The sequence below is a fragment of the Zootermopsis nevadensis genome, unplaced genomic scaffold (assembly GCF_977971745.1).
Source record: "Zootermopsis nevadensis isolate Lab colony 2312 unplaced genomic scaffold, Znev_1.0 Znev_ptg000002l, whole genome shotgun sequence".
NCBI classification, from domain to species: domain Eukaryota; kingdom Metazoa; phylum Arthropoda; class Insecta; order Blattodea; family Termopsidae; genus Zootermopsis; species Zootermopsis nevadensis.
This window is the reverse complement of record NW_028259134.1, coordinates 651,685-933,699: the sequence shown is the minus strand read 5'-3', so window position 1 is coordinate 933,699 and position 282,015 is coordinate 651,685. Positions and strand designations below refer to the sequence as shown.

The 282,015-nt window shown below is 37.0% G+C and overlaps 22 protein-coding genes and 1 long non-coding RNA gene across 65 annotated transcripts in view; 12 read left to right on the top strand and 11 right to left on the bottom strand.

The window, feature by feature from the left end:
* The first annotated feature begins 4,904 nt into the window (after nt 1-4,904).
* ninaC (STKc_myosinIII_N_like and MYSc_Myo21 domain-containing protein ninaC) lies at nt 4,905-42,445 on the top strand. The gene is made up of 28 exons (XM_087357745.1): nt 4,905-5,008; nt 7,657-7,797; nt 8,001-8,182; nt 10,281-10,385; nt 10,940-11,049; nt 11,222-11,355; nt 12,222-12,369; nt 13,577-13,667; nt 14,852-15,133; nt 15,261-15,449; nt 17,310-17,509; nt 17,685-18,028; nt 19,881-20,091; nt 20,511-20,652; nt 21,339-21,489; nt 22,049-22,359; nt 23,168-23,445; nt 24,698-24,847; nt 26,015-26,109; nt 30,036-30,119; nt 31,176-31,223; nt 31,423-31,553; nt 33,046-33,248; nt 33,860-33,963; nt 36,115-36,368; nt 37,801-38,069; nt 38,699-38,840; nt 39,682-42,445. The coding sequence occupies exons 2-28, from the start codon at nt 7,662-7,664 to the stop codon at nt 40,378-40,380; spliced, it is 5,193 nt and encodes a 1,730-aa protein (XP_087213871.1). The 5' UTR covers nt 4,905-5,008; nt 7,657-7,661; the 3' UTR covers nt 40,381-42,445.
* Nucleotides 14,733-70,632, bottom strand: LOC110828864 (uncharacterized). 4 transcript variants are annotated; one of them, XM_022061970.2, is made up of 10 exons: nt 70,505-70,631; nt 68,223-68,420; nt 66,382-66,570; nt 64,981-65,374; nt 46,634-46,693; nt 42,903-45,781; nt 19,834-20,040; nt 18,225-18,355; nt 15,259-18,062; nt 14,733-15,167 (listed from the first exon to the last, which is right to left on the bottom strand). In XM_022061970.2, exons 2-6 carry the CDS (start codon nt 68,403-68,405, stop codon nt 45,393-45,395), a joined length of 1,215 nt encoding a protein of 404 aa, XP_021917662.1. In that variant the 5' UTR covers nt 68,406-68,420; nt 70,505-70,631; the 3' UTR covers nt 14,733-15,167; nt 15,259-18,062; nt 18,225-18,355; nt 19,834-20,040; nt 42,903-45,392. The 4 variants fall into 4 exon arrangements, with proteins under 4 accessions (XP_021917662.1, XP_021917661.1, XP_021917663.1 ...); XM_022061969.2 differs by lacking the exon at nt 14,733-15,167 and adding an exon at nt 70,062-70,143 and having other exon boundaries at nt 17,655-18,062; nt 70,505-70,617; XM_022061971.2 differs by lacking the exons at nt 14,733-15,167; nt 70,505-70,631 and adding an exon at nt 70,202-70,381 and having other exon boundaries at nt 17,655-18,062.
* A 2,032-nt stretch (nt 70,633-72,664) lies between these two features.
* LOC110828841 (uncharacterized) lies at nt 72,665-76,763 on the bottom strand. The gene is made up of 4 exons (XM_022061921.2): nt 76,283-76,763; nt 75,374-75,556; nt 74,259-74,465; nt 72,665-73,241 (listed from the first exon to the last, which is right to left on the bottom strand). The coding sequence occupies exons 1-4, from the start codon at nt 76,389-76,391 to the stop codon at nt 73,039-73,041; spliced, it is 702 nt and encodes a 233-aa protein (XP_021917613.1). The 5' UTR covers nt 76,392-76,763; the 3' UTR covers nt 72,665-73,038.
* Nucleotides 76,764-77,961: 1,198 nt separating this feature from the next.
* Nucleotides 77,962-89,266, bottom strand: Cdc23 (cell division cycle protein 23). Of its 2 annotated transcripts, none has more exons than XM_022061886.2 (10): nt 89,036-89,266; nt 88,133-88,270; nt 87,355-87,700; nt 85,862-86,039; nt 83,371-83,550; nt 82,447-82,611; nt 80,783-81,029; nt 80,281-80,470; nt 79,076-79,150; nt 77,962-78,186 (listed from the first exon to the last, which is right to left on the bottom strand). In XM_022061886.2, exons 1-10 carry the CDS (start codon nt 89,137-89,139, stop codon nt 78,085-78,087), a joined length of 1,725 nt encoding a protein of 574 aa, XP_021917578.1. In that variant the 5' UTR covers nt 89,140-89,266; the 3' UTR covers nt 77,962-78,084. The 2 variants fall into 2 exon arrangements, with proteins under 2 accessions (XP_021917578.1, XP_021917579.1); XM_022061887.2 differs by lacking the exon at nt 89,036-89,266 and adding an exon at nt 88,546-88,564.
* Nucleotides 89,267-91,573: 2,307 nt separating this feature from the next.
* On the bottom strand, nt 91,574-103,404 carry LOC110828827 (TBC1 domain family member 20). Of its 3 annotated transcripts, none has more exons than XM_022061890.2 (9): nt 103,224-103,404; nt 102,400-102,742; nt 101,510-101,629; nt 100,650-100,799; nt 98,674-98,768; nt 96,774-96,967; nt 96,279-96,495; nt 94,634-94,743; nt 91,574-94,023 (listed from the first exon to the last, which is right to left on the bottom strand). In XM_022061890.2, exons 2-9 carry the CDS (start codon nt 102,647-102,649, stop codon nt 93,774-93,776), a joined length of 1,386 nt encoding a protein of 461 aa, XP_021917582.1. In that variant the 5' UTR covers nt 102,650-102,742; nt 103,224-103,404; the 3' UTR covers nt 91,574-93,773. The 3 variants fall into 3 exon arrangements, with proteins under 3 accessions (XP_021917582.1, XP_021917580.1, XP_087213802.1); XM_022061888.2 differs by lacking the exon at nt 103,224-103,404 and adding an exon at nt 102,820-103,205; XM_087357676.1 differs by lacking the exon at nt 103,224-103,404 and having other exon boundaries at nt 96,417-96,495; nt 102,400-103,209.
* A 138-nt stretch (nt 103,405-103,542) lies between these two features.
* On the top strand, nt 103,543-105,412 carry LOC110828863 (uncharacterized). Its single transcript, XM_022061968.2, has one exon. The coding sequence runs from the start codon at nt 103,863-103,865 to the stop codon at nt 105,327-105,329; it is 1,467 nt and encodes a 488-aa protein (XP_021917660.2). The 5' UTR covers nt 103,543-103,862; the 3' UTR covers nt 105,330-105,412.
* Nucleotides 105,413-106,832: 1,420 nt separating this feature from the next.
* Nucleotides 106,833-115,299, top strand: LOC110828822 (betaine-homocysteine S-methyltransferase). Of its 5 annotated transcripts, none has more exons than XM_087357691.1 (7): nt 106,833-106,857; nt 109,468-109,507; nt 109,608-109,790; nt 111,896-112,060; nt 113,135-113,400; nt 113,643-113,857; nt 114,487-115,299. In XM_087357691.1, exons 3-7 carry the CDS (start codon nt 109,628-109,630, stop codon nt 114,674-114,676), a joined length of 999 nt encoding a protein of 332 aa, XP_087213817.1. In that variant the 5' UTR covers nt 106,833-106,857; nt 109,468-109,507; nt 109,608-109,627; the 3' UTR covers nt 114,677-115,299. The 5 variants fall into 5 exon arrangements, with proteins under 5 accessions (XP_087213817.1, XP_087213827.1, XP_087213830.1 ...); XM_087357704.1 differs by lacking the exon at nt 106,833-106,857 and adding an exon at nt 107,366-107,675 and having other exon boundaries at nt 113,135-113,395; nt 113,774-113,857; XM_087357683.1 differs by lacking the exon at nt 106,833-106,857 and adding an exon at nt 107,426-107,675.
* A 1,391-nt stretch (nt 115,300-116,690) lies between these two features.
* On the bottom strand, nt 116,691-121,414 carry RsfS312 (ribosomal silencing factor RsfS-like protein, 312). 3 transcript variants are annotated; one of them, XM_022061884.2, is made up of 5 exons: nt 121,306-121,414; nt 121,024-121,207; nt 119,729-119,914; nt 117,632-117,892; nt 116,691-116,892 (listed from the first exon to the last, which is right to left on the bottom strand). In XM_022061884.2, exons 3-5 carry the CDS (start codon nt 119,859-119,861, stop codon nt 116,696-116,698), a joined length of 591 nt encoding a protein of 196 aa, XP_021917576.1. In that variant the 5' UTR covers nt 119,862-119,914; nt 121,024-121,207; nt 121,306-121,414; the 3' UTR covers nt 116,691-116,695. The 3 variants fall into 3 exon arrangements, with proteins under 3 accessions (XP_021917576.1, XP_021917575.1, XP_021917574.1); XM_022061883.2 differs by lacking the exons at nt 121,024-121,207; nt 121,306-121,414 and having other exon boundaries at nt 117,628-117,892; nt 119,729-120,206; XM_022061882.2 differs by lacking the exons at nt 121,024-121,207; nt 121,306-121,414 and having other exon boundaries at nt 119,729-120,205.
* Nucleotides 121,268-149,380, bottom strand: LOC110828820 (glycerol kinase 3). 10 transcript variants are annotated; one of them, XM_022061866.2, is made up of 12 exons: nt 134,296-134,642; nt 129,506-129,720; nt 129,147-129,225; nt 128,208-128,466; nt 127,723-127,940; nt 126,358-126,467; nt 125,846-125,948; nt 125,604-125,714; nt 124,635-124,891; nt 124,118-124,323; nt 122,965-123,102; nt 121,268-121,852 (listed from the first exon to the last, which is right to left on the bottom strand). In XM_022061866.2, exons 3-12 carry the CDS (start codon nt 129,219-129,221, stop codon nt 121,764-121,766), a joined length of 1,566 nt encoding a protein of 521 aa, XP_021917558.1. In that variant the 5' UTR covers nt 129,222-129,225; nt 129,506-129,720; nt 134,296-134,642; the 3' UTR covers nt 121,268-121,763. The 10 variants fall into 10 exon arrangements, with proteins under 10 accessions (XP_021917558.1, XP_021917560.1, XP_021917562.1 ...); XM_022061868.2 differs by lacking the exon at nt 134,296-134,642 and adding an exon at nt 133,261-133,390; XM_022061870.2 differs by lacking the exon at nt 134,296-134,642 and adding an exon at nt 133,181-133,309.
* Tbce (Tubulin-binding cofactor E) lies at nt 132,926-148,533 on the top strand. 5 transcript variants are annotated; one of them, XM_087357618.1, is made up of 12 exons: nt 132,926-133,076; nt 135,260-135,480; nt 136,277-136,480; nt 137,136-137,324; nt 139,333-139,480; nt 140,632-140,762; nt 141,902-142,031; nt 143,084-143,215; nt 144,754-144,928; nt 146,237-146,293; nt 146,381-146,529; nt 146,985-147,252. In XM_087357618.1, the coding sequence occupies exons 2-12, from the start codon at nt 135,266-135,268 to the stop codon at nt 147,087-147,089; spliced, it is 1,635 nt and encodes a 544-aa protein (XP_087213744.1). In that variant the 5' UTR covers nt 132,926-133,076; nt 135,260-135,265; the 3' UTR covers nt 147,090-147,252. The 5 variants fall into 5 exon arrangements, with proteins under 5 accessions (XP_087213744.1, XP_021917557.1, XP_021917554.1 ...); XM_022061865.2 differs by lacking the exons at nt 132,926-133,076; nt 146,985-147,252 and adding exons at nt 134,757-134,886; nt 147,965-148,533; XM_022061862.2 differs by lacking the exons at nt 132,926-133,076; nt 146,985-147,252 and adding exons at nt 134,757-134,886; nt 147,265-148,533.
* A 281-nt stretch (nt 149,381-149,661) lies between the features above and the next one.
* On the bottom strand, nt 149,662-164,749 carry LOC110828842 (deubiquitinase DESI2). 3 transcript variants are annotated; one of them, XM_022061925.2, is made up of 7 exons: nt 164,264-164,749; nt 163,965-164,067; nt 162,547-162,725; nt 160,338-160,410; nt 160,108-160,201; nt 157,916-158,057; nt 149,662-156,342 (listed from the first exon to the last, which is right to left on the bottom strand). In XM_022061925.2, the coding sequence occupies exons 3-7, from the start codon at nt 162,667-162,669 to the stop codon at nt 156,178-156,180; spliced, it is 597 nt and encodes a 198-aa protein (XP_021917617.1). In that variant the 5' UTR covers nt 162,670-162,725; nt 163,965-164,067; nt 164,264-164,749; the 3' UTR covers nt 149,662-156,177. The 3 variants fall into 3 exon arrangements, with proteins under 3 accessions (XP_021917617.1, XP_021917616.1, XP_021917618.1); XM_022061924.2 differs by lacking the exon at nt 163,965-164,067; XM_022061926.2 differs by lacking the exon at nt 163,965-164,067 and having other exon boundaries at nt 164,333-164,748.
* Nucleotides 164,750-167,976: 3,227 nt separating this feature from the next.
* LOC110828873 (uncharacterized) lies at nt 167,977-169,754 on the bottom strand. Its single transcript, XM_022061995.2, has 3 exons — nt 169,518-169,754; nt 168,867-168,933; nt 167,977-168,242 (listed from the first exon to the last, which is right to left on the bottom strand). Exons 1-3 carry the CDS (start codon nt 169,608-169,610, stop codon nt 168,154-168,156), a joined length of 249 nt encoding a protein of 82 aa, XP_021917687.1. The 5' UTR covers nt 169,611-169,754; the 3' UTR covers nt 167,977-168,153.
* Nucleotides 169,755-170,090: 336 nt separating this feature from the next.
* On the top strand, nt 170,091-183,517 carry LOC110828871 (lysosomal phospholipase A and acyltransferase). 3 transcript variants are annotated; one of them, XM_022061992.2, is made up of 7 exons: nt 170,091-170,215; nt 170,984-171,126; nt 171,744-171,975; nt 173,084-173,311; nt 176,786-176,957; nt 177,827-177,949; nt 178,487-182,073. In XM_022061992.2, the coding sequence occupies exons 1-7, from the start codon at nt 170,203-170,205 to the stop codon at nt 178,701-178,703; spliced, it is 1,128 nt and encodes a 375-aa protein (XP_021917684.1). In that variant the 5' UTR covers nt 170,091-170,202; the 3' UTR covers nt 178,704-182,073. The 3 variants fall into 3 exon arrangements, with proteins under 3 accessions (XP_021917684.1, XP_021917685.1, XP_021917682.1); XM_022061993.2 differs by lacking the exons at nt 170,091-170,215; nt 178,487-182,073 and adding exons at nt 170,228-170,450; nt 182,275-183,517; XM_022061990.2 differs by lacking the exon at nt 170,091-170,215 and adding an exon at nt 170,228-170,450.
* shv (DnaJ heat shock protein family member shriveled) lies at nt 183,043-188,884 on the bottom strand. The gene is made up of 5 exons (XM_022061994.2): nt 188,629-188,884; nt 188,057-188,441; nt 186,355-186,497; nt 185,408-185,820; nt 183,043-184,076 (listed from the first exon to the last, which is right to left on the bottom strand). The coding sequence occupies exons 1-5, from the start codon at nt 188,694-188,696 to the stop codon at nt 184,012-184,014; spliced, it is 1,074 nt and encodes a 357-aa protein (XP_021917686.1). The 5' UTR covers nt 188,697-188,884; the 3' UTR covers nt 183,043-184,011.
* Nucleotides 188,885-188,974: 90 nt separating this feature from the next.
* LOC110828867 (alpha-methylacyl-CoA racemase) lies at nt 188,975-197,582 on the top strand. Of its 6 annotated transcripts, XM_022061987.2 has the most exons (7): nt 189,070-189,085; nt 189,214-189,327; nt 192,158-192,293; nt 192,554-192,692; nt 192,780-192,923; nt 194,570-194,813; nt 196,856-197,582. In XM_022061987.2, the coding sequence occupies exons 3-7, from the start codon at nt 192,186-192,188 to the stop codon at nt 197,358-197,360; spliced, it is 1,140 nt and encodes a 379-aa protein (XP_021917679.1). In that variant the 5' UTR covers nt 189,070-189,085; nt 189,214-189,327; nt 192,158-192,185; the 3' UTR covers nt 197,361-197,582. The 6 variants fall into 6 exon arrangements, with proteins under 6 accessions (XP_021917672.2, XP_021917676.1, XP_021917680.2 ...); XM_022061980.2 differs by lacking the exon at nt 189,214-189,327 and having other exon boundaries at nt 188,975-189,085; XM_022061984.2 differs by lacking the exon at nt 189,214-189,327 and having other exon boundaries at nt 188,976-189,092.
* Nucleotides 197,583-198,991: 1,409 nt separating this feature from the next.
* On the bottom strand, nt 198,992-203,038 carry JMJD4 (jumonji domain containing 4). Of its 2 annotated transcripts, XM_022061989.2 has the most exons (5): nt 202,629-203,006; nt 201,500-201,645; nt 201,261-201,409; nt 199,875-200,142; nt 198,992-199,580 (listed from the first exon to the last, which is right to left on the bottom strand). In XM_022061989.2, exons 1-5 carry the CDS (start codon nt 202,879-202,881, stop codon nt 199,158-199,160), a joined length of 1,239 nt encoding a protein of 412 aa, XP_021917681.1. In that variant the 5' UTR covers nt 202,882-203,006; the 3' UTR covers nt 198,992-199,157. The 2 variants fall into 2 exon arrangements, with proteins under 2 accessions (XP_021917681.1, XP_087213653.1); XM_087357527.1 differs by lacking the exon at nt 201,500-201,645 and having other exon boundaries at nt 202,909-203,038.
* On the top strand, nt 203,005-213,904 carry LOC110828866 (protein O-glucosyltransferase 2). 5 transcript variants are annotated; one of them, XM_022061975.2, is made up of 8 exons: nt 203,005-203,085; nt 203,528-203,666; nt 204,495-204,700; nt 205,868-206,079; nt 207,933-208,180; nt 209,443-209,680; nt 211,979-212,278; nt 213,469-213,904. In XM_022061975.2, exons 2-8 carry the CDS (start codon nt 203,617-203,619, stop codon nt 213,643-213,645), a joined length of 1,431 nt encoding a protein of 476 aa, XP_021917667.1. In that variant the 5' UTR covers nt 203,005-203,085; nt 203,528-203,616; the 3' UTR covers nt 213,646-213,904. The 5 variants fall into 5 exon arrangements, with proteins under 5 accessions (XP_021917667.1, XP_021917666.1, XP_021917665.1 ...); XM_022061974.2 differs by lacking the exon at nt 203,005-203,085 and adding an exon at nt 203,175-203,337; XM_022061973.2 differs by lacking the exon at nt 203,005-203,085 and having other exon boundaries at nt 203,359-203,666.
* A 4,042-nt stretch (nt 213,905-217,946) lies between these two features.
* On the top strand, nt 217,947-229,076 carry LOC110828838 (peptidyl-prolyl cis-trans isomerase B). 2 transcript variants are annotated; one of them, XM_022061911.2, is made up of 5 exons: nt 217,947-218,142; nt 222,615-222,819; nt 223,217-223,336; nt 223,803-223,885; nt 225,092-229,076. In XM_022061911.2, exons 1-5 carry the CDS (start codon nt 218,071-218,073, stop codon nt 225,236-225,238), a joined length of 627 nt encoding a protein of 208 aa, XP_021917603.1. In that variant the 5' UTR covers nt 217,947-218,070; the 3' UTR covers nt 225,239-229,076. The 2 variants fall into 2 exon arrangements, with proteins under 2 accessions (XP_021917603.1, XP_021917604.1); XM_022061912.2 differs by lacking the exon at nt 217,947-218,142 and adding an exon at nt 221,382-221,924.
* Nucleotides 229,077-230,286: 1,210 nt separating this feature from the next.
* On the top strand, nt 230,287-239,066 carry LOC110828828 (lysosome-associated membrane glycoprotein 1). Its single transcript, XM_087357556.1, has 6 exons — nt 230,287-230,470; nt 233,568-233,643; nt 233,695-233,947; nt 234,589-234,805; nt 236,839-237,030; nt 237,741-239,066. Exons 1-6 carry the CDS (start codon nt 230,413-230,415, stop codon nt 237,881-237,883), a joined length of 939 nt encoding a protein of 312 aa, XP_087213682.1. The 5' UTR covers nt 230,287-230,412; the 3' UTR covers nt 237,884-239,066.
* A 7,649-nt stretch (nt 239,067-246,715) lies between these two features.
* slmo (PRELI domain containing slowmo) lies at nt 246,716-253,410 on the top strand. Its single transcript, XM_022061910.2, has 5 exons — nt 246,716-246,874; nt 247,407-247,572; nt 249,909-249,995; nt 251,034-251,207; nt 251,743-253,410. The coding sequence occupies exons 1-5, from the start codon at nt 246,843-246,845 to the stop codon at nt 251,983-251,985; spliced, it is 702 nt and encodes a 233-aa protein (XP_021917602.1). The 5' UTR covers nt 246,716-246,842; the 3' UTR covers nt 251,986-253,410.
* A 998-nt stretch (nt 253,411-254,408) lies between these two features.
* Nucleotides 254,409-270,658, top strand: mdy (diacylglycerol O-acyltransferase). Of its 3 annotated transcripts, XM_022061909.2 has the most exons (12): nt 254,410-254,747; nt 256,707-256,835; nt 260,339-260,433; nt 261,259-261,311; nt 261,396-261,504; nt 262,574-262,720; nt 264,697-264,868; nt 265,203-265,311; nt 265,446-265,490; nt 265,572-265,750; nt 265,851-266,001; nt 268,007-270,658. In XM_022061909.2, the coding sequence occupies exons 1-12, from the start codon at nt 254,629-254,631 to the stop codon at nt 268,181-268,183; spliced, it is 1,485 nt and encodes a 494-aa protein (XP_021917601.1). In that variant the 5' UTR covers nt 254,410-254,628; the 3' UTR covers nt 268,184-270,658. The 3 variants fall into 3 exon arrangements, with proteins under 3 accessions (XP_087213526.1, XP_021917601.1, XP_087213547.1); XM_087357400.1 differs by having other exon boundaries at nt 254,409-254,747; nt 265,446-265,750; XM_087357421.1 differs by lacking the exon at nt 254,410-254,747 and adding an exon at nt 258,370-258,628 and having other exon boundaries at nt 265,446-265,750.
* Nucleotides 270,659-273,153: 2,495 nt separating this feature from the next.
* The window catches only part of LOC110828832 (sodium/potassium-transporting ATPase subunit beta-2), a 20,965-nt gene continuing 12,103 nt past the window's right edge, over nt 273,154-282,015 (bottom strand). Inside the window, exons 2-7 of the mRNA XM_022061906.2 lie at nt 279,475-279,615; nt 278,819-278,938; nt 278,343-278,521; nt 276,373-276,477; nt 275,668-275,836; nt 273,154-274,646 (exon numbers count right to left, since the gene is read on the bottom strand). Coding sequence (XP_021917598.1) covers nt 274,543-274,646; nt 275,668-275,836; nt 276,373-276,477; nt 278,343-278,521; nt 278,819-278,938; nt 279,475-279,615 — 818 coding nt within the window. The 3' untranslated portion in view covers nt 273,154-274,542. The remainder of the gene's footprint in view (nt 274,647-275,667; nt 275,837-276,372; nt 276,478-278,342; nt 278,522-278,818; nt 278,939-279,474; nt 279,616-282,015) is intronic.
* On the top strand, nt 276,477-278,792 carry LOC110828834 (uncharacterized). Its single transcript, XR_015537471.1, has 2 exons — nt 276,477-276,848; nt 277,459-278,792. It is a non-coding gene; the product is annotated as an uncharacterized LOC110828834 (long non-coding RNA).

Here is a 282,015-nt window from a genome sequence, read left to right as displayed (position 1 = left end):
TGTGATTTTGGCATATTTCGTGATAGTTGAGGTTCAATACTGATGTGAAAATGGATGATGTTGCTCTGGCTTTGACGCCGTGTGGACTCGCAGGCAGACACCAACGTTTCGGAGAAAGATACTGCTTCCATCCTCAGGGCTGATGATAGATACACGAGTCTAAATATGACTATCCGCGTATAAACCAATGTTCCACAACCATCGTGCATAATTCTGTTGTTCATGGCACATACGAAAAGTGAGATATTTATCTCCTGAAATATCAGTACACTCATTTTCTGAAGTTTTGTTAACAAATACGTGGTACGATCGTTAAATGAACGTAGGTCACAGCAAAATGAATTAAAAATAAAAATTTTGCATCCTGTCGTGTGATCAGGAGCACTTATCAAAGAGATAGTCTACTCAACATTTATTACGAATAAAAGATTCTCAGACAGGGATTTCTTGTGAGATGCTGAACAGTTCAGTCTGACAAAAGTTTAGAGATTTGTTCAGAGGCGCGCTCCGCCATCGTGACCCTGAAGATAGAGGCTGTAACCACCTCTGAAACGTCGATTACCGCCATCATACCAAAAAGAAATTTCAATTAGAACCTGAAATATCACCGACCTTTCCTACTGCTACATGTTTCGATCTTAAATGACGATTTTAAAGTAGTGTACTTACTGTAAGTGATGCACAGACGGGAATGCTATGTTAAATGAATGTTTGTGTTCATTTAGAAGGTACGTTTATGGACCCAATGCGTTTTACAGATTATAAAACAAGTTCGTAAATCACTGTAAAGGACATGGGCACATAGTATTGTCTTGTATATAGTATAGTTTGTCCCACTATACGCCATGTAGGCGTTTGGGGTGAGTGGAGGTATAGCTCCTCTCTTCCTTGACCTCGGCACTAGATCGGGTGAGTGGTCAGCATCACGCCCCGGCCGGCTTTACTCCCGGGAAAGGACCCCGGTACCCATTGGATAGGAGGCTGGGTGGGCACCAGAGCCGGTCTGGACGCAGAGGCTAGAGGAAAAATCCTCTGCCCCCGTCGGGGATCGAACCCCGGTCGTCCAGCCCGTAGCTAGTCACTATACTGACTGAGCTATTCCAGCTCATAGTATTGTCTTGTACTAATATAAAATAAGATTTAATATCGAATTTAACAACACGAATAAAGTTTGGAACAATGGAATATAATGTATGTTCTTGAGATGGTAAAGTTGCGTCATATTGTGATATAATAAATATATATTATTTAAATCTTGTCCGTCTAATCACAATAAATTCTTATTAAATATTAAAATATTACAATAATTAACATTTAAAATATTTAAAATATTAAATGATGTTCTTTATCGAAATATTCGATTTACATTATGTTTTCGTGTGTGAGTTAATGGGTGACGTCTGTCTGAACCCGCAAACAGCTGTTCGACAAGAGGAAATGAGTTCCTTGTAAAACTTTCTGTATGTGGGAGCCATTACACGGCGCCTACCGGTTTCGACAGAATTATTTCTTTAGTAAAATGGCTTTGATACGCACTCTTGTACGGAATGCAGTAGGACTGGCTCCGGTTCTGCCTGGAATCCATGTTATTGGCCCAGTCTTGCGTATGAGAAGGTTAGGTGACGAAGACTGACGGGACGGAACAAGTGGAACTCTTATCTGTGTTCTGTAATCTGTAAAACCCGCTCACCGGGTCCATCAGTTTTAGTTATTAGTTTCCTCTTAATACGTCTTGACATTTATATGACAGGTCGTTCAAGTTCCCAGAACACTTACCTGAAGATGGCCATGTAAGATCGAAACATGTAATATTATAAATGATTGTTTGAGAGCAATGTATCTATAATTAAGGTCTCGTCATTAATAATTTATATCAGTCACATTAGTTCTGTTTCAATAAAATAGTTTTAAACTTCAAACCGAGTGTGAAGTGTCTTTGGTTCTTAAATACTTGTATTTATAATCACGGCGTTTCTGTGTCAGATGTAAATTCTCACATTCCTCTGTACCAAGCTACAAGAATTGGAGAGAAACGCTGGACATGAACACATGAACTAATAGAAGGAGAGAAACTTCGCTTATCCGTCAAAGCAGAAACATATTTGTTCTCGTTCTAAAACAAGGCTGTGTACAGAAGATGATTGTCTTCTGGGTTGTTGAGCCGTGTTACTCATCGCCCTGATGATGGAGGCAGTATGACCTCTGAAACGTTGGTAAACATCTACCAGACTACACGGCGCAACAACCCAGAAGACAGAAATCTTCATACTCATCGCCCTGATGATGGAGGCAGTATGACCTCCGAAACGTTGGTTAACATCGACCAGACTACACAGCGCAACAACCCAGAAGACAGAAATCTTCTACCGAAGTAAATATTTCGTATTTATAATAAACGTTGAGGGAATTGGCCATAACGTGACGTGACTTCTAGGAAACCGATATTAGACAAATACGGGACTTTCACATCTAACTTAAGTAGAGTAAAGTTACGTGCATCTTTGAAGAGGATGTGAGACCAGGTAAATGCGAGATACCTGCGTTCCGTTTCGGATGCTCAATTACAGTGTTAGAACAGCTTTACCGTCGTTCCTCAGGAGACGCGCGCGGACTGTACGGAGCTTTGGCCAGTCATCCGGCATCAGCGTCAAATTCAACAGAAAAAGAATCCAGCTTGGAAGTTTCGAATCTTAAGACAAGTGCCCTCAAGACAGGCACAAGGCTTTCTGGCGCCCTCGACTGAGTTTTAACCTCGAGTAACTTTCGAAAACAAATTTCTGCATTTTTAAATTTAAATATAATTTACGTGATAAAGGAGATTCTGAATGTACATTGTCATTTTTCCACACATCACACAAAAAGAAACCTTATAAAATAAACTTAAATTTTGCAAAAAAAAAAAATTGACAAATTAATTATGTTCAAAGTACAAAATGTTTTTGAAACAATGTACTGACAAATCTTTGTTGCTGTGAGATTTACATCAATAGTTTACGTCGCTTTTAAACTCAAGAACAGAACAGATTTCAGTCTTCTGTTTCCAATAGGCCTAATGGCTGTTTACTGGCGTGAATAAACAGCCACGTGCTCATTGACCAAACGTAAAGGAACAAAACACGCTGAGACATGCCTCTGTCTCTCTTAGCCAGATCACAGGTAAACAAGATGAAGTTCTTGCATCCGATCTGGTTAAACAATGGACCAGTCACGTGTAAAAGTACATGACACACGTTGCACGTTCTTCGGACGCTGGACGCCATTCGAAGTCAACATCCTAGAAGTTATTCTGAGTGACGTGAATGAAGGAAGGAGGAAAAATGGTTGCTATCTTTTGGCGAGCAGTTTGTTTCGTGTTCCGTTTTGTTCTGTGAAGAAATTTGGTCACAGAAGCATGAAGAGAGGTTTACTAAAAGTTAAAGAGAGCGTGAACTTGTGATCAACAAAAGATATTTGTAGTCGGCACAACCTTTTAAGTCGGACGTTCGACAGAGCCAAAATGTAGTTGATGTTTCTTAAGTCTACAGATTTGAAACCAACAAAGAAATATATGAATATATTACGACGCTCACCTCATCGACTTTTATCCTGAGCCAGATTGGCCCATGCGTTCACATGTTATTTATTTCATTTAATCACTAGAAAAACATTCGGTAAATAATACGAATGCCACTGTACTAACAATAGACAAATTACTGATACCCAATACTTTTTGTGGGGTACGTAGCGCCGTGCGCATTGTGCTGCCATCTGTGAACCAATTACATGTAAACACAACAGAGAACATGAATGGTGCAACACTAGCCTAGTCGGTAAGAAAGTAACTACGCTTTAAATTTAAAATTTTTTTTCTATTTATTTCTCACCCCCCCCCCCCAAAAAAATCAAAGACCACTAGTATAACTCATTTTTGAAACCCTATTCACAAAGGTTTTCTGTGTCGCAGTGGAACCTACTTCGTCTTAAAAATAAAAATTTATGTGTATAATTCTCATTTCAAGTTTATTCAACAGTTAATGATTTCAAAAGCAACATAAGAATTAATTTTATAAGAATTTCATCCATGTCAATGGATGTCCACTCGCCTTACGGATATTTTCTGAACCATAAAATATCTTAATATTCATAAAGACTGAGGTCAGTTGAGGTTCGGAAACTATCGATAAAAAATATGTTTCGACCATAGATATTTGTATTCAACTTTACATCTAGTGCACACACTTATATTTTAATCTGCACAAAACAATGTTTTCTTTTTAAGGAAAGACAATTTCTTGAATAATCCAACTTGAAAAGTAGAAATTTGTAGCACATTAAACCATACAATAAGAATTTCTCAAAGCAGAACACAATTTCCATGTTTGGATAAACTACTCGACTCTCACTACATTCCAGACGTTTTAAATAAAATTCAGTGCGCCTCAAGAACTTCTTCGACTGCAAACGTGCACTTGCAGTTCGTACGGTAAATTTAGGGGTCCCCAAATTAAATCAGATTTAATTAAATATTCACAATTCAAGAATGTGAATGACAGATTAATAACGGAATATTTTAAGTTTTAAGTTGGTAAGAGCTCCGAGCGTAATATTTTTGTTGCGACACGGTACTTGTAAAACTGATTACCGACGTTTATGAAGAACGTTATTCCTCCATATTTACGCCAGAGGGATTAATATGTTCCTGCACGAGAAAAGGGCACATTCTGCACACTAACACAATTCTGATTAGTTTTCTGTTTCCGCGATGGAATTAGGACACTTCATCTTACAGTCATCCCATTGGAGAAGATATTCTCGGAAAGGAATTATAATTCAGGATGTTCAGTATGCCAGCAGTTTGGAGATTAGTCGGAAGCCATGGACATGAAGCCGATTTAAAAGGAATTGTAAGTCTTCCTAAGCTCTCGACTACGGAATGGAACGTCGCCTCCACGTCAGTGCAGCTCAAGCTCAGTCGCAGACCGGACACAGTCTGAGATCTACCCCGAAGCGACCGACTTCTGTTTAAAAGGTAATTAAATGAACCACACACAACACCCGTAACTAAAATCTTGAATAAAATAATTGTTTTGAGGAATAATTTCAAACATGGGTAAAGTTTTGTTCGACAATTATTCATAAAATGTAGTGGAAGTTTGTACTGCTGGAAATCATGTAATGAAATAGGTAATTAATTTATGTAAACTAATTACAATTTATAAATTATGTTAGTCAGTACATAAAGATATAAGCTGAGATGATAAAGTTGCGTCATATTGTGATAAATATATATTTGTTTAAATATTGTCAGTCTAATCACAATAAAATTCCTATTAAATATTAAAATATTACTATAATTAACATTTAAATATTTAAAATATATTAAATGATGTTCTCATATATTTTAAATATTTAAATATTAATTATAGTAATATTTTAATATTTAATAGGAATTTTATTGTGATTAGACTGACAAGATTTAAACAAAAAAGATATAAGCGTTTAAAATTAAAACGGGCTACCGAGTTCTTCCTTAAAATTTATTTTTGTGTTGAGACAATATAAAAATTTTTAGGGCCAAATTAACACACGCATTCAATTCAACCCGAATTCACACATCAAATGCTTCATTATATCACATTTTAATTACGAGCCTGTTCTTCGAGGCTCAGGTGTGACTTGAATCGATTGCTCGAAAAAGAAACCACGAGCGTCTATCAGAAAAGGTGACCTTGGGTTCGATTCAAGGACTTGCCACTGAGGGAAATTTTTAATCTGCGAATTTTACAAAGTTGTTGGTCTTTTCTGGACGACTGAGACATGAATTAATTATTTTCAAATACAAATAAATTGACTCGCATAAAAATTCCGCATAGTCCCACGCACTGCTTACTGCATCAGCGGCCTAAAGTGCATGAATGTGTGTCAACTGTGGAAAAACTACACATCTCAAGGAAACATTCTGCTCAAAAATTCATTGGGTATTTATCTAAGTATATGCCAATTAACCTTTGCCTCTAGACAAATTAAAGTTATGTCCCTAAGAACTCACAAAAGAGAATTAATAATTTATGGTCGGTGTTTTAATGAGCCAAGACAAATGCCTGGACTTTAAACCGCATCTGAAAAACTTCAAGTACATTTCCGAACCCCACCACTGGGTCCCACTAACCTAAATTCTTTCCGAGTAATAAAAGGTGGAATTCTCATTCCTTCGCGTCATAAAACATCCCAAGAGTTTCATTTCGCAACTTATAATAACTTTTATAACTTTGAAATTCTTACCACTGTATAAATTTAATTTTACTGGAATTTTTGTTGGTTACTCTGAAAGGCTGGTTTCAGAAACTGCCGATATGCAATTCTGTCTCATCGTGGACTAAATGATGAAAAATAAAACCTTGAAATGTCATTTCATCAGAAACGTTTATTCCGACTCGTCTCGCGTTGCAACAGAAAACGATATATCGAAGGCAGAATCGAAGTCCTCCTTGCGGATTCGTCGAATGCAAACTCTCGATATCTCGATCACATAATTTACCATCCTCCTCTCCTTGGAGAGACCCGCCGGGAAAATTCTATGTCTACAAAATATAGACGTGGTCTTAATTGACTCCTCCAACAGCCTTCGTTTTATCATCGTAGTCTTAACTGATACAGTTAAATACAATAATAATGATAGCGTATTCAGGGCGTCGTAAGGAAACTTGAAAGGCCTCGTAGGTTAGGTTGCTTCAAATCGAGTTTGCAACGGACTCCACCGATTACCAGCATGCACCGCGCGACCTAAACGGATTAGCACGAAGACCGCAGGAGCCTTGCAAGGTCAGACTTACAACACAGCTTGGAATCTTGTTCGCTTCCTGACCTGTATAAATGTGACATATAAAATTAAGAAAATATAATGTTGTGATGTTTTAAGCCGGAATGCGAATCTGCCTTTGTCTCATTTAAAAGTGCCTCATTGTTGCGGAACTCGTGAAATGGAACATTCTGCCATCTAGCGTCATTACTCGAAACTTTTTCAAACATACATCACAATCACGAACAGTAGCCATATTATTTCGCACAAGAGATAAATTTTAATTTATTTTGACAAACGATCACATATTTAGTTGCCCGTTCGTATTAATTTACGTGTTTACTAAAGTTGTAAATTCGTGGACAAATAACTCAATAAATCATTATCCTTACTGGAAAGCTGATAGTCACTCAGATGACCAAGAAATTCCTACCTCTAATGGCACCCGACAATTGATCATTGTTTTGACAAGACAAAAAACCCGAATAAGTCTGATAAACTACAGAGTGGTCCCGAAATTTCAATACATTTGCAACTACCTCCAGGTTATATTCCAAACCCAATAAAGTGCCACGTATGTTTAATTCCTTTAAATAACTAAAGCTACGTAAATAATATCTAGTAATTCGGTTCATACCACGAGGAAAACTTGCCTTAGCGTCGCAATAAACATCTTTTGTTTTTTAGAGCCAAACGTGAACCATAAAGACACTTAAGTGGGCTCCATCCCGAGATCATGGTTTCCAATGTATAACAAATGGTCCAGTTTCGTTTTAAATATAATATTTTAACGCGTCACCACAATATCAGACAATGTTCTCCAAATCCTTGTTCGAAACTCGTACATCTAAGTATGTAAATGTGTCTTGTTCCGGCAGGAGCGATGACTGAGGCTGACTCCTTGCCCGCCGACATGAAGCTGTCCTCACTTCAAGATCCTGGCGACCGGTATAAGCTGGGGGACTTACTGGGCTCCGGGGCCTACTCAGAGGTTTTCGAAGCCACGGACCAGAACTCCGGTAAGATTGCCAATCCAGATACGCTTAATTACGTGTATCTTAGGCATAACGTAAACTGGTTATTTTACTACAGGTTTACGTAATATGCACTGGAGATTGCAGTTCACACAAAAGTCACCCCTTCACATAATCGCCCTGGTACAGGCGTTTACTAATGTTATCCTAGAAGAAGTTAGTGTAAGAATTGGACTTCCTTGTTCCAGGTGGCAAGAGAGTGGCTATAAAGATTCTCACGGTGTCTTCGGACACGGTGGAGGACCTGCACAGTGAGTACAAAATCTTGAGACAGCACTCCGGTCACCCCAGCCTTCCGGATCTCTACGGGGTCTACCTCAAGAAGGCCGAATCACGCTCCGAGAATGACAAACTCTGGTTCGTCATGGAGGTACGACTCACGAACAAAAGGCAAACGCCATGTCGAATGAAAACCGAGGAATTTTTGCAGTAACTAGAAACTCATACATAGATCACAACAGGATAGAAGGAGTTTCAGAATTCAAAATAGATTCCTCGCATGCAAGTAACTGGCTTCAAAATGTCGCCCAAGAACAAATTTCTTATGGCCCTAACACATTTGAGTCCGAATCCATTTGCACAGTGTGAATAAATATCACGAATGAGACTGACTTGTCTTAATTAGGACGCTGGTCCGATATTCCCCATTACGTTGACTGGGTGTTCACAAAATGGTGATCCCTTCGCAATACGAAACCCTAAAATCTAATTCTGCAGAAATGTTTATCCGCTTGTAACATTCCTATTTTGGAAAATACAAAACATTTGAGTAAAATATTAGTTACTTTCTTTGACACGGGGGGACGTGCCGACTTTTCTAGTGGAATATTTTGGATCCTGCTAAGGTAGAAAACTGTTTGCTCGATTACGAGAAAATTTAAATGTGAAATTTGTACTGTAACTTCCTCTCTATGTTGTACTATCAGTGATATTTCAGAACACAGCGCTACACTAATGACGGAAAGAAAACAAATTTTACTTTACTCCTAAAAATATCCTTCAGTACAGTTGTTAATTACAATTATTACTTCCAGTCATCTCAATTAGATAAAAACTGAACCCACTATGACGAAGTTAAAGAGTGCGTATGCACTCAGAAGATTGAAGGCACAACGGGTCAAAACTTTAAACATGAAAATACAGCCTTCAGTTTTTACTGAATGACGCAGCGAAGGTCACTAATTGTTTCCAGATATTTAGACTTCAGTCCTTATTTGTTACGCGGAGAATAACCGAGACTCGTCTATATTTTACGTCGTGACTTTCAACCACGACATTATAAATCTTAGGGTTTTAATTTTGTGAATTCCACATGTCGACGCAGTTAACGACTGATTATTAACTGCCGAAACTGAATTCGTAGTCACATCACGACGTTTTGTCAGTGCGAGCAACTGAGTCCTTCGAAGACTTTTCCACATATGGCATACTTACGTAATAAAATACAAGACACGAACACAGTGGATCCGATGATAGCAGAGACACCAAATCCATCATAAATCAACATTAAGATATTGCCTTCTGTTTGACGTTTACCAGGCTTTGGACTCGAGCAGACAAGAAACGCTGTTCGGTTGCAGAGTTTCCAAGTAATAATTCAGATTACAGCTGGAGCGTTGAGAAGCAATCAGATAAAAACATAAAGAAAAGAATTCGCTCTTGATTTATAAGGCTTCAAAGCTGAAAAAGATTACGCGATGCGACTCCGTAAGAATTCGAAAGTGTTTCCTTGTCGTCGTCGACGTAAACACTGGTCTAACGTCGTTACAAAATTCGAGTGTTCCGTGATATTATCGGCCTCCACCACGGTTAGGGTCATTAGAAATATTCTGAAAGAAATTATCCAGATATTAGACGCTACTCACTTCGCTAAAGAGCACTAAACACTGTCATGTAACGTGAGTTCAAAAGAAATTTCGAGGGGAGCGGATAACACCTAATGCAAAGCTCTGGGGTGTGGTTAAACGTCCGGGTCTCAACGGATTGTTACGAAAATGACGTCAGGCACGTAGTTACTGGCTCCGAGGCTTTAAACAGAAAGGCCTGTCAATTTACGAAAATTATTCCGATAAAAGTGACACGTCTTATGACAGAATGAAATATTAGGTGTCTGCATCAAAGATTATATTACAGAAACATGAGTGGACTTTAATTCATGCAGGAATTCCGAATTTGTATTAAGTTGGTTATTAAATAAAAAATTTTAAAACAAAACGCGAGAACACAAAATAATTACCTTAATAAAGAGTATGAAATCTGTGTTCTCCGTCAATCAGCATCATCAAACGGTTGAAGAAACCGACGTTTCAGGGACCATCTCTGACGATGGTGACAGAGATGGTCTCTGAAACGTCGGTTTCTTCTTTTAGGCGTTTGACGAAGCTGATCGACAGAGAAGATTTTATATTGGGTTACGTCGCCGCGAAAACTTCGAATCATTTTTCTATAATTATTAATTGTAATTGCAGCTTTGTGGAGGCGGACCTGTGACTGATTTGGTCCGAGGAGTGAACGAGGAAAATCGTCGAATGAGGGAGGAACACATCGCCTACATTCTCAAAGAAATAATTAAGGTCGGTATCTCTCGTATGTTGACAACCATTTAAAGACGATTTCAGTCATTACTTTATTCATTAAGCTAAGTAATTGCTCACAGAGACACCTAAAGTCAAATACTGACATTAGCAAGGCGTTTTTTCCGACGTCAACGAACTTGACACAAAATAATCTCGGCTCCGAAACAGAATATACCCTGAAGATGGTTGTCTTCTGGGTCTTTGCGCCGTGTAGGCTGGTAGATGTTTATCGACGTTTCAGACTCGTTGCCCTAATGAGAGAAATGGATAAAATTTCACGGATATTCACTGTAAGTTTTACATCCGATAAAAATAAAAATATTTGTAAGTTAATTTTTTTAATTTATAAAACCGTGTATATAAATAAATTAACCTATTCACGAAAATATTGATAAAGTGCGTTCTGGTCGGTCTCAGAATAATCAAGTTACATGAGAATGTTACGAAACAGCTGCTTCTTGGCGTCTTATTTTATTCTTACGAAATTTCTTTTCTACGTAGGAATTTTTAGTTCTGATATTTTTTCTTACATTCAGTCTTTGGTTTAACAGGTTCTGGTCCATCTCTACGACAACAACGTGATCCACAGAGACGTTAAGGGCAGCAACGTACTTCTCACCAAAGATGGAGAAGTTAAACTGGTGGACTTCGGTCTGTCAAGGTGAATGCAAATTTTTCGCACGCCCCAACATGGAGGCTCACGATCAGCTGTCGTACGGAACAGCGGCGACACATTTTATCCAACTCCCTATAGTCTAAAACACGATAAATCAACACGAATCTGTCAGTCGGACCAATCAGAGTCGTTCACGCGCAAACTCTGCTCGTTGCAGGTCTCTTAAGAGCAACCGAGACAAGCTTAGCTCTTGCCTGGGGTCTCCGTGCTGGATGGCACCGGAAGTCATCGTCAGCGGCTTCACGGAGGACGAAAATGCGTACGACAGCCGCGTCGACGTCTGGGCTCTCGGTAAGAAAGAATTTGCATTAAAGAAGGAAAATATACACAGTGCCACGATTCGATGGCTGATATAAGTTCCTTTAAACTACAAAACCAGACTGAGATGAAATGTAACAGAATGAACAAGGACAGAGAAATGGGCATTTGGGGGTCGCGTTAAAAATATGAGTTTCCTACGCGAATAACAGCAGTACCTGATTTGTAAGATGATGGCGAGGCGATCGCGAAACTTGATCAATGTCAATGCCGTCTTTATTGAACGAGGATCTTCAAATGAGTTAGAGAGTTCATTGAATTCCCTCAACGCCGCATAATCCGGGCTACTGGGATCGCCGGTTAAATAAGTTAAAATAAAATAAATAAACTTTCGTCTCTTCGAGTGTCGAGTTTCATAGAAATATTAAATTAAACGGATTTACGTCATTAAGAAAAGTTATCTTTAAAGTTAATCGAACTTAACCACGACGGCCCCGTAAAAATTTTACTTTTGGTCGTCTATACCGCATTTGGGCGCCTTCGGTCACGTGATGACCTGTTGCTTTGTGTCGGAATACAAAGGAAAAATATGGTTTTCAAGACTTTAGGCGTTTTTGCGAGTAAATAATTAGAAAAATGCACCCGTTAGCTTCTTTGTCCTCGTTGTAACAACAATATTTTATTTTATTTGGTAAAATGATTTCCGATCGTGGTTCGAAGGCCTTCCTGCGAACGGGTAGGAACTGTTTAAGCTGTGCGTAGGTACATTTCCCAAGATGCACGTTTTAACGTAACTGCAGAACGGCACTTTGTACGACATTCTTAATTATAATTCCTGAGCTGAATTCTGAATATCACGAAGAATACAAATTACAGCCGTCAATTTACCTTTTGTGCAGGTATAACGGCTATTGAGTTGGGCGACGGAAAAGCTCCTCTCCAGGGCCTCCACCCCACCCGGGCCTTGTTTCAGATCTTGAGGAACCCCCCGCCCCGTTTGTACCGCCCCGCCAACTGGTCCCAAGAATACAACGACTTCATCGCAGAGTGAGTACACACCACAACTTCAATAACACGGACTTTCGTAAGAGAACGGGTGGACCTCCGGTTATTTAACAACGCCACACCAACTAGTTCCCAGAAGAATCCCCATGAAAAAGCTAATAATAGCTCCCATATTTAAGGAATTATCCGAATTTGATGGAACCTGAAGGTTCATCACCGTGTTCACAAAAGCCAGCCTCCGGTCCCTGTCCTGAGCCAGATGAATCCAGTACACACCCTCCAGACATATCTTTAAGACTAATTTTAACAATATTCTCCCATCTACGCTTAGGTTTGCCAAGTTGTCCTTCCCGCCCAAAATTGTAAAATGTTCCCACTTCTCCAACGCTTACTACGTTCTTCGTAAATTCCATCGTCTTTGGCCGCGAAGAACATAAATTATGAATCAACCGCTGAGTTTGCTTGGCGTCTAATTTGTATGGTCGCATTCGACGCAGACATTCGATAAACTTGAAGGGACTGAGGAAATATTAGCCGTGGCGTGTTTAAAGCCACTAGGAAAGGCTGAGTAAAACCGTGGAAAAACTTAAGTCATCGTAAACTGTGAACCATAATTAAATTGCAATCGGCCCCTTCTGAATACAAGTAACAAATTTCTTATAAAATTCTTTACTTCCAGAATTTTACTTTAAAAAGGCAGATGGTATAATTTGAATGTTCTAGACATGCATCCGTGATATGTCCGGTCCAAATCTCGTGTGGCTTGTCCTGAATAAGGATTGACATGATTTTCTAAGTCTCTCCAGGCGAATTCCGGGACGTTTCAAATAGGCCACGACCAGGTATTCGAAGCTTAACCCTTTGAAGCCGAAGATCGTCTGAATATTATTTATGAATTCAGTCCGTACCGCGAAGAAAACACTACACCTCACCATTACGAAAATCAGCTGGTTAACCCTTTGAAGCCGAAGCTCGTCTTCATAATATTTACGAATCCAGACCGTACCGCGAAGAAAACACTTCACTTAACCATTAGAAGTCGAATCAGGCGGTACCACATAAGATTTAACATCCCGGTCAAAGCCTTAAATAACCTACGCGTCAACAAATATTCTGCAATTCGCAGAAAAATAAACACAGGTAATTAATATAATTAAATGTTGGACGGTGGCAAAGTGGGATCGTTTCAAATTGCACGCTCTGAGAATGAAAGTCAGTGGAGATATTTAAAATGGAGGCGTGGTTGCAGGTGCCTTGAGAAGAATCCTGAGCACAGACCCTACATAACGGAGTTATTGGAGCATCCGTTCATCACAGCAGTTCCTGAAAATGATTATCACGTAAGTAGCACGCGGTTTAAACCTAATTTGTTAACGCCATCAGTCGCCATAAAGACTGCCGATCTTTGGGGTTAATCCCATCCTCACTCAGAATCAGAACATCTTTCTGGACCAAGTTACAATCAAACGTAAAAGCTCGGCGTCTCTGTTTCAAGAACGCGAATTTGGCTCATAATATTTTCGTTACACTCGTGTTTCTTTGCGTTCTATAGACAGAGCTTTGACTGAAGTTTACCAGAAAAAAAACCAAGATCTCGAAGTTAATTAAAGCTACGAACTCAGCGACCCAGATCTGATTGCAAAGCAGAGTAATTCGTTTACATCCCAAGTTTCCTTCATTTACAACTCGAAACTACAACCCCCAAGTACATTTTATCATTATCTTTTTCAGCACTTTAATACTCAAGACATGTTCAAAAAAAGTCTTCGTCCTGTCTTAGAACAAACAATTTTATATTCTATAAAGAATGTACGATCCAAATAATTTTAAACAACTCTTCGCCTATACAAAGCTCGTTACGATGGCATACCGTGTTTCGGGTTTCATAGCACGTAAGAAATTCAACGACCAGCTGAGCAACCAGCTTTTCAAAAAAGACCTACTCACTGCTTGGTGGTCGGGAGACACCAGTTCTTGTACAGGGTTATCCAAAAGACACACAACCAATTCCTAACACACGTTCTGTTCATCAACACATAAATTACAACGAAATAAGAAACCAGTGTTATATTAATCGTTGGAGATGCAATCATTCGCTCTTTTACTCAAGGTTGAACTCTTCCTGTGTTATGGAAACGATCGAATTGTGACACAGGAGAATCGAGAAACCTGGCGAGAAACATAGGAGATGCCAGACGGCGTTCGACAATGAACGCTCGTTGCACTTGTGAAAAAGACATCCTTGCGTTTCGCTTGTTTGAAGATTGTCGCGAGCAGGTCACATCATGACGTGACCTTCATGTGCTATTGTCTGTCTGTAAAATAAGTTACACTGTATTAAACTTCAATCATCGATAAACAATTTTAATGAGAGGCTTTAATAGGACTACATAAAATGGGCTACATTTCGTAAGGTAGTTTTTTATTGCTAAGATACAACAACAAAAATTATCTTTACAATTTCAATATACAGTTCACATGTAGGCTTACCAAAACACCAGATTATTTACGTTCTTCTTAACAGCTATCAATGGAACTGAAGATTCTAATAGAAGACTTCGCCAGGATAGGAAAATCGACTCGCAAAATGGAAGTCGCCATCAGGAACGGTTGCTTAAAAACAGGGCTGTCGCCAACACCGGAAGTGATGCGCCTCGAAGACCTGGCGGCGATGGAGACGCTAAGTGAAGACTCGATCCTTGCAGAACTGCACGAGCGTCTCAAGCAAGGGCAGTGCCACACTTTCGTGGGTGACGTGCTGCTGGTGCTAACACCCAACGAGAAACAGACCATTTACACTGACGAGGTAGGAGGACGTCCTCACTTGCCCAAAATGTGATCTGAAAGGATTTAGATACAATAATTCTGGCAGTCATCAACAAATGGTTGTATACCCCTCACTAAAAACAATGCTGGTTCAAATTGTCTTACAGTTCCATGCCAAGTATCAGATGAAGGCCAGATCGGACAACGCGCCGCACATCTTCTCGGTGGCGGATCGAGCCTACCAGGACATGCTGCACCACGAGGAGCCTCAGTATATCCTGCTGGCTGGGGAGACGCTCTCCGGCAAGACCACCAACATGGCGCATCTGCTGAGACATCTCTTGTTCCTTGGACAGGTACCACAACCTTCACGAGAAGTTGATCGAGGAATTCCTCAGCCTATATCGAACCCTATTCTGGGACACAAGGTCCACTCCGACATCCTCGCTGTCTGAGATCCATTCATCTAAGCCTACAGCTTCTTCTGATGATTTCCAACTATAAATTTGTATTAATATATCACCTCACTTTGATCACACTAATAATTTTTGCTAACCTCGTTACAAATTTCCTCTCTCTTGGGTTAAAATACGCTCCTCAGCATTTTATACCGAAATGCCCTCAACCTGTGTTTTTCCCACACAAAAATCAACAAATGCCCATACGAAAAGACGAGGTAAAATAATATTTGTGTGCATATTTTTAGACAGATTTTGAAATGAATGCATTCCCAGAACCGAATCTGTTCTTCACGAATGCAAAATTGATTTCTTATCGTCATTCCCGATTAAGTATATTCAAAAACTGTCGCATTTTAAAGTGATTTATACGCCTATTTCTGGCCACGAAACATGAATATATAATTAGCCTAAGATTGCTCTGAAAAATTTCGGGTGGTACATATTTGAGTTACAACTGTCTTTCGGTCGACTGTAAACTCAAAAATTTCTTGGTCAACTTAGCAAATGTCAGAGCCACTCTTTACCATGAGATCTGCCTCAATGTTATCTTCATTCTTCACATGTAAACTCATCTGGGCAATGGATCTAAACCCATTAGAGTCTCAAACGAGGCAAAAGATCGCACTAACTTCTTCTTCTTCTTTCGTAATCAATCCTAGGATTGGTTGGCAGCAGCTCTTGAGCTGCTGATACTTGGGATATCCCGAGGATCTTTAATGCGGTGGATTCCCCTTGCCTTCCGCATCCTACGCCGTTGACCCATCCGGGTTCATCCGCCTTTAGGGGTGATTTCTCACCCCAAGGGCATGAGGGTGCCCTGAACCTCCACCCTCCGAAGCACTTGGTAGAGGGGGACCACTTATACCGGTGGTCACTCGGTACGTGGACGCAGTTTAACGTCATGCCCGGGACGGCCTTCCTAACTGAGGAACTCTATTTACCTTCTGCAGAGGACGAGTGCCAGCCAGGAAAGATTATATTCAGTCAGCGTCACTTACCCTAATAACGCTGTGATCGTAATCTATTACTCGGCTTCACAGACGTTCACCAAATTCATTGCAAAGTCAAACTAAAACAAAGAGTGACCCTCTCACTAAAGGCCCCAGAATTTCAGAAATAAAACCACTATTTATGTACCAATCATGACCAAATGCTGTCGGTACATGCCTCGGTCCTTGCAAAACTGCGTGCCGTCGACTTTGGCGCTGAAGACGGATTCCCCCAGCGTTCACGCACAACTACTCCAAACCGGCGCAGCATTTCAAGTTTATACGGCGGTCAGAACAGACGTGACTCTGCTCTGGGTTTCAGAGCCATATAGTCTGGTAGTCTGCCTCCATCACTTCCCTGATGATGGAGGCAGCAGGGACCTATGAAATGCTGGCAAACTTCTACCAGACTACACGGTGCTGCAATCCAGAATACAGCCATCTTGGTGAACACAATCGCCTTAAAGGTTTTGCTTAATATCATCAATCATACAAGTCTCGTTTGCATGGACCCGTAGCTCTAGAAAGCCACCGCGGGAAAATATCTGAAGATATTTTGAAATAAATAGTTCTCCGAAATGTTTTGAGCATCACATTCAGTTGCGCATGGATGCTGGAGTCACCGCTTAGGCATCTCTGATCACAGGACGCAGTTCTGCAAGGACCGAGGTTCATATCTACAACATACGATCACATTCAGTGCATAAACAGTGGTTTTACTGTGAACAGATGGACGACTCTGTAGTAAAGATGATATCTTCCACAGAGTCCAAACAAAATTGGCGACAACGTGGAGAAAGCGATGCAGATCGTTGATGCCCTGGGCAACGCGGCTACACCGTTCAATCCAAACTCGACACGACACCTGCTGCAACTTGAGCTCACCTTCACGGCGACTGGCAAAGTGAGCGGCGCTGTACTCTGGCTGTACCAGCTGGAGAAATGGCGGATCACTACTCCACACAAGTAAGAATCTCAGAAAAGTATTTGCGGCTGTACCACCTGACGAAACGGCATTCAAAAGAGTGGACGATGCCGCCTTTCAGTTGTACAAACCTGAACAAGGTTGGTCACTTTTCGAAACAAGAATTCATTAAAATTAACTACACTCTAAAATCTATCCAGTATATTCCTTTTGCAGGGGACAAGCCAATTTCCATATATTTTATTACTTTTATGATGCCATGGAAGCTAGAGGCCGTCTGGAACGCTACGACCTAGATGCCGGCCGCGCGTATCGTTACCTCCGCACGCGGGCAGCAGATAACTGCGATGAAAATATTTCAGGAGTTAGAGAAGATCCTCGAGGAAATGTGGCGAAGTTTCAAGAGCTGGAACAACACTTGCTTGATCTAGGTTTCCAAGACGACCAGATGGACACCGTCTGCGGCCTGATTGCTGCCATTCTCAATCTCGGGGAAGTGCGGTTCAAGCAGGGCCGTGAGGAAGAAGCAGAACTCGAAAACCCAGAAGTAGCCACGAGAGGTGAAGATGTACATTGATTTCACTCGAGGTCTGCCTGTTAACACCATTGCAAGTTTATAAACAAATTTCGCATACCCGAAAACTCACAGATTTTACAGTCTTATTAACACCAGGTTTAGTATCATTGCGGCAATCAGAGGTCCCAATTATAAACAAATATTTTTGATATCGTGCACATAGCATAGAAATAAGGTACCAGCATCTTCCAGTGTCTTTCCACTTCCTCTTGTGTGACATCACCCACAGGCACAGCGACATTTAATACAGCGTATACAGTGTATCTGCGCGTGTGTTCCAACCGCGACTATCCCTCCAGCACGCACGCACCTGTAACGACAACCACATAGATTAATGGTTACAAAATAACATTTTCCAAGACCAATCTTTTTGAAACTCGGAGAGTAGTTAATGGAAACAGATTTGGCTAGTCGGATACAGACCTACGTGTGAGACCTGAAACATGCGTACATTCTCGTTGGAAAACTTAAAATGAAGATCTAGGAATACATGGATTGATACTATTAAAATGGATAATAAAAAATAGGTTATGAGGATGTGGTCTAAATTCTTTTGATTCTGGATGGAGTACGCTGGCAGGCTCTTGTCGGCTTTTATAAAGGTTGACAAATATTTGACTAGCTGAGAGACTATTAGTATATCAAGGACTCTGCTCCATGGAGTTAGTAGGAGGTATAATTAATGAGATGTCTGAAGAATATGTTGTGCGTATCGCCCAATGCGACACAATTACTTTCCGAGACTAATTTACAGAGGTTTGAAATATCTTGAGGGCCGTGATACCATGTCGTCCTGGGGTACGCAAAGACATCTTAGGGGGTACGTGAAATTTTAAAAAAATATATTATTTTATGATAAACACTGAATAATCAGTAATGTAATTTATTTAATTTATTTTAGAAGTAGATTATATACTATGCATAACTTGAATTATACACCAACAATTTTGGGGGTACAAAGTTGAAGAGAAATTATATCTTGGGGTACACGAACAAAAAAGGTTGAATACCACTGCTCTAGGTGTTAACTAAAGTTTTGGATGAACCTGCTACCTCCATCTTCAAAGTCACTTAATCAAACATGTTGATAACCTTGTACAAAACTACACTTTACAACCCACATGATTTCAATTCAAACCAGTTGCACTTAGTTCCATGTAACAAACATATCCTGTCGTTTCGCTACGTGAAAGTAGCTATTATCATTCTTAAATTTTAACATTTTGAACATTAGGCAGTTTACATAAAAGTTCTCTGCTGCCTGGACATTACTAAATGTCTTAATACAATGAATAAACTTATCCATGCATGAAATTTTGGTTATTTTCAGGCGAAGTATTATGAAATAAAAATTTTATATTTGTATTCTCAGTGGTTTTTTTGATAAAAAGCAAAAAATTAACTAAAATAACCAATAAAATAAAATAATTTCATGCATAATCGAGTGCTAAGACGATACACAGAAATTGTTGCAACACCAAAATGTTTCAAGAGCAGCAGCTGTGAATACACGTTCCAAATTTATTAAATCCAAATGCACTTATAATAATGTATTAGCAGCTCTTTCATTGAGGACTGTTCATTTAATTAAACTGGGATTTTAAAGTTTCTTTCGAAATTTTAGTTGCAATTTCTGAGTCTGAACTGTGTGGAAAGCATTAAAGCAGAACATAAAAAAGAAACTATAGACTAGAATAGATTTATTAAGATGACAAACTTTGTAGTGTTACTTTCTGGTTGTCCTTCGTAGCTGGGAAGAATCTAGGACGCAGATTAAATGCAACTAACCTTTATTAGGAAGATCTGTAAAGTAGTTTCCAATACTATTATTGCAGTGGCCCGGCTGTTGGGAGTAGATGAGGAGAAGTTCTTATCGGCCCTTACCAACTGCTGCACGACTCAGGAAGGAACTGCAGTAGGGCAAAGGCACACACCACTGGAAGCTGAGGAAGCTAGGGACGCCCTCGCTTGCGGCATCTACTTCAGGCTTGTCGACTGGATCATTAATGTTATTAATCAAAAACTGTTTTTCACAAGAGCAATCTTGTAAGCCATTTATTTATTTATCAAGCATTATATAGTTTGTAACTTTCTCAGTATCCTTATATATCTTAAATGCATTTAGTTCCAAAAATAAATGTTTATATTTAACTATTAATTGTTCTCAACAAGATGAATATACTCAAAACATATTAAAATCCACTAATAAATATCAACATTGCAGTGTAGTCACGTGTTATGGATAAATTAATTATGTACTCAGAAGCTCCTGGTTTTAGTCTAGCCAGTTATCAGCTGTCCTGACTTTGGGGTTTCCACAAATTTCCTCATGCTCTCTTGCACGGAAATCCACGCAGACCAGTCGATAGCAAAAATGTGTTTTCAGCGAATGCACGAAGTATAATTTTATGTAATGTTTAGAGTACAAGCTGCTCTGTACTTGAAAGGATTCCTTAATATTGCAGCAGTGACAAGTACTCTATCACTTTGATGGACCTGTGTGGTTTCGAATGCTTCGGGAAGAATGGTTTGGAACAGCTGTTCATCAACACTCTGAATGAGCAGTTGCAGTACCACTACAATCAGCACGTCTTTGCATGGGAAATGGTTCGTACCTTCATCAATCCAGATTAAGACGCGCTGTTCTAATTATGAATCATCAAACAATTTTCAATTTCCTCTGTAAACATTTTAAAATTATAAGCTATGGCCACTTTACGATAAACATAGCCAAATGCAGCAAATTCCCTCATATTCTCCCAGTTTCCCTGTTTTAAATGGGAAATTATAGATCATACCCATATTAACATGGGTGGCTCGATATATGGCAAGTTATATTGCTCTCACTCAACTACGCTATGCCCCTCACAGAAAGGTTACCTCTCACCCCTCGCCTCTCAAATATCTAGATATTGGGCCTGCTGGTATTTTACGCAAATTATGGATAAATATTAGGCAGTCATGCCAACGGCACGTTAGAGATTCAATGACCAGGATTCAATTTCCGTTACAGTTGACTTATTCTTACACCATTAAAAGAACTTTCAGAACTTGCAAATTTCTTTCCCCTTCATGGTTCTGACAAACAAACAAAACACTTCCTGCAACCACAAAACAAACTTAAATTCCAAAAATGTTTTGACACAAATCAGCTGAGACATACAGTCACGTAACATAACATGTACCAAATCACGAGTTGTCAGCTGATGCATGAGAAGATCAGTCTGTTTATTTGAAAGACTCGAAGAAGGGTCTCCTAAGCATTAAGTGGACTTCTGATAATTTCATTGCAGGAGGAGCAGGAAGTGGAGAATATTCCAGCCAAAGTGCTAAATTATTATGACAATAAGCCTACTGTGGATGAGTTAATGGCTAAACCAGATGGTTTATTTCATTTACTGGATGAAGCCAGCAGGACCAACCAAAGCTCTGACTTCATACTCGGTAAGACCAGGGAAAATAAGAGTTCCCACACCTTTGGATTTTATATTTCTCAACAGACCCTGCCCCCACTCAATGCCCGACTGCATGAAACGCAGTAGATATCCAAGAGAAGCTGGAACAAAAGATGCTTACAATGAAATCAAGTCTAAGCCTCATTAAGATTTCTGTCTTCTGGGTTATTGCGTCATGTAGTCTGGTGGAAATCTACCAGACTACGCAGTGCGACAACCAAGAAGACAGCCATTTTCAGACTCACCGCTGTGAAAACCTCAAATCCTACCTATGACACATTCTTAAGCTTTCATAAATTTTATAAAACTTGCTGATTTACTAATATTCATTATACATGTGCGACTCTATACCTTGTAAATAATTACATTTTCACCTAATAAATTAACATAATCAGCACAGACAAGTCTCCGTTGAGTTTCTCTCTGCTCCAATTTAGCGGTATGCAAAGTAATCTCGACATATTTCCATATTTCTTATATTTAAAGAGGCACTACTTGCACAAAACAAAAAAGGCAAAGTGACTGATTTGGATACAATTGTATCGCAGGTTTGCTGGAAAGTTCTGGGAAGAGTTCCAACCTTAAAGTTCTCAATGGACATGAATTCAGCATTGCCCACTACACAGGCAAAGTGTTATACGACGCTAAGGATATGATCGGCAAGAACCGAGACTTCCTGCCCCCAGAGATGGTAGAGACATTGCGCCTGTCCTCCAATGATGTGGTGAAACTTCTGTTCACCAACCAACTGTCAAACACTGGCAATCTCATCATGTCTGCTGAAGACTGTGGCTTCATCACCAACATGAAGAATCGTTGGGGTACTGCCCTCATGGCCGGTAATGCTTGCAGAGCCAGGGTAAGGACACCACTGTTTGTTATTTAACAATGCTGTTTCAGCTGCAGAAATTAAGCTTCAAATAATATGGAAAAATAACAGAGAAGGATTGGAAAGAGGCGAGTGTGGCCTGTCTAAAGGCATTAATCCAGCAGTCACTTGCACAAAATGAGGAAAACCATTAAAAATCTGTAACTGGTAACATTGAAACAGAATACCTCCCAGAGTGTTGCCTCTACACCAACTTGGTCAGTTGGTAAGGGAACATTGAAAGGCAAGTTCTTGTAATAATTGATGAGGAGGTGTTTATAAATGTTTTATCCCCAATATAATTCTATTAAACTTCTCTAAGAACTCCTGTCTTGAGAAAAATACATAACTGCATGACAAATGCCACTGCTGAGTGACCAAAACTGCTGCTTCAAATTCTGGAGGTTCCAAGTTCAGGCCCAGACGGTTTTTTGTGTGATTTTCCTCAATCCCTTCGGGTAACTACTGGGATATTACATTCTTAGTTTTAATTGAGAATTAATTCTGAAATCACGAATCCTTTGGTCATCTAGCAGGAGTTTTTGGACACGGAATGGAACCACTGAAAGGTTTCTACTTACATGTGGCAAAATGTCACAAAAAACATCGACATTCAAGTAGAATTGAAACCCATGATCCAAGCATTTAAGTGGTTCAAGGCCATATGAGAAACTAAATGAACATTGCAGCAGGACTTACTCAACACGAGATGTAACAGATGTGTTGCCAATATTCTGTCACTACAATACCATTTGCGATAACCTGAGGTACACCTCACAGCATTGCATTTGTCCTGCAGAAGTACCTCACTGAGTCACAGAGCCAGTTCTCCCAGACAGGGCAGATGAGGACAGCAGCCACGACATACAGAGGAACAAGTCTGGAGGTCCTGCGAGGAGCAGGCAGTGGCAGCAGTCACTTTGTTCGGTGCATACGCACCAACCTGACGGGGCAGCCTGGCGACTTCCACCATGAAATTGTGCGCCAGCAACTGAGGGCCCTTGCCGTGGTCAACACAGCCCAGGCCAGGCAGAAGGGATACCCATATCGCATTCCATTTCCTGAATTTATCCGCAGGTATGGCAAAAAAGGAGCGCTCACAGTTGATGTGGTGTATTACAGGTTTACATAGGACTGTATTCTGTCAACTTCCGAGGTTATTTGAAATTGAATTGTGAAAAGGGTTGATCATGTTCAGCGAACTTTAAAGGAAGAAAACAGTTTTCTGGATATTATCCATGTCCAATAAATAAAATCAATAAAATCCACGACGTTTCGGAGATTAGTAAGCATAATTTTTGTTTCAAAGAGGAGTGTAACTGGCAGTCCCATTAAAACACAACTTCCCTTCCATACAATATTGCAAGTGGTTTGCTTGAGGCATAGCTATGTAGCGCAGTCATTGGTAACTCTCAAGAAGAGCACAATCAACTTGCTTTGTGAAAAGCCTTTCCGCTCGCATCTTTTGACAGCCAGGAAGACCCATAAATTTCTGAATAGGCTGCTTAGCATCTTTGTTTCATGCTGTGAATATCGGAAACATGTCACAACACCGCTGACAGCAAGTAACCAAATTTCATCACTGCCAGCCAATAGCATTAAAATTAGCCCTTCCCACTGGATATGACAACTAGGTGAATGACTATTCGGGGGAACTGATTTGAATTTAAACTTTGATGAGCCACCCAGCTGGATTCTTCAAAGTTAGATGTGGTTTTAGTGATGCAACAACTCTTCATATGTGACAAATGTACCTTTGCGTAGATTAGCTAGAAAGTAAATTAAAATTCTGATAAAATGTATTTAAATTAAATTAACCAAAGTGATTTCCTCATCAGAAATTAACTATCTGTAACCTTGTTAAGTGAAAACTTTAGTGTCCATGTTGAAAATACTGAACTGGTACTAATAAATTCACATCCATCACATGAAACTGTGTTCATCCATTCATCAACAAACAATTAGTGAACATCTTTTGCACCTGTCAACGAGCATACCGTACCAGCAATTACTCTGAGATCATTTCCATTGATAAAATCTCATGGCAAAAATCAAAAAGTTAAAAAATCTGTGCACTTCCTTCATAAGATTCTGTATTTCCCAAATTCCTGTGCTAATATTCCAGTGATTTAATTTGTTGGGACAGATTAAAATTAATATTTTTAACCATGCAGTTCTCATAAATTTTAGCCCTTCCATCATGAAGCCTCTCCTTTCTCCCCGAGTTTCATCAGAAAAAGGAATTTTTCACATTTCCCTCATATTTTAGGATAACTTGGTTACATAAATCAGCAAGTCTCACAAATTTAAACCTAATGCTGTATTTCAGGTATAAATTTCTGGCTTTCAACTTTGATGAGACAGTGGACGTCACCATGGATAACTGCCGATTGCTTCTCGTGCGCCTCAAACTGGAGGGCTGGGTTATTGGCAAGAGCAAAGTTTTTCTCAAGTATTATAACGAGGAGTATCTTTCCAGGTGAGTCTGACTTCACATTACCACGATCCTTACCACAAAAATAATCCTACATCTCAGTTCCAGGGCCAGTTTCATAATGGCATAAATAGTGACAGTCCATGATATGATGAAGATTTTAAAAATGTATATGAGATGGCATGCGAGTCAAATAGATGTATGGAGGAGAACTTGGGGAACTGGACAAGGGACTGATGTAATGCAGAGGAGATGTTGTAAGAAAGTACCATGAAGCATAGATTTGAAGTGAATAGGGTTGATGACCTGGAGTTGGGAAGAGATGGTAGGTGAGGCAAGACACCGTCTGAGTTGCACAGATGGATAACAAAGAAATAATTAGCAGGTGACAGATAAGCAATTTAAAATTTGGATTTAGACAAAATATGACGGTGATATAACTGGCAAGATCCCCGGGAGAATAGTGTCAGCAGAACATGTAAAAAAGAGAAAAAAAGTCATTAATATTTTATGATTTAAAATTGGAGTGAGCTAGGGAAGAATACAGAGTTTGCTGGAAAAAGAGAGAGACGAGATTTGAGAAAGGACGATGTTATGTTATTAAAATGTTAAAAAATGGGGGAGTTGAGAAAATAATAGCAATATTTAGTAGAAAATGATGTGTTATTAATGAAGAGGTAACTTGTAAGAGAATAATAAATTGTACTAATGTTGTAGAACTAAGGAATGTAGGAAAATACCCATATAAACTTAGATGTGACAGTGACACATAATTGAAAATGGTGAAGATGGCTATCTTCTGGGTTGTTGCCCTGTGTAGTCTGGTATTCGTTTACCAACGTTTCAGAGGCCCTTGCTACCTCCATCTTTAGGTTGATGATCGCCCTGATGATGGATGCAGAAAGGACCTCTGAAACGTTGGTAAACTTCTAGCAGACTGCATGGCGCAACAACCCAGAAGAGAGCCATCTTCACACTCACCGCTGTGAAAACCTCAAATCCTACCTAGAATTATAGTTTTAGAATAAATATTGGAAAGTAGAAGAGAAGTACTATTAAAGTTAGCTATATTAGAACTCGGCACCGTAAAAACCCCTGGTGATAGGTGGACACAGTTCTTTGTTCTGAGAACTCAGCGTAATCCTGCCACTATCAAATTTATAATTTTGGTGACACAGATTATTTCAGACTCCTTTGTTTTACACTGTTCAGGTTATATGAAATCCAGGTGAAGAAAATCATAAAGGTGCAGGCTCTGATGCGCGTCTTCTTGGCGAAGAGGAAGATGAAGTTCCGTGAACATTCTGGTAAACAGGATTCTACCACTACAGAACAGACAGCACCCCATACCTAAGCAATACACCACACTGCTATGTTTATCAGAGGTTACTATATTACTCGTCATCATACTAAAAGATTTTAACAGTATCGGATGTGTCTACTGCTTGACACACAGGTTCATTTAGCTTGGAATCTTCTAATCTGTACAGATTCCAAACAAATTATCTTTAATTCATTTAACACGGTATGACAAAATACTGTTAATTTAATAAGGATGTTCACTACACCAAAAATGTCAACTATTCTTCATCATCATCATGGCTGTTGTAAGGTTAGATCATTAAGGTCTGTTCCTACAAATTACAAGATGGTCACTTCTTAAGATTCTTGTGGGTATGTGTCAGTCAACTTTTTATTTTAATAAAATTAATAATGTCAGTTAGTCACAATGTTCCCAACATTGTGACACTTACGTATTAAACAGTTTTGTATCACAGAATTTCTCACCACAGCCTTTGAAACAGTTATCAGGCTCTTCCTTTCAGACCCAGTTACTTCAACAAGGCTCAACTTTGTGTTTGAAAGACAATGAAAGTCCTGTTCTTTAACACAAATCAGAGAAGTCCAGGCAATACAACAAATCAACACAAAGGAGACAAGTTGCTGAAACGTCTTTTCTGAGAGCCATAACAGAATTTACATTCCAAGCTCAAAATATGAATGAAGATATTGGAAATGACAGACTAACAACAGTGCAATCAGAATTCCAGGTCACAGAAATAAATGGATAACGAAAGTTGAGAAAACATATCACAAAGAGAGTTTAAATTGTAGTTCACCTGGAAAACAAATATTGAAAACCTGTAAAATAATGGTTTGACAAAAAGATTTTCTAAAAAAACATGGAACAAAGCACTGGGCAAAACCTTAGAAACTGATGATGACGACGACGATGATGATGTTTATCCTACAGCCACATCTAAATGATATATCAGTGTAATTACTCTCTCTTAACACTTAGCATCAATCTGGGCTACACTTAAACACAAATAGTTTCACGTAAACAACCGGCCAATAGATTTCCGACTTCTGGGTGGTTGCGCTGTGTAGTCTGGTCGATGTTAACCAACGTTTCGGAGGTCGTACTGCCTCCATCATCAGGGCGATGACGCCCTGATGACCTCTGACCTCTGAAACGTTGGTTAACATCGACCAGACTACACAGCGCAACAACCCAGAAGAAAGAAATTTTCATACTCACCGCTGTGAGAACCTCAAATCTTACAACCAGCCAATAAACAGTAAATCAGAGGCAGTGATTCTTAAATCTTTTATACAGAAAAAGAAGATAAGAAACACAAGTACTAAGTACGCAGACTTAAAACTTGACCCAGGCAATAAAACACATTTTTCACCATACACACATTCCATTAACAACTGCTTCATTTTGTATTTTCCTATTGTAATTCGTGAATAACATGTTTGCTGAGATAAAATTCTATGCGTGAGCCCAGAACATGAGAGGTATGTACATAAATCATGCCAGCCCACACTCAGATACAATATAAGAGTAATGAGTATCAGTGAGGTAATGATTCTTACGAGTTTTAAGTACAACTCCAACATTAAACTTCCAACTGTCTATGAATGAATTTTAATTAAAGACACAATGGCACTGTGTATTAGACACATACAATGAATGACTGTTTGATCTGATTTACATAGATAAAAGTTGAAAATAAATGCATATTTTAGTCCAATAGGATTGAGGAAACAGTAGTATAATAATATCTTAGATTTATTTAAAACATTAAAAATTTCATGCAGTATCAGCAAAAGGTGACAACTGTATGAAATAAGTGTCTGTCCAATTCCAAATGTTGAAGTATAGAAGTTCTATTTGTGAGTTTAAAGACTGTCCTTATAATTTATAATATATAGATATGTTTCCTTGCAACTAACAGTAATAGTTTTAATTATGGGTGGGTATTTATCATATTCAATTGCATAATTAATAAGGAATGCATTTTTTTTTCAATTTAAACCCAAAATGTATTAAACCAAATAATGCAATATGAACCCAAAACCTGAAGCAACAACACACTCTGCCGTTTGGCCAATTGTCACAACAAATTTAAATCTTCAATTAATTATTACTGTTTAACTATTGATGAATGAACAATGTGTTAGCACTCAAATTAAAGAAAAGTGATTATAAATATTCAGATTCCAAACTTTGAACTTAATAACCAAGGTTTGCATCATTATATATTAATAATGATACGCTTTCTTTGAAATCGCGACACATAAATGTGCACATGCACATTTCATATCACAAATCAAGGCTGTAGCTAATTAAACACAACATTAACAACAAATCTAAGAAATAATGTGAAGATTATGCTGTAACTCAGAAGTTTGCTTAAAATAGCCTTATTTCAAAATCATATATAATATGTATCTTTAAAAGTAGTTTACTGCTGATATACTACACTTAGTTTATATTATAATCATCCGTGTTCAGTCTTGTAGAACGCTCATCAATTGGTTGATTTCCAGAAATATGCTATTGGGAGTATTAGTCTTGTAATAAATATATTTTAATTGTTAAGTATTTGAATGTAAATCTTATCACTGTGCTACAACTGTTACTGAAAATGGAATTTTAATTGTATGTAAAAATTTGTTTTTGAATGAATAAATCTGTATTACATAGAGTCATAATTCATGTCATTATTTCTGATAGCACTGTTTTGGAAATCATCCACAAAAATGCCTTTTCAGTAACCCACACCTATGTTGGCCAATCTTTCATAATCACTATGTCTCCTTCAAATCCAGATTCTATAATTACCTTAACACGGGGCAGTGACTCATATGTTAAAAAGTATTTTTACTTCCATAGGATTCATAAAATTCATTGACTTTATAACAAAGAAAGGAATTGTGCAAATGTAAATAACTTAAAACAAAGAAAATTTCACTGATAAGACTATATTATTTTGACATTAGTAATCCTGGCATAATTCTTATTAGTACCATACACAGTTCTATGAATTGTAGAAATCTGTGAATTTAAAATTCATTTTATATATAGAGGACACAATGGGAACTCTCAGGAAAACGACATAATATTTTCCTTATTTATGTTACAATATTATATAATCACAAAAATTGGGACAGTATTCCTTTTTTATGATTGTTATTACCTAATTAGCCCTGTAAAACAGTAATGAAGTGTTAAATCAAATGTTAACATTGAACAGCAATTACTGCAGTCACAGTATAAACATCGGGACTTACATAAACAAAAAATAAACAATTGTAATTAATCATAAAGAATCGATGACAAGACAAGAATTGGTTCTATATTGTGGCTAAAAAATGTTTGTAAATTGAAAAATAGCTATAAATTTACGTAGTTTTTTGTAGTGAGAATTCGTAAATTGGAAGTTCCTGAATCGAGGAATAGGCGCATATGTACAGAGCATTCCACAAAATGTCTGCCAAACTTTGGATCCTTATTTATTGACTTATTGAGAGTGAAAAATTTTGTATCAACAGCGATCAAAATCTCAACCATTACACAGTTATAATGTACAGAAAGGGGGGGGGGGGGGAACTCAAAGAAATGCAGATTAAATGAAATTATTTTTATTTATATACGCAGCAATTACATATGGATCGTACTCTGCTCATTTTTAATACATGTTGTGACATAACGTACATAATCAATCGCATGCTGTTCAAAATTACCTGCATTAGCCATACACATGTAGGCTCAACAAATTCAAATTAATCTGTTTACAAAATAATACTAAAATTTTAAATTTATTTCATTACATTTTGGCCCTGTAGCAGGCTGTTCTCAAAGTCAGTGCCTTATTCATTGCAGTATTGACTACTGTTACATAAAATGTTAAATGTATATTTTCAGTTGATTACGCAAGAGCGGGAGATGGCAAGAGCGTACAACAGAGTTCAAAATCCAGTTCCGAACTGACCGAGGAAAAGGCTTCTATCATCATCCAGAAACGTATGTTTTATTCTTCATAATTAATTATTTTAACCCCTTTTCACACTATTTAAAATAACTGTATCCTGACACTATCAGACAACTTTAAGCACCATGTTTTAAAAGGTTAAGTGCGAGAGGAGATATTTTATTTTACCGTGTTCTACTATGTTGGGCATGACAAGGGCGTAATTATAAATCTCCCAAGAATACTGCTCCCATATTATAGAATCTAAAGCAAAACTTGTCTCAGAGACGAAGAAGCTTCATATTTTCTAACATCCAAAGGAAAATGGAAAATATGTTTACTTTTCCCAGTATGCTTTAATCTACTACAAATTAGGGCTGAGCATATGTGGTGTCAGTCTTAAATTCCGCCTCTCAAATAAATTACAATATTAATACCATGAGTTGCAGGATCGTCGTGTAGTGTTATAAGTACAATGAACCATACACATTTATAAAATACCAATAACATTTTTAACTTTTTTAATCTTTCTCTCTACCCTATGAAGTTCTTCAGTTGCTTTGACTGAATTTTATTAGTATCAAATGATGGAATTTAAATACTCAGTGTGCCACCAAAAAGGATTTTCATGTGTATGTACCAGGTTTATGGCATTCCTGAATCTTACACTTTCTGGTTCTACATGTGAGCATACCACTGGACTCTATTCTAACTAACTAACCAGCTAGCTTAGGGAACCCAAAGGTTCATCATAGAATTAACCAAAGCCCTCCACCGGTCCCTGTCCTGGGCTAACAAAATCCAATCACCTTCAACTCTATTCTAAGCCATTTTAATTCAATCCACTCCCTCACACCCTTATTTTATTAATATCAATTTTAATATTATATATGCCTATGTCTTCCAAGTGGTGTCTTATAGTCAGATTTCCTAACTAAAATGTTATATGCATTTTTCCTTGCTCCACGCACACTGCAAGCCCTGACCAAATCATTCTTTCAAAATTGTCAGAAATGTACATATTCTTGATTTGGGACTTCAGCTGATACAGAATCCAATACAGAGTTGTAACTACAAAAATAACCTGAAATACAACGTTTCTCTTTCAGAATTCCGCGGCTACTGCGTACGAAAACAACTGGGGTCAGTGACAAAACGTAAGATATGACATCATTACCTGTTATAATAATAATGAAAAGAAACTGTAAATACTAATAAGATTGTATGAATTAACACATTTGCTGCTGACGTATTAAAGCTTACGTATTACATGGAGAAGCAGTTATCCTTAAGCAGGCCTTTGAACGTAAAGGTGTACACTACTACATTGAAGTAATTATTCTGATGGGCTCACAGGAAAACTGGATGTAAACACAATGAAATTTATACTCGAGTACTACAGAAGATGGAAAGCAAAAACCATATTTCAAGTGCTGCTTATATACCGTGCTGCCAGGCAACAGGATCTGGTCTACCTCTCCCAGCAGGTCAGTTGTGATCTTTCAGAGCTTGAGAAATAACCAAGATATCGTCCTTAATGCAATTAAGGGAGATTTCAGATATTTTCACGTACACTATTTTAAAATATTTCTAGGGTTATGTGATCTCAAGTTTCAGAAAACACATTATTGTAATATTTATTGCTAACTGGGGTCAGTACTCCTCCAGTTGGACATTCTGTGAAAACAGAATAAATAATTGCTCAAAATTTTCAAAGTCCAAAACCAGAAGTAATGAAAGCATATAGCTGGCACGATCATTTCAATCATTTGTAATTTCCTCACATTTTTCAATTATTTATGTCAGATGTGTAGGAAACAAAGATACAAATATGTCGGATTAGTTTGACAAAGAAAAAAACATGAATGACTTTCCCAAGACATGTGACTAGTTTCCATGCCAAAATAAATGTAAAGACTACTTTTGTGATTTTTTGTTCATTGGCATTCTGATTTAAAGGTTCTGTGTTCGAATATGACATACTTTAGTAGCATTTATATTTTGTGAAACATACCATTTCCTTTCCAGATATTTCTGGCGTAACCAATTCTAATTACTGCAAGACTCACACTCAGACAAACACAAAGAAGTCACAAATAACTGGAGTAAGGATGTCAGCTGTATGCCTTTATCACTTCTGGTTTCAGACTTCGAAAAATTGTAGACACCTGATTTTTGTTGCACATCCAAATTGGATTTAGGTTCTATATGTGTGCATGTATTAAATGTAAGATTCCTTACATGCATCTGTTCATCAGTTGCCAGCTCAGTTGTTTCGTGTTCCAACAATTGACGGATCTTGATAACATTTGGTACAGAACATCTGTACTACAAATCACTGCGCAGATTTAATTTCTGTTTGCAACAGTCCACTGGCACGATATAAGAGCACAAATTAAGTTCTTATGTACTTTTTAAATACAACATATACATAACAGGATGCTGTGTGCTATAAATGACTCACCAAGGTCTTAGTAATGACCCTAGATGGCAGAATGTTCTATTTTGCAAATTCTACAAGTGTTTAGTGTTTCAGACACGTTTCTAAAGGATATAATGTATGAAAATAAAACAAAGAAAAATATTAAGAGGTGAAGATATAAAGCAAATTACTTCCCATTCAATTTTAATTGGCCTTTTCTGTTAATATATTTAAAATAATAAAGTATTTCAAATAAGATTTACAGATATTAACGTGCTGTAGATGTGTTTTTGTGAAATTTTATATAAAACATTTATAAGATCAGGAAAGGTGTGTAGCTGCCGTTAAGTCACGCCATTCCTCTCTTCTGAGTCTAAAACTACTGCCAGTCCTCATAAATACGGAACAACTGTGCAGATCGACTGATAAAATTAGCACATTTACATTTTACATAGTAAATATGCTCAAAATTATTACACAGTACTAAGATCCACCTAGAGGTTTAAAATTAAACTTTTTACATGTATGCATACAAGTGGTGGGTTTTGTTTTGATAGATCCACTTATATAACCAAAGTGCCATGAGTGGATTGGATAAATGCAACAAGGTGTCCGTACTGCTGGAGCGAGTTGAATGCGGAGCTCATGCGTCACTTGTCCTCGGCAAACAGCGCCCCACCGTCTGGAAACTGCCCTTCCATCTTCAGCAAGACTTCCCTTACTTTGAAACTACAAATCTCAATGATCCTGTTACTTCAGGGTGAGAGGGGACAAGATTGAAAAGTACACAGCATATTTAGCAGAAGGAATTATAAAACAAATCTAAACTGATATAATACTTGTTCACTTGAGATGATCCATGGAAGTAAAGCTCTTCTTTAAACTGAATAATTATAACCATGACGAACTCTTTACACATTAATAAACAAAAGATTAAACTCACATGCAACTATTCACTGTCAGTTGATACTTGTTAAAACTGCTGACAAATTGAATAAACAGTAATTACCATCAATATATACTAAACATATATAACTTATTTGATAAATTCTTCATGAGTACAGTAACACAAAACTAGTTTAACAAAATAAAATACAGTTGACTTCAGCAGAGTCTAAACTCAAATTAGACTTATTTTGTTTCTCTTATCAATTGTGACCTGCTGAAATAAGCGAAGTATTTGTTTTTGTATTGTATTACCTGTCGTCATAAGATTACACCAAGAAATCTTATGCTTTTTTGTGAAATGCTCATTAAAATTGCCCAATATAAATTAAAACTGAAATGACTCATCAAATTTTCACAAGATTCACCAATATCAAATATGAACAGATGAAGCAATTTCAATACGTGCTTTAATTTTTTTTACAGGCTACAACCTTCAAAGCTTACTGAAGATACTGAAGAAAAATGGGACGCACCACTTCAGCGAGGAAAATTTGCACTACAGAAAGTAGATAAATGTTCCATGAGAGGTAATTTTATGCATAGTTCCATTCAAATAGAAACTTCCATAAAATTCACATGGTCAGCTTCTTGTTTTCATCAATAAATGGAGAAATTGTTGAAAGATAACACCGTAAACATTGCAAAAAGCCACCCTAACAGTAAGACATGCAACTTGAATTAAGGATGTTTGAAGTTCAAACCCCAGACTGAGCACCAGCTAGCATAGTGTTTCTCCTGATTTTTCTCAGTCCTTTTACAGTAATGTACGAATTTTATTATTTGTAGTGTTCTGTCTGACGACAGGTCCATATATCATGAACAGGATCCTTCCAACCTCTTCAGGTTGTCAGGGACCTGCTCATACATATATATACATTCTTGGCAGAGATGATCAGAAGTGGTTTGCCATTGCCTTCTTCTGTGTGTGAATGGAGTAATTGTTGGGATGCCACGGAGAAACCGGGGAAGCCCCCGGAGGAAAACTCCGTGATGCCTAGACCACGGCCTTGCCCAACACAAGTTATAAATTTGAGCACCACCGGGAATTGAACCCGGGACCCCAGGCTTACAAGGCCAGCGTTCTAACCGCTAGACCACCGTGTGTAATGTACGAATAATACCTTTAAATTGGCAATCACCAATATGTCCTCATTGTAAAACATCTCACTACACATAATAATTATCTCATTTGATGCTATGACTTGAACTGATACAGCATCCATTCATATAACAGGCAAGCGTTGGCTGGTGATCATTCATCCACACATACACGTACTTCTATACAACGCAGCACAGTTTTTATAACTTTGATATAAAATCATATTTGAGAATAAATATTATGCTCTCCCTATCCACCAGGTAAGGGAATTGAATAAGGAGCGGTAACCCTAATTTACTAAATAAGACTCCAATTACAAAAGTTACATTATTAATATTTAATTATAAAATATATTTCACTGACCCATTAACTAGCTCGAACCAGACCAAGTATCTCGCCTACAATCACAGTAGAACAAACAATTACTCACCCAGACCACACACCAATGCGAGCAACAGCAACATGGCGAGCACGAGCGACACAGATTCCAGTAGCAACCTTTATTATTAGCGAGAGCCCCTTTTTAGTACCAATCCTTCAATTTTATATAGATCAAAAGACGCGCAGTTATGACGTGGTTCACGGGAACCGCCCTGGAATCGGCGTTTCTCATTGGTCAATTGGATTCGTAATTCCCCTAACCACATTATGGAAGTCACGTATGCATTATTTCCCCAAGAAAATACAGAACTTGGATGTTAACTTCTGCGGTAGGAAGAGTGGTTGGTTTAATCCGACTTCCCACCAGTCATCCTGTATTTTGCGTAACACTGTGAAATCCCAAGATTACTGAAACAAGTGCTACCCAGGGGTGCAAATACACGGCAAGGGGCCGCTGGCACAACATAAACTACATTAAATGAAATTTTATTCCTTAATTAAGTAAAGATAAGCAAAGACTTGAACTTTTCTGTTACTCAACATTACTTAATCTTAAGTTTTATAGGATGCTTTGTGGAAGCAATGGACGGAAACAAAAGTTTGTTCGCTCATCCTTGGCCTATCATGTGTGTGTACTTCTATATAACACAGCAACACAGATGTGTGCGTGTGTTAATGATTCACATCTCATAATTAAGCAATGATAAGTAATGACTTTTAACTCTAAAATGCTGCTTTGTTACACTTTTCAAGAAAAATGTGTGTTTTTAAGGACTACTTCAGATTTTCATGTAATTCTTGACAGGCTGTTTAATAATCATAAACTAATTTATAATTAAGTAACACATATAATCCAGAAACTTTGTGGATCTCCAAGTCAATGAGTCAAATATTCAACTGTACGTCAAACTGTCACATGGCATACATTCCTAATAACAGAAAGGAAGGCTAGTTGTCATAAAGAATGCACTCAGTTTCAAATATACTGAAAATTGGGATACAAGTTATGAAAAATTGTGTTCCTTCAGACCTTATTCAGGAAATGGGAAAAATAATAAGGAAAAAGACAACAGTAGTGAACCCAGTAAATTTAAACTTCATTACTTTGCAGCAATACAGCGACAGTGTATAATAATAAACATGAAAAAACTTCATATGGAAAAAATAATTACACATTGCATTATTCTGTATGTTAAAGACAAGGAGGTACAGACTGGTTTCTCTCCGAGTCCAGTAGAGCATTTCATACACATGCCATTCTGCAGGGATCCAAGGGAAATTGCTTCAGAAAAATCAATCTTACAACCAGAGCAACAGCGTGCAAATAGTAACCAGAGTTATCCATCTCAAAGAACAGAAAGTCCAACGCAATCCTTACAGTACACATGTACAAAGGGTTATGGCTACAAGAAGACAGAAGTTTACAATCCTGGAAAAGCCAGGCGCCTTGAGGTATACTTTCAACTGTCAACACCATTAATTAAATTTTCATTCACCTGGTAGTTGGCAATAAACAACAGATCCTTTCCTTGCACACTGAATTCAGATCCTGTGTTCAGTATGAAGAGATACCTACGCTTAACTACACCAGAGCTGGTAGTGGCTGATATGTGTATGTTCTAGAAGTTGGTTCCTACCAACTTGAGCTTTGTCACTCAAGATTTAATGGTTAAGGTAGTCAGTATGCTACAGTAATACCAAAGTCATAACTCAATTAATACATCCATATTTGCCCTACACTTAAAACAAGCTTAGATAGTGTATTCAATACCAGAATACACATATTTTCCTCATGCCTTCTTCGCAACACCTTGTTCGGAAAATAAATGTGTCAATTTTGAAAAGTTAAACATTTCTAATATTTTAAATTTTGAAAATATGAAAACATACTCAATTTTAAACTTTCCTAAATGTTTAAAATTTCGAAAACCCAAAATTAAAAATTTCTACATACGAAATTCCAAAACGTAAACTGATATTTAAACAACTATCCTAACCCAGACTTCCTTCACTGAAATTAAAGAAGCCTAACATAACGTCTTAACAAACCTTAAAGAATCTAACTTAACCTAACCTCACCAAACACAACTGAAACTAAAGTACCCTAACCTGTCCGATCAATTACAATCTTCACATACACGAACACTTCGGCTGATTCCCATTTATTCAATATGAAACACGAGTGCCACAATGACTAAAGTGAAGACTCATACAAAGCATAATATTGGTTAACATTGGTAAGCATGAAAATCAATGTAAACAAGTTCTAACTACAGCCACCAGAATGCAGCAAATCATGTCCACCTCACAACTTTCCTTACCCATCATTTTTGGTTCTTACTCCTATTAATATATAATATAAAAAAAATGAGAGCTTATTTTCATAATCTGGTTAAATGATACATGTAAATCATTAAAATTCCGACATATTGTTTCTGACTTTCATACAAGATAAAAGTGATTTTAGACCTTTCTGGTTTATTTGCTTTTCAAGAAGTTTTCCTCATCATGTGAGGCAGAGGAACAGAAAGGGTTAAGAGTTTCACTAACACTTCAGAAACCTGAAAGGGTTTAGTGGCCAAACTAGTTTGGGAAACACTGGTATTGAGAATATGTTGTAAGCCTCAAACCAACAAGCATGAGGCTAAAAACCTGTAAAGTTTTCTATGTTTAATTCCATGTGGATGACTGAATTCTACAGACTATAAATTTGTGATCCCTACATGCAAAGCCAATTAAACCGATCACCCATGGAGTTTCATTCCATGATACTGATCTTCTATATATCAAACAGGCAATATACCCATAAAGTGATGTAGCTGTGTTACAGCATCCATCATCACTAGGGTCATTATAAAAGTGTAATAAACTGCAACTCTTCTAGAAACAGAGACAAGAGCTAGACAATCACTCGAGGAAATGGGAGAATAGCAACATACTGCAGAATAAAACTCCAGAGGGTATCCAGAGAAATACCGTATCACCAACACTAAAACAAACAAAAAGGAGCCCAATGAATATCTCCAACAACAGAAATTCACAAAATGTTGAAACAAAAACAGAGTTAAGACGATATTCCGAAGATAACAAGTTGGAATCTACAAGTACCACAAAGAGAAAACAATCAAGCACTTTAAAAAATAAAGACAATAGGTAAGTTCTTACATGTCTTTGCGAGTTATATAATTTAACAAAATTCTAAAAATGACTTCACATTTCATTTGATTTTTAGGTCAATATACTGCATTCCAGTGCATTGTATTTGGTTTCATGACTTGCACTCCATTGCATTAAAGGTTTCAGTAAATACAATCTTCATAAGACGTACCCAAATCTCTGTTACCATTTTGTATTTATTTAATAAATTACTTCTTACTGAATGTCTACATGTTACATCCAGTTATACAAACACCAATGCCAGTTGAAACCTTTGGTGCTTACCAAGGACTGACTCAAGCCCTTCTTACCAAGAACCAAAGACATACATCCTGGGCTACATTTTAACTATAGTACAAGACACCGTAAATTGTTTTGCAAATATTTGGTTTCTTTAGTATATAAACAACCAAGTATATTCCTTCAATTTTCCTACACATTTGTCAAAATAACTCTTGCTGAATGGATTTTGAACATATTCCATATTAAAATTTATGTAAATGAAAGTCTATAATGAAACATTAATGAATACTGGTCATTGAGAGCCACCACTTTGCTTGAAAATCTAAATAACAAACTTTTCTCACAAATTCACTGATAAAAGTTGTAAATTTTTGAACTTATAGTTACGAGGCCAATGAGAACTATAATCCTGGAAAACGCGGTGGTGGGACTGACTACTCGAACAACCCCATAGTTGAAATGGAGATGAAAGGCAAGCAATCACGTAACACAAAGGACACAGATACACCACCATTCAATTTCCAGGTAATGTATTCCTTTCACAAAAGGAGAATTATCACAATCATTTTATATTGGTACCAGTGACCTTAGGTTAATTAACACATTCACTTGCTAAACCAAAATCAGGGATTTCCACTTCTTGGATATGTTTTAACATTGTTAATGCCAAAAAAGAATCTAATTCAGAAGACAACAAGCCTTCTGAATACTGTGCCATGTAGTCTGGTCGAAGCTGATTTTCTTTTCATAGGTGCTTAGTGCCTACTTCATCAAGGGGACTCATTGCTCTGATGATTTCGGCGGTAAGCACCTCTGAAACATCATTCATCTCCTACAAGACTGCATGACGCAATATCCCAGAAAGATGTCATCGTTATACTTGCCACCATGAGAATCTGAAATCTCAACTCCGATTTATCACACTATTCTTTATAACTTGGACTTTATACCCTGGCTTTCAGTTACAGACTTCTTTTAAATGCCCAGCAGTAAATGTGTTAACGTGTAACCCCTATCGCAAGCCAGGATTGAAGGAAAGATGAACACAACATACGAGAAGTCATACAATCACACTGTTCATATCAATTTTTTATTTTGATGGACAGTAGTCTTGCAGCTTAGTCCTGATATTACATTCTCACCCTGCTGTGTTTTCATATATTTATAATGTCATACTATTTTTCTCATCAAATAATGAATTACCTCAGCATTACCTCCTTCTTGAGAAGAAATACATTTCTCTACTGAAACGGAGCTGAATGTAATATTCTTAATTTCACGAAGCAAATATGACAATATTCCTATTTTACGTATCAAAATATGAGCATATACTGGTTAAACTAACCAAGTTCCGAATTTTTTACAGGCAATGTTACGAAAAACTAATATTAATCGGGCTTCCCTGAGGAGAGCTCATGACGCAGTATCAGAAGCTACAACCAAAGAAATCTCTGAACAGAGAAACAACAAAAACAGTTCGACAAATGGTGAAAATAACACTAGATCCAGGACCAACAGCACACACAGACATAATCGTATAACTCCTGCATCTAGTTTAAGCAGGTCCGACCCAAAAGAATCTTGGAACGAATACGAACACCGGAGTACAAATAACACAAAGAGCTCTCAGAGTGAAAGTGAAGAGCAGGGCAAATATAATTCCATTTTATATTGGAGTAATTGTGAAAGCAATTCAGATTCCAAGAAACCTTCGATTGAAAATTATCAACGCAGATCTGACCTCAACAAATCAGAGGCTGAAAATGAGCGAAAGGGTAAGGCCAGTTCCAGTAAGTCTTCATATAAAATTGAACCATGTGAGTCAGAGTTCATGAAGTCTCAGAATAAGAATGAACAGCGTGGGAGAATTGATTCTAAGAAAATTCTGTCAGAAAATAAGCAACCCGGCTCAAAGAATGTATCCAATTTAAAAAATTCATTCAATGAATATGAAAATAACAGCTGTACAAGAACCAGAGAACAATGGAAGAACAAAACAGAAATAACAAGTACAACAGAACTGGTTCCGGGTCTAATCATACAAGGACAAGTCACAGATCTATAGAAATCATGCAAAAGAGCATCTGACTATATTCTAAACGCTTGTACTTTAACAAAATGCAAAATTGTTGACTTGGTCAAACTACAAAACTTGAATAATATATATATACATTTACAAGAGATATATTCAAAGAAATTATATCAGATCAATTAGTTTCAAAAAAACTAATGAAAATCCATAGAAAAAACTCCAACATGAGTCTAAAATGGCAATATTCATTTCAGAGTATCTGTTTTCTCTAAAGTTCCAAAAAGTGATTATTACAGAGAGTCTTAAAAGCCAAGTACCTGATACCCATTCATGTCTTATGGAATATGGTATCAGAGTGACAAAAGGGTTTTAAGAACTGTAAATGCATACCAATTTTAACATATAATACTCCTTAATGCAGTCTTACAATCAAAGAACTGCATATGTTATAAATATAAACCAATTACTAATACTGCACAGTTATTAAACTACACTGCACCAACAGAACATGGAGAATAATGAATGGGCGTATAACAGAACTACTGATTTCCTTTGTGACTGGAAAATATTGTACAAAATAATGTGTGTGTGTGTGTATATTCTTTTGTGATCAGTATGAAGGATATAATTGAATTCAATTACATTCATATAAAAGTTGCTATGTTCCCAGACAAATATTACGTAACAATTCATGATAATGTATAAAGTGAAGCTTTCATGGTGACTGAAGCTAATGAAAGACTCGGGCAACAAGCCGCGTCAGGTGAATGAATGGTGAATGAACCATTTCTTCTGCCAACGTTTCGAGAGCCATCTCTGCTCTCATCCTCACGGCAGCTGTGAAACGAAACTGGTCCCATGTAGCGTGCTCGCCGATGGGAACTGGCGGTGGATGGCAGGTAGTAGCATCGTGTTGCTGGTGGCCAGTCTGTTGTTTGTTTCATGCTGACCAATAGGAACTGGCAGACAAGGTCAGGTGCTCGCTCTCGCTGGCTCGGCCTTCCGGGCAGACTGCAGTTTTGTCACAGGAAATGGCAGAAGAAATGGTACATTCACCATTCAGCCACCTGACGCAGCTTGCTGCCCGAGTCTTTCATCAATTCATGATAATGATTACAGCTGTAAGCATTTTCACTGAAAGGTAGATCACTAAAAGAATAATAATACAATTCAACCATGTTGAAAGTCACACTACACCAAGTCAGATTATTTACAGTATACTTCATAAGTGTACTTCACTGGAAAAATCCAAATATTATCAATCATCAGAGTATAGAAACAATGAAAAAAAGAGATTATTTGCTTGTCATGAGTTACTATACACTTGTAGGATAGTTGTAGAACACTGAACATAATTATAATGCAGTTGCATGTTAAAGCTTCAAAAAGCATTGGTACGTAGCCTGATCACAAACAAAATTACAGACTGTTCTTATTGCCTTATATATGGCTGTAAAGTTTACTTTATTCTATAATTTCACAACTTTCATAAATCTGACAGCAGGACTTTTATTATTCCAGATATGAGGGCAAGACAATTTCAAATAAGTGATTGTTCAAATCTGTATGTGGTTCTATTCACTCCCTCCCAACGCCTATAAATTCCTACAGAATTTTTCTTAGATTACTTCAGTAATCAACGAACACAATTCAAAATATGAAAGCAGAACAAGAAACAGTCAAATCTGCTAAGTCTCAAAAACACACTTCAATGTACAGTAAAATCACTGTCAATAGATAAGAGAGAATGCCTTTTAGTTATTTATTGTGAAGGTTATTTACATTATGAATAATGAGAATGGGCACAGTTGTTCCGATGCTCTTAACCAGATACTGTGATGCTGCAATGGGAGAGCAAATATCTTAGTTTTACTTGTATGAAATATAATTATTCTAGGTTATCTGAATGGAATGTTCTCTTAAATTAAACTGTACTACTTCCCATTTAGAAATAGAAATTATCACCATGGTCTGCTTTACATAATCAGATGTAAAATTCTTAGTTTGGAGATTAATTGTAAAATATTAAAAATTCAGCATCTGCATTCATTTGATGTAGTGTTTCAGAAAATAAAGCTGGACAATTACTAAACTGTGATCTAAGTTAAAATCACTTATCTTTGTGCCCATTTACTCTCTTGGTTCTTCTTTTATGCATTCTGAAATGCATTAACATACAAATTACGAGCAGACTTGGGAAACTTCCCGCCCAAATCCTAGCACAAAAATGTATAGGCCACAGTTGCACAAACACATTTATTACCTTACAAACTAGGCAAAATATTTACAAAAGAGAAAAAGATACAATACATAAAATAGTTAGTACATAGTTTAAAATGCTTGAGGGCTTACGCCCTATAAAGATTACATGTGGGCACGCAATGCTCTGCCCTAACACTGTGCTGCCTTTCGTAATTACAAAAGAGAGGCAAGAGCATTCTCACCACAAATGGAGGCTAAAGGTGTACACATGTTTTACATTCTATAATTTTCCCAACTCAATTTTGTAAATCCCTTCTTAGTTATTTCTAAACATACGACATTTGAAGGCTTACCTTTTACTAGCACCCCGCAAATATACTCTGCAGTCGCCATTAAGTCATCGTGAACACGGAAGCGGTTTCCCACATCCTGCCCTGCCCTCTTCCTTGCGTCAGAAAGTGACGTTAATTGACACATTCTGAGCGGCCATGTTCCATCAAAGGAAAACATCAAGTTGCCTTTCCCGCGAACCTTAACACCCATGTAACCGAAAACAAAACGTGCCTGATCAGGTAGGCACAAGCTGCGAGCTGGCGTTTTCTTTCCATCGTGGAAAGCAACTTTATTCTACGTGGAAATAAAGTATCAGGTAATCCACGGGGACTGCCTGCTAGCCATGTACACTCTGTACAAAAACATTGTAATATAATACAATGTAACTAAAGTAAGCCGAAACGCTATGTATACTCTGTACAAAAACATTATAATACAATGTAACTAAAATAAGCCGAAACGCCATGCCTTATCTAAAAATGTAAGGATAAAAAATAATTTTACCTGTTCATTTGTAAAGGTGTCAAACCCACTTAGGGAAAAATACATTGATTGGGAATATTTGGACCAGAGTGGGATGAAGTGATGGTAGGCTGGAGAAAGTTGCATAATCAGAATCTTCACAATGTGTACTCTTCATCAAATATTATTACGATAATCAAATAAATGGGGTTGAAATGGGTAGGGCATGTAATGCACATGAGGAGGTGAAAAAGGCTACAAAATTTTGGTTGAAAAGCCTAAAGAGAAGAAACCACCCCGAAGGCTTGGGAGTAGATGGGAGGATAACATTAAAATGGATTTTAAGGAAATTGGGACTGGTGGTGCAAAGTGTATTCATCAGGCTACCAATAGGGACCACTGACAAGTACTTACAAACATGGTAATGAACTTTTGAATTCCATAAAAGGCAGGGAATTTCAATGGCTGAGTATACTACTAGCTTCTCAAGAAGAACTTTGCTCCATAAAGCATTTTGTTTAATATTCTATAACTGTTCCTGTTTCACTGCTTCTTCCCATGCCTCTGCTATCGACTCGTTTTGACAAAACTTATGGTGGATCCATATTGTTTCCTAAAATTTCAATTGAATTTCACAAGATTTAAAAATCATTCTTTTAATCAAATTCCCATTATCATTCATTATTCAGAATGCAAGTAGCATATAAGAATGTCATTCTTACATCTGCTTTGACAGAGCTACACACAGCCCGTCATTTATTTATTCAGTCCTCTCAAGAATACCCTTCAAGGACAGTATTTTGAGTGTAAGTCTGACGATAATGGCGATGATATGCTGGCTGCAGCAATAAGACAAAACATTTTTTATTGTATTGTCATAAAAAAAACTGCTTCCATGTTCATGCAAATATGAAAGTCATCCCTGGGTGTAGGTACTGCATTATGAAGGCACATAGACCTTGGGACCAGATGGAAGGAATACATCAGCTTCACACACTCCAACCACTTATCTAGACTAAGAAATTCACACGGGAAGCTATAACATTATGATCGACAATAAAACTGATGAGGACTTACAAAACACTCATTTTCATTTCAAAGGAAATTATTGCTAGATGTCTATATCACTCAATGTATGTATGTAATAATTTTCTTGTAAACTTATGAATGAAACAAATCCCATATATTTTATGTCAAAGTACTTGCTTTAATTTAAATTTATACATTTTTTTTTTGCTTACAACTATTTATTCCTAAGCATACTTATGTGTCAGAACTATTACTGCAATGCCTAAGTGATTATAATCAAAGGATAAATATAAAATTAATTATGTAGTACATTAGTACTATCTAAAATATCTTCCTAATTCTGTGACACATCAGCAGAATGGTTTGTTCCGACTCTACACAGCTTTAATGCATGCAATTTCTTAATTCAGCTGAACAAGATCATGTATGTCACGCTGGCTAATGACAAGAGGGGTGTTCCATGAGAACTTGAACATATTTCACAAAAATGAGAGGCTGACCTACTAGCAATCAGAGCACACATACACACTGATTTGTCAATTCTGGAACAGGATTCTGTAGTGTTGCGATTATGATGGGTCAACAAATACAAACTTTAAGGAAGCAAAATGCCATACTGATCTTCTACTTCCAACTTAGAATTTATTATTACTTCGCTGCTGACAAATGGCGACAGCGAGACGAAACAATAATTAAATATGATGAATGTGCCACACAGAAGTGCTCAAGCCTAGTGCAGCTTTAAATCGCCAAACCCTAATATCACCATTAATATCAGACTTGAAGAACTCGAGTATCGAAGCCTATTCAAGTTATTTACAAGTCTGCAACAAACTGATACTATCACAAAAATGTCACACCTTCACAACTTCCAGGATTTTTCTTCTGGCCTCGTTATCCCTGAGGACTTACTGTCATTCACCTGATATCAGACTAGCTGAAACATATAGCTTCCAAGCTAATGTTTTCCGTATCATTCTTACCACAATATTAATCCATCTAGGATTCTTAAGTCTGTACTATGTGCCCATCTTTGTTGTTTCATTGGCCATTTCAGGATCTTGACTGGTGCTTGAACCACTTGATTTCTCTGCATCATTACTGCTAATTTTCTTAATCATACTGACAAAAGTATCCAACCGAGTTGGATTTGGGATTTGTAGTACAATGTGAGCCTCTTCCAGAATCAACAATCCATTACGAGCATCTGCTGATGAAAGATTATGCTCTGACATAACATGTTGTTCCCAGTCACTGTGTGAGGGCAGCACTTGAAGGCACCACTTGCATGAAAGCCTCGGTGACTGTGTATGAACGGCCTTAATGTGGCGACGCCTGAAGCCCCAGCTTGTGTATGCCCGATCACAGAAAGGGCAAGGAAACGGCGGATATAGGAAGTTCTTCGAAGCTAAACACATGAACAATTACAAAGAGACCATCACTGGTATCCATTACAACGAATTAAATCCTGTTTTTTTTAATGTTATACACGTAAGCCACTGAGTTATTTAAATTATAATGTTAGGAGAAGAGACTTACTCTATTTAATTAAAATACCACACTATTATGGAAAATATTACACATACTGTACCTACTGCACCTGTCTGTACCACAAAAAAAAGAGAGAAAAAGAAGCAATAATACAATTACCGATCCTTAACAGCACACACTTCCAACAAATCTAACTCAAGTATGTCAAAACATGTACATGCATACCCTATCTCATATGTAAACAAAACATTCATCCCCCTTCACCCAATATGAGTCACTCAGTTTTATTTTGGAGGACACGTAAAAGATAAAAAGTACCAGTCAGTACTACAATATTTAAAAGGAAAAATATCAGACACTACTGATGCAGTTATCCAAGACAATACAGCTTAGATGGGAACAGCTGGATTACAGATTAGCATATGTGAACAATAAACAGAGCTCACATCCCAACAAGATATAAAACTCACAGTGATATTTTTAAGTCACAATTTTTTATTCCATTGTGACCTAACCTAACAAACACCTACATTTGCATACTTTCATGGAAGTTCTCTATAATTCAATTAACCACAGGCAGTAAATATATTCTGATACATTTCACTCATTAATAATTCCATGTTTAAGCTTAATCGCTGTATTTACGAATAATACTGTTTTTAGATACACACCACATAAAGTGGAAAAATCTCGGAAGAGAACAGCGTCGTTTGTACTTAATTGTGGGTTACAGTTTACTACCCACATGCATACACAAAATCAGTCTTACCTTGGGCTGGATCATAGTTTGGGTCTGCATTAAAAGTTGATCCCTCTGACTTTGAAAAGCCTGCAGAAAATAAAATACAACAAAAATAAATAAAATAAAAACGAAACATTAAACAGAATAAATACTGAAAAATAATAACAAAAGGGTAAAATCCCATAAGCAATATTTTTCTTCAATTAATTTGTTACAGTGAGAGATCATGAACATGTATGTAATATTTATAGTGATGATAAAAGGTGACACTGAAAACAACCGCTTGTAATCAACAGGAAAGGGGTACCGCTAACATTCATACCTGTTCAAGGCATGGCAATGAAGAAGATCAAACCCCAAGTGTCCAATCTTCAGACAGGCTCATTACAGCAATTTTTCTTTCTAATATAACAAATACATATTTCTTACATTAATCACCATAAACAGGTTAATCACCCATCCCACTGGCAGCCTTCTGTAATATGCTTACTTTTCTTTTGCAAATTTTTCATTACATAAAGAATGTGATTTTAATTTTCCATACAATTAAATTTCTAACATTTAGCTTGTTTTAAATTTCTTCACAAAGTTCACACATAAAAATGTGGAATATGGAAAGAATGAAATGTAAATATTTCTTCATGGACTGTGCGCATCTAGTAAAAATCCGGTTTTATATTTTAAGATAAAGAATTTAACTTCATCTTGAACTGACACGTTGTTTCACCTCATGTCAGTGTTCTGTACATGCCAATTCAAGTTTCAGTTCTGCTATGTTGACCCATCAGGGGATAGAAACGTAGCTGCACACGTGTCTGTTACAACAGATTTTTGTAACATAACCACATATCTCATGCTGTACTTCATGGAAAAATATTTAAACACAAAGGACATTTTTTTATCTTTCTAACAATACAATCTCATTAAGGACCTATTATTTCAAACATAATTATGTTAGTTACATTACACAGGTTCTAGCATAGTTAAAGTAAAAAAGGAAGTTAGTTTTAAATGCTTTTGGTTAAGAATCTTCACACCACATCTGTACAGGAAAACTACAAGTATTTATTTGTTACTTTAAATAACGCATTACAATGACATTATTGCTAACAACATTACCAAGATACTGACAAACAATAAAAAATACTACACAAATGAAGTACATTCACATGACACACATTTCATATACAACATGGGCAATATTTATTTAATTATTAACATTTCACTAGCATCAGTAATTATTGCAAGATTCATAGACCACACACATTTACCATTTATTTACACAATACTGATAACTGTTCAAACTAAACCACATAGCCACCTCAACATTACTACACAAAATCACTACCAGTTAAAACAACCTTGAAATATGAAAGAATATAAGGTAGTCCATAAAATTAACAGTTCACCCTAATTTTGGACACTAATTTACTCCAGTATGTTATGTAATTTTGCTATTTGCTGTTACCATTATTTTACATCAGTTACAAGTATATCTACATAATGATACGTTTCCCATAAATGACACTGGACTAACAACAAAGTGCCTCAATAACATGTCCATTGCATTAATCATTTCAATATATATTATGATCCACATGCATCCTCAAATAAAATTTCTATACAAATATAACAATTCTGCACTTCCCTGAAAGGGATGGAATCGGAGATCTCTAACATTCAGCTTCAAAATTAAAAACAAAAATTCCATTGTATGATGACGATCATATATACAAAGTCACTAAAAAGAACTCTGTATGAAGATTTCTGTCTTCTGGGTTGTTGGGCTGTGTAATCTGGTCGATGTTAATATGAATATTCATCGCCCTGATGACGGAGGCAGTATGACCTCTGAAACGTTGGTTAGCATCGACCAGACTACACAGCGCAACAACCCAGAAGACAAGACATCTTCAGACTCATCGCCCTGATGACGGAGGCAGTATGACCTCTGAAACGTTGGTAAACATCGACCGGACTACACAGCGCAAGAACCCAGAAGACAGAAATCTTCATACTCACCGCTGTGAAAACCTCAAATCTTACATTTAATGTCTTATTCAATTTGAGACAGAATTTGGCGTAAACTGTTCTAAAACTCACAGGTTTTAGTTTGCATATTTGAAAAATGTTACAGTGACATTACGTGCCTACTGTAGTAAATAGAATAGCACTCGCTTAAAAGTTATTAACCCTTACAACATTAAAAAGAAGCAGTAATTAATTTTATGAAATTTGGAGAACCTCTCAAAGGGAAAATTCACGCCCTTAGAAGTTTCAATGTAAGCATTTTTTGCAATGCCACAGTTGTCCAAATGGTGTTCAGTTTCGATCCAGGTACAATCAAGCATGCCACTACAGCTGCCATAAGTGATTACAAAGAATTTTCTTGGCAGGCATACTTAATGTTTCTCATAATCTTCACACAAAAAACTTAATGGTGTTTGGATGCCACTGATTCAGAATATGGCAAACCTGAAGACTTTTGTTTCCATTGTCATCGATACGTGGGAAAACAGCAAAAAATTGATGAGTTGGATATTACATAAGGCCAGCTACACATGTACAGGTATACCTGTATGTGTGTAGCCGGCTTAACAAATCCTATGCTCACAGTCTCAAAAAGAAGGTTACATCAAATCTTAAAACTGAGAAGTCCTTCTACAGTCACCTTGTGTATACATATACACCAAACAAAAACCTCAAACCACCTATTATTATTCTGCAGATGTCGTTCAGAAAACATAATTGATGACATATCCTTTGTACTCACAACCAATTCTTAACCAAGATCATTCTAAAGGATATTAATGATGGTGTATTATAATAGTTTTGGCTAAAATTGTTGACATTATTCACTGTCTAATAATGCCCAAAATTTTAGCCAGAACTATTACATTTCCTAACTATTTAAAATATTTAAACATATCCCCGACGGGGGCAGAGGATTTTTCCTCTAGCCTCTGCGTCCAGACTGGTCTATCCATTGGGTACTGGTGTCCTTTCCCGGGGTAAAGCATGGCTGAGGCGTGATGCTGACCACTCTCCCCCATCTAGTGATCAGGTCAACAATGAGTAGGGGCTATACCGCCTCTCTCCCCCAAGCGCCTACATGGCGTATAGTGGGACAGCTATAACTTTACTTCTACTTAATTCCTATATAATATAGGATTTACATGGATAAATACCAGTGCTTGAAATGAGAATCTGAAAATATTAGTACGCTACGCAAGCACATATTTCTAGAAATGATTATATTACTTCAAATGAAATACCACATTCGTTTTTACAACACAAAGAGTTCAAGTTCACGTACAGAATGTTTGCCCATAAGAATGGTTTTTCATTACTCTCTGACGTAACCAGCCAAATTACAAAAACCAAAATAAAAAGATGAAGGAACCCTCATTATATTTTCCATAATATATTTAGCAACTGAAATGTATTCACATTTCAATGTTCATGATCACATTCACATAACAGAGCACTCGACACCAACTTCTGATTCACAAACTGGTGCACAGTAATTTGCAATATTTCATCACCCTGATGATGGAGACAGCAAGCAACTTTTAAACATCTGTAAACTTCTACCAAACTACAGGGCTTTACAACCCAGAAGATTGCCATTTTCAATGCAGTAATTTGTTTACCAAGGGCAAGTACATCACCTTGTCCCACACTTTACTGTGCAAACAATTGTCTACATTCACACAATTATTTCTAGCGCATCCTAAACACGTGTATTTAAAATACAAAAATAAATTATGAGGTATTAAATTAGAAGAGATAATCTTGCACAATGACCAAGAATTAGGGTCAGGACAAACACAACATAACAGAGACTAAAATTAATGTGGTCAACCTAATACTGAAAGGATCAAACTGGATGTTTACGAGGTGTGACTGCAAAGCACAGGGACTAAATTCGTATCTCAAATCACGCTGCTCATGAAAGCAGCTGCAATTAATGGGTACTGACATATCCAGGTATGAATGCATCAAATCCTGTTGTTTCAGATGTTCAAGATCAGCATTTATGTAAAACGTCAATTTAACTCTCTTCTTTATAAGAAGGACGAGTGTCCAAAAAAAGCAACAAGCGTAAGGTACCCAAAAATTGAAGAGATTCTTTTGCAATAAAACTTAACTAGTCATGGATCTTACTGTACTGACAATAATGAGTCGGTGATACCTGCTACAAGATTAATCTTGTAACCTTTGGCACCAACATCCCTCCAAGATGATCCAAAAGCTTTATCTACAACTTTGGTATAAAACCACCAAATTTAATTATGTATGTACATTAATGGGGGTGTAGGCAAGAAGGCAACCCTTGCACTGTGACCAGTAACTGATCTTTTGTGCACCTCTGTTCTACTCCGCTACTAGCCCCATGCTAGCAATAAAGCACAGTATCCCACTTAGCATGATCTCAAGATAGTCACCTGATTTCAGGAAAAATCTGCCCAAGTTGTGAAACCAAAGTGGATAAAGCATCACAGTCACACACAACATAAAATTTAATCATGCTGACCTCTAGATCTGAGAGCCTTGGTGGTGAAGATGCCGATTGTGGTCGTCTGAATTGTGATGCCATGTGGTCCTGTAGGTGGCAACCAACATTTTGTAGGAGCATCCACGATACCTTGAAGATGGAGGTGTAACCACTTACAATACTGCGTTGTCACAACCCAGAAGACCACAACGGACATGTCTTTCTTTCTTCCACTATCAATTCCTCACTCATCACAAATGTTGATGTTAAACGACCTACCTAGACAGCTGTTAAAGCGTTACGAAAATAACCCATTCTTCACAGATTGTACATGTTTACTTTCCAAACAGCACAAAACATTCTGAACATATCACAGTTGCGTACTACAATTCAGACTTTGGTTTGTATTTCAGAAACAAAATGTTGGGTAAACAGGACTCTTTGCAGTATTTTTGATTTTGAATTAGCAAAATGCCTTTACAAATCTCTATCAAATAAACAATTTGTAGTATGAGCTAGTCCCATCTCACAATGCAGTTTTAGCAATGAACAGATTATTGTTTAATAGTAGTAATTTGCTAGGCGAAACAGAATAACACGATGTAAAAAGAACAGCTATTGAAATTGGATTAAATTTGAGATTTGACGTTTTCATGATGGTGAGAAAGAGGACTGTGGTCTTCTGGGTTGTGACTCCTGAAGATGGAGCTGGTATGTACCTCTAAAATGTTGGTAACTATTTACAAAACTATGTAGTGCTGAAATCCAGAAGACACAGTCTACTCCGGATTAAACGTTTGTAAACAAAGGCCAAGACATGTTTAGCTCTCTTACAAAAAATTAAGACTATAATACGTTGCACTTTAGACAATGTTTGAACTCTAACATTTCCACAATTTTCTTTAGTTTCTGCAGACAACAACTGGAAAAAAATACCTTCAAATATAAAATATGCTCTTTTTCTGTTTGCCCTACCCTAGGACTGGTGTTGCCACCACAGAGCGTAGCAACTGTTAGAAGGCAGTGTAAGAGAGCATTTTTGCCCTCAGAATACTGTTCTGTGACATATGAACAAATTAAATTTGTCAAGTCTCGTGTTACAACAGATGACAGAATAAAATAAGAATAGCAAAGCATTCTCCAGTGCAGTATCAAACAAGCCAATCAAGAACAGATGAATACAGCAACATTTTACACCCACACATCAAGAATAAGCACATTCTCTGAGGACTGGATATCACAATAAACATTCAGATTCCTTAATACATCGTAAATATTTTGACCAACAGCATCAAGCCATTATTTAATTGGTGTGATAATTTAATGATATATTATTTTTTGGCTTATCTACCTTGTGCTGCACTCTAGTGGCAGAAATACATTCCAAGAATTGCCGAGAAACAAATCTACTGTTGAAGGATACATAATTTTCCCTCTGAGCTTCATAAAATATAAATCACATCCAAAATTATTTCAAATAAATATTTTAGATCTCTATGAGATCTGTATTTTATGTCATGTACCAATTTTTGTACAATAAGTCAGTTTCCAGAGAGCTGATAAAACCAACTTTGGGCTTATGTAAATAGATGTTATAATGATCTGATAAAATTTACATGACAACTTAGGTGCAGACTTCAGTATCAAACCTCATCAAAAACCAATCAATAGTTTCTGTGATAAAATATGCAAATAAAAACCATTCTTTAATATGTTAATTTTATGCACTTTCTGTAAATACTGGATAACAAACATAAAGGATTCATAAACAGTTCATCTGATAATGAAAAGTAAATGTCTGCGACCTGGAAAATCCCACAGATTTCCTCACAAATATCGAGAATTTTCAATTCAAGTTAAAATATAATGAGTGGTTCCAATTCTTACAAAATTAAACATACATTATTAAACATTAGTAATTTAATACAAATTCACACATTTTACATTCTCTTGGCATCCTTGCATATTAATTTAATTTTGTCACGAAGACCAGTGTGGTATAATATTTACATTACAGCACCAACCGAAAATAATAAGCTGCACATTACATGGCCCGTCATAAAAACTCCGTACGTTTCAGTCTTTCAAACTAGTCACCAATTACACGGAAAATTAATATGCACGATACTTAAAATTTTCATATCATTTGTTCCTTAAAACATTTAAAATGCCAGTAAATATTTATCAAAGTGCCCAACTTCTTTCAACATTAAAAAATTCAGCAAGTTTGTATAATGTAACACAACCAACCTCTATTAAGAATATTTTACATAGAAAATTATGTAAAAGACATTTCAATACAAACAAAAAATAGTCACGTATGTACAAAAAAGACACCACAGTTTTATCACACAACCACCCAAACAACAAATAATTATACACCCTGCAAATTTCCACTAAAAACACAGCACTTTCAGGTGAAAAGTTTACGCCTTCCGAAGGACACCCCAACCAAGTTCTCAGTGCCAGCATTCATACTCACAAAAGTGTAAATTATCAACTGTGTACTAATATCACACAAATTTACCAAACTTGAGCACAATCAGATAATCCTTGAATGACAGGCACTCTTTGTACCTGGTTACAAGATGCAACATCATCACCGATTTAAACCTGACTTGTTCTCATTTATGTTTCACCAAAGTTTCCAATCCAGAACAAATTTCTTTTTACGGAATATTAGCAAATCGGATTACATGTAAAATTACAAATACATAACAGCATTTATAGTACATAAACAGTGGCTCATATGACATATACATATAAGTAAAATTCAAAACTCAGACACAAATTACATACTGCTTTCAGGCTGTCTCAAATCAGTTTGTTACACGTGTACATACTCACTTTCCGCAACCGAATTACTGATCACGCTTTACAACAACAAAACATTTAACAATTAATGGTTTACTGTGAAACAGATGTGCCCACCGCTTCACCAGAAACACAAGCATGCATACCAAGTCAAAGAAGACAAAGATAAGAACTGTAAATATTGGGACTGCCCAGCAATCCACACAATGAAAAATGGAATTTTGTTAAATTTATTTTTTATACTGGAAGCGCCAAACAAACTGTTTACACTTTTAAATAGAAAGTGGCCAACTAAGAAAACATTTGGATTTTGAACTGTATTACAAGTTAGTATTTAATACGAAATGAACAAATACAAATTCACTGCACACCAAAATTCTGATGATAATATACAATCAGTAATTGACACAAACCTTATTTGCAGTTCTTTTACTGAATTTATAACTACAAGTTTTGAGATTTATTATTAAATTATTGTCAAAAAGTGTCACATAATGAGAGTGGAATAAAAATTGATACTATTTTTGAATTAATAATACCAATGTCTCTCTGCAATTTACAAGCTGACATCCACTCGGTTACAAATGCAGTACATTCACCGATAAAGTTGAACAGTCACTTCCTGGCTACTGGAAGGAACTGCTATAACACAGTCAAGTTGATTTTGTTCTCACAGAACATTGGAAAAACCTTGCATTTCTTGGAGGTAAGTAATGCAGTTCCAGCCAAGAGCTGCAAAGTAACAGTTGCATTCAACTTCATCATTGAACACTGTTGTTCTTGCCAAGTATTCATAGATCATAAAAAGACATTTTTTTTGACAACTGCTAAAAAGAAGTCTACATATTAACAGACTGATTATATTATCATTGTTTTTGTCATTTATATTATAATAACAATCATCATACTTGCCAACAGTCTTCACAATTACAACTTTCAGTGTTTCTCAAAGGAAAGAACACGGCAATTTATGAAATGCAAGTCACTTACGTAGTGATGTTTCTGAATGGCTTTCATCTTTATGATATAAATGATAATGCACAGTAATTTGAATGCACCAACTACCGATTAATGTGGGATACTACTAAGCTGGATCATTATCACTGTCTCTTCCAAATGTGTGTTCCTTATTAAAAAAGAGACCAGTATCAAATGTGAACTTTTTAAGTGTTTTACACAAATTTTGTTTCAATTCCATTGAAGTTTAATACGAAGAAGGCAAATCTGTCACAGATATGTAGTAGAGTGCTTGGAGATACATGAGGGAGTGGAGCTCCACGCAATCTTAACATCAGTACTAGGTGGAAGGGAGTGGACATCATCCCCCAGATGCTTCACCCCTTCAAATGTTCATCACTATCCAATTCTGCATATGCAATTTTGCAAACTTTAGTTCTGGATAACATTGGTGACACATAAATGGCTCAACATAATTTCATTCATGCTTTAAGAATAGATCCTACTAATCTGTTTGTTAATCCCGCACTGGGTTTCTGAACCCTAAACACCACATCAATTAAGGGCTGCCACATAATTTAACTATTCACCACTTAGATGACAATTCCATATCACATTCATCTGAACTACGAAGACAATTTCCTACTCACAACCAAACTACAACAAACACTATAGAATACATCCAACCACCAGGACTATCTATTATCACAAGGCTATTTATTTATTCTACTTAATATTACATAAATACTGCGTCTCAAATATAATACTCTATACACATCACTAAATATATTGGGTACTGTTATGGACATGAACAAATACCCTAACATGGTTAAGGACAATATGACCTAGCAGGTCCTTTCTTTGATTTTTACATCTCAAGGACATTTTAACTGTAACTAATATACTGCATATGAAAACTGCACTGAAATCATTTTCAACAGCACAGCCAGCTGAAAGTTTCTGTCATGGACTTCTCAATCTGTTAACCTTATAAATATGATAAAACTCGAAAAATAAATACAGCAAATCTGTACTTTATACTTAAAAATTGGCACATATTTTGTCATGAAACTGGATGGAAATTCTTAGGCAAAATCCAAAGTGTGCACACAAAGACTCCAAATTGATCTGAAAACAAAAATGCCATAAAAGAAAATTGGAAAAGTATGTTTTATTGTTCCAAAGTTACACCACGGTCTTTGGCACTTCATTTCCTCGCAAGTACAAACAGAACCAGGAACTGTTTTGGTACAGTGCATTTAGATGTAAAATTATCAAAGTTTGGGCTCATAAATACATAGACGAGGACTATTTTGGACACATTATTATGATTATAACTAACATTTGTATATCTAGCTATTAAAGATTACCTGCTTGTTTCATGACTCCAGACTTTATCAATTACAATGCTAACTGCATGACTAATACAAACTATCAGTTTACACAGCCATAAAAAATTCCTAATAAGCTGTTTTTTATCAAATATGTCTTCCTTCTAAAATTCAATGTCGAGTCACATTTGATACATGAATGTCTGACACGTGCCCTCAACTTCAAAGGCCAAATCTAATTCCTTAGAAAACTTCTACTGCTCTGAATTTGTACACAACTATTTTTTTATTATTTCACTGGAACTAGTTACTGACAATACTACTAAGATATCAATAAATATGAATCTAAATGTTCAAGTTCCATCTCTCATGAAGTTAAAACTTGTTTCATCAGACCTATGGTATCAAATTAAATATGCAACAGAACACATGCCATGTTAATAAAGAGGTAGATTGTCTTCTCCCTAATATTCCTGCTGAGCAAAGATTTCTTGAGATTACACCTTGAATAATAATCCCTTAATCAAATGAATATGAAACTCCTTTGTCATACAATCATTCTTTCATTAGTGCTCTCTTTGGGCTGGCAAAATATCTCAATTTTCATGGGCGGAGATGGAAATAACACATTCTACCAAACAGATGTACGTCTAGTATTCTATAAACTCTCCATTGCTATGCCCTGTCCCAATCCACAAACATTATTTACATATTTTAAGCTAATATGTACTTGTGCCACAGATTAATCCACAGTACTAACCACACTGCTTAGTGGCACAACTATGTACCGTAACGCAACCAATTTGTTTTCCCAGCTATAAGCCACTCATAAATGCACAAATGTTCTGTTTGGTAGGTGAACTTTACAGTATCAGAAAAATATCATCAAGGTTTCCTATCATTAGATTATTCAATAACAGTTAACACCATAAACTTGAATCATGTGTATGTGATTCCTCTCACTGTGTAGTGCTGACCCCACGTGTAGTTTCTGGAACAGCGTATTTTTGGCAGCCAACTACAACAGACATGTTGCCTTCCTCCCCCTGAGTACAAGATTCCTTTTCAACCCTCTATTTGCAGTATCAATCTTTGTAACACAGCTCTTCCACTGTTCCTCAAATTCAGCTGCAGGGAGGCTGCTAAAGAAATGCAGAACTTCACGGATCAACTGAATTTTGTGCACGTTAAACTGGCGCTTTCCCATCTTCCCATTTACATTGCACATGATGCGCTCCTCAGTCGAAAACAGGATCTTCATGAGGTCACAAGCCAACTGCTCCAAGGTTCGAGCCTTGGCCCACGTGGCCAGCACCTGAGCTCGCGGCAGCAGACAGGCATAGGGCAGCTTCTGGTAGGGAAGGAGAAGGTCCAGCCCTGACTCGTCATCACCTTTGCCTACGCACGCCAACCAAGACAACATGGACGTTAGTCACATGCTCTCTCTCCTACGCCCACCTCAAGATTTACACAGAAACTCCAGCTTCTTAACAACATACTTCTAACTTAAGAGAATACCTCAACACAAAACTACTCTTCAAACGAAGTCACAAAAGCAATTTACAAGCTGCATTGAAAGCTGCAATGTATTTCCTAAGTGCAATAAAACCAACACCTATGACCACCACTGTTTCAATACACACAGGCCAACCAACCACAATTTCTGCTACATACAAAAACTTCATAAAAACAAAGTACTGTACCTTGTCACAACATATTTAATTTCACACACAACAGCCGTCTGTCAGTAAGAGGTGAGGCCAGTCAGCTGCTGTATTTTCAGAATGTCAAAAGATTAAACCATTCAAACACCCAAAATAATTACATTCCTCTAATATAAAGATATAATCTGGACAACTCCCATTAGTGTTCAATGTTTAATCATTCTACTGTAGTTTAATTGAAGTACAGTCACAATAGAATCCCCATTTAATGCTGCTCAGTTTAAGGTTACCATTATTTAGAGCTCAAATATGTGGTAACATCCCAGCCATCACAGTATTAAATCTCCCCATTTAAGGTTTCATTCAGTTCAGTGTTCAAATCCAATGTCTCCAACAGAAACATTAAACGGGGATACGAAACCTAGAACAAGTGAAAGTAACAAAAATTGCTATTGTGACAAAGGTTTTAAATCTGGCAAATCAGTTCTATAATTCTCAAATTTTTCATAGGACACTACATATATGTATCAAATAAATTAGAACTGTTGTGATAACAACATGCAAGTCACAACTCCACGGATTCATATTAAGCAAGACAACACAAATGGGCACTTTACAGTCCACAACTAATGAGATTAAAAGAAACACCATATTCTTACAACAGTAAAACCTCAGTAAATCAAAATGCTAACCACAAAATAAGAACTACCAAGATCTTTTCAGTCACTGCTCACATCCCACAAGAGCCACTTGCTCACGGTCGACCACTACCCACACAATTGGGAAAATCAAAGGAGTGCATAAACTACCACAAAGTACTGTATTTAACATTCTTTTTTCCCTTCACAATGGTCCTAAATATCATACTGCATCTTATACACCAGTTTTTGCCAAAACATTACAAAACCTTCAACAGTCCACATGGTTTTATCACCAAAAGAGAGGTTACGCAAATGAAAAGGCGGTTTCTGTCAAATTGACAGCGGCGAAAAATAAGACTAAAATAAAATGGAGCATTTTCTTCTTACGTTTATATTGTTCCCTCGAATGATCCTTCACAACATACAGACCTATATTTAATTTTATTTATGCATGTCAAAACTGTTTACTTTCATTATCAAATATTTAATAATGCTGTTATAATTAAAAAATAAGTAAATAATAATATCTCCTAAACAAAAAATGTATAAAAAGTTCACATTCTGAAACCACTATGCATCATCCACACTGCGACACACGGTACTATTTTTAGTACTCACAGGACTAAACACTTCAAAACACAAATGAACTGAATATTTTTATCCACATTAAAAAGAATACAAAGGAGTTATCTTCTTGGACAGTGTACTTCAGCCTGATAGAATTCTGAATGATCCAATATCAAATTGATACGGTTTTACTATATCTAGTCTTAACACACTTGTACAAGAATCCTTCAACCATGACTTAATGCCTCACATCTGTGGACACTACTAAAGAAAAAATATAAGGATTTCAATTAACTTTCCTTACACATTTCCTGCCCTTTCCATATTTTGTAACATGCTTCCTTATTAAACATTAGATAAATGCTTTCAATTATTTGTAACTAATGTAGGTAACCATGAGGGAGATGCCATATTTAGCCTTTATTACCATCTTCAATTTTGTAAAATTAATGTAAGTATTCTTTGGTGAAAATAATTCACCTCAGTTCTATGTAAGTAAAAATTAAAAACAAAAAAATAAAGCATGTCCCTTTTACATGAAATGAAAATTGCCTTCAGAAATCTTGAATATATGATCTGAAGCTCGCACGGTGACCAAATATAATGAATTCTTCTTGGACTACCAGCCATGTCAGGTGTGTACTGAAGCGTTGAGTACACACACAGAGGATGAGGGTGAATATGGTTCTCAAAATGTTGATGTTTTCACCTTTCAGCCACCTGACACAGCTGGTAGCCCAAGAAGAATTCATTATATCTTGAATGGAACTACTCATGTTTTCTACAACTAGATTAATATACAATTTTCAATTGGTGCATGTGCATGTGTGCATGAGTGCGTGCATGCGTGCGTATGTGCGCGTGAGAGAGAGAGGTGTAAGGTGTAAGGCCACTTGCCATTACCTGTGACATAAGGGCAATGAATTAAGGAATTTTTATAAAAATATTTCATACAATGAAGCATGGGTAAGTGTTTTCATACTTGAGCACAGCATTCAACAATACACCAAAGATACAAATCAAACAACTGTTTATAAAATAAAAATAAACATTATGCATATGCAGGCCTACAATAAAGAAAATTAATCTGTACTCAGCAAATTCCAATAAAATTGCTAACTCAAGAGACACTTACAACCACAACTACAAATGAATTATTATTATTATATATGTGTTCAACACGTTTCTGCCAATTTATATATAACTATATATTATAACCTGAAGGTTTAACAACACAAAATAAAAAACCCACTACTACACATATCAAAGAGTTCAGAAACAACATAAGTCAGTATCATAGACTTTTCAGGAGATAAAACCTTTTGAGCGATTTGTTGTTGCAATCTGAACTTCCTACTGCTGTTTTGAAGCATTTAGCAATGAATATCTTAACAAGTACCAAATACAACGATATACAAAATGAGAACAAAATTTTGGAACACAAAATGTTTGCGGCAGGAAAAATGTTTGGTAAGACACTCTGAAACAGGCAACAAATACTAAAAAAAAACCTAATTTGTCTTGTTACACTGATGTCACCAAAGCTTACATATACTATTGTATTTAGCATTAAATTTTAACTGGAACACTGTGTAAATAGTAAATATGATACACATAACATCAAGAACTGAGCAGGTGGTGATACAATAAAAACCCTAAGGCCGGCCATTCACGATCGCTCCATTCGTCCAAATGGCGCGGTGTCGCTCCAAAATTGTACCGTGAATGCGGAAACTGAAGTCCATTGGCGTGGCGCGGTGGGCTCGTTTGGATATTCTGTCGAGCCATAATCCATCCGATCGCTCCATCACTCCATCGCGCCATCGTATCGTGAGTGGCGGAAATGTGGTCCATTCTCATGCCAGTCTGCCACGAGCCTTCGTCCAGTCAAGTCGAAAGTTGCATAATGTCGGGGCGTGATTTCGTTATTGATGTTATTGATAAATATAGAGAGTTGCCATGTATTTTACAAATAAGTTAAAATATATTATGAGACATGTTTCGCCTCTTAAGTGGCATCATCAGTCATGTGATTCACGAACTAATTGAAACTAATTAAATGTAAAAAAATAATTACATTTAGAACTAATTAAATTTTAACAAATATAGTAATAATCCTGACCTTACCTTAAGGTATCCTTTCAAACACTGCAGTATTGCCCTGCAAGTCTCGGGGATAATTACTCCTAAACGTTGTGGAGAAGTAGCTGTCACATACTTCAGTTCTTCATAGTTCATGCCTGAAGCCAAAAATCTCAAAGTCGCTGACAATCTTTCATGAGGACTGATGCATTGTCTCATATTCGTGTCCTGTTTTTGTATCACAGGCGTGACTAGCCCCAATAAGCGGAAATAAGCACACTCATCCATTCGTAAATAGTTTCTCCAGTCTGACGGCTCCAAACTCAGTTCACTAATTAAATTGACGTGACTTAAATTGCTTCTGTTTAAGAGCCATTGCTTTGACCACTTTCGTTTTGGTTTCCTCCTTTTAATATACAGGCATACTGCCGTAGCTAGTAACAATTCTTCGTCCATCGCAAACACCACGCACTTCACAGAGTGACAACAAACCGCGACTGGCGTGACGCGACCGTGAATGTAGTACCTCTTTGGACGACATCCGTTTGGACGTCATCCATTCGGATGTCATCCATCTGGAGCGATTGTGAATGGCGGCCTTAAAATCGTATCTTTAACTCGGACATTACTGTCCTATGAAATGCCCAGAACACATCAAACAAACCACAAAATATATCTCACCATTCACTACCTGCCTATATAAGACCTTCAGAACTGTCCCCACCTCAAATCCACCTTGAAAATGGCAACTACAATGTATGCCGAAACAGTGGTTAACACACATTCCATGCACCTCTCACCCGAAGCCAAACTTATAAATAAAAAACTGGTTGGTTTATTTAGCGTAAAATTATTAAACTGACTTCACTACAGGGAAATTTACTAGAGGTTAGGTAAACACACACATTGCTGCACAGATTTAAAATTGTACCTACCCTTTGTGCCAACATTTTTCACAACCTGGGATTATGTTACATCCTAAAATTAACCTGATTCATCTGCTGTGTGATTTTTTCCTTAGTAAAAAGAAATGTTTTCAGACGAAGACCAAGAAGTCAGCCCTTCGTTAACATAGTATGAAATATCGACCGCATTCCAGACACGCCAGACTTAGGAAATGAGATTTGAACAAATATATACAAGCATATTACAAAACAATATTGGCACTATATGATTTGAAGTTTTCATGGCAAATAAACTCAATAAAATCTTCTCGGGCAATCAGCCACATCAACCATTTACAAAAAAAAAAGAGACCAGTGTTTCGGGGGGAACTGTCTCCATCCCCATCAACAGGGTTCTGATGTGACATTAATTAACGTAGGTAATTGCCAGGGGGTCCGCAGTGGCCGTGCGGTCTGTGGTGTGGGCCTTGTGCCGCTTGGTCGCTGGGACCGTGGGTTCGCATCCCACTCAAGCCATGGATGTTTGTCCGCGTTTTTCTGTGTTGTGCTGTCCTGTAAATAGGTAGAGGCCTTGCGATGGGCCGATCCCTCGTCCAAGGAGTCCTACCAAATGTCTATAGATCAAGCCAATGAAAAGTTGGGACCCGCAGTGCTCAGGCACTTGAAGAACGGGTCGTTCCCAGTATCCCAGGTAATTTGCCAGAGAAGATTTTACTGAATGCTGGCGATGCAAACCAACCTAACTGTATCCACATTTTGAGACATGTCTGGTGCTGGAGCTGTTAATATCAGAATAAGTTTCATCCTTTCCTTAGTAATGCTTTTGGAATCTCAATTCTAAATCTCAAAGTTTCCTACTTTATAAGCAATGTATGAAACCAGAGTTCACACTACATACTTGAATTTCCTAAACATACACGATTCTGGCACCAGTTTGCAATATATACCAAATAAAAGGTTTAAAGAGAGTTGGAAAGATGTGAAAGATGACAAAATAACTCAACTTCAGGAGGCTGTTCATCAGCGAACACCTCAACTTTGGCCTGATGCTTGGATCATGCATCACGGCATTGTAACTGCTCATAATGTGCTCACTGTCTAGGAATTTTGGGAAAAAGAAATCAATACTGAAATTGGACCATCCACCATATTTGCCAGATTTGGGCCCTGTGCAACTTTTGGCTATTGCCAAAACTGAAAATCACTTTGAAGAACCACAGATTTTCAGACACTGCCGACATTCAGGGACATAAAAAACCTGAAGAGCATTCCATAAAAGTAGTTGAAAGCGATGTTTTAAGCAGTGGAAACACGAACTCACTACATGTCCAAGGAGACTATTTCAAAAGTGACTGCAAGCATTAGTCAGATTTCATGGGGGCATACCAGGAACGTAACTGTCACAACTCATACCTTCATCATATAAAGTACATTAAATATTCAGAACATGGTAGAAAACTGTGGGGACAGAGCCACATGAAACCAATAAGGAAGAAATGTGGGACTTTAATTCTGTAAATAAATAACTTGTGCACAATGGGCCACGTAATATACTGTGAAGGTAGGAGCTTCATTTGGTAAACCTGAGATCCTTTCCTAGCCTTACAAAAGCCCAAAAACTGGTGACACTATCAAAACAGTGTATTTTTCATCAGGGTTTCACCTCCCCAGAGGCAAATAAGGGAGTGGTGGCAGCACTATCTGTGGGTAGCAGAGAGATGGTGTTCGTATCTCCCCTGCCAGCCAGTAGGCCATGCACTACAAACTGGAGGAAATGGTAAGATATGGATAAAAATCGGCCACAGCCTGGGGGGAAAGGCCAGAGGATAGAAACAGGAGTGAATGACACAAAAGCTAAAGGTTAAATCATTCTGTTGTTACTTTAAACTTCAGAGTCTTTGCTAACCATACGCTGGTAAACAAACACAACTGAAGTTTAAATAACGTCTCTAAAGGTACCATTTGGCTGCACGCGACAGAGACAAGCGACCGAGGCAGGCGACAGAGACGGGAGACGGACGCATCGCAACTTGTCGCCACACACTTTTGAGGTGACGACCGAGACATGCAGCAAAGTGTTTGTTTTCTTTGTTTTGTTGAGATATACGTGCACATATTCTGTGAAAAATGAGTACAAAAATGCTTCTAAAAAGGTTACTCGAAGAAGATGATGTGTTGCTGTGTTATTTGTTGCGAAAGAAACAAAGAAAACCTATGAGTTCAATATTCAAAACCAGACGCAAAGAAGGATCTTTCTGTCGGTGGTCAGTGGTCGGTTTTCTGCTACTAATTCTACCAATTGCTCATCTTGGTCACCAGTAAATTTAATTTCTGTCATTATTTTACTCAACAACACACGCGCTGCCTGAGCCCGTCGCGAGACACTACTGGTCTGAGAGCGGTCTCCTGTGCTTTGTCTCGCGCTCGTAATTGTACTTCATATGATTGTACAGAGAGCAGACAGGAAGCGACCAGTCTTGGTCTCGTAACTCTGTCGCCTGCCTCGGTCGCTTGTCTCTGTCGCGTGCAGCCAAATGGTACCTTAAGGGTTACATATCTTGTCATTTATCAACAGAGTAAAAATATATACGTAAATGAAACTTGCCAAAGAAAGGACCACAGAAGCAAAGACAAAAGATAACGGACAATGCCGTAAGAAATATAAAGAATGATGAAGTTGTTTCAAAGTTCACAGAAACTATACCGCATGTTTTCAAACCCAAATAATGACTGATCTCCACAATCACATCATTCTCCAAATTATGTATTAGAACACTACAAAATGTATCGCTAGAAAAGTTCACAAACGTTTTGCGGCTGACTGACAAAACACAGGCTTCCTACATTTAAGCAGGAATAAAATAAAATCAATCAGTGATATTTTAAAAAAGGGCTTACTGAAGCCAAAATCTTACCTTTAACTTGACTAGCATCAGATCCTGCTAGTTTTCCTTCAGCCCCTGCCAGATCTAGAGTTGTTCCGAGCGAACCATCTGTGCTGTCCTCAAGTGGGTCTTCCATCGACAGTAAATGTGGGGACAGACTGCATGACTCACTGTCCCTCGGTTCAACTTTAGGTGGAAATTCAGGTTCACTTGGCTGTTGAGGCTGCTCCCAAGGTTCCACTGACGACGTGGACGGGCGTCGGGGACGAAAAGGACGAGAGGTAGGAGTAAGGGCGAGAGGGGTATCAGGCAGAGGTGGGGATTGGGACTGTTGCAAACTTCGTTGACGTTTCACAGGAGGTGCAGAGTCTTGGGAACTCTCCTGCGCAGGTACCAAAGCACTTTTCTTAGTGCAAACTGCCATCTGAAAAGATCATGCAAATGATAAGGAAGCAACCATGTTGATGTGTACTCTTTGGAGTACAACAACATTCCAAAGGTGTCCTTCATATGCCATGCACTAACGCAAACTGACATCACTGCTGTGCCTCGTGCCATTCTAGCAAAAAAATTCACATACTAATGAAAATTGATGACAAGAATCAACCGACGTGTTTCTTTAGATCAAAACAGAATTCCAAATTAAACCTACAACAAGAGATTCTATACAATGCCACAGACAAAACTATAATAACCTGTGAAAGAATCCAATAAGAACTCACTTACTCACAGAAGGAAGGAAGGAAGGAAAGAAAGAAAGAAAGCACTTCAGAAGACTTCAAAGACATAAACATTGTTCTGTGATATCCGTAACAGGATACTTGAAAAAATGACAGTGATAACCATTTCTCTTATCCTTTAACTGAGGACTAAAAACATAAAGCACCAACACTTCTTTCCTTGACGTTGTGGTGAAAATCGAACCCCAGAAGTCCAGCTCACAGCCTAGGCTCTGTACTAACTGTACTACTCCAATTCTTGTAGATCACACGCTATTGTTTCTTGACTCTACAACCCGGTTGTAGGTTTTCGTTGCCTCTTTTTCGGGAGGTTTCTTGGTCTCGAAGTGTGCATTTAAGAGCAGTGAGTGACCAGCCCACTGACTGCACAATTTCTACTCAATCCTCATTTGACTGCCAGAGCCATCTAGCAGTTAATCTGGAGACTTGGGTAAGAAATGGCCGCTGAATTTTGCTTACGAAACATCTCGTATCATGCTCGTGAGGTTCTTTTACATGCCGTAAATCTACGACATGGGACCGCCGGCTTTATTACCCCCCTTAAGGAAGTTGTGCTATGGATTTTTATCATCCTGAAAAATCCACTGACCTCTGCCGGGATTGAACCTTGGGTCCAGTGGCGAGCACGCTGACCACTAGTCCACTGAGGGCGAATCTCGTAGATCATATGGGAAACAGAAATGGTAAATACCTTCTCTTTAACCTGTTCTGAAGCTCCAGAAAGTCCTCGAATCTGCAACGTTTCAGCTGCTCGCAATAAAGCAGGAAGGTTATCCTGTTCAATGTTGACTTCTCCTTTGTATACAAAACAGAGGAGAGACTGAAGCTCTGTGAAATGTACATCCTGAAGAATGATCACTGGATGCTGACATGGATTGCTCTGAAATCAAATAATAGCCACATTATACTTAAAAATGTAAATATCATGGATATGCTCTACGCTCGACTTTAAAATTAAAAGGACAAACATACATTAAATTTAAGAATAAGGAATGTTGTAAAATATTTCAATTCCTATGTACCTTACTGCACAAAAGTTACATTTGTGCACACTGAAACCCATGCAAAATGTCCCTTAATTTTCACAAGTGGATGACTGGCAAATCTGTACCCATAAACACAATGAAGTAAAACTGAATGTAAAGAGTTAAAGAAAAGTGACCTGAAGATGAAATTTAATTGGCAGAATCAGAATGGAACAGTGGAAGTAATGTGCCAGTAGAGACCATCAATAAATTGTAAAAAATAAACACTTCGCAGAAGCTGGAACCTGAGTGACTTAGTTCAAAGACAGAACAGAAGGAAATACAGCAATTAGTAAAAGAAACAGTGAAAATATAAAATGAAAGAAGCACGGAAAAATACATGAAAATACTCTGAAAGAAAGTTATAATTATGACAGGATATTAATTTTAAATTATTTCAAAGACAGAGAAGAATGAGAAATTTAATAACATGTTACTTCAGCTTTCAGGCAATTGCAGTGCCTGCTGAAATGTTGGCTAATACTCGACATTCAATGCGGCTCACACCAAAAAGCCAGACTCGCACACTGAACTCCAGCCGCAAAATCCAAAGGACAAGAAATTGATTACGATAATTAACAAATAAAGACAAAGAGGTATAAAATGTCTGAAAATATCATAAACAATTTCAGGAAAAGTAAGAATAGAATAGAAAAGAATAGGCAACTACAGGAGAAGGAGAAACTCAAGTACAGATGAAGTATGATGGAGGCAGATATAGCTTTAGAGCATTAACAGAACAAGAACAACTGTGAAGGATGATGTATCCACGATTATGATAAAAGGTTGCACGGTCAATTACATAAATAAGAGCACGTAAAACAAAGTGATAACTCTGCAATAACTGGTGGTAATAAACCAGAATGGTTTGATACATTTCAAGATTTAAAACAGAGGAGTATCAACTCACCATTGCTATTTAACACTTTAATGCGTATAATAGTAACGACCACGGAAAAGAGTAGAAAAAAGAGACAGAAAACAAATATATTCAGATTATGTCTTGCTGTGGGAGCATATATTATTATTATTTAGTGTTCTGTGTGACGACAGGTCCATATGAACAGGATCCTTCCATCCTTTTCTCGGACTGGGACCTGTTCATATACGTTCTTGGCAGATGATCCAGAAGTGGTTTGCCATTGCCTTCTTCTGTGTGTGAATGGAGTAATTGTTGGGATGCCACGGAGGAAAACTCCGTGTTGCCTAGACCACGGCCTTGCCCAACACAAGTTATAAATTTGGGCACCGCCGGGAATCGAACCCGAGACCCCAGGATTACAAGGCCAGCGTTCTAACCGCTAGACCACCGTGGCGGGAGCATATATAAAGGAACAAAATGTTAACAAGGGTCAATAAGTATAATGACAGTTCATGGTACAAAATAAAAACACATTCAATAATTACTCAAGGTAACTTAACGAGAATTCCTAAAAACCTAGTTCAAGGCAGAGAATTAAAAAAAGCATTGATGGCATAATACAGTATATAATATTTCATACATTACCTGAAACACTCTTCTGAAGAACGGACTGCAAGCTGATAAAATTACTTTATGAGCTCGAATACACTGACCATCACTAGCCAATGTAACATCAACAAGTCCTTCTTCTTCCCACAGACTCTCAAAACTTGTAACAATGTTGGACTGGAAACTATTCCACTTCAAGCAGATTTGTTGCCCGGCCATTCTTTAAAATACGTTCTGAAAAGAAAATTATGTTTATGATTTCATCTTTCCTGATAGAGTTTTCTCGACCAACATTAAGGAGGAGTAAGCGGAAGGCATCCCTGGATTGTAGACGACTGTAAACTGGAAAAGCGTAAGACTAATGCTAACCTATTGACTCAATTTAGTTACACATACATATTTTACTTAATTAAATTAACAATTTACTACATAATACCTTTATTATACCTAAATCATAGGACTTAAAAATATATAAACAGCTGATACAGTGATTCATCTCACACACACATTTTTCTCTAACCTTATACAAAAAACTGAAACTGTGGTTTTGTTTATTTTTGTGCGTGTTCACTTATAGGTCAACAACAGATAAACCAGTCTGCACCAAACCTGGCATGCTTATTGAAACCAGGAAAAGAACACAGGAGAATAAACATTCAGGAAAAGTGTCCTGAGTTTGATTCCTGATGAAGATGGTTTCTGTTGCTTGAAACTATGCACGTTCCTAACTAAAAATCTGAATAGCAATATATTTATTACATATCCCATGTGTGCTACATGGCCTGCGAACTCTCACCCTCCTTTACTTATCACCATGATATATGAAGATGAGTATGAATTATGAACAGTTGTTCTGATTGTAATCCACTGGCAACATGTTTTGATACAATGTATCTTCATCAGGCAAACCTCTATCTTAGCTAGTATAATACATCAAAATGTACACATCTTAAACTTAAGTTGAATCAATCTGTGTGCAGAAATAATAACCACAATTTTAGTGCAAAAAAAAACCTTTAAAAACTTTTAACTTTCATGTTAAAATTTAGATTTTGGTAAAGACTCTCCCAAACTGCAGGAGGAAGCAATCTAAATATTAATTATAATCTGTATGTTATCATAAATCCTTATATGAACAGGTTAAACAGTTAATGGTGAATGGATCATGCAGGTGACATGGCACACTTCTTGCATAGGCCCACAATGACAGCTGGTTATTCATAGCCAGCTGTTCCACTGTAGTTTAACTTATTTTATAGAATAGTCACAAAGTAATGCACCTCTGCTTCTGAGTATGCCCACACACACAAAGATCATCCCATGTGAAATTAACACAAGTCTCAACAAATCCCCTCATAACTGAATGATTTTTGTGAGGCACCTGAGCTAACCAAGCTTAATAACAGGTTCATGCCACTTTGCAGTATTCTTTGGGCATAAACCTAGGTAAAGACCTAATTTTTCATCCTTCTTAAATACAATTAAATTATACAAACATAATAAAAAGATGCTATAAGAAAACTACGTGCATCAAGTTCCATTATAACACACTTTGCATTCTTTGGGAAATCAACTTCCTCATTACTTTTCCTATGCATCATTAACTAGAGCTTAATCCTTCGAGCATTACACATATGAAAACATTATGCCATTATATGTACAAAATAATGAGCACTCAGAGCAGTCTCTTTGGCACATTTGACCAATTCCAATAATAAAATTAGGTGAAACAATTTAGCAAATCATGCCATAGGTTAATTAATTTCCAGTACATATATCACATAAAACGAAAACAACACCTCAGTGGCAGGTTTGCATGGTTAGACAACTCGGATTTTTTTGTGTGTGTTAGGTTAATAACTATATAATGCTCACATTCAGGTGCAGATAATGTGACACCATAAAGTTTTTCCACGATTTCTCTATTTGACAGAAATTCTACATCACACCGTACAAACTGTAACAATGAACACAGCTCAATGCAAAAATATAATTATTTTAATTTCGAAACTTACATGAGTATACTTAGCAATACCGTATATTACACTAAACTTATTAAGTGCTAAAATTGACACTACTGATTCGTGAAGTCTACACGATGACTACTACATTGAAAACTGTTTAGAATACCCAATTGTTTACAGTAAACCAAACTCAATCATGTAAATAATTTATGAAACTCTTCAGTATCTCTCCAAGCCCAATAGATTTCACAGCAAAAACGTAATTTTTCGAAGATTCATTTTAAGTACTGTATTAATTACAGTCCACCTGCCTCTTTTAACAGTGACATGCTTATTATTTCCTTACATACGTACATAAATTCCTTAAATATGCACCAACTCTAAAATGATATATTTTGAACTTCACAAATTATTTGACAGCCATTCAGAAGACAACTGTCACACATTCACTTATTCAATTGTGTTTCTGTGTGGTTAAAAATTCGGCAGCGTCGTTCACAGATTATCCGAACGTTTTGTTTTCACTGATTTCGTCATGATGCTCTTTACAGCACAGAGGGTTGGAGTACAAAAGTGATCATATTACAGATGGGCCTTCGAGTATTCGTGCTATGCTGACCAAGCAATAACAACTTGGAACTCTGGAACCATTTCAGCATTTCCTTAAAAGACAAAGGAAACCCAATAATATTCGTATGGAAATGAAAGGTCGCAGAGCCTTCCGGATATATGCTTTGCAATGAGGACTGTCTGTTCACTAATTACTTTACTTTGCTTACTTCCATTTGATCATGTCACATGGAATATTTTCGGGGGGGAAACTCAACAGACAGCAAAAACGTATTTTATATCCACAGGAAAATCAATAAAATAATGGTAGGCACTAAAGTTAAAGCCTCATGTGGGGAATTGTTTAAGAAATTTAATATTCTTCCACTAGCCAGCAAATTCCTAGTCTCATTACTATAATTTGTAGCGGAGAACATTAAAAATGTTCAAACAAAAGCAGATATCCTCAACGTAAGTGGAAGATATAGATGTAACCTTCACATGCCAAAATATCAAACTCAGTAAATATAAAAAAGTAGTTTCTTATACTGGAATACTATTCAATAATAGCCCACCCACTACAAAGTCAAAATCATACTGTAAAGAAGTTTAAGCCAGCACTAAAAGTGTATCCCCTTTGTGTTGTGATTATTTGTACTGTAATATTGTAATTGACTGTAAATTACTGTCACGACTATGTAATTTATATTTGTGCTATGACATGTTCTACATCTTTGGCTTCGGCCTATGGAGTATCTATGGAATAAATTAATTTTATTCTATTCTATTCTCTGCAATGACTGATGACGTCATTGGCTGTGACGGCGTAAGTAAGCATAAAATAACTCGAGAGTGGCTGAAGGGACGTTATGAAATTGGAGTCTTTTCGAGACTCGTAGTCTTTATTTTCCTGTAATAGTGATATCAACGCGATAGATGCTGAAACGTGCGACATGGAAGGTGATAGTCTGTCCTGATGTCATTACCAGTGTGTGTCACAAACGATTAAAATCGTCATAGCCTTTACTGCCATCTATCAGCTATCATGCATACTATTCGTGTTGCAATCTATCAGTATCCTGACTGCTTAACAACACATACGACAGACATGTTTTGACTCACCGCCGTGAAAACCTCAATTCTACCGTTTCATTTATTTATAGTATATGGAAGATGATAGTAAACAATGAATTTTAAAGGACGTGGAAGGTATAATTTAACATACGCACTCCGTTACATTACATCACGTCTAGTCACGCTTAGTCGACTTTCCTGTGTTACATACCGTGGTGATAATTTATTTGGAGTCTACTGTACGCGGCCTGCTGCCATCCCTTCCAGCAAACTTCTGGTAAGTGACTCGCTCCGAGGTTCCAATGCACAAAGTTCAGCGGCCAAAAACGCTGGAACGCGGTATATCTTAAAATATGTAATAATAATACTGAAAGAAATAAATTTTTCTGTCGCGATTCGTAATAATCCTGGCAATTGCAGCAGAAAGAGCTTAGTAAGATGTTTTAAAATAAGGCTATTTGCCTAATGATGAATTCCACGTCATATTAAATATTTACAAAATTATATTAGGATGGATAAATAATGGAAGATGAAATAGGTGGGTCACGTAATATCCATGAAGGAGACAAGAAATGCGTGCAATATTTCAGTTGGAAAGCCTGGAAATAAAAGATCACCTGGAAAACCTTGATAATATTAAATGGGTTTTAAGTGAGTAGATGGGGGAGTATCTGAACTGAGTTAATCTCACTCAAAACAGGGACCAGTGCAGTCTGTTTTAAACACTGTAATTAACCTTAGGTTTCTATGAATCCTGGGAACTTCTAGAGTTGCTGAATGATATCATCTTCTCAATAAGAACTCTACTGCATGTTGCTAGTTATATATTTATTTTATCTTTTGAACAAACAAGTTTCTTTGTTTATGAATAAAATAAATATTCGACCCAGTTTTGTGTTTGTTGATTCAATACAGATTACGATTTCTTTTCTTCTTACTGTGGACGTCTTTAAGTGTACAAATTCAGAAGTTGAGATGAGTTTTTAAAACAACAATGGCAGTCAGAATCTTCGATAAATGTACGCGGAAAGAAAACACACATAAATAAAACAAAAATGCTACAGAGTAAAAAACAGATAATCCAATGCCCAGGTGCAGAGTTAGGACCTCATAGCCGCTAACAATGGAACAGGAATTCTGGTACAAATAGGCGTACTGTCAGCTACAGTCACACTGAAATTCGCCACAATTACTAGAAAACATTGAAATCGATAAAGGTTCTTGTCCGAAACACAAGTCACTTTAACCTTGAGAAAACACAATCATTATGAGATCTGCGAGCAACCGGGAACAGTGGCTTTTAGCTCGCAGTTGTGTGTTGCTGGGCTGTAAGCCGACCCGGCGCTACAAGACCCCACCTTGATGGAGCCGTCTCTCAGACACATGATGAAGAGGGAACAGCTTCCTGGGTAGGGATGGCGAGAGTGGTCTCCAAACGGGAACACGTTGTTTGCAGGACACTTAAAACCTGGAAGAAACCTGCAGATCAGCGAAATCGCTACTTTTAACAATGTCGTAGTCAAGACTAGTAAACTGTGTTTTATGCACGATTTTCATGGTGGAAGACATCTTGGAATAGATTAGTCTACGATAATACAAGACTTAACTTTGGGAAACTGGCTCAGAGGATGTCAAATGAAAAATGGTTGCCGATAGGTTCATGTCCCACCGCCAGAATGCATGACAAGTCCAGGACGTGAAATGCCAGTACTAATCAGCTAAAAAACATTGCCTTCCTATAACATGTTCTAAAACAGACATTAAAATATACAATACTGTATGAAACACGATTTTTGTATGGGCGTGAATCTTCGACAAAACACTGATTGCCTGTAATGTATGAGGAAATATTTATTGCAGTTTTGTTAGCCCTTTGTGGTCCCTTTTAAAAGGTCTAGACTAAATTCAACACCAGGAAAGTGAAACAGAATGCAAAGTTTAAACGATGAAGTCACTATTCATAAAGAATGATTAATAGGAAGACGAAAGAATATGCATATATCAGTGTTGCATTGCTCAATGAATCAAAAATGATTAAAAATATATAATTTCCTACTCAGTGCGACATAGGACAGCAAAAGGATGGAGATAATTACGTTCAGGCCAGTGGTATTCAACCTGGGGTACGCGAAGACATCTTAGGGGGTACGTGAAATTTAGAAAAAAATATTATTTTATGATAAACACTGAATAATCCGTAATGTAATTTATTTTAGATGTAGATTATATACTATGTATAACTTGAATTATACACCAACAACTTTGGGGGTACAAAGTTGAAGATAAATTATATCTTGGGGTACGAGAACAAAAAAGATTGAATACCACTGCATTAGACGATCTAATGCGTTGATTTCCATGTGTCAATTGGACACGGTGAAAACAGGATTCCAGAAAATACTGCTGAGACGCATCTAACACAGAAGACAATCAGTTTCAAATGGAATTTTAGGTTAGGTTTCTATGACCCGTAAAATTGTCATACCTGAAGAAGTCGACGAATGTGAGCATTTCTCTCGCTCTTGTGGCGTTGCCAAACGACACAGTTTCGTGTGGCCATCGAATTCATAACCCCCTGCACATTTATCAGGAACTACAGTGCCATTTTCACATTTGTAGAAATTCCCACAGCCTTTTGGAGCTTTATGCAATCCATTCAACCTTGGACATTTTCCTTTGCCTTTCGGCGATTCTGAAACGCAGAGAATTAATAACGCAACTTAGAGCAAGTTAATCGACAGACCAATTGGTATCGTTTTAGAAACTCAAAACCAAACATCTCTGGCTTAAAATAATTTGTTTACAAGATAAAACTAGTTCATTCAACGACACCTTCCTACTTACATTTGCAGCATTGAATGGAAAGTTAATTATGAATTGTGACTTTGGAAGGAAGTGTGGGCACGATGCATCTCAAGGTACTAACGCAGTACTTGGAGAGAGGAAATACACGAAATGTCCAGTTAGGACAAGGGTCCTCGTGTTCGAGAATCGCCACGGGTCCACTCGAAAACAAAACATCAACACGCGGCACAAAGATGAAAAATTACGCAAAGCGTTGAGAAGTGGACGTCAGAAGCCGAAACTCATTTAAACAATATTTATTAATTCAGCTCTTACCTCAAAGAAAACAAAGTTTCTCCATAAAGAATACCAATTAATTTATTTTGTTTAGGGATGCTGCAGCGAAGGACCGAGTTCCGCTGTTCTGGAGGACCGAACCCTTGTTATCCAGACCGCAGCCGGTCAACATGCTGATTGAACTAACCCCATATGTGTATGCAAATTACATTTTGGGCTCGAGCCAAATGCTCATCGGGAGGGATCGGTTGAGATTCTAAAATTTCGGCCCGTGCCGACCTCTAACCTCAAATCTCACAGTTGTAAGCTGACGGCTTATCTGCTCGTCATTTCATGTCTTCAGTTTCGTACTCGGCAAGGTCCCTGTGATTGGCTGAATCGTACTCGAATATTCTGACAAGCCACAAAAACTTCCTCGGACTTTCGTAATCATCGCATTCATTCACATCACCATCTGTGGCAATCTTAAACTCACTCTTGGCCTTACGCAACTTTGGATGGAATCTTTGTGTTTCTTACGTAGTTTAGTTCGCACGGAACAGTCGACGAAGTGCAGAAGTTTGCACCCGTTAAACGGCACAAACGCCAAACCGTCCTCGCACTGTCCCAGGTAAGCTTGTCCGTTCTGGCAGATGAAGAACCGATCACAGAATTTCTTATGGGGGACAGAGTACGTGCCTCCCAACTCGCAGAACGGCCAGTCTGAAACCACGTTAATCCTACAATGAAATCGTCCATCTTGTCATTTCAACTTTATTTGTGTTTATTTACGCATGCATTTTCTTCGTGTGGTTTCTCGGGATTTAAAGAGATTTTCCTTTTAATTTTCTGGATAACTATTTTGTCACTTAAAACATTCCATATACGTCACCAAGAACAAATCTGTCACATTTCCAAAGTTATAATTTAATTAAATGCCACGTTATGTAGACGTGTTCCTTGTTTGTTTACGCACTACCTCGTGATGACGTACGGAAAGATACAGCTCCACTCATTAGAGGCGAGTGGACAGGTTCACTCCCCAGGAAGTTCTCCTCTCGAGGAAGGAGTCCTCGGTATCCATCGGGTTGGCTCCAGTGCCGAAAAAAGAATTCTACCCGTCACAAATGGAACCCCGAAAGTCCACTCCATAACATAGTGACTTAGGCAACCCCCCCCCCCCCCCCCGGGGCACGAATTGTTTTATTCCGAATTTTATAAGAGTTCAAGAGAGTCCCGATTTTCATCACGACATTTAGTCTGTCTTAAAAGAGACATTTGTTTCGTAAAATATCTCCTTGTGTAACGTCTGTTAATGAGTTACATCTTAATTGGTCCTGGAACGAGGGTTTTGTAACAAGCAGCCTAAACAAACATTGGCGTATTAAATCACATACGAATTTAATATTAATGTAAATAAATGTACCTCTTTTCAATGACACAGATTACCTGCATGTTGGCTCCATGGTTTCGCTGGTGTAAAGGATACGTCGCTTTCGTCCCCGAAGACTGCCGCTAAGTTCGAAAAGAAAATAATTCCTGTCCAAATTTTCATCATTGCACAGGGAACCTTCCTCAGGGGTCCTATTACCGCAACTGTTTCCCAAATACTTTCGATTGTGGTTGGTCTTCTACGGAGTCTAATTAGGTCTATCTGTTTTCTGGAGCCAACGTCGTTAGTGGAAGTTAATGAAGGAAGACTTTTTTGTTGTTTTTGCTTCGAAATACAATGGAAAGTTTCAAGGCGTTGAACTCCCAGCTGGACAAATCAGATCGTCGCTCCTAGTCCATCACGGACTCATGTACTCTTTTACACAGAGGGCTTAAAAAACGAATTACAGAGTTGCTTCCGTCCATCTCTCTCAAGTTTTGCCTCCAAAATCTACTCAAGAAGCATAGGAAATCCTACGCCAATCAGCCAAATTTTACAGGAAACATTGCAACCTTCATTTAAAACAGTTTTAAAAAATATATATTTTACGAAATTTCGCGATTATTTTCGTGCGTCCCCGGTAATGGACGAATCTTCGGCGACCTGCAGAGATCCACAACCCCGGCACATCTACAAAAAAAAAGTACATTCTCACGTTGAAATTCACGGCAACTGTTTTGCCATTTGCCAGGGAGCTCAGAAAAGAAACTCATTGCAGGCCTACAAAATAAAGTTTTTTTTATAATATCTGTACTCACAAACCACTGAAGTGCCGATTCAGAGATGAAGCCCATAACTTAGTAACTTAGGACTTAGGAGATGCTGCTTGATGAAGTCGAAGATCAATGGATAAGAAGTGGGAGTAGAATAATTATCAGGAGAGACCAAAAGAAATTGAAAAATACCATTAATCGAATTCGGAGTCACATGGCAACGAACCCAGGAGAGGCGGTACAGCTCTTACTAATTCTTGACCTCCGCACTCGATGGGGGCGAGTGGTCAGAGCGCCTTACCCCCTGGAAAGGATCCCGGTACCCATCGGATAGAAGGCTGGGTGGGCCCCAGAGCCAGTCTGGACGCAGAGGCTAAAGGGGATCGAACCCCAGTCATCCAGTCAGTAGTCAGTCACTAGACTGACTGAGGCACCCGGTTAATTTATTAAATTTATTATTAGAATCCACGAAGACAGATGAATATGATTGGGTAAGAATTTACATATTTACAGTCTCCTGATAGTAATGCTTGAAATAAAGATTAATACAATTAATTATTCTTGAAAATTCAAGTGTTATACGTTCTCATGATGAAATTTTAACACCAGATTTCTTTGTAATGTACATCTCTTTTTATTTTCCTATGGGTGCAAGTTTATGAAAAACCTATTTTTGTGAAAAACATTCTTCTCTAAAATCAATGCAAGATACAGAAAACATCTTCATTGGGATTTGAACCAGGGAACAGTTTTTCAGGGTCGTGACCTTTTATTCTGCAATCTCCTAGAGGGAACACAAAACTCATCTGTTATATTTAGTTTCTGAGCTACAGAAACCAATCTCACAGACACTCAAAGTCAAAACACATTTTCCAGAGTTCTGACCCTTCCAAAATCTCTTTCTGGTATCAATGGAATAAGGAAGCCAAGTTTGGTGCAAATCGGTGTATCAATTCTCAAGGTATAATAAAACACGCATAAAATAAATTCTACATATAAGAATCTAAACAGCTGTTACAGAAACGAGAATACAAGAGACTTATTGCAGGTTTTATTTGTTAAACTCGTTTCTGCCTCGATGAAGGCAACAAAAATAATACGCTTGCTCAATTGGTGAAGCTGAGATTCAATGGCGTCAACTGACTGTTTGGAGATCCTTCGGCTAATCTCGGTCTTACTCTGATGATGGACGCAGAATCTTCTTCTACCTACAAAGTAGATTAAAGAAATATAAACAAATGTCATGTCTTTGCTGTGTACTGATTCACGTAACACTAATATTGGTGGGACCAGCACGCCAATGTCCGATTATTTAAAAATAACATACTGCTCTGTTAAACTGGCAAAGTGTCGATCGTTTGCAACCCCGGCCGTCCCATTCATAGCCAGTCACTATACTGACTGAACTACACCAGCTCCTGATGAGGCTTATAAACAACATCTTATTTGGTATTTGTGTGTTATCTGGACACATCACTTTAAAAATAGGTTAGGTTAGGTTAGGTTAACGTGTGGATAAATGACATATACTTGAAAGTTATTATATTTCATGTCAATAAATGACAAATTATTATATTTTATTTGGATATGCATGAGATGTTAATTGTTGTTACAACCTGTCGCCGGAGGCAAAAATTCGCTTATAGATTTTGGAATCGTTTTAAAAATATTGCCGTTATCATTTGTACGCCGCCACACGAACAACCGAGTATACGGGTATGCTGATATGCATGCGCAGTTTCCCGTCCAATCCAGGTCCAGATATTTGACTCTCCCATTTTGTATTCCGATAACGATATTTATTTTATTTTCAAGTCAGGTGAGGCTTATACACAGATTACTTTCTGCAAAAACTTGCTTAGTACTTGGAAAATAATTTTAACCTGCATCTTAAAATTGCATATTCTTCGTTTCTGGGAATTATACGTTGCGAAGATGTTCACAGGAAAAAGACACTTTACAGAATTAGAACTGAAACCTTAACAAATGGACTTCATATATGTCAACATTAAAATAAATAAAGAGTTAAACACACTGGCTTCGGGCGATTAATATTAACACTCTGTGGTTCAATGTCAAACAGAAAAAAAAACATACTTGCATCTCGCCTTCTTCTTGCAGACTCCTTTTCTGTGCGATACTCCTTAGTAATGCCTTGCCTTCTTCCTTTGACTGTAATAAAGCAGGGTGTCTATAATTACCATTAGGCTGGTAAAAGCATCATTAAGAGGTGATACTTTTTTATGTACAGTAGCACCTCTGTTGATGATGCTGTCGCCAGCATCAATGCTACTGTCCCAAATGCTCAGGAAATTCCCCGTGGGTTCATCAGAAAGTCAAAATCCCCTCATTGGTTCTCGAGCACTTTACAGAAATACATTTGGTAAAAAGGTTACTATTACAGACATTTTAAAAAGATATATTCTGATTATTTTTGTAGTACATTTTCCTCCTATTGTAAGCTAGTAAACGCTATTATTATATGTGACAGACTCAGATGGTTGAAGTCTACCGATAATAATTTAAGACTGCAACCTAAGGAATTCTGGAAATATGTGGTGTCTCGTAGGAAAAGAAATTCTGAGGTTGCTCGTACTCGTTCGGCAAAACCCTATAAAGTTGCTAATGCTTTTGCTAAGCGTTTTCAGCCAATCTACAATACCCCTTGTTTGGTATTCCCCTCCCTTGTGTAGTCTTATGAATTTTTATCATTAGCGCATCTTTCCAAATTGGACATCTGTAAAACCCGTAGATGTCTAAGACCATCTAAATTTGTCAAACTTGACGACATCCCTAGCATTTTTTATAAAGGGTTGTTCTCAGATCTCCGTTCTCAAACGTATCTTTAATCTAAGTCTAACTGCGCATTATTTTCCTACCGCATGGAAACAGGCAGCAGTCGCTCGTGTTTTCAAAAAAGGTAATTCTGCCTGTTAGTAACCACCAACCCATTTCTATACTTAATACATTTTCCAAACTATTTTAACTTGTTATTCACGATCACGTTTCACATGACTTAAAGTCTAAATTAAATCCTTGCGAGCATGGTTTTACAGAATCTAAATATACCAAAGCCAATCTGGCAATTTATTTAGATTTTTATTACCCCATTAGTCGAATCCCTGGGTCAAGCTGATGCCCCATATTATTTTACACAAATATAGGGTTCACTTCTGAGCAGGGCACAGCTCAGAAAGAAGCCAAATAGAATAATTATCACTTTGGGCTTCTTGTTGGCCTCGCGACATAGACCGAAATATTTTAAGCATCATAAGCTCTTCTATTTGTTACACCACACCCACCTCGTCATATTCCAGACACTTTTGTGCATACTGGTAAGCTTTATCCAGTTGATTTCGCTTCAGAAAGAAGTTAGCCAAATATTTGTATGATTGGCTTAGTTCACTTTTATCTCCACGGGATTCGTTCTCTGACACGTATTCCAAAAATGATGCCGCCGCGAAACTGGTCTCATTCAGTTTATCGTACAACCTGAAAAAAAGCACAGTTTGTAACGGCGCGACTAAACAAGACTGGTATGAAGGAAGGCTTTTGTGATCAGAAAATAATTTTTTTAACATAAAATTTAAGTCCGCGAAGTACGATTTAATAAACAAAATATTACGAGGCTTTTAACGTTAAGCCTACTAAATATTTTTGGAACAGTATTTATGTTTTTGTGTTACATACTTTTGTCAGCCATTATATATTATTGCCTGACATAACTGAAAATACTTTTCAGTATTCACAAAACATAAAAATATTCTAATTAAACTATATTTAAAATGTAATCAGACATATTACTTTGCGAGTTTAAGAAGCGCCGTTCCTTCGATATCGCCGACGTTACGAGCCTTGTAGTAGCATTTCTGGGCATCCCGTATCTTATCCAGTCTCTCGTATGTTTCTCCAAGTGCAATGAGCATGCGACTATCATTCGGTCGCAGCTGCTGGGCTTGTTTGTAGTAATATAAGCAGTAAAACAGCATCTTTAGGATCTCATACGTCTGGCCAAGTCCGTACCACGCTCGGTAGTCTCTTCTGTTCACCTCTTATACAACAGTAAAATGCCAAGTTGATACAGAATGAAATGTGTACAGTCGAGGCAGATGAACATATTCACACAAAGAGAAGTAATTTGGACATGCCGCCATAATACAGCATCTTGCAAACTGTATGACTAATGTACATTCATATAAGATTAATTTATCCAAATATCATTTTCGTGTGGAATTAAAAACAAGATCAAAGCCACAATTCCACATTCCTGAAAACAGTTTATGAACTTTTCACACAATTTGTGTTCAGATATGCTTCGAATGTGCCCCATGAAAATCTTACTCCTATGCTGAGCTATTATTATTTTTGTTCAGACTCTCTGGCAAATATTATGGATGAGTTTACTTCTGAAAATTGTTGGCAACCATTTCTGTTGATAATAATAATGAGAAGGATACACATTCCCCACTTTATGGTACCTGCACCTTGTCGTGGTGGTGGGGTTTGAGTACCTCAGTGATCCCAAGTGCTATGCTGGCGGTAGCATAGCTACTGGTAGGGTAGGTCGAGGGGGAGAGGTCAGACTAAGACAGGTACCCTGGTCCTCCAGGTTGGGGGTTGGTTGCAAGGCTAACAACCTTGCACCGTAAAAAGGAACACGTTTCAAAACCTCGATCAAAGCCTCGGACAGACGGACCTAACAGAGGACCGAATGGAATAGGAGAATTGAGGAGGCCATGGACCGAAGAGCCATAGAAGAAGAAGTAGAAGAAGGATACGTATATTTAACGAACAGCGTTCGCAAATTCTGGAGCTACTTCTAAATTGCATCACACCCACTGCAGGTCCTATTCAGTAAGTAACATTGGTTTCCATATAAAATGTGTTAACTAAATGTTGTTTTACTCTTAAATCTGATTACTACCCCTACTTTTATTACTTTTAATTCCATGGAGCAGAGTTATTCTTGAGAAGCTAAGAGTAGCTCAAATGGTCAAAATCCAACAGAACGAGAAACTTTGCACCGCTAATTCTAAAATCTGTGGCTGGTGGCAAAGTTAAGGACACAAATTACATTTTTTCCCAAAAGAATTCCCTTTCTCGTTAATATCAGTTTCTACAACTCGTCTACTACTTAATACTAACAAATTTGGAACAGCACAACATTATAATTCTTGTGATACTGCCTCTAAATTTTCATTTTATAAACGTAAAACAACTTGTATACGACCATCATTTAACAACACAGTTACTTGAATCTTCTGAGAATAGGACTTGTCTGTCATCTGTTGGTGGCAACAAAATGTAAGACCTATGTTACTTTATAACTGGTCACGAACCATCCTTGATGTTGATTGGTATGGACGCCATTTGAAGTCGCGAGTCTAGCTTGACATTCCAAGTAAAACTGGTGAAATAATGAAACTGTTACCACCTTGCTATACTTTGAGAAAAAAATAGGTACGTACCGATGGCCTGTCTGTAGCTCTGTATCGCTGCATTAGTATTCTTCATCTCCATAAATTCATGCCCCATAAGTGTCCAAGCTGACAAATACTGAGGATTCAGCTTAAGTGCTCTTTGGAAGTACATTACAGCCTTCTGGTGTTCTGATCTCAAACTGTAGTAATTTCCTGTACAAATGAACAAAGAAGTCCTGACAAAATTATCAAATTCTGAAACCTTTGGCCACTTCCTAAGTTACTGAATGTCATTTTCTAAATTTTTATCATCACATGGTTGAATAATTGTGAAGGATGTGGATGTGCCAGAAGTATAAACATTTACCTGAAAAAGTTGACAAAATCCGAAAAAACTCTCTTACCCGCTGTCCTACGTGAGCGATTAAATGTGAGCGGTGCGAGTTGCGTGAGTGAAGCGGAAATATCAAACTGGCTGTTTGTGTGGCGCTGTCCTAGGTTCCAGCGAAGCGGTCAGGAGAGGGAAGCGGCCAAAGTCCGAGATCAAATATTTTGATATTTTCGCGCGAGTCGCTGCGCTGGCCAGTAAGGTGCATTCGCAATAAAGCTCTGACCGTGCATGCGCAGGAAGGCCGTATGCTTCTATTGCGGCCTTTCACGTAGGGCACAACAAGCGATTCCCCGCTTCATATGACACCCCATGCTGCTTATGCAGCTCGCATAGCTCGCTTGTTATCGCTTACGTAGGAACTCTGAGAGTTGAACCATGGATCTTTGAAATACAAAACAGGACTGTTACCACTTGCTTGGGAATTAGAAGTGATTATTTTGGTTCAACAATACAGAGGTTTTTATACCAAACAGAATCTATCAAAGACAGGTAAAATACTCTTTTTCTTATGGTATCACAAGGAACCCAGCTTCCTTCTTTATACGCGTAAAAGACGAGGTTTTATCGCAATGCAAACTCACCTACAACACAACACGTCTCAACACGGTACTTGTCTATCTCACATGCCTGATGAGCAAGATGTGCCAGTTCTACTCTCAGTTCTTTCACGTATAGAAGATTTGAGTACGTATCCAAATTATCCAGTCGGAATGGGTCGCACTTCTGCAGTCGACGAAATGTGGTTATTGCCGCATCTACATCTGAACATAAAAGAACGCAAATATTTCACTGAAGAAATAAATATGACAAGTAATCAAAATAATATAAAAATGAATAGAATAAGTCAATGGCAAACATCACAAAATAAAAAAACCTACAAGGACAATACAAAGGCCATTCATCTGCCAAATTAATTAAATAGCACTATTTAAAAACATGACAACGAATAAAACAGTAAATTAATACATTCCGAGATAACACTTCTGATGTGGTAAACATGTGACCAAAATATTTTATATCTATGCCAGATTAAGTTCATAGTATAACCTTCTTTCAAAATGTAGGATTTGAGGTTTTCACGGCAATGAGTCTGAAGAATGCTGTATTTTGGGTTGTTGCGCCATGTAATCTGGTAGATGTTTACGGACGTTTCAGAGGTCCTTGCTGCCTCCATCATCAGGGTGATGAATGAATAAACATCTACCAGACTACATGGCACAACCCAGAAGACAGCAATATTTCTTCAAAAATTGATAAGTTTCTCAGCTAGTAATGAAACTGTCTACTTTTATGGAATTCAGAAATTGAATGCCAACTACAAAAGTGTGTGTCATTGAATCACATCCTCACATCTTATTTCTTTCAAGATCCATTTTAATATTATCCTTCTACATCTTCTAAACGTCTTTCCATGAGGTTTTTGACAAAATGTCTCATTTTGTTCATGCCACAGTAACTACAGTAAAATTACCATATTTTTTCCACTGTAAAAGACATTCGCTTGTATAAGATGCACCACAAAATCAACGCAAGTTTAAGGTATAAAACACAAAATCGAATAAATTCATATATTTAACTTTTTAAAACTCTATAAAATTAATGTCGCTATCTTCAGTCTACCTCCTCAGGAAATACATGAAATTCTTCATCATAATTTGAATTCTCATCTTAAGTGTCTTCATACAGATAGTGGTCCTTGCATCCATCAAGGCCACTGCTGATGCCACTCTTTATAAAAGACTTCACGATGGTCAGCCCACTGACCGAAGCCCAAGACATTTTAACCATTTGCGTACTTGAGTGACTGTGGGCTATTTCATTGCTCCTTCTGGAGTCAGCCGATTTTAAATACTATTTATAATCCACCTATTCCACCCTAATCTCATAAAAAAAATCCAAAAGGCGTCTTTACAGAAATGTCAAATGGTTGCAGCTGTGATGTCAGCCCTCCTGGTATGACAGCCAGTTCAGCACTGCAATCCCTGAATTTGTTTTAAGAGTCCCTTAGATGATATCAAAACTGGTCTGACAGGAGAAGGGCTCCTTTTCTCAATCCATATTTTCATACCATTCTCATCCATCCCTTTCTCATGAGCATCTAAAAATTAACTTCAGAGGGAGTTCAGTTCCATTGCCACAGCACGCACGAACTGTGTGATGGGCTTTTTCAAGGCCACTCATTTTGTTACGGTTTTTTCACCTCCGAAAGTAAAAGTCCTTTTAGCGGAAACATCAAGGGTGAGTAGCATTTCATCCACATTTTTTTACCTGTCCTATTGCTATGGTTATTCTCTTCTGACAAGGGATAACAAAATGATGGGATAAAATTTTTTGTTCATATTCTAGTGGTATTTTATGAGAAAGTTCGGGTTTATCACGCATACATAGGCCATCAGACTTCATAAAGCGATAGCACCAAATTGCTTCTTCACCTTTGAAATCTATAATGTGACAGCCATGTGCTGACTGGAGAGTGCGTGTACATATCATTCTTGTTGCAACAGGAAAGTCGTTGCGACAATGTCCCTCTACCCATTTCAATATGTCAGCCTCCAATTCTGGCCATTTTGCACTTTTCCCATGCATAGAACATTTTAGCTGACTTCTCTTTTTCAAATTATCCTTCTAAGAACATCAAATCTGTATAATTTTTTTCAATTAGTGGAGGAATAAAACGTCTTTCTGCCACCACATTCCCTTGCTCTTCTGCAGAGACTATAATTTCTAGTTGACGGCACACAATGTACAAAATTCACTTGTTTTTTACCATAATAAGCTAGGCATCTGGTAAACAAAACACTCTACGCTAAAAAATAATCGTCACCGATTAAAATTTCAAACTGTAATAATCATCAATGTGCTGAAATTATGTTGATCATCAAATGCTGCTTCTCGAGGGTGGATGGAATTAGAGAAACAAGTAGAAACCAAAATTATCCGACTGTGACGAATTCATAGTGCACCTGCACTGGCAAGGGCGGCAACCTTTGCTGTGAGACACAAAGCGATTTTGAAAGGTATAAAACTGTGTCCTGTGAGCCAGAAAATATGATAGCAACCGTTTTCAATTACCTCTTCTATTATGAAAAGCAATAGCAGTCTGAGCTATCAGGTAAGTACTCTTCTCAAAACCTTTGTGCTGAAGGGCAAAGTAAATATCTAGAGCGTCTTCATTTAGTTGAAGTTCTAGGAATGTATGTCCAAGGAAGAAATGTTTCATCCAGTGATCTGGTAACTTGAGAGATTTGAGCTGAAACAGAAATTATCTCATACTTATGACATCTGAGGTTTACATCGTGGTGAACACACTGACACCGGTCTTCTGGGTAGTAATACCATGTAGACTTTCTCGAAGATACCAATGTTCCAGAGAAACGCACTATCCCTGAAGATGAAAGTTTCTCTGAAACAATGATATCTAACTACAAATCCACGTGGTGTTATTACCCAGAAGACAACATCGACATCTTAAACTTATTTCAAAAAACCACAATATCAAAATGGTTTTAAGTACTGGGCAACAGTCAGAAGTTTTATAACACACAATGCAATGTAGTGTTTCGAGGATCGTACTATTACAAAAAAGTTCTGAATTACGAGGTGTACAAACAACCAACAGTTCATTATGCACAGCTTGCTTCTAAATGGAGGATAATACGTTTCATACCAGACTGAACAATAAATGTGAAGAATAAAATTTAGTACATATTTATCCATAACTTATTTAAACCTCCTTCTGCAAACTGCAAACCTGGCCTGAATAAGAACAACAAAATTAGCGGTTCAGCACGTTTACCCTCCCCACAGAAGGAAACAATTTATCACCGGTATTGTCAACGCTTCTATCTGCTTGGAAATAAGTTGTAAATCTGAAGAATTCTCGCTATGGTCGAAAGAAAATGACAGAATCTGGAAATTGTTGTTTAGAACAACAGTAATGAGAAAGATGACGAACTACAAGACAAGCTTTCCTCCTCTTAATTTCAATCGCATGTATTAAAGTTTGTCCCGCTACGTGCCGTACAGACGCTTGGGGTGAGTGGAGGTATAGCTCCTCTCTTTCTTGACCTCGGCACTAGATGGGGGTGAGTGGTCGGCATCACACCCCGGCCGGCTTTACCCCCGGGAAAGGACCCCTGTACCCATTGCAGAGGAGGCTGGGTGGGCCCCAGAGCCGGTCTGCACGCAGAGGCTAGAGGAAAAGTCCTCCGCCCCTGTCACATGTATTATCCACAGGAAAACTCATTCGTATACTGTGCGAGAGATCACCTGATGAAAAATTAGCAATGTAGAGTTCTTGGGTTATCAGTCATGTGAATATGAATTAGTTTACAATGTTTCAGGGACACTCTCTGAAATGTTTAAACTAATTTCATACTCACACGGCCGATCGCCTGAGAAGATATCACTACATTCACTAGCCTCGAAATCTTGAGTACTGCATCCTCAATGCTGTTATTCTGACAATTAAATTGAAGTAAATAATAAATAAACACAATTCATTAAATGAATAATGACCTCACATCGATGGACTTAAAATATATTATCTATACTTATTTACCCACCTCAGTTCGATCTGTGATCAATGTTGATAATTCAAGCCAAGACCCCCAGTGCATCGGTTCCTTACATATAGCCTCAACAAGAACTTTCCTAGCTCTCCATAGAAAATCTATTCTCTTCAGCACAACTCCATACAAATAAAGTTCATAGCCGTCCAGTTTCTCGGCTACGTAGTCCCTCATAAATTCAGTTCCTAGCTCTTGCAAGTTTGCACTCTGAGTGGGATCAGACGGCGTTGTTATATCTATCATATCATCTATCTTCTTCTTCTCACCAGACAGATAGCGCGAATAAAAGTGAAGAAAGCGAGTGAGAGGTACTTTGCAAAATTCAGTAAAATGAGCACACCTGAAATTTAAAACAGACTGTGCATACACAAAAATATGTCCACCCTTCAATAGCATGACACTGTCTTATTGTACTCCCATTTTTTCTCTAGGATCTGACAAACACAGAAAATCTCATCAGTAGTTGACCTGTTACATCGAAACCTGCACTGATGATACCAAAATTTCATCTACATATGGACTTAACCTTGAGAGAAGGATGTTGGATAAAATTTTGTATTAACTTCATAACAAAGATATGCCTCAATAATTACTACTGTCATTTGTATCACTCTTCTCGTAAGTTTGTATAATAACAGACTCATTCCAGTACTGAGACAATTCTTCGTTATTCCAAATGAGGCAGTATGTCACCCAAACCACTGTTATATCACATTTTATCCCACCTTTATTTTTTATGTATACATTATAAGAACTTGTAAAATTCTCTCACCTGTCATATTCTTTCAGATCTAAGTAGCTTTTGGCCACCAAATAATGTTCTGTTTCATTTTGATATACAAAAGATTGTGTATAAATGCAAGGAGAATCCAACTTCACTTCCCGCAATGCAAAATTCATTTCTGACAACCTGAAACAATTAACAAATTATTGAGGTATTTATTAAAAGTAGATCATACTGGTAGATCACTATAAATGCTACTATACTATATTTTACAGTGACAGACTGCTACTGCAGCAGCATCTGTATAAATAAAAATCATATCCCCAGCCCGGGTGGTTGGTATTTTGGGGAAGAGGTTGAGCTGTCCATCACAGCTCAGATGTTTTAACTCTTTGGTTCCAGTTTTTGCACTTCCTTTCTACATAGATGTTTTAATTACCATTCGCATGGTTGTTTCCTACCTTCATATGCCACACACCAAATGTAATTACAAAAGGGAGTTTATTAAGCTGGAATTAAGCTTTTCAATAAACTTCACCCCCCCCCCTCCCACACACTATAAAAAGCCTAAATCATGGTATAAATAAGTTCAAGCCAGCACTAAAAGCGTAACTACCATTTCACTTCCACTCCATGGACAAACTTATCTCAACCAAAAATTACATTATAAATACAGATAAGCAATTGTTTCGATGATTTCTTGTGTGATTACTTTTACTAGAATACTGAACTTGACTGCACATCACTGTCATAACTATGTAATTCATACTTATATTTGAAACATTTATTTTTGCTGGAACATGTTCTACATCCTTGGCTTGGGCCTTTGAAAGATCTATGAAACGTACACAACATCGATTGTAAATAAATTATAATTATGCTACATAAAAAGTACATTCAGATTGACATGGAATGTAAATAAATTCTATTCTATAAATTATAGAGCCTTACCATTTTGTACTGTGTAATAAACCGCGCTGGGAACATTCGACGATTGCTCTCTGGAGATCCAATTTCACTTCTTTCAAATCAATCTTAAATGATTCATCAGTCATTTTTACAATACAGTTTAAACAAAATAAATGTACTGTTTACTTATAACACGTTTACAAAGAACGACTAAATCTCCAGCCTGATGCACTTCTTACGCCACCACCGATGAACACCAGATTAACCCTAAGTATGTTGGTATTACCTGTGACGTTATGTGCGCGCGAGAGGTCGTTAATGGAAAATAAGTCGTAGACCGAGCAAAGATAATTTGAAGTGATGTGCCTTTTATCATTATTATTATAGAAATAGCAGTGCTGGTTCTTTTTGGCTACAACGAACGATTTTAAGGAATAATGAAGAGCTTCAAAATTTGTACTTCTCCCCCAATAGTGCTAGGGTGATGAAGGCAAGAAGAATGAGATGGGCGGAACATGTAGCACGCATAAATGGGGCAAAGACACTTGTAGGGAAGCCTGAAGGGGAAGAGACCGCTGGGGAGACGTAGATGGGAGGATATCAAGCGGGATCTGTAGGAGGTAGGAGTTGAAGACGATTGGATTTTGCTGACAGGACAGGGACCGGTGGAGGGCCTTGGTTAATTCGGTGATGAACTTTCGGGTTTCCTAAGCCCCAAAGTCATCTAGTTAGTTGGTATTATCTGGTGGAAGTAAAGGTGCCAGCACTGAATTCTATGCGTACCGTCACAAAGAGAGCACTAATACATATTCAAAATGTTTCCTCCACAGATGCTTCCACCAATTGTGTTATAACCTGTAGGCCAAGAAACTTTGTTGTTTCGGCTTCTTCAATTGTTTTATCCTCATACACTATACTTAAATTAATAGTTTTTGTTGGTAGTGCAAAATGTCGAAATTTGTTTTGTCAAAGTTTTATGCGAGTTTATAGGCTTTTATCCGTTGGTTGAAGACAGCAATGACAATTCATGAATATCTGGAAACAGTAAATTTCGGGGTGTGGAGTAATATCATCAGCAAAATGTACGGGGTTAAGACTGAGTTAATGGCTGGGGACTTATCATTGGTATATATGAAGTAATCTGGAGGTTCTCTATCATGTTGACAAGAGCCCACAATTGGTCCCCATCTTGATCCTGATACTTCCAGTATACATCTCTATCAGACTCCATTTTAATAATGCCCTAATCTATGCCTAGTTCTTTCAAGTGTATCATCCCTTAAAGTTTTCTAACTAAAACCAACCTCTCACATCTTCTGCCCCATCCTTAATTTAATTATCCTAATAAAAGTTAATAAATGTCTTGCAGATTCAACCCTTTATGTACTATCTATCCATCATCTATATGAGCAGAAATTCTGCATAAAGGACCATAACTACATAACATAGTCTCACAAGTCTTGTAAATAAGGAGGAACAATTTAATGTAGCATTAAAAAGATACTTAATTACACACTCCTTTTACTCTATCAATGAATTTATGTTGTTTACAAATAAGTGATAAATTTTCTTCTGTGTGAGATGGGTAGATCTATTTGTAACTTATCATTTCTTTAGGTGAACCCTTTGTTTGTATTGTAATTTATATAATAGTATGAATTGTACTTTATATGTATTGTATTATTATTATTATTATTATGACTTTTCCCACATCCTATTGTCATCTGTCTTATGGATCCATGGAATGTAATAAAATAATATTATGATTGTCTAAATTTAGATGGCGACATTTAAAGGAAGCATGCATGATTAACTCCTCAAAAAAAATCTTTATAGGGCTTTTATTTCTTATTGGATTCTATAATATTTATTCTATGGGTAACTTTTGTTTTGTTTAACAAACAGCTGAATATAAAACAATATTATAAGAAATATAGCAGTAATAATATAAGACTAAAATGGCTTTTTATATTATTCAGAGTTGAATGCACATCTGAATGTGAGATGCCAACAAAACTACAAATGAGAATGGAGATAAACAGCCAAGTGATTTGACTCTAGGACTTCAAGATTATGAATGAGCAAGATAATCACTGAGCTAACCCACTTTTACCTGAGTCAGGTGTCAGTCGGTGAGTCACCAACTTCAAGCAGAGAAACAGTAATGATATTCAGTACTCCCATCACTTACATTCCTTTCCTTTAGCTATACTGCACTTTTACCAAGTCTTCCTATCATAACAGTTTCCATTTTTCACTTTTGCTTTAGTGTTGCTGCAATAAAAACTGAGAAGACTGCTGGGGTATTGTTCATGTAAATTCAGTTATTTGTCTTCCAAATTCAGAGCGAGACCACATAGCATTTTTAATTTAGTAACCATCCAGTGATAAAACACTATGAAACTCAAGTCAATCAATATTTTTTCTCACATTACAAAACCAAAATTATGTTTGGAACTGACATCCATTCTTGAATACAATAAACGAAATCATGGAATATTATACAGTAAAATCTCTGTATAACAAATATTTGTAAACAGACCAATAATATTCATAATAATCAAAGAGAATAAAAACAAATTAATAATAAAACATTTATTGTTTTTACAACAGCCAATGCATTTTTGTCAACATAATGGCATATCGCGTGTTTGTACTGACAGTCACAATTGCAAAAACAATCATTCATTCTGCTAATACAACATAAACAAGAATGACCTGGAAAACATTCACATGATATGTAAATTATCCCTTATCTGCAATGTGTCGAGGCTTATTCATGGTCCAACTGGCCATGCATCAGAGTAGGACACTGGTAAACCAATTAACAACAAAGTTAAAATTTGGCTGGCAGCCCCACAGGATGGGGGTTTAAATCTTCTGTTTTGACAATATTTGTTATGGACATCACACAATTCAGAAGCCAGTTTTTTTGTTTCCATTTCGCATCACACCATCCAATGACAAATGAAGCTGCCTGCCCATCGCTTTGTTCAATGTCTCATGTGCCACTTTTGGAATCAGATTCTTGATTAGATATCACCAATTTCATTATAACTGTCACTAGATTCAACTTCTGAAAGATATTATTTCACACAATCTAAAACTGACTCAACATCATTATTACTAAGAGTTTTACTCAGCACCTAGCTCAGCATACTACGGACATTATTGATGTTAAGAGGTTTTTACAATGTGCTTTGTATCTAGCAGATTGTCATCTGAATTTGTCTTGTATAGTACAGACCAGAAAAAAGTATAGCAAAATGTGGCAGCACTGTGCACTGATTTGAATCTTTCACGGCGACATAACTCAATAAAATTTTCTCGGGTGGTCAGCCGCGTCAGATGGTTAAACGATGAAACCGATGTTTCAGGGACCATCTCTGTCCCCATCATCTGCTGTCAGAACCCTGATGATGGGGACAGAGATGGTCCCCAAAACGTCGGTTTCATCGTTTAACCGTCCGACGCGGCTGACCACCCGAGAAAATGTTATTGAGTTATTTCCATTCATATGGGGACGGCAGAAATGGTGGGCCAAGTATGCAAATGGTGCAGAGGTTCTGAATAGGAGTTTCATGAAGACACACTGAGAGAGCAAACAGTGCTGCTGCTAGTGAAGAAGTTCACAGAGCCTGGATCAGTTTTATCACAACACAAACATTGTTCCAATAGGAAGGGACCTCTACAAACAGCACATATGTGGGTGAAATAAAGCATAGAGTTCTGTAGTCATCCTGGAAAAGTCAGATGCATATAGCAAAATAAATCATTCTGAAGCAAAAATGTTCAAAGAATGGCTTGTAAGAAGATTTCTGTCTTCTGGGTTGTTGCGCTGTGTAGTCTGGTCGATGTTTACCAAAGTTTCAGAGGTCATACTGCCTCCGTCATCGCCCTGATGGTAAACATCGACCAGACGACACAGCGCATCAACCCAGAAGACAGAAATCTTCGTACTCACCGCTGTGAAAACCTCAAATCTTATGATGGTTTGTAAGTTTGGAGTGCTGCACTTACACTGAGACTTTACTGTACTGCTTTGACAGCAACAGTCATAAAAACAAAGAATATGATTAATGAATAATGTATCCAGCATCTACACATTCTAAACAATAATTTTCTCTGCCTGAATGTTACTGAAAATAAATGGTACCTTATAAATTGCTGTACTCGTCCTTCAGGAATCAACATAATGTTAACCTTTCTTAAAATATATATACTGGTATGCTTCCAGTCCATAATGAAACAACTGTCATTCCAAACAGGCCAAAATTGATAAAGTCTGACAATGTGATACTGGGCCCATTGTATGACAACGTCCTATTTTAATTTTAAGCCCCGCACACAAGAGACGTACCTGCAAAGTACAAGTTCACTAGTTACTGAATACAGGAACACAAAGTTATTAGTTCTCCACTCGCAGACAAATGCAACACTTTTGTCACTAATGATGATACTCATCTGGGTTTTGGGGTCATTATGACTGGTCAACCAGCCAACGCGGTGCCAAAACCCAGAAGAACATCGTCATTATGGTCGCTGCTGTGAAAACCTCAAATCTCACTTTTGTCACTGTCAATCTTTGGATTCAAGCCATGATGATTGTTGACTGAAAAATGATTGCAAGAGCACTTAAACCAGAAAATTCCTATCTATGCACACATCACAGAAGTGCAGATATCAGTTTGAAGCATTCTACATATTCAGGAGGTTGCACATTCAAAATATGTCAATATGTATTATTAACAAGCACAAGACTAAAATAACAGATTCTGTACTACCTAACGGGCAATGAGCTGTTCACACCGAGTGCATCTGCCATGCGAAAGTAAGCATAGAGCCCGAACAGCGCAGCAGTGGTAACAAAAACGAATCGAGAACGGAAACGGGGCACAGCAACGTGACGAACTAAAGCCCAGTGTGGGAGCAATCTGTCCATTTCAGCAACGTAATGCCAAAGTGCTCTTAAGTTATGACGACGTACTCTCGGGGTTTGAGGTCTGTCATCATATCTTCTAAGCTGCAGCCTGTGAAAAAAAAAAAACAATGCTCAAGTACTTCAAAACGCATCCTCTAGCTTACATAAACTGTGTATAAGTCAGGTCAGAGTTAGGTGCTTACAGATGACGACAAGAATAAAAAATTACTAAACTCAAGTTCATTCCTTTAGACAGACATAATCATTGTTGTTGAGAAAAGTTCCCAACAAAGGAGATATAAGAAACTTCCTTCTATGTTAATTATGACATTTCATATAATTCATCCAAACTGCAGCAACACAGTCTCAATACAACATATTGTTTATGAGATAACGGCCATCAAATATGAAGACCGACTTCACGAACATACATGCATGAATTAGGTGTCATAAAAGATGTTAGCATAATGACAATGAATCATCTGAAGGTTGGAGTACAGCCAACTCCCAAAACGTAACACATATATAACTCAGGCAATGCGCAATATGCTGCATAATATTTTTATTCAGAAATTACAGACTGTGAGCAATTAACTGAGGAAAATTTACAATGCAAGTTTTTGAGTATGGATCCTTTAGAATCATTAGAACTGCAAATATTTTGTTTAAAGTGCTAGTACACAATAAATTACTTATTGGTTTTTAAAAAAATTACTTACTCTTTCTTAAATCTCTCCTGCACTTCAGCTTCAATGCTTCTTGGTGGGTAATCTTCATGTAACTTCGTCGCTTGTTTTAGAAGGCTTTCAAATGGTACATTATCTGGAATCTATTAATTCAACACATAATTTCCTTCTGAGTTTGAATATCATTTGGGGAAAAAACCTTTGTAAACCTAAATACAATAAAGTATAATAAATTATCTACGAGATCTCTCTCCACGGTTCCGACATGCTGCCCACACAATTACTTCAGCAAAGAACACAATATATTAAATCAAGCTTTTAATAAGTGATATCTTAACACATTCACTGCCAGCATTAATTAATAACCTTCATTTAAACATTGGGTCTAATAGTCCATAGATGTATTTTTGCAACACCACACACATCTCGTTTCTCTCTTGGCATTCTTTAGACGCTGCAATGTCTTCCTGTGAATTTATCACCTTTGGTGCAGGAATGTGAATGAGTGCATTGTTTTTATTTTACCATCCAGCTGACACCTTGGATCTTTCTTGGCATACTGTGAGACAGCTTTACTGTGTACCTTTAGAAGCAGTATTGATGTAACAGTACGGGAATTCCTCCAATTCCAGTACTGTACAATAAATGTTAATAAAGCATATTCATTACAATTTGCTGATGATCAGTTGATTCTAGCTGAAGACTATGATGATATAGAATATATGACTAGAAAATTAATAGAGGAATATAAAAAATGGGGACTAAATACCAATTTGAATAAAACAAAATATATGACAATAGGAGGAATAAATGAAGATTTGGTCCTGGAAGAAGGGATGGGAACAATAACACAGGCTGAAGAATTTAAATACCTAGGGGTGAAAATTGCAAATGTTGGGAAACAAGACAAGGAAATTAGATCAAAAATAAATTCTGGAAAGTTGACAATCTCTATATTAAATGGTATATTATGGGATAAACAGATAACAACAGATACCAAAACCAAAATATTTAAAACAATAGTTAGCAGTATCATGATATATGGCTCAGAAGATTGGACTATGAAATCACAATTACTTAAAAAATTACTGGCCACTGAGATGGATTTTTTTAGACATTCTGCAAGGGTGTTGAGATGGGAAAAAATAAGGAATGAAATTATTAGAGATAGAATGAATGTTCAAAATTCAATTCTTGATTTTATCCAACAAAAGCAATTAGAATGGTATGGACATACAAAAAGGATGACAGAAGAGAGACTACCAAAGAAGGTCATGGAATAGGTACCACCTGGAAGAAGGAAAAGAGGACGTCTTCCAAACACCTAGATACAGGGAATTCAATCATCAATGAGGGAGCGAAACATCGAAGAGGATTTGTGGGCAGACAGACAAGAATGGAGAAGAAAAATTAGAATGTGTTAAATCCAAATGTAACCTTGGGTACCAGAAAAATGTATAAACATCGTTAAACCGGAAATATACATTGATGTAACAGTTCACACATGTAATGCTTAAAATGTCCTGACTTCATATTTCCTATAACAACACAAACATTACGTAATCCACTTAATTTTATGGAAGCATTTCTAATACCTTGATGACATGACTACACAACCAAACTTTCGCTGTATGAATAAAGATGTGTAAGTCAAAGTTACGCAGTGTTTGGAACTTACCTGAGAGAGCAGGGAGTGAATGCTGGCCATGTCACAATCCACACTAAAAATTTCATCACATCGGTGGATCACAAGAGCAACAGCTACATACAGTGGCATTAAACGAGGAGAAGCAAGAAAGTAGTCGTAGAGCCTTACCACATCTCCGTACTGGTTTAGACTGTGACCGTACCAAGTAAGGAACCATGGCAAGCAGAACATTGTACCAACACCAGACCTAGCGAAAGAGAAGTATTTGAAGACAGGGCGCAGCAGGCGACTCTGATATTACACATATACTGCTGACAGAACTATATTAGAAGCTAATTCATGATCAAATACATAACCGTCAATCTGGAAATTAATATTATCCATAATTTTCTTGGGCCTTCCTAATATCACATTTTAAGCTAAGTTCAAAATCAGTGGTGATAACACATCTATATTAATCATCAATGTTCACATATACATACATATTTACTTCTAATGTGCTTCATATTCCAAACACTATCTTACCTTTCCATATATTCATACAACTCTGGATTCACCCTAAGTATAAGTGGGTAGATGTAATTGAGCAAATAGGAAGTCTTGTCCATAGTGGGCTCCATACATTCTTTCAAATGTTCTGTGGATAATTTCTCCATGATTTGGAATGCATCTGCTTCTCCAACCACTAACAGGAAAGTTACTGCTACATCATGATAGCCCTAAAGACAAGAGGCAAGTATTCCTTTATAAAACTGCTGTTAAATGTTAAATTCATGAACAGCTAATCAGACACTCACAATAAGAAGTAAGAATAATATTAGAACAAGTAGAAAAATTCTGCAAAAAATATTCATGCCCTAAGCAGAATTTTAACCTGTAACTCCACAACAGTAATTATTACTAAAGTTGTGGCCTTACGACTTTTACTATACTGAATGGCAGTAACTGGAAGTTTGGTAGTTTACTACATTTTGTTAAAATAAAATAAAAATTTAATTCCTTAGTGTCATTCAATGTGCTCGGGATGGGAGGCCCATACATAATTTTGTGCTTACATCAGTACACCACTACTTTCAGGAATCCCTTGAAAAAGTAATTCTGAAGATATTCCTGCAAGTGTTGGGTATGCTCTCAAAAATCTTAATCTCAACTTTCCATTTTTCACAGTCATTAACTGTGTTATGCCATGATAAATACCCCACAGTTCTATCACTGGCAATGTTTTGTATTTTGCCATCAAACATTTTGACATAAGACTGATTGGTGCTTCTACCTCATACAGAATTCATCAGTTGAAAATGAAACTAAGGTAATAATTATGCAATGAGTCACAATAAAATTTCATACATTTAGAAGCTTATAGCTAATGTCATTCCCAATCAAAAATTTTACAAGCACATAATGGTTATGGGACTATGGATTTTTGACATTAAAAAAATAAGACAAAGCAAACACACACATGGAAAATCTTTATTCACAAATTTACAATAACTGTTCAAAGTTATTACCTTCGGCCTCAATAAACATCTCAGCTCGCCTGTGGATTGTGCATGAAAGTAACATTAGTTCATTATGATTGTCCTTTATGTGGACTGAAGCATCCAAAAGGCAATGAAGCACTGCATCCCATGTTCTGATTTTTCTCTGGCATACCAGCAATTTCATGTGCCCCCACATGCACATTATAGTTGTATTATGAAATAAAATAAAAAATAAATAAAATATGACTACTATCATGAATGTTGAAGAAGCTGAATTATCTATGTTGTATAAATTTAGGTGAGAGGAAATATTATATGGATGTAGACAACTGAAGTGTGATGTTGTTTCTCGGCACTACAGCCCTGTTGTGGGATATCGCCGCCTCCTTTTCGGAGGTTTCTTGGTCTTGGTCGTGCGTGAAGTAGTGAGTGACCAGCCCACTGACTCTGCACAATTTCTACTCAATCCTGATTTGACTGCCAGAGCCATCTAGTAGTTAATCAGGAGACTTTTTGGGTGAGAAATGACCGCTGAATCTTGCTTACGAAACATCTCGTATCATGCTCGTGAGGTTCTTTTACATGCCGTACATCTACGACATGACTGAAGTGTGATATTGTTACTATGTCTTAGCAACGAAAAAGCCATGTGGTGCTCTAGTGTGCTGTTGATAGTTATGTAGTATTCTGGCATGGAAAAGGGGCACAAGTATACAGGCTGGAATTTAATTTCCTATCCTTCTCAAGTTATTTCTCCCCTTCAAAATCAGTAGTTTCATGAGAAAGCAACTGAAGACGTTTCATTGCTGTTTAAACTATATATTATACTCCTTAACAAGGACTATTTTTTAATTCTTTTAATTGTCCTATATTGTGTTCACCTCCAAATTACCGCCTCAAATTTTAAGATTTGCAAAGATACATATATGCATGACTTAACCTACCTGGTAGTATCGAAGATGAGGATATTTGATAATAACCCTGAGAATAAGCCTTGTCAACTGATCTTGTAACGCCACCCTCTGTTCATATGGGATACCTAGAATAGATGATGTGAACATTTTGTCTCAATTCAAAACACGCCAAAAAGGCAAAATGCACAAAGACGTATTGTCTGTGGGTGCTTCCTACCACACACGCAATAACTTACTAGTCACAAACGATACTAATGAAAATTATTCACAGAAAAAAGTCACTGAATTTCTGTAACTAATAACTTTGACAATGCTTATATTTCTTATCAATCTTTCTTGCCCAAAAGGTTATCACAGGCCTGACCATTTTATACATGTCATTGAATACCACAGGAAAAATTATTATCCCTAAAACCAAAAATATTAATCTTTACAGCAGCATCTACAATAAATTGTTTCAAAGATGTTCATCAGGACTTTCACCCGTTCCATCCGCACGAACATAAATAGCAGTTGGGCTTAATCCTCCTCCGGCCATTGCACCCTGAATTTATTAAATTCTGAAATGCATTATACAGCAGAAAACTGTGAAAATAATTAAATATCCATGTTGTAGTTTCATTTATAAGAGAATGTTCGAATAAGAATTTATATTTATAATGTTTTAAGTATAAATCTAAAGGTAAGAGATATTAAAATCAGAAAAACCATAAACATAATTTTTTTTATAAAAATATTAATGGGACCCACACGCAACTGACCTTTATTTAAAAATAACATTAAACCGCAAAATGGTTGAATGTCTGTAGGTTTACATTTTTGCATCTGTAAAGACTATAAAAACTTTCGGCAATGTAAATTATAAGGTTGCACAGGATTACCATGGAAATTGTTACATTAACAGTACCCACAAGTGTGACAGCCATCACTCATTAAGTTTCAATAGGTCTTGCCTGACTCACCACACAGAATGAACTTCTTCCCTGAACTACTTTTTGTATTAAAAATTACGATACAATTGTTATGTTTATAAGATATTGTAAATGCGTCATATTGTGATTCATAAGTATTAAAATATATTAAAATTTTTGCCGTCCATCACAAATATAATAATGTTAAAAGATTAAAACATCGTTTAACGTTCCCCATCGAGTACTCGATTACAATAGGAACTTACACGACTAGTTTCGGCTATAATTTAGCCATCAACGGGTGTTATGTAGTTTAAACTTATCACTGAATTACTAATTTTTATTGTTTTTTTATGATTTATAGTCTTCATTTTCAGTGATAAGTTTAAACTACATAACACCCGTTGATGGCTAAATTATAGCCGAAACTAGTCGTGTAAGTTCCTATTGTAATCGAGTACTCGATGGGGAACGTTAAATGATGTTTTAATCTTTTAACATTATTATATTTGTGATTGACGGCAAAAATTTTAATATATTTTAATGTTATGTTTAAGTTCGCCTTCAGTGAGTGGAAATTTGTGTTATCAGAAATTACGAATAGTCACAGAGAAGTAAATGTACAATTACTAACTTGTCATTTCTGCTAGTCGCTGTACACAAAGAGTAGCAATTAATGAACGCACACATCACAAGTTCTTGTCAGAACTTCTTGCATAAAAGGAGATGGTTTTCTCGTACCTTGGAGTGTTCTCATGATTTGGCCACATATACGACTGCTTAAGTTGCCAAAAGAGTAAACTGCTCAGATCATGGACATGGAATTTTTTTTTACGCTGTCAAGCCAGAACCTTTTACTAAAACCTAATTTTACAATGGCAATGAAGGACGACAAACAGAAAGCAAGCCATTGGGTTTGAATATGCGAATCTACGCTTTCATCCGCAATTCACGTCCTTATCATATGGAGAACATACATAACATCACAATGTCAGCACTGATTAGAAATGTTGAAGACACGGGAATGCATGAGTGAGTGATAATTATTGGAAGAAGGCATTACATACTAATACAATTAAATCATTATATATTTACCTGGTGGAAAACGTTTCAGTGATCTGTCAACATCCAACACTACCTGATGATACTCCGCGTGAGCTTCTAGTTCTTTTTCAGTTGGCGGTTCTGTTGCTGCTTGCGTATCAAGGCCCAACAGTTTTGGCCACACTTTCCTCCTGAGTGCATCTGGTGTACATAAATGTTTTATATTTTCTATTAAAAAAGGCACATTCTACATGCCTACAAATTTCCAAAGCTTCTGGAGTTCTTTCATTGCCTCAAGACAAAGAAATCTCCATGTCCAAGCACATAAATTTCTGGGGGTGTGAAAGGAGCACGAAGGTAAAGCCAACAATTTCTTATCCAAGGCTGAAGACAGAGGTGAGTGGCCGGGTTTCTGTTCCAGCCACCTAATCATCAATAGGAGTTGTAACATCAGTTGTCGGAAAATAATTCCTTGTTAAAGAAGTCGTGTATGGCATGCTGCCTTCTCAATTTACAAATCCATCCACAGTACCCTGGGATGATCTGGTCCATATCAACCCCCATTTACATTATTGCTTATGCATGGAAATTCCCTGCTTAAAGGCAATTATTCACTTTAACTGCCAGTTTTCCAATTCTGATTAACCGTGGATAATGAAGACCTCTTGTATTGCACTGACAAATGCCAGCTGTAGTATGTTTTGTGAAATGTTGGCATCCCTGAGTTAGGATGATGTAAGAGATTCTTGGAAACATCAACACTAAGAAATGAAAAGTAATCTGAACTTTAACCTGCTTCTCTTGATAATGTGAAGTGGGGAGCACAGTTAAAGCACTTAAAAGCAGCTGGTTTTGCTCGTTTATAAATTGCATAATTTATTTCTACACAATTAAACATGAAATAAAATTACCATTAACAAGGCCACCTTCAGACAATGCAAGTTTCTTTAATTTTAAGGTATCAACTGGATCCTCAGCAAGAGCAGCTTCTATTTGACGACACTTTTCTCTTGTTATGCTGGACAGAGGTGCTAAAAAGACAGTTACACACAAGCATTTAAAAAAAGCAGTGTAAAAATGTCAGGGCGAGATTGGTTCATATAAAATATAAAGATGAAACAGTTCACTCTGCTCCCTGATGTCATCAGCACAAAACAGCACTCACAATGAATGACCAAAACTGCGAACTTCATACTAATAAAATACCCTAGCATGTTAATACTAACCCTACAAACACTGCCAAAGACACCATATTGAGTCAGCAATAAATATAATAATTACATTCTTCCCAAATTAGGCAAAACAGAATACTGCCATTACTTTTTTTGTCATGTTTAAAGTTTCTAACAACACCACATATAAAAGTACTGTCCTTTATTACAAAGCCTTCTCCCGCTGTTCCCGATTGATCAGGCCACATAAATGAGCATATTTTAATGGCCCTGATACAACTTCAAAAACAATAAAACATATAGTTTGCCCACTGTAATCACCCACATTTATGATAGCTGTTCCTGTCAGCCATGAATTTCTACCTCTGATGCTTAGAAATCTGATAACAGATTTTCAATCAAGTACTGTGAGAATCCAGTGTAAGTACAAAAGTGTCATTGCTCAGATATGTTGCGCCATGACTGCATTTAAACATAATTTGAAAATTCTTGAAACTTGATGGTTTATTGCCATGTTCCCAAGACCCAGATAAGTCCCATAAATTACTTGAAATCATGAACATCCAAAATTATGTTTGCTGGTCAATAACATATGCAACACTTCAGACCCAATGAGAAACAACAAATACCTTCAGCAAAACTCAGTTCTGCAGCAACACATCCATTCCGATCTACTCTCTCCGGTTCTTGCACTAACTGCGGTCCCAAACGGCCGTGGTAAAAATGGTTGTCACTACCGTCACTTTTTAATTCAACCAGGTTCACACATTCTTCGTCCTCTTTATCGCTGTCTTCTTCAGCAGATACAGAATCACTGACGTAATTTGTATTGTCTTCCCATCTTGATGACAAGGCACCTCTTTTTACCCAACTTTCCATTGCTGACACATTTTGTATCACAAATCTACAGATGGACTACACATACCACAAACGACATGTGAACGAAATGCATCCACGAAATTGCCAAGAGCCCTGAGACAAAGAAAAGCGAAAACTAATATTTTTTAATTAGGTATTTGAAGCTAGTGACACTACTCATTACTACTTACATAACACTGGGCTCCATCTTTTATTTTCCTATGAAAGTAGGACGCGTTCTCTGTTTTTCACTACAGATTTCACAATTACAAATTTCATACGATCACAAGTACAAACCATCAGCACAATGCACGTTGTACGTCACAGCTCGTATGAGTCACGTCCAGACAGGCGCTGGATGAAAATGTAACTCGATTAGTCAATGCTATTGACGATGCAAATTGGGCGTCGATGAAATAATAGCAGGACTAATGTATAATGAATTCTTCTCGAACTATCAGTAATGTAAGGTGGTTTAATTGAGAAAATACTCGCACGTTTCGAGAATCATTTTCGTCCTCGTCCTCAGGTACCGCACATTTTTTTATACACATTTCCCAATCCTTAATTATCCTCAACCATCATGAATGTTTACCTTTTTTATGATTACGTACATTTCAATAAGGAGATTATGGTCTGACATGGATGAAATGTTTATTATACTTCCTAATTTTTAAAGAAACTTTCATGTTGCTAGGAATCCTTCACGTGATGGACAGAAATGAAATAAAACATAACACACTCCAACCCTTCACATGGAGTAAGTTCCTCCTCCTAGGGTTTCAAAATGATTCATGGGACGAGAAATGCTGGAGGTTGAAGAGTAATTAACCCTCTTATCGACAGGGCTACTGCTTACGTCACACACGTCGCGTAGTGTTTTTCTACTATACATAGGTGACAGCACAAAACCCGCCGAAACGTTGCCCATCATTCGCATTGGAGTTGCATATCCATATAATTTACCTTGTCAATAGCTAATCTGTGGTACGTTTGACATGTGAAGGTTGTCTATATTACAACTGACGATCACTTGATTTGGAGGTACAGACAAATATTTGCCGTTGTTATCTGTGATGAAGGCTGAGCATCTACGTGTTGCAGTGGATGTTTCGAAGGAATTCTTTGTAATGTTGGCTCAAGTAGCCGTTTTGAACAAAGCACTGTAAAATTTGTTCACATTTCACTGATCCTAAAGTATTTTTAAGAGGTGTTGTGTAGAGTAAATAGTATCATGGAGGTATACAATTACAAACATTACCATGAGCAGTTCATGCAGAACTTGAATGGAACAACACCAACAGAAATCCTGTTGGTGGTATTACCGGCTCCAATTGGAATATTTCTATCGACTTTCTTGTGTGCTGTTTTATTGTGTTTGAAGCCTCAGAAAATTTCTACTCCCACGAATTTTGTCTGTTGGCTTCCAATTTTTGTAGATTTTATAACTATGATTGTGCCTCTTGTACTATGCTTTACTATATGTAGTGACATACATGTTGTTATTACACTAATATTTATGGTGGGCCTTTTTATTTGTGTTGTATACTGCTGTACTTCATGTAGGAAAGTATTGTCACAAGACTATGTAAGCACACTTTTAACAACACAGATACTGCCAAATAAAAGGCCGTTTGTAACAAATTTCAGAGCTGTGATGAATTTGATGACTGGTATATGTATTCTTGCAGTGGATTTTAAAGTGTTTCCTAGACGATTTGCAAAGACGGAAACATTTGGCTACGGATTGATGGATACTGGTGTAGGAATGTTTGTTATATCTAATGCTGTTGTTATACCAGAAGCCTTAGGTTATAAGGGTAAGTCACAGACATTAGCATCTGCCATGTGGAGATCTATAAAAAGTACTGTTCCATTACTCCTGTTAGGAAGTATAAGATTTTTTGTAACAAAACAGATTGACTATCACATGCATGTTTCAGAATATGGTGTTCACTGGAACTTTTACATAACTTTAGCCATAACAAAAATTATATGTACACTGATCCTACAGTTTGTAGATTCTGATTATTCAGTAATAATTACAGCTGTGGTCATCGGAATTCATGAACTCATGCTTGTTTCTGGAATCCAGGATTGGGTTCTAAGTAATGTGGCAAGAGAAAATTTTGTCACTGCAAATCGTGAAGGCATTGTATCTTGTTTGGGATATGTTGCACTGTATTTTGCAGGTATATGTTTGGGCCAAGGATTGCGAGGTTACAAATCTAGCTTTCAGTCTAATATATATTTAATGGGAAAGCAGATTATTATTAGTGTATTGCTGTGGTCTGCTACAGCACTGTGTAAATATTGGTTTGGCGTATCTCGCCGTCTCGCCAACATTGGATATATAATCTGGATACTGGCTTTAAGTACAACAGTTCTTGTGATATTAATTTTAGTTGAACTTCTGACTTGGACACTGAACATGGTTTTCAAAGCAAATACAAAAAATGAAAAAGATGGGCGTTTCCATTTGACCATTGGTTACGTTCCAGTGACTCTGGAAGCGATAAACTATAATGGACTTTTCTTTTTTCTTCTAGCCAATGTAGTAACTGGTCTGATTAATATTTCTGTCCAGACTTTGACATTTGGTGTGTTACAGAGTCTTTCCATAATTTGTGGATATATGTTTGTGATATGTAACGTTACAGTTCTGTTATATTTTAAGAAAATAAAACTTAAAGTGTGGTGAAGTTGTTAGTCACAAACTACATGCTGTAAGTAATTTCATCTTGCTTTGACAATACAGAAATAAAACAAGTTAGTGGAATGTAAGATGTGTATATAATAAATAACCATATTCTAACAACTTTCTTTATGCATTCTATGTAAGATGTGAATGCCTAAAGGGGAATTCACACAGTCCACATGTTTCATTTCCTAGAATTAGTTATGGAGTCTCGGAAAATTACTCTAAACAGTGATTGATTTTGTCACTTGTGGTCTTATGAGTTGTAGGTCATGTTTTGGAGAAAGTCACTTAACCCTGAAGATAGATGCAACATTTTTCTCCTACAAGACCACGTGGCATCACAACCCATAAAACCATGACTGAAGTGACATATTCACTGTTGTAAGAGCTTCATATTTTAATTTGCTTCGAATTTGCACATGAAGCTTGAATCATACTATAATGTTTTAATGGTTCCGGAAATATAACATGACATAAATTACAGAGTTCATTAAGGTTTACAGCTGTTTGTTGTAATTTTTAATGTAGCATGTATTTGATAAAATATACCAGGAAAATTATGCACCTGTGAATAATAGGTGTGTTGTTTTCCGTTAGCAATTTTGTTGTAGTTTGTTTATGATGGGATAGTACAGCAGCTGATAAAAAAGAATAAGAAATTTAACACATTTGCCTGTGGCTCACGTCTCTCGTGCCAGGTGCTGATTGCGCACATGTACATCAGTAGTCTCGGCAACCTCTCCTGCCTGCATTGCAGTCGCTACAATGGCATTCAGTTCAGGTCATATGAGAATGGAGGTGGAATGGGATTAGAAATTTTCTGAGGTGTCAAACACAACATAAGAATTCTCCTTTCGCACCAGCCCTCAGGAGAGTCTGTATGTGGAGACGGCAGAGACCCCACTATCATTGCGAAGTTGGCAACTCAACCCAAGCACCCGACATATGAACCTCTGTTTTACCCCACGTTCTGTGACACATACGAGCTCCTTGACCTGTGGGCCTGCGCCTTTAGGGTGACTCTCCCCTCACTCCCGTTAGACCCCCAAGAATTCCACCCTGGAATGCCAAGCACCCAACCTCCGATTTCCTAGATCCGCGCGAGGCTATCATCAGCTCTCTGACGTACCGCCGGTATTTCGCGGAACTGCCCTCTGCATATCAGGACCACACTGCGATGTATCCTGATGCATCCTTTGTGCAAGGATTTATATTTTCCTATCGCCTCCAGTTTTAACAGCGTCCTTAGCCGAACTCTTCTGTTTATCTCCCGCCAACCTGGTCATTATCTTATCTGTACAGACTGCTTAAGCGCCTTGCAGTGTCTCAGAGGTCACTTTCCATCGTCGCTTTGGTATTTTGATGTGTGCCTTTGACACTGCGGCCTGTGATAGCTGGCGTCTGTCTGTAAAAACTGTGGTGTCCGTGTTACGTCGAAGCCCGCGATATCAGTCATCTTCACGTCAAGCTGTCCGACGTGTTTGGTGATGGCGGTTCAGCGTCTAAGTTAAAAACATTGTTATTACAGGTAATTTCCTCACGTATAGAGATCTACACCAGACCTATATATGAAAACCTTCATATTTACCAATAACTTTTGAGTTTCCATGTTCGAAAGTTTCATTAGGTCTGTACAGAAAATTCTTTCGCGAATTGTTTGGAACTATTACTATGATATAATATGTATATTGTTGCTAGATGCCTAGCCGTAATGTTTCTTCTCTTGACGTCCTGGAATGGAACCGTAGATGTAGACTTCACGAGGTGGTCATCATACAATTTACAAGAAATAACCTTAACGAAAGTTGCATTTTCTCTAAATTGTTACAAGACAAGGAAGTTCAACAGGTTCCAATGTATTTCGCGCCTTATCCCAGTGTCAATACGTCCCAGTAATTGTGGCAGACGGAAGTTTCTTTGTAGTCACATCGCTGTGACATAATTTTCCGCTCCTGACCGCCGTACCCAATCTTGGCGCTGGTCCCTTTTATCGACTGGCGTGTGTGCCGATGTGAGCCGGTGGTTTGCAGTACGTCACAGAGCAGTCTAGGAAATGTTTTGAATCTACGACCTCCCATGTGATATTCACGTGACAGCATCCCCCCTCCAACCTACACACTGGTCCAGAAAAACAATATCTTCCACAACTGCAAGTTGTGACATTAACAGCCAGTGGTTTAGTGAAGTTAAGAACGTCAGTGCACAGTTTTTTTTAAGTAGCCTGCTGTGTCATTGTTGACGATAGACGAAAGTCTTAAAATTTGCTAGGAATGTGAGTCTTGAGCAAGGATTTGCTTCATGTTTGCATGTAGTAAACATCTGCAGTACGTGACTTCCCTCCAAAAGGTAAGACGCACTATAAACTGAACTTCTTACACGCACGTCTTCTAATGAAAATGGCAGAATTTGAGAGGCGTATTGTGCTGAAATATGGCCTCATTCGATGAATCTGTTATTGCAAAACGGCACAACAGAAATCACACTGCATAAAGTAAAAAAATAAATAGTTTTCTAGGCAGTTAAATATTCACCGCGTTAAAAATGTTTCGAATAAAACTTGTAGACCTTCTTCAGTGACTGGTTAAAAAAAACCTCGACAGAGCTTCGCGTAAAACATGGTTTAGACTAATTGGATGTGCATGAATAAAAATTACGTTCGCTATAAAAATTTAGTATAGACCCCCAATAGCAATTTGCTTTCGGTTATGAAAAATACTGAAAACGCCATATGAAAGTCGTGAAAGGGCATCGCCCGGCCTCAAGAACAATCCTGGAGCTGCATAATTTCCTCAACCAACCCCGATACAATTTATCACGTGTCTAACTAAAGAAACAAGGGGGGGGGGGACATGTATTTCTCACAGAGCAAATCTGGTATTGGTTAATTAGGAAGACTGTAGGGCACGTATATTTAGAACAAGAATTGTAATGGCAGTGTGTGATGTTAAAACGACCGTAGAGTTTGTTGGCTTCCCGCAAAGACGTGCTTAAGTTACGTTTAGGATGAATGTGTGCCTTGAAAAATCAGTTCTGAAACCCGCAAAATGAAAAAATGTTTCGTGACCAGATAATACGGCATTGAACCCCTCGATATTGTGTTACAAATAGTACGCATACATCGTAGTTCACAAGACCAGAATCTCTGAAATTATAAATAGTATTCTCCTCTCAAAAGTAGGAAAATTGTTGCTATTGCGATTACATAATTGATAATCTGATTACCTTGGCGGTTATGCGACTCGTGGGCCGATTGCTAGGGCTGCAGTGTAGACATGGCTCTGCCTCTGAGAGTTCCCAGGCGACGCCATGAAGTGTATCCTGTGTGAGACACTCTCCCCAAAATATAGAATTAATGGGCCTATAACGAGAATGCATCCATGGAAACTCGGAAAAAATATGTAATCTACAAAATTTTCTCCAGTATTAAAAATTTGTTTTTTCACTTCTGTAACACAATATTTTTGATGACAACAGCTTATTTGAAGGAGAGATTTGAAAGTTTTTACATACTAATGAAATGTAGGAATTTCTAACTTGGTAGGCTAAAGGGTTCTGATAAGATCATGTTGCAATAAGCTGAACCATCATCTTCATTTGTCAGCTTATAACTGGTTTAATTTCCAACATCAATTTTTAAGGTTGAAGCGTCAGTCTCTGTGTTTTTTAAGTTACTTACCATTAATTAAATCTGTTATTAAATAACAGTGAAAATGGACTGACGTCATTATCTATGCCAATTTCTTTCAAACTGGAACTTAACTTTGATTTCATTAGCCTCATATTATTTGGCATTGACTGGTCCAAATATTCGCCTCAGCACTTTGAGACACCTTCAGTCTATGTTCGTCCCTCAGGATGACAAAATTTTCACATCATAGAAATGAAATTGGTGATAATTGTAGATACAGCCTAAAAATCTCTTTTCAAACGTTCCAAGTAATGCCTGTTTTTCTTATTTAAAATTCACAAACTAGATGAAGTTCTTTAGTGATGAGGGATTATTTATTTGAAGATGGCTGTCTTCTGGGTTGATGCGCTGCGTAGTCTGGTATAAGTTCATGAATTGCACTCTTGCAGTAATGTTTATCATCTGTTGTGGAAGAATTATTTAGCAAACCATCCTAAACTTTTGTTTCAGGTTTTCTGCTGAGATTGTCAATTTGTGAGGAAGGAAAGAAGTAAGTCCGTATTATTCTAATATTGTTCTTTGTATTGAAAGTTCATATTTTATGTTGCTGGTAAGCTTTAAAGGTCTCAATACTTATAAATCTCTTCCAGTTGAAAGAAAACAAAAAAAAATGTGTGCAGTAGAAAAAGAGATTTTTGTAGTGGACGGTGGATTTGCTACACAGTTGTGTACCCATGTGAATGAGCCAATAGATGGCACACCTTTGTGGAGTGCTGGTTTCCTCTGTACCAACCCAAATGCTGTCATTGAAACACATCTGGATTTCTTAAGAGGTATGCATATTGCATATACACAAATAATATTTAATTTATGTAAATAATAGAATTACAGTACGTACTTATATGGTCTGATCTTCAAGACTAAGGGATATTGTTAATAATCACTGCATTTACTGTTGTAGTGAATGTGTCTTAATTATCAGATTGTTATACGACTTTACAAATATATAACTATACAATTCTTTTCACAGATCATTTTGGTTCCTCTGTGCAGTTCAAAATTTGTTACTGACAGTAGAGGGATTCTAACATCTAATTTCAACTGGATTGATAGCGAATGGGTATATACTGTATCAACATAAAGGGTTTTTCAATACTGATTTTACTATTTTAATGGCATAAAGCAACTGTTCCTTTAAACTTGTTGTCTCCAAGCCTTTCTCCCACAAATGTATTCTTAAAAAACATTGCACGATATGATGTGGTGCCTTGATTCTTTGGATATTTGGTATCTACCCACCTAACTGCATGATGCACGTTCTGCAATGAAATGTTGATAATTACTAAGGTGGTAAGAAATTCCCTGCTTTCATGGAAGGTGGAAGATTTACTACTGTGATCTGTAAACACTGTTATATGATTCTATCCAGAACCGCTGAATACAGTACACCGTGTCCCACAGTTTACTGCTGCAAGATAAAATTTAATAATATCTTCTTATGTATGCAAAGTCTTTTGTTAAATCTGCTCAGCTGTCTCCTTTGTCCTTGATTTTAACAAGAGTGAAGAAAACTCCTTTAACATAAATGTAATAATTCATTTCATGTTTGGATTATACAACGTAACCGTACATCTCTCTCCAGCATCATTGTTTCTTTTGCATATTAATTTTAGATTTCCATTGCTTTATTATAGTTCTGTGTAGCTGGCCCTCTGTTCGGCATCAACGTGGCTGACACCCTTTCAGAAAGTATATTCTGTATGCACTTGATTAATTTCCCTACACTAATCCAAGTTCTTATATTTCATCATTCTCAAAGTACTATTTTTGTAAAAGCACACATCATCTCCAAATGTAAATCACCTAATAATATAAATAACAAACTCCATTGGGGGCATAGTCCTTTTTCAGGAGCGCTTAGTAGATCAGCTGATTGAAACATCTGGTCTCATGGAATCCAGAGTTCTGTACCATGTTTACAAGTGCCTGCCACTGGTCTGTGTCCTGAGCCACATGAATCCTGTCAATACTGACATATATAGTAGTTGTTTAATATCCATTTTAATAGTATGCTCCCATCTATGTTTAGGTTTCCAAAGTGGTCTCTACCCTTCAGGTGCATTTATCAGCTCTGCCAAGTGTGGTACATGTACCATGAATCCCATCCTCCTCCATTTGTTCATCGTAACAATTATTGATAAATAGTGCAAGTTATCAGGGAGACCTAGACGTAGATGGGAGGATAATCTCAGGCGGGATCTATGGGAGATAGGAGTTGAAGGAGACTGGATTTTGTTGGCCCAGGACAGGGACCGGTGGAGGGCTTTGGTTAATTCAGTGATGAACCTTTGGGTTCCGTAAGCCATCTGGTTGGTTGGGTCCACTATTTGGGAAGCCTGAGGGGAAGAGACCTCTGGGGAGACCTAGACGTAGATGGGAGGATAATCTCAAGCGGGATCTATGGGAGATAGGAGTTGAAGGAGACTGGATTTTGTTGGCCCAGGACAGGGTCCGGTGGAGGGCTTTGGTTAATTCAGTGATGAACCTTTGGGTTCCGTAAGCCATCTGGTTGGTTGGGTCCACTATTTGGGAAGCCTGAGGGGAAGAGACCTCTGGAGAGACCTAGACGTAGATGGGAGGAAAATCTCAGGCGAGATCTATGGGAGATAGGAGTTGAAGGAGACTGGATTTTGTTGGCCCAGGACAGGGACCGGTGGAGGGCTTTGGTTAATTCAGTGATGAACCTTTGGGTTCCGTAAGCCATCTAGTTAGTTAGTTAGAGCAAGTTATCAAGCTCCTCATTATACAGTTTCCTCCAACCTTCTGTTACATCCACTTAGGTCCAACCTCAAGCGCATGTTGTTGCATCCTATAAAGGAACATGAATTAGAGGTATAATAAACACTTTCTGCTATTACTATGAATGTCCACATTCTAGCGGGAGTTGACGTGTTGATGACAAATACGTACCAAGCCAGTATTGGAGGATTTATGAAATATCTTGGACTGAGCAAGGATGCAAGCTACCAGTTGATTAAAACGGCAGTAAATTTGGCAAAATTAGCTTGCTCACTCTATGCTACAGAGGCAGGATCCAGTGCAGGTTTGTTAATTAAAAATGGTTTTATTTAAGGATAAAATTAAGTGTGTGTGCGTGCGCATGCATACAAAGTGTCCAAAAGTCTAGTGTCACAGGACAACTCTGTTATTTGGTAAAATATGATATTTGAAAAGGGGGGGGGGAAATTGTTGCAAATCATGTATTTTAAATTCTAAGAGTTGGAATTTTTCAGCAAGGACAAGCCATTATCGTGAGACAGGCTTTACATTATTAGTAGTACTAAGTTATGGTAATGTAAGACTTGAGGTTCTCACAGCGGTGAGTATGAAGATATCCGTCTTCTGGGTTGTTGCGCTGTGTAGTCTGGTCGATGTTAACCAACGTTTCAGAGGACATACTGCCTCCGTCATCAGGGCGATGAGTATGAAGATTTCTGTCTTCTGGGTTGTTGCGCTGTGTACACAGCGCAACAACCCAGAAGGATATCTTCAAGTTATGGTAATGTTGACTTGTGTTCAAATGACAACGAAAGAAGGATGTCTGTCCAGAGTGGGGGGCGAGAGAGTCGTAAAGCACACAGAGTGCTACTAGAAACACAAAATGAATGAAACCAGCAAAATAGCCAGTAGTAGTTAACTGTCATGTCAGTAAGGCAACATCATAAATTTGTATTAGTTGTAGAATTTTACAGGCCTCACTTCTGCCGACAGTATTATTCTCATGTTCAAATCCCATACACTGTAATGTGGGTACTGAAATGGAAAGTTAAAAGTCTATGAAAAATCTTTTTTTAGAGAGGCTGACAATCAGTCGGCTAGTCAAGAAATTCCCTGCCTTTTATGGGACCCTAAAGATTGTTTCCGTATTCAAAAGAGTCTACTGCTGGACGCTATTCTGAGCCAGATTACCCCGCCTTTTACAAAATTTGAAGGATAATTACCCTTGCTCACAAAGCCCATCACAGGACCTGAGCCAGATGTGTCCATTCCACTCGCTCATACCAATTATATTGTGCTCCCATTTACATCTAAATTTCAAACACTTGATATATTCATTACGTAAGACTTAAAGTGTGAATGGCTGTGAAGAAGTTGTTATATTTCTTGTCTTCCCCAGATGCACACAAGGTACTAATAGCAGGTGCAATAGGACCATATGGGTCTGCTCTGCACGACTGTTCCGAGTACACAGGCAGTTACGTTGCGCACGTGAGTCCTAAGGAAATGGCAGACTGGCATCGGCCACGGATACAAGCCCTGGTGGAAGCTGGCGTGGATATCCTTGCTTTTGAGACAATTCCTGCCCAATTAGAAGGTGAAGTTCTTGTGCAACTGCTCAAGGAGTTTCCTGAACAGAAAGCTTGGCTTTCTTTCTCATGTAAGGTTTGTACTGTTGTAAAAAATTTAGGATTCAGTTTTGCAACTGCAGACGCTAGGGAAATGCGGTGAACTGTGGCTCACATTCTTTATAGAGTTGCGATGCTTAGTCCAAACCAGTTCCATTACGATAGCCTGTGACTGGTACAGGACGAGAAGGAAGTTATGAATAGCAGAAGAAATTGAAACAATGAGCTCCGGTGTTTGCAGCATTGTTCTATATAGATCTGTTGGCAAATTGCTTTCAGGATGAGTTTCATACATGCCATGGTGAAAAATTCCAACATGTAGCTCGCAGATGTTGGGAAATCAATCCTTCTCAGCTTGTGGCTGTTGGTGTGAATTGTTTGAGCCCAATTTATGTGTCGCCTCTTATTAGGGGTATCAATACAGACAGGCCAGACAATCCAATTCCGCTCGTTGTCTGCCCTAATAGTGGAGAAACCTATGATCTACAGAGAGGGTGAGTTTCTTAATATTACAAAATAAGGACTGTTGAAATGATACTTTATTTTATCGGTTCCTCTAAAGGACAGGAAAACTGTCAGTCATGTAAATGACTCCACTGAGGCTACTGTTCAGTTACCACCACATTTGATAACCGAGGACAAAATAATATAGATAAGTGGGTATTTTATCAATAGGACTGGTGTTGGTAAATTGTAAAATAATTGAAAAACAAATAGCAGATAACAGTGGTTGCCATTTAAGAACTGAAGTGTAAAAAAATGCATATATCAGAAGACAGGATAGTAATTCCCCTGGTAAAAATTAAAACCCAGCACAAAGTAAAAACAGTAGTAGTTTCTAATCTACAACGATGCTCAATGATGATTACTACACAACTGATGAAATTACAAAAAGATGGTGGTAAAGATATTGTTATTTGATGCCTAAGATAATAATAAATACACACATATATACAGAAAGAAGGTTTCTTTAGCATTATTGCTACACACTTATACTTGGGAGGTAGGTACTCTTGTAGAATGGCAAAATTACCAGCTATCCTAACCAAGTTTTGAGGTTATGTTCCATCTCATACATCTTATACATCTTAATTATTATTTTAACAATCATGTTATAATACAGATGGATCAATCGTGACAAGTGCTGTCCAGTTGAGAATTACGTACAAGAATGGTTGAATCTGGGAGTAACTTACGTTGGAGGCTGCTGTCGGACATATGCTGCCGACATAGTTAAGATTAAAGAAGAAGTCAACAAATGGAAATCAGAGAGGAAGAGCATTAAACTTAATGGACATGATTGGTTAAATTAGTGTTAAGGTAGTGAAATATGTCTCAGTTTCTCACCTTCCAAAAATACTTTTGATTAAAACATCTTATTTTGATAATATAAGTGATTGCAATTATCATGATAATAATCTTATAAAATAGTCAATTATACCTTGCACAAAGTAAAAAATGTAAAAGTACTCGTGTAAACTGGAAAGTAGGTTATGAAAATGGGAGGTGAACTACCATAGTATCATACCAGACGGCAAAGCAGCATTATACCTCAGGTTATTTTACCGGTGCTATTTAGTTGTTGCTGTACGCCGATGTTTTCAGTGGTTATCTGACCAGATATAATGTTGCAGCCGGCAATTAAATGTATCACGCCAGCAGCACTCTACATGATGATGAACATCTAAAACCTATAGAGCTGCTTGTATTTTATATTACTGCCATTTTCAGAAAATCCAACTGCTTTGCAGGCTGCTGAATTTTGGTTAGTTATACAATGTCCTGCCCTTCAATCAATATACCAGCCCAAATTTTAAAGTGTAACAAACCATTTGTTCTATGACATAGGCTTAAATGATTTTTATGAGATAACATTACCACTGTAGGACAAAAAATTTAAAAAAAAACTCAATTTTGATAAAGTAACTTCCCATTAGTGGATTTTTTCTTTTTGCTTTTGTTTAACACATTCATTGCCATACTTACCAGTCCTCTGTCCAGATTACCACACCCAATTTTGGATAGCGAGACACAGTGAGAAGACGGAAAATGCGTATTTCAGAATGTTATTTGAGTGTAGTTTTCTCCTGTTCCTAAATGATGCATGCAGCTACCTTTCTGTGATCCCTTGAATGACTGAGCAATCAATTGCCATTCATTTATTTTTATGAAAAATGCAAAATATTTGGTAACATTTGTGTAATGATAAAAATGGATGGGCTGAGAGGCAAGCTTAGCAGCAGAGTCCCTGGAAGTGAATGTGTTAACATCAAACATGCAGAATTGCCACCTCGGTGACTAAGATGTGAAGGAATTAACATTACTTTAGAAGACTTGCTTTCATGAAAAGAAGAACTGTTAGTCCAGGAAGATATTTCAAGGTGAGATTTCAGGCTTCCATAGCTTGGAAACTTAAGCATGATAGAAGAACGATGCCAAGACCAGAGTTGTTCCACAGCCCCAAAACAGTCCTAGGTTCGATTCCAATGAAGATCATTTCTGTAACTAGGTAACTAAGCATGACAGAATTGAGCATTGAAAAAAATTGTTTTGATGGCCAGAATCAACATTCACTAATGCATACTGAATCCATTAATAAGCTTGACTTAACTCATTTTGGACACTGTCCATCGCCCTTGGTTATGTTAAAAATAAATAATCCACACGATGGATCATCTCTAAAATAACACTCGAGCTTACTGCACCATACTTATCTTAAACGGAGGTTATCGACAGCAACTTTTGTACTTTCAAGCTTATGCCAAACCAGGAGCATGTAGAAAAGTACCTACTTGTGTTGTGATGTCTAAACCCGATCCCAAATTCCTGTCCTTTGCTTGTGGAGGATAAATCAGTGCTACCAAAATTTGGGGTACTTCCATGGGCAAAGTTGTGTGACCTGATGGTGTAAGGAGGTTGCATGGTGGCAGCACTACCACTGACTGTACCACACTGCAACATTCTTAGGTCCATGGAAAATCCTGCAACCTATCCCTCAATCTTGACCCATGATGGTGGTATTCTCCTACTGCCTACAACTACATTCACTTAAATTCTACTTAACAGATTTTCAGTATTTGTCCCCAACACCTACAAGGTAGTTGGGAAGGCCTGACAGGAACTCTGAAGGAACAGCCAAAAGGGATACAGTGAAATTGTATTAGGCCCACAAAGCCAACAGTGAACGAGTATGTGCTTTCAACAAAAGATACGATACAAGATTAATGGAGGACGGTAGATGAAAAGGAAGAATGGGCAGGCAGCTGGAGACTCCTGTGCAAGTCGACCCACAAGTATAGAAACGACATAAGAAAGAAAATTTCAGCGTACTTTCAAACATTTGTATTTACAGATACACCTTCTGCAGGCTGAAGACCATCAAGATACAATGAATGTTTCTGGAGTAAGGTAATTAAGGGGTCATCAGGTCTATTGTACGCTACATCATATTCTGAACCGACTGACCACAATGATTCTAGATCATACAGAGATCTTGCATTTTTTGAAAAGATATGCAGTGCAATATTGCCTGAAATAAAATAAGAAATCATGTTAATAAAATAATCTAAATAAATGCCTATAATGTTGCTCACTATACCATAAGCACTGTCAGGATGACAATTTGGGGACGCAATAAAGTTTTCATGTCAACACAGTTTAAACACATTACATCTTAGTTTTATACATTATAAATACAGGCGATTATATAATACATGTGAAATATGCAGTATTTGTAATTGGAGAGAATGATGTGATAAATGCGTGGACTTCGAGAAGGTGAACACAAGTGATGGGTGGACCAAAGTTTATGTCCGAATTTAAACCTCAATAGCAAGTCTACACAACTGGACATCAATATAGAGACGGGCCTCAGATCCACTGACCAACGTGCCATCCAACCAGGAATTCGGGATAGTGGAGCCAGTACTGCACTCCACTCACCAGTCCCCCATTGGCTAACACGCAGTCAGGGACACAAGGCTCGGGCAAGCACATCGTCGTGGCTTGCTTCCGCAGCCACACCAGTGCCCTGAGGATAAGAGCACAGTTCTCAAAATTTTGGTGGTTTCTTCACCAGCTGACAACCCGAAAGTCATCATATTAATACCAAAGTTTTCCCAAAAGGAATTCAAGATTTGGTGTCACCATGAGGAAAATTAGAAAATGTACTTTCTCGTCCTAGAAAATAAATCTTCCTAAGATTCATAATTTCAGAAATTATACTTCAGTTATTTTATAAAGACTGGTCAGAGAAATTTCATACCTACCCAAGTCTAATGCCATCCAATCTTTAGAATTTTCTCCTTCTATCCTTGGTATCAAATCATGAGGATGTCGTTTCTTTTTGTACAATTTCCTTACAAATTCTGCCACAGCAGACATATGCCTTTTAGACTTCCCAGTGACTACGACGATGTAGTCAACATACTTTGCCTCAGGTGGCAGTGATGCTACAAATATGTTTCCTAATTTCTCTCTTCTAAGAATGTCAACAATTTCTTCAATATCAAACACCCCATGAACTCCTCCTGAAAAATAATAATAATAAAAAATTACTTTTTTTTTCAAATCAATGTAGAAACATAAAAATACTAAATAAAATGTCATAATAAAGTTTTGAAAATTAGAAGCACCTGAGTTTTCAAATAGATACTGGTATTAACCAAAAGAAGAATTTTAATGGTTTGTTATCTGTTTTGCTCATCAAAGAATATTATTCATTTTTAATTTTCATCACTTATTTTATCCCATCTCTGTTTTCCCCAGTCATATTTTAAGCAGCCCATTCACATACAAACAAGTCAATGGATTTTGTATGTGGGCAGAACAGAAAATAATTTATTAACATTCCATTGATCCTTCACAGACCGAAGCCACGAATGTGGAACGTCATAGAACAAATATAATAATTGTTTATAATACAAGTATAAATTACATAGTTATGACAGTAATTTACATTGAAGTACAGTATTACAGCAAAAATAATTACACAAGAAAGCATAACCACTATTAGCTGGGAATTTCTGGTTCAGGTAAATTCTTCGACAGGGTAGGAGTGAGATAATGATACACTTTTAGTGTTGGCTTAAACTTCTTTATATCATGATTCAGACTTTTCATGGTGGCAGGAAGATTACTGAATAGCTTAATTCCAGTACAGTAGACTCCTTTCTGATATTTACTGAGTTTAGTGTTTGGTAAATGAAGGTTATATCTATATCTTGTATTGTGGATGTGAGTTTGTTCATTGTCACCGATACACAAACATTTTTTATTTAACTGGACCAAACTTCAGTATACATAGCATTTTCCAATGGCAACAATAAAAAAAACAGAAAATTGCAGTTATTGGACAAATGTTACATGTACAAGAATAAATTACAAAAACAATAATAATAATAATAATCCTTTGGACAAAATGATGGTTACTGGACTGTAAGAAACAAGTTACATAAATTTATTTAAAGAATTTAACAATAAGAAGTTATGCAGTTATTTGTGCATTGACAAGACAGCATTTTACGTACTACTCAATAGTGTTTGCTACTATGAAAATCCCACCATAAATCTTAATTTGTTGTTTTAACGATTTTCCAAACTCAGCAGGAAACCTTTCCAGAAATAAACGCTCAGTAAGCAAACACCACATTCATGTCATGGTCCCAACATTTCTGACAGACCATGAGCTGAACATACACCTCTAAACCACACTACATACTTGGGCCAATTCTTGAGATATGTGCCTATGGACATGTCTATGTTACATGTATGAACAGGCCACTAAGAGATGCTGTGACTTCTATGCCCCCCCCCCCCCCCCCAAGCTCTTCAGCTCAAATGTTTGAGACATTACGCTGGTAAGAGAACTGGTAAACTTGGAAAATTATGTTCAACATGGTTGAAAGCAAGGCATGCAAAAACAAAATGTAGAAAGTATACAAGAGATATAAATTGTCATAAGTAACACAGTCTCCCCCCCCCCTCCTTTTTTCCAAATTATACTAATTACTGGTCAGTTAAACCAACACAATATCCTCACCTCAATCCAATAACTTATAACACATACTGCATATAGTTAAGGTAATGAAGCATCTTAATCTCTATACTTTGTCCTAGGAAGGTCTATGGGGATTCATAATGACTCCATATTTGTGGGCCCTGATATGCTTACCTAAAAATAAATAATTCAGGATTACTATCATAATCATTTCCATTATGATAGCTGCTCAATGAACTCAGATAGGGAAACAATATATATGCATGCACATATACTGCTTACTGAACTACATTATAATATACCTATAAACGTAATATACAATCGTCATTGGAATATTTATCGAGTATAGACATAAAAGAACACTTACTGTTAAGATTCAAACCAAAAAAATCGTCTTTAGATTGTTCTTGAGGTAATTCACGCTGTTTTAATCTTTCTTCTTCTACGTCCAAAATAACTTCGGCGTCCTCATCTCTGAATATATTGTATTTGGAAGACATTGTTGATGGTGTTTTTTCAGAGAAGTTACTGGAGCCCTCATTTTCTTCTTTTCCTATTTCAGAATTTTTCGAACCACTTCGATATAATCTACTTAGCTGAATTCTTGGTGAAAAAACATTATATAAATGCCTATCGAATTGTAAACACAGGGCATTTTTTAGTCCACACTTTCTTAAGTAATTCATTATTAACCACTAAATTTCAACACATTAAATACACGATTTCACACACAATATAGCCTTAAATTTTTATTACGTTTTCCACGTACTAAACAAATAGTGTCACACAGTTCATCGGTATTGTAGCAAACACAAAGCTATATACCTTTATAATAAATAAATAATTTTGTAAGCCAACGTTGGCAATACACGCAGCGATAAATATATCTGTGACAAGGAAATCCTTAGACATTCTTGGAATCGGAAACGAACTGCTGCTGACATCTACATACGCTTTAAAAAAACTGAAAATGGCTGTCTGAGCTGTTTTCAAAGGTACTTGCTGCCTCCGTCATCAGGGCGATGAGTAACCCGAGCGCGGAAAAAAGAGACAGAGGCTATCAAAGGGCGGAGTCCTGTGCAAACGCAAGACATCGTCCCTTACGAGCCAACACCATTTCTGCGCATGATACGCATTGCTCGAAATGGTAAACGTCGTCCTACAACTAAATCGGAGGTGTGCTTACGCTAACATGGGGTTTGTCGTGGCGGAAAGCCTAGACTATTCAATCTATGGTCTGTTGCTGCTGGTGGAGGTTATCTCATCAGGCAACCATTTGGCTACCAGATCACAGCACTTCACTGTCTACCTCACGACCTTCCTCATTCCGTCACTTACCACCACTTATAAGATATTCCGAAGTATGACTATGAGGTCGTGCAGAATAGCACAACCTCCACACTAAATTTCATCCAAATCTAACCAGTGGTTCTCGAGTTGAATCAAATGGACAGAGGGACACACAGGACCAGCCCACAATGTGTTCTCACTATGCAATTCATACAAAGAACACATAATAGCAGCTGATAATGTATAAAGTGTGACTACAAGACACACACAAACTGACAACACAATGAAACAAACATGAATATGGTCACAAAACTTGAAGCATCTCACACTAATCTCAAGGATCATGACAATTATCTAAGAAAATATATTCACCTGGTCTTGATTTTGTAGAAAATCTCTGTCATTCTTTCTATTGTTTGCAATAAACTGTCTGATTCACCAAACATTTGTAGTACATTGGTTTAGTACTTATTTCCCATGATGAAGTGAATGCACTGCTTATATGTTCACTGATGAAGATTAGCTTTAGTTCTTACCAGAAGACTACAGCCAATCTCTGAAATGTATTCATTTTAAAAATTTTATAATCAGTGTAATTTAAATAAAAAACAATGGATAACATGAAAATAAAATATAATAAAACGATCTAATTACAATTAATTGAAATAATAGTTCAGTATACAGCCATATTTAAAAAAACAAAACAAAAGAACTTTGTGTAAAGTATAAAACAATAAAAATGTATTGAGCAAGTCTTTTGTTCTGATTATCAGATTCACTTTGTGACAATACCATCTACTATCTACTTAGGTCTATTCAGAAACACCCAGTACCAACTTTAACATAAAATAATTAATTTTAAATGTTTCTTCATATGACCTCTATCATTGGTAGACTGGAGTATCCCATGAATGTGCACAGATTATACAATGGTAACTGATTGCAGTGTTTGATTTTTCTCAGTCTAACCTAATGCTAACAAGAACATGATCCCATAAAGCAACAACTAAAACTATTTCTAGAATAATCAGTATGTGTTAATATTAATTAACCCTTTATAACCCTTTGACATTCAGAAATGTATCTTTCTTGTTGTGGAAACGTCACAACTTTTACCTATCATCACATCTCACTTGTGAGGTTTCCCATCCAAAACTTCTTTCTACGGCCATTTTCCACTTTGAATACCGATCATCTCTCTCTGAAATAAAGAAGTAATACCATTATTTAAATTCTTCAAGTTACTCGTTAAAATGTGTGGAAAGACAAACATTATATCACCACCTTTTCCAGTAATAAAAACTATGTGCTTTCAATAACAATACTTACACCATAATATTTTTCATATATCGGCAATTCCCCTGTCATTTCTCAGAAGGAATAATACATAAAGTGTGCATGCAAATAGCAAATTCTACTTATGTAAGAACAGCCAAACTATTCCTCTGAGGGCCAATGTTACTTCTTGCACCAACACCTCCACTTTCACAGATTATAGACAAAAATAGTGAGGTTATATTTTTTTGTGTCTAGCTTTCATGTCCTATTTTGGAGGCATTACTCATGTTAGTGATTTTGGGCTCCTGATACACATTTCTTGTCATAGATAATATTAAAAGGTTATGATGGCATAACAGTTGTGGTGCAACTATCAGGAATTCCCACAGTGGGGATACAGATATGCCTAAAGAGGGGTTTCATTGTTTTAAAACCTGAAGCTCTTTTGATAGCCATTCTGTGTTAAGACTGATTTTACACATGCATCATTCAATTTAATTCTTTTGCGCAACTCCATAGTTTACTTTCTTACTGTTTATGTCCAGAATCACAAGTGAAACATCAGTTCTTTATCATCAAAAAGAAGAAAATAATAAACAATCCATTCAGAATAGACCAAAGAAAACTTTTAAACATGTTCCAGGTGTCCTCTGGTTGAGTCAAAACCTTTAAATAGCTTACATTTTTCAGCTACATACAAACAATGAGTTTACGTGTATCCTTGTCAGCTATAAGACTATAGAATCACTTATAGGATAATTTCTTTTAGATGGTGTCCACTGCCTGGATAAGAAAATATAAATGCTGCTATGAAAGTTGGCTCTGTCCCCATTTTCATGTAGAAGAAAGGGTGTCAACACGTGAAGCCTGCTAGATAAATTTCTCTCATAACTACTGTCACAAACCTTTATATTACATAATATTTCATTAAAGCAAAATTTAAACACAAAAAACAAAGAAAACTTCATGTCAAGCCCTGAGTAATTTCCCTCATTTCTAAAAATGAGACACAAACCCTGAGAAACTATTTCTTACCATCTTCTGTAACAAGTGGATTGAAAATATCACATGGGGCAGGTTGTATATTGTTTAGATCCCAGACTTCAATTCCTTCGGCACTGCCTGCTGCCATGGCTGCTCCCAAAGCAGTCGTCTCTGCCATCAGTGGTCTCACTGTTAATATACTTCATCATTAACTTACAGGAAGAGACAATAATTATGAAGAATATGTCATAAAACATAGAACAATTTACATAAAAAGAATCTTACACATGCACAAGAATGTTCCTGAATTGGAAGTAAATATCTTTTGTGGGCTATTCATTGTGAACGAAGCCTTATTAATATCAAACTGCTTGGGACCAAAAACTACAAACTTGGAATTAAATACATTCAAACATGATTATTCATTGTTAATCCTAGTAGTTGAGCATAGGACCAGTAACACACACTAAATACTAGTTCATAAGTTCAGAGCAATGCAGTTCTCATAACAAACACTTTCATTTATCTAAAAAGAAACCACATATTTCGATGAACACTACTCACAACTTAACACAGTGTATTCCGGTTAATTGGGACACAACTGGACTAGAACACTTTGGCCCAATTGTGTAAAGAGTTAAAAGGTTTAAAACAATAGATCTGTCCCAAATAAAAGGCTGGCCCGATTAACCAGAATCTAGTGATTATAATGCATAATTGTTTATGTATACAATATTTTTCTTGTTCCCACAAACAACAAAATGTAAAAATCAAATGTGCTTCAGGTGAAGTTCTTGATTACGTGCTGCACGTGATACACCTAAAAGTTTTTGAAGAAGTTTGGGGTTTCATAAATATTCTTATACGTCTGTGGACAAAATAGCGAGGGAAACATTTATCTTTATTACAAAAGTACCTCATTGTTCAAAGTTCCTATAATCATAAATAAAACCACAAAAGAGGTTCTTTTAGCTTCTCTTATTTTAATTTTTGTGGAGTCCACATTATGAGGTCACCTTAAAGTGAAATACTTTCAGTCAGACATGCCAGTATCCAAATTTGAGATCTAGGTTGGTTCATGTTATACCTAGTTCTACAGTACAGAAATGTAACAGTGCTGGAGAATAGTGAGTAAGGAGTTTTCAAAACAATGTAGACCTACATAATACTGAAGCTGTCCTCTATTGACCATAATGACACTTACTGACAGAAATGCCAACCAAATCTGCCTGAGTCTGCATAAGTAAATTATTAGCAGTCATGCCACCATCAACTTGCAATCTTGTAAGCTGTAAACCACAGTCCTTACTCATAGCCTCGAGTATGTCTCTTATCTGGAAGCAAACTGCTTCCAGAGCAGCCCGGATAATGTGACCTTTTGTTGTTTCATCAGTGATGCCAGAGATTATGCTGGAAAAAGCAGAATATAACCACCAGTTTGGCATACAAGGCAGAACAATTGGGCAGGAACAACGAACTACGTTATTACTTAGCGCATACTTCACATGAACTATATATGTTATAAAAGGAAGAATATTTACCAGAGCAGTCCTGCATAGTTGCAAATTATAACAAAACAGTGATTTCCCACCATGCTATGACTGGCACCTTTTCAGAATGTCTGTCAATCTGTACACTAGCATTCACATTCTTACATTTACATTTATTCTAAGTTGGTAACTTTGTCTTTCATATTTAATTTTAAATTCATTTTCACCTACCCCCGTGCATCCTGTTGCCAATATGGTGCGTACAGACCAGAGAATGCTGGGACAAAGTACACATCTCCAGTACTTCCAACTCCACCAGCTAGAGACTCAATCTCCGACATACTTTGCAAGATATTGATATTGTCCCTCAGCCAACCAAGGGCTGCACCAGCTACAGCCACTGAACCTTCCAAAGCATACACAGGAGCCGCTTTCTTGCCCATCTGGTAAGCTACTGTCGTTATCAAACCATGAGTTGATTCAATTCTCTGCAATTATATTTCATCGCTAACACCGCATCACCATTATCTTCATACTAAGCAATGTCAACATGTGTCATGTGAGGGGAAGAAAAAGAGGCACTTATGGTAGATATTTTTGTTTGGTTTGTTTGTTTGTAAGTGTTTGTCTCCCACACCAACTTCTGAACTAACAGATATGAGGTTCAGCATCAAAACTGTGTCAATCACGGAACAGCTTGGTATTTTGTTTTATATAATTCCCCACCACACCACAACAAGGCAAGAGATTATGAATTAAAATTGAGAAAATGCTGGAAAGTTCAGATTCTGTAACTAAAAATATATATAGATTGTTACTGTTAGCTGAAAATCAAATACAGGACACAAATTACTGGCTAGACATTGCACACCAAAGTTCAACGTGGTTTTCTTTACTACATTTAACACTTGTTCATAAATGCATTCAAAGCCCTCACTTACAAGACACGGATGCCACAATGAAAATACTTTAAACATCCATAAGATTTGTTTTCTTTTGAAATAAAAGCATTATTAGATTTGTAAGTAAGAAAAAGAGTAGAATACCCTTCTTATACTGAAAATAAAACAACAGTTGTGCCTTATTATTAACAAAATTCTGTATACAGGTACCCAAAAATTCAGTACAAAAGAATTGCCAACAACAACAAAACAAATAAAAACAGAACTGGTAGCAGAGCGAAGTATCTGACAAACTTACAGCAGTGCCAGTGTTATAGAGCAAAAAACAACCAGTTCCGTATGTGCTCTTGGCTTGTCCTCGTTCGAAACACATCTGTCCAAGAAGTGCTGACTGCTGGTCACCAAGACACTACAGACACAAACAACATATTTAAATATTTCATTTTAATAAAACTACACATTAATAATAATGAAGAGAGTTTTAATTTTCAATTGAAAAACAAGGTTATGTTTATGAATATAATTGAACTATTTACTTACACCTGAGATGGGAACTCCTTTCAAAACACCATTAGCAATAGAACCATAAATTTCAGATGAACTTCGTATTTCAGGGAGTAAATCCATTGGAATTTTGAAAAACCTATGCAACAATGAACAACACAGTGACAATTATAGTACAACTAAGACAGTGTGAGGGAGTCAGAAAATTTTTCTGCAGCGTATCATAAATAATACGGCTGAACCCTTCCATTTTAAAACCAAGAATAATTCCAGGATTATCAGTAGGAAATCTTTGACATCTGTAGTTAAGGATAATTAAATTACTAATGAAAAACTATTATTTTAATTTTTATACAAAATGTAATGCTGCAAATTATAGGATCTGAAGACAAGCAGCATGATAATGGATCTTTATAAACAGAAAACATTCCACTGTGAAATATACTAACAATTTTAAGCTGTTCAGCCAACTTTTCTTTAGGATGCACATGGGATGTAGGATCATTCTCTACTAACAGCAGCACACACTCTTCTCAGGATTCACTTACCTACATAACATTGGGTCCCACTGAAGAGTCTCAATATTCATCAGCATTGTTCTGGAGGCATTTGTTACATCTGTGATTCGTATACCTCCATCCTTCCCACCTGTTAAATTCTGGAACAAAGGGCAAATGATCTGAATTTAAGTTCTTCAATTTCAGTTACACAAGTGCTATGATCTGTTAATGTGTATGTTCTCTCAATAATAATGTTGGAATTGACTGTCTAATTTTCTCGTCATTTTAAAGTTTATCAAACTTCATATCCATAAAGTATTGTATGCTGAAGTAAGCAAGGTCTTCCAGACAGAAGACAATAAGATTTCTGTCTTCTGGGTTGTTGCGCTGTGTAGACTGGTCATCAGGGCGATCATCGCCCTGATGACGGAGGCAGTATGACCTCTGAAACGTTGGTTAACATCGACCAGACTACACAGCGCAACAACCCAGAAGACAGAAATCTTCATACTCATCGCCCTGATGACGGAGGCAGTATGACCTCTGAAACGTTGGTAAACATCGACCAGACTACACAGCGCAACAACCCAGAAGACAGAAATCTTCAGACTCACCGCTGTGAAAACCTCAAATCTTACACAGAAGCCAATAAGTTGCAGATTCAAAATATTAATATGGAACTGCATGAAGAAAAAAAAAAGACTTGCAGAAGCAGCAGTACCCTCAAAATATCTACTTACATAAATTTTGGAAACAGAGAACTTAAAACTTTAATGACAGAATTCATAATTACATACAGTCAAACCCTGTTAGAGCACCTCACTTTATCCACCAACAGTAGTATCAATAAATTGAAACTGCATCCCCCAGTGCTGACTAATGGGTTTACACCATAAAAAGGGAAAACATATGGCACTATTGGGCTGGCTCTGGGACCTTGTTCTTCGTAGGCACACGTCTGTTTTTTTTACTAACAATTAACGTTACTGTGACAAGTTTGGTGATTGTATTAAAACTAAAGTGTGTGCAAAACACTTTCATTGCTGAAGAGTCCATTATCCTGTCAAATATGGGAAGGAGCAGGGAGAAATATCTGTAACTCTTCTACCAGAATTCTTGGAATGTTACCTGTTACTGTACGCAGCTTATCTGCATAATGTTTTCAAATGAACTGATTATAATTGCCAAAATTTGGAATGTCACTATTTATAGTGCAGAGTCTAAGTAACAATTCATCTTCTTCCGTGAGTCACTGTAAGCAGATTTTATACGTGATATTATAATGCTTTTTGGTACATTTGCATTGTCAAAGATGTTGGAATTTTAATGAGAAATTCCCTTTGAAATTACATAGGGGATTGCAAGGGTGGCAGTATATACAGGGGCACTCTGTAAGATTAACAGTTTGATTACCCAAATAAGCCATGTGTCCACAGTGCCAACACAGCAACGTTTATCATCTATTGCTTGTCGAACTTTGGGAACATTCTCTATAAGCCAGCGCAACTTCAGAGCGCTAAAGTACGGGCTGATTGGTAATCCACATACAGGCTTCAAATAATTCAAACTTTTGCTGGGCACAGTTTCCAATATTGCATCCACTGTTGATGTTGTCCTCATGTCCAGCCAAACTGAAAAACAGCACAATTGTTTGATTTTACATGAGCGGGCCAAAGTATCAATCATACAGCATATGAATAGTGGAAGCCGATATGGCACTAGCAGAAAAACAAGCTATTTTCTAAACTGTCCAATCAAAACTATTAATCAATCTTAATTTTGTATGCTCCCTTCTGAAGTCACTTTCTAAAGGTGTACAGTTTATCGTAATATAATATATTAGAATTTTGGATTGTGTGAATTGTGGACATACTTATACTGTTAATATGCTTTATTACCAACTGCATTATGTAATGGCTCTCCTGTTATTGCATCCCATACAACAGTCGTCTCTCTTTGATTTGTAATTCCAACGGCGACTATATCTGACAGTTCTACTTCCTCTGACTGGAGTATTTGTGAAACTTTGTTGATACAGTCCTTGACAGCTGTTAAAATTTCATTTGGATCCTGCTCAACCCAGCCCTCTTGAGGATACGTATTGGTTATTTCAATCTGATGAGATGCTACAACTTCTCTTGTATGTGCTGCAAATACCTGCAAAAAATATGAGAACAAAAAAGATAAAATACTTCATCTGTGATATTAATACTGTGTCGCTTATATTCAGAAGAATAACATTAAACCTACAGTATAATAAATTAAAAACTGTAGTTCTGAATTTTACTTCTGTTTAAACAGTATAACTGACAAATAATAAAATACCAACTACCTACAATTACTTTTTTCAGTAACAAATTTTCTACATATTCCATTGGAAGTTTTTGGACTCCGATTAGGACAGGGTGAGACTAAGTCTGATGAATATTCATACACATATTTTTATATTAGTTCAGGTTAATTATTTGACTGTATACTTTAACCCATATTATGTAGAATATATTACACATTTTTTTCCAAATTCTCCCATTAATCCTTTTAAAGCTAAGTGGTAAATATATGTACCAGATCCTTTAATAATGATTCTCAATGTAAACGGTAATTACTTCCATACACAGCATTAACAAATTGATCTTTGTAACGGTGAAGTGTTGTTTTCTTTGCAGTATAGACAAATCCTTAAACATTATTTAGATAAGCTTTGGCTTTCACAAGACACACATTTTTGTCAGAAATTCTGAAGGAATATCATAAATTTTTTCATCATAATATTACTTAGAATAGTCCCTGCCATTAATATAATGATTATGAGGAACGACATGAGGTTTGTTACTTACCAAAAATCTAGCGCTGCTCGTGCCTTCGTCTATTGCTCCAACAAGCGGGCCATACTTTCCAGTTGTAACTGGCATTTTACTACAACAAAGTCATTTGGAATAGACCATTGAATCACAATGTACAAGACAGCAATTTATGAAAGAAGACTATGGCAAAATCAAATAAACCAAAAATCTACAGGAAATTCAGAATTCAGACAAACAACAACAGTTTCAAACACACATCACTAGTTGGAAAAGTAAAAAGTGGTACCATTGGATGTGGGAATGTCAGGAATTTTCAGTTCAGCAAACAGCATGCACTGTTCAAAATAGCATACAGCATGGAGCAGCATTATTTTACTGTCAGAACATTTTACCTGTAGTTTTGTAACAGTGCAAAGACAGTTTCAGACAAAACTGAGCATGCAACAGGCACCAGCAAGATCTGCAATCAGCCGTCTGGCACGGAAGCTTGAATTAACCGGTAGCGTCCGCGACAACAAAAAAGATGCAGTGGGAAGGCACGGGTCAACATGCACGTAGGGCAGCGCTGCTTGTGTACATGAAACGCTATTTCAGAGTCTTAGAAAATCTGCAACAGAATGCTCAGAGTCATTTGGTATCGAAAGAACATCAACATACTATCATGCAATGGAATCTGATATTGCATTCCTACAAAATCCAAGTGGTACAGATGCTTAGTGTGGTCTAAAAGCAGCAGAGGTGAGTTATTTGGGACTTCCTATAGTTTGTGCACCACCTTGGACTGCCTGTGGTTAGTGATGAACCCCATTTCCACCTTGATGGGTTTTCAGACAAGCAAAAACACAAGGCTCTAGGAATCTGAAAATCCACACAGAGTCGTGGAGATATCATTTCATCCTGCAAAATGTACCATATAATGCAAAATCAGCGAGCAGGTGATTATTGGATTGATATTTGTGGAGGGCACCATAATAAGCCAGCACAGATCGTGACGGAATGATAATTTCGGTAAATATCGGAAACTTTTACATAGCCACTGTGGTCTAGCGGTTAGAACGCTGGCCTTGTAATCCTGGGGTATCGGGTTCGATTCCCGGCGGTGCCCGAATTTATAACTTGTGTTGGGCAAGGCCGTGGTCTAGGCAACACGGAGTTTTCCTCCGTGGCATCCCAACAATTACTCCATTCACACACAGAAGAAGGCAATGGCAAACCACTTCTGGATCATCTGCCAAGAACGTATATGAACAGGTCCCAGTCCGAGAAAAGGATGGAAGGATCCTGTTCATATGGACCTGTCCTCAGACAGAACACTACAAATAAACAAATAACCATTAGGGTTACAGCAGATCACACAGGTGACATGTTCACTCAAAATTAAAAATAACGTACAGCTTCTATTAAACATGTAGAATCTAGCCAGCTTGGCAAAACAATGGTATTACTACTTCAATTTCAAGATTTCTTCAAGGCTTTTCCAATTTTCATTAAGTTTATTCCAGTAGTGAACGACAGCAAAAACGTAACAGGTCTGTCTTATTATGTAACCTCCAACCCACCTCATTCTTTGAGCCAGAGTCTTGGCAAGTTTTCAATAGGTTTCTTTAGTTCCGCCAGACTAATGACATTATGAAATTTCAAAACAGACAATTATGACTCGCAATTTATCTTCCTAACATAAGTCTCTAAATGCATTAGTAATGTACTAATCAAACATAAACAAGGCCTTTCACCAAATATGAGTGCACAAAATGTAACTGCTATTCTCTCACCATTTAAAGAATAATTATACAAATTCAATGAATCCATTTCTGAATAAATTTGTATATAATGGAAAAATTTCACAACTTCTATTACAAGTTACATCATTTATGTACCACGCCACATAAATGACAGAACAATATCATTACATGTTCCCACATTACACCAGAGAAGCAGGATAATATCTACAGTTCATTTTTCTCGAATGATGACTCTTCATTTGCATGGTACCACACTTTCGTAGGTAGAAGATTACAAAACAAAATTATATTAATAAGCAGCATGAAAATATTCTTCATTAGAGAGGGGGTGTAATCATGTAAGTGTAAATTAAACTTGTTAGTGTTCCAGAGGACTGACAACTTGATTCCTCGCTGGCCATCACACTGTCTACCAAACGGTTCAGCAAAGACAAATACTGATGTTCTTTTAACTTCCTACACAAAGCTGCAAATGGCACAGGACTCAGTATGACAAATAACTGTTTTAGTCAACAAAGTATGGTGAATGACTCGATGCTTTTTAAAGGGTTTCGTTAAATATGGTCTCAGATGAGCCACTCGCATGACACTGGGTTACCTGGACAACATCTTAGCAAATTCTTAATATGAATTCCTAAAAAATTATATGTATTTTGAATTTATACAGTTTAACACAAAATAAATCACAAAGTGTATCCACTAAATGGTTTACTGTTGTGTGTCATTAGAGTTTAATGCATGGAAGTAAATGGGAACAACTATTTACATGAAGTTAATAATTAATGGTGGGATCAGAACTGTAAACTTTGCCACATAAATGACTGTAATGGTAATTGTCAAACGTAGGAATCGCATACTGAGCTCCTATTATATATCTTGGGAGGCAAATAATTTAAATTTTGGCTGGAATCTAGTTCTTGTACCACACACAACATATCATTATTTATTATTTTAAAACACAGTTATAGTGACATACTGTGGTCTATTTCAAAACAATCTTCAGGCTCCTCTAAAACAAAATGATATGCGATCTGTTGTTACTACATTAAAATCTAGACAGATTTGAATTCATAACTCTCTCTGCGTATATAAAATACTTTTTAAAATAATAGGTTACACTGAGATAAACCAGCTCAAATACTGCCAGAAATAAATGGCTTCAGTCAATAAAGTGACTAGCCATGGACTAGAAAAGCAGTTTGATTAGTCAAACAGGCAAGGATCTTTCTCATTATCATGTCCAAGATTCTAGGACCCATAGAGTCTCCTATGTAGTGCATACTGCATGCTCTTACTCTGGAGATAAAGCACCTGGAGCATGAAGATGACCATCCACCTACATCCAGTATCAACACTAAGAATGCATGGAGCTTCACCTCTACTCCTCCATACATATGCATGACATGATGCTTAAGAACAGGAACTTGAGAGTTTTTTGACGTAAATACGTCTATACGGAAGGGACATTCGGCAAAAACAACGTTATGAAGATGTGTAGGATCCATACCAACAATGTGTAAATATGGACCGACAATGGTCAGCTTTTATATGAACTCCTGCGTGCATAGCAATGCTAGAAAAAGGATTCGAATTTCTAACACACACCTGCAACAATATTGGCTAATCATGCCGTAAGGCTCTCTTTTCATACATACGTACATACATCTTTATTACATTCCATGGATCCATAAGTTAGTCAGATGACAATAGGATGTAGAATAAGTCATAATAATACAATACATGTTATACAAATACAAGTCATACTATTATATAAATGTCACAAAAATACAAACAAAGGGTTCACATAAAGTAGAGATAAGTTACAAATAAATCCACCCATTATATACAATAGATTAATTATGACTTACTTGTAAACATTTATTATGCAAGCTGTATAATTGCCTGAATTAAGCGTATTGCAATCCACTCCTTTACCTAAGAAACTAGTTGTTATGTCATCTGTTTATTCGGCATTGTTGTGTTTCATTACTGCCGTCAACAATCCGCTTTCGTTATCGCGGAAAGATCTGAGCTGTGAATCGCTTGTAGAGTAGATAAAACTGTGCTGTTAAAAACGTTTTAGAATATCACAAGTACTTATCTTATATACGAATTATTAAAAAATCTGTGAAACTGCCATCCACTCTCTCCATCTTAGTTTTGATTAAATTGGTCATTTCGGGTTGACATCGTGGTCTCTTACAATTGAACAAAGTTTGAGGTAAGGGATTCCTATTAATTATTATTGTTCATCACGTTAAGGGCCCGCCTCTCGAAAACCGTAAGAGATGGATCTGGACATATTGCGTACGAAATACGTATTACCTTTTGAGCTTTCCATATCTGTTTTCAGATTTTACATATCACAAATGATTTAGGTTCTACAAACATTTATTTATACAAACCAATGCGCATCGCACTTCACGCTACTGCTGCGTTTGTGTTTTGCGTCATATTATGTAGAGATAACAAGATGGATGACCTTGAAGATAAAAGAGTCCGTAATGCACAATATATGAGACAGTACAGAAAACTTAAAAAAAATATAAGTATTAAATAATGAACCTGAAGTTCCCAAAAACTAATGCTGAACGTATGAGCGATAGTTAAATAAGCAATATCTTAATCAAACTATCTACTCAATTGTAAAGCATGTGTAAAGCGAATATTTAGAATAGAGCTAATAAATAAACTTCCTTTCATTGTATTTATTGCCTAAATATAATTTAAATACAAAGACGTATTTACGTCAGATTCTCCGGAACCGTGGTTCCACTGTCAGTTTTTGTCTTATCTTCATAGTATTAACCAACCAAAAATAACAGCAACAAGATACAACCAAAATAAATTAAGATATTTACAGCAATATTAATGTCACATTAATCAAACATTTTAAAAACAAAGACTTAATTTTTTGAGCTTGATGCAAAATACATTTGTTGTTTGATGTGTGCTGAAAAGATGAACCACTAACCACAAATTATTTTGATAAAGGATTAGAATATTAGTTACTTTCCACTAATACCCACAGTATACATAATAAAGGAAATATTATTTTAACCAGTTATTAAACATGCATGGGATTAATGAGCATATGCAGATTTGTACCTGATCCTAGTTTTGATATAGTTTAAATTGAAAATGAAGGGTCCAGGAATTGATAAAATTACAGAAAACTGCTTGGAGCAGGAGTAAATATTGTATTATTAAATACACAAACTTAGATTCTACCTTCAGTAAAGAATAATGACCATGGCAATGGAAGAAATGTATTGTTGTAAATATACAATGCACTGGCATATTGTATCCTGTATAAAAAACATAAAATAAGCAAACAAACACTAGTGTCTCTTTATAGTGTTAATAGTTTGTTTATTTTATGTTCTAATACACTACACGGTATGCAAAGTTTGAAGATTACTGTATAAAAAAATACCAACCTTATCGACAGCGATATTCAACTCGTACTTACAGCACTTCTCTGAAAAATACTACTGATTGAACTATGATCTTCACTCCTATATGGACTTCATATTTCAAGAGTTTGGCCTCGTCAATTTTAAACGGGCAAGGCCAGTTTACATCTTGTAATTTTCCACGCTTGAGTAATCAAGGACTAAGACTTTTTTTTCCGTTTTCATTGCAATTATAACGTAGCATAACTATATCGATTATAAATTCGGATTTTATCAATCAATCTTATCCAACATAAGTTTAAATTAACAAACTTTGGTCTTAATTATCTTTACATTGCCCACAGGACAATTCCTCTGTCACGTGTCACTTGTATTTGAGAAATTTTCTGGTGTTTGAAACACCCAATAGCAAGGTGTTGGAAGGAATTCATTTTGCATTTACCAATTTTACGTTTTTGCTTTTGGCAAACCCCTTGCATACGTCACCAATGTACTAGTAGTACCAAAGCACCAACTAAATAATAGCAATAGCGACATGATGACCAACATAAATTAATCAAAAAAAGACATACATCTCCATTGTAAACTGGCATTTCCAGAGCTATAAAGGACGCTGTGAGTGAATTTGAATGTTCCTCTTTTACCTTTTGACCTGTAATTAGTTTTGAGTTGTGGAATGTGCTGTTGGAATTACGTAAGGTGATGGCATTATAATTTATAAACCAGTTTCCAGACATTTGAGGTTATGGATATTTAGGTTATCAAAGACTGTTTAATAATAAATTTTTGACACTTGAATTGTATATACTTCAGGTGAAAGGCACTGTGATAATTTATGAAATTACATTGCTGTTTGAATTTATGTACAAGGAATGTACACATTTCAAAGCATGCCTTCACAGTTTATAATGTGGTAACAATAAATTGTTACTTTAGCATAGATGCTAATAAATTAAAGCTTCTGTAAAGATTATTTTCTTTAAAACAGCAAGTTATGGTTAGTCTCAACACAAGCAATACAATGACACATGATGATGCACTGCGTGTCAAACCTGGTCATCGAGTGGAAAGCTGTGGCTATTATGGTACTATATGTTACATTGGAGAAGTACCACCTACAAAAGGAATTTGGTTGGGTGTAGACTGGGATGATCCTACACGTGGGAAGCACAATGGAACACATGAAGCAAAGAAATATTTCACTACGAGGTATACATTTTATAAAAAACCTGGGGGACCTGCATTGCAAATAATGATATATCTGATAAGGTTACAGTTTCCTTAAGAACACATATGTTTCCAAATATTTTGCATCAAGTAGACTGTACATTTGAGTATGTTAATTGGCTTTTCAGGAATCAAATTAAACCATATATATCATGATACTGAATACTGGTGATTATCACCAATGCTACATTTCCATAATATTTTTATTAATAAAATTGATCAATATGTTCATTTTCAGCACCGTCTTTGAGTTTAACTGTAACATTAACTAAATACAAATTAATGTTTAGCAGTTCTCTGGTGTCAGTTACTGGGCTTTGAGCAGATTAAAGAGGGCTGTCCTTACAACCTTCAGTGGCTGTCATTTTATTGTACTGGCACAATGAATACTGAATGCTACTGTATTCTTTCATTCATTTCTCATATTTATACCTGTTATGTAACCTTGATACAGCACCATTAAATAACCTAAATATAACCCTTGTTATTATGATATTACACCTGTGTCAGTACTCAGTAAATATTAACTTTTTGAAAGTTCTGTAGATTTAAGAAAAAGTGCCACAAGTAACATCACTGTTATTTACACTAAACAATATATTTGAAGTGTTTTAATTTGTATGAGTTCCAGATACAAGCACCTTAAAAGTGTTTCTTGTTGGGGATTTTTAGGAATTTATCTTTTTGTTCAAGTGTGGTTTGGTTTGTCAGATACTCCTAGTGTAACATGTTTAAACAGTCTAAAATATTAAAACTAGTAGTCCCATTATAATTCTAGGCATTCGACATCAGGATCATTTGTTCGATTGGAGAAGGTGAATTTAGGCAGGTCTTTCCGAGCTGCTATTAGGAATCGTTACGGAGAAGTGAAGAATGATGACACTGCAGGAATCGACAAGGAAAATTTGGCACATCTGCAGCGTGGGATAAAGGCACGTTTCATAGAAGTTGTTGGGTTCGACAAAGTTAACAAGCAACAGAGGTCAGTATTTCACCAATAAAATGATCTGTTACTTAGTTGACAAATTTGGTCATAGTCAGACTTATAAAGTATTGAATGTTTAAAATTTCAAAGTATTTTTTTCTGTTTGAAATGTAATAACAACTCAGTAACTTTTAAGTTTTTACTAATCCATTAGTATGGAGTGCTGTATAATGCACATTATACCACCACCATCAACCGTTCAGGAAAAATGTACTTTGTGTGTACATGACAACTCCTGTTTGTACCTCCGCTGTGTGAACAGTCTTTGAACTGCATTAATTCAACTTGCATAGGCTTCCAGATCAAGGTCCAGGCTTTTGTTTGTTCTAGTATTGATTTATACAGTTTTCAGTGAGTAAACATCATGGAAATTTCTTGGTTTTAAGTGATATATGGATTAGGAAAATGAACACACCCAGGCATCTGAATTTTCCTTTCTACAAACTGAAAAACATGAGAAAATTCAATAGCATTTATTGTCTATGAAAGAAAGAGAAAGTTTTGATTATTTTTAAGCCAATGTAATGTTTAGTGGGAACTACTCCTGTAGCAGAGTACAGCCTGGGTTATAAATCTCCCCCGTTCCCCCCACAGCCTTGCGTGCATGCACACACACACACACACACAAAGTGTTTAATGTCTTTATTTACAGCCAGTTTGAAGAACTTCGGGTGATCTGTTTACGAGGGCAAAATGTCAATGGACCAGGTGAAGAGGGAGAACTTCTACAAGTTTGCCCAAATATTCAGGAATTAGATTTATCACAGAATCTTCTTCATAGTTGGCAGTGTCTTGCGAGAATTGCTAATCAGTTGAGGCATCTTAGAGTCCTTAATGTCAGGTAATTAATTTAAGGTTTTGTATGACATTTATACCGCCACGGTGGTCTAGTGGTCAGAACACTAGCCTTGTAAGCCTGGGGTCCCGGGTTCAATTCCCGGTGGTGCTCAAATTTATAACTTGTGTTGGGCAAGGCCGTGGTCTAGGCATCACGGAGTTTTCCTCCGGGGGCTTCCCCGGTTTCTCTGTGGCATCCCAACAATTACTCCACTCACACACAGAAGAAGGCAATGGCAAACCACTTCTGATCATCTCTGCCAAAAATGTATATATGTATGAGCAGGTCCCTGACAACCTGAAGAGGTTGGAAGGATCCTGTTCATAATATATGGACCTGTCGTCAGACAGAACACTACAAAAAAACAAAAAACAAATGACATTTATGTATAGTCTTGATCAGAGGATTAAGTGGTCAGGGCAGTTTGACGTATGTCATATGCCCAATTTGAATGTCTGTGTACTGTAAGAGTGATTAATCATATCTGGTAGTAGGATTTTATTGTATCAGATATAATAAATCAAATAAAACTGTGAAGGGTAAAATTCAATTGTAATCCAGATTGTGCAGTTTGAACTATCACTACATAAAAAATTATGACAAAACATAATTGGGCTTTCAGTTAGTGATTTTTATTTGTCCGTGATAGTTTACACACAGTAAGTTCACTCGTGCTGGATTTATTCGACACTAGTACCGATGTGATTACAAACACAGTTACAATCAGTTATCCTTGTTCTGTGTCAGGAACACTGAAACTAGAGATGTTTGTCCATCTTTTAGTTTTCCTTTTGGTCCCTTCTGTCTGTCTCAGGACCACATTCAACCACTTCACAGCTGTCAACTGCTTGCACTGGCTTAGAACCACCCATTCAGCCCTTAGCACTTAATATTTGCAGTCAACACTGATTTCACAAAACTTCGTCATGTATTGTTTCACGCACTGTCACATGTCAGTATAAAACTACTTGCTCTGTGTTGTGATATCTTCTTTCATTCAACTGGCAGCTGTTCCAGTATTTCTAGGTTGAGGTACTGGTGGCAGTATAGATTTCATTCATCCACTAATAATGTGACCTCAAACTCTGTGAAGGTGGCTGTGAAATATCAGGAGTATTTGTCTTTGTTATCAGGTGCTGCATTATGAGCAAACCCAATACTGAGTACCTTTACCTATCCTTGCACCTGTTTAATACTATTTCTGCTCTCTACATACCATCATCTGCAAGGTACTCTGATCATTTCTCTTTTAAGTCAGAAGAAACTTAAGTTCCAAACAGATGGCTCCTCAATAAAATCTTCTCAGGTGCAAGGTTATAAATTGCAAGTTTAATAGTAGGTCATTGGTCACTGTTGAGTAACAGTGCATTCCACCAATGTCCTTAGGTTATTTTTGCACTGATATGATCCTACATCACTGTTGTGGACAGTGACCCTGATCATGCAGGTTCTTTCTCCTAGGAAGAATGCAACCTTCAGACAGACAGACCCATAAGGTGTTCATTACTCACAACAGAGTGTGAAGAATGTATATTTCACAAATGTGGTCTAATATTCTGAAAGGACACTTAATTTGTTTTAGAATAGGTTGATGTATATGCTGCAAGGAGAAAAAACTGAGGTTCACTCATGTTCTTCTTCTTCTTCTATGGCTCTCCGGTCCGTATTCGGTCCATGGCCTCCTCAATTCTCCTCTTCCATTCGGTCCTCTGTTAGGTCGGTCTGTCCGAGGCTTCGATTGAGGTTTTGAAACATCTTGCTTTTTACGGTGCAAGGTTGTTAGCCTTGTGACCAACCCCCAACCTGGAGGACCAGGGTACCTGTCTTAGTCTGACCTCTCCCCCTCGACCAATGTGGCTAGGGAGGCCCTACCAGTAGCTATGCTACCGCCACTGAGGTACTCAAGCCCCACCACCACGACAAGGTGCAGGTACCATTAAGTGGGGTCACTCATGTTCTTGCCATGGCTATAATCCACATGTTCCAGTATGTGCTGTAAAATGTGTTGCAGTGAAAACCAGTTGCAGATTCCTCCTCAACCAGTGGAGTACCAGGGTTCATTCCAATCACTAGAACATGTTATCATGGGCAGAATGGAATATGTTTGGTCTCAAATATTAGATTGTGCTACCATGTGGCCATTTGTAGAAAAACTGCAGGTATGTAGTGTACATTTATTTAATGTATGAAATATTTCATATAATATTATGTATGCAGTTTTAGTTCCTTCAGTATGTTGGATTTGTGACCATGAAATGTTAATAAACGTTTGATTTTCAAGTTCAAAAATATGTAACTCCCATCTTGTTTTTCTGTAAGATATAAGGTCTAGAATCACTTAACAAAAGCAAATGATTACCAACCAACATTTCTTATTATATAGTTAGATGCTGTTATACCCAGTGTCACGAGATTACACGCTTCAAGGTCTCGGTAAAATCATAATGTTGCAATACAAACAGTGGAGCTCGGGCAAACTGAACATTTTGCAGGACATCTCACTAGAACCTGCTGTAACTTTTTCATTTTTTAATGGGAACGGTGAAATATTTCGATTACCGCATTCTTACTAACGTAATAATACCATTATAATTAATTTGCCATGGCATTTTATTATTTTAACAATTGAAAAATCTTTTCATGTATTTCAAATTACTCTTCATTGCATAGCTAAAAGCATACCCTACTACAAATTTATGTTCTATGAAATGAAGCTGAAGGTTCAAACTGTGTGTTTTCAAAAACCACATTTCAATCAGTCATTTAGTTTATGAGAAAATACAGTGTTTGTTAGTGTGTTCTGTGTGCTTTGTGATTTTGCACTGTGACTGGGACCATGTTACGTAAACAGTTACTTTGGTACCCTCTTTTTTCTTTTAAAACAAAATATATAATGTATTACTAGAATGTTTAGGTTGCTCAGAAATGTCTTTGAAAATACTTGTCCCCTATTATTCTGATTTTTTATGGCAGATTTCCTTAATCTGTCCAGCTTCACTCATGTTATAACAGCTAACGATGTTTCAGGCTGATTTTCCATATCACCGCACAGCGATTTAATGCATGAAACAACAGATAATATGAAATTGTAAAATATGAATAAATTAGAACTCACAAGACAACAGTGCCATGGCAGGTTATGCGATTGCTTGCTTAAGAGCGGTGTAGCTACTCGTATACTGTTAACTTCTAGCAGCGGGGTAAGGGGGTGAATTCCTTTCAATGCCCTTGAGGCATGCAATTTGATGATGACAGGTATGGTAGTGGGTAGCTTGTGCATTGAATACTGTATTGATTGTGTAATTTACAGGTTCCTTTCAATAATATCACAACTCTTGACGCTCCTCCAGAAGGAATTTTGCATCACTTAAAGTCTCTTGATTTAGAAGGAAATTTAATTAATGACTGGCGAGAAATAAATAAACTTGGACAGCTACCATGGTAAGATACAGATACGTGTGCAGACACACTGTTGTATTATATTTGTTCAGTTTTAAGGCCAGTCCCTTGTTTAGGTGTGTTTCTGCTGCCAATGCAGTCTGTCAGCACATCGACATCTTTAACAAGGAGTATATTTTGCTTAGGCATTTTATTTAGCCCATTTTCTTTTCTTGTAATTAAAGTTTCATTTTGTATGTATTGTTCATAATTAACTAATTTTAATTTAATTATTATATACTTAGCTCATTTGATTGCTGATTATTATGCAATAAATGAATTGAATTATTATTAGTATTAATATTGTACATTTATATAATTAGTTCATTTGTTTGTTTGTTTTTTGTATTTTAATGTTTAACTTTTAGGCATATCATTTAGCTCATTTACTGTTAATTATTTTGCAATAAATTAATGAATTGATTTATTATCATTATTATATTGTACATTTATATATTTAGTTCATTGTTAGTTTTGTTTTTGTATTGTTGTTAGTGCTTGGCTGTTGCCAAGCACTCAAATAAATGAACTGAATTGAATTAATGTACAGTCCACAGACCAGGAGAAAAGCCCTGCTAAGAATGTGATACACGCGCATGCGCAAGATTTCAGAACTTTGGTGCTGCAACTGGAAGAGATTTCACCTCTTGCAATACACAATGCAACAAAGCAATTTTTAAATATGGCCTGAGTATTGAAGCAGACACACTGAAATACTGGAAGCAACATATATGATGTTTCTGTGACTGTTACCGAGTATCGCAAGACTAGATCATCAACAAAATACAGACATCTAAAGAACTGACTACATAGAAGACACTGAGAATACCAAAGTCAGCACAGGAATACACATTGATAAGATACAGGAAGAAGAGTGACCGCACCTAGATAGTAAAGAGCAGGCAATCAAGTTTTATGATGTGTGTAACATAACCATACAATGAGGAGAGTTTCCATAAATTACATATTTATGTCTGCAAATTTTATTCCTCAAGTTTACAGGCATTAAAACAACACAAATACAGTTTTAGTCCTTTTTTATTTATATGTATCTTTGTGCCCATAAACATTTGCCCTTTTCCATGTTGTTTGGGACTGCCATAATAGATAATCTAAACAGAGGACTTGGATTGATTTTTCAGTTTGGAGTATTTGAATGCATCTGATGTTGGTGTGAAAGAAGTTTATTTTCCTGTCTGCGAGACTGAACAGAAAACAAGATTGTTTCCTGCGCTGAAGCAACTCAATCTTTCAAGAAATAATATTGACAGCGTAAGTTTTCAACAAAAGTTAGACAATAGTGAGATTATTTTCTATCTGTATTTTATTCATATTTATATCTTTTGAAAATATTAATGCATTGTACTGAAGATGGCTGTTTTATGTGTTGTTGCGCCTTAGTTTTGTAGAAACTAACGGACAGTTCAGAGGTGTTTTCTGTCTTCGTCAACAGGCCAGTTACAGCTCTGATGATGGGTGTAGTAAGTATCTCTGAAACATTTGGCAATTTCTATGAGAATATGTGATGCATCAACAAAGAAGACGGTCATTTTCATGCTTGCCACCATGTGAACCTTAAATCTCAATAATTCAATGTATTGTTTTTTGACTTTGCAGCTGGTTGCGCTAACTCCGGTTGTATTTATCATTGTTATGTAAAGAATATGGTAATGTGGGATAACCATTTTTAGAACTAGTGTCATCTAGTGGAGATGCACAACAACAATCACCTGGGTTATTTGAAACAAAAGTCTTGAGAGTTTTTGTATTGATTGGCGTGGTTGGGAATTTGTAAATATGCTGCATTTGTTTTCTGTATAATTTTGAACTTGAAAAGTTCTTTTGTGCTTATCCTGTGTGTGTGTGTGTGTCTATATATAAATCAGAAATGGAAACATTGTTTTTGGCATATTGTTATGAAATTTGCAATTTGTGGATAGTTTTCCCCTGTTTACGTACACTCGACATCTTTAAATCACCTGTGATTGAATATAGAATATTATCACAACACCCATAGAACACAGAACCGACGCACTCAATACACGCTAATCTCAACTGCTTGATGTTTTCAGTCTGTGTAGTAGCATAACTCTCTGGCGTGTCACACTCCCCACCAATAGCAGCCCTCTAGTCCACCAGGCAGTAAACATTCCCCTGCACCGCACCAGAAACGACTTCCCCCGCAGGGCTTTTCTCGTGATCTGTAGACAGTACTTCTATTCACATTTATCAATAAATTTTATAATAATAACAGTTAGGAGCAGCTTTTACAAATTATGTTTTAGAATATTTTATAACACAATTTATTGAATTTTCTTTATCAGTTGGAGTCCATGAATGAGCTAAATAAGTTGCTTCTGCTGGAAGAACTGAGGTTCCATCAGAATCCTGTGCTCCAAGACAAAAGTGCAGAGACATCGAGACAACTTATAATAGCAAGAATTGGTAATCTGAAGGTAACAGGCACTTAGTTCTTTATGCTTAATGTATTCAGGATAGGGACTTAACATATGGTCTGCACCCTCTTTTTTATCTTTTGTGCACTTAAGTCTTGAGTCAATTCCAGGAATTTTGATGCACCGTGTACTTACTTTTCTGTACCAGTAGATGTAGATGTCACATGATTCTTTGAAAATAAGTACAGAATCAGGCAAATTAATAGAAAGTATTGTAAGATTGGTGCTCTGCAAAATTTTAGAGTTTGACATTTATCACACAAAATAGCACTGTTCATGTACATGGAGGACTTCAATCTTCAGTGTAGTTGTTTCAGTACTGGGCTCAGAGTAGAATTCCTTTCCGCAGATATTCTGTTCTTAGTATGTTAGTGTAAGGTGACATGAAATGTTGCACCATAAAATTTTGAAGAAGAGGAAATCATTCAGGGGATTATCTGATTGTGTTTCTTCAGACTGCCACATAGCGCAGAGCAGTTGCCAAGACTGCAAACAAGCCATGCCAGTACTATACATAGGGTTTAAAATGATAAGTTTTACAGAAGTAAAAAGTGGAATAGCACTTATAGGAAATATTCATGATTATTTTGGAGCACATTGGGTTTCTATAGAAATAACACTGTATAGTGCAGAAACTTTGAGATGTGAATCACTGGTGGTCTGTGCTTGTGTGCAAGGGCATAATGCAGTCCTCGTCTTCCTGCTACCGGGCTACTTAATTTTTTAGCCATTGAGAGGCAATGGAAGGAATGAGACCATTCGTTTGAACTTAATTGTCAAAGGAATCTTCTCCAGAAGACAGTAACTTTGTTGGACTGTACGAAGGATTGCAGATAAATGTGCTTGGTGCCTTGCATTATGTTTACTAAGCAAGGCAAGAAGTGAATGTGTGTGCCATGTATAACTATATCGCAAAAGCTTACCTTCGTTTGTTTATATACTAGTGAAGCAGAAGTATAGGTATGTGAGACCATGGTATTGGATGCTGACTGGGAGAAACTTATCTCTGGTTCAACATTCAGTACTTTTGCTGAATTAAATGCAGTATTAGTCGTGTGTGAACAGTGGAACATTGATGTTATGATAGATTAACATGTGAGGAAGACAAGTGGATTTTCAGACGAGGAAGATGACTAGAAGTGATGTCAGCCATCAGAATTAATCAGGAACTATGCATTTAGTGTCAACATGAGTTGAAAGTTCTTTTTAACTGGCAACATACTTGAGAAAGAAGTTTAGGACATTCACAGACAGAAAGTCCAAACAGAACAAGATACTGAAGTATATACAGTGCTTATTCTGGGCAGAAACTATCAGTGTTTGAACATTACTTTAAATGCGAAAGGTAAGTATTAACTTCTGATCTGTTTTTTTTTTAATTTCCTGCAATTTATTAATTCACACAATTTACGCCACTTTTCATTGATCCCCAGAAAAGTGTATATAAGGGGTTCCACTGTATATAGCAAATAAAGTGACCCAGCATCCATCCAATGGCTTACCAACCTACTTGTTTTGTTTTTTCACTTTTTGCATAGAATTTGAATGGAGCTCCGGTTACCACTGATGAACGTAAGGGAGCTGAAATTGATTATTTAAAGAAGCACAGTGAAGTATGGCTAAGAGAGGCCAAACTATCAGATGTCACGATCCATAAACCGATCTTGGACAAGTTTATTCAAACCCATCCTCGGTATCCTCTGCTTGTTGATAGTAAGTATTATTTATGATGGACATAGAAACTTGTGGTTGTGTAGGTATATTTAACTTCTGTAATACATGCAATTTAATTATATTTATTATTCAAGTCTATACACAAACTTTTAAATTGTTGATGTTAAAATTTAAAATTAATATTAATATTCTGCGCCATTCATCGTCATCGCTTTATAAAGCGCAATATTGTAACATCGAGATAACGATGAATGGCGCAGAATATTAATATTAATTTTAAATTTTAACATCAACAATTTAAAAGTTTGTGTATAGACTTGAATAATAAATATATATTTGAATTTTATACACAAACATGACGCATCTAAACTATAAAAATGCAATTTAATGCTTTATTATAACTTACTATGACATATAATTATGAAGCATTGACCTTTAATGGATTGCATTTATTTTTGAAATATGGGAAACTTTGCCCTTCATTAAATATTTGAACCAGATAGAAATTTATGAGCAAAAAGTGTGTTACAAAGGGTTTACGTAATAGTACTTACACATTCATTACACTTATGTTTTGTTTTTATATTAAGGTAATATTAATATGAAACCAAGAACACTAAAAGCAAGATATTAAAATCTGCACTTCAAAGGTAAACAGTTGTATTTCCAGTTTAGACTCTTTTCTACCATCGATTATAATAAAAAATCCTTAGAATGGAATTTATGTATTGACACACAGCAATGACTCCTGTCATTGTATCAAGTATACAAACATGCATGTAGATACTTGCTTGTGTATAAACAGATGTGTTCAAGAATGAGACTCAAGGTCACATGTAAAAAGCTGGAAACGTATCTGGAAGTAGGAAGACTGTGACTGGGAACAACTTTACTAAAAGTACCATAAACTTCTTAATGTACAGATGATGCAGTTAGAAGATATTATCCTATTCTGGACCTTTCAAACACCACATAATACCTGACTGTTTTTTCTTGTGGTTTTCCTCAGTCATTCCAGGAAAATATCAGGATAATACCTTAAATTAAGCCTTGACTGCTTCCTTTAAGAAATGTAGAAGGTGTGTGGTGCAGGAGTGTGATTCATTCCGCTACATGCCAAGTTGACAGTTGATAAAATGGAGCATTCTGACATGGCACATCAGATAAAAACGAATGTCATATAACTGATGGTTGATAATTGGGACTGAACTACATATCAAACAGAGATAGTGTTAGACCACATCTTCCACATGTGCGCAAGATATGCTGTTGCCAGAAATAACTCTCACTTTACATGTTTCTATCCCATCGAAGCTCATGATGTAAATATCTTGGACTGTGTTCCAGAGTATGGCGCTCCAGGTGAAGAATACACGGCCCGAAAATTTAGCACAAATCTGATAAGTATCCTTTCAAAAGTTCTATCATCTGCTTTTTTAAAACTGTTATCCTCTTCAATAAACAAATATTTTCCTTAACAGTTGTTTTTAGCTGTTGAAATTTTTAGTCCAGACCATGGAGGTAGATCATATACAAAGAAATTACCACAGTCCATGCAGGTCCAGACGTTGATTGGCATGTCCCAGAGGCTATTTGACACAACGACTGTAATCCCAAAACTAGCATATATCAGCTCAAAGGTTAGATGCAATTTATTATATATTTATTTGTATGTTAAAGATAAGTAAGTACTTTTGAATTTTATCTTCCAGTCAAAAAGGTTATTTTTAATTAATTCATGCATCTATTATCTGTGTGCAGTAAAAGTTTAACATTCCTAGCTGTTTCTCTTCTTATCCTTTTAAGCTTGAATAATTTGTAATAGATGTAATTGGCACAGAATTTACATGGCATGATCAAATTCAATTTGAGAAATTTTCATTCTATACTGATGGTCTAAAGTAGGTTATAATCATGGCGTGTTAGAACCAACAAGCTCTGTATACTTGGATTGGTCTAGTAACATTTAAAATACTAATATGCTATTCCACAATACCATTCTTTTGACTGTTTTTGTTACACAATGAAGAATATGTGATATTTAAGTTTGTCACAGTGATCTTCTGGATTGTGAATTGTGTGAACATGCTGGTAGGTGCCAGCGGCATTATGTTCCGTTGAAATGTTGGTACCCTCATGCAAGTCCACATGGTGCCACAACCAAGAAGGCTGCCAACATGGGAGATTAAGAATGCATTGACAGACCAATTCATGGCATGGTGTCATCACAAAAAGAGAAATGAATACACAAGTGTCAGTAAATAGCAGTGAAAGCCTCTTTAAAATTTTTCACATACTTTCATATATGCCAGCATTGGTTTTCATTTTAACATCTGCAATTGTAATATCCACTGAATGTTTCTCCTTTCTTTCAGTATCCTGATATTGAGTTTCCATTAGATAATAATCTGAAGGAACTCTCCTTTTTTTCCATTGAAGATGGAGACAGTATCACTGTACGTTGGTAATGCTCGAGCGAACTTTGCCTGCCTGCAAGTTATTTTTTTATGTCTGTGAAAATGTAACGTACATAAAAATTGAAACTTCTCTTTACTTAGAACATTAAAATTTGTTATCTGGATTAAAGAAACTGGTGGAATGTTTTCTGTTTGGGAAGCATCACACTGACTTATGATTTTAGAAGACTTAGGGCTACCGCACACGTAAGACTTAACCGTTGGCTGACTGTTCTGTCGTTGTAGGCTGAAGCATACGACCCATAAACGACACGACAGTTCAGTCCATGAGCACGCGTATATGTACGACTAAACAGTCGTTCTCTTGTGCTCTTTTGTTCCACATTCTTTTCTCTATGCTCGCCGAGTACAGAAGTCAGGAATGTTGCTCTTTATGACAAAAAATTTAAAGATTATGCAAACATCAATGTTAATAGGTTATACTTGGTCTCAGCAATAATAGAAGTTCATCAAAACTTTGTGTACTCATGCGAAAATATGAAAAGAATTTTGCAGGCTAATTCCGTAATGTTTCATACATGGTATAGAATTTTCCTTTCAACAGTCTCTCACTGTATAATGGATGCACCCAGTAATTCCTTTTCCTCCTTTTTTTAAGGTGAATCACAAGTGCACATACTACAGCAGTTTCGACAAAATCCATGTTTGACAATCGTCTACTGTCTGCAAATGCTCTCATGAAATGAAAGGCAGAACGACTGAAAGGTCGTTCGTCTGCGCGCTTTCATATAATTCGAAGGGCCAACGACAGTTGGTAGACGGAAAAATTCGGGGTTGTCGGTAGAGGTAACCGACTGCCAGTCGTGTCGTAACAGTATGCACACTTCTATATGTTCTTAAGGGCTTTGTGCGAACGACGAAACAGTTGTCTGACTGCTTGTCTTACGTGTGCGGTAGCCCTTAGATGTCTTTACAGCTACCAGTCCCTGTTTTAAAGTTGAAGTCACACACTTAATAAATTTATAATTTGTTTACGCAGTATTGCTTTTTATACCATATGAAGATTTTTAAAGTGTTAATGTATCAAGTTTCATCCATTTAAAATTAATACGTAATTTACAGAATACTGAATGTTCATTAACAATAAAATAAACTGTAATCATTTGTGTAACATTGAAAATGCCAATATTTGTTAGCCACAAAATAAATAAAGCAATTAAAACAGAACAGCTTTATGAATTGTACTTTTTGCCAAGTTGTGTTTGTAAGAACTTCAGTTCAGAAATTCATGTAACATGATCATATTTATAAAATGAATTATAGGTTCATAAAATTTGGCTGTGTAGACATGTGAAGGTATGTATATAATACTGATTTTCCTATTCGATTCTAATTTTAAGTACATGAATTACTTCAGGCCAGTGGCATGTTCTGATAATAACTTTCAAGTATATGTCATTTATCCACACACATTAACCCAACCTAACCTATTTTTAAAGCGATGTGTCCCGATAACCCACAAGTACCATCTTTCCCTTCAAAGCATTCCTCCTTTGCATCAAGACTGGTACTCCACAAAGAACAAGTAATGTTCTTGTGGCCAGGATTTGGTGTTAGCAACATCAAAGGGACTGCTGAAGGCTGCCTCGTCGAGTTTCTGCTTTCTCAGAATCTGAGAGAGCTAATCCACCTAGCACATTTTTTAAAGAAACCAATATTTATTCCATAGCATTGTTATTGATAATTTTATACATAGTATATTTATGAGGAAAATCCTATTTTTCCACATACGTCCACTCTCAATTGCTTTCTTCCACCTCTTAACAAATGCTTGTATACTCGCCTTGTAAAAGTCAGGACCTGAACCCTCAGACAATTTTTCACCGCTGCCACAAGACTCCACTTTTCCCAGATAATCGCTTAACCCAACGACCAACTGTGCTGCGATCGACAGCATCATCCCCATACACCTGCAGTCGCTTGTGGCTGTTTCCACTGTCACGTTCTGGCACACCGACAATTCAACTACAGAACATTGCTTTTAACACATGTCAAGTACACCCGCCATTTTAAACGTATGGTACAACAACGCCACTACCGGGACATGAATAAACTAAGCACGAATAGAAGCGGGAAGAATATATATATATATATATATATATCAACTTCTGTACTCAAAATCTCAAATAATGTTCAGGTCTACTACCCACTGAACACACCCAATACCTCATCCCCTTAAAACCATAAAAACGTAGGTCAGTTTCTTTATTCAGAACTCAACAGTGCTCTCTCCTAATGTTCTACTGCCAAATCCCCTTCTTAATGGCAAACTACACAAGCAGTAGACTAAACACAAATGAGTAAAGTATTATTTATTTGTGAATCTTTTCAGTATTTCCTTCGAGCTTACATTCATACACTAGTGACAAGACTTTGAATGCATGACATTCTCATGACCATATGACTGGAATTTAATAAAAGAGATTTATAGGGTTGATAATGATAAAGAATTAAAATAAAAAATCTGTCAGTTGCAACCTTTATTTCCTTTTATGATTATTCTAAGGCAAAATGTTTTGATCCATCGTGGACCATCTTCAGGCTATTATGTAAGAACCATCAACACACACAGATTATTACAAGCATCTACCATGGAAACTACAACCATGAAATGTATGTTTTGAAACAGGAATACAAAAAATTCAACAAACCACAGATAAGTAAAAACTACATAATGTATTAACCCCACTTCTTCCACATAAAAACAACTTGAAATAAAAACATATAAGCAAAAAATCATAAATAGTAACTACAAGTACTGTATAAACCATTCTATGAAACATAATATCTAATATAACATTAATTATACTTTTTAATTTAATTTCATCATATGCATGTCTCATTAAATATGGATATTATATTTTTATTTGCATTTATGTATATAATTTTTATCTTCAGACTTTTAATATAATTGCAACACCTAATATTTTAAAATTTAATATATTCTATGTAACTCAACATATGTTAATTACAAAGGTTTATATTCAATAATTGTAAGCATAATTTTACTTTGGACACAATACTTGTATGACCTGAGGATAGTCCAAAATAGACAAACATGCTGCCTTAGAATAAACATAAAAAGAAATAAAGGTTGACTGACAGATTCTTTATCCTAATTCATAAACACCGCAGCCAGAGGCACAGAAATAACAGCTGGAAACATAACAAAATACTGTACATAGCACTGAAAAAATTTATAGTCTCATAACTGCCATGAAACATGTAAATAAAAGGCAACTTAGTGGCATGCTAAGCTGACACCTATCCTGCCAGAATATTCTCAACAGTGCAACATATGGAGTGTAAATATTAATTAAACACTAATTTGCTTCAGAATTTGTCTCTGAATAGGATCTCCAGATATATCTTACTCTTCACTACTTATATGCATAGTTTAGGTTATATTTTCATCTTGTACCCATCTTTAACTTAATAAATATTGCACCACTATACTTAATGTGCAACTCAATGATTATTGTCAAGTTCAAAATACTAGGCGAGACCAGATGTCACAATGGCCTCATTAAACATACATGTTCCATATACATTAGTTTGTACTTGAAATTTATAATATGTATCTCTCAATTCTATATTTTCAGAGATTTAACTGGTTAATTCTTCAACAAGTGCATGTGTGTATTCATGCATGCAGTGTCTGAGTGGAGAACTGATTCAGCCTTCAACCAAATGAACCCATCTGCACAGGTGCAGAACACTGCAGTTCTAAAACACAATGTGGAAACACAATTTTACTCTGTTCTCCATTAGTTTTCTACCTTCATAGTGTTTCACCTCATTCTTATATTTTTAGCATTTCATAATTTACACAAAATTTAGTATATTATATTTATTTTGTACAGTCTATACACAAACGTTTGAAGTTTATTGGTGTTGTAAAAATTATATAATATTAAAACATTTTGTTGTGTAAAATATTATATTAGTGCTCTTAATCGTAAATAATATTTTACACAACAAAATGTTTTAATATTATATAATTTTTACAACACCAATAAACTTCAAACGTTTGTGTACAGACTGTACAAAATAAATATATTTAATCAAACACAAACATGACGCATATAAGATACAAATTTAGTATATTAGTTGGGTCACTGGTAACATACCCATAGTATCATATTATGGATGTTGCTCCAGCAGTGGAAACATTTTTTGCAAGGGGCAATGTTCTTGGGACAGCATTCCACATGACGTCGTGGCTTTAAAGTGTAGACAATTTTGCACTCGGTATGAACACACATACATATGTACATCTATGAAAGTATGAGCACACATTCATGTATTCAAAACAGATGACTGGTTATTCAGTTCCTCGAAACACTATCAAATGCTGAGAAGCATCAAGTAATATACAATGGGATCACTGTCAGTGATGACTTTGTACGATGATAGCAATTGCGGCCTGTTTCAAAATATAAATCTGGCAGTTAGTCAAAAAGAATAAGGAAAACCACATGCACACAAAATCTGCTCAGACAGCTTTACTATTATCGTAGCAATTTGGAGAAACACGAGATCATATTGCATTATCCCCAGATAAAGGAATAACCACCACTTCACTAAACCTATAAAACTCTTACATGATCGGCAGCAAAATGAGCTGGAATCAATACTTTCAATGCAAGATCACGTTATTTGCCTCATGCTTTGAATCCTGTGGCATATTCTTATAGTGTACCACTTGACATATCTTGACAAATGCTGTTTATAATAACCTAAAATATCAAGAATATTTACTTTGCATTATTGCTTGCATATAAACAGTTTCATGAAATACTGTGTACCACTAACAAAATGTAGAGCAATACTGTTATTGGTAAATAAAAAACATTTATTTCTTTACTTATAGGACTTCAATTTCAGCTGCTCCCAAATAATGAATTTAAACCATATACACCAACAAGTTGATAGTATGAAAATAAATCACTTACCAAGATAAGGAACCACAGAGCACACACATAAGGGCTGCCCAACCTTGTCAACACAGTCACAGTGATTTAAAATTCCTTCTTCCACATGCTATACTGTAAGGGAAAGCAACAATTCACTAGCTTCTTGTTGGTCCTTATCTCTGTAGTGGAATTCTTCAATGGAGCTACCTCTCAATTTATTCAATTACAATTCAGATCTGACAATTGAATAAAACGTGAGTGATGTGCATTACATCAAAGCAGCCAACCAGCAATGAATTATCCTACAATTAATAAATTACACCTGCATGTTCTATGGCTGCAACCAGTGTCCCATATTATTCCTCTATGTAGATATTCTTATTCAGACCATACTGGTACCAAAATAAAAAACTGTCTTATAATGCAGCTAGAAAAAACACGCTATACAAAACTCAAGAGTTACTTCTTATTTGTTACCAGAACTACAGAAAAATCTTCTCACATGCTGAAAGAACTAAAATGAGTGGATTACAAACTTTGAGAAACTGACATCACTCTTTTGAATTTGTCAAAGTCCCTCTGCTGATAGTGATTTGAACACCCATAGTCAAAGTTTTCTGTGAAGGTAACTTACGTCCGGAAATGTTTATCACAGTGGAAAAAGCATACAATTAGTAATAAGAAATAGGGGGGGGGGGGGGGATGGAAAAAAGGGAAAGACCTAGTGGTCTACGAGTAAGAACGGTATAAATGGTTTCAGGTTCAAGATCTAGCTGACCAGTGCAGACTTTACCACCTGCCAGTCTCAAACCTGACCTCTAAAACAGTCAAAAATAATTAATATGGGGAATAATAAACCCTCATGATGGTTTGGAGTCCTCAAAACTGTAGGTTTCATCTGACAGCCATCATCCTCACCATAATACAATCAATGTGCAGAGCAGAGTCTGCCTCATGGTACTCTCATCTCAGACATGGATTCCTTTATCTAGTCTGGCAGGCAGAGATCTGTTGTTCAGTGACACTAAAAGTGGATGTGCTCACTACAAAAAAAGGAAGGCAAGAAAGAAAAGTGAAGAATGGGAGACTTAACAGTTCTGTGATATAAATATTCTTGTATGTAACAAATGCCCACCTTCCTAGATACTGTGCATTATTCAACTGTCAGAAATTAAAACAGGATAATTAACAAATTAATGTCATAACTACAGGAACTTATTCTTCTTGTCATTTCCAGTCAGAATTGTCATATAAACACAGGTCCACTTCTGCCACACATTTTATCATTACCTCATTGTTAGAAAATCAAAACTGACAAGGGAATGGTACGGTCGGTCACGTTGAAACCTCACCTGAAATTTTGCCCGTCTACAGAGCCCATCTAGTAATGATTGTACACAATATTTCAGCTGCTGATACACTGTGCAAGGTTGTGAAAAAATTGCTCAAAATTCGAATGTATCGCGCACACATCTGACAGCAGTGCGCCTAGCAGTGGCATGGTATTCACCGGTACATTGCAACAGAGAGCGTGGGACAGGCGCTGAGAAGGCATACTGCCTCTGTCATCAGGGTGATTCATTGCCCTGATGACGTAGGCAGTATGACCTCTGAAACGTTGGTGGAAATCTACCAGACTACATGGTGCAATAACCCAGAAGACAGCAATCTTCAGGGAAATTATGAGTAAGGAAAAAAAAAAGAATGGAAAGCCAGGAATGTAGGTAATATTAAAAGGTTTCCAAAGAAAAAGGATACGCGGTGATGGAGTGGATCCATTAAATGCAAGGGAACATTTTAAGGACCTACTGGGCAAGGGAGTCAAAGAATGGGGAATAAGGAAGGAAAATGACCTCCTCAGCCCTGAAAGGTGGGAATATTTGGATAGAAAAACAGACGGAATACGCGTTAAATTATTCTTAAATCTTTTAACATTTACGTAATGACAGATCCATAACTGCTGATTGCCACATGTTTATATGACATTTCCGAATGAGAATGACCTCAGGAATAAGCTCCAGAAGACATCAAGTTGTGAATCATTCTGTATGTTATGGCAAAAGTGAAAAATGTGGTTATTATGAATAATAACTGGTAATTATACAAAATCTCCATTTGAAAATTATACACAATCACTGGTTATTATTCATAACCATCAATTAATTACTATTACCACTATACATACACAAAATACAGTCCTCGAGTATGGTAACCTACCATGAAGGCAAACAATATGACTAGTACTGTTAATTAAGTTCAACTTCAAATAAATAGCTTTGATACAACTAGCTTTAAATGCTATGATCCGCACCAAAAGCACATTGTGAAAGTCAGGGAATATATCCCCTTTGAAGGAAGTCTAAACCAACAAGACTACTGAAAGAGTAGCACCTACAACTGAACACCACAAAAACTTTCTGCACCTTCATCTGCTATTGGATAAGAAACAAGATGGCCATTTCCAGGACCAAATATCCAAAATCTACTCCACAACACTTAAATTATAAATTCTGACTACACCAGTTGCTGCATCTGAGTTCAAAAATCTTGAATAGTGATGACGATTAGATCGTATTCTGCAGCCATTCTTTCCAGTAATCTTGTGGTTTTAAGCCACTTATGTCTTTTCCATCCTGTCTGTAATGTATATTAAATGCATATTTATCTCTGAAATGTTTTAACAATGATACATCCCATATTTGAATGGCATATATACCAATTACTTTTTACAAATATTTGTAATCCATACTGCTAGCACAAAACAGGCTATGGACATCTCTCAGAAAAATATTAATTTCTTTGACTTGGTAAACAGTTTTAAATTCTCTTTGGGCAACCTCCTAACAGTTGCACAGGAAACAAGACATCACCATTTGTTCTACCTATAAATACAATTTTTACACAAATATTCTCACTACAAATTCTTCATCATCTTTCACTTCTTCACACAAAATGAGAGGGTTCTTCATAACAAATATTGTTTAAAAAAGTACACATAACAGACTGGCTGATTAAAAGAATTCACAATACCTGTTATAAAAATGGTTGCATTACTTCAATTTGTGCACTGAAAATCACATTAAACACTGCTCTTATGTCACTTGCAAACACCAAAATGATGAACAACCAGGGTAATCCTGTTGTTTTGTGCAGTTAAAGAAATCCATTATTACAGTGGTAATGGGTCAGGATTATCGCGTATTCTGAAGTAGCTTTTCTTGGTAAATTTAAAACCTTTAAATAGTTCAGAAATATAAAATGAGATGATCTGATATTTAAACTGTTTCTACCCTGTGTTGGGTATTAACATTAACTATGAATTTACTAGGATACGCACATGCAGAAAGTTTTCCAATGGCACTCTACTAGGAATGAAAGTTTTCAACTACAAATGGCAAGACTAAAGTGGCCCTGCTACAGAGTTTGGCCAAACTGCACCTAATTAAATTTTTTTATTTTAATGAGTACATCCAAGATAGAAACTGTCAAAGTAATGTGAAAGCAGTAGCGTTCATAAACTAATGACCAAAATCAAAAGTTACGCACCGTTGCACCGTATAACAATACTGTTTTTATAGGAAATACTTCAGTGCATTTACCACTTTGTAAAACTGCAGTATATAAAATAAACAATCAGGCCCCCACAACATATTTTAATACGAGCATGCTAACAGGTCAGTACCAAAAGCCGTTCCTACGATACTTTGCAGTCCCAGTTCAATAATCCTGCCTGAAGAGCATGTTCCATATTTGACCAATACATCCTATGATGATATTGTCGGGGAATTAACAGAACAAATCAAAAAACAAAGTTTTGCAACAGTTTTATCTTCCAATCATATATCCATGATAAAAGAACTGAGGGATATTAGAGCCTAGTGGCTGGAGCCTGATGTTACAATGACGTATCTGGGGAACTCTCTTGATGTGAATTGAGGGAGTGTTGTAGGGCCATTGGTGTTAACCATTCTCTGGGCAGGCAGCGCTGGAGGAACGGAACACACGAGCTGAAGTACGCTAGCCGATTAACCCAGGATGGTATCTCTTGGCCACACAGTATCTGTATGCAAAAGTGCAAAGCTAAGGATGGTGAAGTAATTATATGTAATGCTGCATCATTATAGCATATAATTTTCTTGCGAGGTTGAAAATGATTTCCTAAGAAAGTGGATTTTAACACAGCACAGAGTAATAAGACCATCAACATTCTTAAAAGCACACAATTGTAAAGCTGGATTAACACTATCGTGCAAATTTGTACAAGATATCAAAGAACTAGACAGCGTCACACATCAAATTTAGTCACCAGTCAACAAAAATTAATGTAAGTGTCCACATTCTACAAATTACAAAGCTGAATTTATGCAGCTAAATGGGTTAGCACATTACAAGTTGTGTGCCAACCTGCAACACAGAACTTTAACCTGGTGATGATATTGCAGTCCATTCACACTCAAACCCACCTTCACAGCAGAAATATACAAAAGGATTTACCTTTCACCATTAATATTATGGCTGGCCATTTGGCTTTGAACAATCAAGATGCTAAAGTAGGTGCTTAAAGGAATGTGTAAATACTTCTTTTATTTCGGCATTTGTCTGAAGTAGCGTATTCCTCCAGCAACAAACCAAAGAGATGAGAGAATAATATCCAAATTAGTCTTATAAAAGTGAACTGTAAATGCGTAGAAAGGTTTCAAATGCTCAGCACATGATCAAATAATATGATTCTGTAAATACAGTAATGCACCTTCAAGATCCTTAGAGCAGAAATTTTTTTGACTAGTTGAGTGACCATCAGCTTCTCTAGAAGGATCCTGAGCCATGAAGTCAGTATAAATCATGACAAACATCTGAAATACACACATTTTAGACCCTTTACCAATTTTTTCATAATTCAATAACCTTTCTGAAGATTATGTCCTCGTTCCTTGCATTTCTTCTGACGCACCACTGCGAGATACTAAATATAGCAGACACACTGGCTGTAGGGGCCAGGGTAGCTCAGTCAATATAGTGACCGACTATTGACTGGACAACCAGCGTTCAATCCCTGACACAGGCTGAAGATTCTTTTCCCTACCCTGTGCGTCCAGACTGGCTCTGGAGCCTAATCAGCCTTCTGTCCAATGGGTACCAGGGGTCCTTTCCTGGGGGTAAAGCATGGCCAGAACATGATAATGACCACTCACCCCCACCTAGTACCGAGGTTAAGAATGAGAGTAGGAGCTATACCCTGTCTCCCCCCAAGCGTCCATGTGACATAGCAGCATAGCTTTACATACACTGACTACTAGGCACATAGCTTACTGCCTTGAAATTTATTGCTCTTGGTTTCTTCTGTTTGTCTGAAGCCAATAGCAATTTAATTTTTATTTTATTATAAATGTACTTTATATGGGTGCTCAGATATGCAATTTAACATCACCCCTCAGATTAATCAGTTTCTTCCACATTATGAAACTCACTTTTACAGAGACCTCCATTTAAAAAAGAACACAATGACTGACTAAAATGTTTACATAGATTAGTACTTTTAGACACAAAGTCTTCTCGGTTATTGCACTCTCCTTATTTTAGTCTCTTCAGCACTGCCATATAAGATGTGGAAAACTCCGAGTAACAAAACTTACTTGTGTAAAGGAGCCTGAGAAGTGGTTACAATTTTTATTCATGAGGTGATAACGATCACCCCGAAAATCTTTCCCAAGTTCTGCAACTATTCTCTTAACATCATTTTCAGTAAAATCCGTGTGTCCCACATGAACTGACTGCCTGCAACGTAAACAAAATAAATTATGAAATGTAATAATCCAATTACTCTCAAATATCACAGAACAGGAGGATTATCACAAATCATCATTCACAACATCCACCTTGATGTACTTCATAAATAAATATGTTACAACATATCTTGGATTACATTGCATGTACATATGCACTGTCAAAACTGCAAAACATTACATAATAGAATGGACATGAAAAACACCAATACCTCCTAATTATGCAACATAACATGAACAAAATATTCATACCAACAAGTGGGTAAATAAAAACTATGGAAATCACAGGTTTACATTCGTGAATCACACATGAAGTGCATGGAAACAAGTTTGGTAGGTGTCACATTGTTTTAGTGAATGTTTCTGGTTCACTGACCACAGGTGAACAAGTTGACAGTCAGAACACACACTTGTAATATTTCGTTACAATTACCATACTTAACAAGATTTTTATCACCTTTAACAATGACATAATTAGCTAGCAGTGCAAGACAACCCTTCCTTTACACTGAAATTTATTTTTCTTAGTAAAATCAGTTTGTTAGGAAATCACACATCACCTCTGCATTATGGAACACGTCAAATGTTCCAAACTCCACATTATCCAGCCAGAATGCAGTCACTCGCCTAATATAGAATCCAATCAAGAACAAAATGCTCTTACAGTACTTAATCATTTGACATTCATGGGTGAGACTACATTATTAAAATAAAAACTAGCTTCACTTTTATATATGAACAAGATGATAAAAACTATATGCAACAGGTGGAAATTAGTTTTGCACAAGTCAGTTTTACAGCACACATCACTTCTGGCTGATTGCGAATCAGATCAAGCCGAACTTTTATGTACGTACAAAGTTTTTAAATATAGGGTGCGGCAGAGGAAACGCATGTTTTTCAAATAACAATAACTCAGTTGATTTTCAAGTTAAAAAAAATTTTAATTGCACAGAAAGAAAGGTTTTACAATGCAGTTTTTGTTGAACATTTTTGAATTACTTCCGAAAAATAACGTCCGTGAAGTGACGCCCTTCCTTCTGTATGCAATCTTGCAGCCTCTCCTCGAAATTCTGCATTGCTCTTCCCAACATTTCTTCCCCCACAGTAGCGATTTCCTGGCGAATGGAATCTTTCGGGTCCTGGATGTTCCGTGGTTTGTTTCTGTATACCTTTGATTTGAGGTAACCCCACAAAAAATAGTCTGTTTACGGAAAAGGCGCTGAACGGTAATTACGGATTCACAACTTTTGATATAATTTTCAATGATAAACACCCGATGCTCGCGGGTCCACGGTGCTATGGCTACTGAAACTGCATCATCTAAGCTTTCTACTAGCACGGGGCGGAAATCCCCCACCCTCGTCCTTGCCGAGTACTAGCCATTCGAAAAACATGCGTTTCCTCTGATGCACCCTATATAAATCTGAGGGGTTTCAACTTAACATGCAGAAGAATATGATGGTATACAATTACCTAAAAATATATATTTGAGAATCAAGAGTATTTCCTTTACTACTTAACCTTTGGCCCTAATGCATAACAAAATGGCATAATTAAAAGGGCACTGCCACTTATAATTAAATACAGTAAAATCTCATCTAAAATTTAAATACCAGTATACACAAACAACTGAGTTTCACAGCACAATACAATAGTGCAGGGGTTCTCACCCTTTTTCGCTGGCGTACCACTAATTCTAATTTAACACACTGAATGTACCACTAGCCAAATACGTTTAGGGAAAAATTATTTATGCTAACATTATCTTTTGATTCTCTTACTTAGTTCACGTACCACTCAACATCGGCTTGCATACCACCAGCGGTACACTTCAACCCCAGATATATTACAAAATCTTTCCTTAAAATCCATTTTTGAATCATCTTCCTACAGCTTTCCTCGCCAGAATTCTTCTCACATCTGATCGTACCACACCAGCTACGTGCCTAAACCACCGTAATCTCTCTGATGTAGCTACATCACTAATTACCAGGAGAAAAGTATAAATCACAAAAATGTTCATGAAAAATAAATTATACCTGAACTGAAACTGTTCCCCAAGTTCTTCTGCATCTCTGGGATTTATTTCAAATATACCAGAAAATGGAAATGGGTGTCCACCATAGGCATATTCTGAAATTAAAACACATTTCATACTGAAACCAAAATATGCAATGTGTTACAAAAATTGTTGCTGTTTTATCATTTGACAGACTTAATTCATATGTAACAGCAATGACAAGACGAAAGATGAAAGGGACGTCCTTACCCGTGCCATAGATTTCTACCCCAGAATGGAAGACTCCTAGTCCAAGTGATGTAGTATACTCATTAATCCAATACTGCAAAAGAACAATGCATATTAAAGTACAGTCATCTCAATTACTTGTTAATTTATTGACCTATAGTGCAGGTGCCTCCACACATCAAATCTGACCATAGACAAATGATTTTATCTGCAAAAATATATACTTCAAAACTATTTTTGTTTCACTAAGTAAACTAATGACTATATTTGCCCTTAAATGAGTGTTATTTTCAAAATCTTTAATAAGACATCAAGAATCTTTGAACTTCGACCATAAATCTCATTTGTCTCATCACAGACTCAGCATTTCCACAGAAGTCTCAAGATGGGTTATTTATCACTGCTTAGATGTATCTGCATTGCCGCTTTATAAACGTTCCACGCTCTTTTTGGTCCTCATAACCTTGCAGTGTGAGCCAAGAATTTCTTGTGGGTCTGCGAGTTTTCCAACAACATTGAGCCTGGAGGCCATTGTTCATTTTAATGATGTTATTTGTGTTGTCAAACTTATTGTGAATCCTTTTTTCTCACTCCCATTTTTATTCTTAAACATATTATTCATGTTGTTATTCTTACTGTTACTGTTATTCCTATTGTTACTCACACTATTAGCTGTACGCTTACATCACTTCCAGAATGGGACTTTGATGATTTCAAGTGCTTGATTTTTGTTCTACAGAGTATACAATAAAAGATTCACTCCACTGCTCTGGCAATTCTTCCTTAAACCTAATAAAAGTAATGTGTTTATGGGTTTTAGAACATATTACCTCCTACTCCATTAATTCTGCTTAAATCTGATCAAAACCTGGCAATTTATACCTGTTAAATTTTTCAACGGCAACACCAACCTTAAAAAAATAGTATACTCAGGTACTAATTCATCAGATGTTATGTACTTCAGTCTGCTTAACATCATTAACGCCAGTCATTTTCAACAGTTAACAATGGTAAATTCCAACTATTCAAAATAGTGAGGAAATCTGATAGTAGGTCATCATTCTCATCTTTTACCAAGCAATTTATAAGTTGGCAACATTCCTTAAATTCATTTATGCCTTTATATGTCTCTTGATACTATCGTTCATCGCCTTAATTTAGTCTTTCAGATATTCACACTTTCACCAGATACTGGTTGGGAAGCCTGAGGGGAAGAGACCTAGACGTAGATGGGAGGATAATGTCAGGCGGGATCTATGGGAGATAGGAGTTGAAGGAGACTGGATTTTGATGGCCCAGGACAGGGTCCGGTGGAGGGCTTTGGTTAGTTCGGTGATGAACCTTCGGGTTCGGTAAGCCATCTAGTTGGTTGGGTCCACTATTTGGGAAGCCTGAGGGGAAGAGATCTCTGGGGAGACCTAGACGTAGATGGGAGGATATTCTCAGGCGGGATCTATGGGAGATAGGAGATGAAGGAGACTGGATTTTGATGGCCCAGGACAGGGTCCGGTGGAGGGCTTTGGTTAGTTCGGTGATGAACCTTCGGGTTCGGTAAGCCATCTAGTTAGTTAGTTAGTTAGATATTCACACTTTTGTTCCTGAAAGTTTTACTAGTTTCATGACTTGCAGTGTTTGTATTATCTCCATTCATCTGACTTCAATTTTACATCCGATGCAATGAAGCATACTTCGTTTCATCTATTCACTTCAAACATTCATCAAAGCATGGCTTATTCTGCGTTAACTTGTATGATATAGGCTCTATTTGGCTGAAATTTTTATATTGTCTCTATTACTTTCCTCCACTTCATCATCCATGTTTTCCAAAGCTGCAAACCTGTCACTATGCTCACCTTCATTAAAGATCAATTTCTGGCAAATGTTCCAGAATTGTTACGATGCATATAACTTCCTGACTTCTATAAAGTGTTTAGATGATACCCACTTCCAAAAACTCTTAGACATCACTGGAGAATAAGCTGTGAAATCATGTTCAACTTCCATGCCCCCTACTAGCTATTATGATGTACTGACTAGGTATGTAACTAACTTCATCTCACACATTAAACCTATACTAGATTCAAAATGCTACAGCAAGAATTATCAAGCATGACCTCTGTTTGCAGTATATTGTACTAATGTTTAAATATTTACAATATATTTATTATCCGCTACTTTCCTTGGCATATTCACAGCTTACATACTACAATTAAAAATACAGACTTCTCACCATATCATAGACGTTGAGTATGACTGGTTCCCTTGCCATCTTCGGAATGAGCTCCTCTGTCTCCGTGGGGAAACCCAGACAACTGGGGAATGGGAGGTTGCAACTTATTCCAGAAGGAAACATTCAACAAATGGGTAGAGCTTTGTAGCGCAGCATGTCCCTCCTCCCCAACAGACAACCTACAAATGAATAATACAATTCAGATCACTATACTGTGTAGTGTCATCTACATGCAGACTGAAATGGCTTCCAAGATTTCTTACTTAAAGCCCAATGAGTATAATACGTATGTCCATTTGGAACCTATCAGTGCTCAGATAAGTTAAAATAAATATTACCTCAAATTACCAGGGGAACACAATCCACCTAAATTGACCTTATAGCATTTAAACATATATGAAGTTTAAAAATCACACTGATATTTTTGTGCAACGAATGGCAACAATATTAAGATGATGCATGTCAGTCGATATTACTGAGAAGTAAATGTTTTGTGATAGAAAAGACAGACATTACAGAAGCTGAAGAAATGGTAATTACTTGTCCATATCTAATTCCCAACTATATTGCGCATTTGCGTCCATCAGTGCTGGTTACAGTTTGAGAAGCCAAAAATAATTTCAATACCCACAGTCAAGAAAAGCAAATGTGGAAAGTGTATGAATGAACTGTGTAATACTCCAGTCTGGTATTTTACAGAACAAATGAAATTAGTAGTGATTAATTACAAGTTCTGTTACATTACAAGTCGCGCCTCATAAAATACATAAATAGCTCAAGAATTATTTTTAATGGCAGAAAAGACCAGTGTTTACTGATTACTATATCTTAACTTATTTAACAATGTTATTCAACTGACTAAGGCAGCAAACCCCTACAGAAAACAGGCATGTCTAGAGGCCTTAAGGTGGCAACCCCACCACTAAACTTACTCAGCAGTGGACTTCTTGCAACATTCCCCATATATGTTATATTACATTTTCTCTTAATCACAGCCTTCAGACATACATGACTCCATGCATCCATACACAGTAGCTGAAAATGCAGTTTGGCCCTGATATGTTTACTGATTAGACAAAATATGTTAAGAAATAGTTTTGTATAAAACTCCACAACTCAAGACTACTGTATGTAGTAAATACAGGTGCTCAAAAACTCATTATTCATATGGAACGTGACACTTCATCCGAAAACAAAGCTATCTAGTCATCTGTAATAAAATACACACTTGTCAGCTTGAAGAATATTATTCCACTTCCACTGAAATATCTGTACTTCAACAAAATCCAACCCATACGTTACTAATTCTCCAACTACTCTATCAGAAAACCCACTATATTAAATTTTTGACAGTTTACATCTCATGCACTTTTCATTTTACTCAAAACTGTAAGTAATGAAATAAAATTTAATTTTACCTCTTACAGCAGTAACATTTATTTTTGTTCTCTACAGCCATGCTTAGCTGTATGACTATTTTTACTTTGATTTTATACAGCTCTTTTCACACAGTTTTCTACTCTGTATTGGGATAAATTTCACTTACATTAGCAAGTAGCATTCAAATCAATATACTTGTAATGGCTAGGTCCAAAACTTTCTATATAAAAGATGAATTAAACACATTAAGCATCCGAATTTAATTTATCGAGCATGTAACAAAGCTGCGTATACTGTTTCTCAACAAAATAATGATTGTTCATATCCAACAACATACCAATAATTGTACAAACAAAACAGTAGGCTTGGTCCTTTGCACTAAAAATTACTCAGCAACAGCACTCACTTTCAAGTTAACTTCACCGAGAACATATCCAGAAAACAACGTTTAGGCCAATTTTAATCTACTCGATTGCAGTCTAAATGTCCTCTTCTACTCTATACTAAAATTCAAACATCACGGAAGCATGAATTACGGTAAAGCAACTGCCGACGTAAATAACTACTTTTGATAATCGAGCAACCCTGGCAGGTTCCTCGATTCAGTTAAATGCTGTAGAGCTCAATTTTGTAGTATTTCCACATATACTGTTACAAATTCTGTAAATGGTATAAGTTATTGATTTCCACCGTGCATATTTTTTTAAGATTTGCTTTGTTAACATGAGATACAACTATCCACTAGTTACGTCCAAAAACTTTGAGCGCATTCTCAACCACACTTAATAGCAACATTCAGGTAACTCTATGTTACAAATTGGCAACATTTGTGGCCCCAGATGGCACGTACATATTGTTCTACCATCTATCCGCATCTCATGTGAAAACACTGTAAGAACATTCTGAAGGTCAGTCGGTAACAACGGTAACTCCTATCCCACTTTACACTACCATTAAGAGCCATACCATACAAAAATTAATTTTACAAATCTAAGGACGACTGTCTTTATCATTTCGTATTGCCGGTCTGAAGCATGATGCCTCAGATATTAGAATGTGATGATAGAATTAAAAACTTTCTGGAAAATTGTAAAAATAGAAACAGGTAAATGTTCTGCAGTTGAAGAAGGCCCATCAATAATGGTAAATGATATTATAAACAATCCTAAATATGTAGTAAACTCCTTATATACTTTGTAACAACTGCAGAAAGATTGAACAATACTAACAAATTTACAAAGAAGCAATAAAGTCTGAAACAATTTATAGAACCTCCTTTTTTTCTATAAGTTTTCTCATTAATGAATTATTATCAAAGTATCCTTCCCAATGGCTTAAATATTCAAAAGTTAATCCTCTGTATAAGAAGAATGAAGAATCTTGCATCTCTGACTGCAGGCCAGCATTTTCAAAGTAAAAGTAAAAAAAAGAGTAACAGTATCCTTGCAAAAGAACAGTTGGGGTTTAGAAAAGTTATCTCAGCTGATAAAGCATTGCAGAAATTCTTAGATGAAACATTGTATTTTTAATGTTAAAATGAATGGTTTTCGGATATTTTGTGACCTTGCTAAAGCATTGACATCATGACATATTACTATAAAAAATAAACTACATGGAATTCAAGGCAAAGGTGGACAGTGGTTTAAATTCAAGAAGTACTGTAACTCATTTTGTTATAGTTGGAGGTTATATTTAATATTTATTTTAAAAGTGGATGAAATATGAAGTCCATTGAATGCAAATGTTGAGTTTGCATGTAAAAGGTGGTGAATACTATTAACTTAAGTATACAGAATGCAACAACTCTTCTAGTAATGCGTGAAGTTGTGGACATACAAGTCATGTTGGTAAGAAGTGGTCTGCTTATTATTTTAATTAGTAGGTAAATACACTTGAATTACATTCATTCAAACTATATGCTGGGTGTTGGTGTTGGAGGGAACCTATAAACAGGACAGTAGTGTGATGTGTGTCCTATAGGGAAGTGAATAAGAGTAAACATTTAAGAAACCATACTTTAAAATATTCAAACTTTTAATTACACCCACATAACAGTCATGCTATGCCAACAAGTAGACCCAACAAATGACCCATTCAGCAGAGATAGCATTCTATACAAAGGAAAATATCAAATGTAACGTCATAATCTGGCACCTACATTGGTTAAGAACAACAATGCAACAATTTTTTTTTCTCAAAACTTGGGAACAATCTCTTATTGGTTCACATCCTAGAAAACAAAACTCAAAATCATGAAATGTAACTTAGAATTATTCCTCATACTGGAGAGCAGTAAAGAAATTATGTTTCCCCAAAGGTCAAGTCTAGGGCCTTTACTTCTCATAATGCACAGAGATCACTCTTGGGACTTACAGTTTGTGGTCGCTATATGTAAGTCGAGCAGCTGGGCAGAAAATTATTCCTATAAGTCAATAATTTATGTAGAATTTTATGCAATTCTAGATTTGTAGTAAGTGAATTATCAAGTAACTAGTTGGAAGAAATATGCATTTTTTAAATTCAAGGAAAGTATTTGAAAAACTACTACAGTACTTACTTGAGCAACTTTACATTTCTTTAACATCTTCCTGTTACACAGACTCCTCCGAACAAATGAACATAATGTTTGTTGAGCAGTGTTTAACATTTCGTTTTTGTTTTTCATGGCAAATAAACACATGAAAATCTTATATACTGCTTAATGTACCTTGTTCAGAATCAACACTGGTGTCATTTCATTCCTGATCTTTGTCACTGTCTTTGTCTTGTGTGTGTTTGTCACTCAGTTCATTGAACATGTCTGTTATTACATCCTCGTCTTTGATGATAATGAATATCAAAATATCCTTGTCTGTCTCAATAATTTTGGTTGAAGTGACCCTGCAACTTGATAATGATTCTAACAAAGTCAGTTTTGAGTCACAACAGATCTTCAGCCACGTTTTCTTGTGGGTATGAAGTTAATAAAAGATTCTATAGTGCCTCAAAATTTGTTATAATGCCCTGATGAAGTAGCTGCAAAATTGAAGTGGTTTGGCAGAAGTAATTTTCTTAATATAGCAACAAACATTTTCTGCGGAAATTGACTACTGCTAATTTACTGCAGTGAAAAAGTCTATATTATTTATGTAACTACACAGAACTTCCTTGAGCAAGAAGGGCCAATCAGTACATAAAGCAACATTTTGGAGAAATATACAGGCATCTTCAGGTCTAAAGGTGATTTATGATTCTAGTCCTTATGCCATTACAAATCGGAAGACCAGCATCGACACCTTCACCACCGTGGGTACCTCAGAGGTTATTTTTTTACCCTTAAATGCACAAACAAATTTATGAAAGTTGTAGGTAACGTAGGGGATAATAGCAAGCATAACATTTTATCAAACCAAATGAAACTGCAGGTGAAGAAATATATATGAATTATGGTGGTGCGGCCTCTGAAACGTTGGTAAACTTCTACCAGACTTCACAGCGCAGCAACCCAGAAGACAACCTTCTTCAGACAGACGTATTCTTTTGATGTGCGGAACTTGACAAAGGCGGAGTGCGAAGTGAATTAAGGGGAAGACATTGGCAAAGGTGTTGTGAAGTTTTAGTAAGAACTCTGTACAGTGAATGTTCTGAAAGACAGAAGAGAACATCTGTATCCTGATAATCAGGGCTGATTTTTGAAGCAACAGACATTAACACAGGAAATAGCCAACTGTATTAATGTGAAAGAAGTCCATCTTGTTTTTTTAAAAAAAGGGACTTCTTGTGTAATCGCCGATTTCATCGGTATCAACTATTGAAGGATTTATTGATGCAGGGACATCCCCAAAATGAAACAATACTGTAAATGCAATAAAAACTGGCACAAGTTGTGTGAAAAAGTGACTTATAGAACTATAACTGTGTGATCAACACAACAATAAAAGCTTGTGACCAAAAGTCACATGTCCTGCATACCTAGAACTAGGAACATACATCATTTAGGGGATAAAATATCTGAACAGTATTATCACTTTTTACACACAACCCTTACAAGACAAAATGTGTGTGGCAGACTTTAGATTTTCATTCATTTCATTTATTAATTTTGAAAATGATAAATATACACTACTTACATACAATACAAGATAAATATGATTAAAAAATGACACTTGGAAATGCTTCTTCTGGTGAAACTAGTGTTGGAACAGTTCTGTTTTGTCTGTTATGTTTCTGAAGTTGATTGCACATTGCTTATTTATCTGGGCCTTCAACTCCGGCCTGTGTCATGAGGTCAGCAATATTCTTCTCCAGGTCATCTATTCTATTTCCCATTTCATCTAGTGATGCTCATTAAGGAACTTACTTAAAAACATGTTACACAATGCATCATTCACAGTTTTAGTTTTGCAGAAGTGATAAACTGCCACCAAATCACAAAAAATCAAAATCATACATTTGCAAGAGTTGACTTTCTGGATTTTCATATTTAAAGTATAATATTCAGACCTAAATATACCAACAAAATCTTCATTTAAAATATAAACCATAAATTATAGTAGTTGAAAACTAAGAAGGGTCAGGGATTTAAACAAAAATGGGATGAATAGAAAGATGGAAAATAAAGAGACACCTTTCTTACCTTTTCATCCACTGTACCTTAGTTTCTGAAATAAGGCTTTAGAATTTTTCCATTTGGTATTACCCAGATACTGTGCAAATCACTCCCCTCCCTCACCTATAACAATGTCAAAACTTTGTATACATGGGAAACACCAGGCCCCAACATGATTTACAACTCAGACCCCTCTGCCAAATGTCACAGTCAAATACCAAAATACAACAAATAAAATAGACAAAAGGTTTCTGCCATGTGCGCCAAATACTTTAATGGTTATTGGGTACGTCAGTGGCATATAAATTTCAATTCAAATTCACACTATAAATGTGTGGACAAAAAAGGATATTTCTTGTAATGATCTGATCTGACATCGTTTGAAACTTGTCCTGCATACCTTGGAGCAGTGACTGAACCTAAAATAAAATAAACAATGCAGTAATTACAGTATACAGAATTAAATAAGTTTAATATTTCACATATATTTTACTCATATCTTAAAATACTTGTAACAATATCAGTACAGTTATATCCTTACATGCATAAAGCAAGTTCAAATGAGACTGAACAATCCTGTTACCCTGTATTTTGAACTGGACTGACCTATAGAAAATTGTAAAATTAACAGAACCCTCTGAGAAGATTTTGGATCAAAATGCCTTGTGCATTATGTTTACCTAGATGTAGGTGGGAGGATAATATTAAAATAGATCTTTGAGAAATAGGATGGGGTGGTATGAACTGGATTCAGTGGCGGGCTCTTGTGAACACAGTATTTAACCTTCGGGTTCCATAAAATGTTGGGAATTTCTTGAGTGGCTTGGCGACTGTTTGATTCTCAGGAAGGCTTCGACTCCATGAAGTATGTAAGTTGCATTATGTTTGATGGAATCTTGAACTGTTCATGTAATTTTATAACAGTGCCGTGTGAACATTTTTAAGATTTCGGTTTGTTTATATAGTTTCGATTTGGTATTACATAACAGGTTTAGTTACTTACGTGTTGTGTTAACTCCTGCATATTCTTGGGATCACTTGTGGAATAATTTTGCTGATCATCAACCGACTTCAACTCCTGTTTCATGTCTGCCATAGTTGCTTCCCTTACCCTACGACTGTTGATCAACGGTTTCCAGTGGTAACCACGGAGATCCGTAGTAACCTGTGACCTTTCCTGTTGTAAAAATGTAACTATCGCTGATTAGGTATTTTGTACAAGTGACACGAAACTTCATTGCAGGATGCGTGACAACTTGCTACATATACACTATGCGCAAGGCACTATTGATGTGAAACGCTGTATCGAATTTTTAAGTGAATACGGTTGCACTAACATGTTATAGATTTGCGTTCAATGACACTTTAAAACTTACAAACAAAGGTCAAAGGTTTGTCATGGGCTCATATGACATGCCGCTGCTTCTTACCCTGTTTGCTCTCGAAATTCTTCAAATACACTCCACGTGAGATGACGCGTGATCCAGATAATATGGTCATAATATGTGGATGTCATTGGTCCGCTCAGAACAGATGTTTGTCATTTGATGAAAGCCGCCAATTGGAAATTGCATTTGTGAAATTACACATGTCCTTCATTTGTTAACGGGAATAAAAGTCATTTTCAGAATATCAGTGATGTCGAGAGTGCCGAAATCTGAAGTATAAAAGTGTGGTGTAATTGCGACATGGAAGTCAAAGGTTATTGAACACGTGAGGTTGAAAGTCTTTGTTTGAGTACTATAATTAGTAAACAAGGAAGGCTGGAGATATCTGTTCTCTTGGGAAGTGAAACTTCGCTGTAGTTATACGATTGTCATAACCATGAGCTCACGGTTTGCAAACTATTTGAGTATATTATTACTTAGTTTGTCAGTAAGCATGTCATCAGCCTTTTTCGTAGTGAAAAGGCAAGAAATAACTCCAGTCATTTTAGGTAAGATGTGAAAGCTTTGAAAGGAATTGTATTTTCATATTGCTATGCTTCAACGAAAGCCACTGCTGGATACTTGTTTACAGTACAGTGACCAGATGTGTAAAGTTACAAAGGTTAGGGGTAGTAACCTTAAATGAAACTCAAAGGGGCCTCATAAGTTGGATAGTTTGTAACTAAGTAAATATAAATAAACCTCAAATATATTCTTTATGAATATAACATATAATTGCATGTGTCCCATTATTAGTAACAGGATATTTCCTGCTATCAGTCAACTAATATGTGTTACAGTCATTGTAGCACAGAAATATATTCTAATTCTTAAATTGTATGTAAAATAGAGGGGGCAGGTGAAGATGGCTGTCTTCTGGGTTGTTACGCCATTTAGTGAGAAGTGTATGGATGTTTCATAGGTGCTTACTGATTCCATTATCACTTTGAATGGTAGGTGTGAAACCACACTTCTTTTGCCACTCTTCGTATATGCCCATAAATGACTATATTATTTATTCATTCAGATTTTTATGTTACAGTTCCTGGAGATGGTGGCAGTCAGGTTGAGGCAAAACTTCACAAGGATAGAGTTGTTCATTATTTATGTGAGAAAACAACACAAGACTTCTTTAATATATGGCTCAATATGGAATTACTTGTTCCATTAGTCATAGACTGCTGGGTAAGTAAACAGTCACATTCCTGGGTGATTAAAGATACGTGCATGTTTGGAGGTACCTTCTGACAACATTAAATAATGGAATGTGCATCACGCAGAAGCACATAATGCTGATGCTGCTGTGCATGGAGATACAAACACTTACATTTGGATATATGAACCCTAATCATGCACATTCCATGTTGGGTGGGTCCCAGTCTCAACGGCATGTCATGTCCTCAGTTTACGGATTGAGGAACAACCTCCAGTTAAGGAGGTTCGCTGCAAATACATTGACTAAGTAGTCATGGACAGCCGATAAAGGATGGTCGTACAACTTGGGGGTTGGACATAGGGCTAACAACCCTTCACTGTAAAAATATTGTATGTTGCAAAAGCTACAGCAGATTCTTGGAATAGGATGGATTGTATGGATTCATGACCCAGGTGATGTTTCAAAGCACCTGAGAATTGGAACTTGGAATGTGAGGAGCTTATATAGAACAGGGGCATGGGATACATTAGCTGTGGAGATAGGGAGTATAGTTTGTATATTTCAGGAATACAGGAGGTTACTATAGTACAGTATTGTAAATTATAGTCATGGGGTAATTTGTAAAATGTAATCCTATTCTTTACAGATTGACAACATGAGACTTGTGTATGACAATGTCACAAGAATGTCATCCAATTCAAAAGGTGTTGAGATCAGAATTCCAGGCTTTGGGAATACTACATCTGTTGAATGGCTTGATCCAAGTGAAGCATCTCCTGGAGCATATTTTAAAGACATTGCTAATGCTCTGGTTGCATTGGGTTATGAACGTAATGTCTCGCTTCGAGGTGCTCCATATGATTTTCGGAAAGCCCCAAGTAAGTCACTTGTAGCTACATTAAAGAAATAAATAAGATAAAAATTGTCTTCAGCTAGAATTGGTGAAAGCTTTGCTTCCAGATATTTGTTATTCAGGAACCTTTGTCGGGTAAATATGCCCATCGTTCTAGCAGCCATCATGTGATTTCCTATGCCTGCCTTTGGTTTAGAAATTACTGTTATGAAGTGAGATTGAAAAATAGTGTTTTATTTGGATGTTTTCTGTGTATGAAAGGTTTCCTTTGAGTAATTTACATCAGAAATAAGATTCAAGTTATTTTATGAAATTTTGTATACCTTTTAAAAAAAATCCTGCTATAACCTTAGATTTTGCGGAATCCACATTTTTCTTTTCTTCAAAATGCAGTAAGAATTCCATTCTCATGCAGGATTCGGTTCTTCCACTGACCATCTCTGTAACCTAAGGGAAGAGAGATCTTTAGAAAACTTTTTTATTGAAAATATTTTGTAATGGCTGGTAAGTCCATAATTAATACAAATTTATGCCCAAACAAAAACTTGTGGTATTTTTAACGCCAAAAATCAAGGCAATTCACTCCCTGTCTAGGTATCTGTAGTTTCTGTCACTGTCGGATAGCGTCGATAATGTTAAGGATCTCGGGGATTCTACCCATGAATGATGCGACTCAACACTACCTCCCCCTCCTCCACACCCCATAGTGTGAACTGTCACAATTGAGTACAAGTGCAAGGCTGGGATTAATTGAGACCAAGAAGGATATTTCTGAAACCGCTGTCTTACTACTTTCAAAGTCCTCCAGACATTCATTTCTCTATTCACATACAGCATTTTCTTTCAATGAGTCATAGGAGATGCAACAAATCTGATGCCATCACACTGAACTCATAGGAGTTAAGAAACCCGAAAACATAATGGCCGGAGAAAGCCTGAAATGTTCTATGTTGCATTTGATAGCTTTCATTTGAACCAGGCTCCAACTTGAACATTGTCTGTGCTACCATTTTCGGGTCAGGCCAAGGCCTGAGGGCCAGGCCTGGTTCCGTGCAGATCTCTAGTGGCAATGACTGTGTTAGTGGCGTACTTTTGATCTTGTATTTATAATGCTTCTTCTTCTCCTTTATTAGATGGAAATGGCGAATATTTTGTAAGGTTGAAGGCACTTGTAGAAGAAACGTATGGAATAAATGATAACCAACGTGTAATAATACTTGCTCACAGCATGGGTGGCCCCATGAGTTTACATTTCTTACACAGCCAGTCAAAGAGCTGGAAGGACAAATATATTCGTGCACTTGTTACGTTGTCTGGTGCATGGGGAGGATCAGTGAAGGCATTGAAGGTTTTTGCAGTGGGTAAGTTGGTTGATAAACTAATGTGTTAAATTTATATTTTTTATGAGTGAAGGTCATCTTTTATATCATTTTATATCCTATAACTGCTAAGAAAGCATATAATATTTGCACTCATATGCAAATCTAGTTGATGCTCCGACAGATTACCAACATTACCGTCGACTGACATAACCCAATATTAACAGGGAGAGTCTAGTAAGAATACAGTAATCTGTTGAGCAACAAAGTTTCTCTGATGCTGTCATAAATTTATGAATCACAATTCATGTCTGTCTGTAGATTCCTGTAGCTTTGATCATGCTGGTAGTACTTACTCCATGGAGCCGAGTCCTTCATGAGAAGCTAACAGTTGCTCAGCCACTCAAAAAATTCCCAAAATTTTATAGAACCTGAAAATTAATTAATGTGTTCACAACAGCCTGTCACTGGTCCCTATCCTGAGCCAGATGAATCCAATCCACACCACCCATTTTATTTCTCTAAGATCCATTTAATATTTTCCTCCCACTTTTGTCTATGGCTTCCCAGTGGTCTTCTCCCTTCTGGTTTGCTCACCGAAACCCTGCATACATTCCACTTCCCTCCCATGTGGGCTGCGTGCCCCACCCATCTCATCCTTGACTTGAACAGTCTAATTATATCTGGCGAGAAGTAAAACTTATGAAGCTCCTTATTGTGCATCGTTCTCCAGCCTCCTTGTATTTAATTCCTCTTTGGACCTAATATTATCCTCAGCACCTGCTCTCAAACACCCTCAGTCTACTACATTCCTCCCTTAGTGTCAGAGACCAAGTTTAACACTCATACAAAACTACATGCAAAATTATAGTTTTGTATATTTTAATATTTACGTTTTTAGACACCAGACGATAAGATGACAAGGTCCTGAACTGAATAGTATCTGTTATATGTTATCAATTCTTCTGTTTCCCAAAATTGCTGTATAGTTTCATGTCAAGAGGGTCACTGTGCTTGTATTCTTGCAAGAAACTGATGGGATTCTACTGTACAGTGTCTAGCCAAATAGGGCATTGCCAACTACAGGATAACTTTTCTATGTTCTCTTCTCACATGTCATACTGTCATAGAAGTACATCTCTTCTGCCTGGTTGGTTGAATTTACGATCAGCAAGTTGAATATCACTTGGAATGTTCCACTGTGAGTGGTATATGTATGCAGAAGGTAACTTACAGGCGATTATAGGTAATATTGCGCAGGTGACATTCATGCAGAAGTCATTGTGAACTTGGATTGGATATCAACCCTGCATATGTGCTTGACATTTGCTACTGACATGCTATTAATATCATCAATAAGATTTGATAAATTTCTGATCCCCTTTCAGTTTGATCCAGAAATGTCTGTATTCTAGTGATGGATACCCTAAAAGTATTTCTGAAGATTCTCAAATACTGCAGGTAGGCATGTAGTGGCTCTGTGATTCGCTTTGCTGTAAGCCACACAGAAGTGTCATACGTTGCCTTTTGAATGTTGCTTGCAGTATGTGACGCTGCTGCTGCTGATTTGTTTTCCATTGAAAACTGAATGTCTTCCACTGAATGCTGCATAGTAATGTTCACTGCACTTGTTCACCTATACTATAATGTTCAGTTCTTTTATAATTGCAATTCTTGAATTTCTGGTAGCTAGTGTTTCCCACATTTAGCCTGGAGGACCAGATTTTATGTCGGTCCACAGGTGTTAAGCCTTGAATTTTAAATACAGTACTTGGCCTCGGAGGACCATTCTGCTAGGTGCAGTGGGAGGGTGCTTGATATGAAGCAAAAGAATTTATCTGCCATAGATTACATCAGTATTAACTTCACCAACCCTAATGTATGTATTGAGTGAAAATTCTTGTATCACTGATTGAAGATGCACATAATTAGTTTAAATATTATGTACTGTAACTCCATTGATTATTGCAATGTGGCAGCGTGAAAACAAACATGCTTAATATGTCAAAGATGGCCATGTTCTGGGTTGCAGTGCCATGTGGTCTGGTAAAAGTTTACCAACATTTCAGAGGTCCTTGCTGCCTCCATCATCAGGGCAATGAGTAAGCCGCACATATGGAATTCGTGATATAGAAACCAGTCAGACCAGTGGGAGTAGGACTGGGTTCAGGTGAAGGCGTGCAAGCCAGTCAGATAGAGGGGGTGTGCCAGAGCATGTCCAGCAGGAGGGGGAGGGGCATGCAAAAGAGATAGGTCTGAGAAAGTGGCCCTTATAAGGAACTCTTGGGGTCAAGCAGACATAAGGGAGGTGGGGAACATGGTGAGGGGGACAAGGAATGAAGGAAATACGCTGATTGACTGGTTCCTATATCTCAAACAGATTCCATTCACGCAGTTTAATTATCAATCTAATGATGGAGGCAGGAAGGACCTCTGAAACATTGGTAAATTTCTACCAGACTACATGACACTACAACCCAGAAGACAGCCATCTTTGGACTCACTGCCTTGAAAACCTCAAATCCTGCCACTCCTTCTCTATCTAAACTCCTTCATAAAATTCGGTTGTTTTTTTTCCACCCTTTGAACAGATTCCGTTTATTGATTTATTACAACTCCCCTTTTATTTTCATGTAGACTTTTTTTCTTTTACATTGTGTGCAGCTATTTTAGTACACATCGCCTAGAATTTGTTACAGAATGAATCACTTCGATGTTTTATGCCATGTACACTTTGTAGAGTGAGATTTTTCTGACACAGTGGCAATGGAATTTTGAGATCTCTGTGCTAGGTATAACAACACACAACTGATTTGGAATATGTGATGAGATTGCAAGGGTATCATACAGTTTCATTAGATGATTGAAGATGATGATGTGACTTCAGTTGACCCATTAACTGAGTCTTGATGATATATGTGATTAAATAGTACATGCCATGGAAAAATTGTAATTAGATGACAATATTTTCAATTTTAAATTATCAGTTTAATGTTGCTATAACATATATTCTAGGACTGAAAGTAAACATCACATAAAGGATCTGTTTGATTCTTCTTATTTTCACTGGAGATATCTTTTGATATCAAAATGTTCCAGTGTCTGAGATGTCTGTGGCTGTATCAGATTGCCCTGTTATTTTAAGGCATCTTAAATGCTTCTTACATATTTTCTATCTGGAAATATGATAATAGGTCATATTTTTTATTTTGTGTTTGGAATACATTAACACAAATGAAGTTGCTGATATGTGTTTTGATGCAGAATATTTAATCATACTGCACAAATTGTTGTTTATGTAATCATAATGACTATTATCCAAAGTTATCCTGGGTATATTTTTACAAACACACGTGCATTCTGTCCCCCCCCCCCTTTTACTGCCTCAAACATATAAGTTAGAGAATGGCAAGAAATTGCCTTTAGGCATGAATGATGTTGCGTATCAAAAGTGAACAGAATGTTTGCACTGTTAACGCTTTTGTTTTCATGTGTGTTGTCCAAATTTTGTTGCAGGTGACAATTTGGGTTCTTATGTCCTGCGCGAGAGTATATTACGAGAGGAACAAATAACTTCACCAAGTTTAGCATGGCTAATGCCATCCAGTTTGTTTTGGAATCCTGATGAAATTTTAATACAAACGGATGAGAAGAACTATACAACAAAGGACTTTAAAGAATTCTTTGAGTAAGCGCATGTCCTTGTAGTGTCTTATACTAATGAACGTACCTGGTAAAATAAAATGTTTCAAACATGTGTACAGAATGTTACTGAATTCTAAAAGCCGTAAAACAGCATTTTCTTTGAATGGTGATGTATAGATACCTTGCAACTCATTGTAGGTATGCAGCATATAATTTGTTTTAGTTGTGATAATAGAAATTAATATGAAGATTTTCATCTTCTGGGTTGTTACGCTGTGAATATTCATCGCCCTGATGATAGAGGCAGTATGACTTCTGAAACGTTGGTTAACATCGACCAGACTACACGGCGCAACAACCCAGAAGACGAAAATCTTCATACTCACCGCTGTGAGAACCTCAAGTCTTACACAGAAATTAATATAATTTTATATTGTAATTTGATGTTTCTGTCTGATAATATTAGCAGTACAGAAAAGGGTTCATTTTCTTGAGTAGCCCATTTTGCCTTTAAATGCAAATTTGCAGTCATCATAGTGCCACAGTACTTCATATACTGAAGGCAATGTGAGCATAAATAAAGGTATGAACAAAAAACTGGTCATTACTATGATAAAACACCGAGCTTACTTTCCATTTACTAAATCTGTCATGTAAATCCCTTTGTTATTGACCTAACACTGGACATTTAATTCATAAAAGCAGTGACATATATTTTATTTTACACCACAGAAAAGATGTTGTTAAAAGGATGTATATGATGTATATGTTGTATGAGTCTAAGAATGAACTTGGGTGAACACAGTATTGCACCCTTAAGTTCCATGAAGGCAGGAATGTCTCATGAATGATTCTTTAGTATTGAGTTCAGAGACTAATTTGTAAGTTTGTTTATATTTGTGTGTGTTTCAGGGCCATTGACTATCCAGTAGGTTGGGAGATGCGGAAAGATGTGGAGAAATATTCAGTTGAGTTTCAAGCACCAGACGTAGAAGTGCATTGTTTACATGGCTTTGGTGTAGATACAATTAACAGGTAAAGAGAGTGGCATTCTGATAGCTCCTTTATAATTTTTGTGAGTGGAGTTTCAACGACTAGAGAATTATTTGAACACAATAACTCCAGTGGTGTAAATATATTCAATTTTTTTCTCTTTTGTTTCAAGAAAAGTTCATTTCTCTTTTTGGGGCAAATGCAAGTGACAAGTGCACTAGATACTGAGAGGTCTTTGCTGCATCATCAGGGCAGTTGCCCCTTTGATGAGTTCCAAATGTTTAGAAATTACTCATAATATTTCTAAAGATGTTTATCTTTTTTTAGTATAATGTGAATTTAGCATAGCATTTGTATACTTTATGCAAAATCTTTATATTATTTTGAATTGTATTTATGCATATGTTTTGTATTTTGTGACTTATCCTACATTCTGTTGCCATTGTGACTAAGGTTTGGGTCCATGGGATATATATTACTGTGAGAGTACTTGCGCATGTGCATGTATACTGTGATGAGAAATGCAAAAACTCAAGGGAAAAAAATGGACGGTGCCTTTTCCTTCTTCTTACTTTTCAGACTTGTTTACAAACCTGGGACCTTCCCAGACGGGTACCCTGGGTTCCTCTATGGTGACGGAGATGGCACTGTTAACAAACGTAGCTTAGAAGGATGTTTGAATTGGAAGCAGAAGGAGAAAGTTTATCATCAGACTTTCTCTAGTTTGGATCATACAGGCATACTCCATGATGAACGTGTTCTCAGCTACCTTCAGTCGATAGTAACAAATATGTAGTTTTACTATCATATATTTAATATTAATATTTTACATAATAGTCTGTCTGTCTCACAAACGAAAATGCCATGGGTATTATAACAACTCTTTACTCTTTAACGTTGGAGAAATTACAATTTGTCATCACATGCTTATATTTATTATGCTCTCTTATTTATTCAGATACAGCGTATGTATTTTTACTGTTCCTTTAATATGAAATTTACTGATCATTTAAGGTGTATGTCAGTGAGAGAAGGTGTGAATAAAATATTGCACTTGACATATGGATCTTCATGAAGTGAATTGATCTCATTATAAATATTTGAGATACTTGCCAGTATCATTGTTACAGGGTTTGTCAGAATCTCCACAAAGGTTATATTCAGCCTGTAAATTATAGGATATTCATCTCAGACATTTTCACAATAAGAGATTTACATGTTGAACAAAAGGTCCACACTACTTCTTCATGTATCTTAGGTGGCTGATGATCAGTACTTATTTTCTTTGCTGCTAACTATTGTGTCATTCTGAAATGACTCTCAAATTTCCACTTAAATTGCAGTATATGAAAAAAGTTAAACTGATTTCCAGTGTATGATGATCTTGTTATTCTTCTAGCATTGTCACTGTTTTATAATCATTGTTGGTTGAAAAGCATCTCTTCTGTCTCCTCCCAATCTTTCCTTTTTGATTTCTTGCCAGCTCATATATCTTCTTGTACCTGGCCAAGCCATCTTATCCTGGATCATCCCATGGGTATGCATAGTTTAAATTTTAATTCTCTTGCCATTCTTGGTGCTCAGTCATTTATTTCATTTCTAATGGTTTGTTTGTAAATTGTAACATTTGGTTTCTGTTAGGTCAGCTCAGGCAGTGGAATTAAAGCATTAATGCAGAAGATACAAATGAAAATTGTATTGATGTTTGTCTTTGTGTAGTCATATTGATTTTATCGAACATGTTTTGATTTTGATGGTGGAGGGGACCCCCAAAGATGTGTATTTTTTTTGCTCCCCCCTTCCCTCTTTACTTGTGTTCTTGTCAGGTCCAATTTTCCATTCTTCTTTGTCCTTTCCAGTCACTTGGTTCATATGTCATGTTCTCGGCCTCTTTCCTTTTTGTTTCATTTTCATCGCTCTTTTGGGCTGTGTTATATCTTCCTTCGCATTGTTAATTGTTTTATCTGAAGCACTGAAAATATCCCAATAATGATTATACAGCATTATCTACAAATTTTTGCAACCATATTGCCTCATACTGAATCACTTATGTTTATTCGTTTCTAAACTCTTATAATTTATCAGTTTTCTTATGTTTTGCATTCTACATTCCTAAATCTGTTCCGATTTTTCGAATCTTACTTCTTCAGAACATTATATTTGGGTGTCCTTCATGTCTCCTGCACTTAATCAGACCACTGTGATAACCTGTGAACTCATACAGACAGGATGCTGGGTGAGGGAACATGAATGTACATTTTACTACATGTACTTATGCCATAAATCACGCACTTCCCTCGATCATTTTAAAATAGCAAAGTAAAAGCTGGCACCCCTTGATTACAAGTCGGGAGTGTAGCAACTACACAAACCTGCTTACCCCAACTGAGCTGGTTTTCCTCCGTCTCTCCATAAAATTCCAAGATAATACCTTCAAATAGGCCATAGCCATCACCTTCCAAATCCTTACATACCATTTTGAAATCTTTTATGGTGCTGTATAACCTCTGAAGTTGAAGTAGTGCCATTACATAACCAGTCTATCACCAGGATACTTTATTTTAAGTCTCTTCTGTTGTAAACCAGTCATCACAGAAAACATTTGTTCTCTTATATTGTTTATTATTGCACTGTCAATATGATGATAAACATTTAATCTAATTCAGTCTTATTAAATTTCAAGACTTCATCACTGAGCTTCCTCTCTGTGAGCCTGACTTCATTTTCATTCCTCACGACTCATACTTAAAAATAAAATATGATAAATTCATTTGTCAAATCTGTGCCAATTTATGAGGAGAATGTTCGGACTTTTTATACAATTGTAATGGCATAATTTTTCCCCCGTTATTTGAAGTTTGTAGTGCATATAAGCATTCTTTGATGTGTGTAAAGCATATTGCATTTTATAACTGGAGTTTGGTCATGAAAAATGCGATAAACACTGAATTAGAGACAAGCTACACTCTATAACGCCATTTTATACCACATACCAGATAGTAAAGTCAAATTATCCAGGTTAATGATGGGGAGAAGATGCACAAATAACTGGAAAAAATTCGATAATCTAAAATATTTTGTTTAGTGCATTCACAGAACTTCACAAATTACTTTACTTTATGACAGCTCACATTTATTTTTAGGAACGGTTTGTGGTTTCTCTCTCTCTCTCTCTTTGTGTGTGTGTGTGTAAACTGTTTAGATTTATCCCAATGGTAGTATAAATTTCACTCTTATCCTCGCCACCTCTTCTTCATGCTTCTGTTTCACAGCACCATCGACAGTGTCTGCCCATCTTGTGTTATCATCATCTATGTTTTCAAAACTTATCATAGCACACCTTTAGCTCTGTAAGAACTTTCCTCCATGATTGAACCTCAGCATTATTGGATTCATGGAAGCACCATTCCTCAGGTGAGCCATACATAGTATCCAATGAGCGACATTTCGTCGATTCATTCATTCGATCCCAACGCCATAGCCTTTGACTAAATGTCACCAGTTTTCCATTCTCGAAGTTTTCAGTTACTCATTCTTTTGTCACTGTATTTTTATTGTTTTTTTCTGCAATTTTCGTAATGATCCACAAGCATTAACTGTCATTCTTGCCTGATGCACAGTGCAGTGTAACAGAACTGTCCGTGCGACATTAATATATAAGAAAAACCGAGTGCACCTGAAGCAACCCCCCACCCCACCGCAGAACTGGGAAGTATGGCACAGGAAGGTGTAGAGAGCATACTTCTCTGTGGTTGTGTAAAGGGGGAAAAAACTTGTGTACATTTGTAATTAGAATTTTAATATATATGATAAATGTGAACATCTACATACATGAAGGCAGCAGTTTTAAGATTGTCTTAGGTATAGACATTTTAAATAGTATCAGTTTTACTTAGCTGCAGTGTGATTATTTCTAGTCTATGCTGGTTAACTGTTTGTCATGATTTTATTGTTACTTATGGTTCCAGTTGTAGCATTATATCAAAACTTGTAATAATTAACAGTAATATTATACATAATTGTACCATGATAGTGATTTGTCTCAGGATCTCTCTTATGTAATATCTATAAGATGCTGTACCATGTGTATTTAAAGCGTCATGATTTTATTCTATTCATATGCATGTTTATGAAGTTTGTTTTGTGGCTAATATACACTGTGAGTAGACCTGTGTTTCATTACTTCTTTTTCTACACATTACTTGACAGACGTGTATAAAGCGCATTTGTAGCGTCCTTTTTTCATTGTTCCTACTATGGCTGACTGGTTTTGTGTTATATATGTTTTTAGTTGAGAACTGCTGTGAATGATGCTGCCTTCTGTTGGAATATTTTGATTTTCATATTTGAAATGCAATGTTCTCTAGATGATGTATCAGTATTCCACTTCCACACATAAGAGAGAGATTTGTGGAGCAAGATTCCAGTTATGGTCTTCGCGAAGTTCTTGGGCTCTGTCTGCCCAGTGAATTGAAGGTGGGACAACAGACAGGCTCGTACAGTTCAGAAGAGCCTGTGACCTATGAAAATGATATGGCCAAACACAGCAGATGGCAGGTATCTTGTGCACATAGTTATAACTAATTGAGGTGAGACATGATATCTAGGCTTAAACATACCATTAATTAATCCAAATGTTGTCATTCTGCATTTTTGAATTTTGGAAAATGTTTCTGTTCTATTCTGTCCCTTCTATTTTGATATGATGCATGTTTTTAGGTTCGGTCTAATTAAACTAGACTAAGTTACACGGAATGAAAACATATTCTGTGGTATATAACCTGAATGTTTTATATGAATCATACAGTAACAGGTCCATTTGTAACAACTCTATAAAAAAATTAGGGTATTCATCTCTCTATATCACGGACCTGCTGACGCTCTGTTCCTACAAATGTTTTGTAACCTAGGCACAAAATGCAATGTATCAATGCATACAGGCAGGCCCTCATACAATCAGAATCCCTCTCTTTTTAAATAAAATAACACAATGTTCATTGATATCATTTGCTATGAAAAGAACTGAATAGTAACTACTTTCTCGAAGTACAATTTATGAATGCCTTCAATTTTATATTTTTCATTCTTAACAATTATAAACTGAGGTAAGGCAAAGTGAAATTGCATTAAAAACATAATATTAGAATCATTTTATTATCCTTCATATTTTCATATGCACATATATAAAACAAGTTTGTACAATTATAATAGTAGCCACTTCATTCATTGGGACAGGAAATACTTTTTCTCACAGTGAAATGAAAAGGTACATACAGATGGCTAATTTCATAAAATAGAAATCATATATCTGAGCTAAACAGAATGATACCCTGTAAACAGTATATTTAATATGTTGCCAGCGGTTGTTTATAAGTCAAAATATCCCAATAGTGCGAACTGATAACCAGTTTTGAGGCTTACAGTTTATCTGAACAATTAAGTTTCTCACATAATAAGCACCTAACATTAAAAGAATGTGTCATATAAGTTTGGAACATAGTTAGTTATCACAATTGCATGGACTGCCCATTACTTAAATCCCAGTATGTTTTCTTTATTATTTCATTTCCAGCTTAATTTTTTGTATTTGTATAATTTAACCCCCACCCCCATTATTTCATCACTCGTATGTTTTTCTTTAATTTTTTTTAACCATTTCTAATACATCTTATTACTATTATTTCACTCCCAGTATGGCTTTCCCATTACTTCGATCCTGGTATATTTCAGTTCATCCGCTCTTGGTTTTAAGTCTATCCATTGCCGTGATACTAAAACATGACATTTCACATAACCACATCCACACGCAACAATTTATATGGATATGAAAGCTCACAGATAACAATAAATAACATCAGTTTTCCAATATAAACATTTAGCATTAAACATCCCACCAGGAAGTGCAGTACAAACATTATTCTATGAATCTTAACTTGTTGCATTTACCACACAGGATACCTAAGCAATACATATTGTCAACGGCTTCACGGTCAGCACTCTTTTCATTAGCAGTCTCCCATCTTATTTTAAAGTCATCACTTATTACACAACTTAAAGCCTGGTTGCGACAAGTCCGATTCTGATCATTTAAGCCAGTACTGGGGTCAAAACCCACGAAGACCATTGTACACTTTATTGCTTGAGTGTTGCTTCAAGATATCTGTTAAAGCTGAAAAAAAATAAAAATGATTAATTCCTTACAGTACAAAGCAATGTAGAAGGCGACTATAGAAAAATAATATATCATTTTGAAGAGCAAACTCTAAACTTTATATATGTTTTTGTTTCATTCAAAAATTGAATCCAATTCATGTTTTATTAAAGATGATATATGAGGATGAGTCAGAAGTTTCCACAATTTTCTATTAAATAATACAATGACGATGCATATGTACAACAGCGTCATTTTTCAACATGTCTTCAGAAAAAAATGTTTTTGGATGAGTGACACGCCATGCTTGTACTACTTCTTTCAGTTCTTGGTCCATAGTGATAATGCAGCCTCTCATAACATCTTTCAGTGGACCAAACAGGTGATATAAGTAGCCAGATCAGGACTATATGGAGGATGCTTGAACACCTCAAAGTTCAGTTGGTGGAGGCTTTCAATGGTGTGGGTGTCAGTGTGTGGACAGGAATTATTGTGCAAAATTGGGACGCCTTTCGACAATAGCCCTTGGCATTTAGTTCAAATAGCTGGTTTCGATTGATCCTGAAACATTTCACTATAACAGACAGTGTTTACTGATATGTCCCTCTCTAGGTAATGTTACAAAACTGGCCTCTGTGCACCCTGAAGAAGTGTCAACAACACTTTTCCTTCCGATGGTTGAGTTTTGAACTTATGACTGGTGGTTGGATGTTTCCATTCCACGCTCTGGCGTCTGCTTTCTGGGACGTAATGGATCCACGTCTTGTCACCAGTTTGTCAAAAAAAAATGTCGCCTTCGTTATGATAGCGGTTCAGTAGGTCTTGGCAGATTGCTGTTCTTTGGTGCATACAGAAAGCACTCTACTGTATTCTGCATATTAATAGTATCATGCTAGAAGGGCATAATGCTGAGCTGCTCTACATAAAGTTACAAACAGTTACATATGGGAGTATGAACGCTATTAATAAATGTTTGTCAAACCAAATAGGTATACAAGTTAGACAACTTAGGATGTATTAGTTTGGTCAAAATAACTGAGACCAGTTAATCATACTCGTAGTACGTATCGTTTCATTACGGAAAAGTTGTTTGAAAAGGAAATATCTTTAATATAAGGGAATAAGAACTAAAATTAAGTCTCATACTCTATTTTTTTTCAGCGTACCACTGGCATTTTTAAATCCTTTGATTTCATAAGTTCTTAAAAGTTTTTAAAGAAATGTATTCAACTTAAACCTGCACTGCCTGGGCATACCCATTTTAGGTTTGTCTCCTGTGACTTTTCATTACCACCAAATTAATGGCAGCAATACAGCAAGATTTTATTGCTAACAACTGTAAGAATTACCTTTCTTATCCTCTTCAGAGAGCTCCGATTTTGGAAATTCTACATCAAAAGTTATGTAGAGTGTACCATGAAGGTTATTATTGTGGTAATTTGGCATTCCTTCTCCTTTCTTCCGTATTCTGGCTCCCGGCCACGTCACCTTGTCACGAGACACTTGAACTATGTGCCCATCTAAATGCTCTATCTCCATTACAAAGCCAACAAGAGCATCTTGTAGAGACAAAGTGACATTTGTATATAAATCATCGTCACGTCGCTCAAATACTGCATGTGGCATAGTTTTGATTCTTAGCACTAGATCCCCTGGCTCTCCATCCAAATGGGGTTCTCCTTCGGCAATAAACTTTGATTCCTGCCCATCCACCATGCCAGCCTCAATTTCAATTTCTAATGTCCGTTCTTCATTTACCAATCTAAAAAGGAAATGTGAGACTTTTACCTTTTTTGTACACAATGGAAATAAGAAACAGTTTAAAATGACTTCAATTATGAAACAATTACTACTATAAATATTTTTATGCATTAACAGACATTGGTGGATGAATTATAAAAGTCTACCTTATAACTTTCTATTCATTTTAGATAACAATTTTGAGACTATTAACAGAAGACAGCATGTTTAATATTGTCCCACTGTTATACATAGAATTCAAGAACTGTCACAGTGAACTGGACACTTCATCTAAATGCATGAACATTTTTATAAAGAGCTCATGATGAAATTCTGCAGCTGACAGAGAAGACTAAATCAGCCAAAATGTCTACTTAAAGAGCAGAAATACACACATAATTAGCATCACACAGCGTCATTATACATAAACTGAATGCATCGACCGCATTAACACACAATTCTGTGTACAATTGGAGCTGAATACCTATTTACTGCATAATTTTTCCTCCCACATCCATTTGTCATGTCAACGCTAAACTGAAAACTATTTACTTACTTAACATTTGGACACTCGTCGCAAACTGTTTGTTGCATCATCTGAAACCGACCTGGGCCCAAGTGCCTTGTCACCATCTCTTGACGGCAATTACATTTTCTTGTGCCCTTTGCTGCTTTCATCACTGGCTTATTATGAGTGATCTATGAAACAAATTGTATTGAATTATATGATTTGATATACTGGGCACGTAAAATGTTCACATCTAAAGTGATGATTCATAACATCATACGTGATTAGATCATGTTAATTTTTTTACTGTGCTGCATAACTTTTTTAATTTCTGGCTACAGTTTTTAACAGATGCTGCTTTTACATGTTAGCAAAATTGATATTATGTAGGACAACTCTATTGATGTAATTTAAGTACAAGTACTGTAGACAAGAGAACATAATAGTCATGAGCTTCTATGGTGACTGCATGCACAATAATTATTAAAAGGAAAACATCAGGCCCAACTTTTTTGCTTCGTTGCTTATGTGTACATATCTGTAAATCTGTCATTAGTAAGTTATTGTTCACTGTAAAATCATCATGGGTTAGTGTTCTGTGGATTGTTCCAGTAATGATGGAAGTGCATAAGAAACAGCAAGGATGGGGCAAATGTCTTTTAGTGCTACAGTATCACTAACTCTGCCTTCTCCTGCCCTTCAAGCGACATCTATTCCATTGTCTTGCGGACAGTAGAAATTCTGACTTATAGCCATTTTATGACTTAGCAATGAATAACAAATTATATTACTGGAGACAAGTACATGTAAAATTGCACAGCAGGCAGTGAGGTTCAGTTCTGACTTACGAATTGCTCTACAAGATTCTACTTGAACAAATCTAAATTAAGATGTTTGAAACAGGTTGGCTATTTCCTAAATTCTGAAAATATATGAAAGCAATACACTATTGTTTAAGAAATTTAATATTTTTCCACTAGCTAGCAAATTCTTACTCTCATTATCATAATCTGTAGTGGACAACACAGAAAATTTTTAGACATACTCAGATATCCACAATATAAGTAAAAAACACATATAACCTTATATATCACAAATACTAAACTCATTTAATATCAAAAAGGAGTTTATTATACTGGAATAAAACTATTCAATCACAATATAAAAAAGTTTAAGCAAGCATTAAAAGAGTAGCTCCTAACTTACTCCTACTCCATAGAAGAATTACCTCAACCAAAAATTCTCAGCTATTATAAATACATGTCAGCAATAGTAGGTATACTTTAATGTATAATTTTTGTGGTAATACTGTAGTTGACTGTAAATTACTGTCATAACTTTGTAACTTATATTTGTATTAGAACAAGACTCTGCCCACTAGGCACCCATTGGCTCACACTCAGATCTGTGCACAAGCCATGACCAGGTACATAAGTGGGTTGGTTTGAGCACACTGTTGTGACTAGCCTTGATGATGAGGGCAGAGATGGCCCTCAAAACAATGGTGACTTTTAACCATTTGACACGGCTGATGGCCTAAGAGGATTTTATTAGAGTATTGTATTTGTGTTATGACATGCTCTACATCCTTGGCTTGGCCTTATGAAGAATATATGGAATGTAAATAAACTTTATTCTATGACTTGATAGTTAATGAGACTCCTGAGAAAGAGGAACATGATAGGTAAGAATGGAAAAGCAGACATCCCACAAAGTCTTCAAAACAAAACTGTGTTTAACTGACACTTACTTCTACAAAATTACCACTGTAGAGTTCCTCCAATGACACATACAGATCCATTACTATATCTGCACCTCTAGGTGTCTCCTGCTGGCTATGTGAGCCTCCACCAAAATTGAAACCAAAATCACCAAAGAAGCTAGCAAATGGATCAGCACCATTCATCATACCATCTTTCTTGAGGCAGTCCTCACCACACCGATCGTACGTCTCGCGCTTTTCTGAATCTGACAAGACTTCATATGCTGCACCTAAGTCCTGGAACTTCCTTGATGCATCAGGGTCATCTTGATTTTTGTCAGGGTGTAGCTCTTTTGCTAAAGTGCGATAAGCCTTCTTAATTTGATTTGTGTTGGCATTTCTTGGTACGCCCAAAATAGCATAGAAGTCTCGGCTGTAAACATGACACGATTGGTGATGAATTCTTCAACATTTCTCTCAGTAACGTCAGTTGAAAGTAGTTGGTTAACCTATACTATTCTGCCGGTATAAGAATAATTACTGTACTGAACAAAAATATAAAAGATTTATATAGCATGTGATAAATTACATATACATCACCCAACATTATAACTACTCACCCTGCAAACACAATTGTAATGTACAATAAATTGACCGCTACAAGAATAAACACACAAACAGTAGCCATTATTCTTACTGTATGGCAGAAAACTGGATGCACTAGATGTGGTGTGTTTTGATTGGTTCCTTGCAAAATCAATTTATGAAAAATATTGTACTACGTTAGACACCTTACAAGTCACATAATATGGACTAATATCGAAACAAAGAACATTCGAGCTCGTGTAACATCCTAAAACAGAGTATGAATGGAACTGAACTTACATCTATTCTCTTATCTCTTACAATTACAAGCGTAAAACAATAATGTCATGATATTATATATTCACATATTGGCAGCATTGTACCCATGTGTTGTAGTGGTAGTAGTAGCAGTAGTAGTAGTAGTAGTAGTAATAATAGTAATAATAGTTGTAGTAGTTCTGTAGGCACTTCTGTTGTTCTGGCTGTCAGCGCGTATGTGGTAGTTGAAACGCTAAAACATGCTTTTATACACTGGTCGATTACGCACCAGTTGATCTTAGAATCATAATATAAGATAAAGGTGTCATGTAGGAAGGCAAATACTTGTTTTAAAATTTCAGGATAGTCGCCTAGCATTTCTCAGAGTGTTTGGCAGGTGAAATATCTGGCGACTAGCGGTGTGCCTTGGGCAGTCCAGGAGGACATGTCTGATACTAAGTTCTGCATTACAAGGGGTACACATGGGGGTGAATTGCCAGATAGGTGACTGTGTGTGTGATAGGCGTGTACAATCCTCAGGTTGTAAGACTTGAGGTTCTCACAGCGGTGAATATGAAGATTTCTGTCTTCTGGGTTGTTGCGCTGTGTAGTCTGGTCGATGTTAACCAACGTTTCAGAGGTCATACTGCCTCCGTCATCAGGGCGATGAATATGCCAATAGGGTGTGAGAAGTTGGATTTTATAGGCAGGGAAGTGAAAGGTGTAGCCTGCCCCGAGCCAATGGGAGCAGGTATGGGAGTGGACCAATGGTAGCACGTGGGCGAGGGTGGGAGAGGGAGAGATTGTAGAGAGAGAAAGGTGAGTGTAGTTGTATGGATAAAGGCCCTGAAAGGGGCCGAGTTAGTGGTCTGGTTGGTTCTGGCGGCGCACTCTTGCTCGTTCTCGGAGTCCTCGGAGTGTGTGGATCAGAGGCTTCCAGGACCGGCTCAGGTGAAGTCCATCTTCCCTGTTAAAGTTATCAGGATGAAGTTCGATCTCGATGGCTTCCCTGATTAACCGGTCCATGTAGCCGGTTTTTGAGGAGAGGATAGCAGTGTCCTCTAGCTGTATCTTGTGCTCCAAGTTGAAGCGGTGTTCAGCAACCGCAGATTTCTCGGGCTGCCCGAGCCGGATGTGGCGTTCGTGCTCCTTGATCCTGGCCTCCACGGAACGGCCTGTCTGGCCGATGTAGACTTTTCCGCACTCGCAGGGAACTCTGTATACGCCAGGCGTCTTCAGTCCTAGGTCGTCCTTTACCGGCCGGAGAAAACTGGGAATTTTCTTTGGCGGAAGACCAACGGACTTGATGTCGTGCCTGGCCAGCAACCTGCTTATGCGGTTGAAGGTCGTCCCGACGTAGGGCAGGAAGGCAACCGAGGCTGGTTTTTCAGTAGGCGGTGGCAGCCTCGCAGGCGGATTGAGAGCTTTCTGAATCTGACGGTTGCTGTATCCGTTTTTCCTGAAGGTGGTGGCGACCACGACAGCCTACAGAGTGAACTGGAGGCACTCACCACCACCTTCAGGAAAAACGGATACAGCAACCGTCAGATTCAGAAAGCTCTCAATCCGCCTGCGAGGCTGCCACCGCCTACTGAAAAACCAGCCTCGGTTGCCTTCCTGCCCTACGTCGGGACGACCTTCAACCGCATAAGCAGGTTGCTGGCCAGGCACGACATCAAGTCCGTTGGTCTTCCGCCAAAGAAAATTCCCAGTTTTCTCCGGCCGGTAAAGGACGACCTAGGACTGAAGACGCCTGGCGTATACAGAGTTCCCTGCGAGTGCGGAAAAGTCTACATCGGCCAGACAGGCCGTTCCGTGGAGGCCAGGATCAAGGAGCACGAACGCCACATCCGGCTCGGGCAGCCCGAGAAATCTGCGGTTGCTGAACACCGCTTCAACTTGGAGCACAAGATACAGCTAGAGGACACTGCTATCCTCTCCTCAAAAACCGGCTACATGGACCGGTTAATCAGGGAAGCCATCGAGATCGAACTTCATCCTGATAACTTTAACAGGGAAGATGGACTTCACCTGAGCCGGTCCTGGAAGCCTCTGATCCACACACTCCGAGGACTCCGAGAACGAGCAAGAGTGCGCCGCCAGAACCAACCAGACCACTAACTCGGCCCCTTTCAGGGCCTTTATCCATACAACTACACTCACCTTTCTCTCTCTACAATCTCTCCCTCTCCCACCCTCGCCCACGTGCTACCATTGGTCCACTCCCATACCTGCTCCCATTGGCTCGGGGCAGGCTACACCTTTCACTTCCCTGCCTATAAAATCCAACTTCTCACACCCTATTGGCATATTCATCGCCCTGATGACGGAGGCAGTATGACCTCTGAAACGTTGGTTAACATCGACCAGACTACACAGCGCAACAACCCAGAAGACAGAAATCTTCAATCCTCAGGTTGGTTATCATAACCTCTCCATGGTAGATGAGGCAACTGGAAGACCTCCATGGGAGTGTCACTGTTTTAACTTCTCATAATTTGTTCCCTTGTGTGAGGTCCCAGTCCCATTGCCAGGATGTTGGGGCGATATAAAAGGGTTTGAACATCACAGCCGAGGGATCTGTCAAATACCAGCATTCCGTTCAATGCTTCCTCTTTGTTACCTACCACATATGAATTATGACCATATGTTTATATAGTCTGTGCTATGAACTGTGATGTAGGAGAACCAAAAGCGTATGTATGTCAAGAGTAATTGTTACGTTGTGAAGTAAAGTAGGTGTGGGGATAGTTGATCAAACAAAAGGTGTTGAGTAAACAATGCATTGATGGAGTCGATTCCCTGATAATTTTTGTAATCAGTCTTATGAAATTGTACAATGCCAATGAAGTAGTGAGACCAAGAGCTAGTTTTATGACATGCAAATATTCAACTCAATTTTATTCATCCTACTTGGTCAAAACATTGACATAGGTCACATCTTTCAAATACATAGCTCACAAGTTAAATCAATACAACCAAGTCTAAATTATGATATAAAGGTATTCAAGCCTGCATTGAAAGATTACCTCTTCACTCTTTCTATTCTGTAGATGGTTTCATCTCTGCTGAAATTTTTTAAGCTTTACATATATCTATAATCTATATGTAAAGCAAGTTTTGTATTTCTATTTAAAATTCTGAGGTTTATGCATATTAATATGTAAAATTATTTTTCATACTTGTATTGCAGAATCTGAAGTTTATGTACATTGATATGTGATATATGTTCTTGTACTTGTGTTGAAAGTTATGATTAGTGTGCCACTAAGCTTAATTTAAAATATACTGAAGGTTTATGGGCAGGTACAACATTTGTGTGAAACGTGCATTAATGGCTTTGCGAGGTCTTCATGTTGTGGAGATGGCAGGTCTTGCACCTGCTCCATTCTGTGGTATGATACTGGCAGACTTTGGTGCAACTGTCATGAGAGTTGATAAGGTAAATTACAGATGTTGATGGAAGTATAGAAGTATTTAGATCTGCATACAAAACAGACTATGATCTGAGCTTGAGAAAAACAAAATTAAAATGATGAAAAATGCTTTTCCATAGTGTATAACAAATAAATATGATATATAAAAGCTACAATTATGACAGATTTGCACCCAGTAATATGAGATACTGATGAACTCAAATTGTCATTTGTCTTTTGTTTCTTAAGTTAAAACTAACATACCAACATGTGTTATTCCAATTAGATTCAAGGAGATCTGGAGTTTGATTGTTTAGCCAATGGGAAAAAGTCTCTGGCTGTTGATGCGAAACATCCAAAAGGTGTTGAAATAATCCGCAGAATATGCAAGAAATCAGATGTACTCATTGAACCATTCAGAAAGGGTATTGTTTTCTTTATTTCATTTACTTGTATTTGTCATGACATTTTCAGATGCTGTATGCAGAAGTTTTAATGATACATTTTTTTAGGGGTTATGGAGAAACTGGGTCTTGGCCCAGATATTCTTCTTGAAGATAATCCACGATTGGTATATGCTAGATTAACGGGTTTCGGCCAGTATGGGAAGTACTCAAATATGGCTGGACATGACATAAATTTTATAGCAGTTTCTGGTAAGAAACTCCGTTTATTCTTACAGAATTGTTTTTAAATTAATCAGACTTTGTTCCAGTATAGTCATCATATTTTAATTTCTCATGCGGGGATTTTAAATGGTTTGTCCCTCACAAAATTTAAGTGATGCTGTAGGTCATTGGATTGGTATGGCTCAATAAATTAAGGAATATATGTGCACATTTGTTCTTATACAACTGAAAATTGAACACTAACAGTGAATAACATTTCACACTTCTTGTGCTAGAGAATGGCATTATTTACACCCATATTCTTAATTATGTTGCCATCCTCAGCAATTTTGAGCATTATGTCAATCAAAAGCAGTGATTACAAATACATGTATCATATGAAGAGAGATTGCGTTGTATGCATACTGAACATGGAATAAAGGCAATTAAAGAACGTCAAAATCAACAACAAACAAAATTCATAATTCTAGTTTAATTTGTTTGCCTTTTTGTTCTTTTGCACTGAAATAGCATATAAACCAACAAACTATTTTTCCTTCTGTGTGTAACATTGCATGACTATAATTCTTTTGTTATTTTATGGTTTATGCATAATACTGTGTCTTTGAGTTTGACTGTTAGACCAGAATTCCTTCTCTATAACAGCTTTGTATAGCTGCTACTCATTCTTAATTTTAGCACTAGATAGGGGTGAGTGGTCAGTGTCAAACCTCAACCGCGCTTTATCCCTGGGAAAGGACCCTGGTACCCTTTGGATAGGAGGCTGGGTGGGCCCCAGAGCCAGCCTGACCGCAGAGGCTAGAGGAAAAATCCTCTGCCCCCATCAGGGATCGAACCCCGGTCGTCTAGTCCGTACCAAGTCACTATACTGACTGAGCTTTTCTTCTTCTACCTTCATATTGTGGGTGTATTTAAATTTTAGTAGTACTAGTTACATGAAGTCATGTTGAGAATGTAACAGGAGTAGTTGACCGTAAGTTAGATGATGCAAACTGTTCGATGCTAGACAGTTCCTTCTTCCATAGGAATGAATTATCATACTAGGATAGAAATTCAAAGAACATCACACAGTTACAGGTATGCATCTAAAGAGAGGTAGAAAATCATCCGAGGATTACATATATTAATAATATATAACAAAAGAAAAATTAAAGATAATGCTGTAAGATGGCATGCTGCTTCTAACACATTCTTGTATCAATTGTTTGATTGACAGCTGAACAAGAAACTGAGAAGGGTTACTCATGTCAGTAGGAATGAACATATCTTTCAGAAATCAGTTTCCGCTTTAATTACAGTCTACTAAAGTTTCATTTAAACACTATTTCTTACTTATTTCTCTATCATAATTTCAGTAAATATGTAAGACACTGAAACATAATGTAGTTTTCTGGAGGAAAAGTATATTTCTTCCTTCTAGAAACTGCAATGAAGAATGTGTATAAAAGTACATATTATACATGAATCCAGAAATATTTGCTATTACTTTCTACCAGTCTCACACCCTATTTCTTCACCGTTAAATAGTAAAATTTGTCATTCTTGGGTTTGCCAACTCTGGCATTTTCAAGAAATGTAACATTGGGTTTACTATTTACATTTTGTGTATATCATTAATAAGAAAATGTGATGAATGTTTCACACAGAAAATAAGGTAATTTTTAATTGTTTAGGATTATTGTCAATTCTTGGTCGTAAAACTGAGAAGCCAACTGCACCTGTCAATCTGTTGGGTGATTTTGCTGGAGGTGGTTTGCTTTGTGCTCTTGGGATTATGATGGCACTATTTGAAAGGTCCACATCGGGTTGTGGACAGGTTGTGGATGCCAACATGGTGGAAGGATCAGCCTACCTTGGTAGCTGGATATTTCGTTCACAGAAACATCCATATTGGGGAAAGCCACGTGGAGAAAACATGTATGTACTCAAATGCACTATCATTCAAAGGGATCAGTGGGTCATTCCATGTCAAGTCAACAAATGGCTGTGGCATAACTGTTACAGAATTTAGTGACACTTGTCAGTATTAATGTGAACTCCTTATGAAGTTTTGCACGATCAGTGTGATTCCCCGATATCACCATTTCACAGATAATTAATTATCATGAAATATACACAAAAGAACAATGTTGCATATGCTGTTTTCACAAATTTAACATGGTAATAACTCTAAAATAATAACATGGTAGTAACTGGAATTTTGATTAGATTTACATTATTTTACCCTGAATTTGTAGATCTGTAAGAAAAATTTTAGGGCATATTTAATTCATTTGTTCTTTATTTGAGCAGTGAATCAACATTTATTGTTATTGAATGTCGTATATACAGCAAAGCACGTAACACGATTATGAAGACAGTGAATCCAGAATACAAGAACGTAATATTTGAAATGAAAAATGCACAACTAAAAATTGATTACAGATATACAGTTTATGTGAAATGCAGATAAATGTGACAGTAAAGAAAAACATAAAATACCAGTAAGTTGTCACTATGATTATATAGCACAATATTGTCAAAAATCCAAAAAGAACAAATGTTTACCCTAGGTATCTTATAAGGAGGTGACTGTACTAGTAAGGATGCCAGTTAGGGTGAATGTGAAAGTTAACTTATTGTTAAGAGAGTTGAGGATGTATTTTAATTGAAACCATAAGCTAGCCAGAAAAGGATGTTTGTGGTGTTACGTATCTTAGAATTGTTAACATGTGCGAGTATGAAACTGTATATGCATTACCACCTAAAGGATGAGAGAAATATCAACACTGAAGTTTCAGCTTCAGATAATTGAGGTGAAATAAGATGCAGTTTCAGTATAATGTGAAAAATGCCCATTTGCACACCAAACCTACCCAGGTCTGATAGCTCTCACACTTGGCATTGTATTGACATATGGTAAACAGTATACTCAAAATTCAGCATTACATTCCTACTCTACTCTGAAATAACCGTCTCTAAATGTAATATGTAAGTGCATTCACCTCACATGAAGGATACGTTGGTTCTAAATATATAAAAATCATGCATACAAACAAAACTGTTTACACTTTGAAAAGGCACTTAGTGCCAAACGCGTTTCGACCTCAAGACCTCATCATCAGTGGCAAACAAATTAATTCATATTAAATCATACAATTCATAAGACCATGGTTTGTTCTGAAGCATAAAAGGTTGCACTTTATAAAACCATACTTTACGTAATACCACAGAGTTGGTGTGTTGTCTAAATTCAGTTACTTAGATTTATGTCCACTGGCCTAAGTTGAGGTTTCCGTTGTTGGTCTATGGAGAGCCGTGATTGTGTTGTCTGTGCCTGTGGACTTAAATGTTGCGTGGGTATTAATAATAGCTTTTGAAAAATGTGAAACTTTTTGGTGTTTTGGCCTGAAATACATCATTTAATTGGCACCTAAGAGGAATAAGTACTCTCACAGCTCTACAATTTTAAGGTAAGAGCATGCACACGTAACTAATGATTCAAACCTTGGGAAGAATCTCACAGAACACACTCAAAATGCCCATGCTATCTCTGAAGGGACTACACTTTTTGCATATGAAGTTGTTCAGAATTTGGTGATAATGAGAGCAAATGATTTTTCCATCACTTTTTAATTGAGGTGGAATGGCCCCAAAATGAATAGTAACATATAATTTCAGCATGTATAAATGTGGTGTTAAAACACACAAATGAAAGGTCAATAATAGATATTTGTCCATATGAGTTTTGCTGATATTAAAGTAGACCCAGACAGAAGTTTACAGTGAAGTAGCTGTTTTATTTCAAAGTGTGTATGTCCTGTATCCATTGATGCAGTAGTTATAAGTGAATGCATATCTAATTAGTTTATTTAGTCATATAATATAATTTAAAATCTTAATATGCAGATAGAAGTGTGCGTATGCACGAACATAAGTATTTATAAGAATTTAAGTAAATATAACCTCTCTCTCTGTAGATTGGATATTGGTTCACATTTCTATGATACATATGAAACCAAAGATGGTAAGTTCATGGCAGTAGGAGCTTTGGAACCACAGTTTTACTCAAAACTTCTACATGGGTTGGGTTTTTCTGATGAAGAGGTGCCACAGATGGAGAATTTTGAAGCTCATCAAGAACTGTTCACAAAAAGATTTAAAGAACACACACAGCAAGAATGGTGTGAGATATTTGATGGAACTGATGCTTGTGTAACTCCTGTGCTGTCAATGAATGATGTCTCCAGACATCCTCACAATGCCGAAAGGAATTCTTTTGTAACATACGCAGATGATGATGTCCCTGTACCCGCAGCAGCTCCTCGTCTCAGCAGAACACCACCTTCCACCAAGGCAACAGAACCTAGATCACAGCATGGCCAACACACAGTTGAAATACTCATTGATAATGACTATACTGTGCAAGAAATTCAACAATTAGAACGTGAAGGTGTCATTGCTATAAACAGATCAAAACTTTAATAAAGATGATTTAAAAATAATAGATCTACATATTTGAAAGATTTTAAATCTTGGTAATCTGCATCAATGTACCAAATATGTCACATGCAGAGTATTACGAATATCACAAATTTGATATACAATTTATAATCAAAAGGAGGGTTACCGTTCTTCTGTTCACTTTGTCTGATGTATTCCTAAAAGGATATGGATGTGGTTAAAATAAAGTGTCATTTTGAGTTACCTGGATGTTCGATACTTCATTCTTATTCACTTCATGTGGGCTGTCTGACAACCAGGTCTTTCCACATTCTTCCTTCCCACCTGCTGCATGATATCTTTTCTATCTTGTTCCCCTCGTGCATTTTCCATTTCATGTCCAAGACCTTCTTTGGAATTCTTTCTTCATTCATTCTTAAATCATGTCCTTATCGCAGCCCATGCTTGATCAGATGCATGCTCATATGTGTTATCCAAAATTTTCTTTCACATTATTTTTTACTTAATATGATATAAGAAGAGCCACAGTGGTCTAGCGGTTAGAACGCTGGCCTTGTAATCCTGGGGTCTCGGGTTCGATTCCCAGCGGTGCCCGAATTTATAACTTGTGTTGGGCAAGGCCGTGGTCCAGGCAACACGGAGTTTTCCTCCGGGGGCTTCCCCGGTTTCTCCGTGGCATCCCAACAATTACTCCATTCACACACAGAAGAAGGCAATGGCAAACCACTTCTGGATCATCTGCCAAGAACGTATATGAACAGGTCCCAGTCCGAGAAAAGGATGGAAGGATCCTGTTCATATGGACCTGTCGTCAGACAGAACACTAAATAAAATAATAATGATATAAGTAATATGTTCCAACAATGGGAGTTGTTTGATCCCATTTCCAACAAACATAAACCATCCCTGCCCACCAAGGGTACCCATACATTCATCACTCCGACCCATCAAACAAGGACCCCAAACCAAACCATCAACCCGTATGCAACTTATCCAAACCCAAAATGACCCCACCACCCCCATCCTATTTTCACCTCGCCAAACCAACCTAACCCTGCACAACCCAGCAAGACATATTGTATAAAAAATAATGGAATGGATTGGAATAGACTGGTGATGTTAATTTTTCTTTCTGATGTTGGAGTTATGATATGGAAGCAAAATTATAATGAACAAGTTATTGGAAAAGAACAAATAGTAACTTCAATTGATAACTGAAGATATAAAGAAAATTAATGTTAATACAGATTCATTCAGGATTTAAATCCTGCACATAATTAAAACAGGATGTAGAAACTGAAATGCAAATAAATATGACTCTTGAAGTAAGATCACTGAGGTCAGAGAATTTCAATATAAGATTTAAATTCACGATATTACACATTTAAATATATGAAGGAGCAAATGATCAGTTCCACTACATTTGTATTAGTGTACATTAACATCAAGACCTATAACAAAGTTTGCATTTTTAAAATGTCTGTACTCCAGTTCTGAGTCAGCTAAACATGAAGTGCAGGCTACCTTGCATCATCTTCCACCTTGGTAACCACTGCCATCTACTTTCAGGTGTGAACACCATATTTTTAGTACTTGAACGCTCTTTAATATGTTTGTTTGCATCTCTGTTTTACTGAACAAACCACTCACAATTGTTCTTAGAGCATCATTTATTGTGTGACTTGATTTTTACCATACATTAAGGTTATTTTTTATTAGCTTATTCTCATTACAGAGATGACAGAATTCACTACAGGGCACAAATGATCCTGCATCATTTGGACCTGAAGGTGAAGGAAACAATACAAATAAATGCATTTATAAGAAATAATGGTCAAATTCTTTCATTAGTTCTGGTTGGTCATCCAAGTTCTTAAAAATATTCAGATTCAAAGTGTCAGTATCTTTAAGAAAGGCGATTAAAATTTTCTTCACTTGCATTAGATCAAACAGCAAATGATTTCTTCCTAACTGCCAATTACCAAACAGAAGTAGAGGTTTATTGTCCCTCAAAGCATCTAGTCTTCTTTCACCAATAGCAGTCAAGAAAGAATAGAACTCCTCATAATTCATGCCAAACATTGCCTGTAGCATTAGTTGGCAATGCTCATTCCATCCTTCCATATCTTTACAGTCTTCCACTTCCTTTTTTACAGCCATGAGATTGCCCTTTAGAGAGGTCCACATTGTCTTAATATTACAGCCATTTATCCAGTTGTGATTTATTGATATTGTATCTTCCTAAAATACAAACAAAGAATTTAGGTAGTTTTGAGGCTTTCACGGTGGAGAGTCTGAAGGTGACCATCATCCGGGTTGTTGTGCCGTGTAGTCTGGTAGAAGTCATTGCTGCCTCCATCATTAGGGCGCCCCAATGATGGAGGCAGCAAGGACCTCTGAAATGTTGGTAAACTTCTACCAGACTACACAGCACAACAATCAAGAAGACAGCCATCTTCAAAGTATTTAGGTAATTATGAAATCATATTGAAAATACATCATTAGTTCTTCATTAGTGGATTTTAACATGCTTACCAAGTTCCACACCTGATGATGCCAACCTGATGGAATAAAAATGGCTTCACCAGGTTCTTGTATAATCTCTTCACAGTTGCAGAGTTCTTTGTATCGTGGGTATATTTTTTCATCATTTAATTCTGGGGCTGTGGCATCATATGCCAGCTTCCCAAATCTGTCCTGAAGACAGACTTCTTCCCCTGGTGGAAACAGCAGCCAACGTTTCCGTCCACAGATATTCACTGACCAGCTAAATGAAGTGAATACATCTGCATGCAAAGGTGTCCTAAAATAATGTCAAATTATTTTTTTAATGAAAGAAAATTATCTATATGTTTATTTTTTATAAAAATATTTAATGTTTTAAGATAATGTCAATTAACATTTTTTGAATAAAATTAACAAGTTTAACTTCTTACAGCATGTGGGAAGTCAAATTAGCCACATGTTGCAGTAACATGCTACTAAACCATTCAACCCCAGAGTTAAAGTCTGAGTGGTAACTTCATATTACAGGATTTTACATCCCCAATTGTCATATGATTCAGGCTGTTATGTAAATGGTTATGCCAACATTTGGAAAATAAGAAGCCAATGACACTTGTAAACCAACTTATTAGCAAAACCCAAGGAATCTGCTAAACTACAGGCTCTTTCCACTACATTTTCCACAAGTTATTACAGCTGAAATTAATTTGAGATACTGGTCAATTTTCAGTGAAACGTGCATATTCTGTCTGCCTATCTGTATTGTGTGTTTTAATTTCCACTAACTCATAAAACAGACATACTAATTATTGTCAGTGTCATTACAGAGAAACACTGATATCTAAATGAAATTCAAGAAAAGGAATACACCCCAGAACATCAACATAATTTGTAATGTCAACTAAACCTTGGTCTAATGCACGTACATATTTGTCTGGTACATTTAAAATTAAAAATACTGAAGTCTAAAACAAGGAATTTCATTTGCACTACTTCCCAATTTCACTTCAGAATATGTTATGAAAATTCTTTTTGTTTATAATATAAAACAACAGATGAAATGCACCATTTGTATCTTTATCCGAGATTTGAGGTGGTAAGCATGGTATCACAACCCAGAAGACCTCAATGCACATTTTGTCAGTGTAGCAATTTACATGAATTTTTATGGTGCTAAATTCTAGTATCTTAAATGTATGTTAGCACGAATAAGTTTTGCTGTCAGTAGATCCACTTAGACAGCGAGATGCCTCATTTTTGCTATCCGTTTTTATACATCCGCCACAAATTACTGGCACTTCACAAGCACTTTCATCCACGTGTTTTGCCCCAAGAACATACAGGTTTATATCTTGTTACTATGAAAATATTCCTTCGTATATACAAATTTTATTTCAATATAAAATGATATCATACCATGATCCTTTCGGTCCCATATACACAAATCTGTAATCATCTTTAATGCTTGTCCTTGCACTGTAATATTCATTCAACCAGTCAGAAGCAAAATAATTTGGAACTCTATATATATTCTCTTCAGGAAAATCCTGAGTGAAATGCCAGTCCTTTAAACACAAGAATATTCAATTAATGTTAAAGAATATGTAATCTAAATGAAAATGCAAACACCCCCATGCCATAATGTGTATGCATACCTTCAAATACAAACATGGTAAATCTGAGTGACATTTACTATTGTAATCTTGCCAGTACTTCAGATAGTCACATAACTGTATATCACGTATTTTCTGAACATTATAGTATTTTTCATCACAGTTTGCTACTGGAACTGTTACATTTCCTACAGGAAGGAAATCAATTAAGAATTATATAACTTGGGCTTTCATGTGTCAGTCACATCAAACAATGTTTCAGCAAACACTGCAGTTACCATCTTCAAGGTAAATTTAATATTCAACATTTTATGTGGCTCACACCTGAAAGTCAAAGTTACACGCTGAACTCCAGCCACAAAATCCTAAGGAAAGAATTAAGAAATATTAAAATCATTGATAAAACTACTTCCCTTCATCACCATTATTGTTACATACAGGTACAGTACTAGTATTTATTATACAGGATTTTATATTTTTGTGACCAAACTACGTGACATACATGTTTGCGGCTGTTCTCAATTACAAATGAGTCTGACAGATAAAACACAGGAGATTACCAAGTGCTTTATAATAGATATATACAAACTTACATATGTACAGAAAGTATATAGGAAATGTGTTAAATCGTGTGGAATAGAATTCATTTACATTCCATAGATCCTTCATCTGCCCAAGCTAAGAATGTAGAACATAACACAAATAAAATACCTGTTTCTAATACAAATATGAGTGATGTGAGTCCTCAGTAAAGTATGCTGAGCTTAGTTTAGTCACAATGTAATGAATGTGTTTTCCAATTCAAGTTTGTCAATTTGTAGGACAAGAAATTTATTTATTTCTGCCACAATTATTTATCCTCATACTTTATATCAAGATTAACACAATTTTTGTTGGTAATATAAAATTCTATGAAATTTGTTTTGTCAAAATTTAATGTGAGTTTATTGTCTTTAATCCATTTGTTCAAGCTAGCAATGACATCCTCTGACATGCACATACAATTTGAAATAAGATACAAACAATTTTCTATCACCAAAATCTATTGCTATCCAGGGTAAATTTGATATACCATTCAAAAAAATGCATAAAAATCATGTAGTAATTAGTGTGTAACAAAGTAAGGTTAAGGTAGGTTCTTAGTGACTGAAAGGCAAATGCAAACCCATACCAAACTTTCGACAGATATATGCAAAGTTTGGTTTATTATCAGCAACCCATTCGTTTGCACTCTTCCAACTTTCAGTTACTGGCCCACGCACAACACAAGGCCTATTTTCATATAAGTATCGCCTAAAAAAGTCCTTGTACTGCATATCGGTATTTGCAAAAGATACTTCATACATATGTGAACATTTTGAATATGAATCAGATTCACAAATAATATCTAGTTCGAGTATATTAGTCATTCCCACTTTCGACATTTAAATAACCAACTCGTCAAAATTAACCTTGAACAAATTAGCGAGCACAGACAGCATGAACCAATTGATTTATCACGGATTATATACAGTACGTATACAGCGAAAGGTACAGGTTCTGGGTCATGACTTGCGAAAGAAAATAGACATGAGATTTGGCACATGGAAAGCAAGGAGTCTGTATAGGGCAGGTTCATTAGAAACAAGGTATAAGTTAGATTTAGTTGGGAGCAGAGGTCAGATGGGACAGGGGTGGCACTGAACGAGACATCTTCAGATTTTAAAATTAATTGCTCCTACGGTAATCAAGGGGGGGTGGGATGACAGTTAACGTTGTTACCGATTGGCCACCAGATCATTGTTACAGTAGTTTTACTACAGGTGCAGATAGATTGGAGGACATGTAGTTACGTCATAACCATTAATTGTTGCCAACTTTCAACAATGAGTTACTGATGTGTATGTTGGTATTTTCTGTTATATAATCTTTGATAGATATTTTGTTTGCGTTTTTGAAAGTATAAATTTATGTTAACGCAGTAGCGCTTTGTTTGTTTTCTGGGAAAACTGTATTCAGTTTAGAAGTAATGTTATAATCCCATATTCTGTAAAATGTTTTTCTCAGTACTGTTATATTTTGTTTTGGAAGGTGTGCCCTTAAGCTATAGTAAAGGTTCAGTTGTTGACCCCGCGGAGTGTCAAATATGGGGACCCGGATTATTTCCAGACCGAATTGTGATGCCAGCTCGATATTTTTACATCCAAGCAGTGGATGAGCATAGACAAATGTAAGATATGCTATGTGTTTGTATTGGAAAGTAATTTCCTTTGAAAATATTTACAGTCAACAATTTCTTTAACATCGTGTGTATGAATGATTATGAACTATCGGAGATGTAGAAAGTATTCTTCCATTAAAAAGATTTGAATTCATTTCTGAAGGTGAGGTGTAAATAGTAATGTTTCCATCATCGGCATGTTTCATTAAGCATATTGTTTTAACGGTAGTAATGTTATCTCTGAAACACCTGTGATATAGCAAAATAAAATGGGGTAAAATGTGTACAGAATAAATATTTATTTATTCAAGGCCTATGGATGGAATCCCGATTAAGGTTTCCTGTGGTCTTGCTCAGGTCCAACAAGCAATACCAGGATGTAAGACTTGAGGTTCCCACAGCGGTGAGTATGAAGATTTCCATCTTCTGGGTTGTTGCGCTGTGTAGTCTGGTCGATGTTAACCAACGTTTCAGAGGTCATACTGCCTCCGTCATCGCCCTGATGACGGAGGCAGTATGACCTCTGAAACGTTGGTTAACATCGACCAGACTACACAGCGCAACAACCCAGAAGACGGAAATCTTCAATACCAGGATATTCACTTGCAGTAGTCCAGGACTATTGTCGTTCTCCTGTGTGATTTAGACGTTGAAAGCTGTTTAACACCAATGCAATCCAACAAACTGCAAGACTTGCTTAAATTAAGTGGTTGTTTTCATAGTGGTGTAATTATGTTTGAGTATCTGTATTATACTTTCTTTTAAGGAACCAGTTATTGAAGTCAAAGGCCTCTTCAGTTTTCAAGTAATTTTAATATAATTAAAATCCTTTGACAGGCTAAAGAAATCCCCTGGAGATGTGTTTGAAGTGAATATAACAGGAGATTCTTCATATAAAAATTGCAGAATCTGGATAAACACCTTGGACAGAAAAGATGGAAGTTTCATAGTAAGATACAAAACCTATTATACATGTCACAATTTCAAGATACGTATCATGTATAAAGGTGTAGATGTTGGAGCTTCACCATACATAATTGAAGGTAAACTAATGTTATTTAGAAGGATTTGATTTTCTCATTGTGGTAGGTATGAATTTAGCTGTGTTCTCGTTTGTGTGGTATAGTCTGGTAGAAGTTTACTGATGATTCAGATATCCTTGCTGCCTTCATTATTAGGGTGATGAGTAAGCTGAGTGCGGATAATCGAATTGAGGTATAGGAACCAGTCAGTCAAGTCACAGCCGTTGCTGGACCAGAAGGGAATAAGGTGAGCTTCAGGCCAGGGCAAGGGAGCCAAGGGGCCATAAGGCTTATTGCAAACCTGTGCACACTAACCTCTACTTCAATTCCAACTTTCGCCATCACCTTTCCAATGTCGTGGATTTATGGCATGCAAAAGAACCTTATGAGCATGAATAAAATGTTTTGTAATCAAAATTCAGTGGCAATTTCTTACCCATGTATCACCTGATTCACTACTAGATGGCTCTAGCAGACAAAAATCAGGATTGAATAGAAATTGTGCAGAGGCAGTGGGCTGGTCACTCACTACTCACAAATGCACACTTCAAAGATTAAGAAACCTCTGAAAGGAGGTGGTGAAGACCCACAACTGGGTTGTAGAGCCAAGGAAGTAAGTAAGAAACTAATGTAGCTTATTTATTTCTTCAGTTGGAATAATTTCATTCAGTGTGTGCCTTTGAGTTTCCTCTCATTCCATCCATCCAATCATTCTTAACAGTTCAGATTTTTACCTGTGTTGAGATGACGTGTTTCACTTCAAATAAGCCAATGATCATGCACTTAGAATTTGATAGACATGTTGTGGGACACCATGTATGTAAGATTAACTGATGTTTGACATATAGAAGACCTTTGGAACTTTTATGTACTCGGAAGAGTACGTCTTACCAGTCTTGTTTGTATGATTTTTTTAAAGTCGGAAAGACATTAATGTGGGATAGCTTTAGGTTTTGTAAAATAGTGTTAAAATGGGCCACAATGTAACATAAATAAATTCCTCTAATAGCTTCTTAGTATAATTCTCCCAAAAGTTAACTTAACTTGTGTCTTATGAGCAATTATGAAGGTGAAACATGTGGATTGATGAATATTGTATATTCATTTTACGCACTTATGTTATTGCATTCATATGCTTGGTTTGTATTTACATGGTTTTAATGTCTTATTTATTTATTACATATGCAGGTCCTGTTTATGCTGATAGATGTTACTGCCCAGTAAAGTCAGTTTCTGATTGGTTGAAATCATTTGGTTGCAAAAGTTCCTATGATCAAATCATCTCAGATTTGAGGCCATTTCCAAATGTAAATTTCACCGAGCTTCGAGGGGCTGCACTCCAGAAATTTAATCATCCAGGCAGTATGAGTATCTGCAATTATGTCATAAAACAGAACCAGGTAATGTTGAAGTATTGGTTGTTTGGTTATTGTATGAGTTACAAACTCTGCCATTCTTTAAGATACACTCCCTTGAATGATTTTTTTTTTCTTTCCATTTTTGTGGAGCCCAAAGCCTACAGTCTCCTGACCTAACACATTCACTTATCTTGGAGCTGTGTACTACCTCCCACACACTCTCTAAACAGAATTTTAAAATAACACTAGTATGGGTACTAGGATGAACTTAAAACTCTGTACTCCTCCCCCAATATTGTCAGGGTGATTAAGACGAGAAGAATGAGATGGGCAGGGCATGCAGAGCGCATGGATGGGACAAGAGGTGTGCACCGGGTATTGGCTGGGAAGCGTGAGGGGAAGAGACCGCTGGGGAGACCTAGACGTAGATGGGAGGATAATGTCAGGCAGTATCATTGGGAGATAGGAGTTGAAGGAGGCTGGATTTTGTTGGCCCAGGACAGGGTCCGGTGGAGGGCTTTGGTTAATTAGGTGATGAACCTTCGGGTTCAGTAAGCCATCTAGTTAGTTAGTTACTTAGTTATGGGTACTAGGCCATGTAGTTATCAACGCTAATGAGGCGGTGGATGCTGCTGCCAGAGACACCACGGCTCAAGATTCCATAGTGCCTGGTGTCCCCAGCTTTGACTTTAACATTACACTCCATCGATGCATTCTAGCAAAATGGCAGCAAGACTGGGACCACATAAGGGAACAAATTACAAGAAGTTAAACCAGTGACACTCCTTTGTAGGTTTTCTCGTTGCCTCATCTGCCTGGATGAGATTGTGGTGACTCACCTGACGATTGGCCACACCCACCTCACACACAGCCTCCTATGTGGCAATCCACCTTCATGTGTGCCCCTTGTAATGCAGAACTTAGCTTTAGAAACATCCTCGTAGACTGCCCGAGGTACACTGTCAAATGTCAGAGGTTTTCACCTGCTAAGCACCGTCAAAGATATGCTGGGCAACGATACTGAAATTTTAACATGTGTATGGCATTCCTGCATGCTATTAATATTTATCGAGTGTTACGACCTACTTGTAAATAATGCGCCAAACTAGTAGAAATGCACAAATAGCCAGGGTAGCTGATGCACCTAAATGTCCACTACTACTACTGCTGCTTCTATGACTACAGATGAAATCCTCTGCCAAGACTGATATATAGGCTTGATTACTCCATCAGGCGCAACCCACGTATTCCTGAGGTTTTTAGACGTAAATTGCTGTTTGTTATAGTGGGTAACATTTATTTTGGGGGTTGAGACATGTGTACTGGTACTTCTAGCCAACCTGTGCTGATGTGCATGGTGATGGTATTTATGGAAGAAAGGTCACAATATTGGGCGTTTTTCATATAAATATTTTGTAAAGGTTTGTAACATCAGTTGACGCATTATACTGCACTTATGTTGTCCGTAGTAAATACTGTTTTAGGAGTTTTAGGAGTTGGCCTACATTCCGCCTTAAGGTGACTCGTTACCACTGACAGACACCTCTGAATACTAATTTTGTAACTACCAGACTGGAATAGTGAGCATGTAAAATAAAAATTTGTCAGTATAATGAAACCATCATCTGTAGATGAGACTAGAACAAACTTAAAAAATGTCAAAAATTGTAGCAGTGTAGCATCGAATGGAAGTGATGCTAGATGTTGCCGAACGTGCATGGCTTGATTAATTGACCACAACTTAAACATTTACAGTAAACCTTTTTGACCAAAGAAGTCAGTTTGTTGATTGACATGTTTAGAAATGTAATTTTACCACACCTTTTAAAGTTTTTGTCTCATGGTAATGATATTGTAATTTTAATTCTCTTATTTTTATTTTGTTCTATTGCTAGGTGTATAGGAAGTGTTATGGTCAATATGTTGGATTTAAAATGTTTTTGGATGCCATCCTTTTGTCGCTGGCTCGGAAGGTTTATCTTCCGGATATGGAAATGCTCTTCAACTTAGGTGACTGGCCGCTTGCAAGTGTAACACAGAAACCACGCATTCCATTGTTCTCTTGGTGTGGGTCAAATGATACCCTTGACATTGTCATGCCAACTTATGACATTACAGAAGCCACCTTAGAATGCATGGGAAGGTAAAATATTCATATTCTTCTTACAGTATAATTTTTATTAATATAATGCAGTCAACCAAGAATTAATTTAACTGTGTATCTAAAAACATTAAGTATTTTGTGTGTTATCTGGTCTTATGATGGTATTGGAACTAATTTGTTTGCACATTATCTTTGGTAAAGTTAATATAACTTGATGTTGCTGTTGTGTACTTTCCATTTGTAACTTCAGTAATTATTTATTTCAGTCTTTTGCAGGGAAAATCAGGTTTCATTGTATATTTATTAAGAAGTTGTGTTACTGGTACATAAGAAAAGGAGTGGGAAGGAGGAAAGATGGATGGCAAAGAAAGATGAATGTGTTTTCTTTAATTCTTACACGTCCTAAGTCCAATATCCCCCAGACATTGCTGTTGGTCTTCACTCTTCCTTTTAATTACTTACAAAATTTGAATAAATTAATAAATTTGCAAAAATAGCTCCTGTAAATGTCGGTAGGCCATGCTGTGATTTGGGGGATGGGGGGGCAAAGGGGGTTCTCAAGTTTCTTTTGTATTGCCATCACTTTTTCTACTTTCACATGTAATTTATGCCATTACTGTGATCATCATTTTTCATCTTCTCAGCTGTGAAACTCATGCCTCACCAGCAGGGGACATTATTTTATTATCTACTTCAGCATTTGGATGACTATACTGAGAAAAACTATAAAGATGGCACTCAGCAGAGCCTTATCTTCAACTTTTGATGTTCATTACCTGTAGATGAAAATTATTAATTACTTTTATAAGAAAACATGCAGTAATTCTTTTTGATTTGCATTGATAAGAGTGTAAATTGTGTGGATAATATTCCTCGCACTTCTTAAATAATGACTAATTAAACTTCAGAAAAATCATTCATAAACCTCCATAATGTAGATAAATATGCTGAATATTGTAATTATATGTCACTTTGCAGCTGTTGTCAGATTGCAGTTGGTTATAAAAGTTCATTGCAAATTTATTTTATTCTGGGAATCTTACATTTGTGTTAAAATAGATCATATGTCTAAAGAAATCTGGAGATTGTTTTTAGTGGTAGGCATCGTCATAATGTACATTTCTTATGGAATAAAAAATGTGGACACTTTTCTATTTTTAGAATATTTGCAGGTGTTTTATTTTCAGGAATGCATGACTCAAGTATGAGACAACTCCGAGCATCTTGTTCCAGTAGTTGTATTACTAACCATTTTGTGAATAAAATTAATTGTTTCCTTTCCATTTTCTGTTTTATCCTAGAGTAATGCTTGACATGCTGTCAGTCCAGGGAAACATAGACAAGAAATGGGATGAAAAAACTGAGAAAGCATTTTGGAGGGGCAGAGACTCTCGTAGAGAGAGACTACAACTGATTGACATAGCACGTGAACATCCAGATCTCTTCAATGCATCCCTTACAAACTTTTTTTTCTTCAGAGATCAAGAGAAGTACTATGGGCCTAAGGAAAAGCACGTATCTTTTTTTAAATTCTTTGATGTGAGTACTTGCAAGTTATGCTATTTCTTGTCAATGCATAGAGAAACTTAGATTATTATTAGTTCTTAATTTCAGGACAAATTTTTTCTGTTCAGACAAATTATCTTCTGCATATATCCTCAACAGAAAGATCAGATTATAACTCCGTGGCTGTCTTCAAAAATTATTATTGACCATCTTTACACAACAAAACTATCTATTACTGTCTTAGTATTTGGTTTAATATGACATTTTTGGGCCCACAGGTCCATCTTCAGGTCTTCAATTACCTTCATCTAACGCTACACTGCTGGTGATCACTGGACAGTGTGTATATATGTTAACAGTCTCTTATTCTTTTAATTAAATGTTAAAGCAATGTTTGTTTCTATGTTAAAACTTCTTATTCGCATTTATAATTATTAATAAAGTAACGTTAGCTCTTCTGAGGTAATCACAGTTGTATGTGGCCACACGGTCTGAGGCGTGGACCTGACGCGCCTGGCCGCTGGGACCGTGGGTTCGAGTCCCACTCAAGGCATGGATGTTTGTCCGCGTCTTTCAGTGTTTGTACAGGTAGAGGCCTTGCGATGGGCTCACTCGTCCAAGGAGTCCTACTAAATGTCCAGCAGATTTAGTGAATGAATAAAATATACCTTGACGTCTGCGGGGAAAAAGAGGATTGAGAAAAAAAAGGGACCAGAGCAAAAGTTTGCAGTAATTACTTACTAATTAAAATCCATAAGACTTCCAGTGAATACTTGTTTTTGTCATTAAAAAGTTGCATTTAAAATGCATTAGAACCTCGGTAGTATAAAACCAGAGTTTTACGTAATGTAAATTATCACTATGGTTCTAGTATTGGACCTGTTTGGTTGATGTTCATCTGTTGGTTGAAGCAGTGGTGACGTGCATGTGGCTTGAATATTCTTTAGTTTCCAGGCTGTTGTAGATATTGGAAAGGCGCTCTTTCCCGGATATTAATTTAATTAAGTTGCCTGTAATAATACATACTCTTTTGTGTATTACTTTTTATATGCCTGTGGTATCTCATATATAGGTGTAGTTATTCTCACGCTTGTTGTTGTTGTCGTCATTTACCTGTGCGACACTGTGCTGTGGAAAACTGATGTGGTTTGTATAGCTAGGGCAGTTGTTGATGTTGGTAATACTGGTACAGGATGCTGAAGATAGGATTGTGGTTATATGTTGAGCATCATTTAGATGTTTCAGTGTGCAGCGTATATAATATTTCTTGATATATATTTGGGGTGTCTAGGTATTTACTTTTTTCTGTCTTTATAATTTCCATGGTATTGTCTGTTGTTTCAAAAAATGGATGGATCTGTAAGTGTTCTATTATAAATCTTGGATTTTTACTCATTTACTACACACAGATTATTCTCGGTAATGTTTCCATTTTTAAACCAACGCCCTTCCCAATGGTAGATTTATTTATTGTAATGTCTTTTATTTGGAATGTCAGTATTTACACTGCTTATGCAGAGTGACATCCTAATTCCCTCCCCAGTGCACTTTGTTCTTTCTTATCTCAGTAGGTTTTATTTGTTAGCACAGAAGTTGAAGATGGCTGTCTTCTGGGTTGTTGCACCGTGTAGTCTGGTAGAAGTTTACCGACGTTTCAGATGTCCTTGCTGTCTCCATCATTAGTGTTATGAGTAAGCCACGTGTGTGGAAACGGTTAGAGATATAGGAAACTGACAGTCAAGGAAGACCCTTGGCCGAACCAGTGGGAACTGGTGTCGCAATTAGGTGAGGGCATGGGAACCGATACGAACAAGGGGGCGTGCCTCTACGTCAGAGAGAGGTCACTTCTACCATATTACAGGGCACAACCACCCAGAAAATAGCCATCTTCAAATTCACCGTTATGGAAACCTTAAATCCTACAACATAGAAGTTGTTTTACAACTGAATATTTGAGGGACTTTACTCCATGGCAGGTCAAAACAAAATGGTATGGTGCTATAGAATGGCACGTTTGTTGTGCTACAGATAATGGTGTCTAGCAGGGGGATTCCATTTGAAATTACATAGAAAATTTCTTTTCCAAAGCTTTCATTTGTGCAATGTGAGGGTGGTGGTATAAGAGGAGTGATATACTGGAGGATGACTCTCTGTTGTTCCTATTCACAGTTACTACATTTTACACATAACTTCTCTCATTTAGTTTTAAAACATCGAAAATAGTCCATGTTTAGTGCCACAGAGCTTTTCATAAAGAAATACAGGTTGGGCGTAATTTCCGACTTTTAGACTTAAGTTTCTTACATGCTTTGTTTTTTGTTTATTTTTCAGTACAAATACCAGATAAATGTAGATGGTACAGTGTCAGCGTACAGGTTTCCTTACCTGTTGGCAGGTGATTCTTTAGTTTTCAAACAAGATTCCAAGTATTATGAGTATTTTTATAATGAACTTCAACCATGGAAACATTACATTCCCTTCAAAAGTGATTTAAGTGATTTGGTCGAAAGAATTCGGTGGGCAAAGGACAATGATGCTGAAGCTCAAGAAATAGCAAGGACTGGACAAAAATTTGCCAAGGAAAATTTAATGCCTCAAGATGTGTTTTGCTACCATGCAGTACTGTTGAAAGTAAGTATAAAATACATTTAAAAGTGGATATTTATGTAAAAGTACATACAATTAGAATTACTTACTTTGACGATCCATTCTTCAAGTGCCTGAGCACTGCGGGTCCCAACTTTTCGTTGGCTCGATCTATAGACATTCGGTAGGACTCCTTGGACGAGGGATCGGCCCGTCGCAAGGCCTCTACCTGCACGCAGGACAGCACAACACAGAAAGACGCGGACAAACATCTATGGCTTGAGTGGGATTCGAACCCACGGTCCCAAAGACCAAGCGGCACAAGGCCCACCCCTCAGACCGTGCGGCCGCTGAGACGGCACAATTAGAATTAACCCTTTTAAGACTAAGATCATCTAAGTAACGTTTAAGAGTTCAGTCTGTATGCAAGAGAAAAAAATGTGTCTCCATAATGAGCCGGGGTAGCTCAGTCAGTATAGTGACTTGATATGGACTGGATGACTGGGGTTCAATCCCTGACGGGGGCAGAGGATTTTTCCTCTGGCCTCTGCAGTCAGGACTGGTTCTGGGGCCCACCCAGCCTCCTATCCAATGGGTACCATATACTTTCCCAGGGGTAAAGTATGGCCAGGGCGTGATGCTGACCACTCACCCAGAAAGCCAGCGTTGACATCTTCACTGTAAGAATATAAAATCTTACAATAACTTACACTGTCATGTAAATTATTTGTATTAAACTTCAGTCGAAGTCTAATAAGAAATTGTGAGAAGAATTCGTGTCGACAGATCCACGTACAGTCAACATGGCGTTGCAAACCAGAAAGTGTTACTTGTTTTATGTGTGCGTGCGTAGACTGTCAAAACATTTGCTGCTGAATTAGGAGGAATTTGAATTATTTTCTTCAGGTGAAGTTCCCGAGGAGGTAACACGTGAGGGTTCTGAATATTGAAATGTAAGGCTTGAAATAATTGAAAAATTCAGTGTTTTTTTCATTTTCCATCACCGGTGAAATCCGATCTAAATACTCTAACTCCTTGCATTCCAGTTTTGAAATGAAACCAACGTGGGAACTAATATCGGCATGATTCCTCTGGACCACAGATGACTAAAATTAGTTCAGATTAATTGATTAGAATTGCAAACTGTATTTTCCTTTCCGACTCCGTGAAATATGAAAACTGTTTCATATCATTGCGTTATTTGTGTTTTATCTTACTGGCTAATTTGTTTTAAGGAATGGAGTGATCGACTGGTAGAAAAAGTGGAGGTGCAGGACGGCATGGATCACGTTGCACAACCTGAACCAGAGAAGCCATACGCGGATTGCAATTGTCATAGATCTGATAAAGCCGGGAAGGCAAACAGTTTAGACACAAGCAAAGATGATACGAATCCTAGAGATGAACTTTAAAAATCATCGTGTTGCAGGATGTTACCGCCCTCGTGATGTAACACTTCAACTTTTTGCTTTCAGTATACAAATATTTTTAATGTACGTACAGTGTTCATTATGGAAAATACGTGTTGCATGTACACTCGTATATTTTGTTCCATTAACTGCTAAGCAAATACTATTTTCTACTAGAATATTATTAGAATGTATATTTTTGTATTTTAAAAATTATATGTTTAAGAAATTAAAAATGGTGTGAACTTGGTCCTGTCCTGAATGAAGTGTAAATCAAAGCAATAATAAGAAACCATTATTATTGTTGATACACCAAAATGTGACTTTGTACCGGCGTCAGCATCGTGCCCTTTTGGAATGACGTACTTCCCATAGTTTTATGTTGTTAGACCAAATACAGGTAGCCCTCGATTTGCGCCGGTTCAGAATAACGCCGATTTTGAAACCAGGAAGTCAAAAAGTGAAAACAAAAATTTTACTATTATTTATAACGTTTTACAATGTAACTCATACTGATTCATATAATAAATCGTAATTCTTACAACGTTGATTTTGAATAAAAATTATAAATAGTCATCTCTGCAATTACGTGTGTTTCGTTAACGCGAATTTGCTCCAATGAGATCGATGAATCGGTAAAATCTGTTTGTGAAATGCAAACTTTTGCATATGTGAGTTTGCTCTTATGCAATTTTATTCCTGGCGCTTTAAAATTTCAAAGGACTAATTTAATCTCTGCGGAGTTACCGGGGTTATTTTTACTACGCGATTTTCAATAGGTCGGCGTCTTACATGAATGCAACTATCGCATAACAGCAGAGATGACTGTACACATCAATCGCGGGGACCAACGAATTGCCGATTGTAAGTGTATAAAATATATTTTTTAAATTCTCTTTATTTTATTTACCTAACAATAGTCTGTAGAGCATCACATTTTCTTGTGTATTGTCAGAATGTGTATTACGCAATTCTTGACTCCTGTGACAATGTCCATCCAGGGAAATTCTATAGCCTGGATTGGAGAGAGAGGACATTTAAAGGTGTGGTGACGTCACTCATCTTCTTGTGTCCTGGTGCGCTGTGGAGTAAATGCCTTTCTACGCCCTCTGTTTGAAAAATTGCAAAAACCTCATTTTTCCTGCGAGTATGCATCTGGCTTTCGAAAATGGGTGTCTGCAGGTCAGAAGTTTTTGTCCACAGATGGAAAACGAGGCAGTCGGTGGTGGTAACGTGTTTCTGATGCGTACTAGACACTCCAGATATTTCAAGCAGGGATCCATTACTACATTTCGGACCTTGAAGAAAGAATAAAAGTCATGGTAGATGCTTGCAACACAGCAGTAGAGGAAATGAACCAATTTCGAAAAGATGTGACTGAGGAAAATAATATATTGAAGGAAAGAACAGATTTGCAGTGTCAACAGTAAGTCAGACTGGTTCGTAAAGCGAAATGTAAGCAGAATGAACTTCGAACGCAGCTGTCGCAAGTTAGAGAGGGGAGGGGCATATCAGCTGATCAGAGCATGGGTTTAGTCGGTAGCAACAGTTCACACAAGTGACGTCATGCCAGCCCCGATGAAGCCGTAGGAATGCGTGAAGGAATTGCTCGTTAAATGTGAAGCCAGTGTTCTTCAATTTTGGAATGAAGACCGTCATTCCCGACCATTGTTTAATTTATGAGTCAAAATACCACTCAGATGGTAAAGAATCGATGTCGGATCACTTTCTCATGTTCGCGGCATTGCCAAATTTCCTGCAGTTGAAGACGACAGATTCGAAACTGATCTCAGCAATGCTAAATAATTATTCGGTTGTTGTTTCAATGTTGTCGGCGACATTTTGTATCCAGACATTTCGGAGACATTCAAGGGGCAGTAATTCTTCTAAAACAAAAGGAGTCGATCAAACTCGTACTTCTCGTAATTGCCTCAAGCCGACAATCCGTGTTCATTTACGCATCTTGAGTGCGGGCTTCAACTGCATAAGATGAAGGGCGTTGTATCGTCGCCAGTTTCTGCGAATTTTACTTCATTATGATTATGCACAGATCTTCTCAGCTGTTTTCAGTATCGAACTTCAAAATGTGCTAGAGAATTTTCAAGCGGAGCTTCTGAAGTTGCAATGGATATACGAATCTTTACTATAAAAAGGTAAAGATGTCTCGCTACACGCCATGTAGGCGCTTGGGGGAGAGGTCGTAAAGCTCCTACTCATTCTTAACCTCGACACTAGATGCTTTACCTCCGGTACCCATCGGACAGGAGGCTGGGTGGGCCCTGGACGCAGAGGCTAGAGAAAAATGCTCTGCCCCCGTCGGGAATTGAACCCCGGGCATCCAGTCCATAGTCTGACACAGTACTGACTGATTCCATCTTCTTGGTAAATTTTTACAAATCGCTTCCCAAATATTTCCCTCAGTTGAAGAAGTTTGGTAAGAAGAAAGTTTCTTTATTTGGTCGCACGCACAATTGTGAAAAAATATTTCCTGGAATGAGGTTTATAAAAAGTCCAAAACACGATTTAGATCGAAAGGTTTGCATCTGCAAAATAATTAACGCGTACAAGCGTCTAGCACTGCACCCAGCCATAAGTCCAAGGGTTATCTTAGTTACAGCACTTTCGATCTGAACTTATGATCCCATGTCTGTATTCTCTTAACGATGTTAAAATGTTTTAATAATGCTGTCGTGAAGTTGCCAGCCTGTAACATTAGAAATTATCATTTGTTTTGTGGCATCCAAATCTTAACTTGGTTAACAGAGGGCCGTACCTTTGAACAAACATGGCTGCGCTCGTTTCGAATATGATTTTCTTCAATTGCTGGTAATAATTTACTTGATCATAATATCATGACCAGCAGCCATGATGAGGAAACCGGTTCCGTGATTTCCAAGAGGTCTGTACTCGCGTCGTCTTTTCGGGTTCAGCCTCTGGCGCGAGTAGATAGTGTTAACATCTGCATCGTGGGTAGGGTGAGTTTTTCTTCCTCAATGTGGCAACATCGCAATGTAAGCTACCAATCACAACTCGCTGTTGTCAGTTCGCTATTCAGACATCAGCAGAAGCCATTGAAATATCTCTGTTGTTATTTTGTACATTTTTTTGTAGCCAATTATTATACACGTGTCGCGTCTGTAAACCCTGTCAGCAGTTTCTTGTTCCTATGTCCGGTCTGTCACTGAATGAATTTAAAAGGGACTATCAACTCGATGGACCTAATCAGTCTGCACGAGGTTTCTTTGAATCTCAGGGATACTCCTGTGATATTTTTCAGGTGGCAGAAGTCAATGGATAATTCGTTCGAGTGTTGTGGACTGGTGGAAATCGGGTTCAACAATGTCACTTCAGTGCTTGCCAATCAAAATCGAATGATTTAATAACGCGGATCGTGTAGATTATCAGGGATGAACCACTTGAAACTTGATGCTTATATTTATCCCTATTTTTAGTACCACGTGAATAAAGATAGATACAGAAACTCACATCAACAATTATTTAAATCTACCATTACGTATCTTCAGTAGTCAGAGCCATGCGATTACAAAAAGGTCCACAACTTAACGCAAGGAACAATTTATTTTTGTTTTAATCTAAAATAGACACAGCGATAAGAAGCCACATGCTTCTCCAGACGCAGTGGTATGCTCCTGGATCCGAGCTTCATGAGAATTCTTCTGTTTAACCTGAAATTCGGAATATTTAAACCTACTTGTTTCAATGACCCGAGCTTTCATATCATCACCAATGATTTGGTAGTGACCTTGTTAGTTCAGATTTGGTTGGTGGCCGGTCAAAGTAGAAATGCGATTAACAACAGCAGCAGCCATGCTCCCATGACATCGCTGTAACCGCGGATTAACTCTGACTCCTTCCACTGAACGCTATTGTTAATGGCAGATTTTGTTCTGTTTGGCCACATTATCACTCCTTTAAATGTTCATGGGTAATTAATTGTCAGTTGTTGGCAGCTTCATCAACAATGGTGTTATTTGGGTTCGTATGTTTATATTATGCGCATTAGACACGAGAAGATTGGTGCTTTTAGGTTAATTAACTTGTAATTGTTGTGGGGCCAAGAAACTGGCGGGGAAGATAAGCCAGTCGCTTTTCAGAAACAATTTTGTTTAGTGGGCCAAGGCTGTGTAGTGCCATGTGGGGTGTTGAAAGTGCAACGAACCTAAATTTAATATTTCACTGTCCATGTCCACCAGCATTGTCCGCTACGGCGAGAGGCACACTTAACGTGGACGAAGTATACAGACATGGTACGATGACGTAACTTCCTTTCTTGAACCCAGCCTTCGCTGATCTGTAACAGTGGTAGAAGCGAGGACGGTCGTTCGTTCACTGCAGTTACAGCTTTGGTGGTAAGCGAGTTGTGTAGGCGTTGTGGTAGCGGACAGTAAGACGAGTAACTTTCACACAATGGCAGGAAGAGCAGTGCATAGACAAACTTGTGCCATGTTATTAATGTGCCTCGCTTTTTCCACAATTGAGGTAAGTGATAAGTGCATTTGGATGGACAATGGAATGATTCTTTTCAAAGTAAGCTATTGATTTAACACGGCGTGTTTCGTTCATGCCTTTATACAATTCTATTCAATCCTGGATACTTGGAGTAACTGTATGTGAGTATTTCGTATAAATAAATATTACAGATATTCAGAAATTTATTGAGGACGTCCGTTTCTGATCTTTGCCGACAATCTTCATATATTAGACGAAAATATAATTATAATATGAAGCTGTGTAACGTTGTCAGGGAGGTTGATCCAGAAGTAAACTAAGCATGTGTTCGTGTGTCGTCACAAGAACGCAGGACAAAATCATAATATAAATGTGGCTAATAAATTATTCGGAAATGTGACAAAGTTCACATATTTGGGAATTACAGTAATAAATCACAATTAAATTTACAAAGTCAGCAAAAAACAGATTGCATTCCGGTAATTCTTTCTACGTGGGATTTGAAGTTTTCACAGCGGTGAGTCTGAAGATGGCTGTCTTCTGAGCTGTTGCGCCGTGTAGTCTGGTAGAAGTTTAGCGACGTTTCAGAGGTCCTTGCTGCCTCCATCATCAGGGAGATAAATTAGAGTAATTCATCGCCTTGATGATGCCATACACGTTGTGATCGAGGCCAGATCAGTGAAGCTCATGGCGACCTATCTTTCGCCCACACGTCCCGTGGTTTAGTCGGACCTGACCGAGTGGCTGAGCCGGGGATACCCGACGTAATGGCGGTTGACCTCAACGTGAAGGTCACGGACTAGAATTCTAAGCTGGTCACAACTTGGGATGACGATAACAGAATCTCATATTTAATGTGTGGGCCGGACTTCCCAATCACAGCCCGTTCCTTGCACAAGGCTGTTACTGCTGGAATTTTGCTAATACTTTTTATAATTAACATGATTTTGATTCACATTTTTACTGAAAATCAGACTCCCCAGAATCAAGCCCAACACAAGCAGTGAGACATATAACCTTTCATGTCCACACTGCACGTATCTAATATAAATGAAGTTACCCGGTAAATTGTCTTCGCGTATATGCCAAAGGTTCTGAGGTGTAGGTATTTTTTTTTGTCCCAGAAACATTCGCAGGCCGGATTAGACGCCGCGGGCCTCAGTTGATCCACGGACAGCTTTTAAACGCTTTTATTTTCCTACCTTTATTTTGCGTACTCTGTGTCATTGAATGTTGGAACGTATGGAAACGCATGTCAGTGTGGCAGTAAAGAGTTTGCAACTTCAACAAGTTGCCCCCATCTGGAAACGAGAACATCATTATCGTAAATGACAAAAATATGATTGAAGTTGAAGGGTCGGTTTAATTTCCTTCTTACTACCTACCTTAATTAACCAATCTAGCTAATATTATTATTAAGCAACCATCTTTACATAACAATATTTGTAAATTTATTCGATATGCACTCACTTACCTGGCTTGCTGACATGTTTTGGACATATTAGCTCAAATTCAGGCCACTGTCTATGCAGGCTGTTCTACTATGACAGGTATCAAGAGTAATACTGAATTTAGCCAAGAAATATAAAACATGTCAAACATTTAAAAAGTGATAGTGGAACCACGGTTCCGGAGAATTTGACGTAAATACGTCTATACGGAAAGGAAGTTTATATATTGGCTTTATTCTAAATATTTCCTTTATACATGCTTTACAATTGAGACAAGTTTGATGAAGACATTGCTTATTCAATTTCAATTAGTTACCCTTAAAATGGGTCTGTGGCAGCTAAATGTAATGTAAAGTAATGTAATGTAATGTAATGAAATGTAATGTAAGGTAATGTAATGTAAAGTAATGTAATGTAATGAAATGTAATGTAAGGTAATGTAAAGTAATGTAATGTAAGGTAAGGTAATGTAATGTAATGTTTTATAGGCAACAACAATGCTGAGTAAACAGATGACGTTTCCTAGGTAACATAACAAAGAAGTTACACTTTTTCGTTTCCCTTTTTTGTAACACTTTTTTGCCGAATGACCCTTCCTCCTAGACGTATTTACGTCAAAAATGCGAAAACTATTAAAATACACTCGTTAACTCATTAATGACCGATTTTATTAAATGAAATCATTGAGTTACATGTGTACCTATTTGTGGAAGAAGTTAGTAGTATTTTTAATAAATTGCCATGAAGCTTCATTCTCTTTCCCCATTTACAATTTTGTGGCCCATGAGTTGATAAACAAGGGTCAATGTGGCCATAGGCCTTGTATAGGTTTTTCACCCTTGATGTAAGGGGCTCACAGACATTGGGATCATCTGAGGATCATCTCCCTTGCTTTTTCTGTCCGTTTCGTTATTTTTAAAAACTTATTATTACCAGTAACAATCTAAATGAATAATATTACTGAAGTGTTTCTAAATAACCTAAAAATATCTAACCTCTCAGACTCAAATTTGATTCTCGCTTAATGTGACTGGGAAATACAGTGATTACTATGTTCCTGGTTGGTTTATGAGTGTTATTTAATATTAAGTGAAATGTGAAAAATTGTTAGGTAATAAGCATGTTTTATGTAATGTAGATTACAGTTGAATTATATTAAATTTAATTGTAAATAAAAACAGAAGATCAGATGTTAGAAGTGAATAAATTTAATGTTAAGGAAAAACAAAGGAATGTGGAAGTTTTTACTACAAGTTTAAAATCTGAAAATATTGAAATTTCAAAGAATTTTAAATTAGTAGAACCAAGAAAGCAGACCGAACTGTAAGAGCTACAAGTAACCAAAGTAGAGATAAAGTAGCTTGAGGTGTAAGAAGACAGTATATTTGAAAGCTCTGGATAGCTATACACAGAATTCTAGGATATTCTAAATAGGTAATGAGATTTGAAAACATGTAGCTAATGAATTTTGGGACAGATCAAAATATACATCAACTGGGAAATTTTCCCACACCAGATTGTGATGAATTTGAAATTTTCATTAAAATAATGAAATGTAAATCTGTAGCAACAAAAATGTGTTCAAATCTGGCAGACTTAATCAAGAAAGTTAAGTTATATAAGGGTCACTGCACTTGCATGAAGTTGACTTTAAAACAAGTGTTAACTGAATTTGAAATACTACATGGAAAACATCTGGACAAGACCAGGTAATTAATTATTTTCTAAGGAGATTAGTATATAATTTATTCCTTTTGTTGTTTAATGGAGAATCTATAATAAACCTTAATGCTAAAAACTTGATAGACTTTGCTACGTTAATGAAATTTAATAGTAAATAATATTTTATAAGCACATGATGTAAAGATGAACATAAATACAAATGGTTGGCAAGAAACCAGGGCAAAAGAACAGGTTATGTAACAATTAATAAAATACTTCTGCCCCACATACACGATATTAAAGAAAGGTGTATTTAAGAGGCATCAACATATACTTTGCTAATTTCCTTGTCACTGCATACATCTCCTTACCAGAAAAATTGAGAAAGGTTATACATGACATACTGTATATAGCTATATGCAATGTGATATTACAGAAAGAAGAATGTATTAGAATTGTCATTTATTTTGGGGATTTTACAGGAAATACTGCGTTTTGTTATCCATTACAACCCTTCACAGAAAGTGTGGATCATTATCTGATGTGTTGAGCTCATCAACATCCTCATGCAATTGCTACATTCTTCGTAAGCGGTATTTTTGGTATGATGCGTTGACATCCTCAGAGACCCACTGAGGTCTCTGTGGCAACAGTATACTGAAAATCTGACTTTACAATCATCTCTGCCAGCCGATGATGGTAAGCACACACAACCTCCAGCAGTCGCCTCGCATTGTCTTTATTCTGTGATGCTATGGGCTCGTCCACTGCACATGTACCCTCCGGTTATTTGTGAGTGTCCACAAATTTGGATGTTTGTCTGCTGTATTTGTTTCACATGACAAAAACACCTACAGAATTTCTGTCATCATTTTTCCTTTTTGCTGGAAAAGTTTCATGTTGGCCTGATGCACATGGTGGTATATTTTCCCACTTTTGAAACCTTCCTTGCACTGCAACGTTATACCATGTGTGCATGTAAGGACGTGCATGAGAAGTCTCCAGTTTACTCACCACAGCGATGCTATATTTGCTTCTGTACTGAAACTTTTTGAAGTAACCACTTACATAAAAGGAGTTGGGATTCTGTAGTCAGTGTCATGACTAGGCTATGAGCTGGATGACTAGTCAATTTACCATTATATCCAGACTGGTTTTGGGACCCACCTAGCCTACAATCCTCTGGGTTCTGGCGTGCTTTCTTCGGGAGGTAAAATGGCTGGGGTACGAAGACAACCGCTCGCTTCCGTCTAGTACTGAGGTTAAGAATGCATGGAGTGTACCTCCAGTCTCCCATACATCTGCATGGTGTGGTGTTTCATTAGGTACCTAGAGGCAACTTTACCTTTATAATCGCATGTGTCGTAATAAATGATTTGTGTTTCACAGGCTGCAAAGTACAAAGTCACAGACCAAGTGTATTTTGATATAAGCATCGGCGGTGAACACGTTGGAAGAATCGTTCTTGGATTATTTGGAGATGTCGTTCCGAAAACTGTGAAGAATTTTCTGACGATCGCATCGGACGGTATTGACGGCAAAACCTATGCCAACACAGAATTTCATCGTGTGATCAAAAAATTTATGATACAAGGTCAGTGACTTATTTTGTTATACTGAGGTCATGCTACAGAATTTGTCTACACCTGTTTGTCCATGAGATTTGATCAGTGAAATTAACCACTGTAGCCATGCCATGTAAGATATGTAGTGCTACATGTAAAGTTCTCTTGTATGCCAAACACATCTGGAGTCGTAAGTGCCAAAACTTGGGTGGTGTCTGAGACTTCACGTGGGTGTTGGTGTTACAGGAAACTCACTGATTAACAATTAAGGAACATTAAATATAAATCCACATAATTTACCTTTTATTTGAAAACACTGTAAGGTAATGGGTTTATTCTTACATGCTCTCCTCCGTATTATACAGTTTAAATGTTTCTTGGGTAGCTTGTGAGTGCCCTGTTTACGGATCTGTTTCTATGTTTCAGGTGGAGACATTATCAAACATGATGGTTCTGGTTCTATAAGCATCTATGGAAAATATTTCCCTGACGAGAATTTTGAAATAAAACACACTGCGCCTGGTTTCCTCAGCATGGCAAATGCAGGTAAGTGGATTTATATTATCTAAAATTGAATATATTCCAGTAACATTATAGCATTGAAACATTGTACCGTGAATGTCATGTATACTGTAATTAACATGTTTAGATTAATATTTATTTTAATGATGGTGGATGTGGGGTCCGCAGTGGCCGCACGGTCTGAGGCGTGGGTCTTGTGCCACTTGGTCACAGGGACCGTGGGTTTGAATCCCACTTAAGTCATGGATGCTTTTCTGTGTTGTGCTGTCCTTTGTACAGGTAGAGGCCTTGCGACGGGCCGATCGCTCGTCCAAGGAGTCCTACCGAATGTCCATAGATCAAGCCAACTGAAAAAGTTGGGGACCCGTAAAAGGGTACCGGAAAATGTACAGACGTTGAACCGGAAAAAGAAGAAGAATAATGGTGGATGTAGAAGTACTATGTAGTCACTTGCAACTGCTATTAGAAACAGTAATTTTCTGTTTTTCAGGAAAAGACACTAATGGCTGCCAGTTTTTCATCACCACAGTGGCAACTAAGTGGCTTGATGGTCATCATACTATTTTTGGCAAGGTATGAATTTCATAAGCTCACCAACACCAATAACACCAGATGTTATGATGTAGAGGTTAGCACTTCTCTGCTTCAAGTCTCGCCAGGTTGTTTACGTGGTTTTCTTTTGTTTTCGCAAGCAAATTCTGAGATTGTGGGATATTACAAAGAATTATAAAAATATATATTTCCACATCCTTAAACTCATCATTCATAACCATGATCAATGATTTAGGTATAAAAAGATGATATGCTGAAAAATAAATCAAGAAAACATCAATAACAAATTGTCTTAACATTTTCTTTTACAGAATCTGAAGAAAAAGATTATTACACAAGAATCAGAATAACGCGCTATTGTATAAACTTAAAAAAATGTCTTAATTCACTCTCTCATGACTCTTGTACGTTCATGGGTCCTACGTGCGTTGACGTCGGATTATTATTGTTCAACAAGAATCCTTTGATATTTCCCTTAACATTATTTTTTGAAATTACAGAAGTGTTGGTTGAACGTGCAAGGCAGCATGAACTTATTGCAGATTTATCCTTAGCTTCAATTGGAATTAAGCTTATTTCTATTTGGCCTGTCTCTTAGTCATGTCTCTTTTGATATTTTTCTTCAGTACTACACTCAGAAGCCCCACTTAATGGTACCTGCACCTTCTCGTGGTGGTGGGGCTCGAGTACCTCAGTGGCGGTAGCATAGCTACTGGTAGGGCCTCCCTAGCCAGATTGGTCGAGGGGGAGAGGTCAGACTAAGACAGGTACCCTGGTCCTCCAGGTTGGGGGTTGGTCGCAAGGCTAACAACCTTGCACCGTAAAAAGGAAGATGTTTCGAAACCTCAATCAAAGCCTCGGATAGAATGGACCTAACAGTAGGACCGAATGGAAGAGGTGAATTGAGGAGGCCATGGACCGAATACGGACCGGAGAGACATAGCAGAAGAAGAAGACTACACTCAGAAGTGTGAAAACAGAATTGTACAAATGTATGGAAAACGCAAGACCTGTATTTTGGTCACTGTAGTACAGGATGTTTTATGTACTGGATCATGGTTTTGAAATTACTCTATTCCAGTTCAATCCCCCCCCGCAATCTCCTTTACTGGAAGATTTTTGTGTTCTTAATTTAGTTAAATGCATAACAAGGAAAGTGAGTCACTGATTTCAGTCACTCGATATATTGGTCTGAAAAAAGCGTATTTTTCTCGATTGCTGTTGCAGGTAGTTGGCGGCCAGGATGTTGTCCACAAGATTGAGCAAGTTGAAACTGATTCAGAGGACCGACCTACCAAAGCGGTTGTCGTCACGGAGTCAGGAATCCTTCCCATTACAACAGCCTTCTACATATCAGACCAGTCCAATGAGTAAATAATATTCATTTGCCTATTATTTTGGCATTTGTGTAGTTACTCAGGCACCCTTCATTCCATATATTGTTCTGAGCTTCCTAGACGAGGAGTATTTCTTTCTGCGGGAAATACCGCTCTTTGATCTCTGGGACATTGAAACAAATACAAGTTATATTATTATTATATTATATGTTAATTTTATTTGTAGGAGAGTACATATTTACTATGCATTTACTGAAGTTGTATGTAAATAATTGTGATTTTCCACAATGACTGCCACTTTGCAATTCATGCACAAAAAGGCAACTTTTGTAAACTGAATGAAGTTGAGTTAGACTTCGCTAGCCTATATATTAGCACATTCACTGCCAGCATATAAAGAAGCTTATAAGAAATTTATAACTTTTTATAGACCCCAAAAGGTACATTGCCATGTTCACAACAGTCACCAACATTCCCTTTACTGGAGCCCGTCGTATCATTCAAATACCCACTAAAACTTTTTTTCACTTTCCCCATAAATTTATCTCTGCTTAATCTTAGTCAGCACAATTACTTTTGTGTTTTAATTTTTGAAAACAAGTTTTACGATTGTAATTAAATGTCCTAGGTAAATTCTGGTCATTTAACTGTAGTCGAGAGACTATATAGTAAAAATATTATACATTCAGCACGTCGTATGCCACTACTGGCAATAACTGTGCTATACATTTACAAATTCTTCTGTTCAGAGCACTTATCTGGGTGTCAAAATGACTTTATGCTGCATGCTCACCCCTGGGGGAAAAGAAGGGCATATTTTTCTCCCGTGCTCTCGAGAAATAGTCAGTAATATGAGACTTGGGATGCAGGCCCATCTTTATCATGACATCAAGCAGCGTGTTGATATCAGCTAGGGTTGCGGGAGCCAGTTGTCCGATTAAAACGCACATTTTACTAATGGTAGAGAATTTAAGAGCCGTGCTTCTTATCTTGGAGGTTGAAAATTAAAATCTGGGCCCAGAGGATAGCTTTCTTGATTTTGATTGTGCTTCTTAGTGATTCCATGAAAATTCTTGGACAATATCTTAAAATAGGCCTTTGACTGCTTCATCCACATCATTTACAATAAATCATTCAAATATTTACCTATCTACTACTACTGAAAAGTCCCGCGCCGTAGCCGCGCGGTCTGAGGCATCATGCTTCGGACTGGTGATACAGAATGCGCGCTGGTTCGAGTCTCAGGAAAGAAATTTCTCATGAGATTTTCGACCGGTGTATGGGACCGGTGCCAACCCAACATCGTGAGGAAATTGGGGAGCTACGATAAGTAGCGTAATCCGATCAGGAAAACTAGCAATGGCTGGGGGTTCGTCGTGCTGACCACACGTCAGCCTATATCTGGTTGGATGATCGTTCACCTCTGCTTAGGCACGTGAACGTGAGGCCAGCAGTCAAGCTAGTCGGCTTTGGCTCTCTGGAGCTGTTACGACACGGATTTAATTTAATTTTAACTACTAACTGAAAATCATGCTGACGCATGAGATAGGGATTATGACAAGTTATAGGGTGTTTCAAATGCCTCAAGAAAATCCAGTCCACATTTTACCACCCTACACAAAATCTTGGAAGTTTTATAGCAGACGTTACACATAATGTGGCATGACAGTTTATCTCTCGGGCTCTCAGCCTTTTCCAAACCTGGCTTCATATTTATCCTTTGTCAGTGACCTGAGGACCACTAGGTTATATATGACGCAAATTTACTGAAACAACATTGTACTTTATTAATATGGTAATAAATTAGGTCTACTGTTGCAAAAAGATTCACAGATCACTCAGTAATTTTCTTTAACAAAATTGACAGTTGGTGAGAAACGTGAAACTGCTTTTGCTTCAGTAATATTTTAATATTTTTTTTATTTATTTGTTGCAATTTGCATGCATCCCTCCTCCATGTAGTCATCTGTGTGGTCCTAATTCCTTTCGCATTCTTAATGAAGCCGAACTGCTGCTCACAGACATAAGATAGGTAGTTACTGCCAAATACTGATGGCAATAACAAATTATTTCCTGGTATCAGGTAACTGTTTTCATTATAAAGTGTGGCACAGTATTGTAAAAAAGTGATAGTGGAACGACGGTTCCGGAGAATGTGACGTAAATACGTCTATACGGAAAGGAAGTTTATATTTTGGCTTTATTCTAAATATTTCCTTTATACGTGCTTTACAATTGAGTAAATTTTGATTAAGACATTGCTTAATCAACTTCAATTAGTTACGCGTAAAATGGGTCTGTGGTAGCTGAAATATGTTATAAAATTTGTGCACTTTAGAGTATCAACATTTCGTGCAAACACCATATCTATACAAGATTTTGATCTAGGATTTGACATCAACATTAAGCCAAACGTTTCCTCCATAAACGTGACATAACTCCACGACGCACTTCTTCTACAAGCGAATCACAGCTCGGCTCTTTCCGCAATAACGAAAGCGGATTGTTGACGGCAGTAATGTAACACAGCAATGCCGAGTAAACAGATGACGTTTCCTAGGTAACATAACAATGCAGTTACGCTTTTTCGTTTCCCTTTTTTGCCGAATGGCCCTTCCTTATAGACGTATTTACGTCAAAAACATTGTGGGGTTGAGTTTTATCACATGCTTGCGATTGGTTTCCTCTATGTATAATACAAATGGAATTTGATCATTAGGTCTTGTTAAATTTTTATTGTCTGTTATGAAGAAATGTAAAAAGTCCTGACTAAACTCGTGTCTTTGTTGCTCATTGGTTGCAGTGTGAACATACGTACCACTTGGATTTTCTAATGTCAAATCCTGTTCCGTTATGGTGGGTTGATTTTATTTTGATACAAAGTGACTGGGAGTAACCAAAATTTTTTTTGGAATCTGAAGTAATGCTTTGGCTACGTGAGCAACACTTTTCTGTGTTCTTTCCCATATCACCTTTATTTTTGTCACAGACACTACCAACTTCTGCTTTTCCGACTTGTCATTTCATAGCGGTACACGTTTTGAACTGTTGCATGGTTTCTGAGTACTCTTTGTAGAGAAGAAACTGGTTTCAGTGAAGCACAACAAGAAGTTTTGGTCTCCTACTTCTTAATTTAGTGCCTTGCCTTTAATGTATTTGACCCTTATTTTCAAATCCCCTCAAATGAAATCCTAGTTTCACAGTGTTTACCTTGTATTCACATACAGTTTACTTAGTTTCAGGTTGAGTAACAATCACAGATCAGTTTATGTTAATATTTCAACAATGCATATCGTGACGTATGATTTTTCTATGTTGCATGCCTCCTAAATTACATGCATTTGTTTACTTTCTTGCATGCTGCAGTTTGTGGGAATGGATCCAGGTTTCATCTCTTCCACTTGGACTGTCTTTTTCAATTCTTACCTTCTTTCACTGGGTTATGAAAAAAATTGAAATATGAAAGATATCCCTGATATGTAATTACTTATTAGTGTGCAACAAATAAGACTTTGTATTTCTTATAATATCAGGGATTTTATTCTGGAAATGTAGTAGAACCATGTTTTGTAATACATCAATGTATTAGATTTATACTTATTTTTGAGCCTATTATATACTCGGAAGATACTACTGCTACAAAGAAATAATGTTCACCCTATAATTTATCCAAAATAAGCAGCTAAAGCATCAGTAAATTTACAATACAATTCTATAGCTTTCCCAAAGTGCAATATATTGCTTCATATCAAAATTAAATATTCAGTAATTATCATTGTCTGATACATATATTCTATAAGATTAATGTAAAATGACCTCTAATAAACAAACTGTTCATGCTGATATGAAAATAAAAACAACATTAATGGAAAATATTTTATTAGAATATTTACTGTTTTTGTTTATTTTATATCGTCCATATCATTCTTCTGAAATTGATATAAAAAGGAACATTTTTTACAATGGGGAGGGATAATGCATTCTTAGGGGCTTATGTGGTTACTCCCCACATTGTACGATTTGAAGTTATCAAGGCCGTGAGAACGAAGATGGTTGTCTTCTGGGTTGTAGCGCCATATGGTCTGGTAGAAGTTTACCATGTTTCAGAGTTCCTGCTTCCGTCATCACGGCGATGAGTAAACTGCGCGAAAACGGCCTTGACTTTTTCAGACAAGGTGCTATTTATTGCTACTGGTGGACAGTTATCTCATCAGGCAACTTTACGTTTGTGAAAAGGATTTTGGTTGGATGGCTCTCTGGGATTTGAACCCAGCAGGGGCGGGTTCGCTTTGGCTGATGGCCTCCATGATAGGGGATTGCTTTACAACTGAGGTAAAGCATGGAAAACTTCAATCAGGTAGCCGAATGGTCAGACCACTCGTGCCGACTTCGTGTTTTCGGGCACAACCTCGGTTGCCGTGGATGACCTCATTCAACCTTGGTTGGCACAAGTGTTCACGGTAGCAAAAGTCATGGAGTTCGATGTCATGACTCTCACATGAAAAAGAACCTTACTGGGCTCAGCAAAAATAAAGCTGTCCCAGTATGTCATGCAAGTGCTTGGGGGGTGAGTGTCAGCGTCACGCCCAGGTAGCGATTTACCCCCCGGGAAAGGACCCCGGTACCCATTGGATAAGAGGCTGGGTGGGCCCCAGAACAGGTCTGGATGTAGAGGCTAGGGGAAAAATCCTCTGCCCCTGTCAGGGATCGAACCCCGGTCACCCACTCCTAAGCCAGTCACTATACTGACGTTACGAAAAGAACACAAACGGAAGAGCCAACTTACAAGTCCCCCGGCGCACACGCACAAACACACATTCAGTCATACCAACATTGTTGGCAGTCGAGGTCTTTCAGCAGGAATAGATCAAGGAAAACTGGCTGTTTTGAACGGCTATTTCTACTTATTTCTGAACGAACTCTGAAGAATCTATGCGTAAACTCTGAATAGACGAGAAACTGTTGAATGAAGTGACTGTAATTCGTAATGCGAAAATTTAATGGCATTCTATAATGATTTTATTCTAGTGTAAAATTTATTATGAAATGTCACCTAGGCCTTTGCTGGGGGGGGAAGGTCGATAACCGGAACTGCTGGTCACGAGTTGCTTTTGGTTGCATGCTGTGAGGTGTCTGCGTTCTCTTGCGTTTCGTTGCGTTGGTTCAGCTGTTGGAGATTTCTTCAGTGTAATAGGAGTGGATTTTATAATCATGATTCTTAAGATAGTACTGTCCGTTGTTTTTGCCTGTCTGTTTGCCTTTCAAAGTGGTAAGACTACAATTATGAAAATTTGTATTCTTCATAATAAATTGAAAATGAAAGTCAGAGTACAAAGTTTAATGCTCTGACCAGTCAGTCACTATCACTTGCGGAATGACAGATTGAAAAAAGATGTGCATCACGAAAGTTGGTTTCTGTAATGTATGAAGTTTCTTTAGCACATTCGTATAGTATAAGTTTTACTTAATGTTACATTTCGTACAGAGAAGGCTGCTGATAGTATTTAGTCATGTCACTGTAGGAGGAAGATATTGTGAAAAACCCATAACGGTCACACTTAAACGTCTTTCTGGTTAAGCGATTATAATCAGATTCATTGTAGTATTGTTCTTTTTCAAATGATCATTCTTATCTACGTAAATATGACACTTTTGTTATAGACATAATTATAGAACACAGGCGTCGACCAAATGTTGCAAATTGAACCAGCTGTTTATGTTATCTACTTAGGTTTTAACCTGAAATATTTTGTAACGGAGTATTTTGTTACTGTTAATTAAACTTAAAATTGAAGATGGCTGTCTTCTGAGTTATTGTGTCATGTATATGGTAGAAGTTTACCAACGTTTCAGAGGTCCTGACCCTGATGATGGAGGCAGCCAGGACCTCTGAAACGTTGCTAAACTTCTACCAGACTACATGGTGCAACAACCCAGAAGATAGCCTACTTAAACTTGAAATTGTGAGAGAGGTTAGAGAACAGGATCTTTGGTAATATTTAAGAGAAAACGTGAGTAACAGAGGCTGGTTTCTTAATTTGGAGTCTTAATTTGTTTTGCTTCCATATTCAGCAGTGTTTCAAGTTTTCTAAAAATCTGCTACACAACAAAAAACTTCATTTGAAATGAATAAGGTTTGAGACATTCACATGATTGAATGCAATGAATGTGGATATAGCCACTGAAACTGTATAATTAGTTGTCTGATTGATCAAGAAGTCTCATTGTTAACTTAAGATAATTGGTAGTAGAGTTTGCATACTGACATACTCAGGTAAGTAACTCAGTGTTGAAAGTTGCCAATGCATGCGGCCTGATGTCCCATACATATTGTGCTGCTATCTGTCCACATGTCTTGAAACTGCTCAAGAATGATCTGGCAGCCAGATCAAAATTGACTTCTTTGTATACCCACTGCTCATATGAGGTACTGCAATATCAGATTGTGGTAATTATCTTTCTTTGTACAAGCATGTAACCCTTTGTAGAAATGAATAAGTTGTAAGCAAGAAATCATAATTTTTGGAAAGTTGAGGAGCATGGTGATGATCTCCATTTCCATTTTCTTTGAACTGATCAAAATTTGAGATGTCACTACTCTTTCCTCTATAACTTATATTATGGGCATCTACACATCTTTTCTGTTCTGTGATTTGGATATACAGTGTTAGCTGCTTCAAGCCATGTGTCGAGGCTTGTGTTCACTTCATAATAATCCCATTAGAAATACTAAAAGTCTGTATTACTGCAGATCCTTTAACTAGAACCATAATTTCTTGGTCTGTGTTAACACATGCAAATTAATAATGCCCTGTTGTACAACTTTCAGGCAATCCACAACCATTACATTTAAAGTTAACAACAGTATTTATTCAGAAATTAATATTATAAATAGATTATGGGTTAGTTGTAATTTCTGCAGTGCAAGGTATGAAATCAAGATAGTGCTGCATACCTTATTTGGTAATTTTACATGTAAGGACCCATATTCATTTTCCTGCTCCAAAAATTTCCTATAGTAATTGTCGAAAGATATTATGTCTGTTTTATTCAGTCTTGGAATTTATTTTTCCTTCTTTAATTTTGTCACATTGGGAAGAGGTGGAACTCTGGTATTCTTCTCATTTGGTTGATTCTTATATTAAGTACTTTTTATTTTAATTTTGTCTTGTAGGTAATCTGGAAATTTTTAAGAACTGTACGTGAATGTTAAATTTTATTTATCCTTTTCATATTTGTGTAAATCCTCTCCAGAATATTCTTTAATATGTCAGATTGATTTTGTAATGTATCTTCTGCCTTCAGATGCAATTCTTTATTGTCCATCCTGTCCCCCTCCCCCCAATTGAATTCAGCCTGCAGGTATGATTTACAATCCTGTGACATTAAGAATTAGAAGCTGTCACTACGGTTCAAGGATTTTGTCATATTGGCTGAGGACTGTATATGGTTCCATTATAAGTGTTTTTTTAAACTTGGCCTTTGTTTAAGTGTTTGGGGGTAATTTCAGATGTTATTCTTGAAGACATCAACTTCAATGATTAGCACTTCCCTTATCTCATAATTTCCCATCAGTGGCACTATAGCCACTGCTGTCACATGTTAATACAATTTTTGTATTGTATGGAAATAATTCAGAAATGGAGGAACATGCATTGCCCAGGATATACGGTAGGCATTAAGTTACAGTTTTATGAAACTGTAATATAGACAGAGAGTTTCAGTAGTGGAGCTGGGATAGCTCAGTCTGTATAGTGAGTACCTATCGGCTTGACAACGGGTTCAATCCCCGACGGGGGCAGAGGATTTTTCCTCTAGCCGCTGCATCCAGACTGGCTCTGGGGCGCACCCAGCCTCCTGTCCAATGGGTACCATGGTCTTTTCCTGGGGCGTGATGCTGACCACTCACCCCCATCTAGTGCTGAGGTCAAGAAAGAGTAGGAGCTGTACCTCCACTTCCCACAAACAACCTACATGGCGTATAATGGGATGGCTTTACTTTTTTATTATAATATGCAGTAGTATTTAGTGGAGAGAATATAAGTTGAAAGTGTGGATCGGCCTACGTATCTTAGCTAAACTAAGCTAAGCTTTGGTTATGTAATTTAAAGTATTATATTAATTTCTAGTTATGTTGAAAAGATTGAGTTGTATTTGTAATAAATTGTCATCCGTAGTGCATCATGAAGGGCAGTGCTTATTTCATATTGTTGTACATGCTTTGAATATGTTATTTCTAAGCATGCTTTGGGAATTGAGTTTATCTGGTCTTTCAGGTATTACAAGTCCATTGTTTCTCAATTTGTTTTTATGATTTTTCATTTTCTTATGTGTTACTTGGGGGTTAAACTGTATTTGATACACAGGTGCAGGTGATGTGGTACCTCCAGAGGAACCAACTGTTAGAACCAGCACCACCACCCCCACCAATATCACCACCACCCCCACCACTCCTACCACCCCCACAACTGCCCCCACCACTCCCCCCACCACTCCTACCACTGCCACCACTCCTACCACTGCCACCACTCCTACCACTGCCACCACTCCTACCACTGCCACCACCCCCACCACTGCCACCACCCCCACCAAGATCACAACAACTACTCAGAAACCAACCCCAAGTCCAACACCAAAGCCAGATGTTGGCAAGTGGAATGTAACTGACTCTGAACGGAACGTAACTTGCATCTTGGCTGAATTGGCTATCCAACTTAATGTGACATATATTACTGTGGACAATCAGGTAAGCATTGTTTATGTACAGTATTGTACTCATTCATTAACTAATTCTGTGGAGCAGAGTTCTTGAGAAACTGCTTTTCAGCTAGACAACAAATTCAGTGTCTTCTGTGGAATTTGAATGTTTATTACTCTCTTAAGAGTTCACCAGTTATCCTTGCCTGAGCTTAATAAGTCTAATCCACTCATTTTAAGGTAAAATTAATAAACAGTAACAGTATTCATGGGAAATTTACAAGAAATGTGAGACATCTTACACATTCTTCTGTGATTACTTATAATAGATGTTCTTTTGTTTCGGTTTGTTCCTCCTTGTAAGGCATTGTGTGGCATAATTTAATAGAGATAGTATATTATTTTGTGAAAGTTGATATTGAATTGTTGAACATGACAGTCAAGGGAACTAGCAGATGTTGTGTGGGTCATGCCATGCATCATATTTTAGTGGAGTACCGTCTCATTACACATTTTTAGTGGGACAGACAAGAACTTCTTCATCGAGTAAATGTGTATCAAAGTGCATTGTTTCGAGGAGTTTTCCTGTTCTTAATTTTGCCTACTGAATATGTGTGCTTCTGTGAAAATAAGATTTGTGTATTCAGATTGCTTTGGTCATACAATTTTAGACTTTCTCTCTCGTTTCAGACAAGGTTTGGTATTTTGGATGTTCCCAAGAATTCATCTGCATCAGGGTTTTGTGGGAATGATTCTCAAGTGTTGAACCTTACATGGCTTAACAGTGATAAAGCAAATAATGTCTTGACCATCGAATTTGAAAAGAACAGCTCAAATAGCCGTTTCATGGTTGGAAGAATCAACTTGACTCTTACTCCAAGTGAAGAAACGTTTCCATCCATTAAAGGTTAGGTGAAACTTTTATATACAATTATAAGTATTGGTACTTTTGGTCGGTTCATTTACGAGGCGCGTCCTCAAAGTAAGTTTCCCTGGGGCCGTTTACAGAAACAAAACACAATTTCATGGAAATATTTATTGCAACAGATACAGCAAGTGTCCAGCTATTTTTCAACATATTCGCCACCGGAATTGAGACATTGGTCATACCGTGGGACCAACTTTTGAATACCTGTGTCGTAGAAGTCTGCCGCCTGGGATTGGAACCACTGTGTGACAACCATCTCCGCCTCTCTGTCATTCTCAAAACGCTGACGCTGACCGGACAGGAATTTCTTGAGGTGTAGGAAAAGATGGAAATCACTGGGAGCGAGGTCCGGGCTGTAGGGTGAATGATTAAACACCTCCCAGCTGAACTCCTGCAGGAGACTCGCTGTCGAGCCGTGCGCGGCCTAGCGTTATCACTGACCGCACTTCACAGTCGGCGGGAGCTGGAATAAGAACCTCCATCTTCAACAGCTGCAACGATGCTACTGTGAGAACGCGGGAAGTACCGTTAGTGCATGCGCCATGCTACATCATTGCTCTATCACGTACGCACAGTCGCTTCGCGCAATATAAGGTTTGCTAGCTGTGGGGCGAGTGGGAAACTTACTTTTGGGACGCGCCTCGTAATACACTAAAGAAACTTCTTTGTACTTTTAACACAGGAGTGATGTAGTTTGATTATTTTAACTGTTTATTTGAATTCCTTATGAAGTTTTATGAGTTCGCCACAAATATGCACTTTATAGATATTGAAGACAGAGCCAGGATTGTAATGAGTATTGCGTCTTTGTTTTTTAAGACTTCAGTAGAAGAGAAAAAAGTTTTAAAATTAATTTTTAAAGAAGCCATTAATATAAAATAATAATTAATAAAAATATCTGTACATACTGCAGCCATCTTTATGTTTTCTTTGAGTTGCCAAGTTAGAAATTTGACTAATTAGTACGCATGTTTTTCCTGCCAATTTACTGTGGGTCTAATGAGATTTGGAAGAAAGGAAAAGGCAATGTGTGGGGATAAAGAAGGGAAACATACGTGACCACTGAAGGAATTGCGCCTCCCTCTGTGGATTTTCTTATAATCTCTCTACAAAATGCACATGGTGTCAAAATGCAAAAGATGTCAATCAACATAATGTGGAATGGTTTATTCTGCACTAAGTTACATTTAGTTTTATTACTGTCATTATTTTTGTTCAATTATTTTACAACAGTTCTTTCAGTTCCTGCAACTTTGTTTATGGCTCTAATGTGACTGTGAACTAATGGAAAATACCGTAAGTTAAGTGTGATGGAAAGTGGCGTATATCATTACCTTAATTTCTTTTTTGAATAGGAATGGACTGACCACATCAGTTACTCCCTTAGTATCAGACTGAAACTTTGGATTAAGTGTGCCATATACACTCATAAATATAGTATTTGGATGTTAGTTCACTTTTTTCAGTGCTTACAATCTCATTGGCATTGACACATTATCAAAATGGCGTCCATTTCAAGAATTTGACAGTCGATCTGTCGTGGCTTATAATTCTCGTCATATGTTTATGTACAGTGGTTCTGAGTCAGTACAGTGCCATTAATAAAAATTTGTGATCACATTCCCGGAACAGAATTTGCCGTTATGACTTCAGTTTTTGTTTTGTATGTACCAAAATGTGTGAGCCTTAAATCACTGGTTGTGTAGCTTCTTGTCTGTAGTAAGCATTTATACAGACTTGGCCATGGTTGTCGTCGTGCACGAGTGTTTTGGACATTGATTGTGAATCATAACATTTGTTTTGTTCTGTTCTGTATTGAAATTTTCTTGAAGACTTTCAGTTGTGTGCTGGTGGTGATAATAATCAGAATAATTTTGACAATTTATGAAGATTTCTGTCTTCTGGGTTGTTGCGCTGTGTAGTCTGGTCGATGTTTACCAACGTTTTCTGAAACGTCATGTCTAGGTTTTCTTCATCTTTTCCATTTTCTGACTTGATATTTTTTCTTTTAGACAAGAATGTTATCAGCGTGTACAATAATAAGACTGAGTTTTCAACTCCTCTGAGTAAATCTTACCGGTGTGCAAAGGAACAGTCATTCAATCTTGCTCAGAATGGAATTAATGAGACAGTTGGTACTATTGAACTAAGCCATGTTCAACTGGAAGCTTTCCATTTGAAGATGGATGATTTGTTTGGTGCAGGTTAGTATCTTATTATACGCATCTGATACAAAATTTTATTAGTAGAACTACCTATTCACAGCATTTGTAAAATGCTAAGTTGTTAATTTTTATTCAGTAGTTTTGAAAGTATCTGAAATGTAAGTATGGAACTGGGTTTGCAGTCAAGCAGGAAATATGTGCATTTGCTTACTTATTAAAATTGTTGTTTTGTATTGGTATTTTTTCAGTTTTAAGCCATTTTATGAAGAAAATATTTTGTTGTAAGGTGTAGATTTATTACTGAACCTTGATTTAAATGCCAAAATTTATTGGTTATTGTTCAAAATGTGTGTTATATGGTCTCTGAGAAGTTAGTGTTGATAACTCAAATCTGTGCCATGATATTCAAATTCACGATATTGTGACACTCTGACTAGTTTTAAATGTTCTTTGTATAGTCTGCTTTAGGTTAGGTTAGGCACAGCAGTTGACATCAGTTCCACTATGATCTGTGTGAGCTTTTCTAGGGGTATAGTCCGGCTAAAGGACTTAATAAATTTCTGAACTTTGCATCAGGTTTATCTGAAACTTCACCATTGCATCTGCCAGAAGTTTTATTTATAATTCAGGGAATCTCATTAATTTTTGTTCTTGCCTACCTGATTGTCTTGGGACACTTCATTATGCACTAAAAATGTAGAAAAATTAATTGTGTGGTGGAACTGAGATAACTTGTTATCTTTCTCCAGCTGAAGATTGTGAAGGAGTTAGCAGTCCAGATATAGTTCCAATTGCCGTTGGTTGTGCTCTTGTCGGTCTTGTGGCGATTGTCTTGATCGCATATTTGGTGGGCCGACGCCGCTCTCAGGCCCGCGGTTACCTCAGCATGTGAGTGAAATAGGGTGATGAACGAGAGAAACAAAAAGGAGGAGGAGGAGGAGGAGGAGGACTGAAAGCTATTACATATAACCTGCTGCTCATTGTTTAAGTGCTCAGTGAATGAGGCAGTAAAAGATAGGTTATTGACACATTTAAAATATATACCATAGGCTATAAATATTTTACTGGAAAATTATGGCAGTAGTTAATAGTCTCATTTTGGGATTCCTTATTTTCAAACTTAGACTCACAATATAATTTTTACATTCAGTGTTTTCTTTCTGTATCTGTTTGTAACATGTTTAATCACATGTTTGAGCCAGTTGTCTAGTCACTTAAAAGCTGACATTTAAGTAGGTGCAATTTTGATTTAAAATTTGAGGGAAATGTGATGGAAGAAACCTCTGTATGTACCTGTCGTGACTGTGTCAACTTCCTGGTGCAGTGAGAACAACAGGTACTGTAATAATGTTTGTTGGTAAACTGTGAGTTTGTTGCATCTGGTACTAGCTCAGATCTGTGATTCAGGTGCTTTTCTTAGCTTGTAATTATAGTATATAAAAATTTCAAAAACAAGTTTCATGCTTCAGTACCTAATAAAGTGAGACTTCTTCAAGGCTTCTTTGCTATTTCAGAGTTGATTTTATTCAAAGAAATTAGTGACATTGTAATTGTTGCTTAAACATAATATGCTTTTTGTGATTTCTGTTGCATTGTTTCAATATGTCCTTTTCTTTTAGAATAATTGGTGAAAGGTATGTATGCGCTATTTGATAATAAGAGATGGTTCTAGTCCTTTGCCTCCTTCCTTCCATTCATTAATTGTGGAACGTTGACTAAGGAAAATACGAACTGTAATTGCTGAAAACCATGACAGTTGCGTACTTGATTACCTAAAATGAAGGACAAGAATCATCTTTTGGAGCAACTTCATTAGCTTGTTTTTTGTGAGGGATATCGTACTAGTGCTTTAACATAGAAGAGTGGACCGCATTTGGTGAATGATTTGTCAGATTTCCTTCGCTCGAATGTTATTTTTTCATTTTACATATGGTATTGAAGCAGAATGTATTGGAATTGTTGGTGTAAATTTGTTTTTCAGGGGAGTAAGGACCCTTGCCCTGCATTGACATTATATAAACTTGACCCTCTTTGTACAGGATGTACTATTTCAGAATAAATTCTTTTATGCGGTTTGTCTCGATTTATTCTCAGGCAATATACTTTACGCTTACAAATGATTTAAGCAATGCACAGTTTGTAAATATGCTCCATGTTTTGGACACATGAATGAATGTTTTCATGAAGGCATGATATTTACTCTTAAATACATGGAGTTTTCAACATGAGTTCAGCTGTTCTGTTTAGTTCTATGAAGTAGTCAAGGTAATATATTAATTTACAGAGGAAGGGTCTCAGCATCATGAATTCTGTCATTCTGTGTGGTAGACCTGAAATTTTGCTGTTTACCGTCACACCTAAGAGTCCATGTGAGCAATCCTGTTTTTGATGAATCGTGTTGAATAATCAAATACAAATCTCCCGCCTTCCCCTTTTCTGCATGACTGTTCAATTTGTGTTAAACTCTTGTTAAAAATTTAAAAAATGTGTAATGTAAAGAAGAATATTTTAACATTATATACCCCATTTATTACTGGGTCATTCCATACCAAATCAAACAAAATGTAATTGTCGGCCGTACCATCATCAGTTTTTGTGATTTGTAATTTCCAACTAGAAGTCCATGAAGCAAAAATGTCCCCAGATTTCAGTTTTTCATTGCTACTAAATCCCTTGGTATTAATTGATGAAATAGGCAGTTTTTAAAGTCAGAAACAAATATATGTAGTCTTTTTTCTTTTCCTTCCCCTCAATACACTAATTCTTCAAGTTGTACCTCGTTTGTTTAGTTGAAGCCTGTTAAGAAGTTTGTACTTCAACCAATAAGTTTATTTTCACATATATATACTTTTATTTTGCTTGCTACATATTTTGGTCTGCTAAGGACCATCTTCAGGTAATATCTTATTGACTGTGATTTTACTCTTAAATATTGAAAATTGAATCTTATTAATTTGTTAAAATTTCAGTAATATAAAACATAACAAAACATAGCAAAACATTAAAATAATTTAACAGTTGTGTGTTGTACCAGTCCAGGTTCGGAGTTCGGATCCCGAACTGGTTGCGCCTTGAGATGGAAGTTAAACTGGACGTTTGGTAATTGATCCGGTTTATTGAAGAAGAAGGGGGTGCAATTAAGACGAAATTTGGCCCACCTTACTTAATCAAAATTAATTATTTTATATTTTGGCAACGTTTTCAAGTTACCGTGTAAGGGAGGCTACAATTTGCTGTCGCTTTGCCGACATCCTTCCTGACTTATTGTCTGGTGCGTACATGACATCTACAATGGGTTTGCAGTTGTAAAAGGTTGTTTCCTTGCTGAAATTTTAATCCTTTGCAGACGATAAAGGTACGTCACTAGAAAGTTTGCAGAAGGTAGGGCTTAGGTCAGTGGGATTGGAATGCAGATTTTTGCGTGACCCTAATGTCAAAGGGGTGATATTGTGGGGAGTGAATCGGATTGCCTTGTTCAAATTCAGAATTCTGGTAATGTCGAGAAAATGGCGCCTGTGCTACGCTTTGGGCAGTGGGGTCATTTGGCTCGCTTTCTTCAGCACAAACAGACGTGTTGTACTCGCAAGCAAAGTTTATCAGTGGTAAAGCGATTAGAATGCAACCACAAGGAGAACATGCAAAATTTAGTTGGTACAGGAAAAAAAAAAAAAAAAAAAATATATATATATATATATATATACTAACATCTGAGTCGTCTTGCTGTGAAGTGGAGTGTAACATATAGATTCCATATGTGTGGTGTATGCAATAATAAATCTTCATCAGAGCGTAAATGGTGATCGTATATGTAGCAGGTGCATGCATAGGCAACCCTGACCTGCTACCCCCTTCCCCCCCCTCCCCGTATGTTCCCTGAGAGCAAGGATTAAGCTCAACAACCGACCTACTGCCTAAACTGGGTGTCTGAGTGGAGGCCGGTTACAGTGTGTTTGAAATGCTTAAAACTGGAACTTCATTCACATTTCATTTGTGTTCAGTGCCAAGAAACAAAAATCCCTGTTTACATTAATTACTATGCATTTCTTGTATGACTGATGTTGGAGTTCCATCTCATGTGAATTCTTCATACATCAAGAATCAATTTCTTATGTTGTGGGGCCTAGTAAGGTGCCATGTGGGCTAATACTTTGAAGTTGCCACCTGGATTCAAGGGGCAAACAATCTTGGATGTGGATGTTTATCTGTTTTAGGAGATTGAACAGAGTTTGTTGGTTGCAGATGGAAATTTGATCTCTTGAAAACGTGAATGTTGTATCAGTTACTTAATGTAGAGTACACACCATGGAATGGCGTCTCTTGTTAGTATCAGATACCAAAGAAGTATATTTGTAAATGTGTGGAGTACTTCATCTCGCTGAATATCAACTGAGAGGTAATATTTTTAGGCCATTGTGTTAAATCAGCATCTACACTGTCAACTGACAGCAAATCTCTACAATCAACTTCAATCTGACATTGACTCTGTACAAGGTTGGTGTGCTGCTAACTTCATGAAACTCAATATTAGTAAAAGCAGAATAATTTCCTTCTCGAGAAAAACGTCTACATTGATCTGCGATTATAAACATTTTCGGTCCTCTGTAACACGTACCGACTCTATTAGAGACCTGGGAATGTTTTTTGACTCTAAACTTTGATTTCACAGCCATGTGGACTGTGTTTTTACAGTGTTTTTGATTGTTAGGTCGTGTTTGCACATTAACCTTTATATTCTCTTCTTTTGACTACTGGTATATTTTATATGTTACCTTAGATCGAAGCTTGAGTACGCCTCAAGTCATTTGGAATTCTATTATGACTACTGGTGCACAACAAACTTGAATGTATCCAGCATAAGCTTGCAGCCCTTTGCTGCAATCATTTCGTGCCCCATGTGCATTACAGCTATGCTAATGCTTTACAGTATTTAAAGCTCCAAACCCTGCATAAGAGGAGTTATTGCAGTGATGCACTCACTGTTCCTGATGCAAGTTTTCTGTGGTTTGGATTTCTGCCCTTTCCTTCTGGAATCTGTCGACCTGCGCATTCCTGCTCGGAATCTGAGAGACTTTTCCATGTTCAGTGACCCCTTTAATTAAAAACTGTCCTAGATGCACATCAGCTGCTAATGTTGTCTGCAGGGACTTCGATAAATTTGAAAGAACAATTGTTTCCCTTAATCACATATTACGATAGCTTTGCTGCTGTCCATTTATTAGATGATATTTGCACAATAAATTTATATATATTTCTCTCCAATATTAACATTTGACCAACTGTGTGTTTTATGAATTATATAAAGTTAACTATGTTGAAAGGTGTGAACTGTGCTCGTAAAATGTGGTAATGTACCGCGCTGCCATACACAAAATACATTGTAATTCTGGTGTGCTGACTACATTGTTCAAAGTATAGAATACTGTGGTTCTTGAAATTGTTTTGATAAAGTATTTGAATATTGCCAAAGAGTTGCGCTCAAAACAATTTTCCAGAAATACAATGGTGTGTGAAATGAATGTAGCTAATTGGGCTGTAAACAGTTGTGGATTGAGACCATTTGCTGTATAATTCTGGGATTTTAATATGGCTAGTGTAATTTTCTTGAGGAACTCATCTGCCATCTGGAGATCCTCACAGATCATCTTTCAGTGGTGTCCTCATGAAAGCAGACTGTGCAACAAAGCAATCTCGGCTGCTGTGGTTAATGTGTGTGTACAGAATTGTGTCCTCTGGAAACTTACAGTTCAGTGACCTCTGCAGTAATGTGAGTACAATCTCTATTCCATAATCTTGTTTCAGGTGTTCAAAATTTTGGATTTCTGAATCAGGTTAATGTGAACTGATGTCATTTGAAACAAATTTTACAAACCTGTGTTCATATTCCTAACAAACAATAAACTTCTACCAAACATACAAATTCAACAGCCATGTGTAGCAATATTAGTTAATCAATTAAATACTATGATCCTGTGTTTCATTATAATTCCACTGGCAGAATTAATGCATTCTAAGGATTTTATCTGGTTCAAAAATTCTAGTGTAGCATCCCAGTATATGTTGATTCTTGGTGGTTTTTCGCTGTCACTTTTACTCACATTTACTGCTAGCCAGTTTCTATTTGTTGAACTACGTGTTTCAACCTAATATGGCCATCATCAGTTTCAGATATTGGTTCAAAGTCGTTGCGCAGGATATGTGTTACTTTGTTCTCCCTGATTTTGCCTGACATTATGGTAATATATAAAATACATAAAGTTTGTGGTTTTGAAAGCTGTTCAGATGTTTTTTACTTTAAAACTAGTTAAAACTGCTGGCAGCAGAAGGTTTTTATAGGATTTGTAAAATTATACATATGTTGTATACTTCTTGGGCATTCTAAACAGTTGACTGGATAGATGCTACTGTTGTTATAAATATTTATCTCATGCCCTATATCACCTGATTCTGTCTTTTGCATGTTTTAATATTGTGTGTGTAATCTGTTTATTAGGTAATTAATACTAGCCAGTTTATCTTGATGTGGATTTCCTAAAAAGAGTGAAGTTTAATTCATTGTGTATTTGATCTGAAATCAAGTCAAAACGTAGTTTGTCATCAGATTCATTTTATATTGTAAATTTTGTCGTAGGGTGTATTGCATTGAACTCTATCATTATTATGTCATTCTTTTTTGTTTAAAATTGAACCTTTTGATTGTCTTATTGGACTGAAACATGTTAAACTAGTGAACAGTGTGTGTAAAGTGACTGAGAATAATCATGTTTCTGTCTGATGGCATAAGTTACTCTGCATTGTAGTGGTTCTGCATTTATTCTGTTTATGCAAGAAGTTACTACGTGTCTCATTCCTAAACTTTCCCAATGTCTGCGGCCTCTCTCAGTGGGTTTTCGCGTTATGTAGTGTACTATTACTGCCTAAACTCCTGCAGTTTCTACTATATGTAGGCATCTTTCTTGGGACTTCCCATTAATGTTTCTGTTTGGGGTCTGCTCTAAAATTTTTGAGAAACAACCTGCTGAGATAAATATTGTCGCATTATCATTAGCACTGTGTATTTTCTGTTTATATCTTGACCATCTTCATTTATCGTTGCTTCCACTCAAATTTTCCAATGCCATGTTCCAAAAGTTAAGAAAATAATCCCCCCCCCCCCACACACAGTTTTTTAAAATTCCTCACAAACCACATTTATTGATTTTTACAAAACTGGTGCAGGTATGCACGGAAAACTTGAACTTCAGGTGTATGTGTTAGTTTTTCTATATTACAGATGGTATGAAATGTTACGGGCCTTAGGCAGCAGTGATGTTTTTTTTTTTTAATCTACGCCCCTTTACTCTGTCACTGGTGAAGTGTTACTAAAGGCGGGAATGAACCAAGACGTTTTCTTGCTGAAGTACTGATGTCTATAAATTAAATTTTTGAAAATATGCCTACTTTGATTGTCTGGGCTTTCTCAGCGCTCTTGCACTGGAATATTTTAATACTTTCTTTTGATCTTGTCTGGTGCATTTGTTCTGTGTTATTGTATTGTGCTTTATGAGATGTTTAGATTCAGTATTCTTTATAAGTGTTCTCTCATAAATGGCTTATCACATAAAAAGTTTATAAGTATACTGCATAAAATATACAATTGTAGATCGGATCTATAACCGGCTTTGCGTTTTTGTTGGAATGCTCTTCTTTGTCACATTTTATCTATGCATCTGATCTATATTGATGCTCTGTGATACACGAATTTGTTTCTGCTACTGGGAAACCTGTGGTAATATTTACTTTCTACTAAATTAAATTATGTAATTGTCATCCATCTTGTAAACAGTAGCATCAGATACAGTATTTATGATGATGTCTGACATTTTTGCTTTTGTGGTTCTATGTTGATCTGGAACAATTTGGGGGGGGGAAGGTGTCTTTTTTATGTGGAGGGTGGTGATAAGGATTAAGCTGAACATGTGCTGCTGGTGTTCGTCTGATTGCAAAGCACTGTTTGTGAAGAACTTTAATACTTCTTATTCATTGTTCATCTTTTCACTTTTTGAATACTTTAATCACATAACAGATATAACAGTGCCTATTATTTTCAACAGGCTGTGGAACTTTTCTTTTACAGTATCAGAAGTAACTCAGAGGATGACATCCCCTTGCAGCCTGTATCTCATTGGAAGAAATGCTGGGAGTAAAAGAAGTTAATGTGATCGCTTGTGTTGTGCATTTCATTGCGGGATTGATCCACTTCGTTGTGACTTATCTAGTCTCATCATATTACTGATATGCCTGATATTTGTACTGTAAACTACAGTTAATACAACACTGTGACAAAACAAAAGTAATTGAGCAAAATGTAATTATATGATATTTTCTTAAAATTATGTTATCTAAAAATTGTGACTGGCCAGTCTGTGATTTAAGCATTTTAATGAGTGCATTGTTTGCATTCTTTAGGTAATGTAATGTTTATAACATTTAAAATAATTTTACATTTAAAGTTTCCCAATATATAGATATATATGTGTGTGTGTGTGTGTATATATATATATATATATATATATAATTTTATGTTCATTTAATGTTATGTTATACAAACGTCTTTGATGAATAAATAAAGACGTTAATTAATGTAGTAGACACTTACAATAGAATTAACAAAAATCAGAGAATAAAACATTTGTTGATGGAAAATTTACTGCATTAACATATGAATGTGATTATTAGAGGAATTTTGACATTTTTAAAATTCAGTATATAAAAACCTAGTAGACATACATAAATAGATGCACTTTATGTTCCATGAGAATGGAAGTGTAGTACAATAATGGTTGCAGAATGATAAGAGGTCAGTTAAGGCTACAATAATTTTGCGTACAATTTGCTCTTAGACCACCTGAGCTTATGTTAACTCTTATTAATTGTACTGTACTTCTGTGGACTTTTTTCACTCGTGTTAAATATTTCCTGCCCTAAATTACTAACTCCTGTTCATGAGATGCTTGCAAAACAGTCGTCTTCGTGGACTGAACCCGTATGTTTGAGATACTGGCTATACATTGTAATGGTTGATGACTGATTCCAAAATAAACAATGCCACAATCTACGGTAGAGCCGTGGTGAAGTTTTCTTCAACTGTGCCCTGTAACGTATGAGCAGCAAAGCAGCTGGGACATCTGGTCGAAGTGCGAGACTATTGTGTGAGTACATGTAAATGGTACATAAAACTAAAACATTGGCAGTGGAGGTTGTCAAATGTAAAGATTGGAAACCAGTGGCATTGAGCCAAGCATACCTCAAACAAAGACCAAACAAATACAAACAATTGTGGTTTAATTAGTATCAAAATAGACATTACAAAATATGATGGCATGTCAGAGATAAATGCAAACTAAATTATTACAGGATATATAATATCTGAAGATAATTACACATGTCCACACATAAATTTATATGTACTGTTATTCAGTAGGGGGTCCGCAGTGGCCGCGCGGACCGTGGGTTCGAATCCCATGGATGTTTGTCTGCCTTTTTCTGTGTTGTGCAGGTAGAGGCCTTGCGACGGGCCGATCCCTCGTCCAAGGAGTCCTACCAAAATGTCTACAGATGAAGCCAATGAAAAGTTGGGACCCGCAGTGCTCAGGCACTTGAACGGGTCCCAACTTTTCATGTGTTTCAAGGAGGCCATGGTCTATCACGGAAATAACAATCCATGTTTATAGTCTTTGGTCTAATCATTAGCAGGGCCCTATGATCTTGTATGAATGACGTCAATTACAGCTTGTTGGAATAGTGTAAAGTGGAAGCCCTATTTGTAGCTGTTCAGGAAGTTGTGTAGAATTGCATTCATTAATACATTTGAAATGAAGATTTGGACGTCGGAACATACGTTTAAGTATGTCACCTACATAAATTGTATTGCAGTAATTTTTATGCAGATGAATTCGTGTTAGCAGCACACTGAGTAGAATAGAATTTACATTGCACAGAACCTTCACAGGCCCAAGCCAAGGATGAGGCGTAGCGGAAGTACAATACGTGTTTCTAATACAAATATGGATTACATTTTTATGACAGTAATTTACAGTCCAAAAATAATTACATATGAAAAGATATCGACTACTGCTTACATGTATTTAAAATTGCAGAAAATCTTTTGTTGAGGTTGGAGTAGGAGTGACGTAAGAGATACTCCTTTAGTACTGGCTTAAACTTTTTTATATTGTGATTTAGACTTCGGAAGGAAACAAAGAGAGAATTTATTTTTTATTCCAGTTAAAAGTATTCTAAACAATATAGTAAGGGTGTCCATATGAATATCAGTTTTTAATATGGTAGTTGTTTTTAATTGATCGTGCATAGTTATATTTCTTACAGCTTATCATTGTTCTTTGTTCTTAATGCAAATGTAACCTACATATTTACAGTCATCCATGGGAAACAGTGGCTCAAGCTGCATGGAGAAAATATCCAAATCCTATGAACCCAGCCGTCATAGGTACAGATGTAGTAGACAGGAAAGTTGTCAATGGAGTTCTGCATACACATCGGCTTGTCAGCTCCAAGTGGGGCTTCCCACAGTGGGCACAGTCTGTGAGTAAAGTTTCATTTGATTAGGCTTTGGGGCCCTAGAGGTATCTGTTTTCATTTTATTCTACTGACCTTAACATAGGTTAGCCTTTTTATTTTCTCTGTGACATATCTGAATGCATTTTCCAGAACACTTTGAGGCAGTGGTGATAGTAATACTGTCTGCAGTAGTCATATATCTTTAATATGGTGACCAATTGTATTAAGTTCAAATTGTTTGTTCTGGGGCTATAAACCTTGAATAAAATCCAAATTGAATGAAAGGGGGGGATTGGGTAGTTATTTTTAGTGACTGTAATTAATTGACCAAATTTTTCAGTCCTTTGTTCTACAAAGATTTCTGTACTGAAATTACTTGCAGGAGTGTTAATTGTGACTGAAATATGAGATTGAGGTTGCCTTTACATTATATTTACATATTGGTACACCTGTGGGGGGGTGAATAAAGTAAGGACTTGCATTCATGTGCTGAATTGTAAACATGATGAATGTCACTATCCAAAATATGACAGCCGTGGTCCAGTTGTGGTTGCTTGGTTGTGATAGAAGGGGAATGCTGTGAGTTACAGTAAACTGACTGAAATTTTCATATATTTTTCACTAAATAATATAACATTCAAATTTTGAGTGGTTACAGACCAATAGGTGTGTATTGAAACACATCAGTAATGAAATGCATGAAGCCCAAAGTATGGGTCTCTTATAGGATGAGGTAATAGGATTTAAAGCCCAGTATATGGATTGTTTGAAAGGTAAAGGTTAACTGAAACTAAACTCTAACTCTGGGGTTAATGGTTTAGCAGTATGCTATTGTAATACTGTTCGAACATTTGGCTGGAGGGACTGAAAATCGCGAGAAAATATCAGAGTAACCAGTTTTTGGGTCAATTTGAATTCGGGACCTTGTGAATCCGAAACAGATGCGCCAAACCAGTTCTTTTGTTTAACCATTTCTGCTAGATATTGTCCAACTGAAAATGCTACATTTTAAGGGAGAAGTGGTGTCTCTCGATGATGGCTGGTAGTAGTGTGAACTGTTGACGTGGAGGTAAAATTGTGACTGAACCCAACAAAGCAAATTTAATTTGCTGATTTTTAGGAAACCTCTTCTGAAACCCCCACCCCCACCCTGAACAGTGGGCACAGATTTGTGGATAGAACTCATGCACACAAAACTCTTTGTAGGGCTGAGTCACCATTTTATTGCCATTTCAACAGTAACCACGTTTTGCAGACAATTTTTTTGAGTTCTTCCAGTGGTGGACGTTTTGCTCTCCTATTGCTTGGTGATCAGTCTGAGCTTCCGCGTTGGTCACTTACACCCCCAGAAGTCTTGATGCCAGCAAGGCTTCCTCCTGGTAGCTTGCTCCTCCCTAAGCCATCTCAATGAATTTATGTGAATATTACATATTTTCAGTTAATAAAAGTTCAAGAACATTAGCATGTATGAACATATTTTGTTGTTAATACACATTCACTCAAAGTAGTAGTGAAATATGGCTGCTGTCACAGAAGAAGCAAAACCGTGTGCCATCTCTTACAAAACCCTACTTTAAATAAACTTGGCATTCACCTCCAGGAAGATTTCTTGGCACTTGAGTGCTGAGAATTCTATTACATAATTCAGATCAAGTTTTAAATTGAGGCTGAAGGTTAAAGTTCTTACTTGCAAAATAGTATGCATGACATACTTTGGGATTATTTTCATGACTCTTCTTGTCACCCTTGGGGAGGGGTTGGCGGCACACAGAACTTCCTGTGGTATTTTAATGTAACAGGACACAGATGATAAAATCATGTTGTTATACCCATTCATCAACTTAGTATGAAGGAGCCTTATGTTTTTTAATACTTTGAGAAAGTGTAGTCTCATCTTGCGTATGTCTTTATTTTTAAATGCACCAAGAAATGCAGCAGAAAGTGACATCATATCAGGGGAATTTTTTGTACGTGCTACATTGTGTAGCCTAAAAGTCACTTCTATATGGAATATCACCATTCTCAACTACTGAACACTTCACGTGTCTGCCATTTTTTCTTTCTTTTTATCTTTTTCCAATTTTTTGCTGAAATGCACGCATAATGTTTCATTTATTTATTGATAAAACTGAAAAAATTCCTGACGATGAATAGTTTTAAACATAATCTACCATCGTCAAAACCCTTTACAACTGAAAGAAGATCTTTTTTTACTATTGCAGTCCATCTTGAAGTCCTTTTTAGTTGGAGTTTGAAAGTCTGTCTCTGTTTTATATATTTAATAAGAGATGCTTGCTTTGTATTTAAAAGAAAAATTTAAAAAGCGTGATTTGCATGTGATTGTGCTTTCCTTTTTTCAGATTGTTGGATCAACCAGTGTTTGTTATGCCAGTGAACGTTCAGAAGTGAACCCAAGCACAAGGCAAATGATACTGAAGACAAGAAATGTGAGCATTTCCTACCCCAGCAAATTGCTTTGCTTTGTATATATAACAACATAGGAATGGCTGAAAGAATTCTCATGAAGTTTTGTATAATTATGTCTTCGCAGATGAATATCCTTCCAAGAACTGCGGTTTTGGAGTAGTCTGTGGTGGCATAATGCCCATATAAAATTTCATGAAAATCATTCTGCCAGTATTAGGTTTTTATATGCATTGTATACACGCAAATATGCCATCATGATGATATCAATCACTGCAGAGAATCATGGACAGTGGTTTCATCCTCCACATCCTGACATTCGAGCATCCATTATGTTGGACGAATTGTAAGAAATCAAGAAATACACATCTGCTGTCGCCATATCATCATAAATGATTATGGGTAGTGGCATCATCGCAGAGGATCATTCTCTCAAGTCACAATTTTCAGCATCCATCACATTGGTAGTACCAACTGTGTGAAATTGAAAAGTACAACTTTTGACAGTCTTCCAGTGGCGTAACTTCCATACAAGATCCTCTGATGACTTGTGATGTCTTTGTACATGTAACGTGAGAACCACTCACCCATTAACCTCCAAAACTGATGATGTCATAGCTCAGTGTCATCGTAGATGACGTGACAATTATGAAATTAAAACAAATAAGGGATTTATATGACTGTTGATTTATTTTTCCGCGGCTACCACGCTATGAGCAGTGTTCTTCCACTACTCCACCCGACGAAAGTAAAATCTTGGCGAATGCACTATAATTGTCACACTATGCATGCATTTGCTTTATTTTCTATGTAAATTATGTACCTGAGTAGGATTTCAGGTTTTCACGGCAGTAAGTCTGAAGATGGCTGTATTCTGAGTTGTTGCACCGTGTAATCTGGTAGAAGTTTACCGACATTTCAGAGGTTTTTGCTACCTCCATTATCGGGGCGATCGTCGCCCTGATGATGGAGGCGCAACAACCCAGAAGACAGCCATCTACTTACCCGAGTTTCAGAGTTTCTTTAAGGCCAGTCTAAAACCAGAATATATTGTTTTTCAGTTAACATTCTGCAGCTACATCGCCGTAGATGAGACAGTAAGTTATGCTCCTCATCCTCAGGATCCGACCAAAACTCTGCTAAAGCAAGAGGCTGTTGTGACGGTAAAAGGAGTGCCACTTAATAGCTATGTGGAAGACCTCCTGACCAATAGAATTTCACTCAATGCAGGAAAGGTAAAGTATAATAAGTGCTGCCATCATTTGTAATAAAATCGCTGTTGTGACCTTGGTATAATAAAGGTGCGGCAAATGAAATGATACTTACAACAGTTTATGGATCAAAAATTAAATCCGAAGCAGGTCCAAACCTCTCCCATGACATGGTGTATTCACGAGCGGAACGTCTGTTCCGCAAATGAATATGAATTTAACATTCAGTGAAAATGGATATGTTCTAATTACTGAAATGAACCCCCCCCCCCCCCCCCCCACCCTCCAGTCATTACAGTGATGCCTAAGTCTATTTATGTTGTATATAATTGCAAACATCGGCTTTGTATTAGCTATGCTACCTAAATAATTTATTAAATATGTTTAAATTGTTTACTTTATTGTAAGTTTTTTGTGCTGTGCTATTACCGAGGCCCGTATAGCAGTCGGGCAGTAGTTACATTAATGTGATGCAATATAAAATTACGTAGATTGAAAATAATAATAACAATAATCTTGGCTTTTCCTTAATATAAAAGGGGTTTCTGCTTATTTCCAGGGCAGACAAGCGATTGAATGGGTGATTGACAAAATTGACGCTGAAGTAAAAGAAATTGCCAACACCGCAGTCAAAAGTACCGATGAACTCTTCACGCACACGAAGAAGTCTTTCGATGATATCACGTCAACAGCTCGCAAGTCGATGGATGATATATCATCTGCTGCAAAGAAGTCTTTGGATGACCTACAAAATCTGGCCAGTGTACCAACACGAACTAAACAAAATTTACCAAAGATTTAACATTGATTACGTTAGATAATTGTAATTCAGACCGATTCATTTGTTATAAGCAAATGGTATTATAACATTTTGTTTAGTTTCACATGTCATGAGTTGTAAGTTAATTTGTAGGTTATACAGTTCGACGTTGTACCAAAAGAAACAGACAATAACGTGCCTTTCATTGTAAATTATGGCGGTATGGTTTCATTATTCAAGCTGTTTTATCTCGCTCATCCAACCCGATCAGCCAAAGTAAGAGAGTTCAGGCTGGCTGGCCCAGCTGTTTGTAACATTTTCTTGTATATTTTATTTAATTCTGATGGCAGAACTGTGCAGAACATTTGTAAAGACATGTTATGTTTACAGTTCGTGTTTCTTGGCAAAATGTAACTGCTTTCAAAAATTACAACATTTTTTCCAATTTGCTTGTGATCATTGGTTTACGCCGAAGAGAAATTAACAAAGTAAAGAATTTTTGCAACTTGAAGAAAATTTAAATGAAACATTTTCTTTCTCAGTTTTACACGCAGCTTTCCATTAAATAAGTGGACTGAAAACTGTTTTGCACATGTACATCAATGGTAACATTCCTCATATCTGCACAGCTGAAGCAAACAGAAGTATGTATATTTTTTAATGCAGTTTTGCTCTCTGTTCATATATCGCTGAGCACGCTTTGATTAAGTAGCAATGCTGTCTTATAATAAGTTAAAGAAATGCTGTGCATTTCCTACGCTACAAAATTAATTATTATTTGACGCTTCCGCAGCACTCTGTAGATAACTGTTGTGCAAGTCACGGTCAACCTTTACTGTGTGGGAACGGGATTTACGTCCCCCTGCCAGTCGGACTTTGGCTTGGCGTTAACCGCTCAGCTTCATGCTAGTGTGATGTACGGGACAGCTGGATCGCGCATGAGCCATGTTGTAAGACTTGAGGTTCTCACAGCGGTGAGTATGAAGATTTCCGTCTTCTGGGTTGTTGCGCTGTGTAGTCTGGTCGATGTTAACCAACGTTTCAGAGGTCATACTGCCTCCGTCATCGGGGCGATGAATATGCCCAGAAGACGGAAATCTTCATGAGCCATGTTGCTCAGGTGGTAAAGGTTCATATTAGAAATGGTACAGTAAGTTGATAGTGTGACATATTGGAACAATGGACATGTATGCTGTTTATAATATGATCTTGGGAGAAGATTTTTATGTTCCTGTACCAGTTTAACTATTTTATGGAAACAGTAAACAACTTTTATCATGGTCTGGACTGTAGCTGGTACTTATTATCTTTTGATTTAAAAATTGAAGGTTATTGTGGAGAATATATGCACTAGAGTAGATGAACTTTTGTAAATAGCTAAAAAGAGTGACCGTATATACTGAAATTTTCCTTCACAGATGTCTCTGTGATGCATTATGTACAACAGAAATACAGACGATAAACAAACTGACTTTTTCAATGCCTGCAGACATCAATTTATATCCCAGTCCTATTTAACCTTCCCTATTTGTTTGTACGTGTTTGATTTTATTTTGTTTGGTGCCAAGAAGACGTATTTTAATTCTACTGTGATTTAATTCGTAACTATTATGGTTAAAGTACAAAGTATGTAGGATCTGAGGTGGCGAGTCTGAAGATGGTTGTCTGCTGGATTGCACTGCATATTCTGGTAGAAGCTTACTAACATTTCAGAGGTCCTTGCTGCCTCAATCATGAGGGCGATGAGTGCAACAGAACATCACAATGCTGTAAGCCATTATTTGAAAGATTTTTAACGTACCATTAGTGGATTATTTTATTATATTTTATTCACTAGTTTATCAGTGACAAAATTAAATACCTAATGCATATAACAATTGTTATTTGAATCAAAGATGTGGAATGGCTTGGGCACAATTTGATTGAATCTGATGTCCATTTTGGTTGAAACATTTAGTGTAATATCAATGAACACTTGTAAAATAATGAGAAGTGTGTTAACAAAAGAGACATTGATTATAAAGTTAAGAATACATAAACATCACACTGGGATGCTACACCACAGTGTTCTGCGAAATTTGTTTCTTCAGTAAATGTATATGTCATTTTTGTGAAAATAGGCACAAATACCAAACTGAATTTGATAATGCTCTAGATACCTGACATATCTGGTTTACTGTATTTGGTAAGAAAAATCTTTGTCTTCATCAACAATATGTTTGAAATTCAAAGTGTCACAAAAGGAAACATTTGAGTAACAAAACTTAGACATTCACACATCCAAAGTTATGCTTCATATACTGCCTTAGTAGGTAAACGCTTCAGAAATTTTTTACCATTAGTGTGATGTTTTTTGGGTCTGCAGGTACAGAATGGTTTCTGTCTTATTTGGATTTTTGCGGGTTAAATTCCGCGCCCTTCCAAATTTCAATGTCAGATGTCGCAGTTTGCTGAATTTTTATTAGGGCATGGGGGGGAGCTGCAGTCGTCGACGGAATGATGCGTGATTGGCAACCGAATGTTTTTTGTGGCTGAACGAGTGCTCCCAGCGCGTGTTCAAGAACCGTCTTACTGGCAGAGGGGGAGAAGACGGCGGCACATGTTTGATGTAATCACTACTGACTGGAGGAGAGTAGTGCAAGGTTCTAGTGAGGTTACGCCTTGTTTTGGTATGCGAATGGCAGTATGACAATGGATTTGGAACAAGAAACACGAATACGATATCGTCGAACAAAGAGTGTCTCTCGAGCCGAAGATTTACAAAAGGAAGAAGCTCGTATTAGACGAAAACAACCAGACAAACCGTGAGTAACAACACCATAAAAATAGAATCCTTATCTTCCTTGTGAGAAGGGCGTCATCTGAAAAGTGAAAGCTACTTGCGTAATAGAAATGTGTTGTGACCAATAATTAAGCGGATCATTTGAAAACTAATTTTTCGCAACAATCGCTTGTTTATTCATGTAAGTGAATGTTGCTGTCTGTGTTAGTGAGCATAAACGGCAAACAACGTACTAGTGCAGAAAGTACAAGAATAACCGAGTTTTTTAAAAGACTACAAGCATGTTTCCCATTTATATTGTAGAAATGACGTCTGTTTTGCAAATGCACGTAACTGAACGCACAGTAGCACATTGGTTACACTTGATAATTAATTTTGCAGTCCCACCTGCCTTATGTTTACATATTTAGGTTTATGTCATGTAATTTAGAAGTTGGGTTTGTATTTTGTGTCATAAACTAATTGACATAAATACATGATGGTGTTAGTGATACGTTCATTGAGTTAAGTAATCTAACCCCAATTTATATATAACTGCGGACAATGCAGTTATGTCTGAAGTAGGGTGCTTGCTAAGCTGTAGTTAACTGATCTACCAAGGTCACTCATCATAGATGGAATGAGAGATGTAAAAGTATGATTACATTTTAAACCCTGAAAATGAGGTTGTAAGATTGGGCTGTTCAGTGACTTGTTCCTTTTACATATGTTGAATTTGCAGATTATGAATGGCAACTGAAGCCTAAAGAACAAGTTAACAATTTAGATTAGATTGTATTCAATAAACCACATCCAGAAAATGGTATGAAATGCAATACAGAAACATGTAACTAAAACATAATATAGTACAGTAAGCTTAATCACATATGTAATTACATTATTAACAACCCGTTAGTAATTGTAAAAGCATACTGTACTCAATATATATGTTTATTATCATATTAATATATGAATTATACCATAGTGTAGACAGACAGAAAACAAAAGTTATGATTTGGCACTTCTTGGGTTTAGGAATAATAATTTTTTATGATATTCAGCAGTATGTAATGAATGATAACCTTTTAGGCATGTTGCATGTTCATCTGTTTTAATTCATTGTCCTTGGACATTGAATGAAAAATACGTGAATTTGCTCTGTCACCATTAAGTTAAAGTGCATCATTGATCAATGTTCAGAATAGCTGGATATATTCAGGTTTCTTCTCTTATGGCCCATTGTATGTAGTTGTTTTCAAATTTTGAATTTCATTTTCAGCATTTTATGTTTAACCCTTTATGATGATATGATATATGATGTGATGGAAATATGATATTCAGTCAGCCATAAGGCCTACTGTACAATTTCAGAGGGTTGGGAATGACTCCCTGCTTTAACCCTTTGTGGTCACAGAAAGTGATGTACATTAAGACATATGCAATGATATCTGTCTAAGAGGGATTAACTTAAATGAATGTAGTAAGTATACACTAATTTATCATTTTATGAAAGGGGGCATTCTACGAAAGGCATTCATCAAGCAAAAAATATCTCAACAGGTGAATTTCTGTACATATGTTGTTGGAACATCTCTATCTTTGCGCAACTGTCCTCCAGTTCCATACAATACTTCTGTTGCTTTATGATTTTTGTTAAAAAAGCTGCAGACAATTTTCAGAAATGATAATAGTTTGATGTATCATTACATACAGCAAAAGTGAAGTTGTGAGTGTAGGATTCCAGCATTGCTTATGTGAAAAGTGTTCTGTGATTAAAATACTGAATAACACTTCGTCTACTTACAATAGAGGTCTGGTATTGTGTTTGGTACTGTCCATATTTTTATGGAGTGTTTCAGGTTAATCCTTGTAGGTTGACTGTTATTTTAAGCCATACAGATTTGAAAGAGCATCCTTATTATACCTGTTTTCTATGCAACTCATATTCTTGGTATGCATAATTCTCTCTCTATATTCTTACAATAATAATTACACATTACAGATGCCACAAACCACGAGATTCACTGTTTTCATGGTCGTCTGGGTTTGACAACTTTACAGGGCTTGTCAACTGGGGCTTCCTTCTTCTCACAATGGGTGGGATAAGGCTTCTCTTAGAAAACTTCATCAAGTAAGTTCTGAAATATTTAAAAATGTTCTTTCTCCATAAATACTTTAGAGTGGAATTGCAGTAAGGCACTGATTATCCATGGTAATTGTAGAAGAATGGGCCTGGATAATTGAGAAACATGCTTAATGCAAATTGTTTTATTACAGTTATCATCATCTATGTATATAAGCAAAATTGGAACTTATTCGTATTTGTACATAGAAACATACATATTCACTTTGAATAACGTATATAAAAATATTAAACATTCTTTTTTAAATATGATGAGTCACGTTGCGCTCAATGTCAGCCAGTGTTACGAGTAATTCAATTCTAAAGGGTTTTGACGATGGTGGATTGCATTTTGCACTATCTGGAATTTTTCCATCTTCCTTGTTTATAAGAGTATACCACGATGTTTAAGAAACTGGCTCTGTTTGCGCCTTCAGGTGAGAGGTACCTACTCGGTTGGGGTCTGTCGGATAGAAACAGCCAGTTTCTGAAACATCGTCGTTTATTCTTTTAAACAAGGATGATGGAAAAAGTCCAGACAGTGAATGATTTTGAGTGTGTTATGAGTAGTTAAGAAAAATATAATTACCTATTTGAGACAATCAGAGAGGAAGTAAAGCCGGTGGCCCCATGTTGCAGATTTACAGCATGTGAAAGAACCTTACAAGCATGAGTGAGATGTTTCATAAGCAAAATTAAGTGGCAATTTCTTACCCATGTATCACCTGATTCACTACTAGATGGCTCTAGCAGATAAAATCAGGATTGAGTAGAAATTGTGCAGAGGCCATGGACTGGTCACTCACTACTCACAAATGCATACTTAAAAAAGACCAAGAAACCTCTGAAAGGAGGAAGGAAGAAGGGGAAGAAGAAGTTACAATTTATTATCATTATCAGTACTTATTCAGAAATGACAAATGACCATCGTATGTATTCAAATATTAATTTTGCTGAAATGTGTACAAATTGTTGTAGAGTTTTATAATTTTTAATTTGCTCCTGCGACAGCGTCTATCTGACACGGTTTTCGCCTGGAAGATGTAAATTTTACAGTAGGATTTTTGAAGTCACTAGCATATGTGGTGGCACTTGTGTGTAGTGCAGAAGATAAGATAAGATAAGAATCACAATTTTTTTAAAAAGCTTTGAAGTAAAGAAAATAAATGAGCTTGTACTAACTGGTAGCAAATTAACAAATCATTTTGTGGGCCTTGTTACAAACTGGCTGGATGTGGCCAGTGGACCACTGGTTGGATCACACTGGCATAAACTATTCTTGATCAAGAAAGAAACTAGTATTTGTGTGTTCACTGTTTGTGTTTCTGTATTTAACACAAGTGAAAAGGTTGACATTGTTTTTTGCTTTCCTAATATTAAATTATGTGAACAGTTTATAATAACGTCAATAACTTGTAAGAATGCATGCCTCATTTTAGACCGTGAGTCGGAAGTGCAGTAAAATCAATCCTTAGTTATTGAGCTCTCATCAATGAGCAGAGTACTTCTTATGAAAACAAGTCACTCATCTGGTTCATTACAGTATATACAAGAACCTGGATCTTATCTTTAGCCAGCTCACATCGTAGTTCTTTTTCTTCTTCTTATGATTGGAACCGCAGCCACTAATGGGTCCATTGTCCATCCCCCAGATGATATATATATATATATGTGGAAATGGAGCATTGGTGGAATAATATTGACAGGGGAAAACCAAAGGACTTGGAGAAAAACCTATCCCAGTGCCACATCCATCACAAGTCCCACGTGGACTGCCCTGGGATAAAACCTTGGCCTTTGCGGTAAGAAGCCAGCAGCCAACTGCCTGTGCTGGGGCATGGCTTGTCCCAGTTCCTTAAGATCCATTTTAATATTTCCTGCCAATCCGTGTCTTAGGCTCCAAGTGGCGTCTTTCCTTCAGGTTTTCTGATGAATTTTTGTTTGAATTTATCATTTACCTTATTTGATACACATCTTGCCTGTCTCATCCTCGATTTGATAACCTTAATAGTATTTGGTGAAGAATTTGGTTTACAGAACTCCTCATTGTGTGATTTTATCCATTCTCTTGTTACTTCTTTCCTGTTAGATAATTTTTTTTCTTCTGAAACTTTGTTTTCAGACATGCTCAATCTATATTTTTCATGGCAAATCGAAATCAGTGCTAAATTAATTTAGACTTGAGTGTATTATTTCTTGAAATAAAAAGTCAGTTTTTGTATGTGTTGTAGAACCTAATGCATGCCATTCTTGTATGTGCTGTGGAACCGTTGTCTAAAGGCCTGAAAGTGTTAAAGGAATGACTTATATTAATGGTGTTTAATGTAATTAATATTTTATATCTGAGGTGATGTCAATCAGTGATAATATGTTATAAATTTGCTTTGCTGCGATGTATTAACAGTCTTTCGGGCTTCTGTCATGTTGGTTTCAAGTTAGTAACTTAAGGATTTTACTAGGTTAAGTTTGTTTACCAATAGCCAGTCACAGTGGCCGCGTGGTCTGAGGCGTGGGCCTTGTGCCACTTGGACGCTGGGACCGTGGATTCGAATCCCACTCAAGCCATGGATGTTTGTCCGCATTTTTCTGCGTTCTGCTGTCCTGTGTACAGGTAGAGGCCTTGCGACGGGCTGATCACTCGTCCAAGGAGTCCTACCGAATGTCTAAATAGATAAAGCAACCTCCGAAAAGAGAGGAAAAAAGCAGGACAAATGCTAAAGAAAAAGAAGAATTAGTTTGTTTACCAATAAAGATGCTGAATTGTTTAATGGAACTCGGAGAGTGTATGAAGATGGCTGTTTTCTCGGTTGTTGTGCTTTGTACTCTGGTAGAAGTTCACCAACATTTCACAGGTCCTTCCTCCATCAGGCACAACTCAGACATCCATCTTTGTAATCACTGCTGTGAGAACCTCAACTCAATCTATACTTAGATTTCTATTGATTCTTACTAAAGGGAATAAAATTTCTGCTGTACAAACCACAGATATCGAGGATAAAATTAGTTTAGAGCTTGGGGAAGTTGGTAGTGAGCATGAAGTGAATGGAGTTGTCTCAGGGTTGTCCAGATTTGGGATTCGATGTTAGAGACATTGAACCTTGTAGTCAATGTTTATCCATCGTCTGTTAAAAGGCTTCCAACTTCATAATTTTCCTGTACAGATCCATGGTCAGAGCTTACCACCATCAAATTTACAGATTTACCAAGTTATAATTCTTTTCTAAGTGTTATATCTTTCCTATTCACATGCTTTGACATCTAGTCTATAAGTTGTTTTTAGTAATAAGAGATGTTGGTTGTTTGCATTCGTAAGCAAACTGATTTCTGGTTTTTATTTTCACCCAGATTAACTCATAGAAGTGAGGATGACAGAGAGTTAATGGAGTTGTCGTAATTTTAAGGAAAATGACTGTTTTGATGTCCATGTCTCAGTTTTCACTTTTATTTTCTGCTGATATAATTTACTTGTATCTTCATTTATTTTTATTTTATAAGTTCTTGTACTTTCACAGGTACGGCATCCGCGTGGATCCTGAGCAGTGGCTTATTGTTTTAACAGGTCGTCATGAGGGAGGTGCTGACCACCCTTCTGTAATCCTCCTGATGTGTATGTATCTTCCATCTAAACTTATCGCTGCAGTGTTCAGGTGTAGTCAGTGTCCATGCGCTTTCCATGTGCGCGAAATTAAACTTTAGCTTAATTATTTATCGCCATTTGCTGCAGCTTTTGACTATACTTCCTGACCAGTAATAAAACATTTTTGTTTCTTGTTTTCAACATGTTTTTCATACCTGTGGAAACATTCCTCAATTTTAAGCGATTACAATACTGTAACATACAGTTTTGTGAATGTAGTAGTTGAGTATCTGATCGGTGTGTTGATAATTTTTGTGATTTTTATTTATGTGTGTATTTAATGGGGGTCCGCACTGGCCGCGCGGTCTGAGGCGTGGGCCTTGTGCCGCTTGGTTGCTGGGACCGTGGGTTCGAATCCCACTCAAGCCATGGATGTTTGTCCGCGTCTTTCTGTGTTGTGCTGTCCTTTGTACAGGTAGAGGCCTTGCGACGGGCCGATCTCTCGTCTAAGGAGTCCTACCGACTGTCTAATAAATCAAAGCCAACGAAAAGTTGGGACCCAAGCGCTCAGGCACTAGAAGAACGGGTCGTTCCCAGTATCCGAGTGTATTTAATATCTTAGCCTTCATAATGAATTGGATTCAAAGCTTATAGTTATGTTATTTCAGGAACATAGTTAAAAAAAAATTATGTAAAACAAAGAATTGAATTTCTAATAGTGTTTTATATACTGCTAACATGTCTGTCTGTTTTATGTAAGAAGCACTTTCATGTGAGATACAATGTCTGAGGTAGAATTTATCACTTCATTTGGAAAATATGTAAGAAAAATTAATATTTTTGTGCACGTTACAGATTCTGTGGTTCCTGTTGTCCTGTGTCTTCTAATAGAAAAAGGCCTATCTGTCGTAAGTTTTTGAATTTTGTCATATTCTTAAACAGGAAGATAAGTGATATAAGTTTGTACTAACTTCAATTCACTTTTTCACCAGGAAATTATTAGTTACACCCCTGGTATGATGGCCCATGTTGTCAATCTGCTGGTGTTGGTGATGATCCCAATGGTGGTGATTCATGTAAAATCATCAGGTTTCAGCTTAAGTAAGTAAGAAAAAGTAATGTTTATTTAAATTCTGTGTTAAGATAATGAATGAGTACTTTCATGAGAATTTGGAAAGTTGGAATATTTTAAATTGTCCCTTACACTTCCAACAGCAGAGGACAATTATTCTGGTTAAAATGAATATTAGTGAAGGCTCTTGATCTGCCTCTTTGTAATAAGCATGTCTGTATAGTGTACCGAATTCTGATCTGGTTAAGCATCTTCAAGTCATTCCCTCAGAGTCACTGCACATGGAACTTTGTGTCAGAGTGACAAAATCAGTGTTGTCTAGAAATAGCCAGTCATTATTTTCATTCAGGAAATTCTACCACAGCCAGTTATAAAAATTGTACCATCACACGTGGCTTCAAAAAGTGTTAGGTTAGGTTATTAGTCTTTTGTGCATCAAAATATTTCATTCTGAGACAGATGATTTGCCACTTGGAGTTTCACGTTGGACTTTGTAATTCTGCTTTTATTTGATGTATGGGGCGTACTATTTAAATGTCCCTCATCCTCAAAGCATTAAATGTATATACTTTTAAATCGCCACGGTGGTCTAGTGGTCAGAACACTAGCCTTGTAAGCCTGGGGTCCTGGGTTCAATTCCCGGTGGTGCTCAAATTTATAACTTGTGTTGGGCAAGGCCGTGGTCTAGGCATCACGGAGTTTTCCTCCGGGGGCTTCACCGGTTTCTCCGTGGCATCCCAACAATTACTCCACTCACACACAGAAGAAGGCAATGGCAAACCACTTCTGATCATCTCTGCCAAGAATGTATATATGTATGAGCACGTCCCTGACAACCTGAAGAGGTTGGAAGGATCCTGTTCATGATATATGGACCTGTCGTCAGACAGAACACTACAAAAAAAAAATAAAAAAACTTTTAAATGCCTATTGTATGGTAGTTTGAGGGACTGACAATGGATCCTGTCTGTTGTCGTGTTGCTTAGAATACGCTACTTTTTGATATATTTGTGTACGCTGTTTAAGAAGCTTCCTCTTACCTGTACAGATATAATAGAGTTTAACTTTATGACAAGGCCTGATAACATTATTTTGCAGTTGGTGCTACATCAGTATGTATGATATACTCCATCCTGTTCTTAAAATTGTGGTCCTACATTCAAGTGAACTTATGGTGCCGGAACAGGCGACTAAGCGTGTCCAAGTCACATCTTAGAAGACAGAGTCTTTCTTTCCATCACAAGAGTAAGTTATCCACTGTTTATTTTGTAGACGTAGGAGGAGCGAATCACGTTTTATACACTGATGACTTATAAAATACTTACATGATAACTGAGTTTATTATTTTGTGTGCCATGATGGGACTGTGAAATGTGATAAAGGATAAGAACTTTGAAGATTTCTGTCTTCTGGGTTGTTGCGCTGTGTAGTCTGGTCGATGTTAACCAACGTTTCGGAGGTCATACTGCCTCCGTCATCAGGGCGATGAGTATGAAGATTTCTGTCTTCTGGGTTGTTGCGCTGTGTAGTCTGGTCGATGTTAACCAACGTTTCGGAGGTCATACTGCCTCCATCATCAGGGCGATGAGTATGAAGATTTCTGTCTTCTGGGTTGTTGCGCTGTGTAGTCTGGTCGATGTTAACCAACGTTTCGGAGGTCATACTGCCTCCGTCATCAGGGCGATGAATACACAGCGCAACAACTCAGAAGACAGAAAGAAATCTTCATACTCACCGCTATGAAAATCTCAAATCTTACATATAAGAACTTTCCTACAAGATTGTGGGAGATGGAGCTGTCTAATCAAACATCATACAGTACGATTAAACTCCGCTGATTCTAATATTGACTATAATAAGATTTTTGTTGTATATAGTTCCCTAATGATAACTGTAGGGAAGTTCTGCTCTAATAATAGACAGCTTTTTAATAGGCAAAGTTTGTGAGTTATTTTGCTAAACAATAATGGGATTGATGAACACGGCAACAAATGGAGCATGCATGAGAGAACTGGCAATAACAAATCAGAAGTAGAAAGTGATAGAGTTCTTGAATATTGGCAAAGATTGTTCGAATGAGAAGAGACGAGCCTAGTGGAGGTTGCATCATAGCAACAAAGTTTAGAGAAAGGGAACATTTGGTTTAGGAAAGGTGGGTATGGGGGATATTTGGAAAACCAGAGAAGGGATTGGTAGAAATGTATGAAGAAGCAAGCAGAAGGTGTGTGGATACTGAGAGACAGAATATGGACGCAAGTATGAGAGAGGAAAGATCACTGATATTTTATGATGAAATGCTGAGTAATTGGGAAGATGAATTATGCATATAAGTATGTACCCAGGAGTCTAGAGGCGGTATGGGATGGTGGAAAATGGGTATATGGAGATTAGAGGTTGTTGGGGAAATTATTGAGCCGGGGATGTGTCTTATGCGTAATAAAGGAGGAAGCTCGACTTGAATATTTATGAGATGCGAGGAAAGTAGAAGTTTGACGGTGGGGTTGATAGACGAAAGATTTACAAGGATTGAGCCATCAATTTGAATTAGAAGGATAGCTACAAATAAAGACAATGACAGACTACAGAAAACTGGGTTATATTTAAGAAGAAGAAGAAAAATGGAAAAGGTTTGTGAGGAAATATGAGGAGGAATAAATAATAAACCAGGGTATAGCAAATGTAAGGTGTAGTGGTATTGCTTCAAATGAAAATTCAGCGTGCAAAAAATGTTAAAATTAATTTAAATGTTTGCAGACATACAGAAGACTAAGGGAGTCATGTCTGACATTGTTATCCATAACCAACAAATTTAATAAATGTAAGTCTGTGTGCCAGTGTCGATGAACATGACCTCCTGTGAATGTGTGTGTGTGTCTACACGATATTTTATAATATTTCTATTAAGTAAAGTCCACATAAGAATGGGAACTCGTGTTACATGCATTGCACAACATTTTGTTGACCATCAACTAGCAGTATTTAGCTGCTTTTAATTCAGGTATTTGAAATATTATTAAAAATGATGATGCCTGCTTGTAGAGATGATGTGTGTTTGTGTGTGTGCATGCATGCTTGTGTGCTCATATGTGTTTTAAAATGTGCTGTTACTATAATTGTTTTGAAAAGTACTGCTGTATTTTATTTTTCATGAATCTTAGACTTAATTTAAGTAACAACTCCTGTTAATACAAAGACTTAATCTAGAAAATTTCTGTTTGAAGATGCGTCAGATGATGCTGCAAATGGATCAGTGGACCATGAAGAAAAGAATGCTGAAACCAGTTTAGTCCATTATCCAGATAATCTGAATCTGAAGGATATTTTTTATTATATTCTTGCACCTACTTTGTGCTACGAATTGAACTTTCCTAGAACGAACAGGATTCGTAAGAGGTAATATCACACATTATGTTTGCATGAAGAGGCTCTTATTTTATTAAGAACGCCTTCGAAATTCACATAAAGTTAAAGTGTTTGTTTTGAGGATGAAGGGAGAGAACATGAAGTATTTATGGTGAGTCAGTCTTGCCATTTTATGAATAAATTTTGGTGTTTTTGGTGCTCAGCATATGATGATATATGGTGTAAGGCCACAGTTCCTGCCTGTGCTGTGTCACGAGGAACACCTTTGGAATTTCAGTGTACCTTTCCACCGTCACTTAATGTTTTCATATATTTTGAAATATGCGCATAAATGTTCTATGAAGAAAAGTATTTTCATTTACAGGTTTTTAGTGAAACGAATGGTAGAAGTGGTGGTTGGATTTCAAGTGATGATGTGCCTATTTCAACAGTGGATTATTCCATCAGTAAAAAACTCACTCATACCTTTCTCGGTTAGTATAAAGACAAATACTCTTTTACTGTACATCATCTGTTTGATTATGAGGCTGTTGTTAATAGCGAGGAAGACACTTGTTTCTGACAGTCGTGATATATATTACTTTATTTGGTTATGTATCTGTTTCAGAACATGGATGTAGCAAAAGCAACAGAGAGACTACTGAAACTTGCCGTAAGTTATTTAACTTTATTTTTTTCTGGTGTCACTATGTTCGTATTCTTCGTAACTCCGACGTACTTACTTTTATTGCAGATACCAAACCATTTAGTTTGGTTAATCTTCTTCTATTTGATGTTTCACTCATTTCTAAACTTGATTGGTGAGATGTTGCATTTTGCTGATCGAAATTTCTACTGTGATTGGTGGAATGCCAATAATATTGATACATTTTGGAGATCATGGAACATGCCTGTTCACCGTTGGGCGTTAAGGTAAGAAAATTGTTGCTGAATATTTGTTTTTAGTTTGATGGTTTTCCTTTGGCTACACAATTAATTTAATATTAATGTTGATTTGTAATACTGATTTCAGACATTTATATATACCGCTGGTTGAAATGGGTTATTCCAGGACCGCAGCAGGTGTAGCTGTTTTCTTTGTTAGTGCATTCTTTCACGAGTACCTCGTCAGTGTGCCCCTCAGAACCTTCAAAACATGGGCATTCATGGGAATGATGGGGCAGGTAAGTTGTTCTTTTAATGTACGTGTGTAGTATAATTACTAGAGATGTGTGTCCAGTAAAAGTGCTATGTTTTCTGTTCACTGAAGAAAATGTGTCCATATACACAGGTACCAACACGAACGTAAAAAAGCTTGAACATTCTGCTGAAGGTTAATAGGTGAGAGGGGGGGTTATACTACCCTTTCAAAAATTTGGGGTCCTGGCATGCAAACAAATCAGACATTTTTGTAATTTTTGTTAATGTGAATATCATTTTTAGTTTTGCTAATTTTACGTACATCGGTGGATTATTAGTTTAACTGTCATCAGTTCCGCGCTGTACGTATTGAAACGTGTTTTTCATCTGGCACCATATTTTGAGCGTAGAAAGTGTAGGCCTGACTGACACCTCAACACTCGTAAGGTCAGACTTTCAGATTTTCGCCAGTTACTGTACAGTTGAAAGGAACTTCGTTGTGGTTCAGTGGATTTTCATTTCTGTTGCTGTTGGAATTACTTGCTACGGTTCAGTGGGGAAATAAAGTGTTTCTCCACGTTTGACACAGGACTACAAATTTATGAAATATTCCTGTACTAGAGAAAGTATTTATGTTTCTTGTAAGTTTGATCTTGATGTTCGTTTGTTGGTGATACTGCAGTTAAAAATCTAGTTTCCTACCCACATGACAGACGTTAACTAAAACATGTAGCAAAGAGTGCGTGAAACCAAGAGGGAATGTGGACAAAATACGTGATGGCGCAAAGTGTAGGTTCCGATAGTAGCTATGTATAGTGACCAATTGTTACTGCAGAACTATTCATACTACACAAATTTGTTGTGATTTTGCATACTTCATTGACCTTGCTCCAATATTGCTGCTACAAATTTATTACTGGAGTTCTTAATCCCACCCAGCCTCCTGTCCAGTAGGTACTAGGGGCTCTTCCCTGGGGATAAATTAGCCAGAGCATGAAGCTGACCACTCACTTTTATCTAGTGGCAATGTTAAAAAGGCACTCCCCTGTGTCATGTTGGCCTTGTGTATAAACACAGACTTAGCCACTTTACCTTCATCCCAGAATTTAATGGAGAAACTCAGGAATGTATGAAAAATCTGAGTCAGGATAGCCAATCTTCAGGCTGAAATTCATGCCAAGAAACTGAATCTGAAACAGGAGCACAACTTGTTACTCCACAGAGTTCGGTAGGAATGTCCATTAAGTTTCCACTGAATGCACTCATTTTTATGTGTTCTTTGCACAGTGTGCACGAAATTAATTCATGTAGGGCTGGGTGGTCATGTATGTCTGTCCGCATGATTCAGGTAGAGAATTGCTGCATGAATTTGAATGAAATGTTACCAAATTTCAATTTCCTACAATTGTCAATACGAACATGATGGACAGACTGGAATTGACACTGGCACTGCTTGTAATAGGGCCATACAATGATGTATAGTTGTAGATTTTTGAAAAATACAAAACATTAGTTTAGTAATTTTAGGTTTTGTACAATTATTAGCGCTCAGAATTCAGAATTTGCATGGAATGCGTGTGCGTATTCTGGTATGGATTACACCTTTCTAGTCTTGTTAATTATATCTACGTGTATGTAACTGTGTTGTAAACATGATCTTGCCTGGATAAAACTTCTTTTAAACTATAGGGTTGTAAAAATAGTTATGATATTGTGATATTGTTTGGGGTGGTTAGTTTTCTTACTGTAAATGTCATAGTGTAGAAATTTTCAAGTTAAGCCAAGCCTGTGTTTGCTGGGTAGGGTTGTCAGGTACAAAATATCCTCTGGTTAAATGCAGATATCTGCTCTCAGAGGAAAGGTCTGTTCGTGAATGACATGCTTTATTTAAAAATACAGCTTTGTCAACTGGTTTACAAATATCCTCTGTTATAAAATTCTAGGTACGCTACTGGTCTGCGCACTTTGATGCTATGACAATTTACTACATTCATATATAAGTATTCATTACAGTGCCTTTCTAACACTTTAGTCTCATTTCTGTTACAGATTCCGCTCTCAATTTTTAGCAAATTCATGGAGACGAGATATGGTCCTCGATGGGGCAATATAGTAGTGTGGGCCTCTCTGATCCTTGGTCAGCCTCTCTGTATTATGATGTATTATCATGACTATGTCATCACGCACATAGGGGAAGATCTGATAGATGGATATGGTCATGTCTGAACCTATGCACAGTGTATGATTACTTCGAATTATTTTGTAGAAATTATAGAATTATTGGTGTTAAGTTCATACTGTTTTTTGGTCTTGTACAAGTTTGTTATGATTAATATTAATGTTCTAATGTTGTTAGACCTCATAATTATGTGTTATTTGCTAGTTTGGTTTGCATCGAATGCATAATAATAATGTGGCATACCTGTTGGTTTATGGTAGTGTGTTGTTATAGGTTAAAGCTCTTCTATGCATCAGTTTTAAGTCAGAAATAGTGTTCTTGACATTACATTCCGTTTTAAAGACCTGAACCAGCCTGATTATAGTTTATCACATTATATCATCACAAAGAATTTATATTTATTTCTAAACTTTTCTGTGACTGGTAAGCATGTTCTTGTGTGAGGAATGAGTTAATTCAGTGACAGTGAGTCTGTATATATTTAAGGAAGAAAAAGTTGTAAGTATATAATATTCATAGTAATTTGAAGTCTGAATCTGTGTCTGTTTATCTACAGGCTCTGCGATATGATTTAGCATATCAGAATGCTCAATACCTTCGTCTTCGGTTGCCGCTAATATGGTATTTTCAGACTCTCTGATTTATGTTACGAATGTGAACTAATCCTGTACTTATGATATTGTTGGTGCTCTGTAAGAATGGCTGAAGTCAAACAGTAATTTGTAGGGACCTAACCTTTTCATAGCAGGCCTCATATAGATACGTTGTTTGGTGCAGTATATCGTGAAAGTTTATTTGTACATTTGTCATGTTAAGTTTGTATGTTAATAGAATATATGTATATTTTTAGTACTGCAGTACAGTAGTGTGTACTTGAATATAATTGTTACCAGTAATACCATAACTTTCAGAAGACTGCAATATGCTTACCGAGAGCTGCATTTGTAATGTAAACCAAATGGCCGTAGTGTTCATATTTTATTGTGATTTAGAAGATGTAATATTTTCCCCAAATAATTTTTTTTTCTAATCAGTATACCTAGTTACAGACACACACTTGCATGTAGTGAGAGGAAATTCTGATTCAAAGCAAGGTTCAGCAATGTGCTGGATTTTGAATTTTTTATGAACTCACTGGTTCAATACATTATTCAAACTGACAAGACAGCAGGTATGTATGACACAATGAAACCTATTGTAGAAGTTACCAAAAAATGTTCAGTCACATAAGAAACTTGAGTGAGTCTGTGGATATATATATATACAGTACAGATATTTACGGAAGAATGGTCGCCAGATTAAGGACTTCAACAGCACGTAGAATGCTTTATGCACATAATGTGTGAAATCGGTGCTTTTCATCTCATCTGTTTTATAAAAAAAGGAGTATTTTTAAGATATGATTAATATTAAGAAAAGTAAAAAGAAATGTTTGGATGTTAATGCATGAAAGTATGTTGGTATTTCAGTGCCTCCTGCTACATTTCAGTACCACAATTAAGAATTAAAATATATTGTACTATGATCTCAGTGTAATGGCAGATGTGTGATGGACGGTTTGTCACGCCGAGACAGAGAAAGCTAAAATACTTTGATGCTTGGAGATTTCAAACTTGAACTTGAGTTCCATGAATTATAATGCTAAAAGTCAGCAGCATCATGCACAGACTTATTTTTCTCTGTCTCTTTCATGAAATAACTGAAACACTTTAAAATTAAATTTCTAGCAAAATCTGTTGTTGAGTCTTTGGTATTCTATATTTGAAAACATAGTAAAATGCTACTAAATTTAAACAAACCATTGGAAACATTTTATTTACACTAACACACATACTAAGTTCTTAAATGTGTGAAAGCAGGCAGGCAGTACAAATATTTAAAACTAACTGATGCTGATTTCTTTGACTCTTGCGTGTGGTTGCACAACTAACGGCTACTCACTGTCTTGTTTGAATCCTGGAGATAGAAAGGAATATGGAAAGTGTGTAATGGAAATTAATGAAGAAGAGACAAAGTATGGCATCAGAAGAATGAAGAAAGATACAAAATGTTCACAGATTTTGTATCACTTCAAAATTGCAGTTAAAATCTATTTAACTGCAGATTGAACTTTACCTGTTTTTCAATTATAAATGACATGTAGTCATATGAAAGCAATAGAAATACTACCACCAATGAGCAATACATTTAAAACAGGATATAGTTACTAGGTGAAAAATACTACCACCGAAACGCCGTTGAAACAGCGTACCTGATTTTTGTTTTCATTGTTAGTCTATGCATTTTCAAAATGTCTCCACAAATTACATTAATTTGTAAAAAGTATGTTTTTAATTATGGCACCTTGTTTATTTTTTATTCTAATATAATTTAGTTTTGTTTAAACCTCTTATATTTTTCATATGTACAAAAAGAAAGTGTATATTTTGTATACAATTGCATGTTATGATTGGTACAAAATGTTAAAATGTTGACAGGTTTTGCTGTTATAATAAACGGAATTTATAACCAACTGCAAAAAAGTATTTTATTTTGATTGTTTTTCATATTCAGTGACATAATGTGCGTTTAGTTCTCGGACAAGGCTTACCTTGCTACCAGGGCATCTGGAGTGTATACAGTCACTTGTCAGGTAGTACATTAAATTAGGTGATGTCCACGGTATTTCCATTTTATAGTTCATCAATCATATTACAGTAGCGTAATTAAGGTGGGAGGGGACTGGGGGGGTTATGTCATGGTCAAATGCACATGTGGATACAGAGGGGGTTCCCATTGTACATCTTCAGGACACATGTCACTTTTTGCATGCAGGGGCATAATACATTCCTTTTTCTACTACCTGGCTAGTAGTAATTAAGTTTTTAGCCAGTGAGTGGAAATGAGGCTGCTATCTGAGCTTGGCTATGAGGAAGTGAGGTTGTAAAGCTCCTACTCATTCTTGACCTTGGCGTTAGAAGGGAGTGAGCGGCTGGCATCAAACCCTGGTCGCGCTTTACTCCCAGGGAAGGGACTCCTGGTACCCATTGGATAGGAGGCTGGGTGGGCCCCAGAGCTAGTCTGAATTCGGAGGCTAGACGATAAATCCCGTGCCCCTGTTGGGGATCATACACCGGTCGTCCAGTCTGTAATCAGTCACTATACTGGTTGAACTACCCCTTCGTCGCTTATTATTAATATTAGGAATGTAGCGTGATGTGTATTGGGTGCTTATTTGATAGCGTAGTTCAAAATTTTGAATTGGATTTTTTTCTAATTCTAATTTTTGATCAATTCCATGATAGTGTGTTTAATTTGTTTGTTGTGTCTAATTACCTCATATAATCTAAACAAGCATTGGCTACTGTTCCCTTGAATTTAAATTTCGGCAGTCATGTAAGATAAATCCGAATAGTTCCATCAAGGCTACTGCACTCTACATCAGAACGAACTGAATCAAATTTTGCAGTTGGTGGCATATTCTAGTACAAGTGCTTTTGAACAAAAGCAGATTTCAAGTTCTCACGATAGCAAGTATGAAGATGACTGTCTTGTAGGATGATGTGCTGTGTAGTCTGCTAAAAACTGACTGATATTTCAGAGGTGCTCACTATTTCCGTTGTCGAAGCCATCGTCACCCGATGATGGCGGCAGCGATAAAGTCTTGTAAACTACTTTTTGTATGTTTCTGAACCAGTCTTATTTATTCATTTATTTATCCTTTCACTTTATTGTAATTAGAATGTTACATTTTAATATGTGTTGTTACATCCAAGATATTTAAAACAGCTAACTTGTTCACTAATTTTGCTGCAATGGGGTTTTCCCTTGAAAAGTTATTTTGTTCTTCATAGGAGAAATTTCCATGTTAAAATCACAAATACTATTTTCCAAGTAGTATACTGAGCATTGCATTTCATTGTATGAGGCTATCATAACGACCTGGTCAGCTGTGAAAAGTAAGGTGTCTATAGTTTTAAATTTCTATTTATAGCTGTGCTGCTGCTTGATGCATGTTTACGTTTTATAGCCCTATCATTCATATGAACTGTAAATAATAAATGAGAAAGACTTGATTTATAGGTTTCTATTCTGCTACTGTTATCCAGTGTCATTTATAAGTGATATGTATAGCCATAATTAATGATTCAGTACATGATGATTTTGAAGGATTTTTTTAATATGGTACTGCATTTAAAAAAAATACAGGGAAAAGTAAATTCTGACTTTATCTAGAAACATTAATTTGTGTTTCCAGTAAATAATTATAATACGAGGGTCACTCCAAAAGAGTTGCCCCACATTTTTAAAAACTTTCTATTCCACAGCTTTCCTTTTTTCAGTTTGTAGGTATATTCTTCCCGCTTTCATTCATGCTTAGTTCATTCACGTCCCGGTAGTGGCGTTGTTATACCACATATTAAAAATGGCGTCTGTTTTTGTTGTGTGTTAGAAGCAATGTGTTTTGTTATTGAATTCTCGATGTGTGAGAACGAGACACTGGGAAACATCCACAAGTGACTGCAAAAGGTGTATGGGGATTATGCTGTCGATCGCAGCACAGTTGGTCGTTGGGTTAAGCGATTATCTGGGTAAGATGGAGTCTCTTGTGGCAGCGGCGAAAAATTGCCTGAGGAATGCAGGTCCTTAGTTTCACAAGGCGAGTATACAAGCATTTGTTAAGAGGTGGAAAAAATCAGTTGAGAGTGGAAGTGATGATGTGGAAAAATACGATTTTCCTCCTAAAGGAGATACCTATAAAATGTATCAATAGCAATGCTATAGAATAAATGATTTCTCAAAAAAATGGGCATTACTTTTGGAGTGACCCTCATATTTAGTGGTGTGCAAAATCACAATGAATGTGTTTTGCAAACTACCTGCTTTCCACTAGAGTTCAAATTCCTATTCTTGTCAGTACTCTGAATTTATTCAGGGATATGACTTTTTTTTTTCTGTTGTAAATGTAGCACAACATAAACGCATTCTGGGCCTTCACATCAGGCATATTATTAAGATATTAAAGAAAAAGAAAGTATCCTCTAAAGAACATTTATTGCTTCTCTTAAGAGAAGTTACACATCTTAGCGACACAGAACATCAAAATTAAAAGTTATCCTTAAGTGTTTAACATTTACATAAGAAACAATTTAAAGATATTTATTTAATCACATGAAACAATCTATTTCCTTGAAATATGTACTCTTTCTTCAAGCTATCCTATTATACAGTGCATATTTTTATCGTGATAGTGAACATACTGACATTGAGTTGACATGTAAAATAATGACGACTGGCTTGTGCATGTATTTTGTTCATATAACATAAAATCCAACACAGTTGGACCCTTAATTCAATCTTCTAACCCATTACCATAATACTGTGAATAAAGTACTGTTAAGTATTATAGGCCATGACTTATATGATTAATGATGTAAGGGATGAGCATAATAACAATGCAGTAAAGCATAAAGGACGCATTGCTCAGCTGTATACTTCAAAGTGTGACCAAATAATCACATGGTATCTTACTATTGCTATGTGATTTTTAGCATTTTATACACACATCTGGTTTGCTACACTAACAGCATCTTTGTTTTTTAAGTAGTGACTGTGCATTTAAGTTACTGAAAGATTCAACCCTGTAGTAGGATTGCATGTATATGGTTCTAACCCAGGGTACATGTTTTATGTATCTTTCAATTCACTTCCTTTTTCAATTAATTGGATGAATGAAATCAAATATATGAAACTAAATACAACATTAACAATGGCCTTAATTTAGCAACAGTTCATATATAGCATAATTTGTTATCAAAGTCTGTTCATTTTGTTAGGCAGCATAAACTCAGTACTTTGTACAATATTACTATGTTACAATTAACAATCTTTTAAACATTTGCTCTTGAAGCAATAAATATGGAGTCAATACAATATGACTGGAAACTATTTACAAATCAATGTATGAAATTAAATGACAACAGTGGAATAAAGGTACCTAAGGACAAGATTTGATATGGCTTGCAAAAATATTTATCTGAAGTGAAGGCAGAAATTTGACTTATAACATGGAGAACAAAAGTTTAAATGACAATTTAAGATCTCTGTTCATCAAGCATTAACATCAACAAAGAAAGCGTGAATGTATTGAAAACTCAGAGCAGATTTAATATCTAATCAGAACTAGAGTATTATTTATTGTACTTCCAAAAATGACGTGTATATTGAATACCCAAAGCAAATTTATTATCTAAGAACTAGAGTATTATACACTGTACTATAGTATGTACTAGTGATTATGAATGAAGTTCTAGGGAGTCATTGGGTCTCAGCATATCCCTGCATGCCGGCCTTTATCTCCCTCCATTGAACGATGAAAAATCTCACTGCATCTATCCTTATTTTTAATGTCCTCTTGTGAAACATGTTAGTCAATCATCAATTCAAAATGTACTGACCCTCGCCTCTCAGCACGATCATGGCGAATGTTGTGTGCCCATGCCTTACATTCAATGTTGACCAACACTCCAGCTGAAATTATAACAAACAAATTCTTTGTCATGGATGTTATTGATCAGAAACTAAAGAAGCGTGCAAGTCATGATTTATGTCAAATTAAATCGACCTTTATACATGGAATTCATTACTGCACTTTAGGCAGTGCATTTGAATTAGCATGTGGAAAGTTTGTTTTATTATTCTCCTCATTAAAATGATCGGACCAAAAATCAGAACTTACCCATTATAAAACATTAGATTAACAATTAAAATTTCTGTAGAAGTTTTAAAAATTATACAGGATGTAGGATGTTTGTAAGAAATATCACTCAGATGAACTCATTCAAAGGCCATGAACCAGTTCATTTTTGTAACGAGAAGTAACGACTACGGGCGAACGGGCACTGTTTACACCTTGTTGACCGCGGCAATGCCACGCCCGTCCACCCCTCGCAGTCTTCGGAGGTCAAGCAGGCCGAGGCGAACGAGATAGTTAATGGCATGAAGAATAACGGTTATCCAGAAGAACGGCGGAGACCTTCGTTTCTGTGTGAACTGCAGAACGCCACATAGGATTGTTCTCGACTTTAGGCTTTAAGAGCCCTGCACCCCAACTACAAAGATGAGACAGTGCTCTCCACCGGTTGGGAGTTGTGGCAGTTCCTTTATGTGCTTTGGCCCCTGTAACGCTCAGGCAACATTCAAAAATGGTGATTACAATCGGCTTGTCCTGATACAGTCACTTTCTTACTGATAAAGGGTGGGGGAGAAATTACCCAACCTAACCTAAAATAAATACACTACTGTGACCTCTTCCAAGGGTATTAGAGCCAGCCATTGGTCGCAGAGGATACAGTAGAATCCCCATTCAACATTTCTGTAGGGGACAACACATTTGAACACTAAACTGAGGGAAACCTGAAATGGAGAGTATTTAACGCTGTGATAATGGGTACATGGACGACAGAATTTGTTTCCTAGATGAGGGAAATACTTCCATCAGGATGCATTTAATGGGGGTTATACTCTGTCTAATAGTAAAAAGTGAACTTACTGGTAGGTCTTTCAAACCACACTGCAACCAGAGGACTGAGATATCCTTCTTTGTTTGCGAATGGGAAGAAGTAGCCGGGGAACCCTCGTCTAGGGATGTACTGGATAGGCCCCATGTTCTCCACGTCTGCTGGATTCTCTCCTTCACAACTAACCCAGACAGTGTTCAGCTGAAACATTGGTAATGTGAAGAATAATTAAATTGATACTGATGTCAGGAATTGCATTTTAATTTAGGTAACAGGTATTTTGTTTCAAACATGTGACTATAGTTCAGATAAATCTGTTTTCAACTTCGCAAGTTATATTAATAAACGCTGCAATAGAGGGAGAGGGGTAAAAAGTTACTTGCATGCAAATTACAGTTTGCAGACCACTGTTTGAGAAGTACTGGTGTATTATCCTATCTTGTATACTGACAGGAACGTGCACGGAAGGAAAAGGAAAGGTGTAACATCAGTTTACTTGTAATAAAATAATGTTAATGCCATGACACCAGGAACAATTAATATGAATCATCATTTTTATCTGAACTGTGGTGGACTGTCTTATAGGAAAAATTGTAAAAAGCATGCTTCGTGTTCGAGGTTTGTGGATTTTGAAGACCTGTGTACAGCAACCCTATTTTGTGTATATGTTTGATTCCATGTTGCATGTGTGCTTCGTTGCCGTAATCTTATGGAAGCATACGGGGAAATGAACTTACTTCATGATGATTTTTTATGGTATGGATGTGTTCTTTCAGATCCTTCGGCATGTTCTCAGGAAGAGAAGTCGTCTCATTGTAGTACTCAGGAATCCAGTTGTAGATCTACAAAAATTAGTTCCTTTAACCGTAACATAACTGGGGACATTGTAAACAATAAATTTTATTTATTTAGTGTTCTGTCTGAGGACAGGTCCATATGAACAGGATCCTTCCATCCTTTTCTCGGACTGGGACCTGTTCATATACGTTCTTGGCAGATGATCCAGAAGTGGTTTGCCATTGCCTTCTTCTGTGTGTGAATGGAGTAATTGTTGGGATGCCACGGAGAAACCGGGGAAGCCCCCGGAGGAAAACTCCATGTTGCCTAGACCACGGCCTTGCACCGCCGGGAATCGAACCCGAGACCTCAGGATTACAAGGCCAGCGTTCTAACCGCTAGACCACCGTGGCTGTCCAAACAATAAATAATGAAGGTAAATTTTTTAACATCTGCTGATGAATGTTGACCTGTAGAGGAAAAAGAGGTGAAGTGCCACACACACTTAAAACCACTGGCCACTTTACCTGCAGGAAAGAAAAGCCTGCCTAGGTAAGAGATTGGTTAAGCCCAGAGCCACACGCTCATTATTAAAACTCTTCACTCACTCTCTTCTGTGCTCTCTTTCTCTCTCTAACGCACGCACACACTGAAGGTACAGCAGCATTCATTCATCATTTGTAAAGATACGCTGGTCAGGCACAATTCATTCAAATTTATTCAAAGTGATGTGAATCGGAAGACGAGTGTTTACCATTATGGAGGAACATTACGACAGAGTTACTTCTTTATCATCGGTGTGTGGTCTGCGGTTACGGTTAGATGTCTCTTGTGTATTTTCATTAGTTCTCATTTACATAATAACATGTATTGTAAATACATAAATAGGTCTCTGTTTGAGTGGAGAAAATGGTACGAGGGCCGTATCTGGACCACGATCCAGGAGAAGCTGAGGAACCAACAGTTCTTCCTTATTCAAAAGAAAATTGATCTGAATAGTTTGCAAATGATGGTACATGGAGAGCAGAAATAGTGTCTCCTTGCAGTGGAAGATGGAAAGGGAATACAAAGACCAAGCCCAACTTCATCCCAGGCTGAAGAAAGAGCGAGTGAAACGCTGAGCTATGAGCGTGAACTGTTTTGAGGCCCATGTGTTGGACTGTACATTTCTTTTTGTTTGAAACTGTGCCAAGCAAAACTGACCTTAATTGGCAGACTGTATTATTGGGAGACAAGTTAGTTAAACCTCTCTTTGTGTGCACGTATAGCAGGAACAAACAATTCTACAGTTGCTTGTCCGAGGTAAAAGAAACGTTTGCACGATGGATTCACATTTTAAGGAAAATATATCAATATCATAATATTTTTTTCAAAATATGTGTCTAAAAATAGCAAAAGAGCTGTAAAAACATGTAATGTTCCTTTCCTGGAACAGTTCCAAGTGACAAGGTCAAACTTTTTGTGTAATGTGTATTTTATTTGGGTTTTTAACAAAGTTACGTTGTTTTATCAAAACACATGTACAACGTAGCTCAACTATGGGATTTAAATCAGACCAGCAAGGGGAGTGGGAATTTAAAACCCTATTACTTCAAAGGCTAAATTCACCCAATAGACTCTTTTACACTGCGACTGTGTTTGGAACTTTTAACATAGGAAAATGTTTCATATAAGATGTTTACATACACACAATTTCAGATGCCTTACTAGACTGATTTATCATCACCATAAAATTAAAAACTTGTGTATTAGCTGTGTTATTGTTTTACATTACACAAAAAAGAGCCTTGACAGAAGTCGCATATTTTATTAATCTCGCTATATATCGATATAATAGTCGTACAAATCGAGACGTCCGATATTCATTCCTCTTGCAATGTCCGTTGTGCGGACTTGTTAATAATTTCTTAAAACTGAACTTCTGACTCACCTTATTTAATTTGAGGAATATGCATGGGGCTGACCTATGATAGTTGTAATTATTTTCTGGCGAACAGGAGCGCCACTCTTTGGGATCCACGTAGCATACTTTGTCTCCAGGAGAGTTTTCATAATCACAATGTACTATATTTTTGCCATCTCCAGGGACAGAACTAGGATTCTTGTACACTGTGAGGAGAGGCAGAAGAGACACAGATGTACGTCAGACAATTCAGATACAAGGTTCTTCCAACTACAGTGATGTAATAAAAAAAAACATGTAGTTTGTTCACACTGTAAACTTTAGACACTGACAAATTATGTCATGTGGATAAGGCATGTGCCTTATCACGTCAGCTTTTCAGCGCGCTCTTTTGAAAATATAAGGAAATGCTTCACGTGTAGTAAGTATCCTTTGTTTTTAAAGAAACACTGACATGATTGTTCTTGTACGATGTAAGGTACTGTACAAATAATTTTTCTTACCTTCCAAGAATTTATCCAGCTCTTCTGTCCAATACTTGTAGTTTTCCTCGTCATTTCCCCTGTACCAGATCAAGGTACTTTCAACATTGCTTTCAGGAGGCATAGGACGGAATCCGAGACCTGACGCGTGATAAAATAGAACTCGTGTCTCGTGAAACTTGCAGATAATATTAGGTTCATTCAAGGATTTTCTTTTCAGTTCTTCCACATTAAATAATTTCTCCAAGACAGATTTACTTTGTTTTTGAACTTGTATCCAAAAACACAATAAAAGGAAACTGCGCCAAATACAGCCACAGGAGATAAGATATTATTTGAATTGATTACGCTTTTACAACAGACTGGAATATTATGAATGAATTCAGCTACACTCGCATTTCCTAGTAAACTTGTACAAATTATCTTTTGACTTGGAGACTTGATTGGTTTAGTGAGGGTCGAAGAATTCATGAGGCATCGAAGGCAAGCCTTGAGAATTGGGCATAAAGTATTTTACCAAACATTCGTCTGTCAGGCGAAGAATTTCCACCTGTTTCTGCAGGGAATTTAAATGCCTATCAGTGAAGGTAATTATGACAAAAACGACCCCTCGGTTACCTTGCCCTTTTCCTTCTGCTTAATAAAAGTCGCATTGAACATAATAATTGTTGTCGTACCTGGATTGCTCCCAATGACAGATCTGTCTTGTTGCCATTTGGGGATTTTCAGATCTATCGTCTGATAGAATACGGCAATCATGGCCAAGAAGAAACCGACCAGCCCAGAGTAGAAGAGGATGTAGAACAGAAGAATTTTTCCTGGGAAAAAAGAGGATTTTATTTTTATGCATTTCACATCTTGAATCACTTGTTAAAACTGAATGGTAAGTGAAAACCGATAAAAGAGTGACGGTGATGCATTTTGTACTTTTCAATTAACTCTGTGTCAATTTTCTTTTAGCCATATTTCAGAGCACTGGAAATTTATCTTAAGCTACATTGTAACAGTTTTATGCATGAAGAGTTCTGTCAGTACTTCGAAAGTTTGTTTTCCTCTGTTACGTACAAAACTACAACAAAAACTGTGAAATTAACTCCATATGTGAATTAAATGATCAGGGATCATCAGTGTGGGTTCAGACGTAACAGATCAACGATTGATCAGATCCTTTGCATTCGTCAGGCACTAGAGAAAAAATGGGAATTCATTGGGACCGTACATCAGTTATTTATAGATTTCAAAAAATCCTATGATTCTGTGAAGAGAGAAGTGCTATATAACATTCTCATTGAATCTGGCAAACCAAAGAAGCTGGTGAGTCTAATAAAAATGTGCTTAAATGAAACCTGTAGCAAAATTCGTATAGGTAAATATTCATCCGAGTCATTTTCCACCAAGAACGGTCTAAAACAAGGAGAGGCTTTGTCTATCTTGCTCTTTAAATTTGCGCTAGAATATGCTATCAGGAAAGTCCAAGATAGGCAGGAGGGTTTGCAATTGAACGGGACACATCAGCTATTGGCATATGCTGATGATGTTAATTTATTGGGGGACGATATAAATACAATAAAGAGGAACGCAGAAGTTTTACCAGAGGCTAGTAGAAATTGTGGGGCTAGAAGTAAATTCAGAAAAAACTAAGTTCTTCTTAGTATCTCGTCATCAGCAGACAGGCGGGAAAAATTCACTTAGGTTGGCTCCTCCCCTAGTATTGTCGGTGAATGAGATGGGCAGGACATGCAGAGCGCATGGATGGGACAAGAGGTGTGCACCGGGTATTGGTTGGGAAGCCTGAGGGGAAGAGACCTAGACGTAGATGGGAGGATAATCTCAGGCGGGATCTGTGGGAGATAGGAGTTGAAGGAGACTGGATTTTGTTGGCCCAGGACAGGGGCTTTGGTTAATTCGGTGATGAACCTTCGGGTTCGCTAAGCCATCTGGTTGGTTGGGTTTTTGTGGGTAGAGTTCAACGTGCGACTTCAGCTTTCAGGGGTAAGCCATATCGAATTCTGAGAATAATTAAACGTCTTGGCAAACAATACAGGTGCCATCTTCAGGATGGTTGTGTAGTAGCTGCCCGCTTTTGGAAGCACGCAAAAGGTTGTGAGCTGGATTTGATGGTGCTCATTGGTGGAGCCCACGACTACACCACATTCACCCCGAAGATGGCAACTGCAATGAACACTGAAACGTCGACAATTCTCAACTATCGACGCCACACTTTGTTTTTCCTGTGTTTTATACCAAACAATTGCAGTTCTAAAAAGTCGCTCTGCAGAAAAGCGATTTCAGTTTCCACAATTCTCCGGTGGATTCACGTGAAGGTCATGTTAGTGTTGCCGATTGGGGTCTCTGACAGCGCCGCCTCGTCACTGGGTCGATGAGACAGACAGAGGCCACCCTGACGTCAGAAATCTCTAGTTGGCTGGGAGCTGCTACGTTATTGATCTGCTTTGGGCAGTCTCTCGGAAGAGGACGAGGAAGGACTGACCTAGATTAATAGTTCCGTGTTTTTACAGCAACAATGAGCGAAATGGTATTCCTGACTAGAATAAGAGCATCCATGCTCAGACTGACAGAACATTTGAAAGCTTGGAGCTGTGGACGCTACTAATCGTGTCATTCTCTCATTGTTGAATTTATAGCATCGACAACAATGCAAATGATTATATGAAGGCATTGTTATTAGGGCTTCAGTGTAACTGCTGCTTATGTTGCATTGTTGACTGATAAAAAATATAAAAAGTTAACACGATTTTATTCTGTGTCGGAATTTAATTACGCATTTAAATGTTCAAGTTGGAATAAATTAACCTCTGCAACGGCTCGAGGAAATGTTTTCGAACAGCAGAGCGGTTAAAAGAAAATGTGAAACGCCTAATGAAATACTTCCCTGCCTCGCTGGAGAGACGAAGCATTTCCATGTTTATATCAGGGACAATTACAGAAACAATTTTGCGAGTAATTTTTCTAGTCCTACGGTTGATCGTTTTCGCGTTCGAAACGTAAAGAATGAGTCGAGGACAAAAGTGTCGCCCAGCGCCACCTGCGTCGAAAGCGACAAGCTTTGTAGTTTATCTTTCGATGATAGCATCAATGACTTTGCTTTCCACAAATCACGAGAAAAAAAGCTTTAACATTTAATCTAATCTGTTATGCAGACGTGATGTCATAACCTTTTTCGTCGTTAAGAAATTACGTGTTTATTCTTTAACGTT

What these genes read in the sequence shown, in the direction of transcription:
- ninaC (XM_087357745.1), top strand. Translation starts at nt 7,662, where the DNA reads ATGACTGAGGCTGACTCCTTGCCCGCCGACATGAAGCTGTCCTCACTT. An exon ending in CGTCGACGTCTGGGCTCTCG is followed by an intron (nt 11,356 to 12,221) that starts GTAAGAAAGAAT and finishes CCTTTTGTGCAG; the next exon opens with GTATAACGGCTATTGAGTTG. An exon ending in TGGTCTACCTCTCCCAGCAG is followed by an intron (nt 31,554 to 33,045) that starts GTCAGTTGTGAT and finishes TTGTTTTGATAG; the next exon opens with ATCCACTTATATAACCAAAG.
- LOC110828864 (XM_022061970.2), bottom strand. Translation starts at nt 68,405, where the DNA reads ATGGCCGGGCAACAAATCTGCTTGAAGTGGAATAGTTTCCAGTCCAAC. An exon ending in TCTTCAGAAGAGTGTTTCAG is followed by an intron (nt 66,571 to 68,222) that starts GTAATGTATGAA and finishes ATTTGATTTCAG; the next exon opens with AGCAATCCATGTCAGCATCC. An exon ending in TGATGCTAGTCAAGTTAAAG is followed by an intron (nt 46,694 to 64,980) that starts GTAAGATTTTGG and finishes TATTTTCTGCAG; the next exon opens with GCTTTTCAAAGTCAGAGGGA.
- LOC110828841 (XM_022061921.2), bottom strand. Translation starts at nt 76,391, where the DNA reads ATGATGAAAATTTGGACAGGAATTATTTTCTTTTCGAACTTAGCGGCA. An exon ending in TTCCGTGCGAACTAAACTAC is followed by an intron (nt 74,466 to 75,373) that starts GTAAGAAACACA and finishes TCTGCGTTTCAG; the next exon opens with AATCGCCGAAAGGCAAAGGA. An exon ending in ACATTCGTCGACTTCTTCAG is followed by an intron (nt 73,242 to 74,258) that starts GTATGACAATTT and finishes GGTTTCTTCCAG; the next exon opens with GTTTTAAGTGTCCTGCAAAC.
- Cdc23 (XM_022061886.2), bottom strand. Translation starts at nt 89,139, where the DNA reads ATGACTGATGAATCATTTAAGATTGATTTGAAAGAAGTGAAATTGGAT. An exon ending in TGATCACAGATCGAACTGAG is followed by an intron (nt 86,040 to 87,354) that starts GTGGGTAAATAA and finishes TTTCTGTTTCAG; the next exon opens with CTCAAATCTCTCAAGTTACC. An exon ending in GCGCTTCTTAAACTCGCAAA is followed by an intron (nt 80,471 to 80,782) that starts GTAATATGTCTG and finishes GCTTTTTTTCAG; the next exon opens with GTTGTACGATAAACTGAATG.
- LOC110828827 (XM_022061890.2), bottom strand. Translation starts at nt 102,649, where the DNA reads ATGGAAAGTTGGGTAAAAAGAGGTGCCTTGTCATCAAGATGGGAAGAC. An exon ending in AGAACTGAGTTTTGCTGAAG is followed by an intron (nt 101,630 to 102,399) that starts GTATTTGTTGTT and finishes CTGTCTTTTTAG; the next exon opens with CACCTCTGTCCAGCATAACA. An exon ending in ACTGAAACGTTTTCCACCAG is followed by an intron (nt 98,769 to 100,649) that starts GTAAATATATAA and finishes CATCTATTCTAG; the next exon opens with GTATCCCATATGAACAGAGG.
- LOC110828863 (XM_022061968.2), top strand. Translation starts at nt 103,863, where the DNA reads ATGGAGGTATACAATTACAAACATTACCATGAGCAGTTCATGCAGAAC.
- LOC110828822 (XM_087357691.1), top strand. Translation starts at nt 109,628, where the DNA reads ATGTGTGCAGTAGAAAAAGAGATTTTTGTAGTGGACGGTGGATTTGCT. An exon ending in GGCTTTCTTTCTCATGTAAG is followed by an intron (nt 113,401 to 113,642) that starts GTTTGTACTGTT and finishes AATTGCTTTCAG; the next exon opens with GATGAGTTTCATACATGCCA. An exon ending in ACCTATGATCTACAGAGAGG is followed by an intron (nt 113,858 to 114,486) that starts GTGAGTTTCTTA and finishes GTTATAATACAG; the next exon opens with ATGGATCAATCGTGACAAGT.
- RsfS312 (XM_022061882.2), bottom strand. Translation starts at nt 120,047, where the DNA reads ATGAATTACTTAAGAAAGTGTGGACTAAAAAATGCCCTGTGTTTACAA. An exon ending in TTTTGGTTTGAATCTTAACA is followed by an intron (nt 117,893 to 119,728) that starts GTAAGTGTTCTT and finishes ATTATTTTTCAG; the next exon opens with GAGGAGTTCATGGGGTGTTT. An exon ending in TTGGATGGCATTAGACTTGG is followed by an intron (nt 116,893 to 117,631) that starts GTAGGTATGAAA and finishes ATTTTATTTCAG; the next exon opens with GCAATATTGCACTGCATATC.
- LOC110828820 (XM_022061873.2), bottom strand. Translation starts at nt 129,221, where the DNA reads ATGCCAGTTACAACTGGAAAGTATGGCCCGCTTGTTGGAGCAATAGAC. An exon ending in TGGACACATGGCTTATTTGG is followed by an intron (nt 126,468 to 127,722) that starts GTAATCAAACTG and finishes CCTTTGTTCCAG; the next exon opens with AATTTAACAGGTGGGAAGGA. An exon ending in AAGGAGTTCCCATCTCAGGT is followed by an intron (nt 125,715 to 125,845) that starts GTAAGTAAATAG and finishes TTGTGTCTGTAG; the next exon opens with TGTCTTGGTGACCAGCAGTC.
- Tbce (XM_087357618.1), top strand. Translation starts at nt 135,266, where the DNA reads ATGGTTAGTCTCAACACAAGCAATACAATGACACATGATGATGCACTG. An exon ending in CAAGAAATAATATTGACAGC is followed by an intron (nt 142,032 to 143,083) that starts GTAAGTTTTCAA and finishes TTTCTTTATCAG; the next exon opens with TTGGAGTCCATGAATGAGCT. An exon ending in GTATCCTCTGCTTGTTGATA is followed by an intron (nt 144,929 to 146,236) that starts GTAAGTATTATT and finishes ACTGTGTTCCAG; the next exon opens with AGTATGGCGCTCCAGGTGAA.
- LOC110828842 (XM_022061925.2), bottom strand. Translation starts at nt 162,669, where the DNA reads ATGTTTCCTTCTGGAATAAGTTGCAACCTCCCATTCCCCAGTTGTCTG. An exon ending in GGGGAACAGTTTCAGTTCAG is followed by an intron (nt 158,058 to 160,107) that starts GTATAATTTATT and finishes TTTACGTTGCAG; the next exon opens with GCAGTCAGTTCATGTGGGAC. An exon ending in TCTCAGGCTCCTTTACACAA is followed by an intron (nt 156,343 to 157,915) that starts GTAAGTTTTGTT and finishes TTTTGCATACAG; the next exon opens with ATACTGTGTGGCCAAGAGAT.
- LOC110828873 (XM_022061995.2), bottom strand. Translation starts at nt 169,610, where the DNA reads ATGGCAGACATGAAACAGGAGTTGAAGTCGGTTGATGATCAGCAAAAT. An exon ending in TGCAGGAGTTAACACAACAC is followed by an intron (nt 168,934 to 169,517) that starts GTAAGTAACTAA and finishes ATTTTATTTTAG; the next exon opens with GTTCAGTCACTGCTCCAAGG. An exon ending in AGATCAGATCATTACAAGAA is followed by an intron (nt 168,243 to 168,866) that starts ATATCCTTTTTT and finishes AATGAGCATCAC; the next exon opens with TAGATGAAATGGGAAATAGA.
- LOC110828871 (XM_022061990.2), top strand. Translation starts at nt 170,339, where the DNA reads ATGAGCTCACGGTTTGCAAACTATTTGAGTATATTATTACTTAGTTTG. An exon ending in CATTAGTCATAGACTGCTGG is followed by an intron (nt 171,127 to 171,743) that starts GTAAGTAAACAG and finishes TATTCTTTACAG; the next exon opens with ATTGACAACATGAGACTTGT. An exon ending in GACTTTAAAGAATTCTTTGA is followed by an intron (nt 176,958 to 177,826) that starts GTAAGCGCATGT and finishes TGTGTGTTTCAG; the next exon opens with GGCCATTGACTATCCAGTAG.
- shv (XM_022061994.2), bottom strand. Translation starts at nt 188,696, where the DNA reads ATGGCTACTGTTTGTGTGTTTATTCTTGTAGCGGTCAATTTATTGTAC. An exon ending in ACAGTGGTAATTTTGTAGAA is followed by an intron (nt 186,498 to 188,056) that starts GTAAGTGTCAGT and finishes TTTGTTTCATAG; the next exon opens with ATCACTCATAATAAGCCAGT. An exon ending in GACGAGTGTCCAAATGTTAA is followed by an intron (nt 185,821 to 186,354) that starts GTAAGTAAATAG and finishes TTTCCTTTTTAG; the next exon opens with ATTGGTAAATGAAGAACGGA.
- LOC110828867 (XM_022061980.2), top strand. Translation starts at nt 188,979, where the DNA reads ATGTGTTGTAGTGGTAGTAGTAGCAGTAGTAGTAGTAGTAGTAGTAAT. An exon ending in CTGTCATGAGAGTTGATAAG is followed by an intron (nt 192,294 to 192,553) that starts GTAAATTACAGA and finishes TATTCCAATTAG; the next exon opens with ATTCAAGGAGATCTGGAGTT. An exon ending in CATTGAACCATTCAGAAAGG is followed by an intron (nt 192,693 to 192,779) that starts GTATTGTTTTCT and finishes ACATTTTTTTAG; the next exon opens with GGGTTATGGAGAAACTGGGT.
- JMJD4 (XM_022061989.2), bottom strand. Translation starts at nt 202,881, where the DNA reads ATGTCGAAAGTGGGAATGACTAATATACTCGAACTAGATATTATTTGT. An exon ending in TACCATGTTTGTATTTGAAG is followed by an intron (nt 201,410 to 201,499) that starts GTATGCATACAC and finishes TTGTGTTTAAAG; the next exon opens with GACTGGCATTTCACTCAGGA. An exon ending in ATCATCAGGTGTGGAACTTG is followed by an intron (nt 199,581 to 199,874) that starts GTAAGCATGTTA and finishes TTTGTATTTTAG; the next exon opens with GAAGATACAATATCAATAAA.
- LOC110828866 (XM_022061973.2), top strand. Translation starts at nt 203,491, where the DNA reads ATGTTTTTCTCAGTACTGTTATATTTTGTTTTGGAAGGTGTGCCCTTA. An exon ending in ACCTTAGAATGCATGGGAAG is followed by an intron (nt 208,181 to 209,442) that starts GTAAAATATTCA and finishes GTTTTATCCTAG; the next exon opens with AGTAATGCTTGACATGCTGT. An exon ending in CTTTTTTTAAATTCTTTGAT is followed by an intron (nt 209,681 to 211,978) that starts GTGAGTACTTGC and finishes TTTATTTTTCAG; the next exon opens with TACAAATACCAGATAAATGT.
- LOC110828838 (XM_022061911.2), top strand. Translation starts at nt 218,071, where the DNA reads ATGGCAGGAAGAGCAGTGCATAGACAAACTTGTGCCATGTTATTAATG. An exon ending in TCGCTTTTTCCACAATTGAG is followed by an intron (nt 218,143 to 222,614) that starts GTAAGTGATAAG and finishes TGTGTTTCACAG; the next exon opens with GCTGCAAAGTACAAAGTCAC. An exon ending in CCTCAGCATGGCAAATGCAG is followed by an intron (nt 223,337 to 223,802) that starts GTAAGTGGATTT and finishes TCTGTTTTTCAG; the next exon opens with GAAAAGACACTAATGGCTGC.
- LOC110828828 (XM_087357556.1), top strand. Translation starts at nt 230,413, where the DNA reads ATGATTCTTAAGATAGTACTGTCCGTTGTTTTTGCCTGTCTGTTTGCC. An exon ending in ATATTACTGTGGACAATCAG is followed by an intron (nt 233,948 to 234,588) that starts GTAAGCATTGTT and finishes CTCTCGTTTCAG; the next exon opens with ACAAGGTTTGGTATTTTGGA. An exon ending in GGATGATTTGTTTGGTGCAG is followed by an intron (nt 237,031 to 237,740) that starts GTTAGTATCTTA and finishes ATCTTTCTCCAG; the next exon opens with CTGAAGATTGTGAAGGAGTT.
- slmo (XM_022061910.2), top strand. Translation starts at nt 246,843, where the DNA reads ATGAAGATTTGGACGTCGGAACATACGTTTAA. An exon ending in ACGTCGGAACATACGTTTAA is followed by an intron (nt 246,875 to 247,406) that starts GTATGTCACCTA and finishes ACATATTTACAG; the next exon opens with TCATCCATGGGAAACAGTGG. An exon ending in TTTCACTCAATGCAGGAAAG is followed by an intron (nt 251,208 to 251,742) that starts GTAAAGTATAAT and finishes GCTTATTTCCAG; the next exon opens with GGCAGACAAGCGATTGAATG.
- mdy (XM_087357400.1), top strand. Translation starts at nt 254,629, where the DNA reads ATGACAATGGATTTGGAACAAGAAACACGAATACGATATCGTCGAACA. An exon ending in CGAAAACAACCAGACAAACC is followed by an intron (nt 254,748 to 256,706) that starts GTGAGTAACAAC and finishes TACACATTACAG; the next exon opens with ATGCCACAAACCACGAGATT. An exon ending in ACTCACTCATACCTTTCTCG is followed by an intron (nt 265,312 to 265,445) that starts GTTAGTATAAAG and finishes TATCTGTTTCAG; the next exon opens with AACATGGATGTAGCAAAAGC.